This window comes from Pungitius pungitius, chromosome 2 (genome assembly GCF_949316345.1).
Source record: "Pungitius pungitius chromosome 2, fPunPun2.1, whole genome shotgun sequence".
Lineage (NCBI taxonomy): Eukaryota > Metazoa > Chordata > Actinopteri > Perciformes > Gasterosteidae > Pungitius > Pungitius pungitius.
Genome location: NC_084901.1, coordinates 4,985,999 through 5,270,825, shown reverse-complemented (window position 1 = coordinate 5,270,825; position 284,827 = coordinate 4,985,999). Strand labels below are relative to the sequence as shown.

Here is a 284,827-nt window from a genome sequence, read left to right as displayed (position 1 = left end):
CCCCCCCAAAAAGTATATATATATATAATTGGCTTTTTATTTTAGATTCCACAACATATGTTTGTCATGAAATTCTAATTTTAATTCGACCACAGAGTCCTTCTAAATCGTGCCTAACATTCCCTTAACATTGATATGTTGTTGCACGTGCATTGTTTCTGACTTCCTCTCAAGATGAAAGGAAATCTGAAAGTGCAGGCTAAGATACATTACATTACACTACATTACATGTCATTTAGCTGACGCGTTTATCCAAAGGGACTTACAATTAGTGCATTTCCACATAGAGATACCGAATGCTGCTCCAGATGCTTCATTTGTCATGTAGTCCGTGGGAGCAACTGGAACTTAAATATATAATCTGATGTATAAATACAGTCAGAGTACATTGTTAGTCATAATTTAAGTGTAAGGAAATAAAATCCCAGCATGACGTAATACTGGATTCAGATTTTTACAAGGTAGACATATGTTCAATTCTTAATTGAATTCTACAAAGGTTTAATTATTTATGGTAAAATGTATGGTAAGTGTAATGTAAGTGTAATTGACAGATGTTATTTGGATTGAGATTCTTTCTTTTGAAATTTAAGCTTTGAGAAGCCAAAAATGAGTTCCCCCTTGATTCATGATATATTTATGCTATACATCTCTTTGAGTTTTAGTGTAATTCCTTGACTGATTCGCTGTTGTAGTTTTTATTAATGTGTGCAATGAAATTAATCCTTGACAAACAACAGAATGCTCACTGACAACAGATACAGTACAAAAACCATATCAATCATTTCATTTAGTTGATCAAATCAGTCAGCAAACATACATATAACTTGTTCACATGGAATCCATACAATATACAGAATATTGTACATTGAAAATAAGGAATAAATACAAGACAAATGAATGAAATCAACAAGATGATCTCAGCAAAACACAACATTCTGTAATGATGCACACTCACAAACATTATGTATCTGAGTCTATGACATAAACAGGCAAATTCTCAGGCAATTTTGTCATCATAGGCTTAACGTAAAGACATGCTTTATAAGATGATTCAGAAATACTTTCAAAAAAGCTAAAGGGACACTCACAACCCAAAACACGATGAAATGCTTATGTTCAAAATGTGAAAAACAAACAATACAAAAATACCCTATTGACTTAGATTTACACTGTTAATTTACATGGCAATTATGGGAACTTTTCAATGTTGTGTCCACATAGCAATCTGATTTGCCAGGGTGAACACTTCCTCCCATGTATTTATAAAGTCTGTTAAGTATGGCGAGTATTAGTAACATCACCATAAGGCCCAAGCAACCGCAGGGGAGGACGCTTGTTGTCACCGCCATAAAAAAAGGGCAACCTTTTGCAGGATTTGTATTTGTACTAGATTATCTTTGGAACTATGTAATTGCATTATTATAAATCAACAAAAAACTATTTTGTCCAACCAGGTTGAATCAACCATCATGTGTTATTCAATGTGATAGTAGATCTACATCCTGTGAGAGCCTCAGTTGCCACAGTGATGTCCAGCCAAGCATAATAACACACAGTATGTACAGACACACAGAAAGACACAGCTGATAAAGACAGAAAGGCAAACAAAAATATATTTTTTTGGGATGCAATCCAAGTACAAGATAAGATGGTGAAGGGACTTTCCATTCTGATTTTATGATGATATTTTTATCACATTTGTATGAACTCCACAGCCAGTTCTTTCTTGGTGAGCCATCACCCCTTGCGATTTGCAGAAGAGTTACATAAACTGATATTGCAAACACCCTGTAAAACACAACTTTCAGCAGCAAAACTGGTGTTACACAACAATGTTTACCATATGTTGCCGCAGCCCTTCTCTTATTTAAGGTCTAGAAAAGCGTTTACGATAGGTAGACGTAGCACTCGGGGTGACGGAGTGTTACATGCTTACAGCTGCATATATAATATGCACGTGTGTTTGCAATTTCAAGTTCTGTGGTGTTTTGGAAATGAGAATCACCCCCCCCCCCGCCGACAACCCTCCCTATGGACTTTTTCATGCATCGTTGCATCTTGTGACTCATAATCCCAGGTATTAATGCACGTCATAGCCACCTCCCCACCACCAGCATCTCCTTAGTCCCTTTTCCCTTTGAGATGCAGTGGTGTATGAGAAAGTAACTAATTGAAAAAAAGTGTCCATAGCAACAACAGCCTGTTAACATGTCAGTTCAAACATGATGAGTTAACTAACAGCTGCTCAGAAATGACATCACGGGTCCATCCTTGGAGCACTAGTGAAACACTAGTTTAAAAAAACAAACAAGAAATCCACTTGAGGTGTCCAGTGTCCAAACACGTCTCTTGAATCATTCCAGTGCCCTCATTAAAAGCGAAGTTGTCCATCATCAGGAGACCAGTTTGGAGAAGAAGAGGCAGGTGAGGAAGAGAGAGGCAGAGAGAGATATAACAGAAGCTCCTCCACAGTCATTGGCGTTCTCCTGCACAGGGAAAAAAAACACAAAATGCAATTGAGTTAAACAAGACAGCAGATATACAGTATTACTATGATTTTACACTATTTGGTGCACAGAACCAGTATAGTAATGTGAAAAACAACAACAAATGGGGTGGATCCTTAGCAGCTGACCTGGGCGTGGTAGGCGTGGCAGGACTCGGGGCGCCGGCGAATCTTCTGGGACCTCATCCTGTCACACTTCACTGAGGCATTATGTGCTGCAGCGTCAAAGAGCAACAACATGAACAGGTGTCCCTGGGATTCAAATACCAACAATCACAATCAGAGTGGTCAAAGGGAAAGTCAAAAAATTCAATTTTAGAGTTGGAAGCTGGTTAAGATCCTGGACTCGCTGTACAACATTAGCAATTTCCTGTTGGTCCGTGTCACCAGAGCATATTACTTTAACTATTTCAAAGTAATAACCGACTTAATGAACAGCAAAACATCAAAGGATATATTTGACTTCCTCGGGCTCCATGGTGATGGGCGAGTACTGTCTGGAGCAGTCGCAGTCAGCCTGCACCACCAGCATCAGCAGGTTGCTCTCTGGGATCTGTTGCACCACAAACATCCTGACACACAAACACACATAATGTTAAATGTGTCAACTCTCGCACTTTTCAATTAAAACTCCAGGTTATGTTTTTTGTTATAATTTAGAGGCTTAATTTTCACTGAATGTTTGGACCAAAGTGGGTTATAAACATTTTGATATCCAATAATCTTTGCATCAGTTTTATTGCAGATACCTGTTTTGCCCTCACGGGGGCAATCACACTCAACATCTGTTTTGGAATATTACCACAGTGTCTCTCCCCCTTTTCGTTGTCCTCTCTCACTCTTTATAACAAACACACACACACACACACACACACAGACAGAGATACACACAGAGACACACATATGCTAAGATGGTTCCCCCTCTTTCACCTTTTGCCACCTCTTTTTCCATTTGGAGAGGCAGTTTAATATGACTGGTTCAGGGGCGTTAGAGGGGGCCGCACTGCAGATTTGTGCGTGCCTAAGTGTGCATGAGTGCCTGCTTACTTCTGGCAGCGTCCACACTTAATGATGCTGTTGGTCTCTTTGACTGACGGCTCGTAGACGAAGCTGGGGTACTCCGTGTCACATGGCTGCAGCATGTCCCCTCTTTTCTTATGGGCGGATGCTAATGGAGAAATAGATCCGGGTCATGTTTCCAGGTTTCCAATTAGAATATGTGAATGTGTACGTGTGACGTTTTGTTGATGAGTGACAGGCTGAGAGTGTGTGACAGGGTAAATGCAGGGTATCTACGTAGAGGCTTCACACTTTTCACGCCATTTAGTGCTTTCTTCCATGACCAGAGGTAATCTACCTCGCAAACAAAATTCAATTTGGTGTCTTTTTTACGGGTAAATGTATGGGTTTCAAAACCAGAAAGAAGAGCCATAATAACTTTTTGTTTATTATGCCGAGAATTATATTAGTCGACAGTGCAACAATATGCTTAGGTCTTGTTTTGTAGAAACCAGATGTGCCTGTTCCCATTAAAGCGGATTACATAATCAGAGGCACCAGTATACTACAAACACTACACCACACACAAAAGGTACTGTAGTTTTATAGAAGACCACTTCAAGACAGATACTCACACACGCTGAAAGATGGCTTGGCTGAATGAAGGGATGATGTTGATGATGATGACGATGATGATGACGTGGAGCAAGAGGAATAGAGTGGAAAATTGACAGTTGGGGGTCATGAAGAAGAGAATGTGTGATTAGTGGAAAGACAGAGGAAGATGAGTGATGAGGGGATCCGAGGATGTGATGTTCCACAATGAATCTTACAGTAAACCCTCCAAGTATTGCACTGACAAAACAGCCATGTGTGTCATCATTACTCATTTAATTGATGATAGGAATATGTCATGATCCCATAAGAATTGACTTGCTAATCAATGTGGATGTGAACGGTATGTTTTGGGTCACAAACACTGACTAACTCATATTTATCATATCGCATATTTGCTCTCACGGTTGGGTTGATATACACAATCATGATTCATACTTCTCAGCACATATTAATAGACATTTGTCACAACGATGGAAGTTTGAGTTTAAATGGCTAAATCTTTTTCTTCTAGAACTCACCATCAGCAAAATGGTCCGTGTGCCAGAAGCCGCAGAAATTGAACTCCAGGAGAAACCTGATGAAGAAGAGAGTGGACAGACAGGAGGGAGTCAGCCAGCACATCGTTATGGACCAAAGCAGATTGCAAGCAGATTGCATTCAGCATTCTAAAACTGGGCCGGGATTCAAAGTTGTGTCATGGGAATATGAAAATGGGTCCTCATATTACTCAGCAGTAATTGGTAGCTGTTTTTTGAATAACTGGATAAGCCTTCCCCAATTACTACAGTAAAGACTTTGCGTTAAACAGCCAACTATTGATTATACATTTAGTTTTTTTATTTGAACAGAAAACATTAACTAGATCTAATATTTCAGTGAGCTTTACAGATGCTTATCAGCGGATTTCGCTGGAGCCACGTAAACGCTTTCCCTCAGTGAGCAGTCGTCTTGTCTTGGAAAGAAAGCAAATAAACATAGTTCTCAAAATGTCAAACTATTCCAATAATACTTTTGCAATGGTAACCAATAAAAAAAAGATGCTTTTACAAAGAAAAAAAGATCAATCTGAAATGACTGATTATTGATACATATTAGTAATTGAACTTTGACATTTTGGACATAGTAACATTCTGGTTGCCCCTAGCAACACTCACAGTAGGAAGTTGGAGAGGAACCACTTGAGGGCTGAGGCCAAACCATAGAACGGCTGAGGAGATAAGCAGGTAGATCATGGTTACTGCGGCATTGACTGACAGTTGTGGTCATAATATTGTGTTATCTTTGCTTACACTGAGAAGTGGCCGTGCGCTGCTGACAGAGTGCAGGTTCATCTTACACATGGCCTGGTAGTCGAACAAGGACACCCTGAGGAAGCACACACGCACACACGCAGACACAAAGACACAAAAGCACACAGTGTTGATCTTCAGGCAACACTTCGCCAACTATTGAAGAAAACCTGATCCCTAACTCAGCTTAGAACAGAAAATCATCCTAGGGCTAGGAGTATTCCCCCTCAAAAAGAGGATTGACTCCGTGAAAGGACCTTTCCTTGTTCTTCTACATTGTTTATTTGTTGTCATTAGAAAGGTGGAAGCACAAGAACACATAAATAAAGACACACACTTTGAAGAAGCATTCAGACGTAAGTATGAGTGCACACCCGTTGAAGTTATGTAATATCCTGGGTCAAATGAAACATGACACAATCTCTTAACTGTACAAAAAGAGATCAACCATCTCAAATATAAAAGACGGGAAGAAAGTAAAGAAGGAAAGAGGAGCTTGAATGGGAGCAAAAGGGCAAAGCCGAGCCACCTGTAGCGCAGGTACACAGATGGGTGAATTAGCTACCGTCAGCACGTAGAGACTATACCATTAGGAAGCAATGCGAACAAAGCTTTTGAGTCTCTACAGTGACAGTGAAGCATGCCCTGCAGGCTTTGGGTTGCACATGCATACTAATGCTGGTGTATAAGAGCATAACAGGCTGACAAAAAGCATTTAAAAGCCCCACTCCTGGATAAGACCAGCAATGTGATTGAGAGAAGTTCATTGAGTATGTTGCAGCTCATTGAGTATGTTGCAGGTCGAGTCAGAAACTCGCTAGCCACCTGAACCTTTGCGACGACAGACAAATAGCCATCTTAACAGTCAGGGAAAACGACAACCAGCCCCTCACCTTTTGAACATGCCCATTCTGATAAGCGTCGTCATCACTGATCCGTCAACCTCACCAAAAAATCGGCCCGCCTATTAGAAAAGGAAAAAGTGCACAAAAAAAACCTTTTGGCTGATGACGGTAAACTCATGACATCCTTTTCCCCCCCCCCCAATGTGAACGGTATGATCCATCATTCGTGTCATGTTGCGTGTTGGCTGAAAGCATGGATCTCCCGTCACATGTGCTTAGTGGAGGTCTCGGCAGGAATCTTTTTAGTGGAATTAGCGTTTTAATTAAAAAGAGTTTAACTGGATAACATTTTTTAAGAATTGGGTCCAGTATCGATAAGATTGCTTCAGACGGCTGACGCTAAACAAGTGGGGATGCGATGGGGAATCTTTGCCACTGACATTTTAAATGTCTGACAAAATTTGATGCAAAGGCCCCACAGAACAAAAAAAATATCAGCTCAATTTGCTCAATCTCGTTTGCCTGGAACGTTGCAGAGCATCCGTGCTGCCCGAAATCCGCTAAAATATTCGGCCATGACTCGTGATGAATCCTGTGGGTAACACTGAGCTGTGCTTTGTTTACTCCAACACAACAAACTGTCACGACACAGCCGATCGACTCCAAGACGCTCCCCTCACGTCTCCGCAGTGGTCACGTGACACAACGCGCAAACTGGCCGCATCTAGCCAAGTTATTAATTACATCTAATTACAATCTGAGCCTGTTCGATTTTTAATTTTTAATCCAAAGCAATTAACAATAAATCAACTCAACCGTGAGGTTGCAGACCCAGAAGAACAGAAGAATAGAAAAAAGAAAGTACAATTTCTTCGAGGCAGCCGGGCCACAAAGTGCTAGAAGTAAGTGCCATCTCGCTGGCCTGTCAGTAGCGTAAAAAACAACCACTTGTATTAAACGCACCTCGACGGTCGAGTGAATACATGGCAACCCGTTTAGTGGCTGCTGTCTGAAAAATGATTGTCCCCATGAGTCGCTTAGAAACAAAAGAAAAAATGGGAAAATAGGGTCCGGGATGAAAAGAACCGTAGTTACCCTTCAACAAAAGGTTCATTGAATGAGAAGCGGGACTCTTCACTGAAACACCAGCAATTTTTCCGTGACGTGGGTTCTCTTATAGGTAAGGACAATTGAAAGCTGTAAAAGCACTCAAATAATCAAGTCAAACACTTAAAAGTCCAGAAAGCAGACTATTTGAGTGAGTGTGTGTGTGTGTGTGTGTGTGTGTGTGAGAACTCACATCAGTACGCTCTTTGGAAATGATGACAAAGCCATTATTATCAATCACGTAGCATGCGATATCCTGAGATGAGAGACGGAGACAGAGAAAGCACTTAGAACTTATGTAGAGAAGAACGTCCCCAAACAAAGTAACAAAGCGCAAAATAACTCACGATTCGACTCAAAACTGAAGCTATATAAGTCCTTTGTGTATTTTTGTACAATTAGCGTGAGCTCAAAATGTTTGACCTCTTTGAACTGTGAACCGACAGCGAGATGTACTCACAAAGCTGTCGCACCGGAGAGGACAAACCCCGTCCGTGTCAGAGCACTGGAGGACAGACGGGGAGACGGGGAGAAAGCAAAATGTTAGAATTCCAAAGGCTGCAAGTGAGATTTGTGTCATTATCTGATGAGCACATCTATAAAGGAGGGCGTGTCTGTGTGTGTGACTAAATGATTTAAACACATTCAGTGTGACGCTCTTGTGGCTGTGTGCACATAACGTGCGCGTGACGCGTTTCAAGCGGAGTGTGAAGTCGGCTTCGCGGCCTTAAAAATAAGTAGTGCGATGTTTTGAAGAGCGAGGAGAGGAGCAATAACGCTTACTTACATCTGTGTCATTTGGCTGCGAAGACACACAAAGAGGAACAAGGAGAGAGAACACAAAGAGGAGGGAAAGATTTCTTCAGTTAATGATGTGCAAGCCGACGTTGACAGAGCCACACATCATCCCACAACACACAAGGAAAAGATTTCTGTGGATTTGATTATGATTTGAACAGATTTTCAAGCAGAAATTCAACAAATTAACAAACATTTTATAACCAGTGTATGAAAATGAAAAAAAAAAATCGAAAAGATTTAGCGGTTCTGGCTTTAATGATCAAAATAGGATTTGTGTATCGGCTGTCCCTTATGAGCACTGTGTGAAAATGTGGCCTCCCAGAGCTTTCCCTCATCAGTGGAAGGGTCAAAACGTCAATAGTTCTCCTTGTGACTTTAATGTCACACCGTGTGTCCGTGTGGATTGGAGTCTGTGGACAATATGTCTTTAGAAGCGTGGTCGGGCTATATAGAGCGTGTCAAAGTGCGAATGAGGCGATCCATCATCCTTTTCAATCCCATTACAGCAAAGTGTCAGTCTTTCCCTCCACTTCCCAACACTGCCTCCTGAAATGAACCATACGTTCCGTTGAGTGGACTGACAGAAATGATGAACCTTCCACAGTGGATGAGACATACAATGTATATAAAATTGGAAAGTGGATTAGATTTAAGACAACTGTGTTCTAAAGAACCGTGCAGAATGTCGGGCCAGCAGTTTTCATTTTGTCATGATTATTGCAACTGCAAAACATGCATGGGCACTTGAATTCAAATGGGTTGATTTGCAAAGCAAATGAATTGTAAAAATGCCCTTTAGATTATTTTATTTTGTGTGCGCGTTTGCTATTTCGGTTTAATGAAGTGTTCAAAGTGGAAATGTTTCCTCCTCAGGGGAGCATGAATGTGCATAGTGGATCCAACAATAATCTAATGGAAAACGGCCTGTCACATCCTGATATATATTGTTTACAAAACAATAATAATTTACCCTTATAAGGCCAGGTCAGTACAAACACTTAATTCAATTCTCAGCGGCTTTGCCAGATGGACTGATTAACTGTCCCCTCCTTCCGCAATCACGCCACAAATGAATTAAAATCAAAACAGCTCATTTGTTCATATTCTATTCGATCTATTCTTCCATTCCCTATTTAAGTTTGATCACTGATGAAGAGCTTATTGTGGCGTTACCGTCGCCTCACAGTCTCTCACTGCATCGCCAGGTGATCCTTACACTGCGCCATTGCGAGGTGAAACAAATGAGTCAGGAGAACATGAGTCAGTGGAGCAAAGCAATTAGGTTTTTTTGCGATGTTGTATTTCTACTTGTTTCTTTCTCTTTTACTGTCTCTCTCCCTTTTAAAACATATGTAACTCCAAAACACCATGGATTTAGACTCATGCACGCTCAAACACACACACACACACACACACACACACACACACGCGCGCACACACTGAGAGAGTACACAAGACTGAGTGTGCTGTGCAGGACACGGTGACTCATCCCTATGAGATGGAAGCTGATGAACTATTCCTCCACCCTTCCAATTCATAGTTCATCATCTTTATACCATCTTATTTAAAGGAAGTCAAGCTTACACTGAAGCTATCAGATGAGATGGAGTTTCCCTCACTTGTGTAACTGTGAGATCTTTGATGAACTACGCAGGGTTCCATGCCATGATCATTTCAACTAGATTTATTTTACTTAACACCTAAAGAGGGAGTAGTATGATCATCTGAGTGAAACAATACTTGTTAATAGGTTAAACATTCCCAATACGTAATGACTAAAATAAAAAGCTCCCAACATATTTACTGTTAATACATTGGCAAAATGGATGAATCTCTGAAGATCAAATATAATAAAATAAAATGATATATGAACGTATAAATAAAAGATGTTTTGTTCACCCCAGATGAATGTGATAAAATAGATAGACTTTTTGCCTTGGGGGGTTCTTCAATTAAGTCCTACAGCACTGTGTGTCTTGGCCCAGTGGACCAATATGACACCCTCTTTAGTCTTTTTGAGTGGGTGGTTGGCTGCCATGTGACCAGTTATTGTGCTTCCTCCGAAATATACGTCACACAGTATGGACCACTATCCATGCATGGATGGGGCGATATTAACATAGGCAGTCCGGACAAGCACAGACTGTGAGAGCATGCGTAAATACATACATAAACCCCAGACTAAATAAAGACGGTTGACAGTAGACACATGACAGGATGATGATTATGTAACCTATCTAAGAAGAGGGAGGGGTAAGGAGTGGATACGAGGGTAGAAGGAGGGAGGATACGAGGTGAAAAGGGAATAGCAGAGAAGGAGGGGACATCAGAGGAAAGAAAATCAAGAGAATCAAGGGCTTAGAGCACAACCCGAGTGGACAACAAGGCTATTGCACATGCGGCTAACGACCTTCTGGTTGACGATTATGGACATAACAACACACTTGTGCACAGATGGTTTGTGCACATGGTCCCCGGTCAACAGGCGCATACATGTATACGGTACGCTCATCTTCACACATCTCCACAAACACTCCCAGAAACACGCACACACACACGCACGCACACACACACACTCTGGAGTCACCGTGGAAGCAATCCATCATTTAATGGCTATCCTACAGTCCTAGTGCTCTTTTAACTGCTGTCATTTACAGCCATCAAACACCAGTGGAGATGTTACGCCAAATCAACCCTTTCGTGAAGGTCTGAAGAACTCAAAGGATAACAAGCTCCTCCACTGAAAGTAGTACGGATGCAATTCTCCGAGCTGCATAATTAATCAGCTGAAAGCAATTCTATTAATGTCTTTTAAGCTTTCAAAATAACATTTCCGGCAGGGTAAGCCCTCATTTCATGGCAGTTATATGGAAAACAATGTATTTAGCTTTAAATCCAACAAAGTTAAAATGCTTTAATTACCAACTAATGGAGGAGAAATAAAAACCTATAATCATAAATGAGTACAGCAATAAATGGTTTTCAGAATAGGTTGGTGGTCCAAGGGGATTTTCCTCAATACAGGACAAAGACTACATCCAGAAGGAGTCCCTATTTAGGGAGGCAGTGATCAATATAACAGCTACAACCATAAATACAAACAGACATTTCTCATTAGTGCCAGTGTAGTGCTACAATTAACTTGTTTTATGGTAGACATTAAAACATCTAAGCCACAAATCTCACATGGGAAAAGCTAAAGCAATACTACTCTATTCCCAGGGTTTAATTTACAAATAATGCATAGCGGTCCTTGACATACAACAATACACACAAAAATCTCACAAAAAGGAATGGTAATAGAGGAGACCGCCAGCACCACATTGAGCCTGTACATACTCACCTGTGATGCAATAGCCCAGAATTTAGACTCAATCATATCTAGAGTCATCTGGACACCGATGGCTGCAGACAGAGAGAGAGAGAGAGAGAGAGAGAGAGAGAGAGAGAGAGAGAGAGAGAGAGAGAGAGAGAGAGAGAGAGAGAGAGAGAGAGGGAGAGAGAGAGGGAGAATTAGAGGCAAGGCAAGGTCATTTTAATTGTGTAGCACAATTAAAAAACAAGGCAATTCGATAAACCAATAAAAACATCCAAAACAGTTAAGAACATTTATTGAAACAAACAAGACAACATTAAAAACTAAAAAAGAATACAATTTGCAGTGTTGTGGTCAATTAAAGGCAGCAGCAAACAGAAAAGTCTTTAATCTGGCGAATTAAAATAAGTTTGTACAAGTGGATTATTTGGAAGAGAGAATGAGCAGGCGGAAGAGAGTCAGATGTGGGAAGTGGAAGGTGGAGATGAGGATATGGATTAAAGGTTTGAATCTTAACTCTCCCTGGGAAAGGCCCCTTCCCCCTCCAAAAAAAAGAATATTAGCACATGCTGATAGCGGCATGGTGACGACATGGAGCCATGAAGAAATCAACGGACACGTGTGGCTGCACAGCGTGATCTTTTGAGTGTTATCTCTCCCACCTTGGCATCTATTCTCTGCTTTCCAAGATCAATAGCGTATATATTCATAGATTTGGCATTCATAAAGATCATTTTCCCCTTTTTTGGGGTTTAGTTTAGGTCATTCATCCATTTCCAACAATCAAGAATTTGTAATGCTGTTGAAAAATATGGAAAGAGTATCATTCCTAATGCTAAAATCTCTCTAATGTGAACAGAGTACAGCAGTGAGGGCTTTGTGGATTTTGCATTTACTACACATACGGTATATGACTGGTATTAACGGCACTGGTTGCTGCTGGGATATCAATCCCAGTGCTAAGAGTGATTCCTTTAGAAATTATACAGCTATTACTTGTAATAGTAGGTTGTAAATGGTGGAGGGATCTTTAAATCCTGCAGTTTTTGAAGAAAGACATTAATGATCTGGTTACGTTGGAGGGTGAGAGTCTCTCTCTCTCTCCCTCTCTCTCTCTCCCTTTCTCCCTCCCTCCCTTCCTCCCTCTGAGGCTGGAGGAGGAGGACAGGACCTGCTGTACAGATCAGCTCTGCCTTCAGAAGTCAACTTCTGAAATCCCTTTTACAGTAACTGGCCCTCTGAGCCACGGTGCCGCTGTGTGAACCGACTATTCTTAGACAGCGTGTATGCGCACGAGTGTGTGTGTGTGTGTGTGTGGGTACGCGTAACACAACAATTTCAGTCACAAAACATTAAGCCAAGAGTTAACGCACACGCACATTAACACACACGGCGGAGGAGGGATGGCTTGTGTCAGCTTAAGGCTGTACGTCCATCAGCATTTCGGTCAGTGTGGTAAAGCAAAGACAAACTCTAATTGCATAAGTTCTCAGAGCACAAATACTGTACACACACACGCAAGCGAGCACACAAAAATCACGCACACACTGCGAGGGAAGATGCGTCGCTTCATATTAGCATCAAAGACCGCCTATCCACAGAGGGAAGCCTCCGCTGTGCGTATGAGGAAACACATATAAACACAAATGCAATGCGCACACACACACACACACACACACACACAGTCACCCGCCCTCACGCCTCCCACATGTAGTAAAACATTCTGTAAATAGAATAGCATGCCCCAATACCGAACCACACACATGTACATCATGTACCGTAATCATCCTGTAAGAAGAATAATTACTGTAATGAGGTTAGTGGTAAAACGCTTTATTCAGAGGGATATTAGAATGTTATGGGTCAGGTGTGCTTGCAGAGCGGGAAAGAAAGTTGGAGAAAAAATGAAATGGATGAATGTGAATACATATATATATACATCGCTGTGATTTAAAGGACCATAACTGCAGCTTCTTAGTGTCGCACTAATCCCACTGTCATTTCCCCACTCCACATTTGTTGGAGAGTGCCGTATTTATTTTATTAATGATGTATTTCATATTTGTTGCCTGAAAGTGTACAGTCTGAAACATCAACACTGCAAAACAATGCATGCAGTAGAAAAAGTATAGAAGAAATATAATAATAAAAACAATATGACATTTGATTTGTAACGCTTTAAATGGTAAAAAGGCACTTGAACTTGGTAGAAAACAGAAAACTCCTTATCATAACTTCAGAAACGGCCAGCAGAAAGGTAAACATTGTGTGTCGCTAAAGGGTTCAAATCATATCATATTCACTGGTATTTTATCTCAGCCCAAAGGCTGAAAAGTTCAAAACAGCTCACGCCATTATGCTTGTAAAACGCTATTAGGGGATGAATTATGGATCGCAGAGGATAATAATAAACCATGAGCTGTATGTACTCATGGAGATCAGTCTGGATATTATAAGGAAAAGGCTCTGACATTTTCAGCCTCGGGGTGTGTGTGTGTGTTACCGTTTGTGGTCATCTGTAAGGGTGTTTGATTTGCGTGTGCATGTGTGTGCGACACGGATTCTGTCCGATCTCTTAGAAATCAGTCTGTGATGCTGAATCCAGCTGTTAATCAGCCTCTAATCAATCACGTACATAGAACAGTGTTGTTTAGCTGATTGGGAAGTGGTTCACGGTGTCACACAGCTCATGTGACTGCAGCCCGGCTGTGTCAAACGTCTGCCGACTGCAACACTAAGAGTATTATCACAAACCACAAAAGCGTGCGTGGAATATTTGGATATTCCATCAAAACCCTGTTTGCATGCGACCGGACACTTTGAACCACAAAAAGTGCAAAATCGATACGCTCTCGTCGGTACCAAAATCACAATTAATTGAACACTCTCTCACACACGTCCCGTCTCCTCTTCATAGCGCTATTGACCTTGAGGTTGTGTCCCTCCACCGTAATCTCAGATAAAGGCTTGGAAGGCTATAATGCTGGGCAGCACTAATCTGGCTTCTCTCCTTCTCTGAGTTGCAGGCTGATCTAATTAAAATCATCACACTGATCCCTTTGTGTATCTGTGTGTGTGTGTGTGTGTGTGTGCTGCAATAGAAGTTTTCTTTCTTTTTTACATTTGTGAGCGCTCATTAAGTGTGTTAAGTTTGCATGCAAATGTGTACACAAGGTGCATGACCTAGCATAGCATGAGCTGAAAGAGTGCTTGTGCATACACGTGTGTGTGTGTGCGTGTGTCTGAGAGTCTGACTTTGTGTGTCAATTAGTGTGAGCTGCCAATCAAAGTGGAGTGTGCTTTCAACAGGAGATGAACTAATGAAGAAATAAATAAAAAAAAGTAAGCCACCAAGAGCTCGAGTTAATTGTTTATTACGCTATGGAGATGAGAGGCTGTACGGATGGAAAAATCTGTGACAAACAACAGGGGAACAAGGGCGAACCTCTCACAAACTCCACTTCTTACTCCTTTTTTAATCTCATTAAGGAGTCATTGTAAATCTAGCATTTGACAAATTGCTTTTTAACACACAAGGTGCTATTTAGGTCACCGAAATCCTGGTCAATAGTTACCAACGTGCTGTTAATTTACAAAAGTAAAACGTTGCAGCTGTTAAACATCCGCCACTAAAGCTTACCGTGGCTGAAGAGATAAACAGAAAGAGACAGAGAAAGGTGACCAGCTCACTGGCCTTTAGCTAAATGAGGATCGAGTGTCTGGCAGATGGTGGGGAGGGAGATGGATGGAGGAAAAAGAAGGAGAGATGGAAGAAAATATCCATCCATGTATCTGTCCTCCTGTTTCTCTATCTACATAACTCCCTTGTTTTTGTTTGGTTAACAATAGAGTGTTCACATAGAGACAGTTGCATACGCTGGTCTGTGTGTGTGTGTGTGTGTCGAGGAGTCGAGGCTAAATATATTGTAACACACACACACACACACACACACACACACACACACACACACACACACACACACACACGCGCGCGCGCGCAGAAACGAAGTCAATAAATTAAACTGGCACAATGGCTAAGTCTCCGGGCAGAGAGGGGACAGTGAAAATAAAGCCACTAGTGACAAGGTCATTTCTCTCTTTTCTGTTTTGTCTCATACACTCTCACACACACACACACACACACACACACACACACACACAGGCACACACACACCTAGACACACACCACTGGGTAGCGGTATGCTCCAGTAATGGATGTATGAAGTAGATATAACAACCACTAAAGGGAGAAGCAGAGAAAATAAGTAAGACAGAGAGAGGAGTCCGAGACCAAAGGAGTGAAGGGCACACACACACACACACACACACACACACACACACACACACACACACACACACACACACACACACACACACACACACACACACACACAGAAAGGTCATCAACAAAGCACATTGTAATCAAGGTAACACATTAGTTGATCTAATGGAGTCAGGTGTTCCAGGTGGAGTGACAGAATGATGGAGGGATGAAGCGGGGCACGAGGAAGGAGGGGAAAAGGAAGAAGACGAAAGGCAGAGCTGATGAAAGGGAATTAATAGATTTTTAATAATGTTATGAGGTGCAAGCCCTTTCTTATTTCAACCCAAGGTGGCAATCAATAATAGAACGAGCAAGGTGGTTGCATGGTTGTGTGTAAGCATGCAGAAGAGCACGCGTGCGTGTCGATTGTTGTGTGTGGGTTTAGAGACAACAAGAGGTGGGAAGAATGGAGACAAAAACGAGGAGTTAGGGATGTAAGTTTGTGTATTTTAAGAACAAATGTTTGGATTTATTATTATTATTATTATTATTTATTGTTGTGGAAGATTGGGCCATTATTCCTGTTGGCAATGACAACAGTTTAGTCCCTCACTGACTGCCCTCCATGATGATCTTGTTTTACCACCTTTCATTTCTGATTGTTACAGACACTTTACTTCCAGACGATGCGTTTTAAAATAATCTGGCCTTTTTATCACTCTCCAAACTGTTTGCGCAGGTTTCCTCGTCCAAAGTCAAAGTTAAGAGACATATTGTACAGCGGACTTTCTGAAGTGAAGCTCTTAAAGAACACCATCACTTTTCATCGCATGCAGCACCATCTTCTCTGGCTCCTCCTCTTCTGAGGCTCCTCCCATGTTTAAATGTAACATTATATTTGAAGTGACTGCGGAGATTACTGTTTATCTGTCAACACATGTCGAGGACTTATCATCACTGTGTCGGCATTGCCTCTCAGTTTTCTTCTTCCTTGTACTCATACCAAACAGTCAGTGTTGAAAAAAACACAAACACAATGCCAACACAAACAAGCACAGAGATTATAGCTATCGCACTCGAAAAATGTCACTCGCGTCCTCTCGTCTCCATCCCAAACACACGAGCACGTAATTATAGTTTTTATCGTCAAAAGCCAAACATTCATCGGGAACATGGGAAAGAGGCTGTTCGGAATATGTGTCGTCCCTTTTCTCTTTCTTGTTGTCGTCCTCCCCATTCTCTTTCTATCCATCCTCGTTAATCATGTGACCACTGACCCCGTGAAAACCAAGTCCCTCCCCCATTGGTATCACAATCTCGGCATGTCCAAATGTCTCGACGTGTGTCATAAACATTCCTCACATTGTAATCGACATCTTGCTTCTCTTGTGTTTTACTCTGGCCCTTTGCTATCAGCTATTAATAATCGATATGTGGGGTTTAGGTGAAGTGGATCCAAAAGGCAACATGCATCTCAGAAGTAAGTGGGCTGCATACTGTACATACTGTACATAGTTTTCTGGTTGGTCCCTGTCATTATTTGCTGACCTGAAGATAACTGAGCCAGAATGTAAACTGATTGGTATTTAAATAAGCTCTATGTCTAATCTTCTGAACATAAGTAGGTGCAGTAGGTTTTTTGTCGTTCACAAGAAGTGGCCTTACGCCCTTTCCTATTTTCTCTGAAAGGACATGCATACAGCCATAAGTCACTCTCTTGATAAGTACTTCCTTTATCTGACATTTCTCCCATCCAACATACTTTTCCAAGACCCTGTCAAAATGAAGCTCACTACTTAAAATACAGAACCAAAGAGAATGTTTGTGTTGTGCAACAAACCCCCCCCCCCGCAGAGCTGCATTGAAAAACGCCCGATGTGATCCCATGACCTTGTGATGGGGAGTGTTTGATAAACGGATGTTGCCGGGCAACGAGCGGGTGAGAGGAGCTATGGCGTTATATTTTCTACTACTTCAGCAGTTGATTATAATGACCGGTTTGAATAGAAATCCTTGACGTGCCCTATGACGTGCACAGACACACACTTCCTCACATGGAAAACTGATGCACCGGCATACAAACATCAACATGAACACTTTACACACATAAAGGTACAGTGATCACTTCTATTACAAGCCAGGGGTAAAACCTGACCTCTGACCTTAAACTAAAGTGGTGAGTGTTTTTTTGTGACAACTTCAAGAGACACACACACACACACACACACACACACACACACACACCTCTGTGCTCGCGCTCACTAACCTCAGAGGAGTCGCTAGAGGCTGCACTGACATTGCGTTACCAAAGCAACAGGCGGAGGCCTTGGATTGGACAAAAGGCTGATGACTCAACCTCCCTCCCTCATTCTTCTCCTCTCTCTCTCTCTCTCTCTCTCTCTCTCTCTTTCTTTCTCTCTGTGTCTCTCTAGAAGTGTCTCTCAGTTTCTCATGCGCAACTTTTCTGAACGTCAAGGATGCAGACGGAGGGGCACACGCAGGCAGAGCCAAAAGCTATTATTAAATTAAAATGATTGAAAAGGCACTTGGACTTACCAACTTCTAATTCTAGCCATGCGACGGACACAAACACGCACAGAGTAAGCGATTTGCAAGCAAGCGACATGTTCTCTGTGAAGTTCCAATAACTAAACTGTGAAACTTTCAGAGAGCAATACAGCTGAAATATGATATAATATGACAAAGGCCAGTGACACGGCTGATAGGTGCACAGAGCATCCTGTCACCCCAGCTGTCTCCAAGGTGACGAAACAGAAGTGACAGGAAAGCATGTTCCTTTAAATAGGAAATAAATGCTGTTGACATTAAGTTTCTGTGTGTGTGTGTGTGTGTGTGTGTGTGGACCTTCTAAGTCAGCAGAGCCTACCTTAAGTTAACCTAGTTTCCCGGCCTTCTTGAGCGGGCCTGTAGGAGGCACGCTCACTAAATCATTCATGGCGGAGAGACGGGGAGAAACATGTTCCTGTGTGTGTGTGTGGGCAGAAGAGTGACTGGAAACGGCCATCTCTGTCCTCCTGCCGGTTCTGAATGCAGCCCGTGCTCTTAACTGGACTATTTGGTCACAAACGAATGCAGCATTCTTTCGAAAGAGTCATTTGGGGTGAAATGAAATGACCTACTCAATCTTTTATAATGTGAAAGGGGATCAACATGGTACTGTGTGTGTGTGTCTGTGTGTGTGTGTGTGAGAGAGAGTTTGTGTGCTCTTTCCTCAACCCCCGGTTACCCACTTTCATAATTGTGAAAGTTAAGTATCTGAATTTTAAAGGGATAGTTCAGCATTTTGGGGTTCATCTCTCTAGTGCGTCTCCAGCTTCAATTTGAGTTGCCACAAAGTGCTTCTGTTTGTGTGCAGGTTCAACAAACAATGTGCAAACCGCTTTTCTTCTTATTTAACCTGCATTATTCACCTCACCCTTCCCACGACTTCCCTCTCTCTAGTCTTCTGTTTTTGTCCTTCTAAATAACACTGATACTCCTACTCACCCCTCAACTATCCACCTCTCTCTCTGTACTTGGTTGTGGATTTCTCTTGTATTTTGTCTCTCTCCCTCTCCGTTACATTCGACTTGCTGTACCCTCTCGTTTTTCCCTCCCCCACTGCCGTCTCCCGTCTGACCCACGCCACTCTGTCTCTCCCTCATCCTCATCCTCGAGGAAATCCCTCTCTGCCATCTGTCTAGCTGTGATGAATTCAGAGCCTTTCAGAACAAATCAACGTGGCCAAATTAATGAGACTCTCGGAGGGGATAAACTTTGTGTGAGTGTCTGTGTGTGTGTGTGTGTGTGCCTAAAATACTTCATAATCCGTAGGCTGTACCACTTCATTTACCCTGCAGTGACAGAGAGTGCGTTACAGGGGGACATATGTTCACTTTCAGCCGCATTTTTCAAAAAATAACATTTTGGCTATCAAATAATAATTTTGATGAGCTATTTCAGGGCGTGTATGTCCTGAGGTGAACATCAAGCAAAGCTCAGACATGAAGAAGCACTCAGGAAATATTGTGTTTCAAACAAAAACATATTAATTCAATTCATGAAAGCTTCTTAATAATTCTGAATTTTTCGGTTGCAGCAGAAAATAAAGTGAGGCATGACTAGTGCAACGTGAGGTCAATACTGATGATGCACGTTTTCCTAGAAAGCATCACCTTTCCAGGAGTCTTTCATTAGACGATAAAATCAATCCGTTGAATTCACTTGTAAAGTACATTGCATGCTACCTAATCCAGTTTTGTATTGTAGAACATTTTCAATGTGTTAGTGGGAATAAAATACCTTTAATGCAATACTGTGTTGCACAAAACCACTTCAAATATAGAAAGAGCAAGAGAGAAATAGAGACCAGGGAGAAGACTGCTGCAAAAGGGCAAGAGACGGCGCGCATCCATATAGTTCATACAGCAACTTATAATGAGCGCAACACAGTTTAAATGTATACATCATCAATATTAGAGGCGACGAAACAAGGAGCGCAGAGATTTAATCACGCCTCCCGGATAATAAATCGACCGATGTTCTCAAATACATATCCGAGAGAGAACAACAACAAGAGCCCGGCAGAAAGGTTAGAAAGAACACTTTCCTGCTCCTAACCACTGCCAGTAATGATTTTTCATAACATGTATTTCCTGCGTCAGTGATGGAACACGACCGGCCATAAAAGCCGCCTTGGCAGGCGGTTCTGGCATTAACAATGGATCCTCAAATCGGCCTGGAAGGCCTTTTCCAGACAGTGAACAGCCCAACAAAGTGGACATATCGCTTGGATGAACGAATAAATCAAGCTCGCCTCACGTTCTCATCTTGCGTTAAAAAGCTCTTCTCTCTCGATCGGTGGAGCTGCCTGGGGATCCCGGGCCCTGTCACAGCACGCATTCACATTGTTCTTTGAGGATTTCCATAAACTCTGCGTCTCAGCCGATGAGGAGATTATTTTGTGCCGAACACTTGAGCGTTCTTGGTTAAAGCAAAGTCAGTCCCGGCCTGATCAGAGCTGCACCGGCAGAGTGCAGAGGCGGACTGCTTAAGCGATTTACATTATCCTTTTTTACAGGAGGAACCCGGCGAGGAAGCTTTTTCGGAAGCAAATTTCCATTTGATCCATTGCAGACTGCTCAATGGCTATATCATGGACAGCCGCTGCAGACTGAAAGGTCGTCGAAAAAGCCACGTCAAAGTTTAATCAGATCAATTTTTAGTGGAGCGGAGGGACATGAATGCAATCTCGGGCGCAAAGGATCAATCGGAGGCAAATAAATGATAAGAATAAGTCGGCGGAAGCAAGTCGGTAAAGATGTACTAACTCACTTAGAGCAGAGACCCTTCCTAACTGACAGCTTAAGATGAATAAATGTACACAGACACATCTTTTGGGGTTACTAACAAAGGCACATTCTGTAAATGAAGTATATATTAATTATGTTAACAAGCCCAAAATAACCAGAGAGCATGGCTGCACTCCACCTTGGTGCAGAGAACGTATTTTTTGCGCTGAAGTAAGCGTTGCTCTGGTTCCCTCGACGAAGAAGCTCATGGCATTTTAGATTTTTGCAGAACACGTAAGCCCTGCGGCAAAGAAATGTTTAGGATACTTCTGCGTTTGCCATCTTCAAATATGAGGAACACCACTTTTAGAGTTTTTTTTAAAAGAGCGAATTTGATCGGCTCAAAGTGCCCTCGAGCTTGGCACTAAATCCGGAGCAGCTGAAAGGTTGTGTCACCTTTGTCAGTAAACCCTGCCCTCTGGAAAGAAGGAAGAAATAATTAGAGGACTAATTACCCCTCTGGGATAAAACACACACACACACACACACACAGCCTCAACGACAACAAGAAACGTTGTGCACATTCACTGCTATTTCAGTCCTTCTTTCATAACTAATGCCGAAGCGAGTTTCCTACAAGACCAGTTGCACCGACCAGCAGCTCCCGGCAGCTAAAACAGATCTTTGCCCCCGGAAGGTGGTTCCAGACAAATGAAGCCAAGCACAGGCGCCCACGGTTGGACGGGAAACCAGAGGACTGGTCTTCTTCAGGCTGTATCTGTGCGAGCGCGCGCGCGCGTGTGTGTGTGTGTGTGTGTTGGGCAGCCGACCAGTCTGGCGTTTTAATTGGCCCGTGCAAAAGCACAGGGAGCCGGTGACAGACAGTGACGTGTGCAAACTCACACATGCACACGTCAACAGAAGGGCTGAGATCCTTAGAGGGATGTGTTTTTATACATTTACACATGACATTTTTTTTTTTCTACTTACAAAATGACCAGTTCGAGACGACAATTTCGACAACACACCGGTGTATTTTGCCAACCTGGGTGTCGGACCTCAGTGACTCACATTTTTCACATTCAAACGTCGTCTTATGAGCCAAATGATTCACACAATGGGTGTTTTTGTGTGTCGACTATGATTCAGTCCATGTAAAGGAAGCAGCCAAGTAATTATATGCTCTGTGCAAACAAACACAGCCCCCCCCCACCCACCACACACAAGTTTGTATCCCCACTCCACTCCCTTTTACTCCCCCACCCTCCCTCTTTGTGCATGTCCCAAAGACAAGATTTGTGCTTCCTCACAACTTCCATGACCCAAACTCCGAGGACCTTTCACTGACATGAAAGCAGTGTATAACATGTGTGCAGCCATATGCACAAACATACTCTACACACACACACACACACACACACACACACACACACACACACACACACACACACAAAGCCGTAACGAGCGCTGCCACAGGGAATAGAATGGAAATTAAAGCAGAGAGAGAAAGACGTGAGCAAGAAAAAAAACTGAGGGAGGAGAAAAGCCCATGTGGCTGTGAGGGAGATTCTCATCTACACTGAAATCAGCTGATCCCCCCCCCCTCATCTCTCCCTCCCTCCCTCCACTGCTACAGCTTTCTTTTTCTGTCCCCTTTCCATCGCCTCCATCCTTCCATATGTGAGCTTACGCCCTCCTACCTTTCTCTATTGCTCTATTCCTCCCTCCCTCTTTACTATCTCCTTCCCCTCCCCTCCCTCAAACTCCTTCTCCCTCTTTTTTTCTCTCCATCCCTGGCATTTACTCTTTTGTATTATCACTCTGTATTCCACCTCCCTCATCCTCTTCCTGTCACAGTGGGAGAGCTGCAGGCAGACAGAAGCAGCATACACTAATGTTACTATATTTGACAACACACACACACACACATTCTCCTGCAACATGCACGACTGCACACACATAGGGAAAAAGAAGAGGACGGGTTGGGGGCACAAATACACACACACACACACACAAACGGAAAGACAGCCCTCCCGTGTAAATGCGTGGTTGAAAGGAAAAACACACACACGTGCACACACACACGCACACTCTCCGGCGCGTGCTGAATGCAGGAATCACAAACATAGCGACACACAGAGGGGCAAGCGCATGACGCCAGCAACCAAACGCTGCTTTCCCCCCCCCCTCTCTCTCACCCCCCCTCTCTCTCGCTCTCTCTCTCTCTCTCTCTCTCTCTCTCTCACACACACACACTCGCGTCTCTCTCTCTCTCACACACACTCACACCTCGCAGACGCACACGGCAGCGCTAGAGCGAACAGCACGGCGCTGGACACATCATTCATGTAGGGAATAGATCCGAAGAAAAGGATCAACTATCTCCATCCCTCTACCCCATCCTCTCTCCTCTCCTCTCGTGTCTCTAAGCCTCTCCTCACCTCATTTCTTCCCTACACAATCCCTCCCTTTTCACAATTTACTGCTGGGTTGAATGGAAGCTGGGGGGGGGGGGGGGGGGGGATTGTCTATAAAGAAAGGAGGAATATTCTTGCCCAGGATCTTTAATGTGTGGATTTATTTGATTTAAGGGGCAACAGCTTTTCTTTTTGATTTTGTTGTTATTTTTGGGATATTTTTTCCGCCAGGATGCCCGATGGCAGAAAGCCATAAGGCTGGTGCTTCCTGAGATATTTGGTCAAAAGGTAAGTCTGCTCTTACTGGTGTGTTTGCTTTCTTCTCCTAACTCGTGATGCGATGGTTCCGTGTCACACAAAGTACTCAGGACGAGGAAAGATCGGTCTTTTTTTCTTCTTCTTTTTTCTGTAAACAAATGGGCAATTTTAAGGTGCCTGCTGTGTGGAGGTGGATTCTGAAAATGTCAGCCCTGTTTCCTGGATACACACAACGTGCACATTTACCGGAATGTTTGGGCTGCGGTTTTAGGGGTAAAGCTTGCAGAGGTGGGAAATCGGAGATGGTGAGAGTGTGGGAGTGTTTTCTTTTCAGCCATTCATAATTTAGAGCTAAACAAGAAAGAAGTACATGTCTAGAGGAGCAGCAGTGACACACACACACACACACACACACACACACAGACGACTAAAATAAACTAAATGGCATGCTGTAAAGATACGTATAACTCTAATGTTTGAAATGAACAGCATACCCTTCTACAGTCAGTACAATATTCAGCAGATAGAAACTCAGAATTTCTCTCCTGCCACAATCCACTTAAGTATTGAGGTCTATGTCTGCTTGTAACAAACCACGTGGTATATAATCTGTTGATATGTAGCACAGCCGAGGCTCCAATACTTAAAAAAAACACTGTATATACATATTAAATACAGTATTCCAGATGTACCACCCTTGTTTTAAAATTGCATGAGGTACTCAAACATGGCAGCCCGTGTATTCCAGTAAAATACCATGAAAGCCCATGTGACTCACAGCAAAATGCAAGAACCGAATCCAGGTCGCTTCCTGCCTCCACGCCAAAGCATGTGTTCTCTGTCCAGCTCTGTTTAGCCGACTTAAAATAGTCAAAAATATATCTTTACGCGGGCGTATTCATTGCGTGTGTCTGGCACAAAAGTTCACACGTCTTAAAAATGCGCAATCGGCCTGATCCTCAGGAGACGTTTGCAGCCGTTTACTTTGTGAAAGTGTCTCTTGAGCCCGAGGCGGCATGTGACCAGCAGGTTGGACTTTGGCCACCATGCAGACATTGCTGCACATCAGAGTGCTGCTGTGTCTCTTGGGGGTTGTGTCACTGTGGCTCTGTGTTAATACACTGGATGCCTTCTGTTACATTTTACAGTTGTGTATGTCCAGCCCTTTTTGTTCCAATGGGCTGGACATACACAACTCTGCAGACAAAACTAAAAGCTACCGTTATTTTGAATGAAACTCAAGTGAATGCACACGGCTGTATTTTTTTTGGCTGCCTTAAGTCTGGTTGCGCTTGTCGTTTTGCTGACCTTCACAGTGCCTGCTCTCAATCAATCCCAAACCCTCTGTTCCGTCAGATGTTGCCTCTGTTGATCCCGCGTAGCGTAGCCACTGTCGCACCTGCTGTAAAACACTTTGTAAGCTCTAACCCTGTTTTGAAACGGCGTGACATAAGAGTGATTAACGTTCGGTGTGATCATGTGACAATGCAGTGGGTGTGAGGCCACTCTGCCCTGCTGTCCTCTCCTGTGACTCTTCAATTTTCTGAATGTCCTGAAGACACAAACGTGAAGAAAACAGTCATTTCTGACTTTGTTTGACATACTAAATACATGGCTAACACCCGACACCAGACTAGTCTGACTACTCAATACTGCCGCCCATCCATTTATTTCCTACGCAACATCTCTGTGTAACATTATCGACGTGCTTGAAAAAATAAAAAGTCCCATACATACCCCAAGTAGTGTATTTTTGCTCAACTTCACAGTAGCACCCACTGGACATTATGAGTGTGGTACTACTGGAAAAAGATAAAATATGTAGATTTAGGTTAAATTTGAGTCAAATGTATTTTCAAATGAGCACGATAAGATGGTTTACAGTGACTAGTTGCTATGCATGTTCCTGTAATGTGTGTTTGTGGACACGTGCATTTGGACGTGCTTGTGCTTATGTACAGTATGCATCTGAATACCCACACGCATGTGTAATCATACATCTGTACATAGGCTTGCCCCATGTGCCTTTCAACACTTTACTTCTTGTCACGCTACTGGCACGTGTGTAGGTGTGTGTCTGTGTTATGTTGTGTGTCCGGTGAATGGGTGTTGCGTTGCCCCAATCTCCCTACTCTCCTGTGTAAGAAAGCCATTAAAAATGTATTTAGACGAGCCAGGCTGCCCCCCCCCGGACGCCTTTGTTGGCACAAAGACAAACACACCGACACACATATGACATATGTTAACATTTAATATTTCATATTGCTGAAGTTACAAAACAAACCTTCTTATTCTCAGCAAACCATGATCTTTTGTTTGTTTCTGTTTTAATCAGCCAACTGTGTGTGTCATCAAGTGCGTGAGGGTGTGTGTGTGTTTGTGTGTATATGTGTGTAAAGAGGGAGGAAAGGGCAGAGCTGAAGTTGGATGGTTGTTTACAGCGTTGATGTCACTCATTGAGGGGCGACCGACCCATATTCAATAGTGTTACTCATACTGTCGCACACCCACCCACACACACACAAACACACACACACACACACACACACACACACACACACACACACACACACACACAGACAGACAGACACAGACCTGCCTTTACACAAGGATAGACGTCTTCTTGAGTGCAGATGGAAAACGGGAGAAAATTGGAAAGAATTACGGCCATATTGGATAAAAGCTATTACTCAAGTGTAGTCGTGCATGTCGCAAGAAAAACATGTACGGGGTGAAGAGGGCACATCGTGAATGGATGAGCACAGGGGGGGATGCTCGCTGGAAATAGATTTACTAGATCACAAGAAAATCCACAGTATTTGACTAGCGTTAATAAATGCAAGAACCTCGCCGAGCCTTCCCTTCATCTCCTTAACCTCACAGTCTCTCCCTGCATCCTGAACGTGGAGCTGCCCAACTGGACCGATCCATAGTTGCAGATCTGTACTTGTTATCTCCGCCCCAAGGTGTGCGGTCAAATGATTTAAAGGAAATGCGTGCTTTGCTGTAGCAGTAGAGGGAGGGAGAGAGAGGTATTTTGTCACGCGAGTGGAGTTCGGCTGCCCTCGTATCCAGGACAAACTGGTCAAAATAAAAGTTTCTTTCTGGAAACAGCCTTGACAGACTTGATGTGGTAACACGGGGCTGCAGAGGTGAACCCTCCAAAACACCTCCAATGCATCATTTATAGGACAGCTGCGGCATGATTGCACACAGTAGGGGTACTAAAATGGTGCAGCGACAAAAAGGAGGCGATAAACAATACGACGTGAATGAGATGCAAACCAGATCACCGTCCCGGGTCAATGCAGACATTGGATGCAACTGAATGGTTTTACTTTTCTGCTCGAAAAGTTACCAACTGCCTCCCGGCCAAATTGTTTTCCTCCGCAAAAAGGGTCTAAAAAACCATAAACAAACACAAAGACTCATGACTCATTTGAAAAATGGCCGACATGCAAAACAAGGGAAACACTTACAGTCCCGCAGCGAGGATTAAAGATTGATTTCAGACAGCTTCAAATTTGCAGACGGAATGATTTATTTAATGAACAACTACGACAAAGGAAAAAATAGCCTCCATCTCAATGCTTCGTTGGCTTTTCCACAGTGGGAGCGAAATGAATTACACTGTAACTTTCTTTTAATATTCCATAAACAGACCTCATGTTTCAAACAAGCCACACAGCGCTACTATTTTAGTCGAAGCAGAGAGAGGACTCTTCCCAAAATTCTCTCATCTGCGATTCAGAATTTCCTCTTAATTCTTTTGTTCGAGGAGAGGAACGAGCCGCAGATCAAGAGAAGAGGGGGAAGGGGTGGAACGGGGGAGAGGGGAAGGAGGGAAGGGGATGGTGGATATTGAAAGATGAAGGTCATAAAAGAAAGGGAGAAGATTGAAAGGCGGAGAAATAGATGACGGGGAAGAGGAAGAGAGGGGATATAAAGGCGGAGGGGAGGAGGCCGGGGCGCTTTACATTTTGTACCAAGTCTCCCATTATGACACCCATTATGATCAAACCAACGTCCCCACTGGGCAGCGCACACACCGTCCCCAACAAACCAGAGAACTCCAATGGACTCCCTGTTTACCAAAGGCCCGTACTTCTCCCTCCCGGACACTCCACAGGCATTTACTGCCTCGCTTATGTTGTCTTTTTATCCTTTCATCTGTCTCTTATCTACACCTCTTCTCCTGTTGGTGACTACTTGTCATATTTCACCCGGGAACCCTCTCCTACCCGGTCCTCTCCTCCCGCTCATGTGTAACCGGAGGTAAATAACTCCCCCGACACTCTGAGCAGATTGATGGGTGTTGATTTTGGAAGTGACTGAAGTCACTGTCTGTTTGTCTCTTTGCATATAAGGTCTAATCTACCTGGCTGTCCATCATCATCGTGTGACACTTCCCCCCCCCTCATCATTTTTTTGCTCAACGTGCTAGCTAAGGCGGTACAGGGATAATTTACATAATCACTGCACACGCATCAACAAGTGAGCGCTAATAAGGGCACAAATGCAACCCCGCCCCGACTTTGTTGCACAATGAGGCGTGAAAAAAAAAAAAAAAAAGAATAAATAAAGCCTGCTTGTGTTTATGAGTTTTCACCCGAAAACACCTAACTGCTGAACAACAACCTAATCTGATTAGTGCGATATTTCTCCCTCCGCTGATTGGGTTTTGATGATACTTTAGGAGAAAAAGAAAAAAAAAGACGCATTTCACAAGCAGCAGCATCTCCAAAATGACACTGATTGGCCCGGGGGGGGGGGGCGAGTCAACAGCTAGCATCCGTCATACGGCACTGCGGTTCTAATCAGCCGCCACGTTAGCACAGAAAACAAAATGACAACTGTGAACAACATATCAACCATAAAACTAGTTATGGTGCAGACGTTGTTTACGTTGTACACAAACAACTTGTTTTTTTTTTTCACCACAACTTTCCTTGACAGTGGATCCCAAGCAAAGATTCGTACACACGAACGGATGAAACGGCGCTTTGCGAGGGTTTGGTTCCGTCCCTGTGTTTCCTAGTGAAGGACTTGATCCTTCTCTCTTCTCTCCCATCTTACCTTTCCTCTCCCTCCCTCCTCCCTCCCTTTGTCCCTCTTTGTGTGTCTCTGTGCCAGACACTAGCAGCAAGGGGTCTGTCTGAAGGAAAGGCAAACTGATTGTGTAAACTGCAAAAAAAAAAACCTAAATACATATGTAGTGTTTGCGCCCATGAAAAAATGTGAGCGCTGCTAGCGCGCATGCACAACGTGCACGCACACTTGCACACAAGGGGGTAAAAGTGCAAACCCGCGCATACGCACTGAAATACCCGTTTAATAAATGCAAGGAAGCCATTTCCAAACACAGCATCCTGCTGCTTAAGCCTTCATGGCTGCTGGCGTGCGTGTGTGTGTGTGTGTGTGTGTGAGAGTCCATGTTAGTTCATTGCAAAGTAGCCCCATGCAAAGACAGTTTGATTGCATTTTGTCAAAGAAGTAGGGGTTATAAATGGGACAAAATCGCTTTTCCCCTTAAATGTAACAATCTATTCTCATTCATTTCCTTCTCTCTACCCACAGGTGCTTCGGCGTAGCCTTTCACGGTCGGCGCCCTAGCGGGGGCCGAAAGGCATGGCGGCTTGACGTCCCCCCCCCCCACCCCCTCCCCTCCCTCCCTCGGCCCCCTCTCCCCACCCCGTCTACCGTAGCCCCGCCCCCCTCTTCAGACCGAGGAAGGCTGCAGAGCTCCGTGTCATGCTCCCCCACACCCACCCCCCCGTGGGCATCGGCCTGCCCCTCCCCAGCTCTGCCACCTACCACCTGGCCAGACCTGGTAAGTCCGCGTGAGCACATTGAAAAGATGAGAGGGATGAGAAGGGCATGTGTTACTCCCCTCTCCTCTGTTTGATTCCCATCTTTTGTTCTCCTAACGACACATGAAAGGAGGGAGCAACTGTCTGTTATGGCAGCAGCTGATGATGATGATGATGATGATGATGATGATGAAGCATCATGCCCGGACGGGGCAGGCGCAAGAGGGCGAGGCCGTTGAGCGCGCTTTTCGCCCTCGCGTGCCAAGTCCTCCCCGCGAAATGCCACATTGCTGCATGCGTTATTACCGCAGTTTGTGGGAACCAAGCAACGCAAGGGAGGGAGTGATGGGCGAGGAGCCCGCAGGTTGTTTAACAGCCTTTTGCTTTGTTTTCCGATCCATTTTTATCCATGTCACACTATTTCATTTCCTTTTTTCTTCTCTATGTTTATCCCTTCTGTGTGATCCTCATCTACTTCTCACCATTCTCGCCTCCCTTTTCCCCTTTCAGCCGTCTAGTCTTCCCCCTTTCCTCCTCCCCCCCCCCCCACTATTCCTGTCTCTTCCTTTCCTATACCCCGGGTACACTGAGTACAAAAATCTGTCGGAAGTCGGGTGGCATAGCAACAGATACGACAGCTGTGTGCGTGTGTGTGTGTGTGTGGTGTGGATTAGACAATGGAGTGAATGGATCCGGCTCTCTGAGAGATTCCACACACTTCCTCAGTTAATACGCAAACATGAATGCTCCTTTCTGCATTCTCTCTCTCTCTCTCTCTCTATCTCTCTCTATCTCTTGTTGTACATCTAATAGGACACAAGCGTACATACGTATGTGCACGTGACATAAACAGGGATCTTTGTCTTCATGTTGGGGAGGTACTTTTGTTCCAGAGGTGTCAACGGCCCAACGGCCCCCGCAGCCCACTGTGTAACACCGGAGACACTAAAAAGGGCAATACCATCTGTCAGACCCTTCACACTCGCACACAGCATCTACGTACTGTATATACGTCAATGGATACAGCACCCTCCGGTTCTCTTGGTCTCCCTCCATCTCCATCGCACCAACTCAGGCCGCATACTTTTCGGTCCTAACTTGTCCTCAACCTTTCGTCCATCAATAAGACTGCATTACCTCATTCAGTTTCCATCTCTCCGTTAATTTCATTAGGTTTTGTCCACATAATTCTTGTATTAAGAGTATTGCTAAATCCTTTTCTCTTCTAGTCATTCAAAAGGTTCCATCTCTTCCATGCCATTTCGTTTTTGGCATGAATGTAAGGCTGTATTGCCAAAACTGTCTCTTGCACTTAGTGAAATTCAATATTCTTTTTTGAAACAAAATGTGCATTATCAATCCTGCAGAATGTTGTCACCACAAAGGTTTTCTTGTCCTTTGCTTTTTACTGCATCTCTATTTTTTTCTCACAAAGCCTATCTCTCTGATCTCTGATGTTATTATTCCTCAATAATACACACACACACACACAAACACATGAATCACTGCAAGATGCACAGGAGTGGAGAGGGGAGAAGATGTCAGATTAATACAGTGCAGAGAATGTGTTGCAATCATCAAGGATGCATTTTCTTCTCACGAGGATGAAGTTCATTTAGAATATGACAGGCAGAAGGAACACAAAAGGTGCTTTCCATTCAGTGATCTGTGTTGAAAAAAACCCAGCAAAGTTATCCTTTCATCATCAGTAAAAAGATGAACAAGTAAAAATAGAGTTCTCAGTTTTAGCTCCGTGGGTCATATTTTGAACTAATGGTTGTAAAACTATGACAAAACACTGTAGCCTACACGAGGCAGAGGTGATAATGCATTTCTGAAAGGTTTTGGAGGCTGCTTTGTGAATAATTAGAGTGTTCAAACCCAATGTGGCTCAGAGTAAAAACAAAGAAAGTTCCAAATGGTAAATAGATACAATTGCATCAAAGCTTGTTGCATAATGTATTAGTCATTTGAAATACATTATTACTAGTGAAGTGTTTTTCATTGCTGGATGGTTTGTACTTAGAAGTAACTCTACATGTTCTTTTGAAAGATTTCCATTTGAATTGAAAAAGGAAGAGAGATGGAACATGTGGATATTTTGCTGGGCGTGGTGGAAACCAAACAGAGGAGAGGAGGAGGAGGAGGAGGAGGAGGAAGAAGGGATGAGCAAGAACAGAGAGGCACACTGAAAAAAAGAAGACAGTGATGAAAAAGAAAGGAGGAAGAGACCATCTACTCGACTCCCATTCACGCATCAACACACACTGTGCGCGCGTGTAGGTGTTTATGCACCTCGACGGAGACCCAAAGGAACCCGCCAGATTAACTCAGCACGTACTCAGAGTGACGGATGGGAGGCGAGGCTTCGCCTATCATCAGAGACCCTAATGCACCGACTGAGGCCAAAGCCTTTGGAGTGCAATCGAGCCATAATACGGCCATTTAGCATCGTTGCCATCGTGTACTCATTGCACTGCAGTGACTAAGGTGATACAGCGTCATGCTCGGAGGGGGAGAGAGAGAGAGAGCGAGCGTGGAGTCACACGATGAAAACTCAACGTCGCTGCCGGGCTGTTGGATCGGTCGAATGCATCCCCTGTGCCACCAGACACTGGTGAGAAGTCATCACCGGGTGGTTAGTAGCTGGTGGAACTTTTTCCGCCCCGCTGGTTGTTGGAGTATGGCTTGAAGCCGCAGCGGTGTGACAAAGTGTGTGTGTGTGTGTGTGTGTGTGTGTGTGTGTGTGTGTGTCGGTATGTATGTGAAGCACGAGGTTTGGAGCGGAGCCTGATCCCTCAGTGATACATGAGACTCAGAGTTAAATAGAAACTGGAATGAAAGCTTGTTGGCAAACCACCCAAAGCATCTGGCAAGTTATACTATGTAATCAATAGCCATTTTAATGTAATTGAAAGTTATTTGGAGAAGTCGGGTTCACAAGTACTCAAGTTGATTCCAGAGTCAACCTCAAGGTTCCTCCCTTGAAGGACAACTGGCATTTTTAGTCTAATCATTGCCCACCATCTTTCTGCCCTTCAATGGATAACACTGATCTCTCTAGGAATACAGAACTATCACCATCTATACGGGCCGCTGATCTCCTTGCGGCTTGGTGTAGGACTTACGGTTTGTTGTGTTGGTGCCAGCTTGGCTACCAGCGTCATCTAAGGATCTGAAGATTTCTATGGCTCAGGTGACCTTGAACTAGCTCCAGCTGGACACCATGCCTGCAGAAACCTGTATGTCTGCAAGCAGGTGTTTGTCTTCCTCTTTGAACAAAGTTCAGTTTGGTACAGGTGCAACAGGAATATGCCAGATAAGACACACACACACACACACACACACACACACACACACACACGTTACTGGCTAACTTTTAAAGGACGTTGGGAGGGACAGGTTTGGATAATCCTCTGTACCACAAACGGTGCCACTCCACTTTAGCACTTCCAATACAGCATTCCAATTAAGTCCAGTGTGGATCCAGCATGAGGCTGAAAAGCTAGCAGGGCTTATTTACGATAAAGAAATAGTGCTTGACCCAGCAAGTAAACATAGAACTGATTTCCTGGATAATGTAGCAATTTGAGATGTGCTCGATTTGTCTTTGTAAACACATTTAAGAGGTCATCCAATTAACAAGGTAGAAGTTATATATATATATATATATACAGTATATCCATCCATCCATAAAAAATGCGTAGATGTGTGTGTCCGTGCCCGTTGGATCGCCACCATCCGTCAATCCATCCTTTCTTATGAATGAGTGGGCATACATTAGGACTTGTCACACATCAAAGGCAAAATGTGTTCTATTCTAGGCGCACCGATGCAGATGTGACATCCGAGCATCCTTAATGTCCTCTCCAAATTCCGCATGTACTCAGCCTCCAACTGGGGCCCGGGCGAGTGGTCAGTAGAAAGCGATGTCACGCGGTGGTGATGGTGCAGTGAAAACATGGAGCTGAAACTCACCTCGAATTATGCTTCACCAATAATTTGTTCGTATCCCTTTATCTCCCCCCCCCTCCTCTTTCTCTGTTTTATCAGTCACTCGTGCTAATTAAAAGCCACTGTCACAAAAGCAAATGTCTTTGCATTTCAGACTCTCCCATGGGCCATGCCTTTGTGTGTTTTTTGGCGGGCGTGCGTGCATCTTAGTCACAACAAATTGATACAGATGAGGATGAGTTACGGAGGCAGCTCAGCCTACATTTTACCCACTCACTCCCTCCAAGTGAAAATAATGATCCTGCCCTCGCGATGCGAAATTCTCCAGGAGAGGAATGGATAGGGGGGGGAGGCAGAGAGGGAGTGGGTGGGGGGAGAAAGGGACAATGAGAGACAACAGATGTGTGAAGAAGACGTAGAAATAGAGAGAAATATTGGAGAAAAAAAATCGTGAAATGTGAAAAATTAAAAATAAAAAAAAACATTTGAAAGAACTACTACAATCTCTCCTCTTCTCTCCTCCAGCAGGAGTGCGGCCTGCATCCCTGCACCCTGTTTGAGTGTGTGCCAGCATGACTCTCTGTGTGTGACTAAGCGATTAAGTGCCCGAGAGTCAAGCAGGAAGGTTGTGTGCGTGACAGAAAAGAAATAATGTGAGTTCAATTACGGGATTTTACGTGAATCTCAAACTTCTCTCCTTCTGCTTTCTCTCTCTTTTCTTTTTTTTTTCCCACGTCGCCCGGTTGCTACGGTAACACGGCGTCGCCGTGTCAATGTTGAAGTAATTTGGTGACACTCCTGAGACGGCGATGTTATACGCGTGTGAGTTTTGTGTATTGCTTCATACCTCTTTGACAAAGCCCTATAGACAGAAAAGCCCTGCATTGAGTGGGATGATGGACTGAATAGTGAAAGAAGACATCCAAACACGCACAAACACCCAAGGGGAACACACGCACACTCTGGCTGGCTATTTGCCATCCGCTAACTAACCGACGTCTCGGTTTACACCGGAGATCAGACCTCGGACGTATCTCACAGACCCCATTGAGGCGTCGTAGATGAGGGATTAAACCTCAGACGTGACGAGACGTCAGACATCTCTGTTACTCAAATAGGTGATGGCAATTATCATTGTTCACATAAATAAATACCAATAGTTTTGTAACATCCACGGATCAAAATAAAAAAGGGGCCTTGCAGACAATATTTAACATTAACGTATAATCATCATCATATTGATGACCATAATAAAAGATTATGTATACTGTCAACATTATTCCAGCGTTATTGGTGCGACAGAGCTTGAGGAGGACCAATCACTTGAATTATAACGCCCATAATGTCGTTAAAATATGCTTTAAGTTGAGTTGAGTTTCTGTTGATTCACGCTGCAACTAAAGATGGTTTTCATGAGTCCGACATCAATAAATCTTTCAATTAATAAAACTGAATAGTGAAAAATCCTCATCACAATTCAAGTTGAGAGGTTTGAATTGTTACCCACACCTCAGCATGTAGGCGGGCCGGCGATTTGTCTCACAGGAGCCGATTGCAAACGCTTTGGCTCAGACCTCTACGCACTGAAGTGTTAAGAAACGCGGGCCAGCGGGTCGGTGGCCGAGAGGACAGCTGGTCGCTCTGGTAATAAGAGAGCCGAGAGTCTGTCGCCTGCACGGAAAACAGCTCGGCCCCTGGTAACACGCAACTGGGCTCAGTAAACCGAGGTGCCTGTGGAGATGACATCATTGCTGGGTCCAGTGTCACCCTGGGGCCCCTGGATATAAACTTACAGACAGCTGAGGCCCCGGAGGTGTTAAGCAGTGTTACCTAGGAGACGCTGTGAAACATCACAAACATTTACAGGAGTCATATGACTCCTCGTTTGTGTATACATATATACATATATATATATATATATATATATATATATATATATATATATATATATCTTTAACAATCTTAAACAAAAGCTGCAATCACAATTTACCTGATTTCTTTGCAATTTGATTTGATTTGAAACAAAGGGGGGTGACAACTTGAAAAACAACTTTTACAAAAATAAAAAAGTAGGTTTGATATATGGGATGAAGACAAATCCCCAAACCTTCTTCAATGTCATTCTAAACCAAATGGTGATCAGTGTTGCTTGATCTTGGACTGTGCATTTCCCTGTGCATCTGTCTCTTATGCTGTCAGAGTTGCCTCAGCATCCTTGCTTCAATCAAACAGGGAGATGGTGTTGCATTTTAATGCCCTGTCTCAGTTCGTTTCCCATCTCTGCCCGCTTACATTTGCCCCAAAAAAAAAAAGAGTCAGCACTTTCGGCTGCAGGCTGCGTGCCGCATAACAGCAGAGGGGACCTCAGAGAGCAGCTCAAATAAAACCAAAAGAACCACCTCCTCCATGGGGGGGGGGGGGGCGGGTTGCGGTCGGGGCGCGAGAGGTCGGAAGAATGAGCGGATATAAAAAAACACCTTTATCAAATAAAGCCTGCATAGAAGAACCCAGAGAGATAAAAGCTGCGTAGAGATGGCCACAGTCTGTCTGGAATCAGACATGGTATGGGTTCCCCCCCACCAGCTCCCTTTCACTCTCTGCCAGTCTCGTTACGGTGCTTCTACCTCTGAGTGACATCGTTATCACAAATCTCCCGCACCACTGCGGCCTTTCCTCACACGTTCCAGGAGAAATTCCCTGGCTGCCCTTTGCAGGATCCTTCCGGATTGCTCCCGAGGACAGGATGCTTCAGGATACTTTCAAATCACCCCCCTTTCATCCATTTGTGAAGCGGCATTCATTTTTTTCCCCCAGAGATTAGGATTATACCGGCGGACGGAGCGGAGACGGATAATAGACACGGGAGGAGCGGAGCGGTCACGCTCAGATCTCTATTACGAAGTCTTTACTTTCCAAAGCCTTTATTGGTTCGGATTACACAATGGGGCAATGTCCTGGGTGAGGGAGGTCATGTTCGGATGTCTGTGGAAAAATGGATATTTCTGAGGTGTGTCCTCATGTAGTTTTAAAGGGTGTTAATGACGTTCTGTGTAATTAACGTTCTACTGCCTGTGGAAATAAGTGATAAGTGAGACAATTATTTGCTGTTGAAAATGAAACAGACATAATAACCCTGTATACGCATACAAAAACACTTTTCAGGTATGTGAATTTGACTGACAGCTTTCCAGTTATAGGGTGTCAAATCTTCCATCTTTTGAAAATGCACAAAACTTGAAGACTCCATTCTCTTTGCTGTGTTGTAGCTGCATATTATCCTATATCCATTCTCCAAAATGCCAAACTGTCCCTTCAATAATAGGATTTAGAGGTGATACATAATTCAATTCTCCTCTCTGAATTCATTCCCCATGAATTAAGTTAATCGTCTCTCCAGTGGTGTGTTTAAAGGAAATAAAACACAATTTTAATGTGACATTTTAAAGCCTCCTCTCAACTTTCTTTCTCACTGCGTCGTCACCGTGAGAGACTGACAAGCAATATAGTGGAAGGCAATGGGGCCTTTAATGTGAGTGAGAGGAAGGGAAGAGAAAATGAGAAAGAAAGTTCATCCAAATCTCTCTAAATGTACTAACAGGATGAGACAGAGTGCGACAAAAGGCAACGGCACGCCGGGAAATAGATGCTAATATTATGCAGATGATGAAATCTGCTGATGAAGCGGCGTCGTGTCAGGAAGCAAAAGCGCTGTCTCTCCGTCTGGAGTGTTTCCTAATATTACGCTTTGTTGGTGCTTAGCACACACTCGCACGCACAAGCATATGCCCACAAGCACACACACACACACACACACACACACACACACACATACACACACCCAGAGAGATAAAGCCATGCCAATAAGCCATTGGACGGAAACAAAGTCAGTCACTGTAACGAGACACGGAGGGAATACAGAGCAGTGCCAAGAGACTCGACTTGAAGGAGAAAGATGAAGAGACTGCGGCGGGCGAGAGACAATTGTGGAGTGGAGTGGAGAGAGGGACGGACAGAAATGAATGGATATGAAACGGATTGAATGAAAAAGCCTCGTTTTATGGATAAAGACGGAAGAAGGTGCAAATAATGACGGACACTAAAATAAATGGAAACGGAAAGGAAGGAACAGGTGATGAGTGGAGATGATTAAATAAATTGTGCAAAATGAAATAAAAACAGAAGGGATTCCACTCACTGCTGTGAGGAGCACACAAACACACACACACACACACACACACACACACACACACACACACACACACACACACACACACACACACACACACACACACACACACAGACTTTGTGCAAATGACTGACAGCTAGGTATCTACCAAAAAAACGGATTAAAAAAAAAAATCCACATAAAAGCCCTTTGAATTCATTGGGCTCTACGTGCTCACTTAATTCTTCCACGTTCCCTGCGGTCTTTCCTCCTGATCATGTTATCTACCAATAACCCTGCTGTGTGTCTTCGCTCCTCTTATCTCCTCCTCAAGCCTTCCTCCGCGTCCTGTGCCTCCTGTCGACGCTGCTGTCGCCGGCCTCCTCCTGCCTGCCTTCCTGTCGCTGCGGCCCGGGCGGCGCGGCGGTGGACTGCGGGGGCCGGGGTCTCTCCTCGCTGCCCCCACTTCACCTCCTGGCTCCGGGGAGCCGCTCCCTCCTGCTGGCCAACAACAAGCTGGCGGCGCTGGGAGCCTCGGCCTTCGCCAACCTCTCCTCCCTGGAGGTCAGGGGCCCTGATTTTTATTAGCTGTATGTCAGCAGTCGCAGTTTTCCTTTCACCCGGGCGGTTGAATATGTCGATTGCTTTATGTGCCGTGGCAGGAACGGCGTTTAAAAAAAAAAAAAATGTTATGCCCCGACCTTGCACACTGAAACTCCCCCGGGACAATGAGTGACACTCTTATCTGAGCAAACTGCAGACAACCTGTGCTCTCAGTCTGGAGAAAAAAAAAAGTTAAGAAAAGCGGACGTTTTCAAAGTCCTGCAGGGGCTGCTCGTCGTTTGCAGATTGGGTGCAAAGCACAGCCCAGTTGCTATTCAAAATATAAGAGCAAAACATGATGGATAGGCGATGTATTACCACACTTCCACTGTAATAAAGTGCTTCATTCCAAACAGCTGCTTGCATTGTTGATCTATGGAGATTTTGTACACTAAACCAAAATGTCAAATGTATTTTTTCCATCTATGTGCTTTCCAGGAACTGGACCTCTCTAATAACTACCTGGATAACTTACCGGCTGGATTATTCAGAGACATGTCCAACCTGACGAGACTGACTCTGCACAACAACTCGCTAACAGTAATGGACAGAGATCTCTTCCAGGTACAACACCACGCACGGCGCGCTCGCCAAGAGGCTCGCCGAGGCCGCGTTGAAGCCCAGAGTCACACAGCGGCTGGTGCTAAATTGCTAAAACAGCCACGCATTGTTTGAAATATACCACCAGATCAGCTAAATAGCCCCAAACACTGATGCGCCGGCTCAAACCGCTTCCCTCCCCGACTGCTGCTCCGCTGTCTCTGTGCGGGAGCAGAGCCAGACCTAAGAAGATATACACGACTGGGATCGCGGCCAGGCTGTAAATTTGGAGTAAATTGTTTGCTAAACACTCTCATCCACTGGTAGTTGCACCGAGGCGGTCCGCAGGGTGAGCCGCGTGTCGTGACACCTCCCGGGGACACTAAATCGTACGAGATAAAGCCCATCGGGCGACGCTTGCTGAGCCTCTCTGGCATCAGTGAAAAGAAGCCAATGTTGAGATGGGGTAAATGTACCGTACAGCCAAAGGCCCCAGAGCTTGTTTTGATATTTCTACAGGGTCTGGGTGGTCTTCAGAGCCTGGATCTGTCCCTGAATGGGCTGTCCTCTGTTCCGCTGGGGCTACTGGATGAGCTGCAGAGCCTCAGGTAGAAATCTACACACACTCTGAACACATTAAATCACTGTTCCCTGAAAACACACTTGTGTGTGCGAAATTAAATAACAAATGGTCGAATTTATATTCAATGACCTGTTTTACTTCATGCATGCAGTTTTGCAATTACAATTTCATATTAAGATGTTCAGCAGTACACTGGTTGGCTAGTTGTTTTTTTAAATCTGCGCCACAAGGGTACAAGGTTTGTCTTATTTGTTGGGAGTTAAAGCTGAACTGATGAATTCCTCTCTGATTATTTCATAGGTGGCTGTCCCTGGCAGGTAACCGGCTCCATGGTTTGGAGAGGGCGGCGTTTGAGCCGCTCGCAATCCTGCAACACCTGGAACTGGGACACAACCCCTGGGAGTGTGACTGCAACCTCCGTGATTTCAAACACTGGATGGAGTGGCTGCTGTACAGAGGTAAAGGGTTCGATTCTCCTCTTCGCCAGTGACGCCCGAGGTCCATTTGTGAAAGTGCTACATGAAGTCAAAGATAAGCCTGCACCGGGCCAGTCGGTACATACACCTCAACGGCTCATTGTGTGTTAACCACGCTTCTCCGCCGGCTGTTAATAAATCAGATAACCGCAGCTGCTCTGCGCTCCCTCATCATGTGTAAAAATCTACATTCACCTCGGCGCCTCGGGCCTCAGCTGCCCCGCTAATAAAGCATCGCTTCGTCCCCCCCCTCACCCCCCCCCCCCCCATCCCCCCTCCCGCCTCGCTTCATTCTGCTTCTGTCCCGCTTTGCCGGGCCCGATTCTCCATCTCGGTCAGCCTGAGGTCGACACGCGGCGGGAATATGATTGAACAATCGCCAGAGCAGCAGAGGGAGCCGCGAAGAGGGGCCTTTTTTTTTCTCCCCGTATTTGAGCGTGAAGGGAATGGCCGCGCGCGTCGTGCAAAGTGAGACAAAGCACCGAGCACGCGTCGAAACGCTGGGATGAAAGCGCCTCACCCTCATCCTTCCCCTTCACGCCTCACGGTCACGCGGCTCCGCGCGTCTTGAGGTAGCAGATCGGAAGCCCGACCTCCCGAACAAATGCGGACACTAAATTGCCACGTGAGGATAACAAAGCGGAGACGCGCGCCCCGCTGCCGCCTGTGGGAATTAATGACTCAGATGTTTCTCTGCTCTGCTGAAGCTAGCCATGTCCTCGCATGAATTATAGAAGAGCTTAGTTGAGGCTCTCTAACTTTAGGCTAGAGAGCCTGGAAAACTGTGTGTGTGTGTGTTAAGTGGTGCATGACTCATCCTTGTTTTGGCACAACCACCCAACTCTACCCCCCCCCCCCCACCTCCTCGGTTAATTGGTTTTGCAAATGACCCCCCCCCCCCCCCCCCCCCCCCCTCCTGGCTCCTTCACAGGGGGGAGCGTGGACGCGGTGGAGTGCACGCTGCCGAAGGACCTCCGTGGACGGGACATCCGCGGCGTTCCGGTGGAAATGTTCAACTACTGCCTCCAACTCGAGGACGAGAACGGGGGCGCCGGAGGGGAGGGGTCCCGCACGGGACAAGGAGGCGCCCCGCCCTGCAGCAGGAACGCTCTCAACCCCAGCGGGGCCACGCCGCTCTCCCACGACGGCTCCCCTTCAAACGCGGGAGGCGGAGGAGGAGGTGGAGGCGGCGAGGCCCCACCGGATTGCGTCCGCGCCCGCTACCGGCCCGTGAGCGTGCGCCGCGCCATCGGCACGGTGGTGATCGCCGGCGTGGTGTGCGGCATCGTCTGCATCATGATGGTGGCGGCGGCGGCCTACGGCTGCATCTACGCCTCGCTGATGGCCAAGTACCAGAGGGAGCTGAAGAAGCGGCAGCCGCTGATGGGGGACGGGGAGGCCGACGGCGACGAGCGTGAGGAGAGGCAGATATCCTCCGTGGCCTAGAGGGGGCGTGGCGTGGCGGAGGGGGGGGAGGCGAAAAGGCCGGAGGAGCGGAAATTAAAGGAAAAACAAAAAAAAGGGCTCAAAGGGGACAGAGACTGAAGAGCTTGTTTCATGCGCGCGTGCAGGAGGGGGGGGGGGGGGGGAGTCGCGGTATCTCTCCAACTGATACCTTTATCACCCTCTCTGCGTCCTGCTCCTATTTTTAGGCCTTCTCCCCCTCCGGTGTCCCTCTTTCCAAACACTTCACACACACACCTCATGCGTTTTTTCATGCAGTATCTGTTGCCAATGATCCCTCCCAACTCGCCTACCAAACCACCTACTGCTGCTGCTGGATTTAACACCATATCGGACGAGAGGACGACCGACTTAGTAATCTCTCTAGTACGAAACATATCATTTAAGCCGTTAGAGGACGCTCTCGGAGTGCGGTCAGTCGGTATTTATAAAAACTAGATTGAATTTTCAGGGATGTGCGGTATGTCTGTTGTCCGTTGGACCAATATTGATAAAGATGAGAAGAAGAGGTTGTCTTAGGTCGTGCCCGGCTCTCGTTGTGTTTGTGTCTCTCTCTCTCTCTCCACACACAAACGTCTCCATTGCCAGTAGTTTGTGCAAAAAAAAAAAAAAAAAAAGAAGAAGAAAAAAAAGGCCAGGACCACAACCCGGACCCCTCGCTTCCCCCTCCGAGTCCCAAAGAATCCGTTAAATTAAAATGTATATGCTCAAAGCCCTCTCTTTTGTTGCAGAGAGGATACTCTGCGTTTGTAGAATCCACGTCTCGAGGCTCGTGTCCCACGAGGCGTTTTACAGGAAACCGATTGAGTAAATAATCAATCACGGATGGCTGGACTTATTCAACGCACCAGGTCAGAGACAATGATTGGATATTTGGACCAGATTTGTTTCTCTCTGGACCGATAACATCCTCTAAGCTCTGTTGGGGATTCTACACTTTAGTTCAGTAGGGAACAAACCATTTGAACTGGAATTTCACTCTGCTGTATCTTTCTTTTTTTCGCTCAGACTCTTGCTTACATGATGATATGATGATGGGTATTATATGGATGGATTAAAAGCCACTTATTGTGGTTTGTTATCAACTCACACTTGTTTTTCGTGGGCTTATTGAGCTTAAGAGGACCACGGACTTCACTTTCAGATTGATTTCACCCCCTCAGAGGGAACTGTTTGTGACTCTGGCATGGAAGCACTATCTCAGAGTCAAGGACTACAAAACGTCAGAATCCTGCACTTTATTTCCGTAACATGATCTCCTTCTGGCCTCCCTTGCCCTCATCCTTCCTCTCTCTCTCTCTCTCTCTCTGAAACGGACGATTTGCCCAAAGGGATTATAACGTACGAGGCATTCAATAAAACAACGTTGCTAATTCCCCCCCCTCTTCCCCATCCTTTTATCGCCCCCTTCCCTTTGTCCATCCGGTGATATTTTTGGACAGTATGTCACACTTTCTTAAAAGACTTCCACATCCTTCTTTCCTCTCATCCATCCCCCCGTGTCCCCGTACCGTAGCTCTCTTGTGTTCTTCCCTTAAAGGTCAGCAATATGCAATGGCTGGTCACCACAACACGAAAAAACAAAAACGACGTCATCGCCAAAGAGTCCTTCTGTTAAAAACTTAGTAATCGTCACCATATTTGAGAGGAATCCTTTGGCGCTCCCTCGTTCACCAGATGAGGTTTTGTCTGCTTTGCATGGTGTTTGCTCAAGTGTCCTCGTTCGCGCACTGAACTGTTCACGTCGGCTTCAGATGTTTCGCCCTCAGTGATGACACTGAGTCTCAAGAACCTGGCTGTCATTGCATATTGGTCCCCTGCAGGGGGAGCCGTTGTCCCCTCTCAGTTTAGCATTGGCTGGGAATAAACCTATATTTATAGTGTTTTATCTTATACCTGGGTATGATGCAGATAACTATCATTGTACTAGTCTAATATGGTGTGTTGGCCCATCGATCCCCAAAATGTTTTTTTTGACGTGACTGTTCACAGTTTTCTGTACCACTGTATGATGTGCGTCTTTCGTTGTGTTCATGACTTCTATGTTTTGTTTTAGTTTGAAAAGCTGTGTGTTGTTCATTTGTTTTATTGATTTGTGTTTCAGTAGCCGTCACAGTTTCCGCATAGAAAGAGTTTGGCCATTGAGAACGAAAGCGTCTGCATAATGCCTCGTTTATACAGTTTATCAGGGAGAGACAGTGAGGGACAGGACCATTTCTTTCTGTTTTGTATCCTACAAATAATATTCAATTATGCAGCCGATCTAAAATAACTTTCGGGCAGAACATTTGTGTCTTCAAGATGTTGGGGTTGATTGCATTTTTTTAAAATTTATTTTACAATATCCCAAAACGATATTATAATGATGCTGTCAATTCAAAAGCCTTGTAGTAGATTGGACGTGAGATCAGAGAAACTACTATTAAAGACACACCCTGACCTCGACACCTTCACAAATGCTGCCTTCATGAACACTATAAAACTCCTTAAAGAGGACCCCCCCCCCCCCCCCTCCGCCCCCTTAGAGTAGCTGCATGTGAAAATATTTGTTGGATACTGAGCTGTTCTGATGTCAAGATGCACATAACTCTGTAGACATACTGGATCCTGAATTGCAGACGAAGTGTGAACGCACTTTTTGCCACAGCGTTCACCTCTCTGATGCAAGTGACAGCAAAGACGCTCAGGTAAAAATTAATAATCAGCCTCTTCAGGAAGAAGTGGTAGAGGGGGGGGGGGAAGAAAAAGGCGATGGCTAAACTCTGTCTATGAATGTGGCACCATTGTCCTCTCAGCCCTGGTCTGCAGCTCTTGTGTTGGTGGTAGCTAAGTATCTTAGCTAGCAGAAAAAAACCCTGTTCCTATAGCCTGTGTGTGCAAAGAAAAATAAATTATAGTTTGTTACGTAAAATGTGCAGCAGCCATGATGACTGAGGGCCTCGAAAACGGCGTGTGCGTTGCCCCGAATAACCTATGGCGCCTTGCGTTGCCATAACGACTGTGGCCGTGACAATGGCGATGTGATGGGGACGCTGAAGCGCTAGCGGTCGGTACGAATGGATTTGAATGAAAACATATTACACTTATGTCAAAATGAAATCCAGAGCCCTCCCAAGCACTGAAAGACAACTACGACAACTAGATATTATTTCAACACCATCAAAGGCGGACACAGTATTATTAAGATATGTGCTGGATAGAATATAAATTAATGAAGCATTACATTTTCTGTCAGATTTAAATGTGACTAATATTCGTTAAACAATGTAAAATTCTCCTCCGAACACAGGATTAAATGAAAAGCGTGAATCCGTTATGACATCAGCTCCTCTGTATCTCATTATCTGTCTTTTGCCCTCTGACACCTCTCACCTTTCTCTCTTTTTCATCTTCTCCGCTCACTTATCTTGTCTCAGTTTATCTTACCTTCGCCTCTCCTCCCATCATTGCTATAGTGTTTTCACCTTTTGGTGCTTCTCGTCTCTGCCCTCTTTCATCCTTTGCTCTCCGTCTGGTCTATTGTGTCCACCCCACAATCCCCGCCGCCCATTCTTTCCTCTCTCTCATTTTTGTCCTCGTCTCCTCCTCCTCCTCCTCCTCCTCCGTATCATATGCCTCTCTCTATCCTTCATTATTTCCCTGCTCGCTCTTCTTTTTCCCTTTCTCTCCCCCGTCTGCTTCTCAGTCACTTGGAAGCGCGTTGGCTTTATTTACATACATTCTTGTCACGTCTGCCACGAGGCCACACTGATCCACGCTGAGCCTTCCAAGGGGTGTAAACACACCGTTCTTGTAGTTCTTGATTTTTTCGGATCGGCGTCTGAAATGCCGAAATCCTCGGCCTTCAATCACCTGCCACCAGATCCGTTAGAAAGCCCCGGAGGCACTCGCTGGGATTCTGTATCGGACAAACGCTGACACTCTGTGGCTACAAGTGCAACCGCAACCCTTTTTTTTTTTTTGAAAGTGTAGAAAGGGGGGGCGAAAAAGAGACACAGCAAGTGAAGGGAAGGGAGACGGGTCCGACAGCTCAGCAGTACAGAGGTTAGGAAAAGAGAGATGTGTGTGTGTGTGTGAGGGGGTAAGGAAGAGCATCAAGGGGCGAGACACAATGACTTAATGAGTGTGTGAGTGTGTAGCTTTGTGCGAGGGTGTGTTGAAGAAACTCAAAGTGGGCAAGTGCATAAAACATTGATGTCGTCTTTCCCTCCGTGGTGGATGTAATAGTGATTTAAGTTGCTTTTACGTCACAAGAAGAAACGTGGGCGATAGAACATCTCTGGATCGGACACACTGTGATATTGAAGTTCCTGAACAAAAAGGATTAATGAATTAAGAATGAGCAGCAGTGACTGGAAGGAGAGAAAAACATCTATTTTGAACTCGTTCTCTCGCTTCTCCATGCGCTCTCTGTTTTCCAACTCCAAGTGTCACATGATCTTCACACCGAAGACAACTTCTGTGAAAGCTGCGGAAACCCACGGTTTGTGTTGTTCGGCGCGTGTTCCTACCCCCGCCTCTCTATCGGGATGACGAGACACCGCATGCGTACAGGCGTCCACTAAGACACGAGGACACTCTCGGGGGTGATTGGGGCTGAGGAGTGTGTCTGACGCAGCAACACAAACAGCAGCAAGCGGTGCAAAAAGGGCCAAAGATGATGAACTCTGAGACAAAAACCACCCAGGCATCAACAGCTTCATAAACCGTTTCCTCTGAGGGATTAGGGGCTAGTGAAGGAAACAGGTATTCTCATGGTCAGCATGAGAGCTGCACTGGCACATCAGCAGGTCACTGACACGGACGTATTTGTGTGTGTGGTTCATTCTTGACCTTAAAAATACGTAGACCGAAAAAAAAAAAAGATCCATTTAGTTACTTTTCTGCACCTTTTGAATTATTAACAGATAAAGTTTGCCCACTTGGACTTGCTCAGATGCCCAAATGAATTCAAATTCATCATGCTGATTGCAAAGTGATGCTGTAAGTGAGCCAACTCCATGTCACCGACTAAGCCGTCAGTTTTACCCTTTGAAGAGGCAAGAAAAGACAGAGAAAAGAAAAAAAAGAGGCACTAAAGTGCTCTAAATCTGTGTAAAAAGGAGAGAGCGTGTACTGAAACAAAAGTGGTCGTCCTACCTCCTGCGATGGCAGTTCTCTTCCCCACCGTCACAGTGACAGCCGTGGTGGCGATGACTATCCTCCCTGCTGGTGGAGCAACACACGCAATCAGCAGGAATGCACACAACTTCATCAATAAATGCACGTGTTAAGCCAGGATGCATGCGGGCACATCCCGGACACATAAAAGGTCCTTCTGCGTGCACAAGAATACGCATGCACAGGGGGGGGGGGGGCAGGAAGTACAGAACAAAAACGGATTATGCTCTAACATAATGAATGCATCGTTTGTATGCTTCCTGCCACAGCAGATTGCGTTTGACTCAGAACGTGATCCTTAATAAAGTCATTAATTCATCCCCTTTGTGTCTATTCACAGCCGTCGTGTCCAGCAAACCAGAATCCAGCCCGATTAATATTGTAAGCGTTACGCAAGCGAGTACGGAAGCTGCTACACTCATGACAAAGGTATCTTGTGTCTGTACTCTGATTTTCCCCGTGCTTGTATTTCATTTATTCATAATTGTATTTTATAAAACAGAACTATAGCATGCAAGTGTGACCAACACACTTTAAGGACATAATGGGATTTCTTAGTGTGAATCATAATGTTGCAACAGGACGAGGTTCTTCTCCAAAGGGAGTTCCTATACTTCCATTGCATGCTCGTGCCTCAAGAGGAAAAGAGAGAGGAGGAGAAGAGGAGGAATGACAATGAAGAGAAAAAGCAAACAGCAAAAGGCATTGGTCAGGCTTTTGGGTGGGAGGGTAGAGCCAGGAGGCATGCCTAGTAGACGTAAAAGTTTTCCTCTACCCTCCTCCGCTTCAAGCTCGACCTCCTCTTCGCTCAAGGTGGCGCTATAGTCGGCCTCATAGTCCCTGAATATGTCTGAACACAACAAGCTGTATCTAACATCAACCTAAAACATGTACGAGGCCGTTTGTTCTCATGGCCGCGCCAAACACAATCTCAAAATTGAGCTTCGAACTTTCTAAAGTGTCGACGTGTTAAAATATCCAAACACATTGTCAGGGTTTTAAATCCTGTGTAGATTAAGCACATCATTCGGCAGCTGTTGTATGATGTGTGATGTTTTTAACCCTGGGGGAAACAATTAAGAGTTTGAAAAGCACTCAACAAACTATATTCCAATTTGAACCTCTGAGTGTTCAGGGAGGGGCGGACTTATCAGCCTCATTCTCGCTGAATATTTCAGCAAAATTGCATTTAAGTCTGTGCCACTCAGAAAAGATTACATTCAAATTCCTATCCTTTGATTCACTAAAAATGAATTTCATTCAAGCAGCGCTCAGTAAGAAAAATGAAATGCTGTCAAGCTCCGAAATCTCATCTTTTCTCTCCCTTTCATTTCTTGACTACATACACACATGGAGTTTAGTGTTAGTGTGATGTGATGATAAACATCATGAAAGTAGCTGTTGACTTTGTCACAATGAAGCTCCTGATCGTCTGTCCGTGGGAGGGTGTTTGAACGCGCGTTTGCTGAGTAGCAGTATTTCCTTTACCTCTCGTCTCCTGTCTTGGCATGTAGTAAAGAAACTGTCCGGCAGGGTACTCGGACGCTCGGCGGTACCACACTGGGAAATGGTCCAACGTGAACATATTCTCCATGTCTGTGGAGGTCAGGAAAGATCTGTGGAGGAATAAAAGTAACCTTAAACAAAGACAAAGGAACAGGTGCTTCACTTTTGTCAACCACCAGAGGGCGAACTCTCCTCTTACTTTAATTAAAAAAGACTTATTTTACTACAACGTAAAACCTGTTGGTTGGGGACAATAATAATTTGATGTGCCGTTGTTCTGACTCACTTGCCAATTCTTTTCTCAACACCAGCGTATCTCTGGAACCTCATCAGGCCCGAACGGGTCCCCAAGAATGCAGTTTCTACCCCCTCGACCACGCTGAAAGAGAGAGAGAAGAGAGTGAGCCATGCAAAAAGGGGAAGGTGGAGCAGATAGAAGGGTCGATATTTGTGATAAAGTGATCAATCCTGTAAAAAGCTCATGTCTTAATTGAGAATGTTTGCGTGTTAACAGTCACCCAGAGGTGTTGAGCATGAGCGCGGTCCAGTAGGCTTCCATGGGAGCCGTGACCATGGCATCAAATAGAGTTTGTTGCAACAACTGCAGATCACCTGTCGGATATAATAGAACAAAAGAGATTGTATTAATCACACCAAGGACTGAGGTCAAACATTGAGGACATAAATATTTAAGGTTTCTTTTTTTTTCAACCTGAATCTGCGGTTTGTGCACATACAAATAATTGATATGCTGAGATAAAAGGGTCCACTTACACTCCATATTTGGTTCTTTGCCAGTGAGGTATTGCACCACAGCCTGCAACTGGCTCAGCTTACGATGGGCCGGGTCAGTATCCGTCTCACAGTAGGTCCTACGAGGACACACACCACACTAATGAAGGACTCTCAGTGGGAGTTTCTACCCCTTCACATGGACGGAATCCCATGATATCTCACCATTCACTGGCTATGGTCAGGTCTGGAGCCAGTAAGTCGTGAAGACCTGAGATAACAACGATATAAACATCAAAAAGGCACAGTAGAGAGTAAGAACATCTGGATAATATCAAAGAATCGAAGAGACTTACCCTCCTCAACAGAGACGTTTCCGATGAAGATATACTGTCCATATCCTCGAGTCAGCACTATACCCAGACTGTCAAATACAGAGAAGTTATTTGTTTCTGACAGAAGGAAAATACATCTTGTTACGTTATATTAATCATTTCGAGCAGGTAGGCGAATGCTGCTCTGTTGGATAATTGAAGACTTGGACCCTTTAATTGATCCTGTCAAAGCGATCAGACGAACCTAAACGGCGTCTCGTTGATGACGGTGTAGAAGTAATCGTTCTTCAGGAACATCACTCTCCTCTGTGAGGGACACAGGGTGGGACAGAGCGGACGTAAATGATGGCAAAAGCAGAGGGGGAGAAAAAAAAAAGACACAAAAACCTGAATAATACGAGATGAAAGAGAGGCTCTACTCGTGTGACACAAAGAGCCAGCGTACTCACTCCTTTATCTACGGATGCTCTCACGTCCAACGCCATGGTCCCCGTTTGTCCTCTGACCATGGCGGTCCTCAGCTGAAACACAAGCGTCACACACTGAGCAAGCGCCTGTCTCCACGCAAACCCACAATGACAGACAGCGCAGCTCACAGAGATGTGTTTTGCGTTGGGCTTACTTTCTCCTCGGTGTCTTCCCATTCCACCTCCATCAGATCGACGCTGTTGTAGTTGGGTTTTGGCTTTAGCCTCTTCCCCTCTTTGTACTGTCGCATAAATAAAGAGTCTTACTCCATATTATCCGGCTTAGGTGAATTGCACACACATCGTGTTTCTCAGCTGCAATCATTCACAATGCAATGTTTTTGTGTACCAGAGGGCGCAGGTCGGGGTGAGACAAGATGTAGCCGTTGTTGGTGATGAGGAAAGCGTAACCGTGGACGCCCAGCTGGAGAGACACAGCGGACATTATATCACGACTCAAACGTCACTCAGGAGGGGGGCACATACGCTGTGGGTGGTTTGTACCTTGTATCTCGGGGCCAATCTCATCAGTTCCTTCAAGGCCACATCCGTCCCCACCACCCCCAGCAGAATCCCGTGTGACAACTACAGGAGACACACAGCAGGTTTGTGAAGGCATCTTTTGAGGCTAATTGTATCATTAGTGATTGAAAAAAAATGAATATTTACAGTCTCTTTCTTCTTGCTGAACACAGGCATGGCCACCGAGGTCATAAGGAGCAGGCTTTGGGCCTGACTGTTGAACAGCTGTAAATGAATACATGAAGAACGGACACAATGAATGCAGCACCTTTTCCAGCGATTTCAGGTGAAAAAGTATTTCACAGAGCATCGACTAATCTAGGCTAGCTAACTAAGGTTACATTCACATTTTAACCAACGGAGGACAACGACTGTACATAAAGAAGCAACTGATTATATGACAGATATCAAAGAAACTACATACTGTATTCTATTTGTTTTATCAAGAACGGCGCTACTTCAAAAAAGAAAAGTTACAGCTCCACGATTACCTCTTTTGTGGTGGGGAACTGAAGGTGAAAATGAAAGAAAAGACGACAACAAGCATGAAATGGCAATGACCACATATGACGGGCACGGTACAGATGGAAACCGGCACTGAAATAATAGGAGGGATTTTAACTAAAGGCGCAGGCAGTGAAGTAGCTTAAGATGCACTTAAAAACAAGGAAAAATAGAATTTTATAGTAATTTCTGATTGAGCAAATTGGCTTGGCATTGACTTCGGCTGGCAGTGTTGATAGCCACATTACAACGGGCCGTATGTGTATATTTAGGAGATCACATTGCAAGTGAAGAAAGGGTCGTATTATGCTGCTCCCTTAGCGGTTTCACACACAAGCTAAATGGTACTTCAAAAAACCGTGGGCGAACTTAACTTCCAAGCTATTTTAAAAAATGCGTAATTAATGGCACATTTCAAAGGGATGAAAGAATATATACTTGTCTCTCGCCATTAACTATTGCACATATTAATTCAGGTCCAATAGTGGTCCGCCAAGACTGGGAAGGTACGTCATTCTAAGTATCAATTCAATCTTCTAGCAGCATCCTAGAAACTACAGAGAACACCACGAAAGCTTTATAAACACCAACCCATTTCTGCCCAAATAACCGCTGCAGAAAATGGCTTCATAAGAACCTGGCAACCACCCAGCTCTCTCATAGTTGAAATAAATAATACCCCATGTGAGACATCCGTAGGGGACTTTTCCAGCACTTTAATGGATCACTTGCTAAAGTAACAGCACAGATCCTAAACCAGCATGACCTTGTGACCACATGAGCTCGGTAACACTGAAGCAAGACAACTGAGTGCGACAGAGCAGACTGACCACGCTGTCCATGTAGGCCTCAGTCCAGATGATGTCGTGATCGTGGTTGATGACCATTGGTCGGCTGAGAACGTGCAGGTACTCCATGACGTTCTCCTGGACGTCAGCCAGCGTGGAGACGTGCGTGTAGTAACCTGCAGCACACACAAATGCACACATGCGTGACACTTGTGTCCCTTAACTAAGATGAAATAACTGGATCAAAGGAAATTCTCACCATAATCCCTTTTTTTTAAAAATCTTTCTGCTTCTGGAATTTGGGTTGTACATTTAGATTAATAAACCTATTCATCCGACTTCAGAAAGCGTTGCATTCTAAAAACAAACAAACCTTAAGCCGTTTCAAATGTAGAAAAACAACCACACTTGAACATCCCGTCATTTCCACCGGGCTTTTCATATGTTTTCACAGCTTGGCGTAGTATGCCGTTCGTGGCATTTCTACAACTGGGAAACAATGACGTCAATGGGATACCTGCTGCTCAGTGACAACAGGCTGCTGAAGCACTGCCAGGTACAAATGTGTGCAACGCTTTCCCCATTTTCACGATGCCTCCACAGCAGTTTAGGTTGTGGATACCATCAGGTAGACAAGCTCCCTCAACCAAAACTGTTTTTAGGCTTTTGCAAAAAGAGCATGTGTGTGTATTTTGTGCAGCCATTTTGTTGTTGGCAGAGGCATGTGCCAGTTCACGCAACAGAAGGGAGTGCACCTGTTACCGATTACACACAGAGTCACACGCGAACATGTGACATTGTTTGTCTTCGCGGTGTATCTTTGTTGATAATCAGGTATTTAGTCAGGGATTTTCGCTGTGCACAGAGCAGGATAAATGTGATTATTTTCAGGTCTGAGCTGCTGCATGACCCCATGTAATTCACAAGAGGGCAGCACCTGATACCAAGGCCCAAACAGCACCACCTGGGCACAACACAGAATGCCAGCGGACCTCCTGTTTTATTCAATACTAAGCAATTCACTGAAGTCTTTTTCAAATCCTTGACTCGATCCTTTGCTGAATTAAGCAAACGTTTTGCATGACTCTTGACCGATCGCTCCCTTTTTTTACCCTTGTTGTTGCAGGCGATCCATTTCACATTTTCAGCAAACGTCATCTCCCGTCCAATCAGATAGGTGAAAACTCGAACCTGGGCAGACAATAAAGTATGTAGTGAGAAGGGGTGAGAAGCAGCTTTAAATAACGACTGTCAGTGATTTGTGCGTTACGCTGTTGTCCTGGCAGTCGACTATTCTGTGTGCGTGTCCGTGAGTCGTACCCGTCGTTCCGGCCAGTTGAACTCTTCAAAAACACTCTGGAAGTCCTCCATGGCTCCGTCTGTTATCAGCATGATTGCCTGGTTACACAGGCTGCCCTGGCCTAGCGCTGCAGCCTAAACACACACACACACACACACACACACACACACAAACGTGTCGTTAGAGTGTTTCACTACGGAGCTGTGAAGTCTGGTTAAGATGCAGCAGTTGCTCGGACTGCACAAACCTCATTGAGGATCTTGAAAGACTCCTTCATTGCGTTTTTTACTTTGCCCTCGCCTTTGACATGAAGCCCGTCGACCAGTAGCTTGAAGTGCTGTGAGACAGACACACAACATATGGAAACAGAAGTTGTCACTTGGCGAATGAAAGAAAAAAGGGAGAGAGAGAGAGAGAGAGAGAGAGATCATATCAGAGCGAGTCAAAGAGCAAAGAGGAAGGATTATTTCACGGCTCAGTGGCACAATGACCAAATATGACAAAATCCCGCAAACACTTTGAGGCAATGAGGTTTAATCAACACTTACATACAGAACACACACACACACATATTGTTGTGAGTGGGACCCTTGTGAAGATAGACGTAGCCTTTGAGGGACTCTTAACTGAATTGTAGATCCTGTAACTGTAAATTATTGGTGTTGTTTCATATGAACAATAGCCAAATGTAATAAAGGATGTTTCTGTAACAATTTTTGCAATCTTCATTTTCACTTTCCTCCATAGAAGGTATTCCGTAATAACAATAAATTGATCAAGACGTGAGACCATGTACTTCAAGTCAATCATGACGATGGGAGAGTCTGGGAACAATCAATTCGATTTTCGGGCCCTGGAATTAAAGTATTTTTTTTTTCTTTTTATAAAAAAACAGTACTTTAAAAAATACACATTGGTCAGAGGGAAGTTTGGGCAAATTAATTCCGACTCAACGTGGGAACAAAGCACGGCAAATTGTTGTTCGGTGATGTAGAAGCTCTTATATAACAGCCACAAAACTGAGTCGTCATGTAAATGTGTTTGTGCCAACATGAGTTTATGCGTAAGTGTGCCAGCCAACATCTGTAAGCCCATTCTGTTACAGCATGCCTCCAGGCATTAAACCAATCAAATCCCCTGGTGACAGGTCACGTGACCTACTTAATATTGTCAGCGGCCTCGCGACCTCACCTGATCTGCGATGGCGGGGGAAGGGGGGGGGGGGGTGAAAGTAGGGCACACATCCAACGCACAACGCGACATTCACACGGAGGCGGACCGGGCCGGCGGAGACAACGGATGAGAAGCGAAAATAAAGCAGGGGGGGGGGGAAGCAATGGGAAATGAATAATATTAGACGCCTGCTTGGTAAATAAAAAAAGAGAGAAGGTGAGATGTTGAGGATTAAAAGAGCCACAAAAAAAAAACAAGCTTTTGTGAAGGAGACGGTGAAGAGGAGATGGAGACTGAAGACGAAGAAGGAAGTGGTAGAAATATCTGTGTTCTTAGAAACCCAGAAGAACACAAACGGCGCTCTGACAGCATAATGTATTTAGGGGATTAGTGAGATAACAGCCTAGGATGAATAGGTTAGCAGTGTTTAGGTGAATCAATTAGCTGTCTATCTTGTGTCTCCACTATGTGTGTGTGTGTGCGTGTGCGTGTGTGTGTGTGTGCGTGCGTTACCTCTCTGTTATCCAGATCAGCTTGTACCAGCGTGCCCTTGAAGCAGGGCTCCACGTAGCGGACGTAATCGCTGTACTGGAGAGGAAAAAACAAATATGTGACCCAACGTGAACGACAACATGACGGTAACAGGTTCAAGTTGTGTTGCCCTTTAATTAATCCCTAAACAAATCCCTTACTTAAATCCTTAATATCACCAAATCCTTTAACTACGTTACACTTATTTGCTCCTGTCCATATGTGAATCTGTGGAAAGAGTCTTTTTAACAATTATTAAGTTTATGTAATAATTTGGGTGCTATATTATTAATTATTTATTTTTTTCTTCAGAGAGTTGTTCTGTTGTTAACATCGGTGTTCGTCATAATGTAAGTTGTGTGTATTTATGAGCATGTCTTTTAGGTTATATATTTAATTTATGGATATTTTCACTGGTATGTCAAATTACATTCAAGTGGGATGGGAAACTTTTTTGTTTCTGTATTAAAACTCTGGCACTTGTTTCACTGCACGGTGAGTTCATTGAACCTGTCTAGCTTTAACTTCTGTGTAAAAAGAGCTTAAGGGCAGCGGATTTGAAGGGGCCGTATGATTACACACACAGTAATACCAGGATAAACCATGCTTATTAAACTGATTTGTGAGTGGTGGAGCTGCACGCAGCCAAAATCCTGAAAAACCAAAAAAAAACCTAAAAAAAAAGCTAAATTCTGCCGCGGGTCGAGTGTTCGACGACGTGTGCACTCACCGCTACGATGTTAACAAAGTCATTTTCCCCCAGCGTGTCCAGGATCGTATTGATCGTGTGTTTGGCTATGGTCAATCTGAGCCCCTTCATGCTGCCACTGACGTCCACCACGATGACCACGTCCTTAGGGGAGGTGGCGGCCTGGATGTACCTAGAAAGAGAGACAGAGGGGCAGGCTTCTTCATCTTCATCTTCATCGCAACACGAACCAAAACGTTCGCTCGGGGGAGTGAAACCGGTAATCTACGGACAGACAGGACAGAAACAGTATAAGCCTGATCCTTTGATGTTCCTTCTGGCTTCCTGGAACTTGATGTACGATGACCAAACAGTAATCTTTTCCCCAGTCAAACCCTTCCACTCTTCTTGACACATCCGAAGCGATTGGACTTGCAGGGAAAGCACAGGTGTAAATAGGCACTTGATTCGGAAAGGAGACGTTAGTGGAATTAGTGACGCCCGAGTTTAAAGACTGATTTGTCACGAGCAAAAGGACTTACGCCAGCACAACATCCCCTCACGGATTTTGACTTTTTTTTTTTCTCTCAAAGCTGCGATGAGTTGTTCAAGTCACTGATTCACGAGGCTGAACGACTGCTGTAGAAAGAAAGGCTTCTTTCTCACTAACTGCCTCTGACTGATTTGTTGTCCCCGATCGCCAGACGCTTCTTGGAGTGTCAGGATGGAGGACTGTGTCCTTACCAGTTTCTATTCCTGCAGTCGAAGGTGACCACGCCATTTTCATCTGGAATCCACTGGATCCCTGCAGACAGAGACAAGTTTGGAGGCTTGACAAAGGGCAAGCTGACCTGGTCGTGTTGACAGGTGCTTGGATGGATCGTGACAGTCAAATGATGAGGGATGATATCGCACACACACACACACACACACACACAGGAGAGAGTAAACCAGCAGCCATATTGTGGCTGAGAGTGAGTCATCACGTTTGGCGGACGGCTTCCCGTGCGAGTACATTGTTTGGCTTCCGCTCGCCCGCAGCTCTGTTTCGTGTCGCGCCGTGACACCGTGACGACACACCAGAGAAAATGTGCAACCCAAAGGCATTTTGGGATAAACGCACGGGGGGGGGGGGGGGGGGGGGGGAGGAGGAGGTCCTGGACGTAGGGGAGTGCGCGTACCTGGGTACAACCGGAAGAAGCCTGCAGCACTGCCAAAGTACTGCCAAGTCAGGGTGGGATCTTTCTGGAAGTTATCGATGAACACGTCGTTCAGAGCCTCGGACATGTAGACGCCATTCAGAATATCTGGATCTATGGAGGGAGGGAGAAATAAAGACGTTGATATTCTCCTGGCAATCAGATGTACATCCCAATATGTGTGTGTGTGTATGTGTGTGTGTGTGTTTAAACGTCTCTACCTCTGTTGTAAACGTTAGTTGGGACTTGTATGTTACTCAGTTGTGTGTTGACCGGCAGTTTATTGAAGTGTTCATTCTTCTCCAGAGCAAAGTCCCCCCCCAGTGCCAACGGGTTCCCATTGCCATCCACAGTGTTGATCAGCATGGAGTTAAAGTATTCGAACTAGACAGAAGAGTAAAGGAGAAGGCGCCAAAAGATTATTATATTATGAACTATCAAAGATGTGCAAAGAATTATATTCATACGGGAGGTCTGTAAAAACCTCGGTTAGCATAACTGTTTCAATTAAAGGGTTTTGTGTGTTTATGTTCAACACAAATAAATAGATAGAACCCCTTTAATAGAGTGATGGAAGTGGTGCAGGACTGTCACGTACCCTTAGCGTTTCGTTGTACTCGTGGTAAAGGTCAGCGTCCTCTGCTGCTTCCGCCAACCTCTGTGAACCAAAGGGAGGCTCATTTACCACCCAAAACTACAGCTTTATTTAAACAGATCAACATGTCTTTGCTTCAACACAACGCTTTACTATGTACCTTCACAGATTCCATCTTCCTCCCGAGCATCTCCTCCATCTCCTCGGCAAACTTTTTTGCAAGCTCCTCTCCTCCCACCTCCTCTATCTTCACCGCCGCCTCGATATCCTTGTATTTCTTCAAAAGAAAGAGAGACACAGTTGGCTCTTTAACAGCTGGTGCGGAGAACGTGCAGAGAACCCTTGACAACGTGAGAAAAGGGTCATGCGCTAAAATAAAAGAGATGAATATATTGCTCCCGTTTGACATGTATTTTTTTTCACATCGCATGCGCCATCTTGGTCTGAGTCACAATGGAGAAAAAAAAACAGAGACAAACAAATAATCATTGAAGTGATCTTGGTATTATATAACTATACACACACAGACGCACACACAGACGCACACACAGCACGCACAAGGGTCGAGCCGTGACGTCATACCCAGACCCCCGTATCTAATCTGCAGTGTGACAGAGGGACGCCACAAGAAAACCATCCCCTGCACATGGCGCCTCCTGACCGGCATCTGTGCATGTTGTAAAGCATCGTTCTGGTGGGTTTGTTCACTGGGCTATTGACTTAAAGCAGTTACATAATTGTAATCTAATGGATTCCTGTGGACTGGAAGGTTCATTTCCAGACGCGATGGCAGACGACGTATTTAAAGTGAATTCTGGACATATATTTGGACATCGGCCTTTACCCTTCGTTAACAATGTGATGTGGGTGACATTTGTAGAGGAGATAGACCAGTGGATGGGGAAATCCCCAGGTGCCAGAGTCCAAGAAAGGTGAATAGCTTCTGATAACTTAGAATAGGGAGTAAACTATACGTCGTATTTGTCATTCAAAGTAAGCTTGAAAATAGTTTTACTATTACAGATGATGCTTCTCAGTTTCAGAGGAGAAGCTCCAAAAGTTTCTGTATTATCTTCAAATATAAACTCAAGCAACTCAATATCCTGTTCGGTTTACTGAGGCAAGAAGACAGTCACTAAATGTTCCACAGATAACGAGAAAGCCATCGATTAGACCGAGGTGGGAGATTAATGGCTTCTTGTTGCCGAGCTCAAACTAATGTACTCGGCGGTTTTTACACATCACTGACCAGATAAAAGGATAAAGTGTGCAACCAGGAGACAGGAGGCACCTTCATTACATGCACACACTTCTAACGAGTAGCTACCAGAATGACTCCTACTCCTCCTGCACAACCATCACTTTGCTTATTGGTTGTCACTCTGGAAAATGGTTTCCATCAACTAAACATTGTTTTAAAAAAAAAAAAAAAAAAAAAAGGTCTCTAACATTCCTCCTTCATTGGAAGAAATCCGTGGTTGGGGATTAGCACAGCTATATTGGGGGATGATTAGGTGCTGTGGAACAGAAACATGCGTGCATAGACAGAAATAAAGATACATGTATGCTGTGGAGAGAAATGGGTCCGTATAGAAGCACGTCTCACAGTGTGTGTGTGTGTGTGTGTGTGTGTGTGTGTCTGGGGCAGATGGCGAGCGCGCCTGCTAGGTACTCTACAGGGTGGCATGCTGAGGAAGAGCGTACATCCTAATTACCAAAAGACACACACACACACACACACAAGCATAACCCCCCCCACCCCCCGTCAGTCTCTAAGGTAAGTCACACAACTGGGAACAAAGGGTCAAATTCGACTTGTTTGACGTTTAATGCCGTGAAAGCGCATTTGTGGCGTTTAAATTCAACGTGGTGTGAGCTTTGTTTATGTGCTTTTGAATTAAGTGTGTCATGACATTGGTCTCTGGGCCATGTGCAGATGTTGTACAGCAAATCTATGCCAGTCAGTCGCGCTCCCATTGGACGACTGTCATGTGGCCCCTGTCGGACTCCTCCCCCGCCAGCTCTGCTCCACTCTTCCCACCAGCTGCAGTCAATCACCCTCGTCACCTCACCTCCTCTTAAGGAGCTGCAAAACCCCGTGCCGTCGTCAGTTCGTTGCCATTCAACGTCGACTCGCCAGGCCCCAGCCAAGCTTTGTCTTGTCCTGCCTTGCCTTTTCTATTTAAACTAACCCTTGTTCTCGTGCCTCAGGAAACTGCTTCAGGAGCACGCCAGGGGGGACCTCCAGCCAAGCGGTATCACCCATCCTCAAGCCCGGACCTCGTCCAAGCCAAGTCCCTGTCTGCCGCACCGACACAATAAACCTGTACACTCTACCACGACTTACCTGTCTTTTCTCTGGGTTCCAGCACCTGGGTTCGCCCCGTCAGGGTACCATGACAGAACGAACTGACCAAACTCCGGACCCAGCTGACCCAGAAGGACTCCGTCTTGCCGTCAACCTACAAGGCGTCGCCCTGGGCCGCCAAGCCGACGCTCTGTCCCAGATTGCATCCGCCCAACAAGAGCTCTTCCGACGCCTAGATGGGTTGACACAAACATTAATGGATCTAACTGGTCAAATGTCCACTTCCCCCACTGCAGCTTCACTTCCGGTTCCCAGCAACGCTTCCGCCCCTCCTTCCGCCATGAACCCGGAGAACGTCCGCCTACTGCCCGAACCGTTCTATGGGGACGTCGAAGCCTGCGGCGGTTTCCTCCTTCAGTGCCGTTTGCTGTTTCAACAAGCCCCGAGGTATTATCAGTCGGATCACAGCAAAATTACGCTCATCATCAATTCACTGCGTAACAAGGCTCTACAATGGGCTCAAGCGTTTCTGGCTGTCAACCCCGTCTCTCACCTATCCTTTGACCACTTCATCGGGGAGTTCCAGTTGGTGTTTGACCGCCCTCAAAGACAAGAAGAAGCCGGCCGTAAGTTATTAGCCCTGCGACAACGCAACCGTCCCGTTAATGATCATGTGATCGATTTTAGGATCCTGGCGGTGGAGGCAGGATGGTCGGACCCAGCATTAAAAGGGGTCTTTTACCAGTCATTGAATGACCCCATTAAGGACCATTTATGTACACAACCAGAAACCCACTCTTTTGAGGAGCTCGTCAGCGCTGCTCTCCGCTCGGACACCCGACTACGTGAACGTCGGCATGAGAACCCTTTTCCGTCCCGCAAGAGCCCAGTAAAGACCACTCAAGGTACGACACACCACTCTCCACTCATTTCCTCGTCTGAACGGCCCCTTACGTCGCAAGAAGAACCCATGCAGATCGGCCACTCGAAACTATCCGCCGAAGAACGCCAACGCCGACGCGATGAGGGGGCATGCTTCTACTGCGGCCAGCAGGGCCACCAAGTAAATCAGTGTACGGCCCGTTTAAACTCCAGAACCCCCCGCTAGACGACAGGCCGCGGGTGGGTGACTCGACACCCTCTTCTAAAGCTTTTCTTGTCGTTCCTGTCAAACTATGTCATCAGTCTAAGATCTCTGAACACCAAGCGCTCATTGACTCCGGGGCTGAACAAAGCCTTATCGACCACAGTGTGGTTTCTCGTCTCTCGCTACCCACAGAAAAACTAGAAGCTCCTGTTAAAGCTGCTGGTTTAGGAGGACAACCTCTCTCGTTAATAACTCACCGCACCAAGCCTGTATTGCTAGTCACCTCCGGTAATCATCGGGAATTCATACGATTTTTCATCACTCACACCCCCCAGAACCCGGTCGTGTTAGGTTTTTCTTGGCTCCAGCGCCATAACCCCCAGTGTGACTGGGTTCACCGTCACATCACCAATTGGAGTGTGTTTTGCCTAGCCAACTGTCTGCAGTCCGCTGTGCCTCCCGTTAAGGGCTCCTCCAGCCCTAGTCTTGAAGAGGTCGACCTATCTAACGTGCCCGACTGCTATCATGACTTAAGAACCGTTTTCAGTAAGGCCAAAGCTAGCTCTCTCCCGCCACACAGACCCTATGATTGCTCTATTCGTCTGCTCGATGGTGCCACGCTTCCTAAAGGAAGGTTATTTAATCTTTCAGGTCCCGAGAAAGCAGCTATGGAGAAGTACATCCAAGAGGCACTTTCTTCGGGACACATTCGTCCCTCGTCCTCTCCTGTTGGTGCTGGGTTTTTCTTTGTCGAAAAGAAGGACAAGACGCTTAGGCCGTGCATTGACTACCGCGAACTAAACCAAATCACGATCAAAGACAAGTATTCTCTCCCTCTTATAAGTTCCGTCTTTGACTCTATTCAGGAGGCTCGTATTTTCTCCAAATTAGATCTTCGCAATGCTTATCATCTTGTCCGGGTCAAAGAGGGGGATGAATGGAAGACGGCCTTTAATACACCCTTGGGGCATTACGAGTATTCGGTCATGCCTTTTGGCCTGACCAACGCGCCTGCCGTCTTCCAGCGTTTAGTTAATGACGTTCTTAGGGACTTTATGAATCGATTTGTGTTCGTCTATCTTGACGATATACTTATTTATTCTAAAGACCCCACTCAACATCAGGAACAGGTCCGTCGTGTACTTCTAAGACTCTCCGAAAACCAGCTCTTCGTTAAAGCCGAGAAATGCCAGTTTCACACCACCGTTATCCCCTTCCTGGGGTACATTTTTGAGGCCGGCAGTATCCGACCTGATCCCGCCAAGCTCGAAGCCGTCGCTCAGTGGGAAACCCCCACTTCACGTAAAAAACTTCAGCAATTCCTCGGCTTCGCTAATTTCTACAGACGATTCATCAGAAACTATAGCTCTATCGCCGCCCCCCTCACTCAACTAACATCCACCCTCAGAACCTTCCAGTGGAACCCGGCTGCTCAAGATGCCTTTGACACCCTCAAAAGACTTTTCGTCTCTGCCCCCATCCTTATCCAACCGGATCCCGCCAGACAGTTCGTTGTCGAGGTAGACGCTTCGGACTCTGGCGTTGGGGCAGTGCTCTCGCAACGAGAAGAGAAGTCCGGCAAACTAAAACCTTGTGCCTACTTTTCCAGGAAACTCACTCCTGCAGAACGCAACTATGATGTTGGCAACCGTGAACTCCTCGCTATCAAGTTGGCGGTAGAAGAGTGGCGACATTGGCTGGAGGGAGCGGTCCAACCATTCATCGTTTGGACCGACCATAAAAACCTCTCGTACCTACGCTCTGCTAAAAGGTTAAACTCACGTCAAGCCCGTTGGTGTCTGTTCTTTGACCGTTTCAACTTTTCAATAACCTACAGACCAGGCAGCCGTAACGTCAAGCCAGATGCCCTCTCCCGTAAATATTGCTCCTCGGATGACCAGGACAGCGCCAAAACTACCATCATCCCGCAATCCTGCATCGTTGGAAACCTCACCTGGGACATCGAAACAAAAGTCCTTCAAGCCCAAGGTGAGGAACCGGACCACCCCAATCCTCCTAACGGCACACTCTATGTTCCATCCTCTCTCAGATCTGACGCCATAACCTGGGCCCACTCCTCCCGTATCGCATGTCACGGAGGTGTCACCAGAACCCTCAACGTCCTCCGCAGACGTTTCTTCTGGCCGTCGATGAGTAAAGACGTCAAGGAGTATGTTGCCGCCTGTCCAACTTGTGCACGCTCCAAGACCTCCAACGCTCCACCATCCGGACTACTTCATCCTCTGTCTACCCCCAGCCGGCCATGGTCACACATTGCGGTGGATTTTGTTACTGGTCTCCCCACCTCTCAAGGCAACTCTGTGGTATTTACAGTCATTGACCGGTTCTCCAAGTTTGCCCATTTTATCCCGCTTCCACAGTTACCCACAGCCACCGAGACTGCAGATATCCTGGTCCAACAGGTTTTCCGACACCATGGCATCCCCTCTGATATCGTCTCGGACCGAGGGCCTCAATTCATTTCCCAAGTTTGGAGAGCATTCTGCTCAGCGCTGGGCGCCACTGTAAGCCTCACGTCCGGATACCACCCTCAATCCAACGGGCAGGCTGAGAGGGCTAATCAGGAGCTGGAGACCACCCTTCGCTGCCTGGCCTCTCAGGACACTACGGACTGGGCGAAATATCTGGTATGGGCCGAATATGCTCATAATTGTCACCCTTCCTCTGCCACAGGACTGTCCCCGTTCGAGGCCGCCCTCGGGTACCCACCACCGCTGTTTCCATCCCAGGAACTGGACTTGGCAGTGCCCTCGGTTCAGGAACATCTTCGTCGGTGCCAAGACATCTGGCACCAAACCAGGGCTGCTCTCCTCCGCACCAAGGAGAGCAACTGCCGTTCCGCCAACCGCCACAGGGTGGTGGGACCCACCTACCAGCCAGGTCAGAGGGTTTGGTTGTCCTCACGGAACATTCCCATCCAAGCCACGTCACGGAAACTCGCTCCCCGCTACATCGGTCCGTACAAGATTGAGAAGGTCATCAATCCCTCCTGTGTCCGCCTCCAGTTGCCCGCTGCCCTCAAGGTCCACCCGTCATTCCATATCTCCCAGATCAAACCTGTTCGAGACAGCGCTCTTTTCCCGCCTTCCGCACCCCCACCACCCGCCCGGCTCATTGACGGTGCGCCGGCCTACACGGTCAATCGCATCCTGGACGTCCGACGACGGGGTCGTGGCCACCAATTCCTGGTGGATTGGGAGGGGTACGGTCCAGAGGAACGTGCCTGGATCTCTCGCTCCCTCATCCTGGACCGTACCCTCATCGAGGACTTCTACCGTGCCAACCCGGATCGGCGTCCAGGACCGCCTGGAGGCGGTCGTTGAGGGGGGGGTACTGTCATGTGGCCCCTGTCGGACTCCTCCCCCGCCAGCTCTGCTCCACTCTTCCCACCAGCTGCAGTCAATCACCCTCGTCACCTCACCTCCTCTTAAGGAGCTGCAAAACCCCGTGCCGTCGTCAGTTCGTTGCCATTCAACGTCGACTCGCCAGGCCCCAGCCAAGCTTTGTCTTGTCCTGCCTTGCCTTTTCTATTTAAACTAACCCTTGTTCTCGTGCCTCAGGAAACTGCTTCAGGAGCACGCCAGGGGGGACCTCCAGCCAAGCGGTATCACCCATCCTCAAGCCCGGACCTCGTCCAAGCCAAGTCCCTGTCTGCCGCACCGACACAATAAACCTGTACACTCTACCACGACTTAACTGTCTTTTCTCTGGGTTCCAGCACCTGGGTTCGCCCCGTCAGGGTACCATGACAACGACGGAGCGAAGGGGAGGGGAGGCCCTCCTCCGTCTGATCTGATGATGTCATCTGCTCCACATCCAACTGTCTATTTACCAGTAAGTACATGTCTTGTCTTTGTATTTCTCTCAATACATTTCTCTGGTGTGGCTGTGTACTATATGTTAGGGATAATCTATAAAAGGGATTTAATCCACCACCACCCCCCGAAATGGGAATTTGCTGCTGCACAATGCACCATGGCTCATCTCAAAATCCATCAAATCGAGACGCGCCATTGTGTGTCTGTGTTTCCGTGTGTGCGTGATGTCATGGCTTACCTTCTGCAGCAGTTTAGCTCCAGAGTATCTGCTGGACAGGGCAGATATCTCTTTGCCAAAGGACACGGCCCACTTCTGCACCCTGCGGCACGGGGAGAACACATGACCAGGGACAGATAATCAAGGCCTTTAGCAATGTCTGTGAAACCAATGCAAAGCAGTTCACTTGTATAGTACATTAATAAAAGCCGCCTGTACGCAGGAGTTTTTCCACATCAGTGCAGCACAAAAGATAATCTAGAAAGCATTACAAAATGATCTGTTGACCCTTCCTTAAAATATCCTCATTTCCAATTTATCAAACCTTTTAAAAACAGCGGCTTAATAGGAAGAGATCTCAAGATGAAAGAGATGAAGCCCGTTTCTAAATGACCCCCGTTCCAAATCATTTCACTGGTGTATGGCCTGAGAAATGAGGGCTAATAAAAGACGCATCGTAGTGATCGGGACACACAACGTTACCGTGTTGCCGTGCACTCACCAACAACGGATCAAAACAGATTAGCGTTGGTGACAGTAGAAGCTCACGGTGTGCTAGGTCGAGAGGTCACTCCGCGCTCGATAACATGCAGTAATTCAAACAAATCCGTCATGTGGACGCAGCCAAGGAGAGCTAATAGAGGTGAGCGAGTAGACAGGATGTGACAGATGGCTCAAGCTACGGGGGGGGGGGTCGGGCAGCCAGCTCGCTGCTGGTTAGCAGGCAGGGTTGTAACACAGTTACAACCTAGCAGTCTCTGCTGTACCTAAAATACTGTTTCCACTTGTTGAAAATGTGACTGCGGGTTCGTTCGGGCCGATGAAAGAAGCTTCACGAAGGACCAAACTCAACACAGGAAGTAACTTCCCCCCCCCCCCCCCCCCCCCCGTGGTCGCGGTATAGTCCGCATGAAAAAAAAGGTGTGCTTGTCTTCGAAGATTATTGCACACGTGTTGCTTAAGGATTTGACCTTCTCCCCCTAAAAATGTCCCGGTCACATGCGGCTCGCCTCCATGAACCAGAAGGAACCTTCCACCGCGCGGAGGTGAAGCACGTCGGGCCTCTGGCTGAACCCTGCTGACCCCTGCTGAACCCGCGGCTCTGAGCTCCCTCGTCCTGGTGCTGCCTGAGCTGGGTAAGGTCAAAACTAACACGGTATACTGTACTATCCACCGTACACACGCTCACACACTCACACTGTTAATAGGCTATCGTGGACTGACAGCACGGTATCGATCCGTTGGGGTTTTTAGTCAGCAGGAGGTTTGAAAGCTTTTCAGGGAAAAGAGCTTCGTCTGGTATTTGGACAACAAACACACGCAGCGTTTCATTCCCAGAAGAAGGAAAATGAGGGGGAGAAACGAACCATTTGTCTCACAAAGTGAATATTGAAGAGACGATATAACACAATAGGCATCATGAGTCATTGCAAATATACTTATTTAATAGCTATTTTTGTGTTTAGGGGGATAAAATATCTTGAATTGCTCAGTTTGTCTGACACCAATTGAACCTTTCAGAGACGCGGTTTTAAAGAATTCATAACACCATTGGAACAAGGACATTACAGATAATGTGGAAGGAAGTTGCAAATGAATCTAAATCAAAAGAAGAGTAAAAATGACTTTGATTTTTGTCAACGTCACTGTTTTATGTATCACGGAGGGGAAGAAAAAAAACATATTTAACTTTGACTGCACGGATCAATAGAGACGGTGGACGGGGTTCACAGCCTATGTGAGGGGGTCCCTAAAGTTAAGGCGGGTAATGGACACTATTTTAGAATTCTTAGATAATTGTTTAAATACCCTTTACACCCAATCTTCAAGCAACACATCATATGCTCTGACAAAAAAAGGCTAAAGGTTGGATCACTTATTCACTGTAACGTTTTCTTCCCAGAGTTACCTCCCCAAGCTTTAAGCACACCGGTAAGCTTGATGTTAAAGTTGGCCCACGATCACTAGGACAATTTTATAATGATGATATCTTAATATTGCAGACCTACTTAGTACACAATTAGTTCCGAATGATAAAATCGCCGCAGGTAAGCAAAGCATAAATAGATAACATAACAACAATAGGTATCTCATCTTCCTCATGGTTCTATTTGATCATTCTTCACAGCGGGCGAGAGGCTGTCGAACTATTTGCTGCACCTCCATCTCACCGGTGCCCATGTGGCCCGTATGTGTCTGTGTGGAGCTGTCAGCCAAAATAGAAAAAGCATCATTCGCTCATCCACCACACCTGCGGCTTGAACAAAAAAAAAAAAAAAAAAGAAATAAAGGACGACGCGCTCATTCGTATTTGCCGCCAAAAGGGATGGAATCATAGTGGCAAACAAATAAGTGAAAGTCCTTGGAGTACATGTAATACATACCTACGAGATAAATATAATGGAATACTGGAGTGTCTCTCACAAAACCTGTATATACTGTACAGTATATAGCTGTCACATTAAAATCCGACAGAAGTGGGTGAGAAACTCGGGTTTTTCCAGTGCGACTCACGTTTCTGGCGAGAGCTTCATCTGGCCCTCGACCGTCAGGCACAGCGGGCTGGAGAGGATAATCCACATCAGCAGCATCAGCATCGGCCTCGGCCTCCCCCCGCGCGGCCCACCTCCGTCCGATCCTCGGATCCGGCTCTCCATCCCCGCAGCTGCCACCATCCGCATCGGCCCGCCGATTGTTGCACGCTGGCTCCGGGAGAAACATTATTGAATTAGGACAGAGCAAAGTCAGATTAGAAGTGCTCGGGTCACAGTGCACTCATAAAAAACGAGGGAGGCCGTCTGCTTGGTTGGGGAAGTGCTTTTTGGTGCAGAACACTGAAGCTGCAGCCCGTTAAACCAAAATAATCTCCACATCTGAGCAGACCCGGGTCTGTGGGTTCGTCGGACCGAGAGCCACCGAGATGTGACACACCGTTACGTGAAATATCGACTGTAGATTGTCCACTTGAGTAATCACCTGGAGGACATTGCCTGATTCAGAAAGGACAGGGGGATAACCAAATCACTTCTTTGTCAACTTGCCTGAAAAAGAGCTCACAGTTACCGACCCTGCAGAGACTTGAGAAGAGGCAAACCTGGCAAGCGAGCGGCCCAAGTGACACAAGGCTCCTCGGTGACATGCGGAGAATCCGTGACAGGTCCGAGGCCCGCTCAGGAAAAGCACAGAGGACCCACGAAGCTCAGGTGAGACATCCGACGCCGGCCAACGCGTGTCATCCTCAAAGCATTCTCAGAATTAAGGCTCGACTTGGCTTCACGAAAGATATTACCGGGGAGCCAGAAGTCCGCGAGCCGGGGGCCGGGGGGGGGGGGGGGGGGGAAGGTTTGAAAGCTACTTTTGCCCTGAAAGGATCCCCGTGCGCCGTCCAGAGACACCCGACGCCAAGTCAAAAAGAACAAAAGCTGGAGCCCGCAAAGCGGGTTGCAGCGAGATTAAAATACGTCCCCCCCCAAATCAATGCAGATGGAACTTCTCGGATTGGATTACACACTATGCCATGTGGTCGGAGGCTTTAAAAACCGCTCCCTTTTGGGACGCAAAGTCCAAACGTGACCGAGAACTAATGCGGCGCGTTGTGGTCGGGCGACTCGATGTCAGCTCAGCTGGTCAGCGCGGCACGCCGTGGAGTCTGGGAAGCCGGCGTCTCCCGTGTCAAAGGTCACATCCGAGCCCCGGGAGTCGCAGGGGAGCCCCGCCATGTTCCCACAACTCTCTCTCTCCGCACCTTTTAATCCGATTACTGCTGCACCCAACTCCACCCTCTCTCCTCCATGCCGCCTCTCTTCGGGTCCAAAGGATGCTGAGGAGACCAAAAAAAAACTTTTGTCTTTGCCCGGCGCTGTTTTTTCTTTTCTTTTTTTTTTTTGTTGCCAGAGAGCGAGGTGTTCCTCCTGAAGGGCTTCTTTCCCGCTGACCTCACATCCGAATGGTGGAACCATGCAGCACTGGGACACGCGTCCTCCACCAGTGAGATGGAGCCGAACGGAGGATGGAGCGATAGTGGGACTCCCCCCCTCTCTCTCCCTCTCTCCCTCTCTCTCTCTCTCTCTCTCTCTCTCTCCCCAGCGTATCTCTTCCTGCTCTGCGGGACCAGTTTATACCATAATCCAGGCAGGATTAAACCCCTCCTCCCTCCATCCCTCTTTTCTCTCTCTCCATCCCTCTCGCTTTCTCTCTCTCTCACACACACACACACACGCACTCACATTAACACAAATACCGTCTCCCTCTCGTGCCTTTTATCGTGTTTCTAACGCTCTTTGACCTGCTGTCATCCAAGTCCTGCTTCCAGTTGGGTTTCTCTTGGGTTGCTATTTCCTCCTTCTCGCTTTCCTTGATTAACCTCTGTGTGTGTGTGTTTTTACTGAGAAAGAAAATGGATGGAAGAGAAAAGGCGGCTGGGGCAAGAATGAACCGAGGTCACCTGTCTTTGGGGGGAAGGAGGAGAGGGAGAAAGAAAGAAGTGAAGGGAAGCGAGTAAAAGAAAACAAAAGAAGACAAATGGGAGCAAATGGGAATTCGGGAAGGACCTCAGGAAGAAAAGAGTGAAAAGAAGAGTCCCGGCGGGACGGTTGTAGTTGCATCAGAAGGGGAGTCGCAGTTTGTGGAGGAAGATGCACTCGACTGAGACGTTCCTTTAACATAAACACACTGAGACACCTAGTGGACTCTTAATGCCTCACACGATTGTCCATACAATTGTTCACTCACGCACGCACGCACGCACACACACACACACACACACACACACACAGGGTGCAGCAACAGCCATCTATAACCTCTGTAAGTTCAATTTCAAATAAAACAGGCCATTCTTTCTGAAGACAACTGTGATCCATTCACCTCATAAACTATTTAATTCATGTTTAAATGTGCGCTTGGTTCATCTCCCCGGCTCTTCCACAGGTTTGGGATTTTGTTGCAGACTTAAACAAGTCACCGTGTGTTTGCTGCCTAGTCCAAAGGCACAGAGAGGAATAGCCTCAATGGCAATTTAAACGGAAGGAGAGCCACAGCAGAGACATGATGTCGGAGTGGAGTCCAGCACTCTGAAGACTTGTCTGCTGCCGGCACCATTAAGCGTAACATTTAACCAAGTACCAGGGACACACAAAGTGAAATACAAGGCACACACACACACACATACGTGTGTGCTTTTGTGCTCCTGCTGTTGTGAAAATCTGCCACACAAATGCAGTCGGATTAATAACAGGAACGGTTAAGACATTAAGTGACACAAACACACACATGCATGCATGCACATTCTACTTATGTACGGTATATGACAGCTGTTGGACTCCTCCTCCCCCACTGACCCAGATCACTGACCCCCCCCCCTCTCTCTTTCCTTCCCTCGATCATGGACAAACTCTTGATTTCTTTATCAGCAGGAGAAGGAGTTCAATACCAAAGTCACTCAGAAAGTGCAGCAAACATAAGAAGACGTGGGTGGAAATAAGTCTGAATTATACCAAACGTGGTGCAGTTGCTGATTTGCACTTGGGAGGCAACTCTATGGTCTGTTAAAGGATTATTTTCATTCGACGTTTAACACAATAGCATTCTGCAGATAATTGTCTCTAAAACAGGCAAAGAAAATCTAAAACTAAATAATGGTTTTATTCTGTTTGATTTCAGTTCATTCATCTATCCTTTTTTTTCTTTTTACATCCCTTATTTTGCCCAATAAAAACCTTTTCAGGTGCAATTTCTGGCTGTTTTTAGAACACTTATCTTTTTATTTTCCCTTTTGCGTCACATCAACATCAAATAACTAAATGAATACATTAAACTACGAAGCTTTTCAGCATCAATCCCAAACTGTACGACAGACTGACAAAGAAGAAGAAGACTCACTTGTGTCCCTGCGAGTTACAGTTCCAACCCGTCCCGTCCCGTAGGAGACCGTAAAAAATGGCTAAATGACTTCAGAACGACTCTTTTAGCGTAGGAGCAAAGATTTAAAAAAGCTCCTAAACCATAACCATTAAAATAAAACAGAAAAATATTGGTCTGTTTTTATTTGATGCATCACCTCTTGAACTTCAAAAGTAAAACCAGTTAATGCGGATGACATCCTCAATACAGTAGCAACAAAAGTGGATTGGACTCCCTGAACAAAAAAAAAAAAAAAAGACCCCGCCTCTCTCGCCGATGACACACACACACACACACACATCCCAAAGTCATTGATTAGTCTAAGTCAGGGCTAATAGTCAGCCCGTAGATTTGGCTCCATCAGCTGAACCAGTGGTCTGGAACCTGCGTGTGTGCGTTTGTGTGATTCATGAATAAGATACACTGACTGCCCTCCTAACACTGCATTTCACAGCTTCTTCTTCTTTTTTTTTTTTTTTTTTTTTTACTGTACTCTGGCTGATTCTGGTTTTGGGCTTAAATCATCTGCTTATATAATACTTGATGTCGATGTGCGGTTCTTTGAGCAAAGGATGCAGGAAGGAAAAGGAGAGGCAGCCAAATTCCACTAGCGTAAGAATACAAAGTGGGCAGCAGATTGTTTGGACTGTGATCATTTCACACTGCGTTTCCTCTCCTTGATCGGGTGCGAGCCATTAACAGCCCCCGATGACAAGACCAGTTAGTACTAATGGACCCGGAGAATTTGTCACACAAAGATATCGACAATATTGCGTAACACCCGGGGGGGGAGGCCATGATCTTTGGATTTAAATCTCTTTTTCGCTGTATTGCTTTATTGAGAGAATCACACCGAATGCCTGTATGCCACGGGGAAGGTTTGGAAAGTGACAGGTCATTATTGCCATTGTCCCGAGTGTGAGCGGTTGTCACAGGGAGGGGGGGATGACTTCAGCTGATGACTTCAGGGAAGGGGGAATTAGTCCATCAGGTCGTCGATGAATCAGCGAGTTAATCGCGTGTCATTTGTTGTCGGTACGTTCACTCGAGGGACATTTAGTGCCGATGTTGATAAAACACGACGCTGTGAAAACATGACATCTACAAAAGGGTACTTACAACAAAAATGCACTTAGTAGCTGCTTCACCCGCCAATGATTTGATTAAAATCAATCATCCACAACAGCCGCTGAGTGGAGCTCGTTTGGGATTTGTCTGCTCAAAGCTTAGCGGCTGCTTATTGGCCTGTTCCGTGTGCTCGGCGGGGCGCGACAAAAACCCACGGAGCAATTTAGTATCGGAAAAAACTAAATGTGTTGATTTGAGTTAAGTAGATTTAATTGGGCAAGGTCCCTCAGTACGGCTGGTTGGGCAAACAAGTAGATGATTAATCACTGCAGGCATTGTCACACTATCGATTGTGGCACAAGGAGGCGAAGAGGTGACATTAAAGCAATAACGAGTGGACCTTTATTGTGGTAAGTGTCACTTGAAGCTGGATCCATCTTGAATCATAGCTATAGTAATAATAATAATAATAATAATAATAGCAGTCAGCCATGCAGATGCAAGGAGACAACAAGATAGACGGTAAGGAACCACAAAGTAAGTTTGAGAACATTTAATATCCAATTAAAATATTTTCCAGTTTATGAAAGAGCAAAACATTTCCGACAAAATGAAATAAAACATTTTAAAAATGTTCACTTGGATTCTGATGTCTTATGTTTCAAATGACAAAAAAAAAGAAGAAAAAAAATCATGGATGAAGACAAACAGCAACTGATTAGATATGTTGTATAAGAATGGATTTGTACTTCTACATGAGTTGTACATTTATTTAATAATGCAATGTAACATGCTGGTTATTTGTACATTGACAACAATACGTTTCGCTTGGGTACAAAAATAGGAAGAAAATATTCTATTTGTTATTCTCAAATGTATTTTTTTTTGATGCTGCTGTTGTTGTTGTTGTTGTTTTTGTGAACTCTGGTGGCGGTTTCATACAAGTTCACAGGAGCTTAGAGCAAACAGTAAACCCTAACCCAAATCAATTGTGGCATTTGTATTGATTGCGTGTGAGTGACAGTATGCAGTACATGTATCATAACAGTATTTTGGAAGTGCCTTTACGAACATATTTTCTTCTACATTAGCTTTCAACAGGCCTGTGAACTCAAAACAAGTATTATTGGATACATCTAAATACCTTCTCTGCTGCTTTTTATGGCTTTATGGCCTGTTTGATGAATTAAAGTTGTATTATTGCTGAGGGGACTCCTGTGATACAACTTGGGTGATGTTTCAGTGCATCAAAAGACGGTCAATGTTTTTGTTTGTTCATGTTAAACAAATTTAAAAAAAAGAATAATTGAAAACTACAGTTAGTTTTATTCTTTAAAACACGTTCAATCAGATAAGTGACATTTACCAGAATAAAAACACAGTCTCTGAACCAGCTCCCTGTGGGCAAGTTGAGTCTCCTGTACATTCCTTGCTACTTTGAGTTAGCGTGACACCAATTTATCAACAGTAACTAAAATACAAATAGATATTCATCCCAGCTAGAGTGAATAATTAAAAACAACAAGTTTCCATTTGAATTGAAGTGAAGAATTTGGATAGTAAAAGCAAATTAGTATGAACTTAATTTAAAAGAATTAAAATCCAACAAATTTTGTTAACAATTAAACATATTGTTAAATGTACAGAAAACCAAAGATGCTTAATATGTTTTACATCCAGTTTCAAGTCAGTTTGAGCGTGTCTTTCAGTTTTAAAAAAAACAAATTAAAATCAAACTCTGCGGTCATAAAAGTCATTTTAGATGGAAACACACTGACAACGCATTTTTGATAACTGCTTATTTTTTGTTGTTGCAATCGACTTGGTACTAAATGAGGTTCACTGGCTCGTCAGTGCAGAGAGGATACAGTAAGTGTGTGTGTGTGTGAGATTGGAAGAGCTAGATCCATGTTAGATGTAGCACAACGAGCCCCACTGCTCTGGACAGGGAGTACATGTGCAGACAGAAGGTGTGAAGCGTCATCAGTACTTGCTCCTGGAGTCATTAGCGAAGCGGCTGACGTAGGCTTCGTAGATGGTGTCCAGGAATGAGCTGTCAGTCTGAAACACACAAGCGAGGCACATCATACTGTTAGTTTGTGTGCGTGACCTGCATGTGCATTCTCACGTGTACTCTGCTTTCCCATAGCCAACAAAGAGACAAAGGGAAATGATTCGTGGAATATCATCTGCCGGTCAGTAATATTTTTTTATCTACCTGGATCATGTGCAGCAGTGTGGCTTGAATCTGGCTTCTGGACAGGACCCTGATCTCCTCCTGCACCGGGGGTTTGGACTGGGCCGAGGGGCCGGGGCAGCTCTCCTGGGCCACTGCTGAAAACCCGCCGCCGGACTTTCCCTGAGTGAACACACTAGGGGAGAGGAGCAGGTTGGGCGCCACAGTGGCTGGTATCCGCTGGGGGGAGATGACCTGGGTGGACGGAGATACGTATTAACTCTAAGCTGAAAAGAAATGGTAAACAAGTCGTGGATTGCCATTGGGCAGTGCTTACCTGAAACTGCAGCGCTGCCTTTTGCCCCGCGGAGGCCGCGGTCTGGACGGAGACCGGTTCCGCGCCTTGACTTTGAGTGGGCCCCAAGAACCGAGGGGCCAGGCCCGGACAGGGTCGCGGGGGGTCGTGGGGAGTCAGGCTTTGCTCCTGCTGGACCAGATGGAGCTTTTGCAGGAGCTCGTGGGGCGACACCACACCCGACATCTGGGAAGACGGACCTGAAGGCAGGGCATGATCAGATGAAACGGGCATCTCGGCGGAGGCTTTTTAGAGTTCAAACAGAAACATACAAAGGCAAACATCTGTAGGTAGGAAACGGATGTCGCACCTTGTAAAGATTGAAGGACTCGGTCGGCGGTCACCTGAGATGGAAGCAAACCTGGTAGAGCAGAGAAAATAACAATTATAAAATTCTACTTGTTATGTTATACATTTTAAAATGCATACATTTCCAATATAATCCATGCATGTAATCATTCAGGACATGGCCACACTGCTTATTCAGAAGACATGCCCCACCTGGTCCCTGGTTGTGCTGTGCCTCCGTCTGAGGTTTAACTAGGCTGTAGAACAGCTGCTGGCTTTGTTGCGCTTGCAGGTGTGAACAGGACACCGAATCCACCAGCAAGGGCTGCGAGGGGCGATGGGGGCTCTGCTGCAAAGCGGGCAGGTTGGAGGAGGCCGGCGTGGGCTGGGTTTGGAATAGTCTCATGATTGGGTCAGCCTGGAGCTGGAGCTGCTGCTGCTGCTGCAGCTGCTGTTGCTGCTGCTGTTGATGGTGATGATGAAGGTGGTGCTGCTGGTGGTGATGATGATGGTGGTACAGATGGTGATGGAGCTCCAGCGGCACCCCGTTGTCACACAGCCGGTTCTCGGGGGACTCGGACAGGGTCTGAAGCCCACCGCCCACCGCCGCGACTGCCCCCTGTCCCTGCATGAGTTTCTGGATGGCCGGGCAGTGCTGGGGAGGATTCTGCTGCTGCTGCTGCTGCTGACGGGCGCCAGTGGGACTCGGCAGCAAGGCCGCGACGGCGTTGCCGCCGTGCTGCCCGGCCGTTTGTCGTCCAATCGAAGCCCTCGGCCCTCCGTCGGAACAGCCAACCGCGGCGGAGGCGGACGCGGCGCCTCTGCCGGAGTTGACCGCGTCGTCGTATTTCAGTGAGCGGGCCACGGGGGGCCGCGCCACCCGTTCCGCCGACGGGCCCGTCTCCGGGGCGGCCGTGGGAGGGGCTGGGTCGCGTTTGGGTGAGTGTTGAGGTTGAGAGCCGAAAAGAGTGGCCAGAGAGAGAGGCTTGGGCTGAGTGTCACCGTCCTGGATGAGATGGAGGGGCGGTAGAAGAGTCGGAGGGGGGGAGAGAGAGAGCTGTGAGCGAGGAGGGAACTACTGCAACTAACCATGTTTTTCGTAATTTTACACATTTTTAGGGTCATTGACACCCACTGCTTTTGGTTGTTAGAACCAATCGACTTGTGCTTTAGGAGATACCATTATTTAGTTTAGGGGTGGAATCGATAGCCTCTTTTTCTGTTCATCACACATTTTATGACAAATGTGAAATTAGAAAATGTACTGAATGCAACCCAAGGGTTAAACCGGCAATGAATGGGAATGTTATACCTGCTTGCTCGGTTTAACAGGTATTGGTTTGATCAGGTTGGGGTTTCCATAAAGAACACTGCTGCCTCCTATCTCCTTTGGCTCTGATGCAGACTTCATGTGGGAAAAAGGAAGAAAAAAAAAGACGCAAAAGAGAATCAGAGAAATCCAAACAATCCCATAAAGTCAAATTATCCCAGAGCTAAACAAACCAATGCCAAAACACGTTTTGGGGAGCAGATTATTTGGTGTTATCCTACCTTGTCATACTCTGTGCGCGCCTTAGTCAACATCTGGATTATGTCCACCGCCTTCGCCTGACTTCCGCCGCCGCCTCCGACTATTCCTGCAAGTGCTCCCCCAACATCTTCTCCTCCTCCTCCTCCTCCTCCTCCTCCACCTTCTCCTCCACCGACTCCTCCCCTTCCTCCTGGAGACAACCATCCACCCTGCGACTGAGCCAGGGCCTGCTCTTGCTGGGTCAGACTACACACACAAACACACAAGTATGTCCATGTGAGAACACATACAGACCCAGAACAGAGAAGCAGTAAAGTGGAACAGACAAACACTCTGTCTTTACACATAATAAATGTCATTTGTGGGCTCTGCCGATCAGCAGTGGATTCATTAGTAAACACACGCAGTCTCTGTCGTGTGTGCGGACCGAGACTTTAAACAAAGTGTCACCCCGAGGGGGCATAGCTCACTATTCCCCCGTTAAGCAGACCCCATGCCATTTTCAATTTCTGTGTACGTACACGTTGTGGTTCTAAAAGCACTTACATCTTCATCCTCTGCGCAATGCGTCGGCAGTCCTCCTTATCGTAGAACCAAATTCCGTGGATAACCACTGCGGAAGTGAGAGAGAGAGAGAGAGAGAGTGTGAACTTTTGAACACATGTTAAAAAGAAGAAGAAAAAAAAGGTCCTGTTCCAGGGTGACGTCCTAGTCAGTCCTAAAGATAAAGTAAAGCTTTGAAATAATGAAACTGCCCGGTTGAATTAGGAAATGCACCGGCCGGGAAGGTCAGCAGACAACAGAATGACTTTTCAATGCAGTTACAATCAAATGAAGGCAGAGACATTCTGTCGTACAACGCTGCCGCCATGACATCATCACAGGCCCGACCTACACGCGAAGCGTTAATTAATAGCCCTGCTGGGTCACAACCAGGGTTTCAAATAAGTTAATTCCCAAAGGGCAACAGAAGCCGACAGGAGGGAAACTTGTGTCTGTGAACTACACAAATATGATCAACAAGGGAGGTAAATGGGATTACCCCACAGTGAGCAAGTAGGTTGCATTGCATTGCATTATTTGGATATTTTCATTCATACTGGCTTCAAAAGCATATTAAAAAGGTAGTTAGCAATTATTAAGTGCGGACAAACTCCTGATTTTACTTAGGAATACAATGTAGTCCCAGAAAAATAGTATCATGCTGCTCAAATGTTCTGTTAACATTCAACAGCTCGGTATCAGACGGTTTCAAATATAAGCAGACTAAAAAAGGAAACCATATTTTCACATTAGGATTTCAATAACAAACTGATGCACAAATGAGATAAAAGGAGTATGAATCTGGGCACAATTCCACACCTGCTGAAAAGTGATTGCCGCTCAGTGAGGCAAACACGCTTCACTGCGTACCGAAACACAACATTGAGGCTTCACAATCAACCCTTAATTAGACAGCAGGACATCACCTAACGCCCCAACCTGCTCGCTTCTTAAAATGAAGATAAGGTCCATACTAACCAGGCAAAGATGCTCCCTGAGAAGCAGAGAACCAAGTCATCTGCTGCATGTGGTGCACACAGTTATTCCCCCCCCCCCCCCCCCAGTCCTGTCAAAAAGATACAAGCGCACATTCCCACACAGACAGACATGCACAAAAATATACACAACACACACACACACACGGCTACAAATAAGGCCGGACGAGCCTCTGAGGTTAGTGTGGTGGCCGTGCACACACGCACACACGCACAGTTCAGTCGAGCCTGGGAAAATCATCCCAGTGCAAAATAAGAAACTGCAACCGCTTAGTGTTCACTGGGGATGAGACTGTTAGGGATCACAGCGACAGACTCACAGTCAGGGAGCTGGAAGGATTTAGGAGGGGTGGGTGGAGACGGATGAAAAATAGAAAGAAGTGAGGTGTGTTGGAGAGGGTTATCGGCGCCAAATCCCAACAAGAGAGAAACATCGAGCGGCTCTTCAGCAGTCAAAGAGTTTCTTCAAATAAGTCGACTGATGCGTGAAACAATATTACATGTCAATAAATAATTGAATACAAAGTCTCTACTTAAAAAGTGCAAATAAATTAAATGTAATAATTCAAGTGATTTTCAAGACAGAGGAGATCATCACACGCTTTGAGCTGCACTGAACTGCAAAGTCAAAACCTCAAAGAGGTAAAACGACCCCTCGGAGCGAGAGCAAGGGAGAGGGAGAGACGGAGTGGGAGGAGGACCGCAACCAGTAGCACCAACAAAGACGGGGCCAGGGCAACAACGTTTACACTTTCAGGGAGACAGAGAAAGAGCAGGGAGGGACATCTGCGTCGAAATAGATGACGCGAAGACCCTGACGGAGCGAAGCGGACAGCGGACGCAGCCGTCGAAGCGGCGATCCTGAACACGAGCCTTTGAGTTTTCGAGCGAAAAAAAACTTCAACAGCAAGCGCTTCCTCCAGTGCAGTGTGGTGTGGTCCCCCCCCCCCCCCCCCCACCCCCGGGACCGGGACCGTCCCGAGCAACAGGGATCCCTGGCACACGCGTGGTGTCTGCTGCACAACTTCAGCAAGTCTTCCAGAGGGACGTGGACAGATAAGAGACCATTTCTATTTTAATTGGACATTTACATAATTGTTTTTTTTTTCCCCTTGGATCATTAAGTCCATTTCTATCTCAACTACTCTGCTGTCGTTTGAGTTTGAAAAAGGAGCATTCGTGGTTAAATCTGCGTTCCGTGGTATTTTGTTCAACTGTTTTGACAACACACTAACAGTGTTTGGCTGTTACCCAAACGGCGCTACTTGGCCTGCTCTCGACATACTTGTGTTTGGTTTAGACTTAGACGCAGTTTGAAATGCAGACATAGTTGTTGGCCGCAGCGTTGCCCGAGATGGATGAGGTGAGCTTTTACTGCAGTCCGTGATCCGCTTTGTGGAGGGAGCTCAGTCACGATGAGGAGGGTTGATATTCTTTCAGGCGCTGTTTAGTCTGCTGGACGTCAGTCACACCTAATGCTCGGAGTCATTGTGGACCGAGAACCACCGCCACTCGCTTTGTATTGAAGAATGGAATTTGTGACATTGGGGGAGGAGTAAATATCAATCAAAACTCATCTGTTACACCATCCCTGTTGAGGCTTACTTTTTTTTTTCGTGCTAATTTTGTTAACTTCTGAGGAGCCATCGCCACAACCACAAATTCACCACCCGATCTGGATGAAGAGACATTTCCACGGTGCCTTTCATTGCAGAAGCTCACCATCAGTACATCCTTTGCTTCCAAATAAAACTTCATCAGAGGAAGCAAACTTTCACTGAAAGTTATTCGACAGACGAGCCATTACTGGAGCTGCGATTCAAGGTGGAAATCAGAGGGGGAAAAAAAAAGAGAGGACAAACCGCAACGGAGCCATGCTGAGAGGCCTGTTTCAGAGGGAGCGTAAGCATGAGAGACTGGAGGAGGAACCCGAGGTCAGATTCAAAGGCTTGCTGGTGTCAGAGACAAACCTGGGCTACACGTACGTCCGACCTGGAGGTAAGAACTGCCCCTCACAGCCTGCTATACACCCAGCCCCGTGTTGTTGCTGATGTTGACGTAAACGGAGTGGGCCACTGTGCATTTTCACGTTCAAACAATGAATCGCCGTCTATAAAAATCTGTTTTGCCAACACTCCACACGGAGACAGAAAGCACATTGCACTTGCCCATCACATGGGCCACAGTAAAGCAGCCAATATTCATGGTTGAGGAGGTGGAACTAAGTCATTAAGTGCTTAACAATTACTTTGTTATCAAAATAGCCACGTGTCCATTCATCACGGTTCAGCCAGCAGTTACAGCTGTTTTCCGGCAGGAAATTTAAAACAGCCTTCGCCGTGAGAACACGTTCGGGACAGCACACAAAAGGTTTTGAATGAACATTGAAATGAGCCGTTAGTTTCCTGCGTCTAGTGGAGCCACAGTCGACAATCAAGACAGTAACACGACCGGGTTGGGGGCGGGGGGGGCCACCTTACTCCACGTGCAATGCAGATAATGGGCCGACTGATAGGCTGCTGGGGATAGTAGGTGCTTGTAGGAATGTAAAAAGCCTTCTAACCGTCCTGCCTGTCCGGGGGAACTTCCCACAGGGATCTTGACGTGCTCAGACCAGAGATCTCTCCCTAATCGTGTCCCGTATTTTGGCATATCTCAATTCTCCACCGTTTATTTTTAACACGGGTGTGCCACTTTGTGCCAACTGCCGTTCCAGGAAGCAACGACAGCACCGAGAGCTACATGTTTATCCAAGGATAAGATTCCACGACCCTTTCTCACAGAGGTCGTGACACGGTGGGACTGAGGTCTTAAAAATCTTACTGACACGATGTTGGCAAGTGGAAAAAAAAAAAAACTTTCCTAAGCTGTTTATACAGTTTTTTGGAAGGGATTCATCCCACCCACGTATACCTTTGGGGAAACACCCAGTGGTGATCATGTGACATTCGGATGTGTATTAGAGCCTACGCCGTGCCATTCATGTGCATGTGTTTTTAGTTTAATCTGGCTAGACCTAGTCACGAATCTGCATGCTAAAGAAATCGCTGGTGCAAAAATGCTCGTGAATCACAGCGTTGTGGTGATAAAGATCAGCTTGATTACAACCGTTTGGTATCTTGCCTTATTTGCCAGCTTTATCATTCGTCTCATATCAGTGCAATCGTCTGGAGCCATTAGGTCTGCTATGTACTCACCCACTCGTTAACTCATGTAAGCGCTAGCCAGATTTATGCGTTTTAAATTCCTTTTCATCACCAAAAAATGTGAGTTAGCTGTGCCCTTGCAATTTAGTCTCCATTACCGATGCCTGAACCACATCTAGAGACGGGTATTATCACAGATCTACTTTGATGTGTCTGCATTACAAACTAAAAAATACAGGAGGAGTCACAGTGAAAAGTAATACGCATTTACTTTCCTGAGCCTTTAAGATATTTTATAATATCAGTAATACTAATGAAATACTGCAATGCAGGCGTAAGGAATCCACTCCCATCTAAACACAACATTCCACCTGCCTCTCACTGAGCCTGATGGAGAGTGTGAGACCATGACAGACAGACAGGGAGGTCTGTGTGTTTCAGCTATTCCTGAGTGAGTGTGTTTTATCAGTGACTGTTGTGGTGTATCTAATCTGTGCTGGCTGGCTTTGGAGTTCGGTCAGGCTCTTGTACCAGAGGCACACTGTGCAACGTGTGTGCGTGTGTGTGTGTGTGCGCGTGCACACGTGTGGACGTGCGAGTGAAGTCAGATGTAGGTCTCAGATGGAGAGAGGCTGACCGAACTGGAGTCACAGCAATACCTCGGCTCCTTAAAAGGAACTAGCTGATCCGACTAAAACGAGCAGTAGGCTACACACTTTGGTCACTCTACCAAATTGTTGATCTTTTATCTAACTTCCTCCCCGTGGCTACAGATAAACCTGTCATTTTTAAGTGTGGTGTGATCACATTGCTGACACGTCTTAAAAGTCACATAAGCTGCATATGAGATTAAATATACGCAATGTAGTGTGCATATTTTATGTAAGCAGTCTAAAGAGTAAAGGAAGTTACAAAATGTGATGAAGAAAAGAGTCCTTGAATCAGACCCACAAGATAAAAGATGCGCAATTCTAGTTGTTTGTTGTGAAATTCAAATTGGAATCGTCTACCCAGTTCATCCATGTCTTTTCTTGTCCCCCCCCCCCCCCCCCATTTCCTGCTGGTCTTTGTCTTTGTGACCAACTCTTGAGTAATGAAGACAATGTTTCTGGCTGCCAGCAAAACACAGCAAAGTCTATTCAAACTGACGGTCTATGTGGCTAGTCGTAGTAGTTGGTCATCCATGTCTGTTCACACTGTGACTGTCCGTCTAACTCTGGTAATATAAACAATGGTTCGACTAGAAAATCTCTCCCTCCTTATTTTTTGAAAGTTCAAAATTGAAGGCGTTGATAATTATTATCCACTGCAATGAATTAAAAAAAATGGGAACAAGTACAAAATCACACTCAATCTACCTGTGCATATAACGCGCTCCACAGGTGTTGAGGTGACACATAACTGAAGGTATCAATAAAGAGTAAGTGGACATCAGAAGGGTGTGTCTGTGTGTAGCCGTTGGTCTTTCTCCTTACGTCGTGCGTTGCGGTAAAGCAGGAAGGGGTGCTGAAGCTGAAAGTCCAAGTCTTTGGTGATTGGCTCCGTCAGGTTCTCCATGCTGAGTCTGTTCATAATGGTGAAACCATGCCTGGGAGATGCCAGTCTGACACACAAAGAGGACACAAGGCAGAAATAATGGTGAAGAATTCGTGCAAAAGTAAGTCAATTACAACTTTTAACCAGAGAAACTTCAGCTGTATAATGTCCAACCATATTGCCCATGTTTTATTACACAGAAACAGTTGTGTTCAGTGATTACATATGTCATATGTATTGTAATCCAATACTTAATTTAGACCGTTAACATCAAGGCATGGCGTTATGATATGCCAATACATCTAAATAACTTAAAGGAAATTCCCAACAATCATATGGGAAGAGGTTTAACGTTACTTAATTGTCCAAGATAAACATTAACGTTACCTTGTGTAGATAAATAGGGTGCCTTCCACCTCTGTCTTCTCCTGAGAAACACGTACAATAAAAGGAAAATTAGAAAGTTCTAATCATTTGCAGAACCTAATCTCGTCACCGGAGACAAGCTAAATGAAATATTTACCAATTAAAAACCCCTTCCCAAAAATGATGATAAAGATCAAGCAGTTTAAAATACTTGGCAAGTGCTCGCGGCCAACGTGCATCTTTATCTTTATTATTGTTAGCTCAATGTTCCAGGCCATCAAATAACACAGGACTATAACTTTTAACTGTTGAGAAAAATAACAGTTTGGACCCAAAACAACAACAGCTGGGTTCATATAAATGACGCAACTTAAATTGGAGAAAATCTGTGTCAGTGACAAAGCGCGCCTATCAGGTACGAAGCTAAGCTAAGTTAGCATACCAAGTAAAGTTACGGCTTACCCACTCATTTGCCCTGTTGTTATAAGTATACAGGGCAACTTGACTGGCCACGTCCACAATATTATTGATGTATGGGTCTTGTCGCTGCAGAGCAGCCAGGCTTATGTCCAGTCCTTTAGCGGTGAGACAGCTGGTGCTACCTGCAGAAGTCGCTGTCATTGTTCCCTATGGAGAAGTTAGCTCGCTACCTAGCTTGAGTGGCTAGCGGACCACAGGGAGGTAAGATAAAAAAAAATAAAAAAATAACAGCAAGGTAAATTAATCAATTGAATTTGTAACTGCGTAATTGTCTGTTTTGTAATTTAAGATTAGCGCATTTTAAAGAGTTCACGAAGACTAACTTCCACGAGTGAGTCTGTCAGCGGCCATGTTTTGCCAGAGAGAGTGTAAACAACCAGACAGGAGTAGCTGCGCAGCACGATTGGATGTTTCAGTGTAATAAATCAACATGGAAAAGTCGATTGAGTAATGCTGTTGGCATTAAACTAATACGATAACGTCACTAATGTCAGGAGAACATGGTACATGTAGTTTTACTTTGATTACTTAACAAACATCAAGAATCAATACTTAACATTGGGTAGGTTCATTTTACTGTCATTTGTTCTGGGGTATATTTTTATTTGAGCTCTTTTTAGGTGTAACATAAATAAATCTCTAACAGGTTTGAATGGGCCAAAGCCCTCTATGATAGTGGTGCACGGGGTTGTGGACACCTTTTGTGTGGTCGACAGACAGTTGTTGGGTTTGTTAGTATTATGGTTAAAGAAAGCTTTCCTGTTTAATTCTTCTGCCATTACGAGTAAACAGCTGATGTCTGTTCTGGGAAACGTAGACACTGATGCAAACTGATGACGGTCTCCCAAGCCTCAGTTAGATTTCCCATAAAATGCACTAGGGGGCGTCAAAGGGATGGATAAAACACAGGCCTTCCTCCTGGAGCCATTTACTGGATCGGCTCGCGTTGATATGAAAGTCCAGACCTGAAAGCATGTGTGTGTCTTTTTTAAGTTTTGTCTCAACAGGAATGTCTTATGAAAAAGCAAAAGAAATGGACCCACAAGTAATTGAGGCATCTTCTTTGGGAAATAATTTAGTACATAATGCATGGGCTCAGTTAAAATAACTTTGCAAATGCAAAGTTAAGACAGATGCAGTTGTCTAAACCAGTGGTTCTCAAATGGGGGTACTTGGGGCTACATGAAGGCACTCCAGGGGGTATGAGAGATTTTGACCCAATCTGGCACACGGCCCCTTTCATCACCCGTCAATCACTGCTGCCTTGAAGGCTCAAACAAAGGACATATGGTTGAAGCGTACAGCTGCACTGCGGAAGAAAACACGTCCACAAGGTGCAAAGTGTTGTTTCGGTAGGAAATCAGACTCCGGGGGGCACAGTGCTGTATATTACATCTTTTTTTTCAACAAAAAAGGTTTTGCACTCCTTAGGGGGTACTTGACTGAAATAAATATTTCTCAGGGGGTACGTGACTAAAACATTTTCTCTCCACTCACTCAGACCCGCATGGGGTGAATGAAGCACACGCAGGTCAGAAGGAAACGTCCGCTGCATTTAGTGTGGGCCTATTGGTCTTTTGCGAGATAGATCTTTTTGCCACTTTGTCAGAGCGAGAGTGAATTGTCGGCATGTGTTTCAAGGCACATGTCTTTTCATCAGCGTGGTATCCATCTGATAGTCGGGGGTGCGTACTTGTCAATGATGAGGCAGATCAATACTGTCGTAAACCGTTCAGTTACAATTAAGTGTTCAACTCTGATTGAACACTTTAGCACTTTGGGTTGGGGATTGGAGCAGCTGATCCACACAGGCATACAGTATGATGGGATATAGCATAATGTTTGTAAAAAGGCTATTTTTCAACTTGAAAAAATGACAAAACAGTGACAGTGGACAATATTTTTCTCAGCTGGTGAATAACTGTCATATTCTTTTTAGTGGATAATGTTTCAAATTGTTCAAAGCACCATTAAATTTAATTTTATACTGCTATATTTTCTTATTAATTTGGAGGAAAGACTGACATCGCACAAATGTAAATGTGCACACACAATTATGTCCAGGAATAAAAAGCAGCATTTAAATCATTCTTTGTGGTCTCTATTTGAGTGTGGATCCTGGGAGAAAGCTTCATATGCATATGAAGCATGTGAATCTATCGGAATTTGATTTGAGTAATAACATTGGACAGCTGTCCGCTGTCATGAGGGGATTTTCCCTTTGACTGACCACCGGTTGGTTTCCCACAGGAGATACCAGCGTTGAGTGTGCCTGCCCGGACAGAGATTCCCAGAGACCAACCGAGCCTAAGACCCAAACACGCTCACACACATACAAAGGGGGGTCGAGAACCACAAATATAGAACGCTCATAAATAGAATAGATATTCCATGGGCAGGCTGGATTGCAGAGCACATTTGTGTATGTGAGTCTGTGGGTTTGTGTGTCCCCTGGGCACCAGTGTCTGTTCCCACGACCTGCCCTCCATCCGTTCTTCCTTCTCTCAATCCTTTCTTCCGTCTGGGCTTCCACTCACTGGCCAGTGTAATCAAACAGAGGCCGCTTTGGCAGGAGAGTCGGACCCCCGTTATGAAACTCAATGTCCGTCTCACTGTCGTCTCAGTACGGAGCTCGAGGAATTTTCAATGTCTACTGCTAATTTCATGCCAATATATCCTACTCTTTTTGCAGCGGTTCCTTTATCTAAGCCGTACCATTGGTTCCCAGTCTGCAGAGTTTTATCTTTGTGGCCCATTTAAAAAGAACTGTGTTTTAGCGTCTATGTGTGTTACCCGGGATTTCCCTGCTATAGACTTCTCAGATGGATTCATTTAAATACCAGCTTGAGGCCCAAAGGGATCAAAGTATCCAATATTTCACAAAAAAGCAGAAATTACAACGAATCCAAAAAATGGATGGATGAGTCTGTCGCAGAACTTTGTCTTTAATTATTTCCTACCCCCATATAACATCTCCCAACCCCTCAAAGTAGAAATCCTTTAAACAAGCTCTGCCCTAGACCATCGATTCACTATACTAACAGTCTAATTTTGTTGTATATAGTGACATTCCGGTCACATACTCACAATTACTTACTAACTGCTTCTTTTCCCAGCAAGAAAACCTTCAATTTGTGCAACAAAAAATCAGGAAACGTTTCCATTCATTCATCAGCGCAACTATTCAACAATCCCTCCAAAAACACAGTACATTAACATACCATCTGCATCACAAAACACTATACTGTATGTCTCTCAGAAATAGACAATTTATCTATCAAATGGCATCAATAGAATAATTGACGCTGTCTCCCTGTCTTCACTACGTCTGCAGTGACACATGAAGACAAAAAGCTTTATTCTATTACAGGGTTGTGGGAGGTGATTTTGTGCTATTGCACTGAACAAATTAACCCAAGCTGGGTTGAGTCATCAGATTCACCTCCTGATTATAGCCCGCAGCGAGATTGACATGAGGCCTGCACATTGTGAAGTTCATATTCAGTGTCAGATACAAACACTTGGGGCGGCCAGTACCATAATTAGAATGTGAAAACGCTGCTCGGTGACATCAACGCACCCCGACGTATTGAGCCCGATTGTTCTGTTCTGTGAAGCATTGCCTTTTTACACATCTGACAAATCTAAAAAAGAAAACGTCCTTTGGTGTAAAGAAATGTGAGCGTAGCCATTAAAAGACAGGAGCTGCTTTTCACAATAGGTTCAATAGGTCCTTTAAAAGGCTGTGTAAATTTTGGGGGGGGGGGGGGGGAGCTTTTAACGAAAACCGCACCATGGAGGTATAGCAACATGTTGCATGCACGGTCCATCTATAGAGCCAAGCCGACTCCATGTCTTCAAAGCGTGGTCCCATTTAGCTAGGAGCTGATGCTGTTGACTATGTGTCTGACCTTTGACTCCCAAAAGGAGCTTGATTTCATTGTTGTGTTCGACTTGAAAACGGCCCCCATGCATGTCTCTGGTAAAAGACTGTGTGTGCTCCAGGGGCCAGAGCAAATTTGTTCCCGATCATTTAAGAAGGATGTCGAAACAAACTTCACCACCCTGAGGGCAAAAAGAAGAAAAAAAAGAGAAACATAATTGAATTTTATCATCCTCCAGATGAAAAGTGTTCCCGTTCACTTTTTGTACACTGACCTTCCTGAACCCATCTACTTCATACAATTTCAGTCTGTATTTACGCGGCATTCAAACGGTCTGAAAATCAGCTTCCTTGTGGGTTCTCTCTGTTTAAGAGAGCCGTGGAATGGCAAAACCAGAGCTTGAGTCATAAAAGAGTTGAAAAACCCAGATCTTTAGTGTGTGTGTGTGTGTGTGTGTAAACACAGCCTTGGCCAAAGAAAAGAGCGGGGCTGAGGCAGTCCAGATGTGCTGGGACTATGGGCAAATCAGATGGAGGTACAACATCTACCATCTCTGTTTCCTCCCGCAGAAACGAGAGTCTGTGAGCGCGGCGAGCCCGTTATGGATCGTTATCCGCCTTCTTCCCCTCCCTGTCTCTCTCTCTCTCTCTCTCTCTCTCTCTCTCTCTCTCTCTCTCTCTCTCTCACACACACACTCACTCACTCACGCGCCCACACACACTTCATCAACATTATCATCATCTTTCTCTTCATCGTCACCATCATCATCATCTGGATACCAGCCGCCGGGTTCCTCACTGTTGCCTATACAATCTCCCTCCCTCCTTATTTCTCTCTAGCATACATACACACACACACACACACACACACACACACACACACACACACACACACACACACACACACACAGCACGCACGCACGCACGCACGCACGCACACACACACACACACATCTGGAAACAGTCAAAGCGTCTACATGCACGGGGAGGGGGGGGGGGTACCTCTCTCTCTCTCTCTCTCTCTCTCTCCCCCCTCTCTCCTGGTATCACTGCAGAGCTGAGCTGCAGAGGCAGCAGAGGCAAAGAGAAGACAGAGCTCCAACTCCCGATCAGTGAGACATAGTCTGACAGACAGGCAGGCAGACAGACAGGCACACGGACTGACAGACACATGCACCGCCGGACCACCATGGACTGGATCGGGACAGAAAAACCGGTCTCCGGATGAGACAGGACGGCCTGGCTTCTGTGTTTTGGGGGAACTCTGCTGTAGATACGTGGAATAACCGACAACATATTGGGAGATTTAACCCCGTGCTACCCGTGATGGAATATTTACACTCTTCTCATTTTGTCAAATGTATCTTCTCTTCCTCCTCCTTCTCCTCCTACACCACCTCCACCTCCTCTCCTACATATCCTCTCACAATTTGACACGCTGCTGAAGATGCGCACGAATGCGTCTTTTGCGCACTTCCATTGCGACCGTCACTGACAGCGCCCGTGCTTGGTAACCTTTTGAAACCTTTCTTTTCTTAAGTCAAGTGGGGGAGAGCGGAGAAAGAAAGAAAGAAAGAAAGAGGGAGAGGGGGAGAGAGAGAGAGAGAGAGAGAGAGGGCGAACGAGGTGTGAATTGAATTGAACGCGGTGCTGGTCTCATGTTTCTTGCCTAGGGCCCGGATGTACCGAGAGATGCACCGGTGCGTTTTCCCAACCGGTTCCGCCGAAAGCTCCTTCTTTTTTCAAGCCTTCACCTCCATCATGGGGATTAGGTAATATTCACTCCATCCGAAGACACCCTCCCCATCAAGAAAAATAACGGAATACCCAAGACTGTCCGTGTCAGACAGTTCCTTCCCCCTTTCCCCCCTTTTTTAATTTCTTTATTTTTGGGGGCTGTTTTTCCTCAGCCTCTCCAGCTTTGCTTGCCCTCTCTCTCTTCCATTCGCCTATAGGGATAACGCCGGACTACATTTATGGTAAATGAAAGAAAAAACATGTACATCCCGGAGGACACCCTTGAGAACCATCAAGGTATGTGGTGCCTTTTCTACTTAAAAAAAAAAACCGGCAACATGTTGTAAGTGTGCATGGGAGTATGATGTTCTCGAAATGGGGGGTGGGATGAGGAAAGAGGAGGAGGACAAGAGAGGGGGGGGGTGAGGGGGGCGCTCTCCCCTGGTTTTCAACAGATGGACGGATGCAGTTCTGTGTTCGCCACTTTTCTTACATTAGATCTCCTCCTCAACGGTGTGCAGTTTGTGCTGCAAGTCAACACGGGGGGCCGCGGGCATCGCCACGGCCTGTCTGTTTTCTGTTGTTGTTGCTTGATTCAGTCCACACTTGTTGGTTTGATCAGGCCTGCCCGTCGAGGAACTGTGGCGTAATGGGTGGGCAGTGGTCGCACTTAGCCAACAGGCAGCTGTGGGCGGGGGACGTGTTTGTGTTGGGAAGCGTTTGGAGATTTGACAGATCGAGCCTATACCCCAAAGGCTTTCCGGGGTAAACCAAACTGGCACACATGGCTCTGCGCGTTGGTGGCCATAAGTCAGAAAACGAGCGCGCCAGACACACGCTGTTCGCCGAGGAGCTGGATATTGAGCGGCGGGCACCAATACGCGCACTCGATTGCCACCGAACCCCCTCCTCCTCCTTCTTCCTCTTCGATAATCAATAGTCGTATTTGTCAGGTTTTAATCAAGTTTGCGTCGTGTCCGCAGGACTGAAGGAAAAAAAAAGATCGCCTAGAGATGACAGGTGGCAGTAAGAGGGCCTGCAGGACTTATTCGTCTGCTCACAATTGGGTTGTTGGTGCATGTGCTATTTTTTTGGGGGGGGGGGGGGGGCGAAGGCAGCGGAAGACAGTCGGCTGATTCGCGCGAGGCACGACTGAAGTTCAAAACGCAAAAAAAGAGAAAGAAATCGAAGTGTCTAACACGCAAAACATTTGAAACGAGTGAATCGTTGTTTGGCGGGGAGGAAAGGGTCTGTTTGCATTGCGCAGTATTACGCGGCGCTCCTTCCACCCACGTTGCAGAGAGCGAAACCCAGCAACGCATCGGTTTATGGCCGACCGGACCCGGCAATTCCGCAAAGGGCTTCTTGATCAAATGACCAATACCGTCGTCACGACCATCATCGCTGTCGCCGTCGTCGTCGACTTGGTCCATCACTTCCATCACAACCACATACCTCTCTGCCTTGGCGACAGGTTCCATAGCAACAGGGGATGAGGAGAGGGGTGGCGGAGTGTGCGTGCTTGTGCGTGTGTGTGTTGTGTGTGTGTGTGTGTGTGTGTGTGTGTGTGTGTGTGTGTGTGTGTGTGTGTGAGGGGCACCTGTGTCGCAGCGATGCACATTCACCAACAGTTTGATTCCGAGGAACAACTCATCGTTACCTGCAGAGGCTGCGTGTTCCCCTAGTTTGAGGCAGGCACATTGAACCCATGGCATCACCACCCAAATGGCGAGTCTGTGTGCACTTGTGCAAAACAGATCGCATTCACGCATCATCGCATGATTGCTATATGTCATCTTAATCAATTATGTTAAACAGGGGCCTTGTCCAAACCATTGATGAGTGTTATTAGCATCACCATTGTCATAGAAAGTCACGTAACTCAAGGGAATAAAGTAAATCTTTATGGTCAATATTGCTTTCCATTCTCAAGATTAAGTCACCGTATGGCACGAGATGATCAGGGGTCACCAGTCTAATACATTAATTCAAATGTTATAGCGGAAGGATTTCAGCAACAGTTTGCGCTGGGTGAAAAAGAACAAAGCATCACATCAGGCCTGTGAAAACATGGTGTTTGTCTCATTTGTCTATTGGAGTCTATTTAGAGCAGATTTATCTCGGGCTGATACCTGGGTGGTGGTTCAGAACCACGGACAGTTCATTCTTCAATTGTCTATTGACAGCTACATGACAGTTATTGAAAAGTTGCAAAGGCCAGACATCGGCTCTGATAAATCACTGTCAGCGTCCTGCTCCTATTGTCACAGCATCACACAAGCGTAACATCCATTCATGCACTTGCACTCACTGTGTTTAGTGTTCGTATGAAACACTGTTTACAACACCTGTCCACATTGATTCATTATTTTAAATTGACCTCTTGTATTCTCTTCTTCTATCTGTTTAGAGCATTGTTAAGTGGGAGTGAGGAGGTGAAAATCGTACCAGGTAGTTATTGGGTTTTCTTCAGATGAGAAATGGAGGCCCTCCGGCTCAGTGTAGTTATTATGATTATCATTTTAACTCCAACCCAACGTGTGTACACAGACGCCAAAGCTCGGCAAACTGCTCAGACGCTGCCCTGTACCACGGCCTCTCTTCTCTGTCGACGGGGGCGAAGGAAAAGACAAATCTGTCCTTGAGGGATTCAGGGACAACAAGTCCTACCAGCAAAGAAAACACAGAGCGGAAGTTATCTTGTATTCTGAAAGCTTGTTGTTACACTTCCTGTTACGGTCAGATACTCTCTGTTATCGGTTGGCTCCCGTCTTCACACACGGCCCGTAATGCAAACAGTCTCCATGTCAAGCATGGACGCACCGATCGCTCATGTTTGACGATTTATGCATCCGCGTAATCCAACTTTTTTTTTTACAGACTGATAGCCGTGCCTGTGTCTTTAAGACAAAAGCCGCATCACAGACTGAACACGATTGGCTGACGTGCTGTTCGAAAACGAATGCCCACCTGTGGCATCTCACGTCATTTTATGTTGAACAGGGGCCATTGTTTGGAACGCGCACACAACTATGCACATACCGTACACACACACACACACACACACACACACACACACACACACACACACACACACACACACACACACACACACACACACACACACACACACACACCACTCATTACAGCAGCAGTTTACAGCAGTGTAATCAGCGAGTTGATTTTCCCTGTGGGCATTGCGCCAGAAGCATGATACCTCCGTGAGGGGTATTAATTGGTTTTCGATGGTTACCCCGGGGTGCTGGCCACCTGCCAAATCACCCCACACTAATGATTAGACTTGATATGCTCGGTGATTCCATTGAAGACACCTCAAAAGACATGTTGCAACCGCCACGCCGTGTGTTTGCTTCATATTCGGCTTCTTACACTGAGCTAATGGAATGTGCCGGGAAATGTCTCTGCGGAGGTTTATCACATGCTTAGAAAAGCAATTTTATCAAGAGCAGGTTAAAAACCCTTCCATTCATTAGCTGGACATTGAGGACTCAGTTTTGTTGAACTCATTTAAAGAGGATTCTAATTAGGAGAATCAATTAGATTTTAATACAATCTTTAGTGAAACCAGGACAACTAAGTTGTTTCTTTTTTTTTAAAAGCAATAAGGTGGAGTATTGGGTAACGTCGGACAATGTGGCCTGATGTGGCTTTGGAGGTTTTTAATATGAACAATAATAACAATGGATATGTCTGTCAATTATCCTGCATTAGCACCAACTAATTTACTCTCTAAATTGTCCCTTTGTCCTTGTTAACAGAGAGTCTTTTTAAATAAGCTTGTTTTAGCTCTGAACTACGCCGAGGGAACTTAATTTGAGTTATCTTTAATGACTGTCCTTTCTTCAAGGCCATACCCTCTTAAATAAACGTGCTTGAGATCCAGCCACAATTTTAAGATGGACCTTTTGGCCGATGAACAACAAACAAATAATGACCTCACTTTGTTCATTTTTCGCTGTCAGACATGAGCCGTTTTAATCAAACAAATTGGGTTTCAGTTTCAGTATCAATCAGAGTACAGTCACCACTGTATATGTGTTTAAGGACAGATTGAAGCAGCTGTAACCGGGATGTAATCATCAATTAAAGGCCAATCGGAATTAAATTGGGCAATACTGAGGCCTTGTAGTGTGTCAACTCAACAACAGCTGCTCTATAACGTGAAACACCAATAAGACACATGAAAGGAAGGGAAGAGGCCAGGGGAGGTGCTAACCCAAGGAGAAATAATAGAACAGAATGGCAGATTGCATTAAAAGATTTAATGCAAGAGAGATGGGCAGAGCAGATTTCATTAAAAAAAGTGTGGTTTGGTGATGGAAAACAGGGACAAAGCAAAAAGAAAAAAGGCTGGCGAGGAAACAGAGGGGACCGAAAAAAGCAAATGTAGCCCACCAACGGGGAGAAAAAAGGAAGCTGTAATAGAGAGAGGAATAAAGGGACGAAGTGAGCCAGAGTCAGAGGGATAGCCAGAGAAGTAAGGGAGCTCAGGAGGAGGCGGAGGAGGGCGAGGAGGGATGGAGGGAGGATTATCCGTGACTCTGTCTTGCTTAAGCCTCTGTTTGGGTATCGGAAATCCATGCGGAGGCCGTCCTCTGCTCTTAGCGCTATCGGGCCTCAGTCTTCATTTCTGGTGGGACAAGACGCCGGCTCGGAGGGGGGCAGCGAGCGCGCGTGTGAAACAGAGCGTGTGCAGCTGGCCGCCTGCCCAGCGTGCATCGTACCTGCATGGCCGCCACGGTCTCCACGTGTGCCGCTGTGGTAGGACACAGGTCCGAAATGAGCGGTGATTGGACACACTTACCCTCCTAGTCTATTGATCTTGCTGAATTCCCCCCCCCCCCCCCCCAATGTAAATAATGACTGCGGACCTGTAGCATCCTCTTTTATTATCCACTTTTGTACTCCCTCCCTCCCGTCTTCTCACCTATCTCACAACGTAGCACGTGCACCGCATGTGGTTGTTTGAAATAAATATTTAAAAATGGCCCTAAAAATCCTCTCAAGCTCATTGCTGGAAAAGGGTGGGCACGGTTTCCATCCAATCTTTACAGCCCTGCTTCAATTTCTCCCTCCTCAGGGTCGTCATACTGTCCAACAGCCATTATCGAAAGGAGTTTTGTGTTGATAAATATATCGGTATCTACTGCAGCTCCTCTTCCATTCCTACCGTGAGCTCACAGCAGCGAGCTCTATGAGTCGGCGTGATTGTGCTTTTCTTCCCTGAGTTTCATCTCTCAGGCAATTGAGCTTATTTTGAACCCCACTCAGAAAAATACAGCAGCTCAGGAGCAAAAACTGCTTTAACGTGTGGTCTATTGTTCAGTATGAGGGGTCTATCAATTAAACTAAAGTCAGAGGACAAAGAAACACACACACACACACATATCAAATACATGACGACATTTTTCATTGAGACCAACACGAAGAATGAAGTTACAACATTTCCTGCAAGAAATGCAGTTGTGCGTGTGTATGTTTCCCAAGTTACAGTAGAGGCTGAGAGATGGAAGCAGTCTTTATTATTCATTGCCAGCCATGCATTGCCTCTCTCTCTCTCTCTCTCTCTCTCACGTCTCTATCTTCTTTCTTCTTTCTCCTGTCTTCTCCCAGTGTCTCTCTCCTCCACCCCGTAGACTATCTTCTTTTGCTTTCTCTCTCTTTTTGTCCCCACTATCACTCACTCAGACAGACATTCAGCACTAGTTCATTTCAGGGTTTATCGTTCAGTGAGACCACATTTCCTCTCGTCTATGAATTAATCAGGCCATCTGCCCGCCTTTACAGTAACACTTGGGAAGGATTCAAAGTAGATCTAACCACAGACAGGAATCATGCAAAACATCATTTATTGTCCCCAACGGTGGAGGCGGGCTGTAAGCTCAACATACCGCGCACCGCAGAGCACAAAGTGGACAACTCACAACTCCATTACGTCCAAGAACAACTTGCGTAGTGCTCTGTAGCCAGAAGAAAATGTGCTTAGGAAATATAAACTCAAGTGATGGCTGCTAAGTAAATGCTTTATAGCCTGATATAAATCCACTGTATCTCAAGTTTTTATTTGAAAGGCTCCACCATGTGAACTTGGTACTATAATATAGTGACTATTTAGTCATTGTCACCATGTAGGCTCGGGTCACATTGATGCTTGTGCAAGTGGAGATGCTTTTGTTTTGGTTTTGATGTGAGGCTGGAAGGCAATTTGGGTAAATGTAGTCATTTTTGTGTATTCAGCACCAGTGCCTCCTGGACAAAAGCTTCTAATCAAATAGGATTTGTAAAAAAAAAAGAGAAAAGAAAGCAGCATCAAGGTTCTTTGGACTTTTTAAAGTGAACATAACAAAGAAAAACAGAAAAGAACATAGAAGCACCAAAGGGGTTTGTGAATTATTATTTTAATAGCATTGGGACAATTCACTTTACTAAATGAGTCCAGTGAAATTAGGAATGTATATGAAGTGTAATAATGAATCACATGCTGTCCTAACGACCATAATATGGCAGTGTGACTCCCCTGTGGGCAAAGATAAAAGACTAAAGATCCTTTCGAGAGGAAAAGAAGTAATGCAGCATCCCTTCGATTCACTTTAAGAGTCGTAGCTGCACCGAAAGTTTGCCACCTGACGACTCGTTTCACGTTAGTTTTGCGACAGGAAATCTAAATAGGATCTGTGTGAATAATTACAGGGGACGGACAGAGTTGATAACGTGCATAAGAGATGATCCACACAACAACGTGAGATGCGTGGTTTTAGTATCGATGGCTCTCAACAAGTCTGACACGTATCCTTTGTCAAAAGTTGCCATTCATTTGTCACTCAGGTGCTCCTTCTTAAAAGAAGCACTTTAACTCTATTGAAATAAACTATGGGGCTCGCAGACGCTTTGTCAACCGTGACTTTTGAGTCCTAAATGTATATTTCCTGCCCTTCAGACTTCCTCCCTGAATTAGCCGAAAGATTGCTGACAATTGCCACGGATTTGTGTTCAATTACACAGAAGATTGTGTTGGCGCCGCCTTCTAGTTAAAAATGTTTGCTTGTCGCATTGTATTGCCTGGCATGAATAAATGCAGACATGATGTTGACTGTGATGGATTACATAACTGAGTTTCAACATTCTACAAATTGATTTTCTTCCTGAGCGGTGAATTTGGTGAAAAGTTCACTTTCCACCACATTCACTTGGTCCAATCTAAGCTCCGCCCACTTTAAACAAGGGAGAAACGTTTCAGACGCGACAGCCCAGAAATCTTTCACGTGAACGAACCAAAACTGTTCCAAAAAAAAAGTTCAGAGAAAAAAGATGACAGTATGAAATGCAGATCATTTATAGCAAACGGGACACATGAAGTTAAAGTTAAGAGTGTGTAGAGGAAGGGAGAATGAGAGAGGGAGGAGTAAAATGGATGGAGCAAAAGGACGGAGGAAATGAGCCCGAAGAACCAAGCTCTCACCTATCCAGCCGCTAATTTGAAAGCAGGAAATCAGAGTTGGAATCATGTCGCTCCAAGTGTCTCTTCTTCGTAATTGAAGTGCCATAAATGATTCCATTTTGTGAACAGCAGAAGGCTTTTAGGCTGCCATTAGTATATCTTTTTAACCCCGGTGCTCCAGCAGAGAACAAGTGTTTTTGTCAAATTGAAGCAGCGGAACAAGGCCTCTTATTCCCAACAAGCTGCTACTGATTGTACACAACATTCAAAAGGTTTCGAAAAGTCTGCCGCAGCGTATGTCTTCTCAGCAGCTTGCATTCGTAGATGTTTCGCTATCCTCTGTGGGAGGCAGCGTCACACCTAGCTCCCTAAAGGAAGCGTGCCGTAAGTGCTCCCTCGCTCGCTAGTAAGCGTTGCGTTTTCCCTCTTTATCTTCTGCTTCTGCTCATTTTGCCGGTTCTCCCTCGCAGGAAGTGAGGTTTGAAGCACAAAGGATGTACAGCCATGCGTTTTGGGTCGGGCCTCTCGGGTTCCGCCAGTCTTGTTAGAGGATCCTCTGGTGGGCTCGTCATGGATGGATGGCTGCACCACAGAGAAGGTGGTCTGTCACACACACACACTCGCACACAAACTGTGCCGTGAGCATCACCCTGCTGGGTGACAGCAACTTGGCAAGATGGATTAAACTAAAAGTGGAGTGCTTATTTGTGTGTGTGTGCCTCTGGATGTGTGTGGAAGTGCGTTCTTGGGGGGGGGGGGGGGGGGGAGGGGCGATTTCTTCGCGTCTGGGTCTGATGGCTGTCAAATCGCTTCTTGCCGCTAAGAATCACAAAGGTAACAAAAGCCTCTAAGCACTTTCTGTTACTTTTCTTAGTACGGACCCAGGTAGGAAAAGGTTAAGAAAGAATTCAGCATGAGAGAAGAAGGGGCAGTCGGTGAAAAGACGACACGCACAACGTCCGCATCCAATTTGGGATAGAAAGGGATAAGACTGTGTTTACTACTCCAGACGTTTCCCCTGCATATAACCAAAAGCCTGCTCCAAGGTGAACGGATCGCAAAGAGAAACCAGAAACGGCGATGGCAAAGTCTTGTCCCTCTGCTGCAGAAGCTTTTCATAGATATTATGTTGTGCGCTGATTGGTACAAATCAAAAATAGACGTTGCCATTTATAGCAGCGCTGTGCTTCCATGTAAGACATTGAAGAATAAGTAATCATACCCAGGGGGCCTCTCCAACACGATGCGTTTGATGTCGCCTCGTTCTGTTCATCTTGCGGGCCGCTGAATGTTTGGAAACCATTTAGACGTTGAAATTAGCACCACGTACTTTAATTTAAAGGGTCAATCGAAACTCTGCTTGCTTTGTGTTAAAGTATCAGGCCCAATCGGAGATAACGCTGATGACAAGTCCCTCCGGAGACATTTTGGTTGGAAGGTCTCAGGAGTTCTGAGTGTACCTTCAAAGTGCTTGACACTGCCAGCACATGATTCTCCAATAAGATCAATACATTTCACAGAGGGTTGTGACCTGTTATTATGTTGTTTGAAATGATTACTGCATTGAATAATATCTACTTTGGTCCAAGCACCAGCAAAGTCGGTAGCTTTGTAAATGCAAACCTTGAGATGTTGATCTTCCATCTCTTTTCCAGCGCCTTTTACTGCTTCATCCTGGGCTCTTGTTTCCTTCGTGCTGCCGGATAAGTTTGCATTTCTGTTGCGCTCCGTCCCATTCTTTCCTTCAGTCGTCACCATAGCGACCGGTGCGGGAACCCAGAAGATGAAACTAAGGTTATGAGTCTTCAAAAGAACCGTCTCTTCCCTCCTTCTTTCACACACCATTGGCCATTTCCTCTCTTTCCTCTTGCTCTCTACCTTCATGCCTCAAACTCTTTCTTCCTACAAAATTGCGAGTTGTGTAATTTCTTTTCCCCTCTATTCCTTTTAAGACAAGGATAAGGTCTTCCTGTAGGAAATGACCCGATTATATAGGCCATCAGAGTGTCCTTGACTGCCATATGTGTGCAAAAGAGTGTGTGTCCTGCTATCCCGTCTATCTAGGCCAGTCTTGATGTGGGTGCTCCAAGGACCACTTCCCCACAGACCACATTGTATGTGTGTGTGTGTGTGTCAGGGAGAGAAAGAGTGAGTTAGTGTGTATCTCTGTATAGAGCAGTCCACTTCCCAAAAGACCAGGCTCACTTTCACACTCTGGAGTCATAATGGCTAAAACAGGCCTGCTCCTACAACGGAGTGTGTGTGTGTTTCCACCTCCGAAAGCTGTGTCCGTAACCGGCTCCAGAAAGAGGAGGGGGCTCGATTAGCTCTCTTCATGTGACATTTTGTTGCTTGTTGGATGTCTGACTGAAATATCGGCACCCTAGAAGTGAATTCATGTATTCATATATTTTGTGTCACGCCACCGTTTCCATGTCGGCCTTCCTCCTTGCACAAAAATTGATTCTTCATGTGTGCGCCCGTGGATTATACCAAAGTCACCCGCTATGGAAATCAGTGAGTGATCACACACTCCATTTCAGCCGGCTGAGGGGAGATAGTGGGCGGGTTGGGGCATCAGATGTAACTGTGGCTATTTGTCTTTCCTCCTGCACTCTTCCTACTTATTCCCTTCTATTCATCTTCTCTCCCTTTTTTTCTCCACTCTCCACCCTTTACCCCAAACTCTTCATCTCCTCCTTTATTACTGTGATTTGTATTCTGGATCAATACCGCCGAAAGAGGGAGAGAGAGACAGAGACAGAGAGGAGACGATGGGGTTTTTGGGGGGGGGGGGGGGGATTGGCTTGGCGCCTGTAGTGATGTCATCAGAACAGGAGGCGATAACGTTGTCTGTTGTCATGTCAACCAAAAGAGATTTAACATACTCCCAAAGGGAGAGATAGATCAAAGGAGGGGATGGAGGGACGGTGAAAGAGAAATGATGGTAACACGTTGTGATGTGAAGAGTCTCGTTATGATTTTACACGCAAAATGCACACTCGCGATGATGTTACCCGTGTTAGATACACAGCTCAGCCTGTTCGCGGTGCGATAAAGTTGATGATTAACGACATTACCTCAACGTGGCAGAAAGGGTAACTATGGCGATGCCACGTTAGACAAACACGGTGCTCCGACTGGGGGGGCAGACGGAGAGAGAGGAGATTTCTTTGTGAGTGTTCTAGTGTCTTGATACTTTGAGGCCAGAATACCGCTTAAACCTTCAAAGGGTCACCTCACATAAATATAATGGATGGCTAGGATGGCAGGAAAGAATGACATAACGGCTCCTCTATTTGTTACTGGAACCGTTTCATGGTCACTCACGCATTAAGTTATTCCATGTCCTGGTTTCTGAAAGCTGTAATAAAACCCACACTTCAAAACAATTTCCTTCATCCTCATTTCCCTCTGACCCTTCATCCATCCACCATCCAACTGATCACCTTTTTCTCCCGCCTGCTCATCCGCGGTTAGCGCCGAGCTTCATTTCTCTCTTCCGCCCCTGCCCGTGTCCTCCTACCCTCCCGTTTTCCGTCCCCCTAGTTCTTCGCTAATGAAAAAGATGATCTGCTCGGGGGCCTTTTTCCTCTCTATCAATATTCTATGGCAATTGTCAGAGCTGTGTTATTAACAGTGACACAGGGAAGTATGTCGCGCTTCTCAGTCCTCATTTGCACGCGGTAAATGTAAAACACGGCACACGGGTGCCGTCACATGAGCGCACTGACAGATATCCGTATGTTTAACTGAAGCCAGTAGGTCATGCATGTCACGATTGAGCTCTGTGATTGGACGATCCGTCTGGGAAAGAAGTGCTTCACATCATCCAATGAGCGACTCTCGAGGGACAACTCGAGGGGGGAGTTAGGTTTTCTGCTGTGGCGTTGACTTCTATTGGCTGTGCACAGGTTTTTACAATCCACTGGTAAATGGGTTGCACTCATAAAGGTATGACAACATTATCAAACCATTCGGTTGTCTTTTTATTGTTACAGATAAGTAGCTTACTAACATGCCCTTTAGCCCGCTTTTGACGATTCATAAGCCTCTTGCCTTGCAAATTGTAAAAGCCCCTCAAATCTGTCATTGTTCAATATAGTGTCTTAAAAAAAAGCCCCAAGTTAAAGTTTTTTTTACAGGGTACGCTGTGTCAAATTTAGACTGTAGTCCTCAGGGTTAGGGTTAGATTTGGGTCTTGTACTATTCATTCATTATTGCTCAACGTTAGCAAAACTCTGTGTATAATATAGTAATGGTAGTGTTCATTCTCGTGCTTAATATAACTATGGTTGCTGAACTGAATATTTTCTGGGGTGGCGTCCGGTTTCTTACGTATGATAATTGCATCTGTTCTCCCCGTGCCGACGACAGCCCAACATGGCAGCGGCGTATTAAATGATTACTTCCCCACATTTAACTCATGCTAATGCTTGTCATTGCCCGTGCAAACAGCTCAATGTGGTTGCTAAGTGTTAATGGTGCAGGAAGTCATGTCACAACAGAGTAGCGGTGATTGGAGCGCAGATGTTAAGGTGCTCGGTTGACCGGTTCCTGCGGTGTTTTCCTACGGTGGAGTGGGACCTTAAACACAGCAAAACAATTCAATGGTCTTCAACGCCTGGTCACCACAGGATCTGAGGTTAAGGGGGCCTACATATGGTCAATTTTTACTGTAGGAGTCAGCCTCATTAAAACAACTTGGGAGGAAGTCCAGGTCACTGCTGGTCAGAAAGCAAGTAGTAACTATTTACACTATGTATACCTTTTCGAATGGAGCAGCGTATTGAGTCCGTGTAGACCCACACGTAGGTTCTGGAATATTTTGGAAACACTCAACTAGTCCGCTAGTCAGAGCTATTACTTTAGTAATAGACATATGTAGCCAGAAACAAGCACTTGAGGCCATGACCTACGTTTCAAACACCGCCTTATGTTATATAAATGGCTCCAGATTTAGACTGTAGATTCAATTTGGCAGATTTGTATTTCAGCATTCGACTTGTTAGATCATTTCGTCCAACCAGAAGCCTTCATGAATACACTCCTTTAGTTGGAAATGTTGCACTGTTGCTTAAAATATAGCTAAAATTTTCCCTATTCCATTTTATCTTTCATCTTCTGCCTTCTCTGCCAAATATAACTCAAAGCAAAAGCTGCAGCAGAGGTAGCCGCTTTATTGGGATTTAGTGTTTGGCAGTGCAGACAGGCAACATCAGCCCCGGCCCCGCAGTCGGCGCCAGTTGCTTTTTCTGATAGGACCTGAGTGATGGAGAGGGCGTCCAACCAGCAGGCACGAACACTGCGACACGTCCAACGCGGTCAAAGCATCAGTCCCGTCGGTAAAGGGTAAAAAGAACACCCGCATCGTAATCTCTTTCCTCCTCACCCGCAAACACAGGCGCCAATACCAGAAGCAACATTTGCGGCGTCTGGACCGGTCCAAGCTTTGATCTCAGGTCACATGGGGAGCCCTCCGAGAGCAACGGGACAGTCGGCTGCTCTCACTCGTGTCCTTCGTTCTCCTTAAAAAAAAAAGAAAAGAAAATCAAGCTCGGGGGGGGGGGGGGGGGGACAAGCGATACACACATACGGGACATACTGACACATATACTCGCACACGCACATTTTGCACCTCTTTTCACCAGAGACGTCTCCACTATGAGTGACTCCGCTTCTCCTTTCGCTCGGTTGGCCGTTGCTCGCGGCGTCTTTGTGCTTTGTGCGTGTGTTTGTGTGCGTGCGACTCTACCTATAAGTAAGGCATCTGGTGGCTATCAAGAGTTAATCACCCAAACTTCCTATAGCCACTCGAGCTCACGCAAACACACACACACACACACACACACACACACTGCACGTTAGACAGTTTTGGAAAAAAACATAGACAGCGGTGGATGACAAAATGGAGGTGCAGCGAGAGGCCACAGGAAATAAGGATATAATGAAGGGCACAGAAAGGTGGCGGGATGTGTGAAATGGGCTCTCACACATTCTGGCATTCCCGAACAGTGGGACTTGATAATGACACCGCTGTAGCGCTTAAATAGACGAGGAAGGGACGTGTGAAAAGGAGAAACCACCCTCCTCAGGTTTATTCCTATCTGATTGACGAAATGATCGGAACGCACACATGTTCCACCCCTGGATTCAAGTGTCTGTGCGCGGAGGTCAGAGTCAAAGTCATGGTCACTTTAAGAGCACAAGCTCCGTGATTCGGACACCTTTTCTGGTCAGGGTTAGCGGTAATTTTCGGGGGTTGAGTCAAGGCAGAGCTGTCACGTCGGGGAGGACAGGTCAGGGTCTGGAAACGATAAATCCACTTATGAAAGCGAGACAGGGAGAGGGAGACAGGCGCTTTGTTTTTTTCGCTGACACCTGCTGTGGTCTCCAAGAAGGTGAAAGGTCAAAGCATGCCTCATTTGTCCTGGTTGTTAGGCATATCATTATTTTGCCATTTTCCTCCTCATCTGGCTCTTGTTTGTGCTCATTTTGGGATCACTGTTGCCTGTCTCTGTTCGGAGTGAAACTTTCCATTATTTATTAAGGCAAGCCGGTATGTGACCCGGTCCGCACTGCGAACAGAGCATTTGTCTGCTGTACTGTCTCCAGTAGAGTCAGCTGTATTCCATCCGAACTGTTTACTGTTAAATTGACGTGGTTCGGGACACCTAGTGCAGTCCAAATGTGGCCGTGCCGCTTTGTGAATACGTCCGTCTCTCCGCTTTCATTTCTCTCCTCCTGAGTTTGCCCTGAGGTTTAACACGCCGCATGTCTCCAGGGCCACGGGGAGAGCTTTGTCATGTATGTTTCAATGGCATGCCTGATATCATCTCCGCCTATGTGAGTCCACATGTCGGCAGGTTTAATCTTGGGGCAGCCGTGTCAAACATTTTATGGAAATGTGACTTTTCTTGCTGATGAGAATCATGTCTATCGCTACAATTTGGCATTTTGATTTCCCTCAGATTAACTGCAGCGTCAAGTTTTTTTTTGTGACCTTTTTTGTGACCTGAGAAAAAGTCCCTGATTCGTGATTGACATTTTTTTTCTCATCATTATATATATGCTCGTGGTACGAAATGAATAGACAATTATTTATATAAATATAGTTTTATTTTTAAATCGTATTAGTACTATATACAGTATAAGGTACATATCTACTTATTAAAGATTTGTACATCATTGTGATTGATGATATATATTTTTTGGTACATTAAATCTGGTAGATATTATTACTTGCAGATATGCAGAGCAATTTGACAGAAAACTCTGTGTAATGAATCACACGTTTCTTTAACTAATCGCCTATGTCCGTAAGATTTTTTTTTTTCAGAGATGAACAGATAGACATACTGACATGGTCCGAGACATCATTTTGGTGCACAAGATGGTAGAAACACCGACCCCACCACTTGCTTTCCACCGTGCGCAAGGAAAAAGACACACAAAAACACACACAGGGCGCTTTCCCCAGTTATTCTGCTGCCTCCTGGGACCAGTGAGAGCAGCTGTGCAAGCGGTCCAGTAGTAGCAAATCACAGTTTTCTCCTAATTGATCTGCCTGCTTAGATAAATGTGAAATATGAACATAGTTTTCCAGAGATAGCAAGCGTTTATTTAAGTTAAAGCAGAAACAACTAAAATGAAAAATGAAATGTTGAAAAGGATGGTTAATCTTTTTTTAAGTGTCTAAATATTTGTTTTGTTTAGTTTTGAATGCAATTTCTGAATGATTAATATAGCAGAATGGATTTTTTTCCACTTGAGTTAAGTGCAGCTACTTCATTTGATTAATTTTTCAATTGTTGGTCATAATCTTTGGAGAACTTGAGACACTCCATCACAATAATCACACGGAGTATAATTACCCGTTTGCACACATATTCATGTGTGATCACAGTGTATTCGGAGGCCCGTGTGCACAAATCAAATAACGTGTTGATGGGCACCTCTAACCCTCTGTGAGTATTTACTTATTTCATTCTTATTTGTCAATTAGTTTTCTTTTTTATCTCTGCCGTCCATCAATTCAAAGATTATAATCAAGGTAGTTCTTTGATCCTCCTCTCAAGACGCGCAATGGCTTTCTTGCCGCTGATTGGATGGAGGGAAAAACACCGTAGCAACAGCCCGTTGATGGATTAAAGCCCCAATTGGGAAGTAAAACTCATTGTGATTACACACGCACACACGCACATACATTTAATTAAGAGGAAGCTACAGGACGGCTTACTATTTCTCTCTGTGTTACAATGTATTGACCATTCATGTACGTACGTATGAAAACACACACACACACGCATACAGTCAATCACACTGTCACTCACCCAGCTACACTGTGCGAAATCAAACATGGCCGCTTCTCCCTTGCAGTGTGTTCCCCATGCCCCTCCATCATCTGTGTTAATCAGCACCGTGTGGAGCCACTCCACATTCATTAGTCCTTGATTAAACCATTAATTATGAGGAAAACCGTTCTATTGTTACTGAACAATACGAGTGTCTACTTACCACGCGTACATTACCAACCGCGTGCGCTTACCTTAAAAGTTCACACTATGTTTTTGCAGTTTGGATCAAAATGTTGTTAGCTTAACACACCATACGTTGAGTAGTGTGTGTGTGTGTGTGTGTGTGATATGAATATATATTATTAGTCTAGAATGTGATTTGCAGTAATAGGAAGTGGCCATGCAGGCGGACCTAGCTGTGCATTACAAATCACAACAGCTGGCCTGCTCGTCCCTCAAGGTGACTTTCAGCGCAGAAGGTGTCTGTGAGGGTGTAAGAGTTCCAATATCATGTTGTCATAACGTCTCCTGACCAAAAAGAGAAAACCCTAGAAGAAGGCTTTTCCATTAGTGGGGAAATTATTCAACCTCCAAGCTCTTGTAATTCATGTTTTAGCGACATGTCCAGATTATGATGGATGTTCATGTGCCATTCATTATCTTAGTTTCCCCTTGAGAATACTCAGTCTTCACTATTCAGACTTTTGGACTGGTATTGTTTGGCAGAGGTGGGAACAAGTCACTGTCATGCAAGTCACAAGCAAGTCTCAAGTCATTGCCCTCGAATCCCGAGTCAAGTCGAGTCAAAGACGAAGCAAGTCCCAAGTCGAGTCACAAGTCACAGCCAACAAGTCTCAAGTCGAGTCACAAGTCAAAGCCAACAAGTCTCAAGTCGAGTCACAAGTCGTACCATTTTAGTTTCGAGTCATTTCGAGTCCTTTTATTATAGTGGGGACGGGGAACCCTGGGTGATGGTGCGCTGCCTCACAGACCTAGACTACGAAGGGAAGGGTAATGGTGGATCGACTGTGACTGTGTTATAGTACTGTAACGCTCACCCCAATGCTGCAGCGTAAATAAGGAGGGGATGACTGGCTTGCAACTCCGCTGCATTTATTTATATAAAAAAACTCAACTTCGGTCACTGTTGGCCGTCACCACGCCGAACGAACACTTCCGCATACACGGACCCCCAAAACTCGGGTTGTCTCGCGTAACTACAGCTGGTAACAGAGCATAACGTGAACACATGCAACATCTGCATAACTGATTAACTAATAACTTTAACTCAGCTCATTACACTACTTTAAAACAGACGTTGACATAATGTTGGCGAGGATTTCCTGGAGTCTGAATCCGGGTTCAAAAATCCTGATTTTTGTAACCATGAACGAGCTGTCTCGTTGATACGGTCAAATGGACTGCAGTGATTGGATGTCGTGCAGTCAGCGCTCTCTGCATACAGGTGGCGCACATTTATTTGACAGATGCAGATAAACAGAGCGGCGCGGTGGTGTGAAAATGTTTACCCCCAGTTTTCATGGGAAGTAGCAAGTCTTCTCGAGTCAAAAGGCTCGAGTCCAAGTCAAGTCACGAGTCATCGGTGTTCAAGTCCAAGTCGAGTTGCAAGTCTTTGTACGTTTTGTCGAGTCGAGTCTCAAGTCATCAAATTCATGACTCGAGTCTGACTCGAGTCCAAGTCACATGACTCGAGTCCACACCTCTGTTGTTTGGGCTCATACTGCGCTCCTAGCTGTTTAATCGGCTCCGGTCTCTGCTGCTCGGCGGCGGGGCGAAGCAGAGAAACCCAGACAACCCGTCATCCCTCTCCTCCAGCCACGTACTGCAGCTCCTCCTCAGGGATCATGGGGCCTTCCCAGGGCGCATAAGATATTCAATGCTGCAATGTTCCGGGTCTGCCCCGGGGGGGTCTCCCCGAGTTAGACTCGCCCTGGATACCTTGACAGAGCGCTATCGTCTATGCATGAAATATCTCGACTGCCTTTTGAACGATAGAAGAGCAGCTCTTTTCCTTCCCGAAGCCTCTTCAGGATGGTCAGAGGTCAGCGCCTCATGCCTCCCCGAGGGAGAGCTCAGATCTCAGACCGGCTGCTTGACCTCCGCAAAATGATCTCGCATGGAACCAGCGAGGTTGCAGTTCGCCCCATTTTCCAGCAGAGCCGTTGACTGTGTCTTGTCGGCCTGTACTTTCAGTACGGTGACGGAATACATTAAAATAGTGATAATAAACTCACACATAGGACAGAGGTCTGTTTGCATATCTGTTTTTCTATTTCCTGCACTTATTTCCGTCAACTTATCTCCTTTCATCCGTTTGCTTCACCCTTTTCTTTTACACTCCGTTCTCACCTTGTCTCCTGTCTCCCATCCTTCACCCTCTCTCATTTCTTTTCTCTCTTCTCTCTTGCGATGGATTATTTTTGGGCTGCCTGGTTAATTTCAGCAGGAAGTCAAGCTCGGTGCCAGGCAAAGTGGAACGCATACAAAGACACCAAAAGACAAACAGAGAGATCAAACGGCTTCTTGTCTTCTTTCAGCCTTCCAGCGAGACACTGTGTGGAAGCTGTGTGTAATAAACTAAATAAACGTCTTTTATTTGTATGGTTAAATTATTAAATTCTCCTCTGTATCTTTATTAAATTTGCTTTGTACCACACAGTCAAGCATTTATCTGTATTTCAGGAACATTTCGCCTGAATAAAAGCCTGGTTTGTCGGTCCTGTGCAGCCTTCAATCAGCTTCAATCCCAGCATCAGCTGATGTGTCCATCAAGTCACTGACAGCCTGCCTAATCACTGTAATTTACTTCAGACAGAAGCATCAATTAAACACCTCAACCGGCTGAACGGTTTTATCGCCTCTCCGGAGATCTTTGCTTCTCTTTTTCTTTTTTTTTTGCTCCTTTCGCTCAGTCGTCTCGCGGTCAAAATTTCTGCGATGTAAGGAATGTGCGTGATTAATAATTAAGCTGTTGGGGCGCGTGATGAAAAGTCAGAGATCTGGTCAAGAGTCAGAGTGTTCTGACAGCCCGAGTGGAGACGGCAATTTTTTCTCTATTACATGCAAAGAGGATGATTGTCGTTATTAATCTAATTGCAGCAGATGGGAGGGTGTTGTGTGTTTGTGTTGTATTTTGGATCGTAAGTGCTGTGTGTATAAAGTGCATCATGTGTCCGTGCACACATTGTGACAATGTGTGTGTGTGTGCGTGTTCCCTGCTGATTACTGCTGCCTCTGCTTATGGCGGTGGCTCACAGTGAGTAATATTATCTTATTACTGACTCTGTGAAGGTGTGTGTGTGTGTGTGTGTGTGTGTGTGTGTGTGTGTGTGTGTGTGTTTGTATGTGTGTGAGAGAGTGGCAGACACAGGTTACAATTTAGATGGTGTACGTACGTTTGCGGCACACGATGGTCTGAGGGGACAACACAGTTGCAGGGCACACACACACACACACACACACACACACACAAAGGTGTTAACTTCCTCTCGGGCAGGTCTGACTCAAACAGTCGCTCTCTCACTCTCTTCAACTTGGTGACTCACAGAGAGGATGATTGCCCTCAGGTGTCATGGCATGAGATGAATTATTCACCCCAACGACCCCTTACCCCTGTTTCTCTCTCTCTCTCTCTCTCTCTCTCCTTCTCTCTTGCCCTTTCTCTCACCTCTTCTCCCTCTCACTCCCTCTCTCTTAGTATTTTTTCCTCCTCCTGTAATTAGCCTCTTTTTGTGAGGGAAGAGGCAGCATATGGTGCACTAAATCAGACAGAGAGCTTAAAGGGATAGAAAGCATCAGGAGAAAATGAAAGTGTCCCCCAAAAGATGGACTGAGGAAGCAAGGGCAGATAGTGGAGAGACCACATCCAGTATAGACTGCAAAGGGGTGCAGGGGAAAGCATTAAGGTGGAGTTTTCCATCCCTCTCAGAACTGCCAACAGAACCTGGTGACCATGGAGAAACTAAGACAATATACACAATTCAATCCATTCAATCCCTCCGTTTCCCATGTGCAGGTTTTGTTTGGATGGTTGTCAAAGAATGTGTATTTTGAGGCATACCTGGGCAGCGGAGCAGCTGCAGCTGGCATTCGGAATGGTGAAGTCACACTTCATGCCTGATTCTTGGAAGAAGAAAAAAACTCTTTCTTAACTCAAATGTGGGTCTGGAAGTCAGCGCTATGGCCGTGTTCGGACCAGTATTTGTTCATAGCATCCTCATTCAGTTCACTGAGAGTACAGTGCTGGTGCATTAGGAACCCATAAACACATGATGGCCATATTATAGTGCACACATTTATCATTTGCCGATGTAACATTGGTAACGTAAATGATATTATTCTACGGGGTGTCCTCTCAATACAGGGAATGAGTACATTAATGTCCCACTGCATTAATACCCCAATGCAGTGTTACACAGTTGTGTTTTAATAACCCACCTTATCGTCTACATGACCCTATATAAAGTGAACGAGGCCACCAGCGAGAACATTAGTTAATTCTCTACCACGGGTTGGATTCCAGTAAAATCCGATGAAATCCGGGGGGGGGGGGCGGGGTACACTGAAATACGAACACCTTTCGTCCTCAGGGACCGCCAAAGTTGACACAAATCACAGTTCCTCGAGACATTTCCGACTGGAAATTGATTTGTGGCACTATATACAGTATATATATATAATAGTTTGCATTGATCCGGGAGCTTCTGTTGGTTTTGTGGTGTGATTAGCGAACGCACTAATTCTGCTATCGGCAACTTGTCTTCATTCAAAGTCTTGAGGCGTCGCTACTAAATCCTTGGGATACATTTGGGATACGAGCTGAAAATACAACGTGGCGGCAAACAAAGATGACATCTTTATTTCCTCCATCTGACTCATATGTCGGCATTTCATACCTTCTTAGATCACAAGTATAATTGTCCCCCTTTTCTTCATTGATCTGCATGTCTGTTGGGAACGATCGGCTGCGCTCATGCTCCAATTTCGCGCCCCTAATATATCAGCGAAATGTCAAACATCAGAGGCAAGACGAGACGAAAATATCCGCTCGGACGACATCAAATGCTCAAATACAAATGCTATTTCAGTCCGTTTGCATTTCCCTTCAGCTTCTAAACCCCTTGAAAAGTTCTGACATTTCCTCATCCACTCAAGTTTCCACCCTTAAACGACGGTCTTTTCTCTCCGCGTCGGACCTCGAATGTTCAAAGACATGCGCTTTCACCACAAATCCATCCAACGAGGCCTTTTGCTGGGAGGAGCGGGGTTTTGACGGGTCGCAAACAGCAGAGAAAAGAGCGAAAAAAGGTATCTGGAGCTTGTTAAAGAGGAATAAATGACCCCCAAAAAACAGCCATCATCGGCAGTTCAGCGAGTTTTCCTGCTTGGCGGAGGTCACATGCTCCCTGTGGTGACGTGACTTGGTGAACAGAACCTCTTTCTCCCCCCCCCCCCCCCTCTCTCTCTCTTCCTCTCTCCCTCCTCACCCATCCTTTTTTTTCACCAGTGTCCAAAAATACCTTCAAACCCAATTAGTGGAATTAATTTCACTTATAGCAAGTTAATTATTTTCTGATGGATTGAAAAAAAAGGGAGGAGATGAGGAAGAAGAGGGAGTGAGGAGGACAATGAAAAGCAGAGGAACCTGAGAGGAGTCCTGAGGGCAGAGCTAAACTTAGTCCCTCTTCGCACTCTCTCTGTCTCTGCGTCGCTCTTCCGCCTTTTCTTTATCCGATCTGTCTTGTCTCCATTTCTACCTGCCGGCCATCCTCTCTCCCTTCTCTCGCTTGCTCCAACCCCCCCGCTCGCTCTCTTTCACTCGGCCTTTTTCCGATTTATCTGCCGTCCATTTTTTTGTGAGTCACCGCAAATTTGGCGATAACTCCCAGCGACGAAGCAGATTATTTATCGCTCCTTCGCGACACATTAAGGGTTCCCTTACAAGAGGCACTTTGACTTCATTATGAGCAACACTGTCTAAAGCTGTTGAACTGGGCCTTTTTTTTCACGGTGACGTCTGTTAGTACAAAACATATCAATAAATATCCCCCCCCGAAGATGTATTACCATATTTACCAATCACAACCTGCTTTACGAATTGGGCCTTTCTATCCACCAACGGCGAACAGTGCAATGCAGATGGCATGTGGCGTTACCGGACCGTGGATCATTGACACACAGACGCACAGGCACGGGATCCTCTCATGAGTCTTTGGGGGGGGGGGATTTTCTCCCCCCATCGCCGTCTTAACCTTCCTTGAAAAAGCCTTGGAGTAATTCCCAAACTTTTCTGGGGGTAAGCCCCCTCTGCCCTTCGGCTCGCCATCGTGCCGCAGACGAGACTGGTGGAAAGGTGGGGGGGGGGGGCAACCTCCACCTACTGCTTCGCAACCCCCCCCCCCGCGAGGACGACGCTGAGCCAGCTCATTGCCTTCCGCTCAAACACAGTTGTTGTTCCTGAAGAACAGACAGAGCGGATCAATGCAGCGCACACAGAGGTCCAACGGTGTATTCCTCCAAAAGAAAAATGCTCTTGGAAGGAAAGGACTAAAGAAATGAAGAAAGGGGGGTCTAGCCTGGGCTATTGACTGCACTACACGGCAGCCTTTATACTTTTATGTGCTTATGTACTCAAGTGAAGAATTGCTGTCAAATGTTGTTTTATTCAGTTCTATCGAGCGGACTTTTATCTGGAGATTGTTTTCTCTTTCCTCCACTTCTCTACAAACCGTTAGTATCTGCGGTAGTTTGTGGTTTTCCCTGCCCCCCCACCCCCCCTCCTCCACTCCCACAGGCAGTCCGGGAACAGTTCCAGTTCAAAATGCCACATGTCTTCCCAGTATTCCCGAATTTTTTTGAATTTTTTTTTCCGACTGGTAGTGTCGACTTCAAGTGGAAACGCTGCCTCGTCGCAAACCCGACGCCGCTTCGGTTTAGGAATGCCTCTGGGAAAGGCTTCATCGCTTTCCCGACGCACGCCAGACAAAACACACAACGCGGAGAGCAGTGTAAACTTTAAACACACACAGAGGGGCGTCCACGCCGAGCGATGAAAACGAGGTGCGAGACGCCTGAGCTGAAGGCACTCGAGTCTAAATGTTTACAGTGAGACTCTCTGGTTATAAAAGGAGGAATGCAGGAGAGAAAGAAGGGCTTTTGGAGGCAAGCGATCTAATAGCTTAATGACTCAGAAGTACTGGCAGTCATGAGGTACAATTGTTCTGTGTGTGTGTGTGTGTGTGGCTTGCACGCGAGCGGTAAAAGTAATTTGATGTTCATTGAGACATAGATCCACACACACACACACACACACACACACACACACAACTCACACTGAGACATTGCGGTTTTGTCTTTCGGTTCCAGTATATCAGAAGAATTGTGGAAGTCACGCAACTTTCAGATGGGAAAGCGCTTTGGGTTTCTACTGTGTGTTAAATGTTCTCCGAAGAGACAATAATCATACAGAGATAATCTGCACTCCCTACAGTAAAGGACAAGCTTCACATGGAGCAGTAAACACTTCATTTCATTTTGCCTTTTAATTGCTTTGCAGTTTTGAGGCTAAAGATTCAATTTATCGTAGTGAAAGAGTAGCTTGCTTCTTTTTGCATCACATTAAAACAATTTCTAAAAATATCCAATTAAGCCAAGTGAAGCCTCCCCAGTGTGGATCAATAAAAGTGTAGCCATGCGTAGCTTATCTTATTTATTCTATCTCATCTTTAATGTGCACATGTGTGCGTGTGGTCCTAGATACAGATCACGTGCTTGAGGCATGGTGACAACCAAGCGAAATCCAAATAAAGACACATAATCTTAACCAAACATCTTGATTTCACTGTAGGAGGAAATTTTGCGCCGATAGAGAGATTACGCCTGTGGAGCGCTTGAGGATGACTCATCCATAAGCTGGTGATGCTTCACAGGAACACACACAATACACACCACCATTTAGTTAAATGCTAAAGAAAACAGGCATTCATGCACACACATGTTCATCAATCCGTCGGATGCGAACTCACGGAGACAAGCGTGTTGGTTCAGCGGCTTGTTTCTAATCAACCAAAATGGCCGCTGCCGCACCGCAGTTTCCAGGCCAGAGCAGAGAAGGGCCCCCGGGGCCCAGGAACTGGGCGAGAGGAAGAATCAGAGGGGCTGGATTTAAATGGAGCTCATTAGCTGGTGGTAGCCATGAGAGGTCCCTGCGCACTGAGGGGAAGCGCACACACACACACACACACACAAGCATACTTGCAACCTCAGACAGAGTGTCTTTATGGAGGATGGACGTGGACATGGACACACCAGTGCTCCTCAGTTATTTTGGACAAACATGTGGGAGCAGGACAGGAAGTGGAAGACGGTGTCACGAAATCTGGGGAAACAGATTCAAGAGGTCTGTGAGGTTCAATTGGATGAGAGGTGGCGAGCACTGCAGATGGCAGAGAGACATGTGCATGTGCGTTAGTGTGCGCTTGTGTCTGTGTGTGTGTGTGTCTGTGATTTTTGCCAGTTGTACCCTCTTCCCTGCCATCCCTGCTCATCCGCCCACTCAACATATGTCCTCTCCTCTGCCGTCTTTCCTCCTCATCCCTCATCCCTCCAATCATTGCGTGTTATGTCGTGTCATTTCTATCGTTTTGTACGTGTCAGTGTAAATGGGGGGGGGGGGTGTATGTGAGTTTGTGTCGTAGAGTGCCCTTTGTGCTGCAATTCAGTGTTCACTGATGTATATTTATATCTCTAAACACACACACACACACGTACACACACACACGTACACACACACACACACACACACATACACACACACACACGTACACACACACACACACACACACACACGTACACACATGCCTTTTTCCAGCCAAACTCTCATCAAAGGCCCGTTTGATTTCTTCTTCTCTTGCCTGGGCCCCAAACGTCCCAGTGGGGGGGGGGGGGGCGGCACAAAAAATACAAACTGCAATATATATAGAAAAAAAAACCCTTTTAGATGCTTTGTGGTTGTCAGTCAAACATTTTGCTAATCTTTGTTGAGTCATTTCACATGAGATTTGTCACGTGTCGGCTCTACTTTGCCAGGATTTGTTGAAGTACGCATCAATCACAAGAAAAAATCCTGAAAAGAAACATGGAAATCATGGAAAAAAAATATCTGCTTTTTAAAGAAAAATCGTTACCCTCTTTTTTTTTACTGCATTTGTATTTCTTATATTGGATTTTTAATTATTGTAGATGATGATCACTTTTCCATAACATAAAAACATAAAAACAGGAGGATCTAAATGCACATTCACGGATTTGAATGTTACAATGTAACTTGATGGAGCGTTTATTGTGTATGACACAGCGCTTTTGAGGCTCTTATCCACATGTGGACCATGTTGATACATTTCTTTTTGATTTTGCAATAATCTACAGTCTCCCCCCAATGACAGTGTGTGTGTGTGTGTGTGTGTGTGTGTCAAGCGATGCTATTCGTCTATGCAGAGTTCCAATAAAGTAAATGCCATTCTAACTTTAAAAGAACTTAAAACATAAAAAAATGCAGCCCAGTCGGTGTATGAACAGCAGATTTTTGTCAGTATGTCAGTAAGTTGATTTGGAAATGTACGACCTCTTGATGACCTTTTGATCAGTTTGAACCACAGCAGTATTCATCATCTTTAGAAACAGCCACAACCTGATATTACAGAGTCACGTGAGACTGCAGTCGCATTGTCCACTTTCGTTCTTTTTCATTTTTGTCATTACACTGGACAGTTGCACAACTCAACTTCAAAAAGGCGCTTAGTTTTGAGGGCGGGGTAGGGCCTGAGTCATAAACCAAACGCTCCCTCCGAGACTGCGGCGATGCCAGACTGTCGAGGTAAACTTTGAGAGCACATTCATTAGCGTTTTTATCGCTTTGCTGTCTCGCCAATTCATCATCGGCGCTGTGAACGCGCACTTCGCACAGGATCCGAACGCAACGGCGTCGTCCTTGAAACGCGCAAAGAGATTAACCGCACGCGCGCTTCTTTTTCTTTTATTCGTGGCTCCCCCCGATGTGTGGTACGTCAGCACGCAGCTCGTCTCTGGGCCTGTGTATCTGCTTCTCGGAGAACAATTACACACACACACACACACACGCACGCACACACACGGAGATAATGTATCTGTACTTCCTGTGAGGACACTTATTGACTCAACGGTTAAATGGCGTCACCTCGACGCTCCTCTTCTTTGTGGATGAGGTTTTTATTGAAGGGTTCTTAATAGTGGTTGATTGCACTTTCATTTGTAGTGTTCGCATCCGATGGCGTCTCCCTGAATGACTTTAGCAGCAGCACATTGAAACACTTTTATCTTTTTTTTCTTTCCTTAATGAATTTCATAGTTTAGTCCTTCCTAATTTTTTTGTTTCTCAAGAGCTTTTAGAGGATGTAAACACTTTGTAAGGCTGTCTAGTGCAATGGTGCTGCCTTCAAATCAAATCCTGTCTCAATATAAATGATTAAGTGCGCATTTGCATCTCCCTCCAAATGAGGTGTTGTTACTGAAACGAGGTTTATTTACACTGTAACTTGCACGTCGAGTCAGTGCATTGAGGCGGAGCGCTTGTGATTGTATCACCATGGCGGTATTACTGCATTAGTAAGAACATGACTCCTAGGGGCTGGAACCAAACCTCACGCATGACAGATGCTCCGAGGCATGATGCTTTGACCCAGTAACTAACGGTTAATCCTTTGGCCCAGCATCTGAACCGACCATCAACCATTTCTGATAAGAGTGAAGGCGTGATGACATGCGCGTAATTTAAACAAGGAGCTTGAAAATGGGAGGATAATGTAATACGAAGATTTTTGTTATTTCTGATTTTCTGGATATTCAACGGCCGAAGGACAAAGATGCAAAACTGCAAACTGAACACTGTGGTCCGATCCATAATACATCTCATCAAATGTCAGCTGAGGGCACGTTTGTACTCGTACATTTGTGCTGTATTGTTAAAGTTTACGCTTCATTAATAATGTTTTCATTACTGTTTTAAAGGATGTTTATAAAAATGTGCGCGCTTAGAAATGGTCCATTGTTTATTATTTGTTCTTTGTTAAACGAGTGGCTCTGTTAGAATCCACCCTGGGGCCTGTTAAAGGTCAGCAGTCGGACTGACGTCATTTGCACTTTGTTTGTAAATCTGTGTAAGAATTTGAAAAAAAAAACGATCAAACTCATCTGTAAAAGGAAAATGAACAATAGCAGTGATGCTGTGTAATCATGTGATGCCCCTTAGCACAAAATATAGATTTTTTTTCCCCCTTTCAAACATTATGCACACTTTTTAATTAACAGCTATGCAGCCAGACATGCTACATGAAATATACAAAGCAGTAACAAGCTTACAAAGATACATTTTACACAATGAAACGTCTCGTTCGTGGCATCCAGAAGCATGCGTCAGCATGGCTGCTGCATGTCCATAATTCATTATTTCACATTACGTTAGAATGCAGAACACACAACAGCGGGGATCAGAATTGGACTCTTACTCTGGGTTAAAATCTTTTTTTCTTCTTTTCATCCAGAGCAAATACAGCTTTTGAGAATATTTACTATGTTTCCCATCGATGCTCTGCTTCCCATTAACACAGCCCACGCACTGCACAAAGCCTCCTGGCAGCTTCCCAGTACAACCAGCGTCCTCCACTGCCGGCTGCTGCAAGGTCGCAGCGGACCTAATGATGTTTCACCTGCCTTGCTCAAGAGCAGAGGGGATATTGTTGTTCGATCACTATGCCCATGCAGATTTCCCGTCTTTTGATCTTGCATTTCCTTAAGTGTGACGCCCTCTGCACTCCGCTTTAACCTCTCGGCGGCCGTTCGGCAGCTGTAACGGTCGGCGAAGACCCGTTTTTTGTCCCGTTCTTTGCAGTCTGTTTTGCAGAGTGAGGTCGGCGGGTCCTGCTGCGACGCTGGGCAGCGACTGTGAACCAGCCAACAGGGCAGGAAAGCCAAGAAAAGGGCGTTGATTTTTCCATCAATTTTGAATTCTCGTCTTCTGCTTTAACAGTGAAGAGCCACCAAAATGACTGTATGAACTTTAACTGTAAGCATTTTGTACATGACGCCAGTGTTTTAGCTCGACCAATGGAACTAAAGGTATGCCTTTAGTTCTTCCGATGCTGGATCCATGTGTAGGTCACCTACTACATATCACAGGAATCCTTCCCTATAAAGGGCCACTTTCTTCCAAGAGCATTTTTGTTTCTTATCCAGTCGTTAGATGAGGTCAGTTTTTAGTGGTTAAACATGGCCGCGGTGTGCAGCCAAGTGTCTTCGCCATGGTAACCTATCCACTGTAAAAGTTTATTTAAAGTGCACTCAACAGGATCGCCCGGAGGAACTGGGTGATCGGAAAGGTCCCAGGCTGGATTTTCCGTATTTTACCGTCAAGGGCAATGTTTTTACAAGATGACTTGAGGAAATGAGTGATGGAATTTGCAAGTGATGGTTTGGTTTCCTGCCAAAATGGCAGCTTTATCGGCCAAAGCATACATTGCGTTTCTGCCTGGTGATATTTCAAAAGCCAAGGGTGTGAAAGCGATGCAAATGCATCAGTGCTACAATCAGACCGGAAATATAAAAATATAAAGGTGAGATATCTTTTCTTTAAATGTTACCTTTGTCTAGAAATGATTTCCAAACCAATGGTAAGCATAAAGGATTGTTGACTCGTCAATACTTTCACATGAGTACTTCAGAGACGTTAATGTGACCACAATATACTATATTAAATTAGCACATTTATTAAATAATACAGTTTTGCTCATTGACAGTTTAGGCAATCACAAAATTGCCTTTCTCCTGGCTTTGAATTTTTTGAATCTATAAATAACGCGTTGCCGTGTGAAACGCTAGAATCCATTAAACACCAACGTGCACGCGGGGCTCCATCCCATAGTCGGTCGCGTGCAGCTCAGCTGCTCGTGCATTGTCCTTGCATTGTCCCTGCCAAGGTCAAAAGTTACATTCAGTGGAACCACATATACAGCAAATATATGCAACGGCTATACCTGAAGGCACTTTGAATGGGAGTGTTTTTTGAATGGCATGCGGCATGCATTACATTATAGGAGCCCGTTGTGCCCTTTACTGATCTAAAGGGCAGTTGTGGAGGAGGAGAGCGAAAAGGACAGTGAGACAAAGGCAGAACAGAAAGAGAAGGGAAAGGATTGAATGGAAATAGAGAGACTGGAGAATATAGCAAAATGAAAGCAACATTTAAAATGGATTAACGAACAATGCGTGTCCCCTCCGGACTCCCGTCTCGAACAAATGCTGTATGTCAGCTTGTTTTTCCCCAAAGTCTGGGGTATTAAGGAAAAAACTTTGTTGATGGCCTGTCCATCCCACCGTCTCCACAGCTCAGTGTGCCCTCACGATGCAGAAACAGAGGCTCTTTCGAGACATTTCGATCACGGCAAATCGGATGAAAGTGACAGCTAAACGGCTAATGGAGCCCATGAGCGTTAGATGCAAAGAAACGACGCAAAAGAGAGAGAGACAGGTGGGGGGGAGGGGGGGGGCAGTTTGTATCTGGGTTACTCCGGCCTCACATCTCTCCACTGCAGATGAATATTAATAAGTAGTTATTAATATCTGCTGCCTGCACCGTGTGTGAATATGTGTCTATGCAAGGTCGGCATGAAGGCAACAAGCCTTCCTCCTCCTCTTGCTCCTCGTCCACACAAACCTGTGGGCTCTTCTTTCCTCCTCCTCATGCTCACATTCAAGTTGTTGTCTCGGTTTAGTTTAGTTTTGCTGAATTTCTTAGTTTTTCTCATCTTCTTTTAATGTGTCTTTTCAAGGAAAGATGGGGTTTTTTGTCATAAATGAAGGCAAATCGCCTTAAGTCTATTTGATACATTACTGTTTAATCACTTTGGTCATCCATTTGTTGTTGTATGCAGTGGGCTGTTGTCTATCACTTGATCCTTGAGCGGTGTGTAATGCTGGGTTGGGAGATTTCATTTTGCTCCGGGTTCCAATTATTTTTTACATATAAGGGACCACTCACCACAAACAGAATTGTCCCCGAAAATTGATAGCATGGAAACACAACGTTTATGGACAGTCAACTACTTACGTCTAGGTTTTCAGTGCTGAGGGGTTTGAAATCAGATTAGTTGACCTCCACTCAATCGATCTCCGATCATGCAGCTGCATGTTTCAGATTGCATCAAACTTCCAAATCCAGCTTCAGGAGCATATTCTGAAGTCTTTTAGGTCAAAGGCAATTCCATAAACAAACGACATGTCAGGAAACACCAAGAGCTTGTTCTATTTGGCTCAGACTATTCAACTAGCCAAGAGGGTGGTCCGACTTGACTTCCAAAGTATTTAAGAGCTTAAAACCACGCCGTCTTATCTTTGGCTCAAAGTTAGCCCTGCGAGGAGGTTCAGTACCAGAAGTCATTGTTAAAGCAATTGCCACTTGAATAGGGATACATGACAATTAGCTACTTTGGATAAATGTGAGCTAATTAACCTCCCGAAGCTCCAGCATTTCATGGGAAAATAACTGTCATGGAGAGAATTTACTTGATCGTCGATCAGGACAGAAGCTGTAGACACGACCCTGTCCCCTAGAAACCATGTTCCCATACAACTAAACTGAAAGGAAATTTTAGTTCGGAGCAGAAAGTATTAAAACGCAATCATTCGACACACGCCGCAGGGCTTTTGGGTGTGGGGGGGGGGGGTACACCTCGCTTTTTTGCAGAAAGTCACATACAAATCTTCTCACAGCAACACATCCACATAAAGACCTGCAGCCCCTCTGACCTTCTGGATGTAGGAAACGTACAACTAATCAGCGCTTCACGACCATGAATCACGGCATGAGGGTTTTGTCCCGAGCTGTAATAAACTACAGGGTCCAGATGACAGTGAGCAATGTGCTGTTGAATGCAAAGGCCCAGTGCATGATCTATACGTACGTATTCCCTTGGCATGGTTCTATAACATCTATGCGTGCAGGGCGGGTGGGAGGGGGGGGGGGGGGTTGCGCTCACTTCCTTGTTTTCCCTCCACTTCCATTTCCACCCCAGATACAATGTTGCAGTTTAATGAATAAATCCATATATGATCGGGTTCTTTAAACCGACGCGACTAGCAATGGGAAATGAAACGGGTGTTGTGTAGTTAGAACGACCTTGTTCATAAACCACAAATGTAACAACATAACATCATTCTTTGGACTGGGGTGTGTTTCACCAAAACAAAAATAATGTCCCTTTTCCTTTTGTCTATTAGGAGTAAATAGTCTGTACAGTATGACGCGTTTTCAGTATGCTTGGTTGTCTTGTTTGTTTACCTCTTTGGTCCAATCCCAAGCATGTGACTTCAACGTGTTTTCCTTGTAAATTGCATGCTCGTACTGCTCCCGCTGTGTGGATTGTGTTTCTCTGTGTGTGTGTGTGTGCGTGCACACCTTTTTTACGGCGCATACTGTACCTGTCTGTTGAGGGGGGGATGGGGGGGCGGGTCATAGATCAATGGGCAGCAGGTGTGTGTACGTTCGTCTTGTCACTAAAGTGGAGCAGGTGTATATATGTGCTTGTGAGCGGTGTGAGCCTATATGTGTGTGTGTGTGTGTGTGTGTGTGTGTGTGTGTGTGTGTGTGTGAATGTGTGCGCGTCGTCGGGGGGAGCAGGTGCGACTGTGTGGTGGAAGCACTCGGCCGGATAATCGGCACATATGGACAAAGCAAAGGAAAGAGAGAGAGAGACAAATGAGAGACACCCACAGCTATGCAGACACACACACACACACACACACACACACACACACACACACACACCGGGGTTACGCAGTCCACACAATTCATGGTGCACATGTACACAACACAGACAAGGACAAACGCTTTTAGACTGCTCCTGGATCTGCGCATGCTGTGACTTAGAGACACGTACATTGGATGAAGCCAGTGCGAGGCTTACAGCCGGTGTTTGCGAGGACGCCGTTGGTGGCGGCTAAGCATGATGGGATGTCAACCCCGAGCACCGCAGGACATGGACGCAGCGGCAATCATTTCTATGCAAAATACTGCGAGGAGATTCCGCCTCCATTTATGCCACTTCATGTTCATTATTCCAGTCCAAATCAGAGTGTGAAAGCAACGGTATTGTGCGTCAGGATTAGCTGCCTCTTTCCACCTAAATAGTTGTTAGGGACTAAGAGGGAGAATAATCGTCTGCTCTTTCAAAATGACTGAGAGGGGAAGTGTCGGGGGAAAAAAAGAGTGAGAAGCGGCGAAGCGCGAAGAAAACGAGAAAAATGGGGAGACGAGGAGGGGCAGATTAATGGATAGAAAGGAGAAAGGGTGCACGGCTGAAAATAAACTTTTCCGCTGCTGGATATTCAATGGAGGGGGTGACAGCTCTATAGATTACAGAGAAGAAGAAAAAAGGGAAGAAGAGGAGAAGGGGTAAGTATGTTGGTACGGAGGGATGAGGAGGGAAAAAAGGTGTTGAGAGAGAGAGGAGGGAGGAGGGAGAGAGGAGGGAGAGAGGAGGGAGAGGGTGCATGAAGGGTTTCACCAAGATGAAGTGGGAGCAGAGGAGGATAAAGAAGTCGCACAACCAAAAGGGGAGGAGGGAAAAGAGGTGCAGCTTAGAAGAAGGAGGGCGTCGTTCAAAGTGAACTCAGCTGGGATGGCAGACGACAGGACTGCTGAGTGTGTGTTAATCCATCAGTGTGTGGGATCCAAACATCACAAAAAAGAAGGCCCTTGGTCAGGCCCAATTTTCTGGACCTTAGTCAGGCTTTAAATAGGATTCTGCTTCTTTTTTTTTTTTCTTCATATTTTGAATTGCAGCTGCCGCAAAGTGCGGGCCTGCAGTGTGTGAGGCTCCTGGTGTGCAGCCCTCATCAATTAGCGTCTGATCAGATGTCATCATCAGTTAATTGATTGATGATTACATCATCCCCGTCCAACCTGTTGGGAAAAAGCGGACGGAGGGAGACAGTGAAAAATGAGGTGGACGTTAAGTGAAGAAAGAGAGAGGAAAAAAAAGAAGGGCTCATAGAGGAGATCTTGTGAGGGACAGATCTGGGCCGGGATAATCTGATTGGTTGCCGTCACTTTCCGAAGCCAATCAAATGAGCAGAGCTACAAATTTAGTTTATACTGGAACTGTATTTTATTGGTAAGCAATATCAAATTGGACAACTTGTAGAGTACTCGTGGTGTGTGTGTGTGTGTGTGTGTGTGTGTGTGTGTGTGTGTGTGTGTGTGTGTGTGTGTGTGTGAGAGAAACAATGACATTTTACGTTGGAGTGCCTGGAGTCGCAGTGATAGCATCTGTCCCCACTCTTCATCATTAAGTCGATAACAGCTCCATTCACTTGAGTTGACATCACAGCTCATTACAGTGGGCAGTGCGGGTCACACTGAAGTTCAGCTCAATTAGGTTCACTTGGAGAGTGAATGCCCGCTGTATTTACAGCGTATGCATCATTTATTCGACCCCCCCCCAAAAAAGGCGGGGGACACCGGTTTTGAATTGATCAGGTAACACAAGTTTCAGATTTTTTCCTTTGTAAGATTTATAGAGAACACGTAAAGAGTGAAACAGAGAACACTATGTTTGTTAAACAGAGACCTTTTTGTGACGGAAATGGAAAATTCTGACATTTCCGAATTTTCTTTTTTTCCTTGAATGTTTGCGACTGTACAGTGTGTTCTTGAATGTGGTCACCCTGGCTGCCTGGAAAGGCCACGTCTGCGAGGCAGCGCGGAGTGCTGGAGGACACGCATACGTCCAAACAAACAACAGCAATTTGGACACATTTCCAAAGTCTCATAACATATTTAGCTCTGTCGAGGTTTATTTCGATATATTCCAAACGGAGTGCAAAGAAGTGAAAAGCGGTGCTTTATTTTTTTCCATCGCGGACACTTTGACTTGTCACGCGTCATCTGGAGCACCACTTCATGTGCATGTAAACACCCAACTCTCAGCCAGATATCAGGATACAAATCTTGCTCATGCAAATTAAAAAAAAAACTCTACATACTGGGTGAATAATGCAGAAGTGCAAACTCATTCCAATGAACTGTCTAATGTACTTTTACTGTGGTGTCACACCAGTATAGCCAGCAGGGCTTTTAACTGTCATGTTAATTCATTATATTAGACCTGTACGTAGAACTAATAGCATTGATTAAAGAAGGGCTAACCATTAGCTGTAGTACTGTAACTGCCACTGGCTTTCTGAAGCACTGCTGAAGCCTTTTTTTTTGTAATTTCATTGACTACATTGATGTTAATACTACAAGAGTGAATTAGTGTTAAATACTCTTGACTGCAATGTCATATCATGAACGGATGGTATTGTATTAAGTCCTGTCACTGGTGGTTAAGCACCCTAGGCCTCTTTAGTAAGCTTTCCTTTTTATTTTCTTCCTCCTCGATTTGAACCCTCTCCTCCTTTCCATGTCTGCATTTGTTCCCTCCTTCTTGATCCCCTGTGTGTGTGTGTGTGTGTGTGTGTCTCCATCCTTTCACCTTCCCTCATCCTATCCACGTCCCTGTCTTCTTTCATCCCGTCTACATCATCCTCTTTCCTTTTCTTTTTCCATCCCTTCCCCTTCCTCTCCCCTTCAGTCGGAATCATATTTCTTGCAGGCGGCCATTCCCCCCCCCCCCCCCCCCCCCCCCGCAGAATAAAGGAATCAAAGCGCTGCTAATGGAATTACAGTCACTCCCATCATCACACGGGCTGATACAACATCATGAACGCACACAAACACACACGCCGCGCACACCCGACATGACTGTGCATGTGCAGGACGGACACGCAGTCAGACAGACAGATTAGTGAGCTCAGTATTATTAAAGTTTGACTCTCCTCTAATCCCCTCACACACACACACACACACACATGCATAAGAAACACACACACTCTCGGTGGGGTACACCCTTTGAGAGGGGCAGGCAGTGCGAGATAAACTGATCACGCAGGAGTATAATATGCCGAAAGTGATTATGTGTGTGTGTGTGTGTGTCTGTGTGAGATAGTGAGCGAAAGAGAGAGATGATGATGTGCTACAGCAGTCGGTAAGCGGACGTTAATGCGCGCTGGAGTCGGTGGGAGAAAGAAAAAGGAAGATATTTTCCAGCGTAGAGAGAATCATCAGAGATGAATGTGCATGTATGTGTGGTAAGAGTTAGCTTTGCTTTGGACTTCTAGGTGCTCTGCCTGTGACATCGCAGAAACCCTCTAAAAGCAAGAACATGGGGGTAATATAGCTCCATCTGAGTCATGGGAATGCTCCAAATTAAAACCATAGTGGTATTTCCAATAGGGAACAGCTGAGTCCGAAAAGTGACCTCACCGCTGGTGAATGTAAAGAACACCTCATTGGGCATTCTTGCTGCATTCAAAGCTGCTCCTAAATATTTACAGACATATCGAGTGCTGTTGTTTAGTCGCCCATTTGTTTTAAGGGGGCCTTAAGGGCATTCCAATTTTTATTTCAGCTGAAACTAAAATAATAAAGTTTATTTATAAAGCACTTTTGGAAAAACAAATATTCCAACAGGGCTTGGCATTGAGCAGAAATAAAAATACAAAGCAAGCCACTGGTAGTAAAACCAGGGATCCGAAATATCGATAAAGCTTTTAAAGTAAAGACACAATAATTGATGTCCCTGCTGGGTCAAGGTGAGCTTATGGTTTCAGGCTCCTTCCTGTCTGGCAGGTAACCGCCATCTATCCTTGGTGTTGAAAGTTTCAGTTCAAATTAAAGGTGTAAAGAATTGAAATGAACGATGAGCATTCCTTTGCTGGTTTGTTTTCAAGGATCTACTATTGTGCATGCTCGCTCACTCTGTAGTTTTCACGGCATCGTTAATGTTATATGTAACACCTGTATTTTTCCTACTGTAACTCAAAAACTCTTATTGAAGTACACACCGACAGTTCGGGTGCAGCACTGTCAATATTCAAATAGTGTCACTGCTACTTTTGCTTCGAAGTACGTATTTCTCCATCACACGTGTTGAGTTAGATGCAATGCATTGCTGTGGAGCTACATACATCTAAGTAGTCCACAATTATTAATATAAGTTAAACGTTTTGCAAATTAATGATTTCATTTGGTGAAGTGAAAAGGCCAAAATAGTACATTTTTTCAACATATTAAGTAGAAAGGTACCGGCACTATTTGGATCCTTTCTGCCGCTGTCGCCTGTTGAAAGACATTTTATAGAGAAGAGGTCAGAGGTCGCAGGCTTGACATTGCTGTGCAACGTTACAAAAGCGCTGAACCACTTAGTGGCCGAGCGAGTGTATTCCTGTCGTCGCTGTCACCATAACAATTGAGATGATACATTTCCCTGTGCAGGCTACTTCATTTTATTGGAAGCACACCGCAAGTGAAGTTAGATGTTTTCCGGGGCGTCTGTGTGTGTGTGTGTGTGTGTGTGTGTGTGTGAGACATTTTTACAACCCTTCGGGATCTGAAGTTACGCACTCTCTGGCTCGTGAGTTCACATGCAGACACGTTCAGCTCTGAAGTGAGAGGAATGTGATTTCAGCTGATTTTGTACCGCGTAGCGCGCTGGATGAGTCTCTCTCGTCTCCTCTCCCCTGCGCATCTCTTTTTACTTTCTCTCCGCCAACTTCTTCCCTCGTCTCCGTTGTTGACAGCTTTGGTTGGATTCACTTTTAAAAAAAAGGGGTCTTTAAAGTTTTGCATTCTTTTTCTCGCAAAAGTAGCTTTGCAGAGCTAAATATGGATAATATAATATTAGATTAGAATTAGGCCGGAAAGAGGCTATGCAACTTGTGGGCCCGAGAACACTTGCATTCATTCATTAAGCTGCGTCCTGTCACACGATGACCTTTTGTTTTGAAGAGTATCCTCCCACCAGAGACGTATGAACATACATCTATTGTGAGAGATTACAGATCCGTCACATGGTTTCAGTGTGCGATCAGTGTACGCATTGGTGGGATCCTTGTTCAGATGTCAGAGGGAGGAGGGGCCCAGAGGATAACTATAACTGTCTTTAATCCGGACGAGCATACAATATGGGTAATCCGCTCTCCTTTACTTACAATTTGTCGGTTGAAACAAGTATGTAATCTCGCTGAGATTATTGAAATTCTGTCTCTCATTTGTCCCTCAAACTCCACCATTTCCGTTATATCTCGTAAAATAGAATGCGAGCAATTATTCGACCACTCGAAAAAAAGAAGAAAAAAACCCTTGCCACCCTCGATCCCCGGCGCCGGATTAACTGGTTGGTTTCATTTCATTTGTCAATGCACACAATTCCGTATTGGACGTATGCCGGTCCTGGCGCAGCAGCTCCCCGCTCCGATCTAAACTCATCGGCTGCTTGCTGAGTCACTTCCACCTCGTCACGTTCTCCGAGGCCCACGCCAGCCAACCACCCTCCTGATTCTGAAATAGCCGGCGCGGGTTCAGCGACTCGGTCAGGGTTCTCCCCATAATACGGGTGTGCAAGGCTAAATGCTAATAGAACGGATTATTTAGATAGATTACATCATTTTTTTTTTTTTTTTTCAATAGATTTTTGAGTCTTGACGCAGAGAGAATTGTGGGCGGAACGGCGTGTTTGCTGGCAGCGTGAGGGGACGCGAGGTGAAGAGGAGGCGGTAGTTTCTAAACACCAAGGTGCTGGCAGTTAGCCTGGAAACGGACGCCAAAAAAAAAAAAACCTCCCCGCTGCTTGTTCGGGTTTGTGAGAACGGGCCACCTGAGGGGACATTTTGACTTCGGCTGCAGTTATTGACAAATAAATTAGGGCTAACCTTACCGATTCAATATTTTAAGCCCAGTCTTAAGTAACGGTAATCTCATGAAGATGTTGGCTTTTTGTGCGTTACAAGGTCGTACGACAAATAAACAACATTTACAATGCCTTCCCGTTGTAATTCTTTACAATTAAGACTGTGAAAATGAACAGTCCAACAGTTCAAACCACCTTGAAGCCTCCAAAGTAGACGACCTAACGGTGGATATTTGAATGTTTTACCCACAGTTGACTTGTTTGCTAACTTTCTCTCTCTTCTCCCCCCCTCCCCCCCCCCCCCCCCCAAACCTCTCCTCACGCCAGGCTCCGACTACTCCCCCCCTCCGCCCCTCCCTCCCCCGGCTCTCACCAACGAGCTCAGCGGCGTGGGCGACCACGGCGGGGGAGGGGGCGGGGTCAACCACGGGGTGGGCGTGGTGGGCCTGGCCCCGGAGCACATCGCCACGCCGGGGGCCGCCCTGAGCTGGCAGGCGGCCATCGACGCCGCGCGGCAGGCGAAGATAATGGGCAACCCCGCGTCGGGCGGAGGGGCGGGGCTCGGGACGGGAGGGGGCGGGCCCATCTCCACGGCCAGCTCCACGCAGCGGAAGAGACAGCACTACAGCTCCAAGCCCAAGAAACAGACGACCACGACGGCCACCAGGCCGCCACGGGCCCTGCTGTGTCTCACACTCAAGAACCCCATCCGCAGGGCCTGCATCAGCATCGTCGAGTGGAAGTATCCTTTGACCGGGGGGGCGGGGGGGGGCACACTCTGACCTTCTAAATGTTTCCACTTTGGGTCGCCGGAAAGGCTGCCGTGACTCTATTCTCTCAGGCTCCTGGTTCTCTGAGGCACGTTTTGAATCAAGTTCTATTTTGCGCTACCTTTTAATTAACCAGGAGATAGTTGCATTGATATTCATGAAGGACGTCCTGGCCAAGACACAATTAACAATGTGGCACAAAAAAACAGAAGAACCAAAACAAAGAACGAGTCATAGAATTCAACTAATCAAGTATTCAGTACTACTGGTGATCTATTTCAAACTAAACGGTGGAAATGTACATATTTCCTGCATGGATGGATGAATGCAGGTAGATGCGTCATGGCTAGGAGTAGAAGAAGAAGAAGGAGGACAAGAAAAGCCAACATAGGCAATAGGGGACAAGAACATGTTTGGAATGCATCTCTCTTCCTCTTTCCTCTCTTCTAAACCGTTTTTTTTTTTTTTTTAAAGTCAATCTGTCGCCTTTCATGCATCTCAGTGTGATTCTTTGCTCTCTATTCACTCGTCCTAATCCCTTCTCCCCTTCCTCTATCTCTCCCTTTCTCTCCCTCTCTCTCCCTCTTTCATCTCACAGCCTTTTCTCACAGGGGGATGAAACAAATTGTGTCATTTTCTTCCCTCGTTCACACCTCTCCCATCGCACGTCTTTCCCCCCCAGCTCCTTCTAATTGCATTCATCCTCTCTCCCCCAGGTTCTCCCGTGACTTTCCTCCCCCTTTGCTTCCTCCTCGTCTCCCTCACCCTTTTTTTTTATTGCTCTCTCCCTCCCTCCCTCCGTCCATTCAAATCCCTTCATTCCTCCTGTTCCTCCTTCCGTTCGACCCACCCTCTTCTTTTTTTTTTTTAAGCTGCTGAACATAATGACTTGCTTTTCACAACTAGGGGTGAGACAGAGGGAGAAATACAGCAATGGTCAGTGTCACAGTGACTGATAATAGGAGAGAGTTCTCACAAGCTTCAGCTTGGCAGAAGCTCATCGTGCTGAGCGGGTAGACAAAGTCCAGGGGGGGGGGGGGGGGGGGGGGGTGAGAAGGGCAGGGGTGCGGGCATGACATGGACGTCGACAGGAGAGATGATTGAGCGGATTAGCCGAGGTGGGGAGGGAGTGAGGGAGTAAAGGGGAGGGATGGGGATGGTAAACAAGAGAAATGACAGTGTGCAGGAGGAGGGCAAATAAAAGAGTGAAGGGGAGGGGAGACGAGGGAGGGGAAGAGAGTGGGAAGCGGGGCGAATTGGAGAGGGAGGAAGACGAGGAGACAGCAGTTTGATGTGAAGAGGCAGACTCTTGAGTGCACAGTGGTGTGCGTCTGTTGATAAAAACAACAAAAACCATTGGCACTGGCCTGCCTTTTAAAGTTTGTGGTAAAGCAATGGATGCAGGCAAAGTATCCTCTAGTTTTTTACTGATTATTATAATGCGGGTATATGAAATCCAGCGTTCTCATTGGTTGAGAGTGAGTCTCAGGTTAGATTTTGAGCAACTGTCAGTTGACATTTAAGCTTTTAGCTCGGTGGCCGAAAAAAGGAATTCGTTTTGAGGGGAGCTCTCGTAACCGGACAAGTAATGAGCGATGTGAAGGAATGAGATGGTGCTGTTTACATGCACGTACGGGGACTATTTTTCCTCTAGACTGATGAAATGTGATACACAACGTTTGGTGGCTACAACTATTTGGTGCTGAAAGGCAGCTATTTACTTACTATTTATAATTTCGCTGGTAACCGCGTTATAAAAGCAATAATCGAGGCTGTACTTTATCTGCAATAAAATGCCCTAAAAACGCCCTCAAACTGTTACATTAATGGACGATAAAGTACAACCTCTCGTACCTTATTGCTTTAATAACAGCCAAACTATATCTATGTACTATGCTGTTAAAAAAAAATTAAAAGGAGAGAAACCAGCGTAAAGCCTGACGGTCACTGAACCCGTCTCAACCAATGGCTGATGAGCGTTCCGATCACCACCCACCATTCCCCGCATCGCTCATTTTAAACAGCTCTGAAGGGTGGGAAGGTGGAGAGAGAGAGAGAGAGAGAGGGCGAGAGAAAGGTAAGGGATGGAGATGAGTGGGGTTAACAGAGCGTTTCGGGGGAGAGGGAAGAAGTCACCCGGACGGGGCCAAAGCATCAGCATGACTGGAGCAAGTTTTTGCCCTTCGCTAGTCTAAAAAAAAAGATCCACATCAAACTGTCAGGCCTTTCTGACTGCTCGTCCGTCCCACCGCTCTCCTTCGGTCCGTCCTTCACCGGGGCCCCGCGTGGGCTTCTTTAAATGCAGCACGCGTTGGAGCATTAGTCCGTGGTGACTGCGCTCTCTACTGGGTGTAGCATTCACGTGTTGCTTTTATTCTATAGAGTTTGCGGGAACGCGTGTTTGTGTGTGTGTGCGTGCGTGCGCGTGCGCCCGCGCGCGTTTAACCTTTATCTCCGTCGGTAGAGGCAGATCTTCCTCTCTCCCTCCTCTGTTACCATGACAACAGCTGCTGCTCTCCACAGGTCGATGGGGCCCCTCTGAGCTCACGCATGCACGGAAACACGCGCTGAAAATCAGAGAGCGCACACGAACACACTTTTGGCAGAACACACGCAGACACGTGAGCACGCAAACAGGCGACGGCAGACACGCATGCTGTGTAATTATAGTGTTTAAGCATTACCTGCACACTGCAAGGTCAGCATGAGAGACAAGGAGAGGGCAAAGGCTAACTACCACGCTGTCCATCTGAAATCACACCGAGTGGTAATTTTAAAAAGTGTCTTTGAGTGCATTTACTCACACACACACACACACACACACACACGTGAGCTAACAGCTTGGATATCGAATCCGGTCAAATAAGGGGGTTACACTTTTTTTATGAATTCACACACTCAATCAGGAAAACAGATAAAGATTCTCGGCACAGGAGAGTGCTGAGGCCGCTCTCCCGGACAATATCAGCATATCCCGGGTTTCTCATAACAACTTTGTCGAGATAGGAGACTCTCCGTGTAATTGTGAGCGGTTAATGTGAGGCAACTGCTGAACGCACAGCGTTCTAGAGGAAGGTTTTAGTTTGGTAAGATGCTGAATGTATATTCTATATTCTGCTTTTTGGTGTATTCTGTTGTTTCTGTTTTTCTAGAGCCGTCGGTTTCTATTATTAACGAACCTGTGGTGTCAGAGATGAATATTGTGTATTTTTATTCTGATTATTGCATTTACAATAGACTTGGAACTGTTGGATTCTCACTCACTCAGTTCGTGATTTTTCCCCAGTCTTGTTTTGCTCTCAACAGCACAGCAGAGTAGATTTATTATCATGTTGATGGAAGCAGACCGCACGTTTTTTTAATTTTTAAATTATGGGTCAGGAACCCACAGAGAGCAACAGGCCTGTCTAAATGGGCCCCCGTCACATGGGTGACTGATTAACTTGGATGCATTTTGGTCCCAAGTGTAATGATCTTTTGCCCATTGTTTTTCAAGTCAATCCTTAATCCAAACATGAACTGAGTATTAGGTCTATTTTTCTTCTTCTTCTTCCCCCTCTTGCTTTGTGTCTCTCTGCATGTCTGTTTCTGAAATGGTGGTTAAATCTGTATAATAGATAGCGGGTCTGTTTCTGGAGGGACCACACACAGCAGTGTGACTGTGTGTGGTGGCGGATTGTCGACGCTGTTAAATTCTACTTCTTATTTCGACTAAGGCTTTGTAGTTTGTTTGTCATTGACAGTCCTGTTTCGGCCAGTTTCCAAATAATTACGAGCGCCACAATCCTGACAAACGTCCCGTCACATGTTTCAAGGATAAATCCACATAAAGAAATGGATCAATTTCGTTATGCTTTCCCCCCCCCCCCCTTTTCTTCTTCTAACTCCATTGTTTTAGTCTTGACAGGATGTAGTCTGTCGAGTTTCACCACACCCACGTCCAGCGCCCTCCAACTTTGGTGAAGTTTTGCAAAAAGGATCCGTCATTGGCTTCCCACCTCCGGAAACCGCATCTCCTCTTGTGGGGAAAGTCCAGAAAGTTTGAAAATCAGCGAAGCAAAATCAATCTTGCAATCAACCGAGTGTGACTGTCAGCTAAACGTAATATATTTAAGTTCTCTTCTGATTTGTCTTCCGGAGTTTGGACTAATTTGACATGCAAGGAAGGAGGGGGCAGGGGAGAAAGTAAGGAAGAAGAGAACAGAGGAAGCGAGCAGAAGGAGAGCTAGAGGAGGTGACAGCAGTGGCAGTTAGTAAATGTGTTGATGAAAACCAGACCTCCTTTATCTCTCCTTCTCCCCCTCCCTCTCTCCCTCTCCTTCCACTCGCCATTCTTTCTCACTTTTACTCTCCCCCTGTCCCCCCCCCTGTGCGAGGCCAAAAATAATGAGGTCGCTCCCCTCTCAAGGACCGTTCCTCTCTCTCTCTCTCTCTCTCTCTCTCATTCCACCTCGCTCCTTCCCCGTCCACATCCCGTCTTCCACGCGACAGGCCTGCTCCTCCGCACACCCGTATTAGGGCATGCCCTGTCTCTCCAAGCCCCCCCCGCCCCCCCCGTTGCACACACAAAGAGCTTCCTAAGTGACCCAATATGTCTTATTGTTAAAGCAAAGGCAAACGCAACAGCTTTGATCTCTCCTCTTGTGTACACTGCTAGTGCAGTCTGCTGTGTGTGTCTGTGTGTGTGTGTGTGTGTACCTCTGCTTATGTGAGGGTGTATTAGCTTGTTTAAAAATACCTCCTGCTTGGGATAACAGGTCTGATATGAAGACTCTTCTCTACTCGGGAAGGTGGTATTTCGTGGTGTCTACTAGAAGGTTTTTCTTGGATCATTGTTCCCCTCAGGAAATGCCAGTCCTCCCATTCACCTGAAGGCGTGTTTTACCCGCCGGGCCGGCATTGGAGGGGGTAAAGGTGTGGGGGAGGGGGTCGGGGGGTGGCAGGGTTTGGGAGAATGCAACCAGAGTCCCGAACAAAGTGGAATGTTTCCATTTTCAAATGGCAGAGCCGCGTCAACATAGGTGGGCCGGACTATGGTGTGGTACTGAGAGGGACACTTCAAATATTATTTTTGTGTGTGTGTGCAAGTAGGATATTGTATGGTAATGTCTTCATGCATTATTAAATATTCTATTTCTTCTGTCCTGACAGATACTGCTGGTTGTCCCATCCTATCGTTTGAAAGCGCTCATGATGAATAATAACTAGATAAACAATCTCCACGGGGCAAACGTTGCATGTACTTACTGTTATGTGTACTCTCTTCCGGTGTGTGTATTCTTTAACCGCCCCCCCCCCCCCCCCCCCAGACCATTTGAGATCATCATCCTGATGACCATTTTTGCCAACTGTGTGGCCTTAGCCGTCTACATCCCGTTCCCGGAGGATGACTCAAACGCCACCAACTCCAACCTGGTGAGTAATCTAAAAGAATTAAAGCCTTTTACAGGTCACTTGCTGGTCAGTCCACCAGTTGCTGGTTTAAGGAGCTCGCCTTGGCCTGTTGGAACAAAGGATTCTTTGGTTTTTGCTTTTGTGGCCCGACACCTGTTTTTCTCCCCATTTCATTAGGCGTGTGGTTGATTCCTGCACATCAGAAGACCTTTCTGTTAATTAGCAATACTGAGCAGTATGTCATTTAACACACACACATATAACTGAGTGTGTGTGATTTGCTGCTGTGTGAACACGAGTAAAAGTTGGGGAGTGGATGGTGGCAAGGAAAAAATGAAGTAAAGAGTAAAAGCGAATGTCTTTCATTGAATGAATCTGTTCTTTGAACATTATACCCTCTTGTCGTTGTTGGTAATAATGTTCCAAGAAAATTGAGGGTTTTGGGGATCTGACCGTCCTGCACAGATCACAGGGCTTTAAATCGATATGATAAGATATTTCTGTATAATATGTGTGTTTTTATGTCTGCGTGTTTGTGTCAGCTTGCAGATACTTGCCAGTGTATTAGAGTGTATTAGTGTGAGAAGGACACTAATCCCTCTGAGGCCACGGAACATCTGTCTCTCTGTCCCTCCTCCTTTCTAAGAACGATTGGGCCACATTTACTTCTTTTTTCTGCTGGTTCATGTGGTTCATGCTGTTAACCTCTGCTTCTGGACCTTGCATGGTCTCTACTATCCAGCAAGGGGTCTTCATTAATACAGCGTGACGTTCATTGAATACACCATTGTCTGATCAAAAGTGAAATAGATCATAAAGCATAGTATGCTTTAGGGCAGGGCTCACTTGATTGACAGGTTGATACCATGGCACAGTCCAATCCGGCAGCGGTCTGTTTTTTGTCTCACAAGTACACCTTTCTATTGTGTGTCTATTCTATTTCAATTCATGAAATTGAATGACAAGATGGCGGCCTCCAAAAGCCCAGGTGGTGATGGCTAAAATGTCATGAATGAGTTTTACTGTCAGTTCGGCATAATGAAGGATGTCACATGATCAAACCAAAGGAATGGGACTGACATTGCTGATGAAGCTGCGGTGGACTTAATGGAGATGAGCAATAGAACAATCGTGGGTACGTACCCTTCGGGTTCTCCTTCACACACATGCACGGTAGGTTCGGCTTTGCTCGTGTGTTCAGGTGTTGCATCATTGCAGGGTTTACATATCACACGACTGGTGACCCTCCGAACCGCTCCCCAGTAGAGGGAAAGATGCAAGAGGGACACACACACGCAGACACACAGGCACACGCTGAACCTCCTCACCACCACAGCTGTGGTCGATTAGTTTTATAACCTCCTGACAGACAGGAAGCAGTGTGCTGATGGACTAAAGGCTTAAATACATGGTTGAACCCTCTATCAGTGTGTGTTTTGTTGTGTCATTTGTTACTTTTTTGTGTTCAGGCACCTAAAGGAAAACCTAACAAAGAGCAGTATCCGTGTATAATATTTAGACGTTTTTAGACTGATGCTTTCCCCCCCCCCCCCACCAAAATAACACAAACTAAGTAACCAATCAAGGCTCCTGTGTCCCGAGAGGTAAAAAAAAATGTTTTTTTGTCCCATGAGTCTGATCTGTAACTGATAACAGTTATAAACTGACAGCAAGGTAATACAAGCAAACTGGGCTTCTCTTCAGGGTGGTAAAACATGTTCTCCTACGTCCCCCAGCAGTACAACAGGCAATACTCTGACTGTAGATAAGCAACCTCATGCAACCCCTTTGTGTTTGCAATATGCATTCACTTTAACTTTCTTTTTAATCCATCTCACATCCCACCGGTTCATTTGCTGTGTCACAAGTGTTTGAGTCATTTAAGATTTTGCATTCATCAGGAGTCCTCCCTGACGGCTGCTTGGACTCTAAACGACACACAAGTGACTCAATGTCGTGCGCATTTGTGGAAGAATGCAACCTCATTGTCGTTTTTCCAGCTACTTGTGCGAACACTGCCTTCACGCCATTCTGAGTCATTCCTTTGCAGAGTTGTTACCTTCTGCATTCCACTGCAACAAACTGTGAGGTAACCCTCGTTAAACCCGAATGCGAGCTGGAGCCGCGGGGGGGGCTTCCAAACAGTCCCTGCATCAAAGCTCTTGCAATTCAGCTCTCCCTGAACCTCTTGGGTTATTCCACATTGTTGTGTCACCCCTCCCCCCCTTATTAAGTATCGTTGTCTTTGTTTTCTTTTTTTTGCCATTCCGGGGGTGAGAAAATGCTTAGCCCCTCGTGGTTTTGTGTGCTCGCCCACGTAGCTTTTATTTCTTTTCTTCTGCTTTTTTTTTTAACATTTGCAAATAAAGTACAGGCCCTCGACAAAGTTTGACCTTTTTTGTGGGGCATAAGCCTAAAACTGCTGCATCATGACTGTGGACTCAGTATCCATGTTAATGCCCTTTATAGCTACCCCTACCCTAAGTGTGGTTAAGCTTCGGAATCAATACGGCACCCCCCTCACCACATTTGCACAGGTCTTTCTTATGTAATACCAGAGATCTGTTGTACCGCTTCCAGGACATGGTTTCTATTTCCGTCTGCATCCCATAATGTGCCGCTCAGTCTCCTTGACGACATGCCCAATAATAGCAGCGGGAGAGGTTGTCATGGATATGGTAACCGTAGTGATGCTCCCCATCTGTCCTTGGTTACAGAGGAAAGATGGATAGGAACCACAGAGTTGGAGAGAGTTTTTTCTCTCAGGGAGGAAATGCATGTTGCACTTTTGCTGCTTCGGCTCAGGTAAAAAATTCAAACAAAAAAAAAAATCTTTGTTGCCTGTGGCTGATCTATTTCTCTTCTGCACTGTATCACTTTCTCCCTCTTTCACCCCCTACTGTACATTCCTGCATCTAATCAATACGGATACTTTCTTACAAGCAATTAGCCAATCAATACCCCTGATCCGACACTGATTGATGTAGAGGCACGAACACACACACACACACACACACACACGCACACCTTTTGACGCTAAGTCCCGTGAGCAATGATGAGACGTCATAGGATTCGGTGATAGAGGCTGGAGATTATGCCGGTTTACTATATTGTCCACATACATTTTGTCCCTGTTTGTTTTATCAGTCGTGAATGCCTCTCTAAGTCGATCTTGTTTTTAGGTCCTACTCTTTTCAAAGGTTCGATCGAGTCGGATCGCATTTGCCGGGTGAGCTGTTGTTGCTGTCGCTGTTTGAATGGGAGTGTCCCCTTTGTGTAGGGAGGCTAAGGGGCGACATGTTTCCCACACCGCGATCACGCTGGAGGTCGGAGGGGTCATTGGGACGTGTCACAGAGCCACCCTCTGTTCTCTGTGACCCCTGGTTACCCCTTCTCACCTGACGTCAGCAGACATGGGGCGGCCATCTTGACTTCAAATAAAAGATTGACAGGGTTGTTTCTCAGTGCTTTATTCCTGTGCTGTTGCATTGTGGGTAGTGGGAGAAACCAAGTGTGGTGGCAAAGGAGGGGGTAAATTGTGTGGGGTTAGTGAGGTTTGCTCCATAATCATTGTTAGAATTATTGGTGGATGTGTACGGTGTTATGATAAGAGCTGTTAACAGAGGGAAATGGGGTAGGCAATCTAGTAAGACCGGGTCTGCACAAGTATCCCATGTTAATGGTCATTATTATCCCCATGTGATTAGGGCCCTAGAATTGGTGGGACCCAGGTGTATAAATGTCTCACCTAGTGGAGTCATCGGGAGTTGGTGGGCTACGCCTGGTGGGAGCGGTTGCACCTGTGAGCACCTGCACGTTACGGCTTGGGAAGGATGTGAATAAAAAACTTTATTGGCATACAACGTCCTCTGTCTACTATTGTGGAGAAACTCGGGATGTCCTTTTGACAGGACGCTTGGCGGTAGCCCCCACCGACGCCGCTCTACGCCGGCTCCTCTCGACAACGCGGCGGATGCTGCCCTTCCGTACATAGCCAAGTGGTTTTAGCCGCCAAAGGTTAACGAGACAGATTTTTCAGCCGATACCAACACACTTTTGCCTCCTCAATAATTGATTGTACTCCAAGGGATGATGGGACTTGGTACATTTTCTAGTATCCATCTTACTTTTCAACCACCTTGCTGGGGAGCTGCTTTAAGTGGTCCTTTGGTTTTTTCTGTGTTTGTATTGCTGAAACCATTTCAGTTTGGCTGTCACGGTGGATTAAGTTTATTGTTTGTTTACCTCCTGTTACCAACAGATCACTCCAATGTTGTCTGCTGTTTGATCTTCCACACATGTCCTCCACCCTCTCCCCTCCACCCTCTCCCCTCCTCCTCCTCGCTGTCCATTCTGCTGCTGAGGATCAAGTTAACTGGCCGTTCCTCCGCCGGTTGCTAGGAGTGTCTATTTATAGACGGAGAGGAACGATCAGCATCTGTCTGTACGTTCACTTATCTAAACAACGTTGGTCTGTGTTTTCTTGTGGTGATGGTGAATGTGTGTGTGTGTGTGTGTGTGTGTGTGTGCATGCTACTGTGTGTTTGCACCTCTGAATAGTCACAGTGGAATGCAGCTGCTCCGGCTGCATCCAGATAAGGATGTAGATGTGTGTGTGTGTGTGTGTGTGTGTTTGTGTGTGTCTGTATTTGTGTGCACGCCGGTGTATGGATAGCTACGGTGGAATTTGATGCATTTATTAGTACATTTACCCATAGGATGTGTGTGTGTGTGTGTGTGTGTGTGTGTTGTATACAGTATTCAAACAGAGGGAGATGCTGTATCTTATCTGGTCTCATACACATTAGCAGGGCCTTGCACACAGATGGGAAACTTGAAATCCCTTGCAAGTTTTCTGCAGTACGACAAGTTCCAACCGTGCGGGAGCTTGGGGAGTCATTATTTGGAATATTATAAATGCTGTTCCCTTTTCGGCTCCCAGAGGAAGCAAGGAATACCCTAGTTGCCATTTCTGTTAGAGACATGGGGTGCTTTCCAGCTCCAGAGTTACTACCTCAGAGGGCTGTTTGGTTTCAGCTTCATTTGTTCCATATTTTGGAGCCATTTTGATAATTCCCAGTGTAACTGAAAATGAACGTTGAACATGGGATGCTAGTTTATCTGCTTGAAAACTTTTATTATTTGCTTTCATGTTACAAATGTGAAACGCAAATCAGGAACTATGTAATTTGAATTGAATAGTATTGGGTAGGTTGTTTTAGTTCTCCAGATTTCTCTTTTTATTTGCTGGTAAAACACAATTGAAAATGTTGTAGTTTGTGAGCTAATGGCCATAAAGCCAAATGGACATAGTATGCTACAGGAAATTTAAAGCCACCACTGTACAACAGAACTTAAATTTTGTATTCATTGAGCAGATTTTTGCCACTGTATCAAATATCAAAATATGTATTTCTCCAGCATCTGTAGTGTCCCTGTTTGGGAGAACCTGAGTAGCGCTGCTGCTACTGTTAACATCGGCAATATGGCTAAAGCCTGACGCTCCGTTAACTGCTTTATTTTCTGTTATCAGTGTATTATCGGTTTGAATTGAAAATAGATAATAAGCTGAAGATGGTGATGTTCTCAGTCAATCTCTTCATCCTTCTCTCCTCTTCCTCGCTCTCCTTCTCCACTTCCAATAAAAGCGAAAGATAAAGGCTCTAAATGATGACAGCTCCGGCACCACAATTATTACAATGTCCTTTGCTCCCCTTGTCCCTTTCTTTTTTTTTAAATGCCCCATTTCGGTGATAAAGGGGGAGATTAACACACAACCTCTTGCTCTTTGTTCTCTGTAAAAAAGAAGAAAAAAAAATCCTTCTCCTTAAAGAGACATATCAACTATAGAGCAGCATGGTGTTCCTAACTCTATATACATTAATTAGAAAAGCGTATTGCGAGGTGCTTGACTACACACAGACCGGGTGTTTATGTTTAGGAAGTCTAGTATCATTCAGTTATTTGGAATGCAAGTCCCATTAAATCAGTCCTTCATTCAGACACCGAGGAAATAATCATGAACATCGGATAACTGTCTGAAAGAGGCTCCAAAACGCTCAGGTGGATTTTTGATCGTTGGCGTGAAGCTCCACATGTGCCAGTGGTAAAAGCGAGTGAGACAAAGGCAGAGTAGGGAGAGAAGGAGAGAGAGAGAGAGAGAGAGAGAGAGGGATATTTTTGCTCAGCTAAAAGTGTCCTCTGCTTCACATCGACCCACATTACAGCTCCCACGGAGTGAACAGGAAGGGAGCGAGATAATGTCCTCTGTCCATCACTGAAGACCCGGAGTTCTCAGCGCAGCGCTTGTCACGCCGAGCGATGTCAGTCCTAATGTCCCCGTTTCAGATGGAAAGATTCTCATCACAGTTGAGCTTAGTGGCTCCTCTCGGCAAGCTTCGTTTTTTTTTTTTTTTTCTTCACCAAATAAAAAGCTGTTTCACACTGAGCGGGGCTAAACAGAATGGTCAAACGCCGATGACATCACACAAGTAGCAGTGGGATGTGTGTCCGTTTCAATTTCACGGGTGAGTTTGAGTCAACAGTTTAAATTGAATAAACCCCATGGGGGGGGTATTAGCATTTGACCCAACTGGACTGTTAGGGAGCCGTGGGCAGACGGAGAGGTCCCCCTGGTCAAGGACAGAGACGAGTGTCCTGAGGAGACCGCCTCTCGCCGTGACCTCGCTCTTTATTTAACAACGAAGACGGTTGGAAGCGGCTCATTAGCAATCTCAACGTTTCCTTTCCCTCCGGTAAGTTGAAGAAGTTCTGCAGTCCTTCCCATGATCCATGTCCATTAAGGAATTCTGTTTCAAATGAATCGACTCAATCAACTACCACGCTGCGTCGCACAAACAAAACCCGCACACTTCAGAATGTGAGGCCAACTTTGTTGGTGTGTCTTTCGACCTTTTTCTCTTCTCCTTGCTTTGTCACAACAGGGTTAATGTTGAGGCTAGTAACATCTGAGCTCAGTGTGTATGATCCCCTCGTATTGGGCACAATCACACACACACACACACACACACACGCACAAACACAGACAGACATCGAATTGCGTATACAGCAAACATTAGAGCCATGGCAACAAAGGAAATGGAAGTGCACAGTCGATCTCCGGGGCAAATTAGGCTGGTAAACAGGTGTAATGTGTACTTTGCGCGTGTGTATGTGTCTTCATCATTCCAGGCTAATATTTGACCAGCCATTAAAGCCGGCTGTGACGTCACCAGAGGAGCAAAGCAAACGGGGGCCCGCTGGCCGCTCTCGTCTAAAAGGGCCTCCCATCAATCTCTGCCGAGCTTAGCGCAAAACCTGTCAGTGGATTTCTCTGGCACTGCGAACCAAGAACAGGTGCAACGGGGGGGGGGGGGGGGGTGGAAAGCCGCTGTGGACCCTCCCCGACGGTGGTCCCGCCGGAGATCAAAGATACGACCAGAAAAAAGGTGAAATCCCGTCCAGGGCAGAAGCTTCGGGCTCTCTTGCTCACTGAATGAAGAGGTGATGCCCGTGTTGTGGCGTGTTCTGTCAGGGAGAGAGCTAGCTGTCATGTTGGTGTGGTATTTACTGACATTTAGCCATCTGGTCTGGGATCTAGCAGCCACACACACACTCTCTCTCTCCCTTTCTCCCTTACCCTCCCTGTCTCCCGCTCATACACAGACAAACAAGGTGATGGCTCCCATCAGCGTACACATCCTCCGGTGAAACCTGGCGATGAGCTGGTCACTAGGATGCAGAACAGTATTGTGTGTGTGTGAGTGCATATTTAAGTGTGTACCTGCATTGCATAATAATGTGTTTTGATGGAATCATCAAAGGGCGGGGTTCCCATAGAAACAGATGTTTCCGTTTTGGTCCGGGGGGGGGGGGGGGGGGGGCAAACATTTTACAGACTTGTGCGTTTGTGCGTGAGACCTTGGTAAGTACAACATATGGAAACATGCTTTTTTCAAATTAGCAATAATAATGTGATTCTGTGTAAGAGGGTCTTATCCCATAATGATTATAATCACTAAATCTATACCAACCACAAAGGACATGCACTTAAAGGCTTTTTAGCTCTGAGCTAATTGAGATGGGGATTGTGCAAATGGCGCTCAATAGCGGGAAAGAAATTCCATACATTTTGTACAACCATCATCACACATCAGCATCATTTAGCGTTTTCCTTCTGGGTCCTTATCGTATGCTGTTGAGCGCTGATTGGTCCGGATCATTAGAGGTGCCCTACTTGTTATTATACCAAAAGGAAGCAGCGCACGAGTGCTTCAGAAGGCCTTCCTCCTCTCAACTACAAATCAGAAGTACTGCACATTCATGTTAGATGTTTTTTGGTTTTTTTTTACACTAAACCGGGAGCATCTGGATCTTCCGACCGAAACCTCTACCTCCTCCCCCACCCCCTCTCTCCTCCCTGTCCTCCTGTTTTATAGGACAACCATCGAGTGTATCTGTGCGCGACTGCGGCCTCGTACCCTCGATCTCCTTGTAAACCGACCCGGCGTTTTCCCATGATCCAATGGGGCGTCTTCCGCCGCGTTGCTGCCGTAGCTGTATTGCGAGGTCTTTTAATGCCAAGTGCAAGCGCGCCATGAATAATGGATGGCGAGTATTAAACGGGAGGGGAGGAGGCAGGGACGGGACGCTGAGGTAACACAACAGCCGAGGGAAAGAGTTCAAGTACCGTGAAAGTGTTATTAAAATGGAAAAGTGAAGGGATGCGAAGAACATTTTTAAAAAGAGAAGCGGGGGAAGGGGGGGGGGGTGGAGGAGGGGGGGTGAGTGGAGGGGAACGTACTGCCCTAAAAGCTACAGGCCCTTGGTTTTTGAAGTGTTGACTTTCTGCTGCATCAGCTGTTGATGGTCTGCAAAGAATCCCAGACGTGGGCATAGCTAACGGGGGCGTGGTTTCATTCTGGGTTGATTATAGGAAATACATCATATCCACGAGGAAACAATAAGCTTGTGGAATACTGAGCGTGAAAATGATCTGCGGGAAACAAGCATGTAATGCGACACTGTGTCAAAGTGACCTTTCTGCATTTTGACAGTTTTATAGCAGTTGCACGTACAATATCTCTGAAGACGAGTTGTTATTAGTAGATAAATAGGTCAGAGCAAATCATCAGCTTTATTAGTTGTACAGTGAATTTAATTGTGCAATTACGTTGGTAAATAAATGCCCATGCAATACCTGAAAATGAATACCTAAAAATATGAATAGTAACTCTAATGATTTGTTGTAGTGAACTGCTGTGTAAGTCATCCTTAAGTGGTGATGTTGCGTTAAGAAAAGGGGTAAAAAAAGAAATAATGAGTTATCGGCTCAGCCATTTGCATAAGTTGCCGTAAGTAGAAGTGGCTTATGGGTAGTGAACTTCAGTTTCTTTAAAGAATGAAGTCCAGACAAACAGGTTTAAGAGTCAAATAGTTAACATGGCAGGAAGGGCAAAGGGACATGTGTGTGTGCGTGTGTGTGTGTGTGTGCTTTTGTGACCATTTGTGTAGTTAATCTCTGTTAATGCTGACTGCAGCACACACCTGTCGAATAGCACTTTAGCTGATGCACACTCACACACACACACACACACACACACACTCTCCGGAGCAGACACTTACACACATTGGCATGTAGAGGTGGCCGCCCATCACCTTTCTGCCTGAGCCGTCGGTCCACGAGCCGCTTTAGAGTTTGTACAGCAGCGGGTTCAAACACACACAGCAAATACTCTCTCTCTCTCTCTCCCTCTCTCTCTCTCTCTCTCCCTCTCTCTCTCTCTCTCCCATTGGCTGCTGTAAATAATATATTTCCCTTCATCTAAAAAGCTTTAAAGTGCCCACACAGCCTTTATCTTCAAAGCAGGAAGTTAACGCAGGCTTGCATACATTTTCTCAATAAACGAAATCAAAGAAAAGAAGTACAGCGTGTAAGCAACGAGCCGCGCTCGCTTAGCGGATGTGCGGGAGCTGAAAACACGGCTTACCCCCTCACTTTTCCTGTAGTAAAGGTTCAAAGTGTTAATTGCACATGCACAAATCTGCAGAGGCAAGCTGTGCAACTATAATGACGGTCTGGTTTCAAACCGGGACCTCTTTAAAGAAAGAGGGTTCTTGTGAGATGGAGGTTTACATGGGGGGGTCAAAGGTCGTAAAATGTCTGTTTTGCTTTGATTTCTCTTTTTTTTTTTTTTTACACATTTCGAATTCAGGGAGGTTTGTAAATGGGAGACCCATCCTGTGTCTGTTAAAGAGGATCATCTCTCTGTTTAGCCTGCACAGTATATATAGTGTAAATATTCATAATGATGTACAAGAAGTCGGCACGGCCTTTTCTTTGATTCGCGAAACGTGAAAAAATTAGAAAAAAACTGAACAAAAGTGAATGACTGACGTCTTAAAATTGAGCCGACGCAACATTTAGGGAGACGCAACAACCTTTGTTTTTCCACGGATGGACACGCCGCCGTCCCCGCCTCCCTTTTATAGGCGCTCTCAGCGAGTCGGAGCTGTGATGAACACGTGCCGCGCACACAAACGCCAGAAGGTTCGGCAGCGTGCGTCTCCACGTGTTAGCTATCAGACTTTTTCTATTAGTCTCACCAAGGCTGCTTAACAAGGACTTTGATACGCGTGTGTGTGTGTGTGGGGGGGGGGGGGGGGGGAGGGGGGGTTGTGAGGGTAGAGACATGGAGGAGCAGACAGTGGGAAAACTAAAGGGAGGTAAAAGTTCATCGCAACAGAACAAAGTAATATCACGCTGCTGTGTCCACACTGTGATTATCTCGAAAGGCTTACTTTCACAGATGTGCGTCTAGTTGGTCACACGGTAGGCAACAATCTTAAGGCATTTTAAAGACATTCATTTGTGTAAATGTAATCATTTTTGTAGCATATAGATCATCTCTGTTGTTACTGCTGACAGCAGAAAACAGTTGTAGACTAGGTGTCACACACACAGACTCACACAGACTCACAGCAAATGCCGTCTCTCTCATTGGCTGTTATGAATTATATATTTGACCTAATCTGAAAGGCTTCAAAGTGCCCCCGCAGCCTTTAGCTTCAAAGCACGCGGTTTCACACGGGCGTTTCGTACGTTGGTCCAATAAAAATCAATTATTCCTGCCTTTAAAAAAAAGAAAAGAAAAAAAAGTTAAGTACTACGTTGGCGATGTCCACCGTGGTGCGCGAGGGGGCCGCGTAGCGTACGATGCGCCGATCGTGTCACATCACATGTGCCACCGCCTTGCTGTCCACGCGCTCACTTCCTGTGGGCCGCTTTAACGAGCTGTCGCCTCCCTTTCTCTCTCTCTCTCTCTCTTGGCTGTGGTTATAAAAGGATACGGATTGTTTCAAAGCAATAACGACTTGACGGTCAGATTGAAGACAAACTTTCGAGTTGCCAGGCAACCATATAAGGGCATTTCTGTTTTTATCTTTGCTTTCAACTTCCTGTATCTGTGACTTTTTCTTTTCTCTTCTCACATTCCCAGACTTTTTTTTTCTTCTTCTCTCTCCCTTTAACTCTCTCTGTCGTTGCACTCAGGTGTTTTTACAAGTTCTTTATCTGCTTTTCGCAGTCGCTCTCACGCTGTTGTCTTCCCCCCCCCGTTTCCAATTTCTCGCAATCTCAGAGTTATTCCATTTGTCTTTGGCTGTCCTTCTCATGGAGCTGAGACCTTCTCTCTTCCCCCGTGTCCAGAGAAATAATTTCAACCCCCTCAGATTAAACAATTCAGATTATCTCTTTGCTTTGTTATCGGCAATTATAGCGGTTATTTGCATACACAGACACAATTCAGATGATTAGGAAATGGATCGGTGTCTAGTCCTCTGTACCCCAAGCAGTTTTGGCAGCGTTCATAGTTGATAGCATAATGTTATCATGCAGTATAACAGAGTTAGAATTCCATAAATCATAAAAAATATGAAGAAAAATGCTTGTTGGATTTGTATTTCTTTCATAATAGCTGCTGGAGAAGGTTGTGCTCCATGTGCTCTGTATATATTAAGCTTTTTACATTTTTACAAGCCCAATTATAAAGTTCAGACTTTCTGACAGAAGAGTACAATTTATTTTATTTTTTTACCCCGCTGAAATCTCTGGATTTAGAAATCCTCTCTCTGGGCTCTTCTTCCTCCATTGGGACATTCTTGACCTTGACTTTTGTAATTCTTCACTGATTAAAGATGGGGGTGGGGGGGGGGGGGGATTGTGCCACAAATGAGCAGCCAACATAGATACAAACTTTGGTTTTAGGCCAATAACAACCAACATAAATATGTCTGATGACCTCTGCTTTCATTTCTTTACTCAGCCATATAGGTATATGCAGTATAGCATTAATTCCTATCCTGTTTGACATGGTTATGATAACCACATACGTATGGCATGGTTCTAATGCAGCAATACAACAGTTTTTCCCGGCTTTAAGTTTTGGAAGGAGATGATTTTCCTGCTAATTATACGGCCTCGGGGTGACGGGGTAAGATGCACATCGTCCCTCTCTTTCCGGCTCCTGCCTTCTTCTCTCTTTGCTTCTTATCTCTTTGCTCCTCCTCGTCTTCCAGCCTCGCTCTCTCTGCGGATGCTCCCCGATCTAATTAAAATGCCATCTTCAGCTCACTTGTCGAGCCCCCCCCCCCCTCCACGCGCCCCCTCTTCCCATTCGTCTCTCTGTGCTCTGCTGCAGTGTAAATACGCCGTGTCACATTAAAAAACAACCCCCCCAAAACTATATCCGCTGTGTCATGATTTGAAAAGCTCTGCGACCGATCCGCCATGTTTGACAATTTGTGGTGCCCCTGTTAGGTGGGACTTTGAAGGAGCGCCCTGGGACATCGTTGCCAGCGTGGGATCGGCTCTTGGGGGTGTGAGCGGAGGCTGAGTCGATTCACCCGCCACAGTCGGACTCCTAATATTTCACCTCTTCTCGAATCCTGGTGGTGCTCACCCGCTCCATCTCTGTCATTCCCATTCTGTTGATCAGCCCCCAATTTAGACACACACACACACACAGCACGCCAGTAAACATGTGCACACAATAAGGTCTAAAGAAAAAGCCAAGTTGAGTCAAATTGACCCCCCCACACCCCCCGCGTTAATTTGCTGATATCTCCTCAGCACACAACGAACGCCGTCTGATTGACAGCGTGAAGCCTCCCTCCGATTGGTGCCGTGATGTAACCTCGTCTCTCATGAGCGTCCAACCTGTAATGTGATCCCAACCTTCGGTGCCTCTCGGAAGTCAGATTCAATGATCGACTCTCAACACTCAGACCTCAGAGTCGGATCTAAAGGCGCTGCCAACCGCGTGGACCCACACGGAGAAAACGCACAAGTCTACTTTCTGGTTGACCTTCATGAGCTTTCTTCACGAAGGCCTACATGGTAGCCGCCTCGCGTCATAGCTGCCTGGCTAACCGCTAGCTCTTTTCTTCCATCCCGGCGAGCGAGGCGGTCACGTTGTGACTGACTGTTTCAGTACACAAACCTTATCCCAAAAGCCTGGACTGGAGGAGAAGAATAGACATGTTCTAATTGCGGTGTCATCTTTAAAATAGATCTGCTTCATGTTTTCACACATGCTGTCTAACACTTTTATCTAATTTTCTCTCAAAAATGTTTTTTTCTGTTTCCTCTCTTTCTCTCTCTCTCTCTCACATTCTCTCTCTCTCTTTCTCGCTCTCTCTCTCTGTTGCTACCTGGCAACGAGCTGGTTTCCTTGGTGATGGAGCTTAGTTGCCTCACATTTGCAGAGACGGGGGTGTGTATGTGACAAGTGGTACACACAAAAAGCATGCCACAAACGCATGCTCGGACTCATGTGAGCATACACTTGCAGAGGAGGGTTTCACGCACAGAAAGTAGCACTATGCATGACGCTTCTTCTTAGAAGGGTGACTCACTCGTTGCATTGCATCCGGTCATTTGCCCTTTTCAAAGTGAATATTATCTGCAGGAAGCGCAATGAGACAAACTGGTCAATCCATGTTATGAAGAAGCAGAATCAAGTGCATGCATATATTAGACGTTTTATAGTTGTTCCTTAAATTTTAAAACATAAAATTTAGGTTTTTAGTTTGTTGGGTGGACCTTGGACCCTCTTGTTGTCGAGATACCGCACAGAAAGGTGCAACTAGTGCAACTGATTTTTTAAATGTATATATTTCATACCATGATAAAACAACAAACATCATTAGTTCATTCAATTCACGCAGTGCTTGTAGGTTTTTTTTTGGTGTAAATTCTGCCTGTTTCGTGCTTGTCTTCCGTCCCTTTGCTTTCAGATCGTCTTTTTCCTTGGGTTTACTTTCCAAGCGATGCCTCAGAGGTGTGCTGCAAATATCGGAATCGGGTTCGTCGTCGTATAAAAAGAAACCATGAGAAGGGATCTCACGCTGCGAATTTCACACGCCGGAGTTTTGGGTTGTAGTCACAAGGGAGACAGACGGGCCGTGAACCAGATACAATATGGCCGAGAGAGATGTTCGTCGGCTCAGCTCTCTCTTCTGTGGACCCATGTTTGGGAACGAAGGTGAACAGACGACACACAGACTTGGGGTTAAGGGGGCGGGGAGTCGGGGGGGGGGGGGGGGGGGGGGGGATGACATTTTAATGAGTGAAAAAGCCAAAAGGGGGCCGGGAGGGAGGAGTACGCACCAGAAATGGGAGAAAATTGTCTCGTCTCTTTAAACTCCAAACCGCCCCGCGGACGTTTTTATAGTTTTTTATGTGTGCGTGTATTTGTTTTCAGTCTAATCTTTAAGTATTTATTGTCGATTCAGAGGGGAGTTTGCAGAGAATGTCCTTTACGAATACGAATACAAATCACTATTGATACAAAGGGAGATGGAAACGACTTAGAAAACGAATAAAGATGTACAAACACATTCATCTGCGGTCTGTATGCGTATATTTTTAGGTCATTTTCTCACCCAATGACCATCCAGCTAACACTTGTTGGACGTAAAAATCTCCGTTGAGGTGTGACGCTGCAACGTTTAGTTAAAACGTGACATGAAATCCCTCGCGGTTTCAGTGAGCCTCTAAGAACGATAACAGCAGCCCCCTTCAGCTTGTCGTTCACTGACGACGTCTACTCCCTTTCGCTGTAATTGTCACACTCGCCGCGTGACACTCAACCGGAGAGGCCTGCCTGTTGCGAGCCGAGTGCAAAGTGAAAAAAATGCTTTAATGTGGGCTCGTTCACATGACTGTGAAATCCGTGTTAAAGGTAGCAGGGGCGTTAGCAGGGGAAGGAGAAACGGGAAGGGAGAGGAGGGGAGGCAGGGGGGGGGGGATTGCTCTGGATGAGTCAAATTCTTTTGCTAGGGATCGCACCAGAGTGACTCCGAGTGGCCCTCGTCGTCCTCGGGGCGCTCTCCTTCGCCGCTCCTCGTACCGCGGGAAAGGGTTTTAATGGGAGCGGAATTACCTCGACGGGTCTTAATGACACGCGAGCCACGGACGCAGAGGGCTCCTCTCCTCCAGCGGTAATGAGTCAAAACTCTCCACACGTCTCGCCGTTTCGACGAGGCACTTGATCGGCGAGCAAGAGCAGACGGCGGAAGGCCGCAGAGACAACGGCCGAATCCAAAAGGCTGTCGTAATTAGGAAAAAGGAAGAAAAAAAAAAAAAAGCCTTTAATACTTCCGTGCCCATAAGTGCATTTGAGTGGCGCATTGGATGAGCATTGGATGAGCATTGGATGAGCATATGAAAAATAATGTCAGAGGTTAACATGTCAGTGAGGTGCACACACACACACACACACACGCACAGAGCCTGTGTCTCTCTCTCTCTCAGCGGGGGCTCTGACCTTGGCAGAGAGGCCGTTCTCCCCGTGGTCCGTGTGTGTGTGTGTGTGTGTGTGTGTTGCGTGTGTGTGTGTTGCATGTGTGCGTGCGTGTTTGACCAGTTGGGTCCTGCAGGCCATGTTGCAGCACTAGCATGTTGTTATATTCCATCTGTCCGGGCTGCGGGCCGAGCAGCCTTCTCCTCTCGATCTCCAGTGTTTTGATCACGCCGGTTGTTTGAGTGCGTGCGATGGAAATGAGGCGGCCCTTCCGGTGGAAAGCCTCTCCTTTATTGAATAGAGCCCACTTTAAAATGGCAATGAAAAGAAGAAGAAGAAGAAAAGAAAAAAAGGTGGGATTTCATAACCCTCCAGGAAATGTTCAACAGGCAAAACTGCCACTGCTGCAACAGCTGGCGGTAAAGTGCCTTGCTCGAGGGCTTCTGAGCGGTAGTTATGGCCCAAATAGAGGGGCTTTCTCGATCCATGTCAACTCCATCTGCGTTTCAACAGCTGGCTTCCTGTTTTTCCGTGTAGTGTAACGGTTACCTCTGTTGGGCATAGTATAGCTGTTTACCCCCTAAAACAACTGGCCTGAATGGGGCTTTTTGAAGATCCCCGTGAGAAAACGGTCCGTGCTTCCATCCAGCACATCGCCGTCACAGTGAGGATAAAAGATCCACCTGGGGCGGATAGACAAGGAACCCCACGTTTAAATAGGTGCAGGGTGTGTACAGTACACGTCCATATTAAGCCCACACAGCGCTCTGCTCTTTGATGATACGTGTGTGTGTGTGTGTGTGTTGTGAGGCCGCTGTATGTGCACCGGCCTGTGGTCGACTGCCCGTGTCACCGGTTGTTCCATCGGCTTCTATTTATTTATTTCGCCTGCTTTTCCCCAAAGGCACGGAGACCGGTCCAGACTTTGCTTGGTGTCGTGGGCCTAAATCCTTCCTTCCCTCAGATGGAAACAGACTTTCTCCTTCTTCACTTCTGCCGGCCAAGCTCGGCGTTCTTGTGCTTCTGTGTCTTTTCCTAAAAAACTGCTTGTTTTTTGGTTATACTTAACAAATGGAGGAGTAAAGATGAGTCATGAGTAAATTAGGAACCCAAAATGCAGTCTATTTTCATTGCCAGTAATATTTATCCTTTAAGCGTTAGGAGTACATTTTTCAAATGGTATATACAGAGGGTGAAATAAGTATTGAACAAGTCACCATTTTTCTCAGTAAATATATTTCCAAAGGAGCTATTGAAATTTTCTCCAGATGTTGGTAACAAGTAATACATACATATAAAGATACCAAGTTCAGAAAAAGTTATATGTAATAATGTGAAATGACACAGGGAAAAAGAACTGAACACGCTTAGTGATATTTATTTAATACTTTGCCTTTGTTGCTAATGACAGCTTCAAGACGCCTCCTGTCTGGAGAAACTAGTCACATGCTTTGCTCTGGTGGGATTTTGGCCCATTTTTCCCACACAAACGGTCTTCAAATCTTGAAGGTTCCATGGGCCTCTTCTATGAATCTTGATCTTCAGGTGATTGGCTGGGCCATTCTAGCAGCTTTATGTTCTTTCTTTCAAACCAGTTGAGAGTTTCCTTGGCTGTGTGTTTTGGGATCGTTGTCTTGCTGAAATGTCCACCCTCGTTTCATCATCATCATCCTGGTAGATGGCAGCAGATTTCTGAAGAATGTCTCTGTAAATTTGCCCATTCATCCTTCCCTCAATTATGTGAAGTTTGCCAGTACCATTTGCTGAAAAGCAGCCCCACACCCTGATGTTCCCACCTCCAAACTTCACTGTTGATATGGTGTTTTTAGGGTGATGTGCAGTGCCATTTCTCCTCCAAACATGGTTTGTATTATGGCATCAATTTTGCTCTCATCACTACACTCTCTCAGTAGTTCACTGGCTTTTCCAAATGTTGTGCAGCAAACTTTAAACGAGCTTCAACATGGCAATGAGACCTTTTTGTAGGCCATCAGTTGGGACTGAACCAGCTGATATTAATTTGCAAGGGTCTGGATTGATTTTTAATTAGTGATAGTTTTCAGCTGTTGTCTTGGCTTTCCAGACCTTTTTCCACCTGCCTTTCTTCATGTGTTCAATACTTTTTCCCTGTGTCATTTCACATTATTACACATAATTTATATATTTATTTCTGAACTTCTTTCTTTTGGTATCTTTATATGTATGTATTACTTGGGTTGTTACCAACATCTGGTGAAAATTTCACGTCAATAGCTCCTTTGGAAATGTATTTACTGAGAGAAATGGTGACGTGTTCAATACTTATTTCACCCTGTGCATTTTGTGTTTGAGTGTGGCTCTCAGTGCAGCGTTGTACAGATTGTCCTTCGATTAACACAACTTTATACTTTCAAAATGTTTCCAGGAAATGGAAATGTTGGCTCCAGGCTGTTAATGTGATTTGCACACGCAGGGGCACACACACACACACACACACACACACACAGGAAAGAAATGAGTAAAGAAGAATATAGGAGAGAAGAATTGAGATCTCTGTGCAAAGGAGGACGCGGGTAAAAGAGAAGAGAGAGAGAGGTGTGCAGAGTTTTGTATGAGGCTGACCTAAATAGAAGGAGAGGATTGGACACGCTGTGTCTCCGGAGGGACACCGTCACAGCAGCAGTGGACTGTGGGTGCGTGTGTGTGTGCGTGTGTGTGTGTGTGTGTGTGTGTGTGTGTGGGTGCACATGTTTATGTATGCATAGAGCAGAATGTGATGTGCAGTTTTGCTCTTTATGATGTTTAAATGTCTCCAAATTCTTTGAAAAGCAGTTTGTCTGTGTGTGTGTGTGTGTGCGCGCCTGTTGCATTGTGTATGGAGGAGGGAAGTGAGACAGAGAGATGAAGCCAATGAGCCATGCAGGAAGCTCAAGTGGAGAGTGGGATATCTATGTAAGCTCCTTACATCAGAAAGACGCGATAAATCTCAAAATTAATTTTGTCACTGCAACTCCGGGCCACGCGGTTCGTTTGACCTTTTTTTGTAAAAATCTATCCAAAGGTTTATTAAGAGCACTTGAATCGGTTTGAGTTGAACTCCTTGAACACATTCACCACATCAAATACAATGGCAATTCTGACTGTGTGTACTTGTAATATCCACCTGGCTGCTGCTGTGTCGAGTGTGAGCGTGTGTGTGTGTGTGTGTGTGTGTGTGTGTGTGTGTGTGTGTGTGTGTTTTTGATTAAAACGCTTATCCGTTTCAAATCAATACTGCACCACTGCAATGTACAGCCACCATGGGATCGGCAGCAATCACAGTCCTGCAACTCCAGGCAACGGGACAGCGGCGTTTGTGTGTGTGTGTGTGTGTGTGTGTGTGTGGGCCCCACGTGTGACTGGAATAATAACGTGTTAAAGCCGCCGCTCTTTTTTTATTGGGACAGTATGAAGCAAAAATAGGACAAAAGTAGGGTGAGGGAGCTAAATATAGCATCGCTGTATCTTGTAGATGGTCGTGATTCCAGCTTGACGGGTAGGCTTCTTCTGTCTTCTGGACAAGTTGTTTTTTTTTTTCTTCGTTGTCTTCAGTTATTGAATATTCTGCCTTTGTTTTGGTTCTTTTTTAAGCTGTCCCTTGGGGAAACTGCACGCCGAGGTGCCGCATTAGCATAATCCCGCCGGGGCGGCTCGCTCCCTTGACTGAACGCGCTGACCATGACTGAGTGTCGCACTCAACTAGTTACGAGTGTGTCTCGTGTCCGGGCGTTTTATCTATCAAGTGGTGACAGGCGGATTGGGCTCTGCCTCCTCTCTCCACCTTCCCCGGGCTTTGAATGTTTCATGTGCTGAGTCTACGGGGTCCGGGGAAGGACAGAGGGGGCAAAGAAAGAAAGAACTGCGAGAAGGGCTTTTAATTCTTTTTCTTTCCAGCCTTGGTTTTTTTATTCCTCTATTTGTTTGTCTTTCATCGTATTGCCCTAATTTCCACAGAGATTTAAAGCATCTTTTCAAATCGTGTTGTTTACTATCCCTCCTAAAATTTACCACTGTTTTTTTTTTCTCCACATTATTTTTCCACTCCCATTCATCTGAAAGGGAAATGGCGAGACCACCTACGCAGTTTGGCTGCACAAGACATTGTTTCAGCATCAACTTTGCAATGACCACTGTGCCCCAATAATGAATAGTTAGACGGCACAAGCTGAGTACTTATTTTCTACTTTAGGGGTCCACTTGTGCTCTGGGATTTCAACAAGGGGCGGGTTGGGTTTGGGGTGGGTGGGCAGAAAGGAGCCCTCGTTGTGGGAGGAGCCTGTTTAGGCCCACTGTGCCCTCTCTCCGTGGGGTTGGAACCCGCCTCGTTAGCCCTTGCTCTGTGGGTGTGCCTTTTTGCTGTCATCACCGTTTACAGCGATCACCATCGCAACAATTAGGTTGTTTACTAGAGCACAACATCTTATACAAGTACATAAATAGTTAATCAAGCCTTGTAACACTGCTCTCTAGGCGCCCCATGCAGGCATTTGATACGAAAACGCACTAAAGTTCCACACATATGTTTGTGCATCACTAGTTTCAATTTAATTGAACTGTATGTGAACCTCCATTTTCATAAGTAAAGTCGGAAGTAATGCGTGAACTTAGAAGTTAGAGAATGAGTGTTGAAAACGGTTTCTAAAAAGCAAGCGGCAGCGATTTGTGCTCTCGCTGCTCCTCCTGCTGAATTTCCCCTCTTATTCCCTTTCCTGAATTATTAACCCATCACCAGTCGGAAAAGCGTGTGAACAGGAACTTTTGCATCGTCAAATACGGCACCCGTGAGCTCCTCCGACGGGGACTCGGGGGGGTAAAGGGGCTAGGAACAGCTCTTGCTCTGTGTGTACATGTATATGTATATGTGTGTGTGTGTGTGTGTGTGTGTGTGTGTGTGTGTGCGTGCGTGCGTATATGTGTGTGGGACAGGGTGACGCATCATGCGGCAGTAGCCTGAATATTTTAGCAGGAAACATTAGTGACGCTTTTCCCTCTCACTTTCATCATTCTCTCCCCTCTTGATTTCCTTTTCTCCACATTTTTCTCTGCCTCGCTCTCTTTTTTTTTATTCTCGGTGCAAAGAACAGTCTCTGCTCTGAGCTCTGTCACATGTTTTGCTCGTGGCCTTGTAGTTTTTAGTGAATGTCTGCAGGATAATGAAGTGCAACCGCCAAAATGTTTCTCCCTCCACATCTGGTTCCTACATTGTGGTCCCTTGAGGGGGGGGAAGATATTCTGCAGGGGACTGTTGAATTTCTTCCTGGTTTACCTTCTTTGTAAGTGTTTCTTGTGGCTTCTCTTTTTTTTTCATCTAACAGTGCATATGTATATTAAACCCATTTTTAATTAGCAGTAGCAAGAACATTCAATGATTTTGTCATTCCAGAAAAAGATAGAAAACAAAAGCACCAAATTGATCCAACCGACACTTTTTACCCATTTGTGTCTTAAACGTCCTGCACAGACAGACTACGTGGTTTTGAAGTTTGGAGTTTTTCTGACCCCCCCAAAAAAAAACAAGAACATTGCTGCCACAGCGGTGACAGAGCGTCAGCATCAACAAAGTCTCTGTTGTGGTTCGATGTGGGAACACGGGCAAGGACTTTAGTTTACAAGTGATCACTGGAACCTCCCCCCCCCACCCGGGAGATGATCGGGACGTCGGCCACACGTCGTCATTCATGCCTGCGATGGCCTGTGAGAAGCCACCCAGATGTCGGATCAAGACGGGGAAGGAGAACCAAAGTGTGTTCGTGTCTTGTGCAAAATCGCATATGCTTTCAATATTGTTTTTTTTTTTTTTGTTCATCAAATCGTTACACACACGTAGTGTCATCATACCCTCGCCAAATTTACAAACTTGTTGCCTTGGAAACACTGGGGTAGGCTTTCTGCCAGCTAGTTAACACAATGGAATCACAGACACGTGTGGGTCTGATCGACGTCTGTGTGTGTGTTGGACGGCGCTGTGGAATTGTGGGTATGTTCTCTCCACGTGCTGCGTTGCCTCTCTGTTGTCTTCCTGCCAAGACACTGATAGCTTCAAGATGTAAAAGAGAGAAGGAGACTGTAGGAGAATACAGCGAGCGGGGCGGGGGGGAAGGCACGGAGTGGACAAAATGGGAAATAAAACGAGGCAGAGACATCTTGCTACTGCTTGCTTCACTGAAAACTCGCAGTGAGAACTCACAGGAGACTCGCAAATCAGCAGCACCGGTTTTAGAAGGCGAAGTCAACCTTCTCCGAGGGGGCCATTTAAAAACCAGCTCGAATGAGCTCAGTGCCATTACGTGAGTTTATTACATGAGCAACATGTTCTTGCGGTTGGTGTCTGTCGGCGAGAGGGCTGGTCAGAAAATACCCTCGGATGTGTTGAGAGTTAGACGATCCGACCAAAGTCTATTGACTTGTCCTCATAGATAGTGGATGAGATTATGTCACGGTTTGGTCTCCCTTCCTGTTTTAGTTTGAAGTTTCATGTTCCTTGTGGTCCTGGGTTAACTTCACTTACTGCCTTGTCTTGTGATTGCTTGAGTGTTTCCACCCGGGTCCAATCACCTGCACCTCCCTTGTGTATTTAAGCCCTGTGTGCCAGTTGTTCTTTGTCGCGTCATTGTTTCCTGTCACATCACGTTGGAGCACGCTTCTGTTTTCGTGGAAATAAAGAACACTATTCGTAAGAACCCTGCGCCTGAGTCCTTTAAACCCCGTCGGCCTGCACCAGCGCCAAGCCTCGTGACAGATTATGCTGGATTCAATTTGGCTTGATTCGATTACACCGTGCCCAGAAGTATGGACACTCGTATCACATATTCACATCTTATCCCAAAAGAATTGGCGTTCAAACGCTGCTAAAACAACTCCAAACAGTCTGAAAGAGGCTGGCCACAGAGAACCACAGCAGCTATTTGCCCCCATTCAGATGTTATGTTATGCTGAAACAGGAAATACCCTCAGCCTAACTGTTGCCAAAAAGATGGAAGCATGCTTCCGTACTTAAGATATCGCCGTAGAGCGTGTGTGTGAGTGTGCGTGTGTGCGTTCGTGTGTATCCCACCTGACTTGCTAACCCCAAGTTAGCCCGGTCTGCTAGTTCCAAAACAGACACCAGCCAAATTGCTCACTTTTCTTCTTTGAGCTTCTCAACTGTGCATGTAAATCGGTTGTGTGCAAGAATATTTACTGCACACACACACCGGTCCGCGTGTATCTACGGCCCTGCATGCACGTGTGCTCCTGTGTGTCTGTGTGAGTCCTTTCTGCAATGCAACACAACACTAGTAATAGTAATAGTCTTCTGATGCCAGAGGGAGAAGGACACTTGATGATAATGTATGTGTGTGTGTGTTTCATCAATGACTCATCGATGCAGTAGGAAATATATATGTGTGTGTGTGGTGTTTTAGACACACTGTATTGGATGATTTTATTGCTGTTTATTGTCGATGCCAGTAAGTTTAGTCAGATCTCAAACGTTCAAATTTTCTGCTTTCCCCATTTCTTTTGAAATGTATTTTATAGGAAAGGCCTCATCAAATTTCCCGGGCCAATATAATGTCTCTTGTGTGCTCATATTGCTGGAATTCCTGTGGGGGGATTTTTCTTTTTTTTCTTTACAGCCTGAAAGATTTTTCAATTGATGGACACATTCATTGAACCCCGCAAACAGTCCACAGATGGGATGGTGCGAACGGACCAGCGGGGGGGAAAACCCAACACCTGCTGGCTTCGTATGTGTGAGCACGGCATCTGCCCTCTGCTGCTTAAGTTCTGCTGCTCCAAGACCAACAGCAGGGGTTACGCAGCTCCTTGGGGGGGGGGGGGATGTAAAGCACGCGGGTTGTTGAACCGGGTGTTTCTGCTCTGCTGACCGTCCTGCCTGATGCAACAGTTTTACGGGTTTAGGGCCAATGTCCACATTTTAGGAGCCAACATTTCAAGCGTGGCTGCATTCAAAGAGGTAGCTTAAGGCTAAAGGGCTTTGCACGTGTACTTCCTGTCAACGTGTCCTGCCATTTTGGCTCCAGGTGCCGTGCCGACGGTGTGTGAGATTGGGTCTCCTGCAGGCCTGTGTGAATGAGTGATTGACAAGTAGTGGCAAAGGGACTAGAAAACACAAGAGAGTGTGTGTGTGTGTGTGTTTGCACTACGCCTGGCTGTGTGCGCACGTGTGGGTTTGTGAGTGCTGAGGTTTGTTGGGGGATTACACGTAGCCGTATAAATTCATTTGTGGAATGCTTATTAACCCTGGTGCCCTTTACTGTGCTTTTAGTGCCTCGGCTTAGTTCCATGAAATCTCCTTTCCGCTCCGTTGCTTGCTTCTCTGACACACGCACATACACAAGTGAGAGATGGCCTCACGATACCAGATCACTGCCGAAGGGTTACAAACGATGGAGGTGTGTGTGTGTGTGGGGGTGGGGGGGGGAGTCTACTCTTCCTCCTTCACCTCTGCACAATCCTTAGTACTCGCTTCACCTGTTAGCGCTGCTACCTGCCTCCTGCTTCTGTGCTCCCATCCGCTCTCCTGCCGCGTCAGCCATCTTTGGCTCCCGGGATGGTGCCCCATGGGGTCAGTTTCCTGCCAGCTGCAAGGAGATTGATGAATCCGAGGGTTCCGTGGTGGCTCCAGGGGGATCTCCTGAGGACACCGAGTGGGGGGACAGGCTCCATCGAACACCAGGAAAGCAGAACTAATGGGCGTGCTCTCCCGCGTCGGCAGCGACAGACGCACAGAGACACCTGAAGATGATGGCACGGAAGCAGATAAATAATATGCAAATTGGTTTAAGAACAGACTGAATGAACAAACATCAAAGAGAAGGAAAGTAGGAAGCCACGCAGTCAGAGTGGTAAATAAAGAGCTGGAGCATGGGATGCAGTGCAATGACAGGCAGAAAGACAGATGGAGGGAAATAAATACTGCAGGGAAGTAGGAGGAAAACAGGGTACATGGAGAAGGTGTCGGATTAAAAGAGAGAACGACAGAAAGAGGGAGCAAGGTAAAGATCGAAAACAATGCTGATGACTAAAAAAACATGCATATTATGCCTAATTACAAATGCTAATGTTCAATTTAGATGAATAATTATAAGCCATGCTTATACTAACATAAAACAGCATGTTGAGCTATAACAGAAATCAATGCCCAGCAATCATAGCCCCTCCCATCCCCCCTTTACTTCCTTTCCTCCTTTATTTCCTACTATACCTCCTTCATTCTTTTAATGCCTTCCATTACCTTGTATTGCTACTGTTTGTTCACCTTCTTCCTACATTGACTGACATTGGACACAGACTCAAGGACAGGTTTGTATGTGTGTGTGTGTGTGTGTGTGTGTGTGTGTTTGAGCGTGTATTTGAGAATCTCTACCGCTTGTCCATGTGTGTCCATGGCAATTTATCGGTGAAACCTACTCGCTCTATATTTTTATGTCCTTGTGTCCAGACAGCCACGATTTGTCCTCTATTGGGAGGCGTCTCTCTCTCTCTGTGTCCATGCCAACCTCGTGACATCACCACGAAGCAAACCACCAGGACACGTCGCCCTACAGATGTGCTTCGTATGGGAGGGAAGGGGTTTTAGGGTTACCACGTTGACTAGCAGTGGGCCAAAGTGTTGGCTGGGACGCATGCAAGGTTTACAAGTACTCCGACGAGCTGATCATAAGGCCATTGGAGCGGGGCGTGCAAATAAGGGAGTCCACGTACAAGCCAACTACCATCATTTGAATTCACTGACGCTTGATGTAGGATTGAAGGGCCGTTTATACACATTTATACAGACTCGTGCCCTGCTCTTATGGGGTTGAATTGCATGCACAAACTGCCTGAATCCATCATTTGTTGCATTATTATAGACATCTTTCACAGAGAGAGAGAGAGAGAGTCTTGCTTGGTGCCTGCTTAACAATAACTTTGTCTCAGGGTCACCCTACCTGACCTTTTGAGGTGGAAACCTTATTCCCCTTAAAGTGACTTACAGCATAAACGGTTAATTCTCCCGGTTAATATTCTTAAACCTAGAAGCTGCGAGGTTTAGCCCTCCACAGCAGTGACTTACCGTCATTGTGTCAAACTTTGGATCTCCTGCTCTGTGAACGTCCCAAGCCTTCTGCTGCTGTTTTATTGTTGTGACAAATAGCTATGAAGTCATGTCATGTCGTGACGAGTTCTGATTTGGAGGGGAAACGAAAGGCGGGGCCATACTGTATTAGCAGAATTATGAACCTTCTTTTCGCAGGGAGCAGAGCAAAAAAAGTGGAGAAAAGTCGAGCAGAGGAAAGAAAGCGTGATAATGATTGGAGGGATGGATTGCGAGAGCTGGTCAACATGCCAGACTCAGCGGGGGTTTCCATCGCAACGCTGGATGGAAAGTTAATGAGAGGCCAACACACACACACACACACACACACACACACACACAGGCATGCACGCAAGGGGTCCAAAGTTGAGCCAATCTAAATGATTCAATCAAAAACTAACGTTGGCGTGCAAACACAGCTTTTAACAAGTCACTGGCGCTGACACGCACGCACAGTCTCAGATAACACTAACGCACAAAACCCTACCCAGAGGCATCGCACGCTGACAAAGTTTGCTAAGAAAGTTATCATTGAGAACTCTGAAACCCCCCCCAAAAAACAAGAACACGCGTCACGTTTACACACACACACACACACCTACACAGCAGGGGCACACTGTGTAGTAAGGGACAGCAAGGGTAACGTGACAGCATATAACAGATATATTATGATATAATATCATGGTTCAAGAATTGAACATTGGGCAGATGTTGTAAAATCTTTTAATGTTTTTATTGATTTGAATAGTTTGGGCTATTTAGGAGTGAAATCTCAGTTATGAATAATCTCTTTCTTGGCGCCACATTTCCCCTTTTTTGCTCCTCTTGTCTTTTCTCTCCTGCCCTGCGCACGTCTGGATTTCCACACTTCATCATTTCTGTTGTTTATTCTACTCACGCAAACCACCAACCCATTTTCTGCTCACAATGTATCACGTGTCAGTAATTGGAACGGAGTACAACGTGATTTCATCACACCACACGTATGTAATTGAATCGGATGAACGAACCCAGATTTTTTTCTGCAGGTGAAACTGTGAATGTTACCACTGTGTACACATCTCACACAATTCACAGTTTCACCTGCAGAAAAAAATCTGCTCCCTTTCTTATTTTTTTCTTTATTTGCAGTTACTCCGCCGAGCACTTTGTAAACCGGAACTAGAGACTTATGAAATAAACATTTCAGAAGCAACAAAAACATCCTCATCCTTAAGGGGCCTTTCCTCAGCTCACCCTCCTTTCCTCCCCTCTGCAGTTCACCCCGTCCGTTACAACGCCCCAGGGTGAACTGCAGAGTGCGTGGAGCAGCAGTTCTAGTGCATCGCAAGACGTTGAAGTTAAAGTGAGGAGAAAGTGATCAACGTGGTCTAAAGGTGGATACCCATGCACACACACACACACACACACACACACACACACTCCATTGCACACAGGTGTGCACAGCCAACTTGAGCATTGCTCTATTACGCTCTCGCATACAAACGGATGAAATCCTTTCCAAGCAGCTGTTGCCCGCGGAAACACGTGCACATGTAGCCTGACGGCAAAGGGGCCGCCTGCCACCTGTGGAGCCCCTCAGGGGCGGGGAGGTGGGGGGGGGGGGGCTAAGCTTAGGTAAGCTTTGTACAGATGTGGGCAGTGAACAGACCTCCCGTTGCTGCGCTGGTCTAAATGTTCCTGCAGCAGGACATCCGTCGGGAGGGGGTTAGGTTTTGGAGGCGGGGTTAGCCTTTAGCTTCCACCGCACCTCTCCCCTTCGAGGCGTTTGGTCCGGCTCCACTCAATCGTATTTGTTATAGTCCTCAAAAAGTTGGGAACTGAAATGTTGGTCGTTGGATTATGGTGAATAATCAGATGTGCGATCGCCTCTGTGTGTGTGTGTGTGCGTGTGTCCTTCTTGTCGTTTAATGATGGCCGTGTCCACACCGTAAGATGGCCACAAGCCACAAGCCACATCCATTGTGGCCCCTGTTGAGCTTGCAGGGAGAGTGTAGGTGGTGTGTGCTTGCTTTGTTCTGCCTTTGATCATGGATATAGCCACAGCGCGCGCACACACACACACACAGCTTAAAGAGAACATATTGTCGCCGGGGTGAGTGAAAAAGGACCAACGTAGTCCAATAAGCAACAGGAAAGAAGCGAGAAGATGGTGCACTGGTTGCACACGTTTGTATTTGAATGTATGTAGAAAAAGGCTTCACTCTCTCGAGGACGCTCTCTTACGCAATAAAAACCTCTCTGGTGTTTACCGAGGAGGGCTCTGCAGACTCGTGCAGTATCCCTGAGATGTGGCTTGTCCATAATGCACAATCGCGAGCTAAGAGACCCTCGGATGGGGGGGGGGGGGGGGGTTAAACGTTGGAGGTTGTCCCCGGAGTGAGAGAGAAACTGTAAGCCGTTTTAATAGTCTTGCTCAGCTCTTACCCCCCTATCTCCCTTCTTCTGCTTTTTCTCTCGCTTTGACCCATCTGCTAAAATGCGCTTTCATCAAATCATATGTTAAATACCAACAAAAGATGAGTTGCTCACCTTCCCCCCCCCACCTCTCTCCTTATCTTAATTACTTTCTTTTTCTATTCCACTTTACTGTTTGGTCAGTGAGTTTGTCTTTTTATAGCTTGTGGGACGATGTTTCAACAGTGCTACTATGGTAACAGCAAGGAAGTGGGTGTTAGCAGTTTATCCTGTTTGGGGTGTCATGGTGACATTGCTGTGGCACCCAGTATGAGAGCTACTCCAGCTCCCTTCATTTTTTAATCATATTTTATCATTATCAGGGTTTGGGAGGTCAGAGGAAAAGATGCTGGGTTCTTTTGAGTTTCTTCTTGGATACATTATGGTATCTTTAGTTCCCTATAAAGGAACCAGAGATCTCTGGTTGCCATAGTTCCCACATCCCCACGCTATTTGTTCTGAAGTACTTCAAGAAAAGTTGTAAACTGTAATGAAAACCATAATGACATCATTCACTTTAATGTGTCTTTTATAGAATAAAATGCATCTTGATATAAAGCAAAAAAAAAGTCATGTTTCATGTAATATTTACACTTATTGCTTAATAATAAATAAATAATCAAACAAAAACAAAGAATATGTATTCAATATTACAGGAATAACAATGGATCAAATGAATGTCCCTTGAATTACATAGTTTTCACAATATGAGAACATATTGCCTTCTTCAGTCACTTTAATTTAAAAAGACATTTCTGATTTCAACAGCTATGTAATGAAAGCATACGTTACTTACTGAGAGGATTCATTATTGATTCCAGCTGCCATTAGAAATAATTGACATATCAGTTACGGCGCTCTCCATAAAAATGTTTGTTTTTTTCCCTGTGACACGCCAGCACACGCGTGTTAGTGTTTCCCCCGCATCGTGCTCCGGTCTCGCTCTACTGGACATTAACCAGGGGGGGCGGGGGGGATGGTAGAGCAATGCTCATTGGGCATCCAAACAAACACACTCACACACACACACACACACACTCCTTCACGGAACGAGCTTTTCCGGGGCTCTGCGAGGAGATAGAGTGGTGTGTTTGGTTCTGATAGGAGCCAAACAACCAACGAAACAAAGAGAGAGAGAGAGAGGGACACACAAAGGGACGGAGAGAGGCTCTGGCTTTTCGTCGCCCTTCCCCTTCAGGAAGAAAACGTTCTCCCCACAAGATTTGGGATTTTGGAAAAACAAAACAAAAAATACAACAGGACGTGAAAGTAATTCTGTTCCTGTTGGGAAGTGAATCGATATATTTCCAAAGCGAAGCTGTGCTACTCTATTTCTAAAGGCTCACTCACGCCTGAGTACACACACCTGTGTGCATATACGTCTGTCATTTGCCTTCCAGATGTATGTTGCACATGTGTTATACAGATGTGTAATTGGGCAGTCTGTGTAGTATCTACTTCTGTCTGTCATTTGAAGTTGAAAATGAAAGCTGCCGGGCCATCCCACGTCATCTATGAGGAGACCAGAAGTTGTCACAGTGGGAGTCACACACACAAGCACACACACACACACACATGCCGTATTTGATCTCAGTAGGTAAAGTGCTGGAAGGCAAAATTCAGCCCACTCTCTTCACAGAGCACACATCGAACGCTGTGACTGTGCGTGAGTGTCTTCTCATTGTGCGGTTGTCGCAACTACAGGGTTAAAATTGTGTTTTTTTTCAGTCACTTTAAAGAGCACATTGATGTTTGTAATGTTTTGTACGTTTGTGAGTTTTTCTGTTGTGTGTGCAATAGACATTACAACCCACAACCAGTATTGTAACAACATCCTGTGGCTACACCTCAATGGCCAACGGCAAGATAACACACACTGTGTCTATTTTTGTGTTTCTGATTTTCCTTTTTTACTTTTGTGGTTCTTGCAAAGTGGAAGTTTAGTCAGCGGCTTCGGGGACAGGGAAGCTTTGCTTGATAATGCACGTGTGATGCAGGAAGAAAGTCATCTGAAAGGATGCACTTGATGCTGATGAGGGTGATGGGATTGATTGGCCAAGTAGTGACATCAGTGCTGCTCCTTCCCTTTACTTGTTCTTCTTTCATTCGACTCTTTCTGTTATGAGTCCAGAATAATAGGCAGGGAGCACGGAGGCCACAGAGGGAGACATGCGGCGGCCGGAGGAGGACACACAGGTGGACAAACAAGGAGAAGAAACAGAGCAAGGAGAGAGGAGGACATAGACAGAAAATAGGGATGGAAATGGCTTCACTTATCTGACTGCATTTGGGATGACAAAGACGGATGATGTGATGCACAGCTGGATTACACATTAGGGGCCGAGTGTTTCATTTCCCATGTTGGCTTCTTTCTGCAGAGAAAAATCAAGTGCAACTACAGTTGCAAGACATTTGTACACAACTGATGAACAACTGTGTATTCTTGTCATCCCGTTCTGACTTTCAGTCCGTCTTTCTTCCCTAGAAGTAACAACAGCACGATCAATCCACGACGCCTATTAGATGACTAACACACACACACACACACACACACATGCTCCGCACCGTGAGTCATGCAACGAGTCTAGTAATCTATCTGTCAGTTTAGCTGGCAGTGACTCTGATCCCGTTGCACTTTGGTGATCTGTGTGTTTGTGTGTCACTTCACTCCGTCTTCATTTGTACCTCGGCTCGCGTGTCACGCCGCATGTGCACCCGTGTCAGCGGGAGAGTGTGTGCAATGATGCAGGGATGAGGGAGAACATCCCTGCATCATTGCATCATAGGGTACCGGCTACCTTCTCCTTAGACACCAAGTAGAATACACAACTCACACTGGCCGTATGAGATGATTTACACTTATATTTTTTTATAGACCAATTACTCTGTCTCTACCCCGACTTCTCTCCACCTTCACTGATGCTCTCTATAGTTCACCGTTGCTCTCAAAGAATTGTCCCCTGTGATTTTCACCTCAGTCTGTGTTGGCAGACAATATAATCTTCAGCATAGGTTCCCCCCCCCCCCCCCTCCCCCCAAAAAATAAAACTTAGGCTCCCGGGATGCTAGACTGGATTTGTTTGTGTCCTATGTAATAGAGTGTCAGTGACCAGGCTATTTCCCAGCCTTCTCCCACTGCATGCTGGGAAAGACTGTAGAACCTGAAACCTCAACGGGTTAAGGAAAGAAAATGGAAAAAGTGAATAAATGAATTGCTAATTTAGGGGGAGTATGTTTGTTGACCTATAAAACCTGGAGGTTGGGTTGCAGGCTTTTGTGAGTGAAAGTGACACTTAGGAAGAGTGAAATAAGTAACATTTGGGACATTAGTCGAATTTCCATGCACATATTTGGATGTTCTTTTGGAATTTTCACATTGGAAAGCTTTATAGAAACAGTGAAATTCAATCAAACTCAATTGCAAACTTACTTAGATTTTTGAGGTGGTTTTGCCTTCTTCGAGAAAATAAGTTGAGGCACTAAATGGGTTATTGGTTACCCAAAAATGTCTCAAAGCATTGATGCTTAAAAAGCCCCAGCTAGTCGAACCCTTTGCATAGCTTCACATTGAGGCATGTTTTCGCCATGTTTTCAACGGTAGTGTGCACCTTACCTTCTGTACTATATTTCAATCAGGAGAGTCTTATTTAATAGTTAAACAATAATTTATTACACATGCATCAAATATGACTTGTGCCGATTCTTCCTTTCTTCCTTTTTTTCCATTTGTCCTTCCTTGCCTGGAAACAGGATTTTTGTTCATCTATGTGTAAACTTTGATGTTCACAGTGTTTGAAGAGACAAATCAGGTGGATTTAATGAAGCGTCCCCTGATTATAAAGGTAATCGGCCACATGAAAACTTGATCACAGCAGATATGCAGCATGTGGATGTGCTGGTTATGGCTGTGTGTGTGTCAGTGAATCTTAATCCACTGTTTAAGGTGATCCATCTTCCTTTACAGGGTCAGAGATGACTGTAGAGCAGGTGTTCTCGGCTGCTGCTGAATGGAACTAATAAAGTAACTTGTAATCTAACTTGGTTACTTTTAAAGAAGTAATCAGTAGTCAGTACTACTTTTACTGTGGCAACACTGCCGATGACCATAATGTAACCTGGGTTTTTCCCTCTGTGCACACAAACACACACACACACACACACACACTCACGCACAAACGCGGCTTGGTAGAAGTGTGAATCTTAATCAAACATAATCCTAGTCCAAAGGCCCATGGATTGGATCTCAGGTCTGCTAATGAGACTCACGTTGACCACATGCTGCTGGCATGTTAATAGCGTTCTCCCCGTGTGTGTGTGTGTGTGTGTGTGTGTGTGTGTGGGTTCGTTCCATTTCGGCGACGTCATGCAGAGAGCCTCTCGAGAGGCCTGACAGAAAGGCACGCCGTGTCCGAAGCACAACCGCAGCATCTGTGCGCTCCGCTGACCTCGTGGGATTTTAAAGGCGCGCTCGACTTCTGGCTGAACCGCGGCCTTTTGAAGGCAGACGCTGCACCTGTCACTTCCTGTATGTCCCCGCTTTTATTCATGCCTGGAGAAGAGTGTGAGAGAGAGTGTGTTGTTCATTTTCCTGCTCAAAGAGTAGACAAAGACTGACTGACAACGGGTCAGGGTTCATGACCCGAGGTTAAATCAAGTGTTGGTTCATTTCTCACACCCACTTTAGGAGATTGCCCCTCGAGTGCCGCGACCGCGACATGTGGACGTGTATTCGACATCATGAGACCATTATTAATCCGCAAAACTTCTCTTCTTGTGTATTGTCAGCTTTGATTAAACATCTTTATTTATCTCCATGTAGTAGCAATTAAAACGACAGGAAGAAATGCAGACTTGTTTAAAAGTTAACCCCAAAGTTGTATTAAACCCTAATCGGAGGAAAACACTACATAGACCATAATAACGTTTAATTGTTTGCCATTTTATCCACTGCGGTATTCATCTTGATTCAACGACCTTTATTTTTTGTGACAAGACATTTACGAGACGGCACCGATGTCATTGAACATTAAATATCACCAGATCAACGTGAAACACTGCCACAGAGCTCAGACTAAAACGGGGTTAAACGGAATGGCCGTTTGCTTTCATTGACATAAAAAAATTGTATCATTAACCAAGTACGGCCTTTTGCTACAAACGTCCAATTGTCAAGAGCATGGCAAGTTGTAGATAGCGATGAAAGTTCCATTAGCCAAAAGGCAACTCAGGTCATCAACTGGTGGTGAGTGGTACAAAAGGAGGCCTGGAGCGGGCATGAACACTCAATGAACAAACAAGAGCGCACACTGCCGCACACACACACACACACCAAAAGCTGGTATGCATGTGCACGCACGGACACACAAAAGGAGGCCTGGATGCTGACAGAGGAGTAATAATTAGGACGATGTGCTGTGGATATTCTTGGTACAATACTGATCAGTGTCATCCGTTTGTGTGCGCGTGTGTGTATGTGTGTGAGAGAGAGAGAGTCTGCTGCTGCAGCCCACAGTTTCCATGGTAACGTAGGAGCCCATCTTGGTCTCTATGGTAACTTCTGGTTGGCACCCGCAGTGATGGAGAGAGACGGAAAGAGAGTGACGAGGGGAAGGAAAAGCGAGGAGGTGACGGAGAAGTGAGGGACGAGAGAGAGAGAGAGAGAGAGAGAGAGACAAAGGGAACTTGTGAGAGGAGGAGTTAGAAGTTTGTTGGACTGTCTTCATTCTTTTGTCTGAGTCCAGTTGTTAAGTCGCCTCCTCACATTGTCTCACGGGCTATCTTGGGATAATAAGAGGGGAGTTGCTGGCGACCTCCGTAACACCCGCTGTTGCGTAATCACGGGGGGGGGGGGGGGGGGGGCAGTGGAAGTGCAGTCGCGTTCTCTTTTTCATTTCTCCTAACTTCCCTAAAATTTCTCCTGCGCCTACTTTCCTTTGCCCTGTAGAAAAGTCATTAGTAAATCAGTTAGTACAGTTTTTTTTATTAATTTTTAAGTAAAAATAACATTCTAACGAAGGGGAATTCGTCTCCCGATGACCCCACCATGTGTCTCTCTCTCCTTCTCCGTCGCCGCAGTTGCGTCACCCGCCCGCTAACACGACGCACACCAGCGGCGTGGACAGCGCCTGTATACATCCTAAACGGATGTGTCACTGTGCGGCTCGTACAGAGCATTTGGGGGGTCCAGCGCGGCTTCCCGCTGTTCACGCGGAAAAAATGTGTACCATGAGAGGTACCATGAGAGGGAATTTCATTTCAAGATTACACAAACACAAAATGAAGTTACACGGAGCGCATGAATTGAATATCTGTTGGCTAACGTGCGTCACGTTATGCTCCTGCTGTTTTGTCTTTAAATAGTTGAATGACATTGGCTTTTTTTATGTTGAAGTCTGGTTTGAATGGAGCACACACACACACACACCAACAGTTGTCTACTGTGTGTCCAAGCGTCTTGCAGCACATACACAGAAGGTCACGGCGAATGGAAACATTGTCCCCTGTACGGTAGAATGTCGATACCGTAATCTGATTGGCCTGGCTGATGGATCGGCGGTTTGGTTGACCTATCAGAGCTAACTGAATTATTGCTCCCACATACTCACCTTTCTGTCATTCTGTCTGCCTTCTTCTGTCTCTTTAGTCTCTCTTTCTCTCTCTCTCTCTCTCATTTTTTTTCCAGTCACTAACCAGATTAGTTGGCCCCCTTATGGTTTTTGCCCTTTATGGATCTGTGTGAACGGAAGGAAAGGGGGCAGAGAAGTGTGTGTGCCTGGCTGGTTGTCTGGTTGTCTGTGAGTGTGTTTGTGTGTCAGGCTGAGCTGTTCTAACCAGATGTTTTTCTATGTTTTATTCTCCCGAGCAGCGCACTGTCTGCCTGTCACCGACAGACACACAGCCTGGATGTGTGTGTCTGCATGTGTGTGTGTGTGTTTGAGCGAGAGAGAGAGGGTGAAGGAGTGCTTTTGCGTATTTGAGAGGAAAGATAAGTGTGTATTGTGTGTGTGTGTGTGTGTGTGTGTGTGCATTTCTTAGATTAATTACTTCCGCATAGAGTACTAATACTCACTCTGTGGTGGAGGGTCTGCAGTACAAATGATGATTATTTGAAAAAAAAAAAAAGCCATTCTCCAGCCTTTGAAACTGACACGTACGTGCAGGCGGTATTTGCTGTGAAAATCTCAATCTTTTGCTTTGAGATGAATACCTTTTGCGCCAATAAGGAACACTTGAATTTCAATCAGAGGAGGCGAGGAGCGAGACGGCGGGTTCGGGGGGGGGGGGAGGGGGGGCGACTCCCCCGGCCTAAAATCAACTCGCCTTTCAAGTGGTCCGTCTTTCAAACTGTGCAAATCCACCCGTATTGTAATGCACGTCATTCCCTCCACACTCCAAGTGTGGGAAAAACACTTCCAAATCATAGCCCTGTATGATAATTGCATCATTAAGGACGCAACATCAAAGCAGGATTCTCTCATTGATATCCCGAAAGAGCGAGGCGGCGTCGGCCCGCTGAGAGGACGGCGCTCGGCTAATTCAACTTCAGCGAACACCTTCTCCGACCTTCAGTCCTCGGGAGGTCACACAGCGTGACAGTGGAACCGCTGTCGCCCGAGTGGACGGACGATTCCCAAGGCCCCGGGAATGCGTGCATGCGAGGGCGGCCCGAGGTGTTTGTTTTTGCTGGACCGACTTAAGACTCACTTCAGCCTCACTGCAGCAAATCTCCATGCAGCTCATCCGACACCGACACGGCCGATTGACTTTAACGACGCTTTCTTGCTATAGCCGTTGAAGGGGGATCACTTGAGGAAAAACTCCGTTTTTTTTACTGCACGTTTTACTTTCAGTAGCTCAAAAAAAAAAATTGAGAGACCACATATGGATTTATTTCTAGATGTTTTGGAGTTTGAAGAAATTTCACAGAGGTGCACAGCTAAAATAAAAAAAAGACTATTACATTGCTTGGTGGGAATTCTTTGCATATCGGCCTGTGAAGACATTGGGGTGAAGCAGAGGTTGTGGCTTCAGCCTCAGGTTCAGTTGGCTCCTCCTTAAAAGGGGGGGGGGGGGGCTTTGAGTCGGGAGGGACCTGGCTGTCCTTATGTCCCAGACCTCTGGCCCCCCCTGTGAGTGTACGTCCCTGGGAAAACCAATGGAGCACTGAGATGGACGGATGGATTGGTGTATGAAGCTAAAAATATTTGTACTTCTTTTTTTAAAGTACTTCAGGGGGATGGAGAATACTTCTGAGTTAAGATGTTTTTGTTTTTGTTTAGTTTGGACAACATCCGAAAGGTTTTGCACCATCGGGTTGAACTTATTTCTGTTACCACAACAACATACGAAGCAGACACGACTCGACGTTTACGCTCCTCAAAAAGTTACATAATTCCCCGTCTCAAGGCCATTTCGGGCCATTTCCCAGGACCCTCCCAGCGAGGGGGTCATCGCTACGACAACAATCTCTGAGGAACTCAGGAACTGTACTAGAGGAGTCGCTGGTGTGTTTGTGCATGTGTGTGTATACATGCGCACAGGAAGAGAGCCGCTGTGATTAAGTAATCCAAATGCTTTGAATGTGTGCGTGGGTGCAAGTTAGAATATTATTATTATTTACACATAAATAATCGAACGTATGCACGGATACACACACACACACATACACACACACACACGCACCAGGAGCATAAGAGAACATCTTGTCCCGGCCGAAGAACTAAGAGGAGCTCACATCAAGCACCGTTGGTGCTCATAAGTCACGGACAGGTCTTCAGTGATGTCACGGACATAAATAGCTCATAAATAGGACATCATAAATTGTGAATCCATTACGTGTGTAAATCTCAGTGTTTTTTTTTCTTTCGCCAGTCGCTTCCAAAACCAACCTCTCACAACTTTGAATAGATGTTTGCTGTTCCCTCCATCAATCGGTTCCCGATAACGCGGCGTCCCGTCGAGGGTATTTACTCGCATGAGCGGCGCTCACTATGCCGCAGCACCGCCGGCCTTTTCTACGATCTCCCTTTCGTCTCCTGTCACATATTGAGCCTCCGCCTGTTTGTGTGTCCCTGCAGGAGCGGGTGGAGTATCTGTTCCTCATCATTTTCACGGTGGAGGCTTTCTTGAAGGTAATAGCCTACGGCCTGCTCTTCCACCCCAACGCCTACCTGAGGAACGGCTGGAATCTGCTGGACTTCATCATCGTGGTCGTGGGGTGAGTGGACCGCCTGTGGTAGAGAGAGAGAGAGAGAGAGAGAGAGAGAGGGAGACAGTGAAAGTCTTTGTAGAGGTGTAATTCACCGTCTGTTAAAGAATTGGCTCATTTTTAAACATCAGCACGCCGTTGGCAAACTAATCGCAGTACCTTGGTGTAATTGCTGTCAACAAATGAAACTGCAGCCAAGACACCCGGTGGCTTCGTCCAATGCCAGAGACAGCTAGCGCCACCTCAAAATGGACACCGTGTTGTTTCCCACAAACACCTCTGATGGCTGTAGTAAACAAAAGGAAGATTCTGCACTCCCCCTTTCGTTCACTTTCACATATCGCAAATTTCACATTTGCTAGTTTACCAATTCAATGCATATGCGAAATCCGACCGGGGGGGCGGCTGACAAAGAGAAGATGTGGTCTCTTTTTTGTCTGTCTGCGCGAACAGTACTCAACTCTCACTAAATGTGGTGTTGGAATCAAAACACAGCTGTTGCAATGAAAGCAACCCCCTTCACAGCGGATCGTTGAAGCCATCGAAGCCGCCGTAAAAACTTTGGTCCGCAGTGTATCGGTTGAGGCCTAAACTGATTAGTTTGTTAGATGCTGATAGCTAAGCTCTGCTCAGTTGTTCTTTATCTGCAACTCGGCAACATAGCCCATCTGCTAAAACCCTCTGTGCCCGAGTGCATTGCGTGTGCGTGCGTGCGCGTGCGTGCGTGTGTGTGCGTCTGACTTTGTGTGAGTGTGCTGCCTGCCAGCTGGGCTTTGCGTACAGTGTTGCACAGAAGGAAACGGCACAATAGCCAGTGGACCTGACAGTTGCATTAATGCCATAAAAATGGTCCAATTGACCATTTGTGTGAGTGTGTGTGTGTGTGTGTGTGTGTGCCTGCATGCACACGAGACACACTGCAAGAAAGCCACCCCACAGCCCCGGCTCAGTGAATCCGCCAACACACACACACACGCTGTCGGTGGGTCTTAGTCAGTCAAGTGTGTCACTCACATTAGCCACCACCAACTGAACATGGTCGGCTTCACTCCAAAGACACACACACACACACGCGTGTGTGTCTTTGGAGTGAAGCCAACCACTCCATCGGCTGGCAACACAGTGTCAGTGCCCCTGGCGCAAACACAACCTTTACCACTCCTATGCTGTCTGTTTCCTCTCTCTGTCTGCCTCTCTCTCATTCTGTATTATTCGGGGGGGGGTGTTGTGCAATGATACATTATTGATCCGTTCAAGGAAATGATATTTTTCCCTGCGACTCTGCCACAGTAAATTCAGAAGGTCAGACACCTGCTGAAGCTCAGGAGTTGGTGGGGTTCCGTCTTGCTCAAGGTTTTGGATTAAATCTGAATTGCCTTTCGAGACGTTTCCCAGGGTTTAATAATTTTCTTTTTCTTAATACAAAAAAGTGTGATGCGATGGCATCATAATGCTGACTGCTGAGCTAAAACATTGTTCAGTTGTTTGTCAGAAGTCTCTTTTTACATAATCATTTCAAGATATTAGTCATCACCATGGTGATCTTAATCCATTATCAAAAACTTTTCCTCAACTTAACTAAAACCGACAAGAAAACACAGTCACTGGAAAGTCTCAATTTGTCATTTTGGAAGGCTCTGTGACTTTGCCCTTTTTTGTCATTTAGATATACTTGTCATGGAAGTGACACAAAATGCAGGGTCGTAGGGGGGGAGCATCATTTATGTCGTGCAGTCAGTTACACACATACACTCCCCCTGTTTCCCACAGTCAAAAGGGACACACAGATCCAAGGAAGGTTCGGCTGTGACGTATCTCTGTGCGCATGAATTACTGATTGTCTTTGTGCATGTGCGTGCCATTCTGTCCGTGCCTCTCTCTCTCTCTCTCTCTCTCTCTCTCTCTCTCTCTCTCTTTCTGAGAGAAAGGCACGGGCAGAATTCCGGCAGCCTTTCACGGAGGTGTGTGTGCGTGTGTGAGTTTGTGTGTGTGGATGGGAAGTGACAGGGTTTGCTCCCTCTGGAATGTTCACCATATGGGTGAAAGAGCTTGTACCTGGTGCTGAGCAGCCTTGGAGGCAGACACAAACACACACACACACACACAGGAATGCACACATGAGCAATTGCAGACACACACACACACACACACACGCACACATGCTAGAGGCTACAGTCCTACTGAAACGTACCTTAAAGTTTTGTTAGTAAAGGTTCGGTGAGCAAACAGGCACTGTGTGTGTGTGTGTGTGTGTGTGTGTGTGTGTGTGTGTGTGTGTGTGTGTGTGTGTGTGTGTGTGTGTGTGTGTGTTTGGTAGGAACTGGTAAGCTACTGTATAGACTTTGTCATAGGGAATGATTATATTTACATCACCGTGATGATGGCTTGTCATCATTATGGTTCGATTTTTCTCCGAGGATACATAGCGAATAAAGATAATTTTTCATTTAAAATGTAATTTTGACACCCATTCTGCCTCACTTAACATTAGGCTGTGGGTGATTTGAACAATGAATTTCAGAAACGTTGCATGCAAAGCATTAAAAACTAGCGCTGGAACATTCAGATGATTCAATTATCGGTCAAATGACACAAGTATCATCATCCATTTAAAAATAAACATCGTCACTAGAAAGGTTGTCCAAAATTCAAAAAAAGTATTTGCGTATTAATTTATTTGCAGACCCACTGTGATTTTTTAATTAAAAAACGTATTCTGTAGTATAGTGGGGGGCAAACCACACAACTTCTGCCGTGGATGTACACACTCAGAGGCTCTAATTATCATTTAACTCCCCACCAAGGCAAAACACGCTGGGCAAGATGCCGGTGGTGCAAAACTGTGGGTCCTTGACATGCTTTTCATACCCTGTTTCAAAGGTGGGGGGGGAGAACTGAGATGGAGGAAGTGCAAAATGCAGAGAACCAGAGAGAGAGGGGGGGGGGGGGGGAGAAGGAGAGAGGGCGATATGTTTTGAGAGGTCTCTTCAAGTGGCCATTTCATATGTGCTAATTGGTAATTTTCCATGACTAACGCGCCGCTGACCGGCCTTTGAGCTGCGCTGGCTGGAAAATGGAATTGTGCTGTGATTTCTAAAGGATCCGGAGAGAGCAGACAGCGGTGAGCTCAGCTGGACCGGACCTCATCTGCAGGCTTCTGGGCCACTAACATCTTAGAGAGATGTCTGCAAATAAAATTCATAGGGGACAAACAGGCAACAAAAGGCTGCTGCATACAAAACACGTTCAGCCCTTCTATTGGAGATTGGGATTAAACTAAAGGGTATTACAGCGGAGGGACAACAAAGGTTGCGTAACGTCACATGGCGAAATGTAAACGTGTGTTTTATTCAATGTGCTGTAGGGACACACACACACACACACACACAAACCCATTTCGGAGACATCTCTCTTCAGTCCAGACGTGCACAGTGTTCTGCGGAGCGGGCTGTCGGACCATTGGAGCCGCGCGTCTCACTTTTTCCGTATCTGTGAACGACGGAGGGAACAAATGAAACACGTCCTATTGTTGCGTTGGAGAGCAACCTAATGGAGCTGTTTCATTTCCACGCCGTTGCGCTATTCCCAGGAAGCGCATGCTGTATTGTGTGTATAACGCCATTCCCTCTGGATTTCATTGAAATGGTCCCAAACTCGGTTGTCGTGTAAACCTACATTCCCTTTTCCATAAGTTATGATAAAGATGATGTAGATGGTTCAGTTTAGTTCAGCGACAGCAGAGGGAACAAAAAGGAAATGCCGACAACTGCAGAAATCCATCACTGTAATGTAATGCGTCATCCTCCGGTATATTGAAACAGATGTCCACCTGACTGCGGCGGGTTACTGAAGTCCTTGCCTTCTGTCTTGCAGGTTGTTCAGTGCGATCTTGGAGCAGGCCACCAAGGGGGACGGCGGCACGCCTATCGGCGGGAAGGCGGCGGGCTTCGATGTCAAGGCCCTGAGGGCGTTCAGAGTACTCCGACCCCTCAGACTGGTCTCCGGAGTACCCAGTAAGCACTCGAGAGCGGCGGATGAAAGACAGGTCGAATGAGGGAGACGGGAACGGGGGAGAGAGAGAGAGAGGAAAATGAGGCTCTGAGGATCAGGTGTGAATGGTGATTGGGTGGAGCTGGAGGGGTGGGGGGGGGGGGGGGGGGGTGGCAGCAGGGCACCCGTTGGGAGCCCTCCTGTCAGATACTCAGACGGGACGAGCAGGGAGACGCGTTGTTTGTTGGCCTCCCGTGTTAGTGACTGCACTCCAAGGCGCAGGTAACTGCGTTTGTGTGTGCGTGTGTGTGCGTTTGTGTGTGTGTGTGTGCGTGTGTTCGTGCTGCTGCAGACCACAATATTTAGTTTGATCCCCGTCCCACATTACATTGGATCTGTATCATGGCAACTGATCAGCGTCATGTTTGCCACCCGATTAGCCCACTGACATGTGCTCTCTGTGCCAATGCTTCTTATGTAAAGTACAATTTATAAATATTACGGTTCCGCCTGCTTTTTTTTGTATCATTCTTTCGTAACTTAATCAACAAATGTCAGAACCATTCAGAGAATTGGTTGGATGGGCAAAAGCATTTTAAGCAAATTCTTTATGAGTAAAAAACTGAACAGATTTTTATCAAGGTCATATATATGAGCATGTCTTTTGATAAATGAATCAAATCAAATAAAAAAAACTGCTCAAATGAGGACTCGCTCGCTCTGAATGACCACAAGATGGATCACATGTTCATAGAAGGTCTATCCTGCTTTCTGGCCCCCTCTGTGTGTCCTCACTTGTTCCTCTGTGTGTGTGTGTGCCGCAGGTTTACAGGTTGTGTTGAACTCCATAATCAAAGCCATGGTTCCTCTGCTCCACATCGCCCTGCTGGTCCTCTTCGTCATCATCATCTACGCCATCATTGGCCTGGAGCTCTTCATGGGCAAGATGCACAAGACCTGCTCTTACCACATAGGTACCCGCATGCATACACACATAATGGATCCATAGAGAGGCGCCTCGATGCACAGGATTACCATGGCACGGTTAAAATCGCACTCACACTCGCTTTCCACTTGGAGTCTGAGGCATGTAGTGAACTGTGTGTGAAAGCCCGCTTCGGTAGGCGTGCACTTAACACTTCAACTCCAGAGGTGGACACACAGGTGAACGCTACACCAAACAAACCTCTCCGTAACGGAAAAGTACCGCCGTACATCCCTGACACTAAGACGTCGAATAGCAGCCGACGGAGCCGAGGGACACACTCCCACACGAGCTTAACCAGCCCCTGCGATAACCCCCATTCATTATTTACACCATCATTTATGTTTCTGAGTATGAATCATTTGGGCAGTAATTGAATCGGCGCCTGCCATAAATGATTGAAACGAGTTTCAGGAAAAGGGTGCTAGGTATGAATGGACCTAAGTGTTGTTACGGTGATGTTGTGGGTCTCATGAGGGGCATTAGCTTTGCACGGGGTGAGTGCTGGTGGGATACTTATCCTATGCATCGCCCTCCAGAGCAAAACTCCCTTTCTCATTGATTTTAGATGGCAGCTCCGTTTAGTGTCCTTTGTTTAACCTTCTTTTAGATGTCGACTCATTTATTTTAGATTCTAGATGTTCCCCAATGTGAAGATTGATTTATAATTACTCCTGGAGTAAGAGTCCCAGTCTGTTTCTCAATCCCTTTTTTTTTCCGGTTCAGGGGTAAATTAAGATAGGAAGGATGACATTTTTTACTCTTCCTCCTTTCTATTCCCCACAGGCACCATAGCAGAGGAAAAGCCGGCGCCGTGTGCACCCGATGGAGCTTTCGGTCGGCCCTGTAAACACAACGGCACGGAGTGCCGGGTGGGGTGGGAGGGGCCAAACGACGGCATCACCAACTTTGACAACTTCGCCTTTGCCATGTTGACGGTGTTCCAGTGTATAACCATGGAGGGCTGGACGGACGTGCTGTACTGGGTGAGCCGGACACCACAACGGTGTCTTTGTGTGTGCCTGTGCGTGTTTGTGTGTGTGTGTGTGTGTCTGTGTCTGTGTGTGTGTGTGTGTGTGTGTGTGTGTGTGTGTGTGTGTCTGTGTCTGTGTGTGTGTGTGTGTGTGTGTGTGTGTGCGTAGCTACTGTATTTTGTCTATAACATCAGTGCTGCCTGAGTGCTTTTGAAGGAGGAATATAAAGCAATAACACCAAAAAAAACTCTCAGAAAGGCAGGTATGATTGTGTGTGTGTGTGTGTGTGTGTTAGCTCATATCTCGGCGCTAAATCGATGCGGACAATACACTGTGTAATGGAAGGCGCGGGATTCATTTGAAACGTGTGTGGAATCCTGATGCTTGATTCAGGTGTCAAGTGAAAACACACGAGCACAGACACACACGCACACACAGACATTTATGAACACATAGCAATAACTCGTGAGTAAATGGCCGGCCGCCCTGTTGAGCTAAATATACCAATGGATTAGTCTGGGCTGTTAATCAATGGTGCCTGAGAATAAATTTGATTTAGACCTGCATACGGGGAGCTTGCTTCATATAGAGATTATGATATTGATAAATTCCCTCATGAGACCCCACCTTAAATTACACTACAACGTCACCTGTGTGATTTATCACGCATTAATCAGTCCAGTGATGTCCTCTGAATTTGTCATGGTGAGACTCCATAGGCCATAGGTCCATCGACAGTATGTCTGCGCCTCATGGACCACCTCAGCGCTGGTTCCAATGAGTACCGCTTCTTCTGTCACCTTCCCACTGAACGGTCTCAAAATAACTGCTCCAATGCGATAAGATTGTGCTCATGTCTGTTCGTCTGATAGCTTGAACGCTATCTATTTGTTCAGGTCGCAGAACATTTGAAACACAAATGATGATATCAGAAGATTGTTGAACAGCACTTAAAGCATTTATCACCATTTATTTTGAAGAACCCTGAAAGACACTCCAGTCCGCCGCGATGGATGAACATCCAGTGCACTGCACAAACACAAGACTTTGTATCCTGCTAATGGAGGCTCAATTATATTGCTTAATCCAACAATAGATTGCAGCCAAAGGTTCATATTTTCTCACTTGTTTTGTGCACCTACAGTATATGAAAGTAGTAGTTTTTTATCATACCTGAAAAAAACTGTTGACATTGTAGGTCAAGCAACGAGATGAGTTTTATTACTCTGATTGTTAATACACATTGGTAATTTGCATTCTGGGTTTCATGTGGTTTTAAATGATTTAACTTCTAGATGAAGAGATTATGAGCTCTGTGACTAAGAATACTAGAATAAGCATGTGAGGCCCCCCACTATTAAACAATACTATAGGAATTAATAGAAATGAATTATTCGATTAGTAAACTGAAAGATCATAAAAGGAACGGAATGAACGTTTGTGACATGTAACTTGTGTCAGAACTTGCAAGTTTTGTGCGTGTCTGTGTGTGTCTGTGTGTGTGTGCGTGTGTGTGTGTGTGTGTGTGTGTGCGAGCTTTGTGTATCCGGGTGTATGTATACACATGGAGCAGATAGCTTACTAGCTCTTCACCCCTCCTGCAACCTTCTCCACACACACACACACACACACACACACACACACACACACACTTCTTACTTGTGCATCATGTGGCTGTTCTCCGACAAGCAGACAAAAGGGTTAAAGCGCTTCTCCTGCTGTCTTTCAACGCGCACTGCAGTTCTCCGTTTCCGGCCCGTCGCGTTTCCTTGACCTTCTCTTGCCCCGCTTCACTCTCTCTTTCTCTCTCTCTCTCTCTCTGTCAATCTTCATCTTCCTTTACTTCACTTCACCACATTCTGGTCTTCTGGTCCCATCCCTTTTGTTCTCCCCCCCCCCCCCCCCCCCCCCCCCCCCGGGTCCTCCACCAACCCTCTCCCTGCTAATCCCCCTCTTCTCTCTGTCTCCTTCTCTCCCATGTCTCTCGTCTCTCTCAGATGCAGGACGCTATGGGCTATGAGCTGCCGTGGGTCTATTTTGTCTCTCTCGTCATCTTCGGCTCCTTTTTCGTGCTCAATCTCGTTCTGGGGGTGTTGAGCGGGTAAGAGGTCGTGCTGTTGTCATGTGTGTGCAAATGTTTGTCTGTGTGTTGTTTGTGATGTGGCTGTAGTGTACACAGATACATGTGATAAATGACCATGCATCAAGACTCCCTGGACCGGACATCTGAGGTGCAACTTGTGGCTGATTTGTTTTAGGACCAAGTTAACCAAAAAACGGTGTTTTTAATTGTACCATTGTTATCTTTTTACGGCATCGTCTGTTTAATCAAGATCTAATTAGTTTAATATGGAAATGCATCTTCGTGTTTAAAATAACTTTAAAACCACACTAACTATAGAACTATAGAAACCTGAGGAAAAGAGGAACTTGACGATCACTGAACCGAGCAAAAATCTCCTTCTGTCACATGCCGTCCGTGATGGACAGGTGGACACACACTGGCATTCACAAATCATTCCGACTGGCTGGACTCTCTTCTTTTGACCAGCACGTGTTTTTATTACATAAACAAACAGCTGCATTTATCTGTCTCCCTCGTATACGCGTTGAGTCCAGGCTCAGTTTTAAGAGCCTCTTCCTTTCGAAATACTCTGTCTTGTAGGGCTGCACGGTGCAAACGGTACAAGATCTCCTTACGGTATGAAATTCTTATAACTGTTATAACTTTTTAACAACAATGAATAACCCACAACAAACTCTCTTTAACAGGGTAAAACACCATAACACACATAAACATTTTGTAATACCAATAATTTTACATTTATTAAAAATGTCCCCACCCAACTGCATGCTGGGTAAAGCTCACAACAAGAAGTAACTCTGCTGCTAGTTGAAAACACGGAAAAGAGCGATACAGGAGGAAGAACGAGAGACCGGAGATGCACCAACACAACTTGTGCCCAAGAGAGGAGCTGTGTCTGTTCAGAGGGTTTTTGGTTTCCCGACGTAAGTTATGTTAGATCAGAAAACGATTTATTGCAAAGTCTGTCGAGCCTCTGGGTGGCAACACTAGCAGCCAAAACAAGCTAACACGCTAACGAGCTAACGCGCTAACAAGCTAACAAGTTGGCCGGGAGCCGCGTCGTTTTCGGGGTCAATGAATGAATGTGTTTACTTGAAAAACCGTCAGAATGTTTCTTAATAGCGTGATATGGATTTTTTTGGCCATACCGTGCGGCCCTAACGCCTTGTGTGAATACACGTGTCGAGGTTTACGCGCGCATTTGTCACACGTGCGGATTAGCGCGCATCTGCTCGCACTTGTTGGCGTTCGAGCAGCGTGTCCACATTTGCATATCGGCACGTTGGACGTTGTGTGATTTCCGTGTGTTTGTTTGTTTGTTTTGTTCCAATAAATGCTGCTCCGGCATGGAATCAAGGTGCTGTTTTCGTCCCGCTGTCTTAGTACAAGCATCACCCGGCCTGCAGGGACACACTGGGGTATTAATAATTCAGCCCTCAGGTCAGGAGTGGAGGTGGAACCTAAAAAAAAACCTTGCACAACAGGGAAAACACAGGAGGCAGAAAAATGTGATTCTGAGGACAGAGTGAAGTCTGAAAGAAACATGGCATTAAAAATGGAAAATTTAGGATGGAAGGTTCCGTTGAATAGGGAATATCTTTTTTCGTAAGTGTTCATAAAAGCATTACACTTAGCAGATATGAATAATTTGATTCTCAGAGTGAAAAAATTTATAATATGACAGTAATAGGAATAATAAGTTACACCTCAAAATTACATCCAAAAGAAAACACTTAAATTCAAAACACATTAAAACTAAGACTCAACTGTAATGGCATTTATTATTAAATTCCATTTATTTTAAAAGAGTTTCAGGACAGTCCTGATGTCCCACCCGTGGGAGTCTTGCTGCACGGTCTGGTCTGTTCAGGTTCCTGACTCAAATATCTTCCCTTCGCGAACTGTTGTTAAACGTGTAACCTTCAACCCCAAGTCCAACGCCGCCATGTGGCCCGACGGGTGGCTGACCAACGCCGTGACTGCACCGTTATCTCGGCAGAGATGGTGCAGAAGTGAACGACTCACCGAGGATCTAACCCCCTTCCTTCGTCCCCTCCTCCCTTCTCTCCGACGTTTCTCGCTGCTCCCTCCTGCCTCTCCACTCACTGTCCTCTTCCTCCGCTCCATCCTTCCCATCCTCCTCCCATTCTCCTTCCCTTCCACCCATCCTTTCTGTCTCCTCTCCTTGGTCTCCACCTAGGTGAATGACGCAGTAGGGTACACGTGGCCCTGGGTGTATTTTGTCACCTTAATCATCATCGGATCCTTCTTTGTGCTAAACTTGGTTCTGGGGGTATTGAGCGGGTAAGGGCGAGGTTAAAGGTCGCTTTAAAACTAACTTCTCGTGTTCTCCTTCATGCCTTCATTCTTAGAGAGCTTTGCTGTTTTGTTTTTTTTTTGCTAAAGGAAACTCTTTTATTTGATTCACTTTCTAAATTCTGCCAGTAGGTTCTGTTTCCAGTTCAACACAAGTGTTCAAATCATGTTCAGGGATGTGTTTCAATATCACTGGGAGAGTATTTTGGAATAACAATACATTTGCAGACTGCAGCATACATTGTCGCCTTCACCGCGTCGGATGCATATTGTTCGCCATTGAGAGCGTTTCATATATTCCTTCCTCAAAGTGGTTATGTAAAAAAAAAAGAAAAAGGAAAGTCTCACTCCGACTCGACTACGGGTTGCCCTCATCGAATAGCTCTCCCGATACCATAAAGTGCTGAGTTCTCTGTGCTGCTGTAAAATAAAAGCTCCCAGAGAGCGCGGCCTGAGATCACCAAACGAAAGCCTCGAAGATGTATCGACAAACGCATGGCAGCTCGCATACGGCTCTCAGATTTTGGGAACACGTTAAAAAAAAAGTTAAGCTTGAACTTGTCTTTAAAGGTATCGATTCCTGGAGCGGGGTTGCACGAGGTACTCGTCCACAGGGTGTGCAGTATACACAGTGAACGGCTCACGGCTTTGTCTTAGCCTCCCTAACAGCTGCAGCTCCATTCAAACGCTTCTCAAGGATGAGCACGGCGTGCCCGACTGCTGTCTAATGTAGGGAATAAACTACAGGTAGACGAGATAAGTACTTCATACAATCAAAAGCGTCCTTTTAATGCTTATAGCCGTCACAGACATCCATTTGCAGTAGTAGAAATCCCAGCTAATGTGTCCGCGTAGCCTCAACCTGTTTTGGTGGTTTCCTGTGCATGGTCATGATGATCTTGGGTAGGTAACCGCCGAGAGTCTCACCCCCCTGACTGACTGACCCAGAATCCGACACTCGAAACCCACAGTGATGTGACAGCGGCATTGTGGGGGAAATAATAGAGGTCTATCTGGAGAAAACAGCTTTGGGGGGGGGGTTTGGCTTTCTGACTCTTTTGTCTGACTTCTGACTAATGATGCTGTCAACACACTACACAGCCTGACCTTTTACCAACTGCTTCCTGCGTGCAGTGTGTGTGTGTGTGGGCCTCAGGTTGGCACACCCACTAATGGCTAAAAAGCAAGAAAGTGACGACCGGTGTCGGGACAGAAACATCACCCGTGTAAACATGTTTGTCTGGATGTGAATGTCATCTGTGAATAAAAAAAATGGGGCTAGAGAGAAAGGGGGGGGGGGGGGGGAATTCAATGGCAATTTAGGAGAGACAAATTAGATGATGAGGAATAGGGGTTGGAATGAGGGATTCCTCTGAGTTTTGCAGACACACACACGCGGATCAATAAGGATTGGGTCCCCTGCTAATGCTCTGACAAGCGAGGCAGTATCAGTCCGTGTCCTAATGCCCATTGATCTGTCCCGTGTGAGTCTTTGTCAGCTGTCTGTAAGTGTGATCTTTGCCATTATTCCTCTCAATTTCCCACCATCCATGAACAGCATCTCCCTTTTATTCTCTTCCGGACCACAGACACAGTGTAAAAATCAATGAAATTGGCGCATGATGATCTACAGTTTTTATGGATGGATGGTCTTACTCTCCAGGGAGTTGATTTAAAATCAATGCACTATTTGCAAAATATCCCATTTAGAACATCTGATGATCCTTTGGATGAGTCTGAACATTCCATTGCTGTAAAAGGTCTCAATTATTTGGATATTGTTATTTAACAGCATGAATTTGCAAGATAACTGATCAGCAGGATATCCGTGTATAATATCCTCGCTTAAATGGTCCACCGCGGTGAAGCTGCAGCAAAGCGTACTTGTCAATAGGCCGTCAAATGTGGATTTGTGCGCTTTTTCAGCAGCGAACGGTCCCAAAGCCTCCGGGCTCCTCGCAGCTTTCATCCTAATGAATTATTCGGCTGCAACTTGACTTTGACCTTCACCAAGTGCAGCGTTAAATCAACTGCCCATTAATTCTTTCTTTTGTCGGGACACCTGGAGGTAATTTCACCAGGTTTCATCATAACGTTTTCAGTATTTCAGTATTTCACACTCTCCTAACATTGCCTTTATTGGTCTTAAATCATCTTCGCTTAGGTCCCCTTTGGTGATATTTGCCCCCAAATCCAGAAAAACATTAACAAACAGGAGTTGTACGACAGGGGCTGTACCAGGCACTACAACTCCCAGCAGGCTCGTGAGCAACAGCAATTAGACGACTAATGCAATTGAGTTAAAGTTGTAATTCTACTAATTCTACACATTCTATATTTTGTTGGAATTTACACACTATTTGTGTCTGTTGGCTACTTAGCAGGTGAATTAGATGAGATGTGAATCCAGTTCCAATGTGTGCTTTCATCTGTACATGCATACTAACACCTTTTCTTCTTGGCAGAGCTTTTCTCTTTACATTTTTTTTCTCTCTTTAGCAGGTTTTCCCTCCCTTCTGTCCTGAATCTCTCAAAAATGTTCTGTATTGTATTGTATCACAAAATGTTTGGCAGCTCTTAAATTTAGATATTCAGATGATCTTTTTCCCTCTCCTTTTCTTCCACCCCCTCCATTCTGCTCCCTTCCTCCCAGAGAGTTTTCCAAGGAGAGAGAGAAGGCCAAAGCACGTGGTGACTTCCAGAAACTCAGAGAAAAACAGCAACTGGAGGAGGACCTCAAGGTAGGCTGTTCTGTTTGTGGGTCCTCAACCTGGGCCACTTCTTCGGTTCTTTCCCCACCAACGTCCGCTCTGTGTTACTACCGGCCTCTCAAAACGGGCATCGGCAATCTAGAAGCATGTCAAAGAGAAGTAACAAAAAAAAACCCTCCAGTTTATGTCAGCTCAGAAAGCAGAGCTGAGAGACTGAGGAAATCAAAGAGATAAGTTTGCAATTTTAAAAAAGAAAGACATTGTAGCTGTCCTTAAATCATCATAAAGTTGTTTGTTTCAGGAAAGTCAAAGAATGCAACAGCCGTTTCAATCATAAAACCCCCAACTTTTGTCAGATCTCTTGTCTATCTTGTTCATGTGTGTGTGTGTATTTGTGTGAATACAGGGCTATTTAGACTGGATCACTCAGGCTGAAGACATCGACCCAGAGAATGAGGAGGAGGGCATGGACGATGATAAACCTCGGAACCGTGAGTAGCACTGCCCGTGTGACTTATGAACCGTTCCGTGAGAGACGACGTGGCTCCATTGATCTGCAGACGTTCCACGCGATTTATTAGGACACGATTGGTCAGCGGGTAGGCACGTGTCCATCACCTTGCTCGTGCTGATAGTCAGTGAATGGATGACTGTAGGAGGGACGGACTGAGAGGGTGGTAATATTTTCCGCCTGCTTTGGCGGAGAACCGTCTTGTTGTTTAAAACCTGTTTAGATATTAGTGGAATGTGTCAGACTGCAGCCTCTGGGCGCACACTCACATACACAAACTACCTTATGCAAACACACACACACACACTGTAGTTGTGCTCCCCAAGGAGCGTTCCGACAGAACACAAATTAACACCATGTCTCTCTCCACAACACCTCCAGAGAGAGAGAGAGAGAGAGAGGCAGCCACACAGGGCCACGTGTGCCCCCCCCCCCGGGACTGAGCTACATTTCCTGGGGTAGAAAAACCATATCGGTGGCCTCTTTCCACCTGGAGGTTTAGCCGTTGAGAGAATAGATGGAGGAACGGGATGGTGAGGAGGAGGAGCAGGGATTCGACTGAATGCTTCCCCCCTGCACTATTATTCAATCTTTAGTATGTAAAGGATGCCTTGCGAGCTACTTTGTCAATGCTCCCGAGCCCAGATTCCTCAGGTTGATGATGAGGTATGATGAAGACTAAAGATGCAGAGGCTCAGCCATGGCACATACTTAGAAAGACTAACGACTGCCGAAGGAGCAAGGGGGAAAAGGAAAAGAAAAGATAATTTAATCTTTTTTGAAGCTCAAGGAATTGCCACCTATTTACATGAAAATAAGGCGCAGCCACCCCGTGGCTAATCTGTAACGAATCTCCTTGTTTCCACCTGTTATTGCTGCCCTGGGCCAATCAGCGGCAAAAAACAAAGCAGCAGTAGTTTCTGTGTTAACAAACAATTAAATGCACAATGCGGCCCACCAATTGGGCCAATTTTGTAGAATATCACATCCCAATGTTTAGAATTTTTTTCTTGATTATCTTTTTTTCTAGTGCTGTTTATCTCAAATGATGTGCAATGTCAAACAAGCGCCGGTTAGTTGTAGGGGAAAAGATTATGTGAGTGCTTCATCCAGTCTAGTCAAAAATAGATATATAACTATAACTAATTTGGCTCAGGATGAAAAGTTTCACATTCACTATGTCACGCTGTGGACATCGCCCAGGTGCAAGATCCCGTCCATTACCATCTATTTAATTTATTTAATAACTCGGGCCTTTGGATGTCAAAATGATTGATACGTTTGATCAGAAGTTCCCCATCAGAGAGATCAATCATCCCCCCCTTTGTTTGTGTCAGTGGAAAATCCAGTCATTGGCCAACTCAACTCCGACGTATCACTGTGGCTCCCTCTCCTCTCGATGGATGGAGCCTCCTCCGGGGAAGATGAATGAGGGCAGTCTGTCCCTGCTGCGCGGGACATTTTTACATGGACCAGTGCCGGCACACATACGCGTGTCCCAAGAAGGGACAGGACACTCGCAGAAGAGAAGAATAAGGAGGGAGATAGATGGGAGGGAAAGTAGATCCTTAGATATGAAAGAGCGATATAAATATATATATAAATAAATATATATATATAGAGAGAGAGAGAATGTGTGTGTGTGACAGGGAGGGTATCTGGGACAGAGAACAGATGGGATTTCACATCATCAACAAGTGATACCAATGACTCCACTCCCTTCTACGTGTCCTATCTGTAATCCCATCTTTACATGAGCAGCTTCAGGGGAATTACATTGATGTATGATGGAAGCAGTGTGTTAACATGAATACGTGAAGAGGTATAGTGTGTGTGTGTGTGTGTGTGTGTGTGGTTGTTATTGGCGAGACCCAAGATGTCTTTTACCAGTTTTTATATTTTTTCTGTTAACGTTTTGCTGAAGTAATGTGATTTTCTCTGAATGAATATGAATGTGTCAGCGCTTGTCGGTACGGTGGTACCCAAGAGGCGAACCCTATGCACATGTTTCACAGCTCATACGATGTTCAAAGTGACCTTTGCACATGCTCGCGTACCAGCTGACCAGCTGAATAATCGCAGTACGCTTTCATAATGCCATCTAAAACCCTCTGGAAGAATGTGCAGAATCCAACAAAGGACTGATCCCGTTGTGGAGGACACAATGACGGATGCATACGAGCTCACAGTGACGAGAGGAGGAGCTGAAGTGCACCCAAAACAAAAGCTATTGTGGTCGTCGAGAGGATGGAGAACAAGGACGGACAAATGTATCAGTGAAGACAATGAATGTCCCCCCCTCTTTTTAAGTCTGGCCAGGAGACTTAAAGTATAAGTGTGGTACCAGAGAAGAAGAAAAAAAAAGGGGGGGTGGGCTGGTAGAACATCTGGAATGATGTGATGCGTCGGCGTGCGAACTGCCAAGAGACAAAAGCGGTCTTTGCCCAAGCAACCCGCGTGCAGAACGAGCCGGAACGAGCGCGCGTGTGATTGCTCGGTGTTTCGGGGGTACAGTTTGTGTGCTTTTGCCTGTTTGTGTGTACTCATGCGCGCGCGCGTGTGATTGTGTTTGTGATGCTGAGCCGTGCTCTCCCTCCCCAGGTAAGAGCCAGCGTTTTCGGTCCCTGCGCGGAGCCGTGAAGAAAAATGCGGCTTTCCTTCGTAAGGCGTGCGCGTCCGTCTGCATGGTCCGACACTGCACCTCCTCGCCCCCTCCTCGCCCCCTCCTCCTGCTTTCTTTGCTTTTCCGGTGGCTGCGTCTCAACACCGTAAAGTGGTGCATGCTGATTGTCCCGCAAAGCCTCTTTCCGTTGAATAGTGATCACATGCACCCATTAAACACGGCCTCGCCGCGTCTTCTTCCCCCCCCCCCCCCCCCCCCCCCCCCCGGCCCGCCGACTGCCGCCGTGCGTCGCCCACGAACCCGCGTTGTTTGAGATGTGCGTGATCTAAAAGACGAGCACCATCCGACGGGGACAGGGGGGGACGAATCCTTTCCGTTTTGAGAGGCAGCCACCTCCTCCTTGATCGTAGGAAACGAAAACCGTTCGCATCTGCCTGACTCTTCGAAAAGAAAATAAAGAAACCCCAGGAGGACAATTTCATCACGATAAAAAGCAATTGGGAGTGCGGTTTACACGCTGTTATTGGCACGTAAAAAACATGTGTGATATTCGTGATGTCACAGTCCTCTCCTTGTTGTTTCAGATTCCTTTCCCTAAGACCCCCCCACTGCACTGTTTCCAGCCACGCTGGCTCTGATAATCAATTTAATTTTTAGAATTTTATCCTTTCTTTAAATTTCACCCGACACTTGTCATATTATTACATTACATGCTTACTAGCTGCATAAGGGTTGTTTTATTCCCCAGTATATTGTGACAACTGCCTGGAGAGCGAGAAAGAGAGACTAAAATTAAAAATACTATATTATTGTATTACTTTTCTACTGCATGACTACCTCAATATTTAGTTGAGGATTTGAACTGTGAATTCACAGTCCCTTTTAGTTTACTGGACATTTATTTTGACTGCTTGAAACATCTGTAGACGGCCAATGGAGATGACGGCATGGACCATTTCAATCTGACTTAAGCTCTTTTTCAGTATGCCGACACAAGCACACACACACAAACACACACGTTTATCCACCCACTATTGTACTGGATACATTTTTTTTCTTCCTTCAGTTCAATACATTTCATACACGGTTGAGTTTTGTTATTTCATGTGCTGTATTTTTTTTTTCTTCATTTGAACTCATTCACACGTTTCATGGCCATGAATGAATGAATCCCTCGATCGGATCGGACAAAGTGTGACCGCTCCATGTCTTTCTCATTCCCTCCCTCCTTCCATCCCTCTGCCTCTCATGCCGCTGGTTCCTTCCTTCCCTTCTCAAGTCTTTTGGGTTTACTCTAACAATAGGATTTTTAAACTAGTTCAGGGCTCCATTGAGGAGGAGGCACCAGGCTGGTTTTATATTTGAAAAGCTTTCGCCTTGGGAGAGTCTGGAGGGCCCCCGAGTGCTTTTAACTAAGTAGCGTAGCAGCAGGTGTCATGTATTCAGGTTGGGAAACGTTTGTTTGGTACACTTTAACGTTGTAGTTACATAGGTCCATAAGTTCACTGTCATTATTGTTTTTAGCACAGAACTCAATGCAAATGGAAAACATTTCAGAATCCGAAGCACCGTTAATATTCTTAGCAAGTTGCAGATGGGCTGAGGGTCAGGGGTGAAAATTGTTTTTAGGAAAGCAGTTTATCTTTACAGGAGCTGAGATGTTTTAAAAAAAAATGCCCTCTCATTTCAGGTGCACATCATGTTCCCGAGTCGCTTTGCAACAGCGGGTCTTTCTCTTTATCTCGCGGTGTATTTGACTCTACTACGACGTGCATTGAGATTCATATCGGTACATGACTCAGGTACCCAGAGGGTGTTACAATAAGTGTTTGAGGTGACGGTGAAAGAGCTGCAGCTCATTCCCGCAGGCAGCCAAAGACTGACAGAAGCAATAAAAAGCAATGTATCACTTCATATCAGGCTCTCAAACAGCCCCCTTTTTCCTTTCCTGCCCCTCCCCTCAAGGTTCTCCCTCTGTAACACGTTTCCATCCTCATCAGCCTCATTTACATTACATTACTCAAGTATCCATCCATCCCTTCCATCTCGACAATTAATGAATATGTGGCTTTGTAAACAATGATTGGGCTCTGTGAGCTTCACACCATATATGTTCATATATTTGCAAAAATATAAAAGACTAATATTCACCAGGATTAATGTTTAGAACCGCAAATAAAAAGAATTCCAGTTTTTTTTCCAAACTTGCCTGCAATTAAGCTCAAACATCCCCACAAGGTTTTCGGACTAAAGACCAAAATCTCCAGCCGTTTTTTTCTTTCGATCTCCGTGAGCAATGAAATCTCAAAAGGGTTTTGTTTTGATTTAGTTCATTGGGAATTAAGCAATCCTTCAGATTCGAATTTAAAATCCTTCTGGCCCCGGGATGCCTAACTCGTAAATATTGCTGCCATGCACACTTAGTCTTTAATTGGTTTCAGCAATAAGCGCAAACATACAGTATGTAGCTTTATAAAAGATTATTTTAGCATTTATTTAAAAATCAGAAGAGTTTATTGACAGCGTGTGACCCAGAATCCACTGCAGCCCTCAGGATTTACCTATAAAAGCCTCAATGTACTCCGTAGCCTTTAAGTGTCGGCGTAGTCTTTCATTTGTAAAGTTGACAGACATTTTGGAGTCCTCAAAGATTATTACCCGGAGCAAGCCGCTGATTCACCTTTGTCCCTCTTTCCTTGTCCATGTCCTCTTTGTGACTCTCAGTGAGCATGCCGGCCAGCGAGAACGAATCGGTCAACACGGACAACGCCCCCGGGGGAGACGTGGAGGGGGAGACCTGCTGCACCCGGCTGGCGTGAGTACCTCACCTTCGCTGGCACCTCACCTCCTCCCGCGCCCCCCCCCTGCCCCCCCCCCTTCCGTCGCTCAGCTCTCTCTCTCTCTCTCTCTCTCTCTCTCTCTCTCCCCCCCCCACTTTCTCCCTCTCTCTCCCCCTCTCGCTCAGTCGCCTCCTTTCGACCTCTTATCACTCAGCTCTCCCCCATCTTCGCCCCCTTGTGTGTGTTTGCCGTGTCACGAGTGATCGGACAAAGCCAGGCCTCCTGTCTCGCCAAGCTCGCCCCCGGTTAGGGAAGAGCAGGGGGAAGGAGGGAGGGGGGGTGGGGGGTGACTCTTGAATCGTACTACAGCGAGAAAATGCCCCGATCGGGCAGGGGGGGGGCCTCGGGTTGGACCCGTGGGGGCAGAGAAAACGCAGCGGAGCAGTTTTTTCTTGTTTGTTACTGTTTTTTTTCTCACGGGTAAATTCAATTACTCCTTTTCCAAAAAGAATCTGTGACCTTGATGAAACGGAGGTTGGGCTAAGAGGAATTAATCCTACACTAAACCACGGTGCCTTGATTCATTTTTTCTTTTAGTGCACTAAGATTTAACGACCCTCATCTTTGCAGAAAATGTCTCTAATTTTTCTTTTGGCCTCAATTTTTATGTTTAAATATGAATGTGTCATACAAAAATGTACATTTCACAAGGTCCACAATACGGGTTTATAGCTTGTACAGCATATTGTGTATTTGTCCAGTTGTATTATGGAAACGTTTACCACATCGACGCGTCACAGATTTTTAACTTTGCTGGGTTTCGAGACGCTATTTACTGCAAGCATTATATAAATGTACAACATTGAGACATTAGAGAAACATCTGGACTCATCTAATAGCAATCTGTGTACTTTTTCTTTTTCTTCTCTCCTTCTACCCCCCCCCCCCCCCCCCCCTCATCACTCCTTTTGTGTGTCTCGTAAAGTGCTCTCCTCCTCCCCGGTGGGAGCTCACGAACAGCTGACTCACTTGCTCCCGTTCCCCTTTCTCCTTTTATTTTTTATTTTTTTGTGTGCATTACAGATTGTATATCCCCCCCCCCCCCCCCCTACATTATTGAAACAAGCACATTGCTTTCTTTCTTTCTTAGACAGAAGGCCGTGCAGCAGCCGCGACCCGAGCGTCCCCACACACAGCACACACACACACACACACACACACAGAACGCTGCATCACTGTGAATGTGGCGGAAATCAAGCATAATCGAATAGAGAAGGTTACCGTGTGTGTGTGTGTGTGTGTGTGTGTGTGTGTGTGTGTGAAAAGGTTTAGAGGCGACATCAGACAGAATCCAGAGTGCTCCTGACCAGAGAAACAGTGAAGCCAGCGGTTAGACCTTGATGTTCATCTGTACTCTCACTGTCCATCTGGCACTTCTGTCTTTATGTTGTTTGTGTTTTTTCGTCCCATTACACCAAAAAAAAAAAAAAAAAACGCTAAAGGAAAAAAGGATGCACCATATCTTAGTCATCCAACACACAACGCCAAACAGAAGCTATTGTGAAACCAGCGCATTAGTCATTTGAGTAATTAATAGCAGACGTATTTTGCACCATGTTGTGACTAATCAATCTGCCGTCAATTTTCCCCATTAACAAATTGTTTCGTCTGAATAAGGAATAAATCATTTTCCCAAAAGCCAATTCGACATCTTCAAATGTTGTGTTTCGTCCGATAAAAATTCCCAAACCCCAAAGATATGCAAAAATTATACATTTGTTTACTATCACATATGACAACTAAGCTGCTTAAACACAGCGAGCAGGACTGCGTCAGTCTGCTCCGGTCGGTCCTGGTTCTCCTGTGTGTACTGAAATAGTCGTGCTGGTTTGCCTATGCGGGTCAGAGGAAAGCATCAGAATCAAAATAAGACCGTTGGAGCTGCCTCATCGTCCCGCTGATCTCCATAATGGAGATGGACACATAGAGAGAGAGAAGTACGGTGGCCGAGAAGGTTCAGACAAATACAAAAGCAACAACACAACCGCAAATGCCACAACGCAACACGAACGCCACAACACAAAATACAAAAGGCACATCACAACTGCAAATGCCACAACACAACACGAACGCCGCAACACGAAAATACAAAAGCCACATCACAACCGCAAATGCCACAACGCAACACGAACGCCGCAACGCAACGCGAAAGCGAAAACGGAAGTAGCTGCCCACGGGAGCGAGCGTATTTTGGAGGAACGCCCACGGGAGCGAGCGTATTTTGGAGGAACGGAGCTGGAGGATGGCAGATCGTTTAAGAAGTAAGTGAAACATGATTCCTTACTTTAACTGTAGCCGCAAGGAATCATGTTTCACTTACTTCTTAAACAATCTGGCATCCTCCAGCTCCGTTGTTACGTGCCTACTGGTTTTTGAACCCAACGGTTCAGGCTGGTGGTGGTGGTGTCATGGTGTGGGGAATATTTTCTTGGCACTCTTTGGGCCCCTTGGTACCAATTGAGCATCGTTGCAACGCCACAGCCTACCTGAGTATTGTTGCTGACCATGTCCATCCCTTTATGACCACAATGTACCCAACTTCTGATGGCTACTTTCAGCAGGATAAAGCGCCATGTCATAAAGCTGGAATCATCTCAGACTGGTTTCTTGAACATGACAATGAATTCGCTGTACTCAAATGGCCTCCACAATCACCAGATCTCAATCCAATAGAGCATCTTTGGGATGTGGTGGAACGGGAGATTCGCATCATGGATGTGCAGCCGACAAATCTGCGGCAACTGTGTGATGCCATCATGTCAATATGGACCAAACTCCCTGAGGAATGCTTCCAGCACCTTGTTGAATCTATGCCACGAAGAATTGAGGCAGTTCTGAAGGCAAAAGGGGGTCCAACCCGTTACTAGCATGGGGTACCTAATAAAGTGGCCGGTGAGTGTATGCGACGCTATCAAGGTAGCGTTGAATTGCGGCAAGCGGCCTGGATTGTTAGCGGCGTGCGGCACAAGTTTTGCCGCCTGGTCAATTCGGGCCGGTTCTGACTTTGCGGCAGTAATGACCACCGTGGGGTTTCCTTTCCTCTCCTTCTCTCTCTCCTCTCTTTTCCAGAGACAATGTCTTCCATGATCTCTTGTCCTCAGTACTTTGTGTATGCACCTTTTTGCTGTTACAGTGGTGAACAATCAACAGACCTTTTTTTTTTTATTCATTCAATGTGTTTTTTTACACCGAGGACCAATCTAAAGCTTTCTTTTGACTGGATGCCACTGTGTGTGTGTGTGTGTGTGTGTGTGTGTGTGTGTGTGTGTGTGTGTGTGTGCGTGTCTTCTTGGGGTGATTTGATCAAAAAACAGTGGGCCTGTTCACCTCACCACTTAAAGTAGTGTTTATTTGGTGATATAAAGCAACTGCATTTTAACCCCCCCCCCCCCCCCCCCACACTAACTGTTTGAAGCAATATATTTGTGAAGGCAAATATCTCTCTCAAATCACCCCTTTCATGTTGTGTACCTGTCTTTGTGTGTTATGTGTATAATTCATTCTGTTTTCTGTGTTCCAGAAATAGGATCTCCAAATCCAAGTTCAGGTTAGTACATGTTATCATAGTCTTTTTATTCACTTGGTCTAATGTTTCTACTGCTTTGGTACTGCTTTGTGTGTGTGTGTGTGTGTGTGTGTGTGCGTGCGTGTGTGTGTGTCTACGGTCATATAAAATAGACAAAGAACAGACGACACGAAAAGAGAGATAGAGAGAGCTTCAACTTCAACAAAATACAGTTACTTCCTTTTTTGCAAAGGGTACGAGTAGAACATCCATAAAACTCTCATGTCTGTATGGAGGAGAAAAAAATAAACCTTGTAATTTACTGTAAGATTGTGTTGTGCCTCATGTAACACTCAGCGTGTGCGTCACGGAGACTCTGAATGGCTCAGACACACGACGCTGGTGAAACAGGACTTTTGAATAACGCTTACCCGGTGAGCTGTGAAATCTGATGTGCAGGACGGGTTTAAGGCCGAGGAATCGATACACGCTCCACAACAGAAAGAGACGGGCGATGGATTAGTGCAGTCAGAGTCAGTGGATTGGTTTGGTCGTGATGAATAACAGCTGATTGGTCCGATAGATTTGCTCGTAATGACATGCTGCTGTTGACATGCGTCTGTGCAGGTGACAATTCGCTGCGACTCTTTGGCGATTAGTGCTGCGCTTCGCTGTGAGCGCCGGGTGTGAAGCGGCTAAATTTACGCAAAGACGCGCCAGGAGCAGGAATTTCCCCTTTCCAAGTGTGACTCACAGCAAGACGTACTTCGGTTCGAATCTGTCCCTTTCCATCAGTTCATAAAAATAAGCGGTTCTATGTTTTTTTTCGTGCCCTGAAAAAAAAGGCCGCCGTACGGGCTCCCCTCGGTGTGAAGAAATGTCTTTTGCGGGTGACCAACTGCTCCACGGCTTCAACACGAGGCGACCACGGGATGATGTCACCACAGCGCTTTGCAGACGCACTAATTGACCCTTTCCTTTCTGCTGTTTGCTTTTCCCTCTCTTCTTCACTCGTTTCTTTTCCGACCATCGTCATTTTGGTTCTTCCTTCTTCTCCCGCGGGGCCTCTCCTCTTTCTTTTCTCCCTTCGTCCGCTCCCTTGCTCTCTTTCCCGCGTCCCTCCTTTTTTCGTTTTATTTTTCTCCCCATCCCCCCCCCCCCTCCCTCCCTCCTCTCTCCCTTCACCTTTCCATCGCTCAAACCTCTGCTTCTTCCTCCTCAGTCGATACTCTCGGAGGTGGAACAGGCTGTGTAGGAGAAAGTGCCGGGCGGGGGTCAAATCCCAGTTTTTCTATTGGCTGGTCATCTTCCTGGTTTTCCTCAACACCCTGACCATCGCCTCTGAACATCACCAGCAGCCTCAGTGGTTAACTGATGTCCAAGGTGCGTGAGAATACATATCCATTCACTGTGATCGGAGGGAAATTAGTGGAAAATATCCCCCCTTTTTGCATGTTTTTATTATTCCCTTGTTTCCTCCCTCCTTCCCCCCTCAGACATAGCCAACAAGGTGTTGCTGGCACTCTTCACTGGTGAGATGCTGTTGAAGATGTACAGTCTGGGTCTGCAGGTCGGTGCCTCAGTATTTTTTTTTTTTCTTCCACCGAATGAAAAAGTTAGAATTTTTCGTTTTGCCCGTCGGAAGCGTTTGGCTCGCTTTAAACGCGCTCCCCTCGGACCTCTCCGCAGGCGTACTTTGTCTCGCTCTTCAATCGCTTCGACAGCTTCGTCGTATGCGGCGGGATCCTCGAGACCATCCTGGTGGAAACCAAGATCATGTCTCCTCTCGGCATCTCTGTGTTGCGCTGCGTACGCTTGCTGAGGATCTTCAAAATAACCCGGTTTGTAGTTTGGAGTGTTGACGAACATTGAGTGTCCCTTTGTCCTTCCACACACACACACACACACACACACACACACACCCACACACACACACGTATTCACTGGATGTGTCTCCCACAGATACTGGAACTCCCTGTCCAACCTGGTGGCCTCCCTCCTGAACTCTGTTCGCTCCATCGCTTCCCTGCTGCTCCTGCTCTTCCTCTTCATCATCATCTTCTCCCTGCTGGGCATGCAGCTGTTCGGGGGGAAATTCAACTTCGACGAGACCAGGCGGAGCACCTTCGACAACTTTCCCCAGTCGTTGCTCACTGTCTTTCAGGTTTCTGGGCTGCATCTGTTTTATGTTTCTTCCGGCTTGATTCTGTCTTCTGTTCTCGACTTGTGTCCATAAAACTCCAATGGACAGAACAAAAATGTATTTAAACTAGTGCGAGTCATTTCAGTGACGTTGAGTGAATGAAATGGGGGGTGTGACTTCTTTTCCGATGACATCTAAGCTTCACGAGGTTTTCTCGGGAGTTGAAATCAAATGTCTTTTCTCTCCCCCCGCAGATCCTGACGGGAGAAGACTGGAACTCTGTGATGTATGACGGTATCATGGCGTACGGGGGACCGTCTTTTCCCGGCATGCTGGTCTGCATCTACTTCATCATCCTCTTCATCTGCGGAAACTGTATCCTGCCCTCAGAGAGCCCAAATCAATGAGCTGCATGAGTGCCTATGCGGAGTGGATCCGAGGAGAGGCGGACGGGACACGAGTGATGACATGAACACACACAATCTGCTGTTTGCATTGTTCTGCAGGAGAGTGAGGTCCGAGTTTTTTCGACTCACAGGCAGAAATGTTACTAATTATCCACTTATCCTACCAGGACTTTCTGCAACCAACCCAACAACATCCTTAGCTACCACCCTGTGAACAGATATCTTACTGAACGTCTTCTTGGCCATTGCTGTGGACAATCTGGCAGACGCCGAGAGCCTGACGTCGGCCCAGAAAGAGGAGGAGGAGGAGAAGGAGAGGAAAAAACTCGCCAGGTAGAAAGACGGGGAAAAATGGGGAAAAAAGAGAGAGTAGAGATTAAAGCCTGTTTGGGGTCTTATGAACATCAGAAGCAAGAGAGGTGGGAAGAGCGCCGGGGTGAGGGCCTTATTCCAACATTCTGGAAGGGCACTTATGGGCCTGGAGGTGTTTAAGGATGCTGACACTGGAGCCTTGAAATCAAAGTGCTAAAAATGTGTAACAATGAGAATACGTGACTTTCTGCTTAACTTTTTTGTCTAAATCAATTTTATTAGGTCATTTTAGCGGCTCATTCACTATAAAGGCAATTCATCAGTGTGTTTGATGTGAGATTTTAGTGCAGGTGAGGAAGACAGTGTCCCCCTCAGTGGCTCAAATCATTAAATGTCTCGTTTTTGGTCACGGCCTTTATCGATCCGCGGAAGAAAGTGTGATGGAAAACAGCCGCTCACTGCTCACTCTGTGTTTGACTGTGATTATAACAGCACATCCACCCTGTGTGATACAAATACTCTTCATTGAAAATCGAAGTGTTCATTTATTCCCTTCGGGCGTTCATTTGAATGGGATTCACTACACATCAGAGGATTAACGTAAGGGCTGACAGAGAGATGAAGGTGCTAATATTCTTCTCCTCCTCCCTCTTTCCGCAGGTTGGCCAGTCCAGAGAAGCGCCATGCCAACGAGAAGCCGCCTCTGGAGGAGAAGAAGAAGAAGGAGAAGAAGAAGAAGAAGAAGAAGGAGAAGATAGAGCTGAAGTCCATCACCTCTGATGGAGAGACAAACACTGCGACTAAGGTACACACCGGCTTTTAGTGCGTGTGTCGTCAGATACATGAATGAGTTTGTGAATGAATATCATCTCTCTCTCTCTCTCTCTCTCTCTCTCTCTCTCTCTGCAGATTACTATGGATGACTACTGTGGAGAAGAGAATGAAGAGAAGAACCCGTACCCTGCCAATGATTACATAGGTACACCCACAAACCATGTACTGAAGTCTGTGTACAAGTCTGTGTACAAAATTAGTGGAACATAATCAACCCATAAACTAATGTGAAAAGTTACTGCCCCTCAAAACATTTCAAATGTACCACGGTTTATTTAAGACCATCATTCTTTAGTGTTGCCGTTTTATTTCCCACCGTTGACTCCCCCCCCCCTCCCCCTCCTGTCATCAGGAGACGATGAGGACGAAGAGCCGGAGATGCCGGTGGGCCCGAGGCCGCGGCCGCTCTCCGACGTCCAGCTGAAAGAGAAGGCCGTCCCCATGCCCGAGGCCCGCGCTTTCTTCGTCTTCAGCCACACCAACAAGTAGGAGGACATTTCTGCCTGACCTCCATAACCCCCCCCCTCCCTCCTCTACCCCAGCTCCTCTAGCTGATATTTTTCGCCAATCTGTGTTCTTTCCGTATTTTTTTTTTTAGATTTAGGGTTCTCTGCCATAAGATTGTCAACCACAACATCTTCACCAACCTCATCCTCTTCTTCATCCTGCTGAGCAGCATCAGTCTGGCAGCGGAGGACCCCGTCCAGAACGACTCCTTCAGAAACCAGGTAACGCACACAGTATTTAAGGAGCAACTTGTAGCATGAAATCAGTATAAACACACACACGGCACAATGTACACTAAGGCCCAGACTGAGGCAAACATTGTAGTTGTCATTAGCTTCTCACAGGCCTGTTACACTTAATGATATTTCTTCCAGTGCACCCCAGGTCAGATTAACTTCATGTTAAGAAAATGTGAAATGCCTTTTTGATCTTTGTCTTGTCAATTTAATATCTCTCTTTTTGTTTTTACTATTATCCCCCCATTTCACCCAAACTATATTTATTGATTTGCATCAGAGAGACTGTATATTCAGACATTTTAATCTCTAAACACGTACCACTGTTCTAGAGCATCACCATAGTGCCATATTGCCTATATATTTAATGCACAGGCTGAGGCTGTTCTGTATGGGGGTTTGTTTATAGTCTGTTCTCTCTGTGATCCCCTCTGGGATAATAAAGATCTACTTTATTGTGTGATGAAATTAAATTGGTCTTCCTCAATTGAACTTAATGAAATTACAAGTTCTGTTTTTTAAGATTCCCCTCTGTTATCAAAGTCTATTTCAGTCCAACTGGAATTCATTATCCTTGGACCTGAACCTGCACATTGTTATTTCGGTGTGCGGTGGAGTCACCCGGGACGACGCTGCAGCGATCAACCCTTAGCCCCCCCTGAAAACAGTTGCACGAAAGCCTAGACCTTTACACTGTTGCTCTGTTGGTGGATGACTCTCAAATTGACGAGAATGCCACGCACGGTTTCTTTTTTAGGTTTTGAAGGTCGCTGAATTAATTCGTCTTTTGAACATCACACGGACAGACAACACAGGATACCTATTGAATGTGTTTTAAATCCCAGGGTTTTGTTGCTTTTTTAGATCCTGGGCTATGCAGACCATGTCTTCACTGGACTTTTCACCATAGAGATCATTCTTAAGGTAGTATGTCATGTTTGTGATGTGTGATAAGGGTCTCTAAGTGCTACAGTATTTATTTGAACGACTTAGAGGTGGTCCCGAAACACATTTTGCAGAAAAGTGCAAGATCACATTTGTCTACGCTGCTGACGAATAATATTATTGGATAATATTAAATCCCAGTGCAGTGTTAAAGATAAAGCAGTTAGTGTCACTATGCATCATATAACCTGTGATTTGATCCTTCTTTAGTTGAGTCTAAGTTGTGAACTTTGACCCCAACAGATGACAGCCTATGGGGCCTTCGTCCATAAAGGCTCATTCTGTAGAAACTATTTCAATATTTTGGACCTGGTGGTTGTCAGTGTGTCTCTCATCTCCTCTGGAATACAGTGAGTGCAATTTAATGTCGTGCATGTTTTATACTGTCGTCGCATTTTAACCATTCACTGCTTCAGCACATTTGGATTCAATTTGTGTGCACCGTTACAACCAACAACTTTTGGAAGCAATTCCAAGCGACTTCAGTCAGTGAGGCTTACAATATCATCAAACTTAGCTTTGTGTTGGTGCATATCAAAACACTGGACTAGGCAGCCGGATAATGACTAGTGCATGAGACACTAGTCCACAGCCAAGAACACATAAATCAAGTTGTAAAGTGGCAAAGTGAGGAAAACCATTTTGTTAATGTCAATTGCCCCGCGCTTCACACTTCTCTCTATTCTCTAACAACTTTACGCTCCATTACTCCCCTTTTTCTCTTTGTGATGTTTATTGAATGTGTTCACTGCTTCTTGTGGCTATTAACTCCTTGAAATGCTGTGATACTTCTGATGTTTAATATGCTATGCTACACTCTCTGTCTCTAATGCTTAATAGACTAGACCTCTCGACGTAAGTCCATACTAGTCCACATTAATAACCCCCACCCCCCCCCCCCCCCCCAAACCTTCACCTTAACTGTATAAAGCTGTCACTCTTTTGATTTGGTATTTCTATGGCCTTGGAGAGTTGTGATGCTGTGAATAGGTGGAGGTTTAGTGGGATTGTACTCGAATGGTTATGAATGGGTGATGTTATAACACTTGGTGGGCTTCTGCACTGAAAATATCTGTATTAATGCATCGGCATAATTGCTTTTGATGCATAAATTGTTTTTTTTTTCTCGGGTGGGGGGTGAGGGGGCGGTTCCCCTGTGTGTCCTCTATTACTGAAGTCATCCGTCACATTGACTGAGTGTTAATATGTATGTTAATCTATTGTTTGACATATGGTTCTTTTTTTGGAGTGTAGGGCAGTGGCAATTTGAAACGAGTTCTCCTTTTTCTGGATAAGTTGAACTCTCCTGGGCTATAGAAATGGCACCTTGATGCTCAGGTTTTACATGTTAAAAGTAGTCAGTGTGTGGGATTGTTCTTGACTTCACGTCACAGTCACTTACAGTCAAATGAATTGTGGTGGTGCTGCATTCAGTAGTGTGTATGAACAGATTTTATTTAAATGTAATACCAGTCTTAATAGTTAGTGTAAATTTCCCTTTATACTATTCCTATACTTTAAATGTATAACTCTCTGTATAAATGAAGTATTGGTGCACATTGAAGTATCAGGATATTGTGTGTTAACAGCATTAAGTAAGTTAACATAATTTTACTTAATTTTTTGATGACTTAATACTTATTATCTGGAAAGAAAGTTTTTGCTTTATATGAAAACAATTTCAAATCAAGTAACTGGTTACATTTTTTTATCCTTCAACTGAAACTCACATTTATTACATTTACAAAGTTCCAAATTCCGATGCCATTAGTATGGATTGTATCACTACACAACATCTTCACAGCTGGTTTGACTGATATGTTGCTGATGAAATCCTACTGCACATGAACTACCTTTAACTGCCCTTAAACTTTTTTACCTTCCTGTGTAAAATGTTGCACAACCGGTCTTCCCTTACGTTCTGTTTTAAAAGTCGACACTGAGTAATGTCACTCCCTTTAAATCACTCCTTTAACCGTCCAAAAAGTCACTCCCTTAAAAGGATACGTTGACATTTTGAATACACTTTTTTTTTTGTCTTAGTTGTGCAGTTCACTGAATGCCTGGCTTGTTAGCTCAGCACATTTGGCACCTGTTAACTTCACGTAGCCATGTTACACCTAGAAGGCCTACTACAGAACAACGGAAGACCAAAGCTTCTTTTCCCCAAACATTTTGATTTATTTGTACATTTTATTGTGAACTTCAAAATGTCAAAGTATTCATTTGATTCTTTTGGTTAGTATGTTGAAACCTTTTCCTTTGAACCATGTCCTTTAAAAAGGTCACGCGCCGTTTGACCTTTGGCTTAAACTGACACTCTCTTGCAGCACAATTGCTCTGTTTGCTTGTTTGTGTTGTTCTACCCGTGTTGTACTTGTGAGTGTTTGTCCAAGAAGCACATACATTTGTGAGCATTGCGCTTACACAAACACTTTTAGAGTATTGTTGTTGCTATTTTTACTTTTGGAGACTAAAATGACAATTAAGTTAAAAAAGCATTATGAATTGATGACACGTGATACGAGTCCATGAGCCAATATTAATTGGTTAACATTGTCCATGTAGTATAGTATATGATCATTACTTTAATAGTAAGAACATGCCAAACCAGAACTTCAATACAATTATTTAACCACCTGTTCATACCCTAATGAACGTGGACTTTTTGAGATTAATGTGCACATGTACACATGTCCTGTTAAATATAATTCTATAATAGCATAGTAGTGAAGGTAGTTTGCTGAAATGCTTTTTTGCGTTTTAGTGTGCGATCTGTAAAGCTCATACTTCCTGTAAACATATTTTTTCTTCATATTCATTTGCTTGACCCTTGCACAGTTTTACTTAAAGAGTTAAATCATGGCTTTTCTCAGTTATAATTTGGTTAAATATTAGGATTATTTTGCTTTTTTAAGTGTCCGATGTGATTTCATGACAATTTGTTCAGTTTACTTAACTTTTGTGTGTTGTCTCTCCAGTTTCTTTAAACTCGTGCTACAGTTTGTGTTAACCAACCGCTGTTCACTGTGTGTGAGTTGCCTCGAATACGCCTTGAACGGCAAAACGTGTGTTTGAATGGTCCCTCGTTAAAATCCACGCGTGTTTCAGGTCCAGCGCAATCAATGTGGTGAAGATCCTGAGGGTTCTGCGGGTGCTCAGACCACTGAGGGCCATCAACAGAGCCAAGGGTCTGAAGGTTAGAGCACGCACACGTCTGAAAACCAGCAGCGCACACGTAGCAAAGGAAGCCACGGCGTTACACTCACTCTCGTTTTCGGGGGGGGGGTGTGTGTTTTCCAGCACGTAGTGCAGTGCGTCTTCGTGGCCATCCGGACCATCGGCAACATCGTCATCGTCACCACGTTGCTCCAGTTCATGTTTGCGTGTATCGGAGTACAGCTCTTTAAGGTGAGAGGGAATGGGGGATGAAAAAAAGTCTACAGTGTCCTGATCGCATTTTCTTTCCATACTGAGTGAACTCGTGTCTTTTCATCAGGGCAAGTTCTTCTTTTGCACTGACAGCTCTAAGCAAACTCACGCAGACTGCAGGTAAGAGATCCCTCCTGCGAGCACGCTCAGTGAACTCTGCTTTGTTGCATAAGTACCGTATACAACGTGTGTGTGTGTGTGTGTTCCTGTATGTACAGGGGTTCCTACATAATGTACAAGGACGGTGATGTGGGGAAACCGGAAAGAGCCAACAGAATGTGGAAGAACAACGACTTTAACTTTGACAATGTGCTGCAAGGCATGATGGCCCTGTTTGCTGTGTCTACCTTCGAGGGCTGGCCAGAGTGAGTGTCTACATTTGAAACACAGTTTGTTATGATCTGCTCACTACATGCACACTATAGGCGTTTTTAGGAATCCCACCCCCAGCCTCAGTCGTGTTGCCTTCCTTTCCCTCAATGACTCTGTCCCCGCCGTCCCTTCAGGTTACTGTACCGGGCCATAGACTCGCACGCTGAGGACGTTGGGCCCGTCTACAACTACCGCGTGGTCATCTCCATCTTCTTCATCATCTACATCATCATCATCGCCTTCTTCATGATGAACATCTTTGTCGGTTTCGTCATCGTCACGTTCCAGGAGCAAGGCGAGCAGGAATACAAGAACTGTGAGCTGGACAAGAACCAGGTAGAGTTTTTGTCGCTTTCACATCAACCAGCGCACAATTTGTGCACGCTGTCGTGTGTGTGTGTCGTGTGTGTGTGTGTGTGTACAAGTGCAGTTTGGCTGCCTTTGAATCGCAGTGATGTGGACATGAAGTACAAGGTTTCAGCATGAGGTAGAGGGAGAGTGACGGCCGTTCTATCTTAAGTGGGAAAGTCACTTTGTCATTCCGGAGTCACGAGGGAGAGCGAATGGAGGCCAGGCAGTGAGGGTGAGACATGGAAGAATCCAGGGAGAGTTTTAGCGGCTGAACTACTTTAGGGGTGCAGCCGGTAGGGAACGCGGCTCAGAAGATGAGACTAAGGCTTAAAGAAAGAGCCGGGGCGAAGTCCCCCCTGCAGCTGTGTTTTCTGCGATGATCCGCGTCGCCGCAAGAACGTGAAATTGCACCGAGAGGCTGGAAAAACAGTCACTCCGCCCTACAGCTTTCCCTCCATGGCGGCCTGAATACAGAGCGGTGAGGAGTCGGGGGAGCTACGTAACCAGATAACACAGATACTCACGTGTGTGTGTGTGTGTGTGTGTGTGTCACAGCGTCAGTGTGTGGAATACGCTTTGAAGGCACGTCCGCTGCGTCGCTACATCCCCAAGAACCCTTACCAGTACAAGGTGTGGTATGTGGTTAACTCCACCTACTTCGAGTACCTGATGTTCACACTCATCCTTCTCAACACCATCTGTCTGGCCATGCAGGTGAGCATCTCACACACACACACACACACACACGTGTGCAAAAGAAAGCAAGTACACACTCTTAAAATGGGGTTCGTTTTACAGCGATGACTTTGGACAACTCCCATAAAGCTCCCTTCCTTTGTGGACAATAATGAGTTGTTTAATGTCTTTATTTGCAGCATCATGGACAGACCAAAAATTTCAATGATGCCATGAACATCCTCAACATGCTCTTCACTGGACTCTTCACTGTGGAGATGATCCTTAAACTGATCGCCTTCAAACCCAGGGTAGGTCGCTCCTACTGGCTGCATAATAGAGTCGAGCAGCGTAGCGTTTGATCAAAAATGTACAAATCTTATTACTGTCACTAATAATGTGTAGAATAGTCAAATAGTCAAAGGCAGTGACTCCGATTTTTTGCAAATAACTACTCCCTGATGTTGAAGTGAATATTCCTAATCCCTAGTGACTTTTCTCCTGATGATGATTGCCATGTTGTGAATGTAAAACATGTTTAATGGACGGCGTTGTGCGGTTTTTAATCTCACTGCTCCCTCGTTACCCTGCTGTTGTTGCTACGTAGCTGTCTGGGTTTATTGGTCCAATCTTAGGACTTCCTGGTGCATCAGTAGCTATTTAAACAGTAACAGATGGGAATAACCCCCCCCCCCCCCCCCTATTACAGCAGCGCGGGAGGAAAAAATCTGGCACACAATCAATAGAAAAAACGTCGTTCAGCATTTCATTTTTACTGAATTATTGCACAGTGCAGATTGTAAATCAAAAGATGAGCAACATGTTTTTACAGTTATTGATGACTTTTTAGTCTGCACTTAAGCGCACTCTCTTATTTAATAAGGGGAGGAGAGCTGGAGAAATATGAGGGTGAGATCAAACACCCTGCTGATGGGAATTCTGTTTTCTTTCTTTTAGCTTCCCCTCCGTACGCTCCGTATGTCACTTTTACTTATTATGCTCATTCAAATCATCATCAAGAAAAAAAAACTAAACAATAGAGAAATATTTCAACGCATTACTTTGGACTGTTAAAGAATTCATATTACTATATAATTTATTTTGTATAAGGAGTTCAAAGCTCCAAAGCTATGTTTAGCCACTAATGAATGGCTTCCATGAATATATCAATTTTTGGGAGCTAACAGAAAGAAAAGAAAAATCTTAATTAGTTTGTTATTACCATCAGCTATAAAATCCAAATAATATTCAAAATTGCTGTTTATGTATTAAGAAGAATGAAAGAGTTATAGTTATAGTAGAAAAAAATAGTTATAAGTTTTGTGAATCAGGATCTGCTTGGATCATTTAGGCTCGAGAATAAAACCTCATGCTGCGCAGCAATATGTTATATAATGTTTTACAGTTAATTTAAACTATCAGATGAGATTTTTAAAAGCATTTTTTAAATGTTGTCTTTACAAGTTGTAAGCCTTTAAAAAATATACAAGCTGATACCTGTTTTTCTTCTTCCCTGAATAAAGTATATACAGTAAGTTAATGTGCACATATAAACAACATCAATGAAATGGTAACGCACTTAATTTGTGCGTGAGCGAGATACGACTTTAGGATGTTCCTTTTTTTCATTGTCTTGTTAAAACTCCTCCGGCCCGCGCAGAGGACCGGCTCACTCACACTTTCCCTTCCAGGTAAAAGAGGCGTCAACACAACAAGTGGAATCACCTCCAGTACCATTTGTTTTATGGGGGGAAAAATCGTGTGCTAATGCCTTTTAACTTTTGTACAGGTTTCAGTGTCTCAGCCTCGTTCCTCATGCTTTTTTTTGTGTTTACGTTGTGTAATTATGAACATCTGAACACGTTGACGATTTTTTGGGGGGGGTCCACTTTCCTCGCAACTTAAAATAAAAAACTTAGCTTTTTCAAATCGTTAATATACCTCTGCAAATTGGCTGTTAGATATTAATGCTAATTTCTATTCATACTTAACCCTGATTTGACCTTAATATTCTTACACCTGCAACCAACTTATACCTGTATAGAGTCCAGGAATAATCATTAATATCTGCACGTCCTTGCTGATCCCTTCCCGCCTGATGTCAGGTGATTAAACTTTAAATCTTATGAGTAAGATCAACCTTCACTCAGACTCTATCTGCAGTTGTCAAATTACCTACCTAACATTCGAGTCGTATTTGTTTGCGTATACCCAATTGTTTTTTGGGGGTGAACTATACGGTTATTCTGTAGTTGAGCCACAGTAAATAGTCAAGAGTAAAATGTAGAAGCCTCACATCTTGTGATCTTTCTAATTCTCCTGCTCCAACTTCCAATCGTCGAAAACCTTTCGTTAGATCTTAGATCTCTTTGTTAGAGCACATCAAATATGTTTTTATTGTACCGCCCCTAAATAATAGTACTGTCTTGGCCTGAAGCTGCTGTGGCTCTTTTGCACAAATACTCACTTTGTACTCCTAATGACGATGAATTACTCTCAATCAACTAAACAGACAAAGTGGGCCTTTCGGTAAAATCACCGCCACAGTATCGCCGGCCTTAGATTACTCCCATCTAACGCGGCATGAAAGGGCAGGAAATCCAGCTGCACCCGATGAACCCGATACTGCGGCAGAAACCAGTTGGTCCCGTTCGTTAGGGTTAAAAATGTGTCCTTTCATGTGTCGGTTCATCAGCCGATTTATTTTGTTCCGTGTCCTCTGTGTACTGTGCAGCCTCATAACGCCTTAATAGGGCTGCGAAGTGGCAGCAGATGTTGTTTTCCTTCTAACCTACCTTTCTTACCCTCCTCCTCCTCCTCCTCTTCCCGCTCACCTCATCCTGTGTAGGGGTACTTTAGTGATCCCTGGAATGTGTTTGATTTCCTCATCGTAATTGGCAGCATAATAGACGTCATTCTCAGTGAGATCAGCGTAAGTACGATGCCCACCCTCGCTCTCCTTGTCGCTCCCTCTTTCTCTCTTGTCTCGCGCCCTCCTCGCTTCTTCTGAATCTTTCATCTCCTGCCCACTCTCTCCTTTTGTTGGTGGCTACCCTGTGTTGTGTTGTCCCGTCTGTCCTCTCTGTCTCTCTTCCTTTCTTTTTTCTTTTCTCTTCTTCCTTCTTCTCCTTCTCCCCCCCCCTCCCCCCCACCCCTCCCCATCTTTAACTCCAAGATGGCCACTGCTACTCAGGGGACCTCCTAGCCACAAGGGTTCCTGAGCAAGAACAAGCTTCCTCCTGGGTGTCTTAATAAGTAGAGTAGGCTTAGCGTTGACCACTCAGGGTTCCTGTTTTGCGTCCTTCCTGATTCCTTACAGTACCTCAGATGTTGTCGGGTTCTTGATTTTCTGTCCACTTCATATCAGACTGTGACATGTCCTCAGGTTCGAATTCCCTCACTAACTGAACTAACTCACTGACCAATCGCAACGAGACTCACACATCTTTTTTTCTTTTTTTTTTTAACAACAGCAACAGGGGCGCTTTTTAAATTTATTTATTTCATTTTTTTGTGATTTTGTCTCCTGTACTGTTCCTGTTGTTGACATTTTCCCCTCATGGACGAGCATGACCGATCGCCGCTGCTCTTCCTGCTGTCCTTCTCCGTTAGACCGCCCCTACCTTTATTTTTTTGCCGTTGAATTTTGTTGACTCTTTCCCTCTTTCCTCCAACTAAAAACTCCAATGCTCATGTATTTAATGTTTTTATCTTATTTTTCTCCTCTCTCCTTTAATTTCCGTTCTTTCCATTTTTTAAATGTCTTATGTTCTGTCCTTTTCTTCTGTTGTTTTTCTGTTCTTTCCACCCCTACGCAGCATTATTTTGTTGATGCATGGAACACATTTGATGCCTTGATAGTTGTGGGTAGCATTGTTGACATAGCGATCACTGAGGTTAACGTAAGTAGTCCAACTCCTTCCCTCCCTTCCTTCCTGCCTGCCTGCTCTGCCATTCCCACACACACACACACACACACACACACACACACACACAGACGGAGCGCCGATACCCATCTCGCATGCTTTCAAATGATTAGGAAACTTCAGCTGCACCACGTTTGAACGCTTATGCTTTGACAACTTTGACCCTTGACAGGGTCAGTTTGATTTGAGGATTTAATATCTTGAGCCTCCTCATCGTTACATTATGTTACTATTTTGTTAAAATGTAATGTTAAAAACAAGGGAGGCTGTGAAAACATGTTTCACAACCTCTGTGCTCAACGGTCTCCCTTTTCCAAAACCCACTCGTTTATCTCCTGTAGCGTAATGAGGCTGACGTTAAAACTATTTCCCAGTTTTTTCATACAGATTTTCTAATATTTGAAACGGCTGCAGATAGGTATTCATCCCTCGGTCTGCTGAGCATCAAAGACTATTGCGCTTGCCAATAGAACCTATTGCATTCTCTAAGCACTTTTTGGTTTGACCTCACATTTATCTGAGCTTTTATCATTGCCACAGGGGATAGTGTCCATTCCCCTGGCATGATGGACACTGTATGGCATGGCAGATGTAAAGGTGGTATATCCAGGCCTGATACTGCAAGCAATGTTCACAGAGAAGATCCACATTTTCCTGGAAAGCAGGAGTGAATACGGATTTTTGAACAATTGCGATTTGACCAAAAGGTCACAGGTCGCTCTCAATTCATAAATCACCAGGAAAACTTTCAATTCAAATGAGGGAATGAGTTGCGTTTTTTTCTCAGTTTTTTTTTTTGTCCCACAATAGTAATACGCAGACATGGGGAACAATTTGATCCATAAATAGATTTACTCAGGACCCGCGAAATTTATGTAAATGTATGTATGAATTCATTTATTATTGACGCGGAGGCTCTGTGGTCAACAGTGGGGCTGAATAAGAATGAATATCCCAAATACAAGTCAAATGTTGAGTGTCTATTGTATTTACACTTCAGGGATAATTGGTGTTTTATTCATGTGATATCCAAAGTGCTCTTTGGCAGGAGAACAGGCTCAAAACCATGCAAACCGCAATGTGTGTCTGGACACAACTCCTCCTAATTAAGCGTTAGAAGAAGCCAATTTTTGAAGGCGACTTGTTGGAGAAGGTCATAACACAATAACTATGTGTGGTCCCAAGAAAGCTCTCTGAGAGTCTAACTTTGATATACATTGTATATTTGTTCCAGCTAATGAAGACACTACAATGCAATAAAAACAGCATTTAATCTCTTCTAAATGCAGCACTTAAATGTTAAATGTAAGTTGTTAGTCCGACAATGCTGCTAAAAACGCCACAGCGGGTAATTTCAAGACTTCACTCGGCTATTTTTAGGTTCCATTCAGTTGGTGTGGTCGTCACATGATTACATCAGGGCATTGGAGAGGTGATAGAGGAGTGTATAAATATGTTCATAGACACTTAACAGAGAAATGTCATTTGGGATCGCGTAATAACTAGCCACTGATCGATCAGCCGCCTTTATACTGACGTTGAATGGGCCAGAGATATACATCTTTGTCATCAATACAAGGCACCGATGTTGCACTTAACGCTTTGGTTTGGAATTTGCCTTTGATTTGTTTTGATTGATTTTGTTAAATTGGTTTGCGTGTTTCATGATTATCTTCTCTCATCCCTAACCTAAAGGCATGCCCCAAGTCTTCTGTTTTCTTTTTTTGTTGCCCCTATGTATCTTCTTCTCTGGTGGCTTTCAATGACTTGGGTGATGAGATGCCCAAGCGTTCTTTTTCTATTGGTTTTTTCTAAGACTGCACCTCAATCCCCGGAGAATTCTTCTCTATTTTTTTTGATCCGGGACCCTGTCACGGAGACATTTTACATTTTCGCCTGCTTCTGCACATAACGAGGCAATAAAGCACAAGGTGAATGCTTTCCAACGTACTGAGCGATGCAATTTCGAAACTAATCGTAGGAGCTTGCCAGCAGCTACCTCTCTGTCATTGCATCCCGAAGTACACAGCGAAAGTGCAGTAACAGGCCAGCTTCTAAAATGTTAGCACTCTGCCTTAAGCAAACATGTGATAAAAAAAAGTCTAAAATCCCTCGTTTTGAGTGCACCCACTTTGCTGCTCTGTTTGGGTGCTGGTTGACTTCGATTAGCTTGCACTTTTTGTGGTCACCAAATCAGAGTTCTTCCTTAGTCATTGGGTCTACTAATTCTCCCCCAGCAACCTGCGGGTGCGTCTTAAATCATACATGGTTTCTTTTGCGTTTTTGTTTTGAGTAGAAGTAGTGTGGACAGATTTGTAGTGGTTTGCTCTGAGCGGTGTCTTGCGGACGATGCCAGTATGGACTGCATCTATTCCCCTCTCCGTTCGGAATGCCTCCTCTTCTCTTCTCCAGCTCTCTCATTCTCTTTCTGAGCTTTTTCAGTTCACTTAACTCTTCTTTTATGGATGTTTATCTCTGTCTTTCTCTGTCTCCTTTCTCGTTGGTTCGCGGTGCTGCTTGCTCACCTGAAATGCAAGCTGGGTAACACGGGTCTCTCATACTTTTCATATATTCTAAGAGGTCATCCAATTACCATATATATATATATTTATATATATACATATATATATTGTGTATATATAATAATAATATATATATATAGACATATATGTCTATATATATAGACATATATACATAGTTAGTGTCGTTTTTGTAATAAGAAAATGCACTATTTTAGCATTACAACTTAAACCTAAACCTCAATTCAAGGGTAATAATGTTCTCAAGAGACCCATTTTACCTTTTGAACTGACTGAACTGATGAAATTGCTGCTTGAAAACACAACATGCAATGTGAGAAAAAGGCTCAAGGTCATTTAAGATGAGCTCATAAATCTGATGAGCTGCAACTACAGTTACTCACATCTGAACTGTAGTTCAGCCCTCTTTATATTTATTTACAAATTGACTGTTTTGTTTGGTTGAATTTAAAACTCATGCCCAGTTACCCAAAGTCCACAGTAGACTCTGTATGGTGTTACTCCATGAACACAAATATGATAACAACTGATTTAATCTTATGTGGGTTTGCTTGGATTTACCTTCAAAATTGAAGCAAATTAAGATTCTAGCCATAATTACATTTATTATCTGGACCTGTGTGTCATTAAAAGACTTACACAAGGAACAGACACACAAGTTCCCCCTTATTTAAGTTTTGTTTTAGTCTGCACCTGTAAAACAGGGCCATCATCCCTCCCTTTCTCAGTCCCTCCCTCCTTCCTTCCTTACTTCCTCCCCATCTTTCCAACTCATTGACTTCCCCTTTATCCATCGCTCCTCCCTCCCTTCCTTCCCAGTTGTCCTTTCTCGCAATTTTCCTTCCTTTCACACATCAAAACCCCAGCTCTTGCCCGTAGAAACACACACACACACACAGACCCGCACAAACACATAGACCATTTTTACCTGTTCCCCCTATACATCATTAATGTGTGTTTTGGCTTAAGAGGACCAACACCAAGAAGTGAACAGTTTCTGAGTCATACATCAAACTTGAACTTAATCTATCACTCCCAGTGGTGTAAAGTACTGTAATACCGGAGATGACCAGTGTGATTCTCCTTACAAAATGTTATCTTTGTGCTTCTCAATGTTATTCAAATTTCCAAAAAGATTTCCAAAAGCATCTAAAATCACTAAAATGATCTTAACTTCTTGCCTTTTTTGTGGTGCTATTCTGATGTGTCTTTGACCTAAAAGTTGCTTCAAGATTTAATCTCCCTTGGATCTTGGCTATTCTCAGGTCAGAGAAATGCTTGAATAACACACAACAAAAGGCGGCATTGTCCTTTAATGCCACGATGCGTTTGGTAAACATGAGTCGGGGCTAAAGCTTCAACCAGTGTAACTGTACTTTAGCTTCAGCTGGCAGAAAGAAAGACAGATAGCCACAGAGGCGCCCCTTCTATCGGCCGTCACACACACACAGACCCCCTAAAAGACACACACACTGCACACACACACACAGAGGCGCTGCTCTCGTGCTGATCTTTGTTGCCTTTCCTTAAAGCCAGCTGACTCCTCCTCGTCCTCGTCCTCTTCCTCCTCGCCCTCCTCTACCTCTTCCTCCTCTCACCCCCCTGTGGTAAGGCCAATGGTACGCTCCGACGGTAACCTCGTCCGCCTCCCTTTACCTCCTCCACCACTACCACGCCCCCAGCCCCTCCACCCCTGCCCCCCCCCATCCCTCCTTTCCATGGTATGATCCAAAAAACTTTGGGCCTGTCGTACGCCCCTGTCCCCTCCTCTCTCTGGCTCTCTCTCTCGCTCGGGCTGTCATCTTCTGCAGCATGTCCTGCAGCCGCTGTTTTACATGTATTTAAACGTAAAGAAGCCTATGTGTGTGTGTGTGTGTGTGTGTGTGGTGAAGGACGCTGCATTGTGCAGGGACGAGTACAACTGGAGTCGTGTGGCTTTCCCTGAGTGACAATCTGTTGTTGCCATGGTGCCCGCTGCCCTCACCCCCCCCCCATGGCTTGCGACTTGCTCCCCCTTCCCCTTATGGGTGTGGTACCTTTTAGTGCTTCGTCACACGAGTGCAAGCCATCATGGTCACGCTACCACGCTGCTCTCCTCCTCTTCCACTCTTCTCCACTGGCCTGCTGTCTATCTTATCTGTGAATCTGTCTATTTGTTTGTCTGAATAACTCAAACTATTCTTCATATTCAGACACTCTCTCTCTCTCTCTGTTACACTTACTGTCACTGTACCTCTCCCGCTCACTGCCCCACTCTCTTAACGATGCAATGGTCCCCATTGTGGTCCACTTGTGGCACTATTTGCAGTAAAGAATATTAACTTACACTCCTCAAGAGGATGCGTCCTTTTCCGGCATATCTGTCGGTAGAGTTTGGGAGAACTGATGTCTGGGGTTACTTAACAACACAACATGATGAAGCGTTAGACGTCTACCCTTCTAAAAGCAACAGAGATGCTCCCGGAGATGTACTGTACGATATTAACATTTTTCAAATGATAAGATACGTCTTTGCTCTTGAAAAGTAGCATATGACATTGGTTATCCCAAACTTGCAGTAAGATGTCCAGAGAATGGCGTGTTCTTTGTAGGACAACACTGTTTTTTTTTCTCTCTCTCTTTGGGATTAACATAAAGAATTGATGGCCTCATGGAAAAAAAAAAATGGCATGAAACCGATTTAGAGGACAGGTACGATGACCCTGTGTGTTTTAGATCGATGTAGCATGGAACTGGAGTGTTATGGTAGAGTGTGTCTATGTGGTCAGGTTTGTGTTATACATACTTATGGATCTGTGTGTAGTTATGTGCGGGTGAGGATTTGGTCGCTCTATGAACACTAGCTCTGGGTTCACCCGATCCATCCGCTGTGGGAGAACGACTTGATACATGTAGAGGGCCCTTCGTTGAGGCATTAACTGCGTCGTGCTTGCCATAGATCCTGATGTGGCCTTTGTTTTTCTGACTTTTTTTGTCGCCGAGGAGTGAGCAGCAGCAGGGTGAATATATCTAAATCCGTATTAGAATAGCACTCAGCGAGATGACTGAATATTTCATCGCAGAGTTATTTCCTGTGGATGAGTTTAGGATAATAGACCGTTAGGACAGAGCCTCTCAGGCTTGTGCTTCAGAGCTTTACTTAGAAACCTCTTAAATAAACAGCAACTTTTTCAAAACAAACCTAAAAATGGATAGTTTCTGCAAACGTAGTGATTGCAGGAATTAAAGGGAGATCGCAGTCAAAGATGACGACATTAACCACCTTTGAAAATATTTTGAAATGAGTGTTAATACATTCGAAAGTCGTCTCGGGATTGTTCCTGCCGGTGGCCAGTGGCTGTAGATAAACAATTAGCCTTCCTGCCTCATTTATCAAGGCAGGAATTTGCCCGCAGGCTGGGATTTACCTACTGTATCTGTTGTGAATTGTTATCAGAGATGTAGGAAATGGATCGATTGTATCGATGTTACGCTCCCTGGGCTGTCCTCCCTCTATTGGACTATTAGTCCGTACCTCTGCACTGTAATCAAATCTTTCAGCTGAGTAAGATTTACTTCATGCCAGAACCAGATTGATCAGTAGTGACTGATGGAGCCATTTGATATTTTAGTATGGTGCTTTCAGAGACTGGATGTCCTTGACTGCTATTGTTGCACAGTTGCACGTACCTTCGTGTATTTAGGAAGCCGATGGATTAATTGTAAATCTCTTTGTTGCCATTTGATTTTTCCATGAAGCCAGAGAAATGAGCGCAATTGCCCGATTTTCTCCCAAATCTCTTTTGTCAGTTGATTTTGATGGGATTTTGTAGGACGCAGATCTCCATTTATTAACTCAGTGTGTATGTATGTTTGTGTGTTTGCGTGTGTGTGTTGTACACATTTACATCCACACACGTGGGTGGGAATGTGTATTTGAATGTGACTTGTCCGTCTTCATTTCACCGTGTGTCTTGTGTGTGTATGTTTGTGTGTTCACCATTACGTGTGTGTGTGTGTGTGTACGTGTGTGCGTGTGCTTCTCTCCCTTACCTATCTGCATGTGTTCCCATGCGTCCTGTGTTTTTTTTTTTTTTCAAAAAAAAAAAAACACCAAACCCCACCAAAGGGACTGCAGAACTCTGAAGAGAACGCCAGGATCTCCATCACCTTCTTCCGGCTGTTCCGCGTGATGAGGCTGGTGAAGCTGCTGTCTCGCGGGGAAGGGATTCGGACCCTGCTGTGGACCTTCATCAAATCCTTCCAAGTGAGGGGAGAACCGGACACAACATGCTAGAGCAGGGGGTTGGCTTTGCACAGGACTAAATGGTGCAGCGAAAGTGGATCTTTAACCCCAATGTCAACCAGATTTTGAGGCTTAAGCACTATTTTGACTACATTTCACTTTTCAACCGCAGAGAGTTTATAACAGATTTTGCGATCCAGTCTATGCATACATTCTAAAAAGGTGATTATCTCATTTAGATGTATTAATACTGCAATATCTGAGTCACATAGGGCTTAAAAGATCCTTGTTCTTGTGTAAATCCAGCCGGGTGGAGTCTCACAAGCCACCCTCTCCTTTCCTCACCTCCTCCCTCCTCGTCTCCACCTCCTATTCTTTGAAAGAAATCCGAAGGATGGGACAGTTTAGTCAGGATGGGGAAGGAGGAAAAGATGGCGTGAGGTTTGGGAGTCTTGTTGCAGAGGATGGGAGGGATGTAGCTGGGGAAACGGCCAGGAACTCAAGAGCCTTAACCAGCAACTTATTTTCTTCCCTCTCTACTCATCTCTTCTTCCTCCACTCCTTCTTCTACTCCCCTCCCCCCCTACACCCTAATACTAACCCTTTAAGCAGTAGATTAGTTCAACAAAGCACTCCACCAAAATGAAATCATTTGATAGAGAGTTATGAGGAAACTTAAATAATCTGTTCTCTCTCTTGTGACGGTATCACAATAGTGATAAAGCAAAAAGCAGACTTGTGTTGTCATTTGAAAACAGAAGTCCTCATGAATGTATTACTGCACTTGACGCTAAGCCTACTGTAAGATCGCGGTCGTTTAATCAGTGGGAAGCCAATTCACTTTTGCTCTTAACTCAAATCAGATGATTTGTCCGGGATTGTTTTGGTGTGGTGCCACAGAGGGCTGCAGATCACTTCACTTTCACTTCAACTGCTCACTTACAAAATAAAGAAATACACGTGACATTCCTCTACCCTTTCAACAGGAATGTCCTCAACCCTTTGTAGACTTAATTGGATGCCTTTGAATGGAATGGAAGTGAACGGACTGCAGCCTTGATGCAGGATAACTCTGTACACAACTTGTCACTAAAGCGTCTCTCTCTTCTTTAGGCTCTGCCCTACGTAGCTCTGCTTATAGTGATGCTATTCTTCATATACGCTGTCATCGGCATGCAGGTAAGCTGTTGTCCCGTCCCCTCGTTTCCCCTCCCTCTTTTTGTGTTTTTCTTCTCCCAACCTCCAGCCGGCCTCCATCCTGTGTCTGTCCTGCTGGAGTCTTGTCGTCCAGACTTCCCTTTGTCCCGGTCACGTCGTCCCTCCCTCCTCCGCTGCTCTAGCTGTCGCTGTCTTACGTCTCTCTCCTCATCCTCCCGTCTGTCCTCTTGTGTCTTGTTCGTAACCAATGGCGATGGGAGGGACAGCGGCCTCTAACTGTGGTTGTACCAGAGAGCCATGACTTCCTCCCCGTCAATGCTGACGTCATATCCTGTGTGCTGTGACAACTTCCTTCCCCCCTCCCGTGCAGATGTTTGGTAAGATAGCGCTGCGGGACCACACGCAGATCAACAGGAACAACAACTTCCAGACGTTCCCTCAGGCGGTGCTGCTGCTCTTCAGGTGAGGATACAGGACTCTGCTCCTCATCTTTTGTCCTTTTCCCACTTCTCCTTCATTCTCCTCCCACAACTAAATGCCGGGGATCTCTGTAAATGTGACGTTGTCAATTCTGCCGACTCCATGACTCTGCGCGGAGAGCCAAGGTGGGATAACGTTCCGTCAGGGCGTGCAATGAGAAGATGTAACTGCCACCCTGCCCTTCCAGCTGAAAATAGGTAGCAGTGTGCACTAAAGGGCTGCCATAGACCCACCGGGTACTTAGTAGCTTTAACACCTTTTAAAAGCCAGTCCCAGTAACTTCTCCGCTCCGTGTGGTTCCCACGTGCCTAAGATTCCACGCACAGTTAAATAAACACACAGAACCTGAAAGGATGGCTCTGATGTGATAAAGTATTGTATTTTTTTTGGAAGCACTTTGCCAGGAAATGATACAGACCATCTATTCCATTTGTTTATATTCTGTTATGTACTGACCACATCCTGGAATAAAACATTCCATTCAGAGAAGGCAGGAGGCGTGGCTACTTCATACTGCTATGTACAGCACAACATAATGAGGATCTGATTTTTGCTCTTAATGTTGAATCTAATTCATGTTTGTTTTTGTGTTTCTGCCTCTCTCTGTGTTTGTTACTGTGTGTGTGTGTTTGTGTGTGTGTCTCACATATGCTTGTATGGCCGTATGCATACATGCACACATCCATGCAAATATGTGTACTTCTAATGTATCTGTTTCATATCATGGCATGTGTATCCACGTCAATGTGTGCATATGGGTGCGTGTTTGTGTGTGTGTGTGCATGCATGTTAATCTATCAGATGCGCAACCGGTGAGGCATGGCAGGAGATCATGCTGGCGTGCACGCCTGAACGGCCGTGTGAGAAGGGATCAACCAATGAGAACAACATGACCAGGACTGACCAGGACTGTGGCAGCCACTTTGCCATCATTTACTTTGTCAGCTTCTACATGCTCTGTGCCTTTCTGGTGAGTGCATCGAGACCGGGAGAGATTTTATTCTATAATTTTTTTAAACAGACAGTATTTCACACTCTGTGTGTAGTGGAATCAACAACCGCACTTTCAAGGAGATCGTAGATCTTGGTACTGTTGAACGTTCTGTTTTTTTTCAGCTTTTTCCTTTAAAAGATAATGACTTAATCCTGTTCATCCCCAGATCATCAACCTGTTTGTGGCCGTCATCATGGACAACTTTGACTACCTGACGCGCGATTGGTCGATTCTGGGGCCGCATCACCTTGACGAGTTCAAGAGGATCTGGGCTGAATATGACCCAGAGGCTAAGTAAGTTTACAGATAGTCAACACATATCGACCATCTGATTCATTATCCGCTGCAGAGAAGGTGTCGAGAGTTACGATAATGTGACCCGTGCACTGTTTCCAGGGGGAGGATAAAGCACCTGGATGTGGTGACTCTGCTGCGCAGAATCCAGCCTCCGCTCGGCTTTGGGAAGCTCTGTCCACACCGAGTAGCCTGCAAGGTAAACATACGTCTCATTTATCCGGCTTTAGAAATCAAGTAATATGAATAAATTCTGCCACTATTTTTGGGCGAAATTAAAAGGAATAAATTGAACTTGCCAGGTGTGAGTAATATGAATAATGCATCTGTGGTGTCATTGGGATGACACATTGACAGCTCACAACACCTTCCACAGTGACTCAAATGGCAAATTGACAACAGATCGTACTGAGAAAATATTTGATATATTCAGACGTCTCTCTTGAGGAGTGTTAATAGTGACCACAGTGTCAAACCACGGCCTGCTCATTTTCAACAAACTTGAGCCAGCTGCCAAAGGATGCTGGCAGTTCCCACAGGAAATGTACCTGTTTATATTTAAAACTCCATCAAACTAAATGTTCCATCTCACGCAGCGTCTGGTGTCGATGAACATGCCTCTGAACAGCGACGGAACAGTGATGTTCAACGCCACGCTGTTCGCCCTGGTCAGAACTGCACTCAGGATCAAGACAGATGGTAACAGTCTCACACATGGAAAAAAAAGAAGAAAAAACTCCAATGCACGTGCACAGGCTCCGATTTTCTCATCACACACACACACACAATGGCAGGAGCATTTGCATGTATGAATATATAGCGCAAGAGATGGGAATAAAATGTACTGCATTACGTATCGTCTGCTTCTTCCTAACCACAGACAGCGCCGCGGATTAATCAATACACTGCAGTTAGGCTCCTGTTATTTGTGGACGAGGCCATAGATTCTGGCTCTGCGGCTGGCGGTCGATTGGCATGTTAATAAAGGGCAAGTGTTTTGGCATCACCCCTCGAATCGCCTAATGACGGTGTTTATGCTGTTCGTGTGTGTGTGTGCAGGAAACCTGGAGCAGGCCAATGAGGAACTGAGGGCGATAGTGAAGAAGATCTGGAAGAGAACCAGCATGAAGCTCTTGGATCAAGTAGTGCCCCCTGCTGGAGGTTTGTACGCACTGCGGTGCAGTCTCGTAGTCTGTAAATTAGCAAAATTATATATCAGACACACAGAACACACATAGAAGATGGGAACAGTTAGTATACATTACACTAAACTGCATTTCTGACAAATACTGTGATTAATCACTTTGCACAATAAACACACATTTAATATTATTTTTTTTGCAGACGATGAGGTAACAGTCGGAAAGTTCTACGCCACCTTCCTCATCCAGGAATATTTTCGCAAGTTTAAGAAGAGGAAAGAACAAGGGCTTGTGGCCAAGGTGGCCCCCAAAACAGCCCTTTCTCTGCAGGTACACAAACATAAGGGGCATGAATGATGAGAGAAATGAGTTGGAACAATGCAGCGTATTTTTTCTATGAATTAACTGTATCGAGAAGATATGGCTTTGTGTGAGGTACATATGCCTTGTTTGTAAATAGTAAATAGACAAGTGTGTAGATCGTTACATTGAAGTGAAACACTTTGGTGTGTTGGCTCTGTGCACGTGTGCAGGCTGGCCTGCGGACATTGCATGACATTGGTCCAGAGATCCGAAGGGCCATCTCTGGGGACCTGACGGTGGAGGAGGAGCTGGATAAAGGCATGAAGGAGCCTGTGTCGGCTGTATCCGAGGATGATATCTTCAGGGTAAAGGTTGGATACACACACCCTCACTCACTCTCCAGAGGGAGAGAGCGAGAAAGAGCGAGAGAGAGAGAGAGATGATCAGCGCCCAGCTTGAAGCCATTTTATCGCTCCGTGCACACGCGCAGAGATGCCTCCACAAAGACCTTCAAAAAGACTCATTATCCAACACTGACGCTTGGTTACCAATCGCGGCAGATACTCAAGTAGGTCTAAGTCATCGGGTGCGTTTGGAAGCTCATCTAGTGGCCCAAAATTGCAAAACAAAAGCAACAATTAAGCAATGTAAATGTAAGCCACTGACAGAAACTACATTCACACAAACACCGCTTCGCTCTATGGTGAACTATGCATCACCTTCCATGTCATCGCCACATTTGTGTGCACTGTTCTGTCTAGTTTTTACTTATAAATACACAGATGGACGAAAGAATTTGAGAAACTTGATTTCATCAATCAAATCACACCACACTGACACTGTCGAGAAGGATAATGGTGGTTTTAGAACAAGGTTCGTCATGATTTTATATAATATAACCTCCCCTTGGTTTGTGACGATAGGCCTTTGCTTTGCATTTCCATCCTGGCTGGGTAGAGCTGTGTTGCTGCTAGCAGTGGCTGAGTGTTTGACTGTAATAAGAGATAAGATAAGATATTTAGACTCAAAACATCATTTAAATTCCGCCTCTTTCCTCCGTTCTCATCTTCTTTGTCATCTTCCCTCCACTCTCCCCCCGACCCCCCCTTTGCCCCTCGCCCCACACAGCGTACGGGTGGCTTGTTCAGCAACCACGTCAACTACTACAACCAGAGCGACGGCCGCGCTTCCTTCCCACAGTCCTTCACTACCCAGCGTCCCTTGCACATCAGCCAGAAGGGCTCGCCGTGCGAAGGCGAGAGCCCGTCCCACGAGAAGCTCGTGGACTCAACCACTTTCACGCCTTCCTCTTACTCCTCGTCGGGCTCCAACGCCAACATCAACAACGCCAACAACACCGGCATGGTCGGCGTGGCGACCCAGGGCATCAGCCGATGCCCGTCCATAAGCACCGTGGACGGGCAGACGGGACAGCCGCTCACCCCCATCCTGCTGCCGAGGTCCGCGTGGTGCTTCCCCCCAAAGAGGTGATTGCAGGCTGCGCAGCAGTCAACGCCGCTTATCGAAATTGTCGTTTCCGGGTCTTTGTTCCGTTTGTTCCTTTCATATATTTTCCACATACATATTAACCAGCATGACCTTTAGAAATGGTTCTTCCTTGTCCTTCACGTCGTCTTTCCCTGCTCTTCTTCTTCCCATGTCTTTTTGTCCCTGGTGGCGAGCAGGACGTGTTTTTTTGACAACCTGATGCGGTATGTTGCCAGGGGACAGAGAGAAACTGTGTGTGTGTGTGTTTGTGTGTGTGTTGTGTTAGTCCCCTGACTGCGTGCAAAAAGGTTTCATAATGCTGCATTAAAATAAAGCATCGCTGTCGGAGGTCCATGGTGAGGTTTGCTATGCACATGATGCTTTAGTCGCTATAGCAAAGCGCCGGGCTCTATGCTGCTCCTATAAAAACGGCTACCAAAGCCATGGATAGAGGGTTTGGTGCCACACGGCCAAACATTTCCTATCGAAGGCTTTTATTGCTTCTGTTCTCTGCTGTTGAATGCCAGGTCTGGGTTGAACGCGACACGAGCTCCGTGTCCCATATTCCGCTCTTTTTTTTTCAATGAACTTTTGCCCCGGAGGATGATTGCTAATCGATTTTGGTGATCCCTCACATTTTATGTAGCACAAGAAATATAAGTATAAGGGGTGTAAAGGACCACGATGTCCACTGAGCGGAATCATATTCAATTTTAGACACATGCACAAGCTTTACACATAATGCAACAGGCAGGTCTCCTCTGCTCTATTAGCACCACCCTCAAGACAAACCTAGTACTAATACTAAAACCTAATAGCCCCACTCCGCTTTGCTAAAACACAAACCTTGCATACAAATACCAGTTAAATAACACACAAAATACGAAGATATCATACCATCATATCATCTCCGGTTATTCTAACCTATTTAAAATCTTGCATTTCAACAGTACTCTAAATAAATAGCTACTTCACACTGATGGGAAGTAGGAAACACTATTTACTAGAGTTTGTGGTATTTTATGTTGTAGCATACTTTGAATATAAACTATGAACACAAATGCCACGGGTAAAGAACCAAATTAGTTTGGTAATACTCATATACTTGTAACTGCATGTCTTGTATACTTCAACTGTAGCTAAAGTTGTAAAAAGTGTGTTTTGGAATTTTAAACTCTGTGAGTGGTCTCAGTAAATGTGCCACAGTTTTTGTGTCTTTGCAATCGCAAAATGATTATCATGATGGTCATTTATTGCTTCCTGAAGAAACATTGCAGCTTCCGGACATTGGCTAAAAGGGCCTTTGATTTTTTTACTTGCTAAATGTTTTGATCCTCAGAGGTCAGAGGCCTGTGAGGCCGCTTAGGCTTGAACTTATTCACTGTCCCTGTGATCAACACCTAAGTGCTCCATTACAAAGTGCAGTGTTAGTTGGGTTTTTTTTTGGATTCGCCTGATTTACTACACAGCGGTGGGAGTTTAAACAAACGGATGCAGAACATTCTTAATCGGGTTTTATTTAAAGGCCGTTCTGACCCAGAGTTTGCTGTGGATTAAAGGGACATCTTAACATTTAGAAATTGTTTTTAGTTTTTCTTCACCAGGCAGTTCTTAGTTCTTAGTATGTGTGCTGGTGCTTGAAAAAAATCAATGTATTTGTATTTTAGAGAATAATGGGGACTGCAAAACTGAAAGTAATTGGTTGTGGCTACTGTGTTTTGTATTGAAACACAATAACAGATAATTTAGGGCACCCAAGCAAACTACCTGGTGAGGAGGAAGATACTTCACTTCAAATGTCAGGATGTCTCCTTAAAGCTTAAGTCTGGAGTATGAAGCAGATATGGACAGATAAAGGTATTGGTATTAGATTTAGCTTGTCCCTCAAGAAAAAACACACAATCTGAATTCAGAATTAAGACAAAATTGTATCAAGGTAAATCTAGGTATTGCTCCAGGACATTATCGTTTGTTTTAAAATGCTGAGAACAACATAAAAATCCACCTGCTTAATACTTAGAGAGTAAAAGGCTCCCTCTATAAGTATTAACAAACATTATCTTCTGTCTGTTCCAATCTGAGTTTTTTAAAGATGTCTGCGCCTCATATTCCAGGCGTTGCCTTCGATGCTTTCTACCATTTTGTTTGAAACTAAATTGCTGTCATTCCCACCCGCTTCTCCTCCTTTTCCTTCAAGCTTTCTCCCCTTCTTCTCCCCCCCCCCCCCTTTTCAACACTCCTCAAATGGAGTATTTTATCAGCGTTTTAATCAGCTGCTTCTTGTTTTTTTGTCCGTGTGTGTTCATGTCCCCATCTGTCCGGCTCCTTTCTGTCTACCTACTGGGCTTCTTTTTTTTTTGTGGTGGTCCGTTCTGTTCATTTTTTCCCTGTTTTGTCTCGTCTGTTTTTTCGGTCTGCGCGCCCGTTTGTGCGCCGCTAGCTCGGACTCGAGTGACAGCCGCCTGCCGATCATCCGCAGAGGCGAGGGCTCCACGGAGGAGACGTACGACGAGAGCTTCGCCGACGACAGGGAGTACCACGGGGACGACCACTCGCTCTCCTCTGACATGTACTGCCGATAACAGGCCCACGTTGTTTACGTCGGTGGCGGGGGGGGGGGGTGGGGGAGGGGACGTGTCCTTCATTAAGCTGCCCTCTGTGTGTCTGCGCGTTCTCGTCAGGCTGGTGTATCACGACGAGACGTGTAAGCAGTTGGACCCCATGGAGGAGGGAGAAGAGGTCGTGGAGAGAAGAGGAGGAGGGTGGCAGTCTCCCCGGAGAGTCTTCCTCTGCCCCACCACCCTGGGTGAGCACGCCTCTCTCCTCAAAGCCGTTTTCTCAAGTGTCGGGCCTCCCGAAAACGCGATGACGGGGTTTGCCTTTCTGAAACGCCCTCATTTCCACGCGCATTTGTGTTTGCACGTTTTGCCGTGACAGCGCGGAGATCGTCCTTCCACCTGGAGTGTCTCAGGAGACAATCGAGGCCAGATGTCTCCCAAAAGACGTCCGTGCCGCTACACCTCGTGCATCACCAGGTAGGAAATCGCGGCGTCCACATGGAGAGGTCAGCCGGACTCACCCAGACGAAAATCAGAGTCATTACCCCAACATCCGTCATCAGCGTCACTGTGACGCCCAGGTTTCGGTTGCTTAGTAACAGCCAGATTTTAGCGGTAGGGTTTGTGCCCTTCACGAGGACGTCTGCTCCCGTCCCCCTCTCACCAGGCTTTGGCAGTCGCGGGGTTGAGTCCTCTGCTCGGACGGAGCCACTCGCCCACCCTCTTCAGCCGGCTGTGCTCCTCGCCTCCAGCCAGCCCCACAGGTTGGGCTGCTCCCTGTGCATGGCACCAGGCGCCGCTATGGCGACCGCCTGGATCACATTTGTAGTGCACGTTGCCCTGTCCTCCTAACGGGTGCGTCTCCCGTCTCTCTGTCTCCAGCGCATGGCAGCGATGCCTCGTACCAGCGGGTGCCCTCTCTGAGGCTAGAGGGCTCCAACTCCCATGAAAAGCTCAACACCAGCTTGCCCTCTGTCAACTGTGGGCCCTGGTAAGACCGAGGACCTTGCTTGATAGCTGTTAGGACACAGCAGGACCGGTGACAACGATGAAGTCTTTTCTTTTTATGGCTCGTAGGTACAACGACAGTAACGGGAACAGCCGGGTGCCGAGTCCCAACCCCGGCGTGTCCAGTCAGAGGCCGCGGCCGGTGTCGCTCACGGTGCCCTCGCTACTGGGAAAAGACTCCAGCTCACTGTGTCACGGCAGTGCAGGCAGTCTGGTGGAGGCAGTGAGTTTGTGTGTGTGTGTGTGTGTGTGTAGGTTGGAGAAGTTTACACATTTAACAGAAACATTAACACTCCTCAATTGTAAGCGTTTGCTGCTTTTGTCTCTATGACGTGTATCCCGGGGGTAAAAGACCTCAAAGGATGGATTCGATTTGTTTGTTTTTTTGCAAAATATTAATTTCATTGTCCTATCGGGCATCAAAACTTTCATAGACCCAATGATGTAACGATAGATAACCATCAGTTGTAGCTGTAAACATTCCATCTGACTCTTCTCTCCCACTCGCCCTCCATTACATCCCCACACTCCCCACCATCTACTTCCCCTCCTCTGCAACCTTTCCGTTTCCCTTCCCCCAGGTGCTAATATCAGAGGGTTTGGGCCATTTCGCCCAGGACCCGTCGTTCATCGAGGTGACCAAAGCCGAGCTGGCCGACGCATGCGACATGACCATCGAGGAGATGGAGCGCGCCGCCAACAATATCCTCAACAGCAGCGCCGCCGCCAACGCGTCATCCGGCGCCTCCTCCGCCTCCCAGCACAGCCCCAACGGCAACCTCCTCCCCTTCCACACAGCGCCAGCGACGCACAGGGACCAGCTGGCCAGGGAGGGCGGGGAGGAAGCCGGAGGAAGCAGAGGCTCCGTCCACGGGCCGTCCTCGCTGGAGGAGCGACAGGAGCTGCTCGCGGGGGGGAGGGGACGAGAGGAGGAGGAGGAGGAGGAAGAGGAGGAGGAGGAGGAGGAAGAAGAGGTGGCGGAGGGGCAGCACAGAAGCTCGGTTGTGATTGGAGGAGCGCGGCAGAGGAACAGCAGGCTGTTAGAGGAGGAGGATACGGAGTGTGTGACGAGTCTGTAGGAGTCGGACTGACGGGGTTCGATTGGCCAACTCCTTGGCTCCTCTGACATCATCAGAGAGTGACGCTCGTCAGTGCTGGGTAACAACGCCGCGGCTGGCTCTGTCTGTCCCCTCCCCTCACACACACACACACACACACACACCCTCACACACACACCGTCTGCCTCTCAGCAAGACGTAACCGCTCTGGACGATGGCGGCCAGTGACGCAACATAAAACACCTGGTTCGGACTTTGTTGGTTTATAAGAGTTTGTATGTGTGAATGTTAGTCAAGTATACCACACTATACTCTATACTATCTGAGTGTATGCTTGTGTGTGTGTGTGTGTGTGTGTGTGAGATCTATGATTTTCTCTATTTGTACGTGTGAGTGATCGAGTGTGTTCTGCACACGTGTCTGAGTGTGTCTCTAAAGTGCCTCACAGTTTTATCACGTCCTCAAAGTGTGAAAAGAAAGGTAGACATGAGCAAAAAATAAAAGAGAGAGAGAGAGAGCAAAGTAAGGATGAAGGAAAGGGAGAAAGGAAACAACAGCAGCAGGAAGTCCTTTTAATGGGTTACTGCAGATGATAGTGTGTCTTTATTGTTTTCATTTCCTACTTTGGTGTTGTGTTATTGTTGTTTGTCTGGCCGCCATGAAGCCAGGTAGGGGACGGCAGACCAGCTTGTGGGGGGGGGGGGGTCAGTAAAGGATCTGACCGCACATTTGTGGTCAATGGTCCAATCCTCCTTCTGGGTTCACTGATAATGAAGCGCTGTATTGAGTAAACGGGGGGGTGAGGAAAACCCTGTTTGATATCTCTTCCTCTTCCAAAGCTAAGGGACCTTGGAGCACAGCCCTGCCAGCCCTGGGGGTTGGGATTAAGGTGACATACCACCCTCAATCAGAGGGGGGGGGGGGGGGGGGTTTGAGGGACGAACCGACAGCCGCGACTCGAAGAGGGACACCGTCTGGCCCCACGGGAAGCTAGCCCGCTCCCGAAGCCGCTGGTCAGTGAGACGCCAGCGAGGGACAACAAAATGTGTCACCTTGATCCGGGCTCCGCCTCCTCCGCCGCTTTTCCATGATTGGCCACGCCCACTCCTGCCCCAAACAGGAAGTGGGAAGAGCATTCGGCGGCTAAGCGGAGACAGCGAGCCCCCTCCCCCCCCCCGCGTCCCCTTTTCTGCCTCATACCTCGACGTCCCTCACTCCTCCCTCTCTCCTTCCGCCCTCCTCTTTGGTTACTTCACCATCCCTCTTCCACCATTGCTGGATTTTTTTTTTTTTCGGTTTGCTTTTTCAGCACTCGGGAGGTGATTGTGTCGAACAGGGCGACGGAGACGGAGGGAGAGAACGGGAGTGACCGATTGAAAATAAAAGAGACTCTGGGCATGGATCTACAGAGGGTCTGTCCTTCAGTCAAGCTCACTTCCTTCTATAAGACCCTCCTCTTCCTCTCAGCGTGGAATCCCATTGGATTTGCTGCCACACACTCTCTCCACAGACCACGCCCACTATGTATTTAACAGTTGAATATTGTGCAAAACTGGCTAGCCATGACTATTTCGTTTTATATTCATGATGTTATTTGGTTTAATTTATCCTTGATTTGTTTGAAAAATCGGGGTGCTGGACTCATAAATGTATTTTTGCTCAATTTATTTTAGGAGAATTTTAAGAGGTTTTAAGTATCGAAGCAGGGCGTAGTGTTTGCGTGCGAATGTATAACTATATCCGTGCGCGCGGGTGTGTGTCTGCGTTTTAGTACAGGACGTATGTGTGTACGAACGAATGGTTTGCGATAGCGCGTGTATCCTAAAGAGGGGTCGTTCTCTCTGTCAGTATGCACCTTTTACAGATTGTATCTATTTATTTATTTATTTTTTCCCAGAAGAGAAAAAAAAAAACAATGTGTGAGGATGTGACTTTGTATGTGTCCGAGTGGTTACTAATGTATTCTAAAAAGCAGATTTTAAGCCTAGACAGTAAATTAAGGTAGCATTACAAGTATGGTATTGTGTGTGTGCGCGTGTGTGTGTGTGTGTGTGTGTGTGTGTGTGTGTGTGTGTGTGTGTGTGTGTGTGTGTGTGTGTGTGTGTGTGTGATGATGGGCCTCCTTAACACAGGGTTACCATGGACAGGCATGCTTCCAAAGCTTTGTGATTTCTTTAGCACGGTTTTTACTTTTTAGCCAAGCTGCAGAGTCTGACACCACTTTATTTTTTTGGGAAATGTAATAACTTTTCTTTATTTCTCTGTTTAGAGGTTTATTAGGCGTAAAGATGACAGCGAAGTCAGAGGGACAGCTAAGTTTACAGTGGCTGTGAGTTTCGGCGTTGCAGCTCGGCCCAGAAGGGAACGAGCCTTTTGGCGGGTTGCTGCTGTTTCTTCTTCTTTGTGGTGGATGGCCTCTCTGAATGGTAGAAGCACCAAACTCGCACTGCCACATGAATGGACTGGGGTGAGGGGGGGGGGGGGGTGACGCCCTGATAACTCGGCTGTGACACACCATAATCACCTGATTACATCATATAATCGTAGTTTAAACTCCAAATGAACTATTAGGGCTGGTGTACAGATGCTGCAAGACTTCTGAATCACATCTCTTTGTCTGAGGTCTGTTCATATCACAGAACATTATGATTTACTGTCATTTTTAGAAAGATAACAGCTCCCTGTCTGTATTAACATCTGCTGGTAAAAGTGATTGCTGAAGAAATATACCACAGACAGGTCATTTACAGTCAATTGATAAGATGTGATAATTGTTTGATTACATGAGAAATGATTGGATCCGATCAAAACTGTCCTGGAGATTTTTTGTCCTTTAATTTTCTTCTAATGGCGTTAAGGTAGCATGCTGACAAACTTTTCACTGACCTTTCTCTGTAATAGTTTGTTTCTGGATTATAGTTTGCATTCACTTGCGAAGGTATGACCACAGTCCGCCATGGCCAGTTATGGACCTTCAGCCTTCGGTACATTACACAGAGCATGGGTATCACCTTGTTATTATATCTGTAAAACATTCCTACTGTCAGAATCACATCCTTGATGCCAATTGTCTTTTATTCATTTGTTAACCACCTTTTATAATAGTTAAAATTAATCTCTACGATGGGATGAAATCTGATTTTAAAAAAACAATGCTGTTCCCACGGCAACTCAGATGCACAGTCGACTCAACACTAGTGTCAAAAGTCTGGTGGATGTGGTCCAAAGGATTTCGTAGAAACGTGCGTTTGATGATGAGAGCGTTGACAACAGTTCTTTTAAACCCTCATTAGCTCTAAAGAAATTCCAAATACGTTGCGATTGATTTTACCTCTCACCAAAACATTCTATCACATTTCACCATTTCACTGATTTACCGTTGTGGTCGTGTGAAGCAGAGGAGGTTTATGGCGGGTGGGGGGATGGGGGGGGGGGAGGGTATGCATGAACACACACTGCCATACACTGCATCCTGTGCCAGTAACAGACTTCTGACATTATTATGCAATCTAAATGTGAATGTTGAACGTGTTTTCCAGTGGCAGTGCTAACGTTGTTTCATGGTCATACTGCAAACCCTGCAAAAGAAGTCTGTGTCGACAAAGGAACACCCTCCCTGACATTCAGTCTGTTTTTCTCTCTTCCTTTGGCCCTCATTAAACATCTTCAACATTTCATTTTTTCTTTCAGTTGTTCTAAAAGCACCTCATTCAAATAGCACTCGTGTTGAGATAACTCGGCCCCGTAAGCTAATAAACTATTGCGAGTGGCTCGTACCAGTCTCCGTATGAGTTGCCTTTATTTTGCCGGAAGTAAAGCGGACTCACGGTGGAGCGGTTTGGTGGTTGTGCAGGGAAGCGTCGAGGGTTTCAACCTTAACGTTGGAGCGGTCTCATCTTTTTTTTTTGTACCCAACTGTGTTGGATGCTCTATGTTAAAGTATATTCAACACTTTGTTTAAAAGACAAACTAATGAATGGTTATTAAGGCTGATTTCTATTAGGTCTAAATCTTAAATAATAAATGTTGCATTTATTACAAGTGTGTTTGGATTCACCTCCAGCTCGGAGGACATTCAGAAAAAAACATCCAGCTCAAATCCTTCCCTCTTTTATTTAAAAGAGGAAATGTTTGTATCCGAGCTGCCACACGAGGAGGCGGCGAGATGCTTTTACTTTCTGCCAACTACTCTGTCAGCCACATGTTTAGAATTGAATGAATCAATCATTTATCCAACACGGAACGCTACATTCCTTCAGCCTCGAGGACATTCGCCAACCGTGCTTCAGTTCGCATCCTTTCATTGCGCAGTTTTTTTTACGTTCGATGTAGAAAATGAGTTGTTGTGTTGCAGTGTAACGGTGTGTGTGTGTGTGTGTGTGTGTGTGTGTGTGTGTGTGTGTGTGTGTGTGTGTGTGTGTGTGTGTGTGTGTGTGTGTGTGTGTGTGTGCGTGCTGAGCGTAATCCTGCATCCCACAAGATATGCAAAAACAATGCAATAACTATGACTGTAGGTTCCCTGAAGTTAATATATTTGTGAAAGTGATAAGAAAAAAGAAGAAGAAAAAAAAAAAAACAATATCATGATGATGTTTTTGTTTTGTTCTGTATTTTTTTTTAAGTGATCTCAGTGGTTCCCAACGCCAGAGAAACCTAACATACTTGAAATCAGGTACATTGCAGTGCAGTATAGTAGAGACGTATTTATTTCTCAGGCTGTTGGATCCGCAGTCTTAAGATGAGACAAGAAATGGGTGTTTTTAACATCCAGCCAGTGTAGCCCTCAGAAGGAAAAGCTGACACAGAAACTTTGACTACATGCCGTTATCTTGTTTGTGCCAGGTGTTTTGTTTTGTTTCGATCAGGTCAAGTACCACATCATACATCATGACAGTAGCTATGACTCAAGTCAGAATTTCTTCTCTGGATAGACATTTGACTGTGCACAGCAGTGGAGGCCGTTTGAAAGGGGGTTTTGCATATCTTGTGTTTTATTGGCTCTCCGATTTCTGATTCTTAACAGACGAGGATGGAGCTCGTGTTTGTGCGACTGTCACAAAACAAGCAAACTACAGTATTTCACTCCACAGTTTAGGAAGGTTGATCTTTTCCTCGTCTGGACCAGTGGAAACATTTAGTATGAAAGAGACCAACTTATCTATTATTAGTAGTTTTTACAAAACATGTAGGTAGATTGAAGTCATAGGAACACACACACACACACACACACACAGGGGTTTCGTGCTAGGGAACACACACTTGACTGCTTACTTGTTGTATTCAACTGAATTGAGAAATGAAGTTTTGTTCCAGAGTCCCTCGCTGTTCAATACGAGATAACGTTAATAATATTAATAAATAAATCACCAGGATGAGAAAAGACGGAGTCGAAAAATGCTGTTGATTCTGAGAGGAGACGAAGAGCTTAAAAAGCGGTCTAGAGATATCTCACCTGAGGTCTGGGACCAGAACACAGACTGAGACCGTGTCCCAATTCCATCGCACACACTCATTCTGTTCAGAGACCTTCGGTCCAAAGTATCGGTCCAGTCCCAAAATGGGAGAATCAGAGTCAGCTCACATATGCATACATTTGTTCTCCACACACAAACAAGAGAATATAAAAGATAAAACAAGGACAACACAAAAGTAGAACAGATGTAAGTATCAATATTTAACAACTATACAATATAAATGATCCAACATTACCCATAATTTAAGAATTACAATTTCTTCCAAATAAACTCTAAAGCATTACAGATGTTGGGGGGGGGGGGGACAGGTGATTAGAATATGACATTTGAAATCAAAAGTCAGTTAAATTGACACTGGACAGTATAAAATGATGAAGTATGCTGATTTCTTGCATACAAGCTGAAAAGAACATGCCACAAAGATGATGTACGTATATTGTATGCAACAAGTGTGTTATATGAAATGTATTTGGTTCACTGTGCCGGGTTTACAGCCTTCTTTAACATGTTGCCCCCAAAGCACAGGTGCACCCAGCTATTACAAACACTACTAGTCACACCTGTTTATTGTGTGTGTGCGAGCACGTGTGTGTGTGTGTGTGTGTGTGTGTGTACCTGTGGTCTCCTCTGTTAGTAGCTGCTGATCAGCCTCAGAAGCTGCAGCTGTGTTGCCATAAGGGGGGGGGGGGGCAGTTCAAATGCAAGTCGCTCTGTGACGTGAGGGCAAAGAATTGGGAAAAAATGATGGAAGACAATCTGTTGATGACAATGGGAAGTTTGGTGGGAGTAAAAATGTCGGCTGGAGGGCATCTTTTCGGGGTATTGTTGAAACTTTGGATTTCCGGCTGGTCTGAGTTCTGAGTCCATTCGCGGTGAATTAGGTACCCAGGTAATGGGATGCAAAGTATTGGTCCTATGTGGATGATATATTTGGTCTCACCACTAGCCAATGATTGTATATTTTTTATACACCATGTAATAGACCGAAAATGTATGAACGTGTCATATGTGATCACCTGAATGTTAGCAGAAGGAAACGGCTTGACCTTTATTTTGGGAATGTAGTTAGTGAAATATGAAAGCCCCACCTGACTGTACGTTTGACCCAAAGGAACAAGCAGGGAATAACAGTTATATTTACTGCAAAAAGGAACATTGTATGTTTCAGCTGACGAGCATATACCCTTCTCCCGACAATGCTTGGGATGATTCCCGTCCTCAGTCCATCCCGACGTGGCTTCATTCAAACCCCATTTAGCTGCGTGACACCAGTAACCAAACGACGTGACCAACTGAGACGGAGAGGCCGCGGGAAACGCCTCCGCCTCCGGGGTGTCTCCAGGAGGTAAGAGTTCAGCTTTTTGTAAAGACCCCCGCGGTGACGGAAATGGATTCTTTTCTGGAGTCAAATTTGAGAAAATTATTCATTTTTTTTCTTCCCACGTGACGTGACGTGAGCAGCCACCCCGTCGGCGCAGGTCAAAGGTCCCGCTGTAGCAACAAGAGACCCGTCTCGCTCTCACTAGTCGGCCCCGTGGACACCCTGTGCACGGCAGGAAAGACCTCAAACCAAAAAAAAAAAGTATCCACCTACCTAGGACGAGATATTCCGTTGCTTTTGAGCAATGAAAACCATGTAGCTTTTCTTCCAAGAGCGGAGCGGAGGACTCGGACTGCACGCGCGGAGGAGCAACCAGATGATTTGGCGGCGGTTTTTTTGTGCAGAAAAAGAAAGAATGTCTAGAAGAGGACGTTTTATCCGGTCTGAAAATGGGGGATTCGTGTCGTGCGCCTTGACCGTGAACTGGTCGGTGTTTGTGTGGAGCAGCTGCCGTACGTGACACGCTGGTCCCTAACAACGCCCACGTGGGGCCGTCCCGGAGCGCGAGGCCCTCTTTCCGCGTATTTCACTTTGTATTTTCTTGAAAAAAGTATTTATTGAACATTGTTTGATCGTGCCAAAAATATTTTTAAGAGGACTATTTTGAATATATATATATTTTTTTTCCTTGGTTAAAAATTCCGCATAGCCTCAGATTTATTCCAATTAAATGATGAATTCCCTTTTGTGGAGGAGGGAGAGGGTGGTCTCTCTGTTCTTGTCGTGCACAGGTCTCATTTTCGACATCAGTGCTGACGGATGCTTCGGGGGAAATGGAACAGAAAGCAAAATCTATTGTAAAATACGAGATTATACTGCGACTACTCCTTATATTTCATATAGCGCGTATAGAACGGCTGTGTCTAAATGATATTCTATTAAACGATAGCTTGTTGGCTGAATGTTTCCATTAGGTGCACAAGTGCAGGAGTTTAGGGGGAAACCACGAGTAGATGCAATGTGACCACAACGCGTCAATCTGATGGACCAGTTGTGAATCTTGATTTAATCGTCGATACATTAGGCATCTTCCAGGGGATTTTTACAGATTCAATTGACCGCCTGCTCCTTTCTTCATGGGTCTTGGTGTGTTTAAACCATGAAAGGATCTCATCCGGTCCTCTAGGTACTGCGATGCACCAGAAACACTCATAGACGCATGTTAAGTTTCACCAATCGGTCAACATAATTGACCTCCTTCCTTTTTCCTCGGCTGTGAAGCGCTAAAACGAACCAAAAAGATAAGTTGCTTGTGAAATAGATTGAGGAACGACAAATGATAGTAAATGGTAGTCTAAGAACATTTAGGACGACTGTCGGCATTCGGAGGACCTTGAAAGCCTTTTGTTCATCACTCATTCTCTTTTCTTATTCTCCTATTCAAATCCAATCATTAAGAGATTCCTGTTTGCACATTGAAACAAGTGACTGCGCTTTGGGTTTCACTTTAATGGAGAATGGCCTGTTGATGTCAGATGGGGGGGGGGGGTTCTGTAGCGTCACGGTGACTTTCTTCCGGATCTCACTCGGCTCAGGAGGCGAGAGCTTTAAGGTCTCTGCCAGTGGATCCTGTGTCTGAGCCTCCCTGCTTCTGCTCATTCTCCCTGGTTCTAATGACTAGAGCTACTCCACATTGCACCCTGAATGATGAGGATGAGGATGATGATGATCTCATCCCTTGAATGTAGAACGCAGCGATGCTTCTACCGGTGAAGTGAGGATTGGACTACTGGTTTATGTTTGGATGGCTTCATCTTCTTCTTCTTCTTCTTCTTCTTCTTTTCAGCAGCCCTTACTGGGGGGGACGACTCGTTAATAGCTGTATCAGTTTTGGCACCAGTCCCAGAAGAGAATTCGTTTTTTACTCCTCGTTGGATCTCTACAAACGCTCCTGCTGGGAAAGTCCCACTTGACCACAAAGAGTTTTCGGGGAAAAAACAAACGGGCGTTGTGCGCCTTTTGTGTGTCAACGGCTCGCAGGCCCCTGGTTTTAGTTTGTGCTGAAGGCCTCTCCAGTAAATGCCGTGGCTCTGCGGCTCCGCCCTCCACTGGTCAGTAGTGTCTCAGGATCTGGATTTGTCGTCCCTTTGACAGCATTGAGCCGTTTGTTTGATTTTTTTTTTTTTTTTGTCGTCTCGTGTCAGAGAGAAGTCCGTTTTTAATGGTTTTGTGGAGAGAGGCGTTCACACAGAGACCAATTTGTCGTACTATTAGTAGTGTCACTACTGCTAAATGTAGTATTTAATAACAGCACTGATTATGGTCAGAAAACGACCCGGAGTGGGTTATTGTACTTTGTCGTAGCTTTGGAGGCAGGTGGTCATTTTGTTCGACACAAGCCACTCCCCCTCAACTGGGAGGGATTTCCTCGGGTCTGGCGTTGCTAAGTGACACTGGCCAACATCATCTGGTTTCCTCGGTTACCGTTTGTCTCCGTGGTGACGGCTGCATGGTCTCACAATTGACACTCCCTTTTTTCGTTCTTCTGCTTCTCTTTTTTATCTAAAAGAGTTCTTGTTTGTTTTTTCTTTGTTCATTCACTTCATTTTGCATTTTAGAAAGGGAAAGACTGCAAATGAATCAGAATATTAATTCAATCACTTTTTCTACTCTTATTTTCAATAAAAAGTGAAATGAAAAACCAAACAAAAAGTTGATTTGTAAATAAGTAATGTACAGTTTGTATCTGTAACTTGTCAGTCTGTCATTGGTGACAGAGTCTGTCTTGCTTATAACGCACGCTACCAGTAAATAAAAAAAGGAAAAAGTATATTTAGACTGTATGGTCCCTTGAAAGCAAGTTTTAAATTAATATCTGATGTATATTCCTGTAACATTGCATTTTTATCTGAGGAATGATGTTATTAAAAAATTGCAAATAAATTGCATTTCCTACAGGTGTGTTTTTCACTTCCTTTTACTATATTTACTTCGTTTTTTTTTTATTTGTATTTCAGGTCTTTCTTTTTAATCACTCTCTCTGTGTAGACCAATGCTGCTCACGGTACTATAACATTCCACTTTCAGTTAATAAAAAGAGAAGTAAAAAAAGATATGGCACCTGAAGAAACTTTCTTCTTTACCATCACAGCATTTCTAATGTATTCATTGAGCTGTATAAACAGTATCAAATCTTATTCTGCTCCCAGTTGAATCCGACCTATCACAGTAACTCTGGGGGGGGGGGGGGGGGGGGGGGGGTGAAAGTATGAGCCTGAAATGAAACAATGACACAAGGGTTGGTCAAGCGACCAGAAGAACCCAAAAGACAGAAGGAGAATTTAAAGTACTTTACCGTCCTAATCATAGCTACCGATGTTTCCATAATAACTATTTCAAAACCTTTATTTAAGGCAGGTTACTAAATCACACCCACGTCCCGCCTTCTAACCGCGCCCCCTGGTTCACGTGTCCGGCTTGTGCGTCGCCAGGTGCCTTTTCAGGTTCCCCTGCTGGGAGAACTCTCTCTCGCAGCTGGGGCACTTGAAGGGCTTCACCCCGCTGTGGCTGAGCGCGTGTCTCTTCAGGCAGTTGAGCGTGAGGAAGCGCTTCGGGCACTCGCCGCACCTGTACGGGCGCTCCCCCGTGTGCGAGCGCGTGTGCACGCTCAGGTGGCTCTTGCTGGAGAAGCCCTTCCCGCAGTGCGTGCAGGTGTACGGCGTCTCGCCCGTGTGCGAGCGCGTGTGCAGCAGCAGCTCCCCGGAGGACAGGAAGCACTTGCCGCACGTGGTGCACAGGTAGTTCCGCTCCCCTTTGTGCATCTGCATGTGTCTGGCGATCCCGGCTTTGCTGAAGCTTTTCCCGCACACGGTGCACAAGTGGGCGGGGCCCTCGTGCAGCCGCTGGTGCTGCTTGAGCGAATAGCTGCAGAGGAAGCCCTTGTCGCACCGGCTGCAGGCGAACGTCCGCCCGCGCTTGTGGAGCCGCTGGTGCTGGTAGTAACCCGACGGGCTGGTGAATCCCTTCTCGCAGTGGTTGCAGCGGTACGGGAAGCTGTGCAGCTTCATGTGAGTCTTCAGCTGATTCGGGAGGTCAAAAACCTTCTGGCATTTCAGGCATTTGGTTTCTTCATCGGTGAAGTTTTTGTGGACGGTTCGCGTGCTCAGGAACCTCTTGTCCTCCCCCGCGGGCGCCGCGCGGCGTCGTTGTTCCTTGTTTTCTAGGTTGTCCTTCTTCTGCATACGCCCGCACCTTTTCTCAATACACACCTTTAGTTTGTGTTTCCCTTTTCTCTCCGAACTGTCCTCTAGTTTCTTTGTTTTACCGTTAAAGTCTTTTCTTTTCTGCTGGGTCTTTGCTCTGGCTTTCTTCTCGGGTTGTTTGTTTTGAGCTCTGACGAGGTGGTGCTCACTCTGGATGTGCTCTTGGACTTTCCTCTTTGTGCGGTGAGTGAATGAACACTGTGGGCAGATGAATAAACGTGACAGAGGGCCTGAAAGAATGAAAAACAAGAAGTTAATGAAATTGGATTTTGGATCTATTCGAGTCTGGTGCCGCGACGGATTGAGTCTGACCTGATTCTCTTTTCTCATTTGCAGTGATGTCGGCGCCTTGACTCGATTCTCCTTCTAAATCTTCCGGTGCCAGAGTCTCTTTCTCGTTGTCGCAATCATTGTATTTACTGTAAGGCTCGTTGAACCTGTCCATTCCAGTTTGAGCAGGGAGGGCCAAAATGGACAAAAGGATATCATCCTCGGGGCTGGAAGGAGCTGACGGACATTTTGAACAATAAGAGTTACGTTAGTATGTTGTGATGGAAGCCATCTGTTAAATGACAAAACGGAACGTCGGAAACCGTGAAAACAAGAAGAAGAAAAAAAAAGTACTGTCAGACCTTGATCGCGAGTAGTGTTTTTCGATGGACTTACCCGTGCTCAGAGTCCCCAGCTGCCTGTGATGAAGCAGCAGACTCTTCAGGGCAAACGGGTCCGACAGATTGGCTCCCAATTCCTCCGACGCCGAGGTCGTTTCCGTGAGCCACGCTGCCGTCTGAGACGCAGAGAGGAGATCACAGCCATGTAGTTTGGTCAAAGTGAAGCAATATTTGTACTGCGTGTGTAAAAGACTTAAGAGCACAAACAGGAGGGGGGGGGGGGGGAGTACCTGTTGTAGGTCTGGGGAGAGCAGCAGCTGCTCCAGTCTGGAAAGGAACTCAGACACCAGCTGCTGCAGTCTTTGGTCGTAGTTTGAGCCGTAGTTTAAGGGGAAAACCTCCTAAAAAGAAATCATTGCCTTTAAAATGTTTCACCTTTAGATATTTCCACTGTGACTAAAGAATCAAAAAGATGATTGACATTTTGCCACTTGTCTTTTTCGCTGTGTGTCCCTTGCATTAATCTTGACATGTCATGTCACGTGTAGTCCTCACAAACTGACTCACCTGGAAGAAGAACTCCTTTTCGAAAGGAACGTTCAACAGGTTCTGAACGAGTCCGGCAAAGTTGATGTAAGAGGTCTTCAGTGTATCACCAGTGGCCTGTTCAAAACATGGACAATAAGAACCCCGAGAGGCTCACACCAGGCAACGGTATTACGGATGATGACGGACGAGATGTGCTCCGTGTTTCCTACCATGTGATCATCATCAGAGCTCAGTTCAGCGCTGCAGGCGTGGATCTTATCCAGGTGGCTCTGGATGGTCCGCAAGTTGGCAACACCATCACCTCGACACAGCTCCAGAACCAGCTGCCACGGGACCAAAGGTCAAAAGGTCGGTCGGGCAAACAGCATGCCGTAGCGGGGGGGAAACGTTGGTTATCGGTTACTAGCGTTAAACACAATTAACGTAACATCTCAAAGTCGTACATATAAGTGGAAAATGATCCTCAGGTGTCATGATTTTCCTCCACTAAAATGTCAAATGCGTCCTTTAGAGCCTCTGGGGGGGGGGGGGGGGGATAGTGACAGTACAAAGACATTCCTCACCCTCGCTCTCAGGCCCAGGATGAGCTGAGCTTTCTGGCTGGGACTCAGGAGCTCTGGGACGACCTCCGTGGCCAAACCGATGAAGTCCACCAGCCTGCCGTACTGCATCACGCTGTGCTGCTGCACCGCCCGCCACATGAAAGCGGCCATCAGCCGCACCGGGGGGACGAGCAGGCGGAGGGAGGCTGGAGGGAGAGGGGGACCTGCGGAGGACATTCGAGACCGGCGAACTGTTACCGAATACAAGGACACGAAGCCGCAATCACGAGTTGCAGAGGACTAGCAACGTTAGCTTCAGATGTGTAACTGTGGTTCTTTTTTTAATATGATGCCTGAACGCGTGTGTGTTACTTTGTCAGATAAATCGGTTAATATGTACCCAAAGATTTGCTTGTACACGCCATTCCTTCGTTTAAAAACATCTGAACAATGAAGTAAAAATCATCGCTAGCAAACAGGCTTAGTTAGAGCTTCCGGGTTAAACGGATGTTATGAAAACAGTCCGTCCCGGTGTGTTTTCCTTCAAAATAAAAGCCTGTTTCGTTCAATTATTTGATGTGAAGTGACGATATTTATGCACGCTGACGCAAAAATATATGTACAAAAGTATGAAGCAAAACATACAGGTGGTTGAATGTGAATACTGGTAAAAAAAAAAGAAACCAAGAAAAAAAATGTTCTGCCACTAGATGGCGCACGTTTCACTCCTTGTGTTATACTTGCATTACATTACATGTCATTACGTTTCATTTAGCTGACTTACAATAAGTGCATTTCAACCATAAGGATACAAACCCAGAAGAACATTTACCTTTCAGTTTATTCATTTGAACATGTGTGGGGGGGGGGGGGGATAAATCAGTTGTACTGATTTCTGGTATGAATCGTATTAAACTACAAGCAGGAAGACCACGTGGGCAGCTCGGAGCCACAGTGTTTGAATATGCAACATACATGGTTTCCCAAGGACGTTTTCTTATCTTATACTGTGGGAAAATGTCTGAGTTTTTTTTAACGTACTCTCTTACTTGATCCAACATTCACTGCTAGTTTTCGTTACTTGCCCATAAGTTATTTTAATACTTTTAGTAGTACTAATCATATGGTAAAAGAACAAGGTAATCCAAACAAAAGTATATCAAACACTCATTCTGTATTTATTTGTGAAAAAAAAACTTTTATCTCGTCACATTTTATAATATGCATTAAGCGGGTAACTTCCTGGTTTCTCTTTAAATGCCAGGCCCCGTTTCTGCATTCAGGAGCTGGTTTTATCTCACCGGTAAAGTCGTGAGGCGCAGCGGTAACGCCCCGTTTTCCCTCTGTTCACGCCCAGTCGGTGCAGGCGAGATCGCGCAAGAGGCCGCTTGAAACGAGTCGCTGTAAGTACGCGTCGCCTCGGGCATCAGCCTCTTCCATCATTACAGAGCAATCGGTGGCTCGTTTTGTAGCCATATAAGAGCGCGCTGGTGCGCCAACTTGGAGAAGGCGCTTGGATCGTTGTCACCATGGAAGGACGCAGAGGCGCACCTGGATCCGACGATGACTACTCCTTCGTCAGTCCAGTTGTCAAGTACCTGGTGTTCTTGTTTAATTTTATATTTTGGGTGAGTGGTTTTGTTTTTTTCAAACACAGGCAACAAAGACATTGTTAATCTTTTATGTATTCTGTGTGCGCAGGTTAATCATTATAAATCTCAGCGGAACGAATTCTATTCTTGGTACCTGATTTTAAACTTGTTAAAAAACTCAAGTTTAAAGGTCATTTATCCGGATTCTGAGTTGCATTTAAGGTCATGTCGGCTTACAATTGCATGGCACCAACGTACTGATTTATTTGAAGTATAGTTGTTTATTTACTTTGGCGTTTTACCAAAGTGAAACTGTGTCAACGGGAGAGAGGAGAAGGGAAGTTAATATGTAAAGGTGGCACACACACACACACACACACACACACACACACAGTTCAATTCATACTTTCCTTAATCTAAAGTCTATTGTGGCTTGTTGGAATTCGTCAGAGGGGATTTGCTTTGAGAACCTGTTCGACCCAGAATGTTGACATTTCCACAACAATGTTTGAAACACCTGCACTGGGTCAACAAAACTGCTGTGATTTGATTTCGGGCTCCTTTCACGACCTGCTCGGTTGCCATGCAACGAAAAACCTTCATTGATTCACATGCTGATGGGCTGTGCACAAGTGGGCCCTCACCTCTGCTTCACTGGTGGGAACTTCTTAGTGCAGCAGAGATCCCGCTAAGTGAGATGTTGCATTTGATCCGTTCCAAGTGGATTGTTGACAAACCAAAGTTCACATCGAGTGGGTTCCAGCGTAATGGGGCTCAGGGGCGGTGACATAAGGAGATTTCTGGCCTGAAACATTTTTAAAGCAGATCTCTTGTGGCAGATTAATTGTGTTTGGGCTACAGTAGAGACTTGTTTATTTTTTATTTTTTTTGAAAAAGCGAGACTGCAAACACAGTCAATGTCTCTTGGGAACGTGGACAAAGAAGACGTTTGAAGTTTCCAGCAGTCTGAGAAGCTTTAGTTTCGCCCCTTTCATTGGACATTTCTCCACAGCGTCGCTCGCCCCTTACCTGCGTGACTGTGTGGGCCGCGAGGAACAGGACGAGGCTTTGTAAAAACTTGATGCTCTGTGGAACGTGGAATGTGCCGTTGCCTCTGGCTGCACCGTTCTCTCCGAGGCTCTGCGGAGGACCGGCCAAAGATAAAACTACCAATTATTTATCGTCTTAGGAGAAGACACAGGCGCAGCACTCATGGTTTGTTGGTAACCACGCAATCAGATGGTCCTTTTAACGGTTAACCAGGAGATCTGTTTTGAACCCAAATGTTTGCCTTTCAAGCAGCCAAATTTAGTTTTAGGAAAACATCTCACAAAAACTTTATTAACGTTTACATGTCACAAAACTAAAGCTTTACAAAAGAAGCAGACCCATGTAGCATTACCCCCCCCCCCTCTGGTAACTGGATCCATTTCATTCAGGGAGGGCAGAGTGGTTATTCTGTTTCTGACTGACAGAAGGGCGCGGAGTGAAAGGCTCTTTTTGTTTGTTGGGGAAAAGGTACGGATTGCTGCCAGGTCCATTTTGAATCGAATGCAAGCCCCGGGTGGATGACAGGATCTCTGAAAATGTTCGGGCCCTGTGATCATTGCTGTGTAGGGTGAATTTTTGTGCTTCTTTGTGACTCACTCAAATACCCGGTGAGTGGTGCTACTCCTCGGACAAGTTTAGACATATAAATAAATAGTTTACCTCTGGTGCTGTGTGCTTTCTCCTTATTTTTGCCCCTTCCTGACATGAAAGCGAATGACTTTCCCCCCCTTTGTCTTCTAGATAATCTCCTTGGTGATGGTGGCCATCGGCGTGTACGCCCGCCTGATGAAACATGCCGGTGAGTACCGCGTTCCTGATTTCGTGAAGGGAATTCAATTTCGAGAGGAGCAGGGTTACGGACACGGGGGAAAGCTGGATGAAGGTGCTTGACGGCACGCTTCCATGGAGGCTCCGACGTTCCTGTTGGAGAGGAAACATCTGGTCCTTTAGGAGGACAGCAGACGGCGTCTCTCACGTCAGTCTCTTCTCCTCCTCCTCCTCCTCCTCCTCTCAGAGGCAGCACTTGCATGTCTGGCCGTGGACCCCGCTGTGATGCTGATGATCGTGGGCTTCTTCATGTTCTTCGTCACCTTCTGCGGCTGCGTGGGCTCCCTGCGAGAAAACATCTGCCTTCTGCAGACAGTAATTCATCATTATTTTCTTCTTTTTTTTTTTTAATAAACTTTCGGGCCTTCTGTGCACCCTTTTAAAGGTTACTGGGAGAGAGACGTGATTTATGGCACGCTGTAAATCGAAAGCTGTCTGATTCATATTCAGTCAACGTGAACCTACAAGATCATCTCCACAGCATTTTTGCTCAATTGTACTAAAAGTGTCCGTGTACGGAGAGGATGAGCACTTTCATATAGCGAATGACTCAAGATTTCTTTGTTTTTCTTTCCAAGTATGGGATGTAACAAGTAAAAGCTGAGTTTGCGGGGGGGAACGAACAGGGCCTCGCTGGAATCTGTCATCTAAAGAATGAATCCAAAGCAGATGAATCCCTCGCTCTGTTCCTCCTCAGTTCTGTATCTGCCTCACGGTCATCTTCCTGCTCCAGCTGATCGCCGGGGTTCTTGGCTTCGTCTTCTCCGATAAGGTACAAGAACGTGCAGGGGTTTTCCTCGCAATCCGTAATGCACGGATGTACTTGTTTAACATGTTGAATGCAATAAAAGGCGATCTCATCCGCGAGAAGCCGACGCACTTTGAAAAGGTACTGATTCTTTCTTGGACTTTGCTTTATTTGCCCTTTCCGGTTAGATCGATGAAACACTGTCCTCTTCTGGTCTTTGTCTGTATCTGCTACAACGTGTGAAATGAACGGGAGAGTTCTCTCGCAGATTTACTAGATGGAATGTTGTTCCATATTTTACAGCCATGGAAAAGTTGGATTCTAGAGATCATCATATTTTTTTTTTATCAAACTGCTGCCACAGTCAACAAAAATATGAACGCAACGCTTTGGTTTTCACTCCCGTTTACACTAGTCGACTTTTAACTCTGTTACAAAAGGGCCTTTTTCCTCTAAAGTTCACGAACGTGTTCAAATCCGCATTGACGAACACATCTTCTGCTTCGACAAGATATTCGGTCCACCCGACAGGGCGTGGCCCATCACGATGCCGGTTAAACAGTGTGGACACAACACAGGTTTAGCCTCGGGCTGCAAATGTGCACATTTATCTCACAACACACAGAACCACAAATGGTGTCAGTTTTGAAGAAGTGTTCACTTCACAGATGAAAATTCCATGTCGGTAGCCCTGGTGTGAAGGCCACAACTCAACAGGCCGACTAAATGCTGGGTATTTAGTTTGACTTGCCTGATCCACATATGGAATAACCCTGCTTTTCAATCAATCAATCAGAATCTTGATAAGCAACAAGTGCCGGGTTGATCTTCGATTCATTTATTTATCCCTTCTTCTTCACGTGAATCGCTTCATGGCAAATTACGCCGATGTAGAATTTTGCATGTAATGATATGCCATAAACCCCCCCCCCCCCGTGTCTTCATTCATCATCTCTCTTTTTTTTTTTAATACATTCTCTTTTGTGTTCTTTACACTTTGCCAAGGCTCGGGATAGAGTGACGGGGATGATCAACAACGCCATCGTCCACTACAGGGAGGACATTGATCTGCAAAACCTCATCGACTTTGGTCAGAAAGAGGTACGCGTTGAGTCCAAATGCTGCCGCTCGTCTCCTCATCTCTTCCACCTCTAATGTTGATTATTTTTTTTGTGTGTCTTCAGTTTGGCTGCTGCGGCGGTGTGACGTACACGGACTGGTCCCAGAACTTGTACTTCAACTGCACGCAGGACAACCCCAGCAGAGAGCGCTGCTCCGTCCCCTTCTCCTGTTGTATCCTGTCCGACGACAAGGTCCGGCTGACCGCACAAGCCCCTTCAGATGGGTGCCGCGTGGAGGGGGGGGGGGGGGGGGGGGTTGTGAGTGTTTCTGAGTGCTTTTTGTCTTCCCCCCCCCCCGTAGCAGGTGGTCATCAACACCATGTGTGGCACCGGCGTGCAGCTTTTGGAGTACGTCGAAGCCGGAGACCACATTCACACCAATGGCTGCATAGACACACTGGTGAATTGGATCCACAGTAACATGTTCCTACTGGGAGGGGTCGCCCTGGGGCTGGCTATACCAGAGGTAGGGTATGGTGCACGGGGCCAAATACTCCCGCATAAACACAAACACGCACTTGGTGCTCGGCTGGTGAGGCTTCGGGTTTGTTTTGTTCTCTCCTCTGCAGCTGGTTGGCATCCTCTTGTCTCAGATTTTGATCAACCAGATCAAAGACCAGATTGAGCTCCAGAACTACAACCTCAAGCACCAATCTGACCCGTGGAGCTGACCCGGGGGGGGGCCGGATCAGACCAGATCTCGGTGCGCTCTGTTATCGAGACGCTGGTGGCACCTCGCCGTTGCGGAAGGTTTCCACAAAAGAAACTCTGGAGAAACTCTGGAGACTATATGAGCCTGTGGTGAGCATCCAGTATCCGTGGTGGTCGACACAAGACCAGTGATCGGGAGTCACGGCTGACGTGCTTTCAAATACCACCACGGAAGAGGAGGTCAAAAGAAAAACTCTCATTGAAACGGGACTCTGTCGCCACCTGCCGGACAAAGAAGATCCCTGAATTTACCAAACCTGATGAGGTTATTTGGTCATATTAACTTAAGATCTGCAATTGGTGAAATCTATTATAAGCCTCAAGACAAACAAGAGCGGCAGATGTATGTAAAATATGAACTACCCTAAAAGGTGGAATGCATTTTCTAACATAGATTTCTTTGTAGAATTTTTTTTTTTTAATAAAGGGAATGCATGCTCAACAATATTGCTTGTGGCTGCAAGTATCTCTGGGGTTGCTCTGATATTTGGTTCATTTGGTTAGCAATTTTTACCCTGAAATAATGCACTTTTTCAATGTGATGATGAAATACCTGTGTCATAGGTCAGACTACTTAATACATTCTGGTGAATAAAGCGGGCGAGGATGCTCGTTGGTATGTCTTTGTCTTTTTTTTTCACAGGCTTATTTTTTATTTTTTTCGTTTTTATTACTTGGCCCAAGAACTATTGCAAAAAGGAATATTCTATCAGTACAATACTTTTTTTATATATGTTTCCTTTGGGATTAATTTGTCTAATAATAACAAATATGCCGCGTTGGGCCATTTTGTTGTCCTGCCCACACCTGACACTGCACTCAATGCCATTTTGTCTCAATAAGTTCGGTATATATGTACATGTTTGGCAAATCGCATATAGGCTTTGTACAAAGTTAGAATTCTTTGCATACACTGCCGATGATACACTCTCACCTCTTGCTTTTTTCGTTTTTCTTTTGTAACGGGCTGAAACTGAAATACAGGAGTGGGGAATTCCCACAAAAGAAAACCCTTGTGTGAAGGCCTGAGGTGCTGTAGTGTGTTTTGTTAATGTGGTCACTACAACGGGCCAAGTTTGTATTTGGGACCAATCGGTGAGCGGGTTGAGGTTTTCGGACTTTGGGGAGGGTGGGTGGGGGGGGTGCTTAAGGAACTTAATCACCACAAACAATCTCTTTTTCTCTCTCTTTTTTTTGTTGTGAAAGCTTAATGTGATCTGACGGCAAAGTAAATACTAGCTTGGGTTCATCCACAGCTTTAAATGTCCTTTCAAATAAAGAGCTGTCGACTTTTAGCTGGACACATTTCCCTTCTTTGTCCAGAGCTGCAGAGAAAAAAAAGGGTTGAATGCATCTGAAGCACAAACCAGTGGAGAGGCATTTTCAGCCCAAAACCTGATGCCTGTAATCTTTGTGAGCAGAAACAGACACGCGTGTTTTTTAACAGCCTTTGACGCAAGTCCACAATCTAAACAAGACATTTCTGTGTTATTTTAAAGCCTGACTCCCTTTACTGAGTAGATTCCCCCATCAGAACCAAAACTAAATTGCCTTTATCGCCAGTCAGATGCTGCAGGATTTGACGTGGCACAGGTGTTTTGGTGAGAAAGAAAGAAAGTGTGTGTGTGTGTGTGTTGGATTGAGTTCTGCTGCTCTGTGTGTGGTCCCTTTTTTTTTTTTTTTGGGCCTCTGACGCATTCAGGCAGCCATGTTGCTGTGGCTTTCATGGGAGGCACAGACACACACACACACACACACACACAGGGAGGAGGAGGAACCACAGTTAACCCAGTTTTACGAACACCAGGAGAGAAACAAAGCATCTACAGCCATGCAAATGCCACAAGTTCACTGTCCATTTAATGCGATAACAACAGCACAGGGGGGGGGGGGGGGGAGATTTAGCGGCGTGATGGCTTACTCAAAAACAATAAAATAAAGTTAACATTCTAGCAGGTATTGGCCATGGAGATGTCTGTCATGTCTCCCATAGGAATGGGGCTCAAAGCACTAGAATAATATATATATATATATATATATATATATATATATATATATATATTATCAAATCACTAGAATGATATAAAAGTCCAGAACGTAATATTGGTCACATCTGTTCAGATGTGTTCAGATGTGACCATGTGTCATGTTATATTAAATATAAATGTTGTCTCAGGTATTGTGTATTGTATGATTCATTTAGATTTGTGTTGATTTAATTGTAATTCTTTGCTATTAAAATATTCTGAAGAGCTGTTAATGCTTTTAAAGAACCGTTTTGAGTTGACATAGTTCACATCTTGAATATCTGGTTATCATTGACTGCTGTATTATGGCCCCTGTTTATTGAGTTGTAAAATCCACCCGAGGGCCCTTAAAGGTAAAAGAGAGAAACATTTCAGCTTTAATCCCTAGAAGAAGAAAATGGTGTTTTTTATTTAAGTGCCTCGGATTCAGGGCAAACTACAAAATCATTGTCATCTGAGGGTAAACCTGTCAGATGGGCCAATGTTTTTTGGGGGGGTGGGAGGGTCGAGACGGGGCCCAGCCATAAGGCACATTCTTCCACTGGCAGAGGGGGATGGGAGGGGAGGTTTTGCCCCCCCCCCCCACTCCCACTCCCCAACACATGCATACCAGAGACCCCCCCAAAAAAACGTCCCCACACCGAGCTGCGAGTCGGGATGACAACACGGAACACGGCACGTCCCCTCGGATCCCCCAGAAGACCCACGGCAGCGCGCGCACGTACACAGATGTAGGATAACGCATCACCGTGTTGTTCTGCAAGTTTGGAGAGGAGGAGGAGAAGGAGGAGGAGGAGGAGGAGGCGGAGGAGGAGGAGAAGGGGGTGGTGCGTCTGAACCGGAGATCCTATTACAGACATCCAGACTTTTTCATGGCAAGTTTTTTCTTTTTTTTGAAGTGGGGGGAGGCAAATCTGCAACTTTCTCGGCCCGATGTGTGTGTGTGTGTTTTTCCTCCCAGCCAGCCTAAAATGCTTCTAATGTACACTTTGCGTGGGTAACTTTGAATAGACCACCCCCCCCCCCCTCCACCGCCAGCCTGTCGGTGAGGACAATCTTCTTGGAGCGGTTGAGGATTTTTTTTCTTTTTTGGATAATGACGGAATCCGTGAGGATCCAGCGGGGATCGGACGAGAGGCGCAGGATGAAAAAGTTCGGGAGGACTGCGAGAAAACTCTGAGCGCCCCGCAGCACCCCCCCCCCCCCCCCCCCCCCCCCCCCCCCCCCTCCTCCTCCTCCTCCAGCATGCCGAATTCAGAAAAGTATTCGAAACCAAGCGAGCAAATCTTCATCTTTGGGCTTCTGGGGAAAACCGGATAAGCTCAGCACCAGAACCCGACGGGATCTCGTGTTTTTTCTGTTCTTTCTTCTTCCTTTTCTTCTTTTCGCCTTCTCTTTTGTGTGGCCCGTTTGAGAGAGAGAGAGAGAGAGAGAGACCTTCTCCGCCGCTTCTCAAGATGTCCTCCCAGGCCTCGGGGCCCCATTGTTGGAGCGTGCGGGATGCTGTGCGTCTGGCAGCCTGGCTCTCGGGCTGCGCGGCGGCGCTCTCCCCGAACGGCACCGCGTTCGTGGACCACTGCAAGAAGCACTCGACGTGCGAGGCGCTCAGGTACAACACGTGCCTCGGATCGCCGTTGCCCTACACGCACACCTCCCTGGCCCTGGCCGACGACTCCGGCACCCAGGAGGAGGCTTTTGAGAAGTTGACCATGTGGTCCGGTGAGAATTGATATGTCCGTTAATGTGATCCATTTGTTTGTATAGGCCTATATGTGTAGGAGAAGAATGCTCATCCAACAACAACAAACAATATGTATAAATATTCCCAACACTGCGACACTTATTATGATGTTTACACGCTTTTGTTGTTGTGAAGGCGACACTTAATCACTAATTACACTCCACCTTGTGTCAAATATAAAAAGTGAGACCACGGCGCTGCAATTCGTAACAACCTCTTAAGCAACACAAGGATCAGTGTCACCTCACATTACATTCAGCATTGTTTGCATTGTTTTATATGACAATAATGTTAATTGGTTTGACAATGGGCCGGGATGGAGGCAAGAGGTGCCCCCGACAGGAAATGAAGGGTTAAACGCCATTAAAGGCAACAAAGGGGATCCCTCATAAGTGTTAGATAGCCGACAATGGGATACTCTCCGTAATAAAAGGCCTCTTAGATATTCGGCTTCACATTCACTAAGGCACTAATGACCTGTCAGACTCCGGTCACTGCTTCAGAGGCGTCATGGGCCCCCTCACATCCGAGCCTTAATTGTACAGGAATTGGTAGCTTGTTGTCAAACTGGCTGGTCTCTGCTGGTCAGAGCCTTTTCTTTGTTTATGAGCATGCCTCCAGCATAATGGATACAAACGATGATTTCAGGGTGTTTTAACACGTGTGCCCCCCCCCCCCCCCAACTCCTCCCCTTGTCCCAGGTCTGCGGAACGCTCCGCGCTGTTGGTCCGTCATCCAGCCTCTGCTCTGTGCCATCTACATGCCCAAATGTGAGAACGGCCGCGTGGAGCTGCCCAGCCAGAGCCTGTGCTTGGCCACGCGTGGGCCGTGCAGCATCGTGGACCAGGAGAGGGGCTGGCCAGGCTTCCTCAAGTGTGACAAATTCCCCCAAGGCTGTTCGGTACGCTTCGCCCGTCACGTGACTTATGGCTCGTGGGAAGGGGTGTCGAGGCTCACCTTTTTTTTTTTTTTTTTTTTTTTTAATGTGTCCACTCCGTCGGCAGAACGAGGTGCAGAAGCTGAAGTTCAACATGTCGGGCCAGTGCGAGGCTCCCTTGGTGAAGACGGACATTCAGTCCAGCTGGTACAAGGACGTGGAGGGCTGCGGCATCCAGTGTGACAACCCGCTGTTCACCGAGGAGGAGCACGACGACATGCACGCCTACATCGCTTACTTTGGCACCATCACCCTCCTGTGCACCTTCTTCACCCTGGTGAGGCGTGGCCACTTTTATTCGGGGGGGATCCGGCAACCTTCAAGTTCCCTTCACATTCCCCCCCTTTTTCTGACTTTTCAAAATGTCCTCCGTTTCAGGCGACGTTTCTCGCCGACTGGAAGAACTCCAACCGCTACCCGGCCGTCATCCTCTTCTACATCAACGCCTGCTTTTTCGTGGGCAGCATAGGCTGGCTGGCCCAGTTCCTGGACGGAGCGCGCGACGAGATCGTGTGCAAGAGCGACAACACCATGCGACTCGGCGAGCCGTCGTACGTGAACGCCTTTGGCTTTTAAAAAAAAAAAATGTTAAGCTTGCCGATCGCCCCCCTCTCGACGAGGCCCTAAAAAATAATCCGATCTGTGTTTCGCCCGTCCTTCCGCAGGTCTTCGGAGACGCTGTCGTGCGTCACCATCTTCATCATCGTGTACTACTCCCTGATGTCGGGCGTGATCTGGTTCGTCATGCTGACCTACGCCTGGCACACGTCCTTCAAAGCCCTGGGCACCACGCAACAGCCGCTGTCTGGCAGGACCTCCTACTTCCACATGGTCACCTGGTCCATCCCCTTCGTCCTGACCGTGGCCATCCTGGCCATCGCCGAGGTGCGTGAAGGCCTCGCTTCGGGCCTGACCTCTCGGGACGACGTTGTTGTTTTTCTCATCGGGTTTGTGGCTCCTGTGTCTCACAGGTGGACGGAGACTCCGTCAGCGGGATCTGTTTCGTGGGATACAAGAACTACAGATACCGTGCCGGGTTTGTGCTCGCCCCCATCGGGGTGGTGCTCGTCGTCGGAGGCTACTTCCTCATCCGGGGCGAGTGCTGTTGTTTTTTTTACGCTCTCGCAAAGTCGCTCAACGAACCCTTATACTCGAGTCTGAGTATTACATTTGTAACAGTCCTTCTCAAACCCCGTTTTTTTGTTCCTCCTTATAGGCGTCATGACGTTGTTTTCCATTAAGAGCAACCACCCCGGGCTGCTGAGTGAGAAAGCCGCAAGCAAAATCAAAGAGACGATGCTGAGACTTGGTACGTTCTCTCATCCCGTGGCATTGCGCACCAGTATGAGGGTAAACATCGTCACGGTAACGATCCGTTTAGGTGCTAGGCAAAGAAAAGAAGATTTTAAGAATCTTTAGCAGCACCTTCTTGAAATGAGAAAACTTTGCAAACTTTTTACCTTTTAACATGTAACATAATAATATTCTACGATACATTTCCACACTGTACGAAAGCTATTTGGAGCGTTCGGCATCTCTCCTCTGATTTGTTTGGGCCGTTTCTCCGCGCCAGGTATTTTTGGATTCCTCGCTTTCGGCTTCGTCTTCATCACCTTTGGCTGCCACTTCTACGACTTCTTCAACCAGGCCGAATGGGAGCGGAGCTTCAGAGAATACGTGCTGTGAGTTTTTCCCCCCTGTTGTGTCTCCTCAAGATCCGCTGCACACCTGCAAACTCTCCACGCAGAAATCCACAAACGGAAAGCTGTTGAGACTCAGAACGGCCTCATAACCGCTCGGCCTGCAGAGGAGAAACGCAGCGCTCCTTTCCCCTCGCCGTGTTGACTCTGGCTGCATCGCAATTAATTTAGCCTCAAAAATGTAAAGCTCTCTCCGCTGCCCCGACGTGTGAAAGACTTTCTTATTTGCCAAACCCAGCTTCTGAATGTCCCTCAGTCATAAGGATGGAAGGATGGAAGTTGTGCTGGTCACACCTAGCATGGTCGAGCCGTTGACTTTTTATCTCTGCTGGGTTTTTTTTTCTTTTCTTTCTTTTTTCGAACAGGTGCGAAGCCAACGTGACAATCGCCTCTCAGACCAACAAGCCGATCCCAGAATGCACCATTAAGAACCGGCCCAGCCTGATGGTGGAGAAGATCAACCTGTTCTCCATGTTTGGGACGGGCATTGCTATGAGTACCTGGGTCTGGACCAAGGCCACCATCCTCATCTGGAGACGGACCTGGTGCAAGTAAGCAAACGTCGTGTTACAAGATTTACAACATTTCCATAGTGACGTAACAGAAAGCGGAAGAAATCGCCGTCTCGCCTGAATCACGGCGGCGTGGAACGCGTGATCCTCGATTCGGGGTCTTTTCTAATCATCCCGCGGAGTCCGGGGTCCCTCTTTCTGAACCTGCCTTCTGTTCCCGTGCCAGGATTATTGGCCGCAGCGACAACGAACCCAAGAGGATCAAGAAGAGCAAGATGATTGCCAAGGCGTTTGCGTTGAGGAAGGAACTTCACAAGGACCCAGAGAAGGAGCTGTCCTTCAGCATGCACACCGTGTCCCACGAGGGACCCGTGGGTGAGTAATTCACCGGAGGTCAATGCTCCTAAGTAAGACTAAACCCGTCCTTGTAGGATCATTTAATAAAAACCTGCTTGTTGACGCACGCGTACGTCCACCTTGTGGTATAAAACTGGAACTGCAGGGCAGTATATATAGGCAAGGCATATACAGTATATTCGGGTTTGGCGCCATGTGTGCTCATGTAGACAACCACTATTTGTTATTTTTCTTTTCATTTGGCCCGAGAATTTTTTTTCCATTGGCTTTTGTGTGGTTTAGGGGCTACACAGTCAGGCACAGCTTAACAACTGCAGCTTAACAACTGAAAGGCACATGTAAACTGTGAGGCTGCTGTGGCTGCCGTGCTTGTTTGGCTTGGAACAGTTCGGAGCCATAGAGGCACCGTGGGGGAGCCATTAAGTGTCCAAGCTGTCCTTGGTTCTCCCTTTGTTTGTTTACGGGGGAGTTTAGTGGTTTGCCTTCTCTCTTCCGTAGCCGGAATCAATTTTGAGCTGAACGAGCCATCGAATGACATGTCGTCGGCTTGGGCGCAGCATGTGACCAAGATGGTGGCCAGGCGAGGTGCCATTCTGCCTCAGGACATCTCCGTTACTCCTACGGGTACACCAGGTGAGAGCTGAAGGCCATCACACCTGCTGCTCTATACACACACACACACACACAGAGCATTTCAGATCACATTTTCCTGCCAAGAACTGTTGAACACCCGTCTTCCTTTCTGACATTTCTTCCCAGTGCCACCTCCAGAGGAGAGGAACAGACTGTGGATGGTGGAGGCGGAGATCTCGCCAGAGATGATAAAGAGAAAAAAGAAGAAGAAGAAGAGGAAGAAGGACGTGCGTCCATCGCAGGAGGCGGCGGAACACCGCGGCTATCCCCAGCGCGAGTTCGGCCGCAGCTCGGTGCCTCGCTTGCCCAAGTTGCCGTGCCATCCCAGCCTGGTCGCAAACCTGCGGGAGCATCAGAGGCAACAGCGGGCGCCGGAGGAGGAGGAGGAAGAGGAGGAGGTCCTGCCGGGGTCCTACCCGGATACCCGGCCCTCCCACTCCGTGTCCCGCGAGCAGAGGCGCCCCTACCCCTCGTACCAGAGCGGCCGGCACAGCTACGGCCGCGGCCGCCCTCCGGCCTACAGCGACCGCCCGGAGGATCTGGGCCTCGGCCCCCGCTGCCCCCCCCCAGCCTCCACCTGGCAGCCCGGCGGAGCTGAGGCGGAGCTCGCCGACGGGCTGCCGGAGAGATTGGCCCACGTGGCTCGGGTGCCGGCTGGACGCAGGGCCGGCTACGGGCCCGTTCACTCTCGGACCAATTTAATGGAGGCGGAGCTTATGGACGCCGACTCTGACTTCTGAGAGCACAGCTCGGGTTTATCGCTCGGCGGTACGCAGGACAGTAAGCAACAAAAAGTGCTGGATACTTTCTAAATTCTTACATAAGTGCATCTAATTCCACCTACCGAGTACTCCAGATGGAAGCCGGTCACTTTTAAAATATAGAGGGGTTTTTTAATGTTTGGAAAACAGACAAAGGGATAGTGGAAAAATATGTTGTGAATAAGAAATACTTTTTTTTTTTTTTTGGTGTACTTTATTTGTGTCCAATAAAATTTCAAGGCAACTCCATGATGACAAAAAGGCAGCTAAACTTCATATTGCTTGAAACAGAACTCCCCCCCCCCCCCCCCCCCTTCCCCCCGGATGTATTCATTCGCTAAGATCAGCTCAGCACGACATCCTCTATACACCTTGTTAGAAATCAATTATATTGTTAATCTTTGTACAACAGCTTGTGTCATACTTGTTTTTACTGTGCCAGGGCTGTAAAACCCGACTCACACAAAAGACCGTACAGGTTTTTCAAAAAAATGCTACGGGCTACTTGCAAATACATTTGAACCCATTTGAATACATTTGAAGTCTTCTTATGTGTCATATTTAACTTTTTTTTTTAAGATCCCCTTTCTCTCTTCCCACCACTATTTAGCCATTTATTACTTTTTAATGTGCTGTGAACTTGAGGTGTGATTGCATATGCTCGGGTTTCTGGTGCAATGAACCAACAATTGGCTTCTTTTTTTTTTTTTGTCCAGATCAAAGAAATACATAAATTAATGCTGTGGTTTTCTATTTCTTGAGTTATTTTTGTATATTTCAGAACATTTTTTCGCCTTGAAAGTGTTTTTTCTTCAGCAGTATTTCTACATATTTTAAATTGTTGCATATTCAATATTAACTGGCCTTCAGTTTTTTTCCTTCATTAAATCAAGTTAAAAATCTTTTGTTTGACGTATTTTAGATAGCAGTGGGCTTAGAAGTCACTTTTAACATAAATGCTTCTATTTTACAATCTCTCTTTCTAAGTGTGTATGTGTTATGTATATACGTTGTTCATAGATTTCTCAATAAGGGTATAATTTGTACAGATTTCTACATCAAGTCACTCGATTACTCTGCCGAATTGAATAATAAAAAGGGAAGAGTCAACTGTGCTATAGAAAGTTGTCACTGTACTTGTGTACACTGTGTTGTAACCAAAACTTCGCCTGTATTGTCATTTGAAACTGATTAATGACGCTGAAATCACTCTTAGCCAACGGTAAGTACTTTGTCTATATGTAAGTGTCCAGACATTCATGTGAAATGTGTATGATGGAGAATTATTTGTGTAAGTAGTTAACACACTGCTATGAATTCAATTATATAGAACAAAGTAAAGAATAGCCGATATCCGTCCAAGACATTTCCGTTCAAAGAATATTTAGAAGTTAAATGAGTATTGTTTTACATTGTATGCCCAGATATGTAATTATTTCCGTTTTTGTAAACTTCAAAATGTTCAGGCTTACCTGCAGGCCTTGTCTTTGTCTCCCAACTGCGTCAAAATGTCTTCGTGTCACTTTGTGCAGCTGTACTTCTTGTTTTTATTTGTAAATAAAAGGAGCCCTACACTTTTATTTGTGGCTGTTTTGCCTGACATCACACAATGCAAAATTCTCATTAGTTGAAGTTTATTTAACGATGAATAATTTTTAGAAATGTTTTAAACTCTTCTAAATGAAAAACACTTTGTTCCATCTGTTTTAAAGTGTATTCATCTTTTTGTGAAGAAAAAGATGACATCACTTATCTTTTCACTCGTACAACGTTAACCAAAAGGTTTTATTTTAATTTACAGATATCGATTTGCTCTCTGCAAGCCACACCTTTTCATTGATTCTGTCCTTGAGGGGGTTAAAGTAGCCCCAAAAACCAAAAAGTGAGCATCCATATACATCCACAAAGAAGAAGATGGAAAGAAAACACACGCAGTGAGTGCAGAGGCCTTTGAGGACGGTTCAACCAGATTGAACATGTGCCTCCACCAGACACCCCTCCACCATCTACTCCTCCTTCAACCACCGCTCCTTCAGCCACACCTCCACCATCTACTCCTCCTTCAACCACCGCTCCTTCAGCCACACCTCCACCATCTACTCCTCCTTCAACCACCGCTCCTTCAGACACCCCTCCACCATCTACTCCTCCTTCAACCACCGCTCCTTCAGCCACACCTCCATCATCTACTCCTCCTTCAACCACCGCTCCTTCAGACACCCCTCCACCATCTACTCCTCCATCAGTCGCCCCGCCCCTCAGCGTGATCCGCGGTGAGGAACGACCAGTGTCCGCACTTCATAAACAAGGGGGGGGGGGGGGGGGGGGGAGGAACCTCGAGGGCACAAATGATACAGGAGCGACACATGGACAAGCAAAATGTCGCACAAAACGTCTTCATTGCTGCCACCCGATGCGGAGCACCTGCGGAGAAGATCCGCGGCGGATCCAGGTGAGAGCGAACGAATCCCGCAGGAGAGTCCGCGTCCTTTCAAACCCGCGCCGCCGAAGCTTGTCCTTGCTTTTTGTGCTTTTTCTATTTTTTTTTCCTCCTTTCTTCTTCTCGAGTGCGTTCATCAAAGCCACCTGTGCTTCCAAACTTCTCTCCTCCGGTCTGAGCTTAACATTCCGAGGACTTCCAGTTGGACTGTTCTCCTGTTAATTGCTTTTAATCCCAGAAGAAATAAACGCATGATGAACTTCTGGACGTTACTTGGGAGTTATTGTTGGTGCAGCTTGTGTTTGTATTTTCTGACCCACTGTGTCATTTGTTCATATGGTCCATTGCCTTGTTGAGATAAAAAAAAAACGCAGTAATAATAATGCAGTTTACTTATCATGTTAGTTGGGTTACTTCTTTGGGAGAAATCCCATCCTTTTGTAAAATAAGCGCACATTGATTGTGCCGAACTGCCCATAACTTCTGTGGAGTTTAAATTTGAATTCTGACTCGTCAGCATTGAGTTTGCGTCTAAAATCTGTCCATAGCACCATTAAATCGTAACCTTTTAACCTTTTATCTGACTTGGGGAGTTAAAACCTTCTGAGCTGATTAATTATTTGCAGTGCTACCAGCATGCTTCTATTTTGAACTCCACAGCACGGTAAGCTGAGTTCATTGTGTGTGTTGCAATGCATTTATAATATGATTGATGAGTGGAGTGGGGGGGGGGGGGTGTGAGGGGACGCTATGCATGACTCTCAGGAGGTTCCTGTTAGTCACACACATGTCCAGGGCTGCAAGGCGACGGTCCTGGATGTGAACTTGCGCTCCACCTCTAATTCAATGACACCCCTCTTTGAGTTGTGTGTCGATTCTTAATTTCAATCCACCATCTCCAGTCTGGATTTTACCATAATCCCTCTGCTGAATTTGCACAAAAAAAAGAATCCCGTAATTTGCACACTTTGCCCCGAAGTAGCGTACAACGCCTTATTCTCCAGGATGCTTTCCTTTTATTCAGAGAACTCCGTAGATCCTGAACAGCCTCACCGGTTTCCGCGGCGACACCGCCCAACCGATTTGCCCCGTGTCGACCCCCACCACCCGGAGCCCGGCGCGGCGGAGACGCCCTCCCCAGCTGCTTCTGCCCACCACTTCTGCCACTACACACCGAAATGTTTCCTCACCGTACAGAAAGGTGAGAGTCACGGGTTTTTTCCCCGGGGTCAGTTGGTCGCATTGGAAACCTGAGGCCTGGAGAAGTCCACTGACTTGAGTGCAGGGATCTGTGCTTTCGTTGGGGGGGGGGGGTAAATCTCCCATCTGTGGGGGAGTTGTGTCACCCGTTGTGATCTGCCACAGGAGGATTCGGCACCCCCCAATCTGTCTCCTCTCGCTGTGAGGAGGAGGTTTGGCATGAAGGCACCATAAAGACCACGATCCGGGCTGACAATGAGGTGGAGGCACACAGGGAGGCCAACAACTACAAGGTGGGACATGATGACTGGGTTGAGAAGACACTTTCCCTGCCGTCTCTTTGCCCCACAATCACTCGGTGTCCCTTTGAATCCCCAACGCCGCGTTGTTTCTCAGTTTGGCTTCAGGAAGTGGAAAGGCAACGTAACGGAGAAGCCCATTGAAGACCAATCTGACATCATCCAAGAGCTCCACTCGGATCTCAGTATTGTCAAGCCTCAAGAAGGTCATTTTTTTTTTTTTTCTTCATGTTTATTCTTTGCATATTCATTATGTTTAACGACCGACGTGGAGTCGTTACGGGAAAGCAATAACCCGTCTTGTGTTTGTGATCCCCTCCCCACAGGCTCAGTGGCCACCTTTGGGAACGTTGTTTATGTCATTTTATTTGGATGGTGGATATCTTTAATCTACCTGCTAATTTGTCCAGTAATGTTTCTAACGATCCTCGGAGCTCCCTACGGTATGTACCCCATGAACCAGCTGCGTCACTCAGAGTATTGTAATGTAATTATATGCAAGATCCTTTTTTGTTTGTGTTTTTTCCAGGCAAACTTTGTTTAAAGATGGCGTGGTACTTTATTTGGCCATTTGGGAAATCGATAGAGAAGGTAATTGGTTATTTGATAAATGCACTATTTAAGTGCCTGAGACCGACAGGTGAAATCCCGTCCTATATCCCCTGTTCAGGCCGCGGATGTAGTTAAGAAATCTTCGGCGACGCTTCCAAAGTTTGAGGTAGTTCCTGCAGAAGGTGCAGACGGTACGGAGAAGGACTCGGCGCCCCTCTTGATGTCCACCCCAATCCCCGTTAGGATCACTGTCCCTGAACCACCAGCTCAAAAACCGTCAAAACACTGGGTAAAAAAAAGAATTTATCACTGGTGCATCGACGGTATATTTCTATGGACTATGAATGATTTAAATTCTCTGTGCAGTGTCGCGTCAGCACTTATGTTTGGCTGTTGCTGGGCTTCCCCGTCCTGGCCGTGGTCCACTCCCTGGCCTGCGTGCTCTCCTGGCTGCCGGTCTTCAGCATACCTGTGGCCAAGATGAACGCTCGAGCGCTGACCATTGCCCTCTTCATGGAACCGGAGGACATTCACATCCACAGGCTGGACGGGGTAGACATTCAATTTTTGGATGAAACTTCAGTGGAGAGTGAGCTGGATGAGGGCTGCTCTACTTTGCTTTACATGAACAGAGGTGCAGGAAGTATCAAAAGTCTGAACTAATTACACAGCTCCCCCAAGTGGTATGTGGCATGTACTGCACACGCCTTGCAAATATTTAAAGATATCTGCTCCTAACACGTGGACAGAAGGATACTGACATTGATGCGTTATCCAGAGTAACCACGATGTTGTTCATGTAAAGATATGTTACCGATACCACTAAATGACCGGTTTTTAAAAATCATAAGTTGACCCCTTTTTAAACCGCAACCCTCAATCGACTGTTTTCCATCCAATGAATGAATTTGTGACTCGAGATCAATGTTTTTACATTCTCATTTTCCAGGCATTTGAGTGCGAGTCCAGAGTCACTTTGTGCTGCTATCATGCGTTCAACGTGTACTACTACAAATACACTGTCCAAGGAATCAACATTTTCGCTCTCAGTATCCTTTTTGGGGTTGTTGGTTCTAGCTGAAGGAAGTAAGAGGCTGGTTAAAAGAAGAAGAAAAAAAAAAATCTCTTGAGGTCAGCTGTGGTACCACAGCGGTTGTGTGTGCGCAGCCATTTGCACCTTTCTGCAGATGCACCAGGTAAACTAAGTACATGTGTGTCTGCTGTCTGCCCATCTGTTCTCCTTAACTCAACGTTTCCTGCAGACCTGCTTCCCCTGGTATTCATCACGATCATCTTTGGCTATACTGACCGTGAGCACGATTTATGCAGTTCAGAGGCCAAGTTCGCCACAGCCATCACTTCCATCATTCCTCTGTCCTATTACATTGGCATGGGTATAGCCAGGTACGGTGTTTTTTTTGTTTCTGTGGCCAGTGGATGGATGTGAGAGGAAAGAAGAAAGTACATTTGAAACGGTTGCTTTAATAATAAATGCACGTTTCCACAGTATTTCTGCACAGAGCAACTTCGCGGTGGGCGCCGTGGTGAACGCGACGTTTGGCTCCATTTCGGAGATGACCTTCTACATCACGGCACTGCTGCACGGCTACCACACGGGCACCAAGTGCTACGAGGAGATCGTTAAAGCGGCGCTCACCGGGACCTTGCTGGGATGTATACTGTTCGTGCCCGTGAGTGACCGACGCAACACCGATGCGTCCCAGTCCCCTGATACGACTCTGAGCCCCTCGATGGCGGTGTTTTTGTATCTTGTCGAACCACACAGGGTATCTGTATGATCATGGGGGCCTCAAACACAGCGAGCAACGATTCAACAGCCGGTCGGCCGGAGTGAGCTCCGCTTTGCTCTTCATATCCGTTGGAGGTACGAGTGGCGGATGCGTATTTTTCATTTTTTTTTTTTTTTCTCAAACAGTTTGTCCTCCGCTGACGGATTGCTAAAAACCAGATCATCGTGTTGTAATATCGTCCCCAGGTGTGTTTGCCCCCACCATCTTCTCGAAGACCTTCGGTAAGCTGGTGTGTGAAAGCTGCACCAACATCCCGGGCAACGGCAGCGTGCCCTTCGTCTGCAAAGACTGTCACTACGACACGGTAAGTTCAGGAAACGCTTTACGGATGCAGCTTTGTCCCGATGAGCAGGCCGTATGACGTTTGCAGGGCCGAAATGACTTTTGTAACTACTTCTATTCACATATTGTATAGTTCTCCACAGTTTTCGGGACATAAAATATTTCAAAATGATGCTCATTCATTTTATTGTGCACCTTTTTTGCTGTTTTACAGAGTCAAGCTGTCCCGCAACTGGTTATGTCCCATATTGAGTAAGTCAAACTGCGACATGCATATTTATCTTTGCTTCATAATTCTTGTTTGGCCCAAACGTCCGCCAGGATACACTGATTCCAATTTGGTGGTCAACGTTCCCTTTTTCACCACACAAAACGTGTTGTTTTGACTGAAAAACCCTTATGGCAATTATGACAATTCACCCCAAATGTCTGATGTACTAATATGACGGAGCTCGGACACCGAATTGTAGTTTAAAACGTTATCAACTCTGTAGTATTCTTACTAGCTCTTATACACAAAAATGTTTTCCAGGCCCCTGGTGTACACAATCTCTGTGCTGCTGCCTGCCGCATACCTCATCGGCCTCATCTTCACACTGAAAACCCACTCCCACATCTACGATATCCATATCAGCGATGGTCCCGGGGGCCATGCACACGGCGGTCAGCATGCACACGAGGGCGCCGCCGGCGAGCGGCCCACGGGTGAGGTCACCACTGGCTGCCGCCACGGAGCCAACGCGTGTATCAACACCGCCATGGCTTCCACCGGCCACGTAGCAGCAGGTGTGTCCGCGGCGTGTAAAAAAAAAAAAAAAAACCTGGGTGGATGTCGACGGGGGATGAGAGAAACCCTCGCGCAGGAGTGAGGTTTAACCTCTGTGGGGGCTCATGGAGTGTATTCAACCAGCAGGTTATCACGTAGTCCACTGGTCCCGGCTGAGGGCGCTTGGTGTGCTGATTGCTGCCACAATTTTGATGGCCTGCTGCGCTGACCTCTGCACACAGAACATAGAGCCCATCCTGGCCCATTCCTACATCTCCCAGGTAATCGAAATACTGCAGTCTTTAGGGAGGAATGCGACATGTCGTTGAAGTGGTTCTTGGCCATAGGAGACAATGCAAAAAAGTTGGATTGTGTACTTCAGTGTGTGTCTTTGCACTTGATGCTCCACCACCTTTTGCAGTACTTCATCAGTGTCACAGTGTTGGCCATGGTGCCAGAGCTTCCTGAGATTGTCAATGGGATCCAATTTGCACTGCAGAACAACATCAGCCTGAGGTTCGAGTTCACTGTGCTGTTGTGATATCATTCTTATACTGCATATTTATATAATTTATACCTGCGTTACATTTTAGACGAGCTATTTTTCTAAAAGTAGATACCAATGTGGATGTAAATGATATAGATAATTAACTTGAAATGTATATTTTGGCTACAGCCTTGAAGTGGGCAGTTGCATTGCTGTGCAGGTCTGCATGATTCAGATCCCGCTGCTCGTACTCTTCAATGCCTTCTATGTAAGTGCAATAGACACGTGTCATAATAGATTTTATCCTCAGGATTTTCACCCCCCCTACCTTTTTTTTCTCCCAGGATGTCGGATTCGTGCTTGTGTTCAGCGACATTCATCTCTGGGCGAGCATCTTCAGTGTCATTCTGGTCAATTACATCTTCATGGATGGAAAATGTGACTACTTTCAGGGTGAGTCAGGATGCAGAGTTCTCCACACATGAGATCTACAGAGATCAAGAGAAAATCTAAGATCTGTCACTTCTGAGCCATGCAGCAATGAGTGCGCAGGTGAAAGGAAGCGTGCCTGCAGTCTGGTCTCAGTAATGATGAATCGTGCCTTTTTGAAGATGTCGATTCATAATGGACTGTTTGGTTTGCAGGCACTGCTCTAGTGGTGGTCTACCTCATCCTTTTGGCGCTCTACTTCTTCGCTCCCTCTCCACCCTCTTGCTGATCTGCTTGCCAGGAACTATCCTAATGCTCATCTTCAGGTTCTGCGGATTAAGTGGCACGAAAAATGGAAGTTGACAGAGTTGTAGGTTTATAGGGGTTTGATTCTTGTCAATATGTGATACTGACTATTGGTGTTTTGCACGCTAGAACATGTTCAAAAATATGTGATGCACTTGTTTTGCTTTTGCATTTAAATGTAAGTTGGTGGTATTCATTCTTTTGCTTCTGATATATCAGAATAGGTGGATTATACAGGACATAATACATGTAACCATTAAACTCTAAACAAAATAAGGCCACTCTCTCAACCGGTTCTTCTCCACTTACATAGTTTTGTTTTCCTTTTAACTCTTTTATAAAGATTTTCTGTCAATTCTATTGGATTCTCATTTGTTAGATACTATTATCATAATGTTAATTGTGGACATTTTGCTACATAACAGAACCAATGGCATGTTATTACTTTGATCCGGTGTGCATGTTACAGATGTGACAACAGCAGCTCATGCACAAAGTCTAAATAAAATCATTTGGGTTAATCTGTTATGGCAGAGCTCTTTACAGAATACTTTTATTGACGGTACACAACATTCACACAAGCCTACTGTACAACATTTTAGTGGTAATCATTAAAACTAAGTCCCATTGTAAAGGTTTAATGTTCATTTTAAAAGCAGGAAATGATGTCATGCACAAAGTAGTTAATGTTGAACAGAAACAAGGGACAATGTAAAGAAGTGCAGGTAGATCAAACAGCAAAATCCACTCCTGGGTCTCCCCTAATTCAGCATTTTTGACTTCCTTTATCCAAGGTTAAATTATTTGGCTTTGGTTTTATGAATCACACAAAGAAACACTAAATATTTACAAGTTATTTTAGGATACTAATACTCAAAAGGCCCAAAATGCTGTATTCTGTCCTCCCGCCTGCCCAGTAACCGCATACAAACTCCACATCCTTGAAAAGGCAAATAAATTGGCTATTTCAGCAAAATGCTTAGTGGTTGAATGGCCTGGTCTAAATAGCTATATTCTCTTAACACAATTTACAACAGAAACCCTTTTGTTTAAATATGCAAAGATCTTATACTGCCTTTCAATGAAATGTCCGCCTCGTTAAGTTTGAAAAAGGCACTGCAGTAAAAAACAATGTTGGTATTAGTCAGCTACTAAAGCAACTCCCTTTGCAAAACATTGTGTCATCAACAGAGTGCGAGTAAATCTCATAACAGAATGAAGTCTTTATTTGAATAAAAGCATTTAGAATTAATTTTAAAGAGCACCATATTCACAGTGATGTGTTGCATGGTTTAGTGTACAAATGAGAGCTGAAAGCAATTGACGTGTTAACTGAACCATTTGGAAGAAATCCACCCTTAAAACATTTACTGACTGTTTGTCCAGATTAGGCTGTAACCCAAAATACAGGAAATAGAAATGCTCAGACATAAAATAATCCAGCATTGAATCCTCCGTACACTAATTAAGAGCATATAGTGTTTCTGCAAGTTTTCGCTAATTTTCCACAAACATTACTCATGAGCATTTAAGGCATACCACACTTGAGCTGAAACTTAAAAACATGTTTTTCCTTCCCTCAAGGCAAAATGAACTAGTTACCATTATAGTATGAAAACAAATTAGAATGGTGTAAATTTATGCCAAACTAATGCAAGTTAACATAACTTCAACAATAAAACAGAAATCCCCATAAGATTGACTCTGCAAGGACTTAAAGCAACTCTCAAAGTTGATTTAAATACCGTAAGGGGGTAATTGAAATAAAAAAAGCTGCCCAGAAGGTCACAAAAAAAGGAAAATTTGATTTGAGATTTGCATTAAATTGGCCATAATGTGCAAAAACACTGGTATGATCCTTTAGCAAAACTACTGTCTGCCACTATTTAGTCTTAGACTGATAAGATCTATTAAAAAAAGTATGTTCACAAATATGCAAGACAAAAAGTGTGCAAACAGCAATTTCAGGTTACTTGGGGAGGGAGGGGTGTAGTCCAAATAAATACACATGCATTCTTCCTTCACACAGATTTCTTACAGGTAGTAGAGAAGGTAGATCTTTTTTCTTTTTTACATGAGACTGTCCTTGAAAGATGACAATGGCAAAATGAAGTACTTCCAGTCACAGTTTGGAGGATAAGTGGGGAGCTTGACACAAAGGCATCGTGTAAGAGGGCGGGGCTGTTGAATAAAATCCATAAAACATTCCACATTTAATTAATTTATCTTCACTGAAACAGCAAAAGAAAAAAAAGAAAACGAGGCATCCCATTGTTTTTGGTTTTAAGGCGGGGCTACGTCAGGCAGGGGAGGGAGAGGGCATTTCCCAGAGAAGGTTGCTGCAAATTGAAATTCTGTGCTGTCAGACCTCAACTCCTCCCAGTCCAGCCTGTCCCATCCGCTCACGTGTCCGTCCTCCAGTGTGCGGCCTATTTCAGCCGTTCAATGAGTTCCTGTGTGAGGCCCAGGTTGAGCAGCTGCATGGTGGGGAGTGAAGTCAGGTGGGGAAAGGCTTTGAGCAGCTTCTCCCAGCAGAGCTCCAGCAGGCTGGGCCCGGCCAGCCAGATCTTAAACAGAGCGCCCGTCCTCTTGTTCTCGTGGATGTTCACCACGCCGCCGTGGATGTACATGCAGCCGGCCTTGGGGACAGAGTGAGACGTACATATCATATTAGGCTGTAGAGTTTGCGACCTGAGGCCAAGTTGACATGTGATTGGAGAGGTTTGTACTAACTGGGGTGACGGCAGCACAGTGGAAGTAGGCCGGCTCCGGCATCAAAGCTGGTAGTCTACTCCACTGGAAAGTCTGCAGGTTGATCTTCCACAGATCGGCCAGTATCAACTCCCCGTTGTAGCCTCCACAGATAAATACATCTACAGCAGAAAAATAAATAGTGATGAATAGTAGTACTAGGAATGCGATATCCGATGTCAGGTGCACCAGTGTTTCTTTGATGCAGAATTACACAAGTATGTTACACGGTTGTCTACGTGCTATCGAAAGGGTCTCACCATTTCGGATTTGTACACAGCTATGGCATCTCCTCGGAGCAGGATACCCTGTCAGAAGTACAAACATTTGAAAATGCTGTGAAGGAGAAGAACACCGGCTTAAATTAAAAGTGAGATGCGGATTGGGGACCTATTTTGTCATGCGGTTTAGTTGTTATCTCCTCCCAGGAGTTGGTCTCCAGATTGTAAGCGTGTATCTATTAAAACGACAAAAAAACAACTTGCTGTTAGCCTAGTTCAGTGATTAAGACACATTGTGCTTTAAATGTAGCCGCCGGCTGGCGTACACTTGAATGTCTTTGGCGAGTGTACTCGTAGTGATGTAGTACCTTGTCCAGAGTGTAAGATGTCCAGGACGTTCCTCCTCCCAGAATGTAGATCCTCTGTCCATCATGTGCTATTTCATGTCTGTACCTGTGACACACACACAACACACAAGCCATTTCAAGAAATTTAATTCCCCAGCTTGGTTGCATCCTGCAGCAAGTTCAGGCGACGAGAAGGCGTACCGCTCCTCGGGCAGGTCGTCTGGCGGGTTGTTGGGCTTCAGGTGAATCCACTCCCTGGTGGTCAGGTCCAGCCTGTGCAGGTCTGTGCTGTAGATGTACCCCGTCGTCCCTCCAAACACGTAGAGGAAGCCATTTATGATAACCATCGCCTGGGGAAGGGAAGACATAAAAGTAATAGTTCAGGAAGAAGCAGCTCTTACGAATTCAGAGTTTTGGAATAAAAAAAAACATTGGACCCAACTGGATCACAACCAGTATCCATGTGTCAAAAAACCCCTTCAGCAGATTTGACCAAGTGAACAATTTAAATGAGGGACAAATGCGGTTACCTGTCCATAGATTCTGTTGGGCTTCTTCCCCCGACAGTTGAGCAGCGACCATCGCTTATACTTCACGTTACAGACATGGACGTCATTGCCATTATTCTCGCCAAAGGGAATCCCGGTGCCCCCAAACACCAGGAGGTTGTTGCCGTGCAACACAGCTTATGAAACAAAAGCAACAGCAGGCTCAATTTATTTTAGACAGAATACTGGATTTCTTTATTTTGTGCATTAAATAAAACTGAAAAAAATAATAATTATAAAGTATCAAAATGGATGAAGTAACAGCTCACCCGACATAGACGCCAGCTCTGTGGGCATGTAGCCCTCCGTTCGAATCTGCTGCCAGCCGCCGGTGGCAAAGTGGTATCTCCACAGCTCCCTGAACAGTGGGTAGTCTTCATTCTCGGAACCTCCTGACTCGTCGTAATCAGGGTTGTACCCGCCGAACACGTACAGATTAGTGTTGTCCGCAACACAGCGGTGCCCACTGCGGGCTGGGGGAGTGCGGTGACCTGCAGAGGGAGGGACAAAGTTGCACAGGATGAGGAGGGGAGGGGCACAAAGAAATTGTGATCATGCATTTATCAGGCTTCCTTGACCCGACAAAAGCCAGAGGAACACGGGACTGTCCATAGGCAGCTACGGGCTGAACACTTTAATGTGGCTCACCAGGCACGGCCCTGATGACACCTCTGTTCCTTTGGGCATTGTGCACATAAGGAAAGCAATGCAAATAGAGAAATAAAACGCTACCACAATACTAAGGCTTCTGGGACAGAGTTTTCTGTATGCATGTACAAGGAGACAGAATACGCAGCACATCAATCCAAATCAAATCATTCACCTGAGCTTAAGAACTTTGGCTTTTAATAATTACGTTGTTTGCAGAATGCAAATTGATGGAATGATTAAATTTTAGCACATTTTCAAGTAGCACATATTCAATTGTCACACCAGTAACCCAACACGAGTTATGTAAGATATTTCGGAACCATGATTTGCACAGTTGGCATAACTGGCACAGTTTTGTCGGATCACAATCAATACGCTACAAGCGATTGGCAGATGCGTATAAGACTAAATAGTGCATTCAGGTTCTCATGAGGAACCCAGGGCTGAATTTGATCCAATTTTGAGGCATTACCTTTCCGAGTGAGTGTGTTCAGAGAGCTACACATGACCAAGTCCTAGAAGTTAATGTCACATTCACTTCCACAATCCCTAATCAATCTTCATCACATGTCAAGAGTTTGGCTCTTAAGAGATCTCTTTCAGCATTCGTTATACAATTCAATTTGAGATCACTATGAGCCAATTAATGTGTGCAGTTGGTTCTGAAAGTGAATGAGTCATTCACTGAAAAGCTATCAGACACCAGAGGCCATCCAATACATTTGGCAGCTGCGAGTCTAAATCAGTCAGAGGAACCAGAGTTGTTGTGGTGCACATTGCTTGACCCCAGGTCCGACGGACCTTTGCCAGCTGCAGTCTAAATCTGTGGTACACATCGTCATCATCTTCATCAACAGCAAATCAGCAGAAAGAAAACCAGAGCATGACCGGGATCTCTACAAACGATGGGCCACAGCCTTCAATCACGTAACGTTATGTCCATGGAGTATTATCCTGGAATCACTGCAGCTCTATACAACCTGATCAATGATCGCGTTGCAGGCCCTGCAACTACAAGCTAACGGTGCAGCTGAAATACATGCGTTTACAAAAAGGTGGAAGACCATCATTTCCACTTCCATTCACTGTGCAAAACGTAACAATACATGAAGGCAAGTAAGCTAACGTTACTCTATAGCAAACAGCCGTAACGGCTAACGTTAACGTTAGTTGTCGCTAGCTTGAAAGTAAACCTCTGCTAACTTTAGCGACGTTAGGGACGGCGGTTAAAGGGGAAGGAAAATGTCTCGTATTCTGAACGCGCAAGTGTGGCATCGTGACGTGGAGCGGCGGGCCTCAGTCACACGGTGTCTATCTGACAGGCAAAAACAAATGGCAACGTTCAAGTTAAACCGTATCGTTAGCATGCTGCTGACCGACCTGCTAACGTCTCACCGTGCGGCGGCCTGTGTGTCAGTCTCTCGAATCTATTCAGCTGGTCTGGACTGCGAGCGCCTTCGGTGTCCGACATCGCCCCCCTGTTACAATCCAGCCCTGAAGGACGTCACTTTGAATAAAAACAACATCTGCTAAAGTGCTCATAAAACATTATATCTCGTTCCACATCCCGGTCGGTAGGAAGCCATTCACAAATGTTACTGCCCCCCCCCGCCCCCGGCAGTGAGACACTTGACCAATCAGAGGGCTTGTTATTAGGAGGTCATCAGGAAGCGCCGGAATTGCGCGTGTCGTCAAAACAACAACATTTCGCTGGGATTGGATATTATTCACGTGGTTAAATTAAATGTCAAAGTTCAAATAGATATTTGTAAGTAGAGTTGTATCACATATCACTGCCTACGGGTTTGAATGTTACCAGATAGCCTATTTCCTTCTGTTGGAGAAAAGCCTACTTTTTATTTAATTCGCTGTAAAAAATAATAATTAGAATCTTGTAATATTATGTAATGTAATATTTCTGTATTATCATCAATATCCTTTAAGGTAAATTCATCTTCATGTCATTAAATACAGCTAATTCCCAGAAATGTAACAGTATCCTCACTGGTAGCTGTGGCAATGAACAACAACGCAAAATAACATAATAATATCAATGCATTTCAGAATACGCTAATCTGTATAAAAAATTTGTGTCGCAAAATGGCAATGCAGAATTTATAATACAGCAACCTATCCCTGACAAAGTATATTTGTTGATGTCGTAGACATTTGTCATCCTAAGCCTCAGTGTCAGTTTTGATTTGAGTTGTGTCTATCTGGTTGTTGCATTCAAAGTGAATACATAAAGACTTGCATGGGATGTTCTCCTCAATGGTCCTCTGAAACAGACCTTCAGAACCAGGAAAAGTGGGCCATGGGATGGAAAAGAAAAAAAGAGCGGTATGAGTCACCCCAGTCAAACAGTCTATAGTCATCCAGAATAGAACAAAGTCACTTTTTTGCATCTGTCCTGTGGGATGTCAACAGTTAAAAGCATCAAACAGTAACCACACACTTAAAGTCATTGCAGATGATGGAAGTTCAGCAAAGTCAGCGTGAAGGTTCGCACCTCGTTTAGGTGGCATGTACGAGCCAAGAGACGGATTATAAATGCACTTATTTCCCATATAACAGATGTGCATGCATTTAATATATTTAAAACCCTTAATGCACTCTTCTCCTTTTACTCACAAAACTGAAGAGTGGATGTGTCGACTCAACAAGAACGGCTCCTGTTGGTCTAACCCAGTTTCATCTAAAAACCTCAAATAGAGTGTATTGGATAAATAAAAAAAAATTATAAATGATTTTCCCACCACATCATGTAATTTGTCATTGTCAACTTAAAGCTGTGATTCAGCTTGTTAGAATTGGGCTCGTGGGGGTGGGGGTGACTTCATCACCAGCGTTACCAGTGCCTCCCTTTGAGAGTGAAGAGAGGAGGATAATAATCCATGAGCTGATTATCAGGATGTGAAGACAACACTCTTACTTCAAGACTTTGATTGAGTGTTATTAGATCATGGTACTACTGCTTTTACATAAAGGGTCCCATAAAAACCATCCCCTGTTGTACAATTATTATACATTCAATTTAAATTCTCCTTTCTTGGAAAATGTATGCCAAAAATGTATTAAAATCACTTTTACGTGTAAAAACAGATATCATAAACAAAACGTCAACAACCCATTTCATTTGGATGCCTTTTCACACCTCTGGTAACCCCACGCGATGAATAATTCCATTGCTGATAAATATGTGTCAACTAAATTCTGACACGCAAAACTCGCAGAATTCAGATGAATTTAGCAGTGACGAAGTCGTCCGTTTAACGCTTCGATCTATATTTCTCCGGCTCCGATGGAGGTTTTACTAAGCGGAACGTTTGGCGTCGGGGTTTCATTTTCCGGCGGACCACAGAGCCGATGATGGCGACTCTCGGCGGCAGTCGCGGGGATCGTCTCGGCAACACCGATCCACCAAAGTCTTCTTTCGCATCGCCGGAGAAAGTTCGCGAACTGCTCAACGCAGGCGTGTCGTCTGCGGAGGTCGGACCCGTCAGGTGCGGTTTAAAAAAAACAAACGAATCGCGCGCTATATCGTTAGATTGAAAGTTCCCACCAGCTAATTCAGTTAGCCACTTAGCTCTGCCGCCGTAGCCGCCTCCGCGCAGCGTCACTCGCGACGGGACAAGCCTCCACAGATGCAACGGCTTTCCCTGCCCGGCTTTCGTGTTACATGTTGATTGCACTTGTTCTGTGCACCGGAGCATTCCGTTGTGGCAGCCGTTGTGCAGTGTGCCTGCGTGCAGCGGGTGGGGAGCAAAAGTTTTGCTTCAACACGGTGCTCTCGTTAGATTGCCATTCCCTTCTGGAGTGTGTTGTCCAGCCGTCAGGGCTGGGTTAAAAAGGCATCTGGTAGTGTGGATCCCCACCAGCAAGCCCTGCCGGGTGTTTGGGACAAATTACGAATATGCCAATAAACAGCCAGCAGAATTGTGGTTGATTGCAAGGTTTTTTATTATCATTCAAATTAGAAGCGTGTGTGTGTGTGTGTGTGTGTGCGTGTGCGTGTGTGTGTGTGTGTGGACGGACATTAAAGATCTGTTTTCCCTCTTTGTGGATTGCAGTGAACAAGGAAATCTCAACGTCCTGGAAGTAAAAAGCAACACTCAAGCATCTTGTGAGGCAACGAACAAAGAAGCCTTTTTCTCCAGAGTGGAATCCTACTCGATATCCTTTTTCCATCCAGTTTGAGGAGGCATCCAGTTTAACTTGTTAACCTATGGTTTTTGAAAATGTTTTTTGATAATTCACATGCAATTTTTGCAAATGTTTAGATCTCTCAATTTATTCATAATGAATGAAATGTCGGCTTAAAGTTTCCTTAGCCTTGCACTGTTTGAAATGGGCAGGAAAACCCCGCGCACTGTCCCCTCTGATGTGTGCCCGATATGGCTGGATCAACATTGGCTGTGATATGCTGAAGTGCTCCAGCTGCTACGTTTTTCTCTGTGCATCACTACAACCGACTTTAGACTTCGAAAAATGTGAGTCGCACTTAAATTTGACGATAATGACAAGGACATGCACACTTTATCTTGGCAAGGTCTTCTATATGAGAGACAATAATGAAAGGTTTAGCGTCTTTGTCCTTGTTTTATTTTTATAGATGCATCCCGCGTTGCAGAGATTTCAAGGCAGCTTCAGACGCAGCATGAGAAATTCTGCCCCTGGCCTGACTTTCCATGCCCAGGTGGGATCAAGACTTCTGTATCGCATGTTGTTCCTAACATTTTTTTTTTTTTAAAGTGTCATGGGATCTAAGCTGAATTTGACCTGAACGTTGATGTCATTTCAGAGCGGTTCTGGCTGGTTCCAGCGTGCGAACCATCCGCCCTGCTTACTGCCTTCTTAGAGCGCTTCCAGAGCACCTGTCTCCTTGCACAGCAGTTGCCTGCCATGAAGCCGGAGCAGCTGAAGTCTATGGTGAGGCACGGGAAGCCAGTGGACCGATGGGTTTAATCTAGAATACTTTAATTTGTTCAACTGTTCGAAAATCTACAATTTTCAGTTGATCACTGAAAATCAATGACCGCCGTTTCCTTGCAGTCTTTGACGGAGGACGTTATCAGTGTTGTGCTGCAGCTGATCGAGGACGAACAAAAAAGAAATGGAGGCTCTCCATGTTCTGAATCTTTGGCGGTCCAGGTGGCCGCATGCATCGTTTCTCTCTGTGGCTGGGCTGGAAGGTGAGGTGACCTAGTACACTCAAACCCCAGAGTAAGCGCGCATAGAAGCACATTTGAAATGACAAATGTTCCCTCATTGAATGCCCGTGTTTTGTGGAAGGAAATGCAACGTGAGGACCGCTCGTAAGCTGAGCGAAACTGCAAACCCTTCGAGATGTCTGAGCAATTGGTTTTCTCTGTCTTAGCCCAACCCTCCAAACGATGAACCTGCCCATCCTGACCTGCTCGTACTGCATGCGCAAGGTGGGCTTGTGGAACTTCCACCAGATGGAGGGAACGGGGGTGGATGGCGACGCCTCACCAATCACTGTGGGCCCGACTCCTCAAGCAGCCGCCCCCCCGCCAGCAGCCACGCATGAAAGCCAGGGCGACCAGCCTGCGTCTGCCTCGTCCGCCCAGGCTACAACTCCGAGTCGCATGAAGCTGAGGAGCCAGGACTCGTCCCGCTCTGAGCAGGCAAGCTTTAATCAGATGACTGTTGACCAGCTAAGTGAGCGAGGCCAATGTGCACATGTTCGTTTTAAGCAGAGCTATGTTACCGTGTGTGTAACAATGTTGTACCGGGCTGCTTTTTTTTTTACCTGTGTGTCTGTGTGTGTATGTGTTCCAGAATGAGGGAACCTCCTCCCCCGTGTCGTTGCGAGCCCGAAGCAGAGACTCGCCAAGCCCCAGTGAAGAGCTGCAGAGTCCTTTGCCCAGGGGCAAGAGGTCTGTGCCCCGCGGCAGAGGACAGGCGGACCTCTCTGGATCTGAGGGAGCTTCCAGCCTGCATAACCCTCCTAAACGTCTGTGCCTCTCAACATCTTGCGGCCCTGTAAGAACTAATGTCACTGCCGATGTCACACACTGTTTTTCGCTGTTCTACGACTGCATTGTTCACTTTCAGAACTTATTATACAGTGTCACCTGTTCATAAAGAAGGGTTTAAAGAGTAATATCATCATTCAAGATAGGGCAGCACAGATTATGTTCTGTCACATTTTTTTTTTTGTTCACCATTTTGATTTGTAACAAAATCCTTTACATCATTCAATCATACAACATTACGTCAGTGCTCTGAGTTCCTAGTTTATAGGCAGTGTCATCGATGACAAGGACTCATTGTACAGTTTTAGAGACATCATGTATTCCATGGTAAAGGCATCAAAAGCACCTAGTTTTGTCTGTCCTTTCACTAGTTAACAATAAAAAGGCACAATTACGTCACATATATTATATATTTATCTAAGAATCATGACATGACGTGTATAACCGTATTCAGTATTTTACCCATTACCTAATTCAAGAAAGGGGGTTCTAACAGATTACAATCCTAGTTCAATTTTGAATTTGTTATCACAAACTACTGCCACTTTTTCAGGATGGGCTCCTGCAAAAGAATACATTTGACCCCCTCGCTCAGCACAGAGACTGGTGTCCCTGGATCTCTGTAGGGAAGGAGAATGTGGATCCAGGGGCGATCCCTGGTTTGGATGGAGTCTCGCCGCCCCATCAGCAGGGCTGGAAGGCTGCTCTCGACCTCCTCGTGCCCATGAGGATGAACTCCAATACAGCCGACGCTAGTCCGGGACAGGCAAGTCACAAAAAAGACAAAAAAAGAGCACGTCCTACCCTCTGGAATGTTGCGTTAATGTAAACTATATCTTAACAATTCTCTGTGATCTCTTTCCTCTCAGGGCCCTCGTGAGAAGTCTAAAAGAGTGTTTGCTATATTCCGTCAGTGGCAGGGATCCGCCTCTCCGTCTCAGTAGACCATCCAAACGGCATCACAACACTGAATTGATGAACTGACCTGCCCTCTTCTTTGGCAGTGTACGGGTCGGTAGTACCAGTGACAGGAATGTCATATATCAATGTATGCCATCCTCTAAAGTTGTGTTTACAGTCAAAGTGTCTCTAGAGGAAAAGAAAGTTGATCTTGGGATATTGGAACCTCTATGGGCCTAGTGTCATATCTGCGCATAAGAAGTAATCTAGTAATAGGACACATCTCAACGTATAGATTGGTAACAAAAGAGGTGTTTACTATTAACCTCACATGGGAGTCTGCTTCTGCATGACGTTGTGACATCAGGATAGTCTGGATTTCTGTAGCATACAAGAGGCCACAAATCTATTAATATCGCCAGAACGGGCCCGGCGTGACACTGGAAAGGCAATGTTTACCTTCAATGTATGTTGTGTCAATTGAGGGAGTTATTAATGTTTAACTTCAGATGAGCATAAACAAACTGTGAGGAATCATTTTTGTGTACCCTTGTACGTGAAAGGTAATGTGGATATGAGTTCTCTTTTGAAAAGAACAATCTTTTCCGGTAGGGAAATGTTTATTTTCTCTTACGATACAGTACAAGAAATCTTTAATGTTGGCAAAACTCAGTCCTGATTACTGCAGGCAAGTAGAACCATGTGCCATAAACTTCAACCATGTTTTTAAATTAGATTACAGATTCCTGTACTTCCTTTTTGCCTTTTGTGTGCATCTCTTAATGCAACTCTTTCTATCTTGCATGTGATTTTATCTTTATGAAGTTTCCTACAAGCGTTTAATAAAATGCTCTTCTGTAAGTTTGTATCACTTTGCTTTTTGGTCCACTGACATTTCCATTTACGGAAGGATTACAAGTTAATCAAAATGATGGTATTGTGAATTAAACAAAAATATATACACTGCATTAAGATATGACTGTCGCAAATAATCACACATTTTTGCAGCTTTCACAGTGAGTGACTTCAGAAAGGTTCTGTCATTTCTAATGGATGTTATTTAAGATTAGCTAATCTAGTGACATTACTGCTGTATGTGGCAGCCGAGTCTCCATGTGAACCTCTTCTGCTTAAAAGTTACAAAGTATTATCTATATGTACAAATTACTGTACTGTTTAATTTATGTAAACAGTACACGTTTATGCCTTCTTGATCATTCTATTTAATGTTTAGATTAAAACAACATTAATGGCACTGCAAAATTTAAATTGATGATCCGAACCAAAAGTGCTTTAAATAAAACTACAGAAAGACATTCAAAGCGACGTCCAGTCGCAGAAATATGACGTAGCCCGCGGAGGGATCCTTACTTGTCAAGACCACGGTCTAGAGGCAGTGAACAGAGGTCCAACGCAAGCTCAGCTACTCAATAGGACGGAGAGCCGTGGAACCGTGACGACGTTTTGCAGTGAACGTTTCGGAAAAACAAATGTTAACTTTTGGATAGTACCGTTTGCTAGGCTGTCTAGCGTATCGGGGCCAGCTCTCAGTTTACTTACTGGCGCTCTGCGGTGGAAATAGGAAAAATGTCGTCTCCAAGTCCGGGTAAAAGGCGAATGGATACCGATGTGGTGAAACTGTATCTTTTCTGAACATAAACAACAGCCGCTCACGCGCTGTCTTGTCCGCTAACGATATGTCCTGAATGCGTGTGGAAATGAGATATGAGCTAAACCCATTTGTTGATACTGCCCGCTTTTCTAGGTAACCCTAAAGCAGAGAGCTTTCATTGTAAATGATTGGTGTTTTTTTGTGTGTGTGTATGTGTGTGTGTGTGTAAACATTCTGCTAGCAAAGCCAAGGAGTTAACGTTAGCTATTTCTGTCCTGCGAACCTCCTGTCGCTTATCGGGGCAGCTGTGTTAATCGCAACGTGTCGCGTGCCCTTTTTTTAATTTTTTTTTTTTTAGCATTTTGCAAGTATACGTGTGTCCATATTGCAGAGTTACAGGAACGAACGCCTACATGTCGCTCTCTCCTGTTCCACCCGGGCGCACCACTAAGAGACCTGGCATTAGTGGACTGTGTTAAAAAACACCTCTGTCCAGCCTGTTGTTGTTGTTGTCGTCAGGGGGAGTTACGTCAAAGTGGCCCCCTTATTACACGTTGGCACGAGAGCTTGTTTACATAACGTGGGGCCAGCGTCAACTTCACAACGCTGCTGTCTATTGTTCTACTCTCGTGGAAAGCGATGGCGATATTGCAGCATTCTGGGTCTTGTTCGCCTTTGCTTTTGTAACCCCCCCCCCCTCTCCTCTCTCCCACTCCCTCAACCGAGGGGTTTTCTACCCGTGTTATCGCATCTGCCACTTGTGATCGTACCTTGTAACGTTGCCGAACTGGCCTGGCTAGTCTGCTGGTTAATTTCAACATCAAAATGGCTACCTGCTCTGCGTGTGTGTGTGTGTCTCACTGTACTTCAGTGTCTGTGGGCATATGGAAGGCTAACTGTGATCATTTTGGACAGGTTGTTGTACATTAATCCAATATTGGAGTCTGGATGAATGTGGCAGAAGTGGCAGAGCAGGTGTCATTTGCCTGCAGTCGTTTCTTTTATTGTGGAGTGCTGGAACTTTAAGGGTGTTGATTTTCCCAGTTATCATGTTTATTTTAGTCCTGCCGATGCCATTGTTCAACTTTTTTACTTTTCAATAAGTCATTTCCAGTCCACATCTTCCGGAAGATCATTACGAACAAGTAGTTTTGTTGCTGTCCCAGCACAGTGGAAAGCAGCTTAATGATTGGGTAGCTTGTTACTAGCCGGAAACCACCAGGGAGGGACTAGGAACAGCTGATGGGATGGCTGTGCAGCTTAGTCAAATATGGGGCTAGAACTGGGCAGGTCACAGCAAACCCAAAACAAAGGGGAACCTGTCCCAACAGGGTCAACACAATAGTTCAAAAGGAGATAAGCCAAAACCTTTCAAATTGATCATGTTTTTAATTTAATAAAAGTGACTATCATGAGAACTGTCTGCTTTTCGAATACCTAACACACCTGCATTTCATAAATGCACCCTGCTTGATATTTGCAATAATAGTGGCGTATGTGTACATGAACCAGGAAGCTCAATTTCACTTGTTGTTTTGCCTGTTACCTCATGCGTTGCAACCTCGCAATGGTACTCGTTTGAGCAAGTTAACGCGCCCCCTTACCGCTTACCCTCCAGCTAATGTGTAGGCAGCCATGACGGATTGGTAAAACAGGATTGTGGCACACACCGAGACAAGCATCCTTGCAGTGGTCGCACACACCGCGCCTCCTCCTCGAGCTACTTGACTGACAGGAAAGAGCTTTTTGCCTCTTGCCACGCTCCATACAATGACTTGTGTTTTTGCTTTTCCACGAGTGAGCCGTGGTTAGCAAGTGTTGAAGGTGACTGTAGGTCCACAGAGTTTGAGATCTACCGGCTAACGCATCACGTAGGTTTACTACTGACTGTTGCTTCTAGTTGGAGTAGGTAGGGCTCTTCTTTCTTCCATTACTATGGGATGACAGTCAGAGCCCTCATGCTTTCATTTGCTGAGGCCACCAGAGAGCTGAGAATCTGGAGCGTGGGCCATTAGGGAATTCACAAAAATGAATGTCACAATGACCTGCGCATGTCGTATCGCTGGGTTTTGAAGCTTTGTCCTGAGACAGGCTGATTGATGGCAGCTCACTTTCACCACCAAACAGTATAGTTTTTGTGTTTGCATGCCAGTAGCTTGGACTCATACGATCCAATGCAATAAAGACCGAGAGAAGACGTTACGGGTTGGTCCACAATGACTTACCAAAGTCATTTCCTCTGTGTGCCCTACTCTTTGACACCCCTCATTGGCAGCGATCCCGAGTGTTAAGAGACGGCTTGTTTACCGTCAACTTCCTTGCCAAACTGCACTTCTACGACCTTAAATCAAAGTAATTCTCCTGCATTACTTTTGTCCGCTGGCTATTCAGTCCTGCTCTTGGACATGTTGCTTTAATTTTGGAACACTATGTTCCCGAAGAATGAGATTTACATTCAGCTTGTAGTGTGGGGCTGACTGCATATACTGTGTAGGTAGTTCTGCTATTATTTCCGTTCATTCTTTTCACCATTTAACACAATAATTAACAAAATGGAAGTCTCTCACCTGTCGCAATAAGAAACTGTTTTTTTAGCATAAAATGAATAGAATGAATTGGGTAAAAAAAGTTATGGGGTACCCTGCTTAAAGAAAGAATGGGTTCATAACACAAAGGAGCCGTTTAGAGACTTGGTTTGGTGTTTCGGGCCCCATTGTGCGCTCGTGACATGACATCCGGGCAGCATCAGCAGTGAAGTCTTTTGTGTTTCCCCGTTTACAAAAGTCCCCAATAGGACCTCCACCTCCCGCTGCCGTGTCACACAGTCACAGGCAGCTAATCGGCACCCAGCGCTACTATTGGGGAGGGGGGGGGGGGGGGGGGCTGAACCAACTAGACGCAGTTTACTGTAGCGAAGGAGCCAGTGAATGAGTGAATTAGGATCATGATGGACTCGTGACGGGAGTGGGGAAAGCTCTGGTTTGGTGATGAAGTTCCGTAAACAAAATGCTGGTTTTTGAGGTGTAATAGAAATAACACAGAGAAGCTGAGGCATTCTGCCTCCAGCTATCTAGGTATGAAAGCACACAGGCAACAGGAATACATACAGGTATTTTAATTTCTACCCGGTCAAATGATATGTGGTTTGACGTGGAATCCAGGGATTGGACTTTGCTACGGCTCCTCTAGGCATCGGCCATATGGTTAAACCGGAAGCCCAGCTATCACACCGTACTCCATGTTTATTGTTGCCACGGGTAAATATTTAATCCGTAGTAAGAAGCTCAGACACCGACAAAGACAATGTGTGGAAATGACTTACCTTCTGTACACTGTAGGAAATTAGCTGAACTGAGATAATAATGGTACAAGATTAGGAGATAATTGAATAACTTAAAATGGGGAGGATTTCAAGGCAGTCAACCACAATGCCCCCCCTCCCGCCCCCACTCCCCCTGGGCCCCCTTGATTGACAGTCCTGTACTGGAGGTCCAGGAGCAAAGCATCTCTGACAGTAGGAGATTTGAGGCCCTCACTGTTAGCACTGTGGGATTAACAGTGGAGCTTCCTGCACGCATGGATGAGTTCCTTTTGGAAAAACAGATGGACTGAAGTTCCTTTCTTTGTTTCACATGATTTTTTTTTTTCTTCCTTCCACCCGAGAGCTCAGCCCGCCTCTGTCTGCTGCTTTTAATGTGGAATATCAAAAGGAGGCTACGATTGGTCCTGCATTGGAATATGCACCAGTGGCACACAGGCACTTTGTCTCTGGCTTAAATCTACACCCATGCTGTATAAAAGTACAATCTACCCTATCCCCGCCCTACACGTCACTCCATCTGGTAATCTGCATCGGTGCATCTTTGTTTCAAACAAATGAAACCGCCGCAGCAGAACACTGGTTCGGCTTTGTTCGGCGTCGCCGCAGCGTTGAAAGCGGGGGGGGGGGGCACTGCGAACCTCGCCGCGTCTTATTGGTAGACGTGCTCCGTGGACGCTTGCCTCAGATTCAGGTCATCGCTTCTGCAGTTTTGGGATCATTTAGTGATCGTTTTGCTTGTGCGTTTGAACGCGGCCCGGGGAGCAGCTCGCACGCCGTGCTGGGTCTGTAAATAGACTGTTGATTTAGCGGAGGGACGCGAGGAGGAGCAGCCGAGGGATTCACGTTGGGTTGCAGTGGGTGGGCTCTCGTCCTCCGCCGGCGCAGACAAAGAACTTCGGCTGTGCAGCGGTGTGCCGATCCGTCTCCCACACGGGGAGGAACCCATCAGCTCACATAGTACACTCACGACTGTCTATAAGATTTTTGCTGTAGGATTGATTCCTCTTCCTTTTTTTTTTTTTTGGAGGTAGATTTAAAGATGTATAGCTCTAATGTTGTACTGCCATTTGCAATGACAGCTATTGCATTGATGGGCATGTTCAAAACTTGAATAGATAGAAAAGAGAGTGGTTGCCTCGTACACGTTTCTATCCGAGCTGAGATCAAACCGTGCCATTAACTCTTGTGTTTTTATCTGGTCTTGTGAACCAGACATCAGTTGTTCTCCTTTGTCCCACGTTGAAATTCTCGCTTGTAGACTTTTTCTTAGTTGAAATGTATTCATAGAGACCATTTTCTTTTTCCCCCATCCAGTGAGTGCAGTCCTTTTTAAAAGCACCCGGGCAGTTACATGTGGACCCTCATCCAGTCAGGCCTTTTGGGGGCCATGTGCCCATTCATATGTAAAACGGGCTGCGAGGTTTTCTTTTCACCGGCCGCACACGCTGGCGCCGAGTGCTCCAGCAGCGCGCTGTCTGAGCAAGCTCACCTACTCTCATCCTTCCTTTCACATCACCAACGTAGTTTCTAAATAAGTCCACGAGCAGCAACATGCAGTGTAACCTGTCAGAGTTATGGAACGGAGGAAAATGCATCCGTACGGTTGTGCCGAAGCCTTTTAGTTTCTTGGCTTGTTGTTACCAAACTGGGCTCCAATGCAAAAACAAGCCCTGTGACTGTCATCGTGCAAATATATTATATATATATATGTATATATGAACTTTGCTGTCGGACCAAAATTGGTCACTCCTCGTGGCTTATTCATACCTTTTTTTTTCTTTGGTTCTACCTAAAATAATCACATGGGCCTAATGGGTCGTGGTAAAGGTGATTAAGTCCTAGGAGCTACAGAGCCGTCTCTCTTGCGGGATCCAGGCAGGAGGAAGTGAGAGCAGCTGGCACGGCCGCAAGCGTGTTGCTATCATACCTCTGTACGTATTTTCAGTTGTAAGCCAGGGCGGGCCAAGACACCCCCACCCCCCCCCACCCCCACCCCCCTCATGCTGGAGCTGAGAAATAAACGGCCTCATGTCGACTGTGAAGGAAGTAGCATGTGGAGCTGCGGTGGTTTCAGAACCTGGTGAAAAAATGAGGATCTAGGCATTTAAATATATTGACTTGTTGTATCTGATTTGAAGTAGCATATAAATTGATTTTGTCACCAGGTTTAAAATGATTTGGAACAACCTCTGAATTTGGGGTTCGGGATAAGAAGATACTGGATCAGCTGGCGACGCATTCACCGGATTATCCATCCCCTCAGTTCAGTTCAGTTCGGTTAAGACTCCCGAGTGGAGAAAGTTCGACTTTCAGTGTGGCCTGGCCAAGATACAAACACACCACCTATAACCCTCCCTCCTTTCCCTTCTCCCCCCCCCCCCCCCCCCCCCCCCTTCCCCTCAGGCTGCCTCGTTTTCTTTTCAGACCGCTGAGTGTGGTGGAGGTCACACTGTAATCCCGCTTGGCTCAGTGCAGAGCGCATAAAACAGTTCACTGCACCGATCCGGGCACATTTCCACATGGTCTTGAGACTTAAGAAGAAACGATGCCCGTGTTGAAATAGAATAATAAAGCTGGAGTAAACGCCCTCAGGGATGCAGGGAAAAAAAATGGTATTGACTTCATTTTCAGGTGTCTTATTGTTTTTCACAGGAATAAGTGTTATTCCAAAATGTAGCTTCTTTGTGATCTCGTTCTATTGGTAGCCTGCGTCTCTTTCGGCAGGAGGAAGCCGACCCACTGCCTTCACTCTGAGGACGGCTGCTATATTTCCTGCCTTTCATCTGTAGGGCATTGGTGTTCACTGCAGCTACCATCTGTGTGCAAGGGGAGAGAAAAACGAAAGCGAGGTTACCGCCCTCCTTATCTCCAAACAAAGATGTGCCCAAAAAGAAGTTAAGCTTTGTGAAAAGTTAAAACACATCGACATCCGTTTGTCCCCATGTACTTCAAAGGCATCCTTTCCCACCACGGTTTCTTTCTGTCCAAGGCCATCATACCGTCCCGTGTGGAGACCTCCCCCTGGTGAGGGTACGCAGGCGTTTAAGCTGAAACGGAGCTGTATTCCCCAGTGGTGGGATGTGACTTTGTGGTGACAGGTCCTCCGAGTGGTTGGAGTGTAGCACACTTCACGCCTTCATGCTCTTAGTCCCCATCACAATGTGACCCATAACAATTTCCTCATTAGAAACCTCCAGATAAAAAAAATCCAGTCCTATAAATAATCCCGCTTAAAACTTGATTGACTGTTAACGGTTTATGTCATTGTGTTTTCTTTGTAAACACCGAGGCGAAACTCATCATCGCCGAGCCGGCAGTCCGCAGCAATGATGTCATCCCCAACCACACATCTGCCTGCAAGGCCAGACGGTCATTCAGCAGGCCGCACTCCTCCCTCTTGCGTGTCTCTGCATCCTGCTTTGCATGCATCTTTTTCGCTTTATTTGACTCTCTGCATCATCTCGTCATGCTCCCCACCCCAACCCCCCCCCCCCCCCCTGCTCTGTTTGCTGACCTTTTTTTCTTTTCTCCACGCTCCTTTCATGTTCCCTCTTCACCCGGTGGCTTTTTTTTTTTTTTTGCGGGGGGGGGGTTACAGACTATTAATGTCCTGCAGGAAGGCTTCCTTACTTTGCGTCTTAGGTTGAGTCTTTGACAGTCTTCCTTTCTGGTTGGCCATTAATAACTGGAAGGTCTACATGTCGTTTGCTCTGCTACTCGGTAACATAACTCTCTCCCAGAGCCTTTTGGGATTATTTGATTTGCCGCCTTTCCTGTTATTTCCGCTTTGTCTACCCAGAAGCTCTGCACCTTCCCTTTTCAGAAGGATTGCTTGAAGCCGAAGGTGCTCTGATGTGAATAGTCCAATCTGACCATGTTAAAAGTATGCATTAATAGTTGAAGTGTTTTCTATTGTGACTAATGTGAGCACCTTGTTTTTTATGAAAGAATAGAACTGGCTTTTGCTTCTGATCCCAAACAACTTCGCTCCACCGTGTTTGTTTTCCATACTTACAAAGAGTTGGGTCAGGATGGGATATTTTAAGGGTCAGACCGGGATAGTGGCCAAAATTGACCGAAAACAAGACATGTCTGGACCACAACCCTAAACGCCATTTACTGCATACTTCTGCATCTAAGCCCTTTTTAGATGTGCTTCATGAGGTACAAGAAGAGGAGAACACTGACCCCAGTGCTTGAATAATCTTTTAAAACTTGGCTAATTGGCAGCTTGAAAGTATGTCTTTTGAACCTTTTCTGGCTGTGCAGTGTTTTTAAAGTGTTATTTAATGAAAGGAGTCTCTCAGTGAGAGCGGCAAGCGCGTTTATTTATTTTTTTGGAGGTTGTTGTTGCCAATTCATTTGTTTACAGCGTTCCTGTCGCTTAACGCCTTCACTCGACTGGAGCTTAAACACCGAAGCGTCTAAGCACCGTATTTGAATGCCTCCAATAGAAATGTATTACAACGTGTCGGCAGGGCCTTTGTTTTGGTTGTTGGGGATATTGGTGGTTGGGGACTCCGGACTTGTCTTCACATCATTATCATCACGCGACTGTAACTTTATATGAGTCGGTGCAATCTGAGCATTTGTGTTCACTCTGTGTCTCCTCCCAACGCAGCGCTTTCCTCCCCTTCTGAGGACGCGTTTCCTCATCCCTCCTCATTAAGCGAAGGGATTCGGTCTCGCACTTTCGACGGACTCGACCGGAGCTCAAAATAGCCTCCGGTTCGATTTAACTCGCATGGGGGGGGGGGGGGTCAGGGCCGCCGCTAATGGGATCCGCGCTCAATCCTGATTGGCGAGCCGGCTGCTACCACGTGGCGAGGAACACTTGAGATTCATCCCCTCTCCTGAACCCTCCCGATTGTTCTTCCCCTCCGCTCACACGAGAGAGGTGAAACATCTCTGTGTACGTTTGATGGGTCAGCACATGAAAAACAAGAAGTATTAACAGTTTATTGGAATCAATGGCACGCATACTTCAGTCTCTGGAAATGAACCGATTGACGAATCGCGTTGAGGCTCCAACTGTCATCCAAGGATGAGGCTCAGGGACTCGGCCTCAAATCCGGATCCAAACTTTCATTGAACTGTCCAAAGTGATCATGTTTGTTGCGGTCGTCCCTCAGGGTTGATTATTGATTATGTTCATGCAGTCGTGCGCAGATGACCTTAACGACTAAACAGCATCGAGAGCAAGCATGAAGTCACCATTCTCAGCGGACTCAATGAATTTGTAGTGAAGTTTTTTGGACCACAAGGAAGTAAGTGTTCTCTTCTTCTTCTTCTTCTTCTTCTTCTTTTTTGTCCGACACACGAGTTTCCTCATTTGTTGCCCGATCCTCATTCGAGCTAATCCATATAAAATGGGGAAAACAAAGTTAAGGAACGTTTATTTGTGAATTTGCTCTCACCTTAAATGCTTCTCCATCATTTCCTCTTCTCTGACTACATTTGAGCCACACACACACACACACACTCACTATCTCCCTGTGCAGTTTTCTTTTATCTTGTGCAAAAATTTAACATTTAAAAAAAGTATTGATTCCCCCCACGTCTGACATTTAGTAAAAAGTAAACGGTGTGAAAAGACAGCGGGTAGATTGACTGACGTCAGCCTCCGCAGCAACACAAAGAACCGGGCCACAGAGTCCAGGGGTGAATTTGGATGGATCCGCAGCAGGAAGTACTTCGTTCCGTGTGCCCGCGCACAACATCTGTCGCGCCGAAAACTGCTGCCGCCCGCGCACCAGAGAGGAAGTTGGCGTTTGACCCCGTTTATGATGCCTCGTAACCATGGCAAATAAAACGGAACTTGTGTGTGCGTCGTGGGCACACGCTCGCCACTATTCGTCCTGAGCTGGCGTGTTTTCATCGGCGTGCTGCTCCGTCCTGGGCGCCGCACACACGCAAGACAATCTCGCTCTTTGATGTCAGCGTACGAAGCGATCTGAAAGTAAAGAATACCTCTGGGCTGCAGAGGCATTACTGCACAAGATAAAAGAAAACCGCACAGGGAGGGTGTGTGTGTTTGTGTGTGTGTGTGTGAGAGAGAGTGTGTAGAAGAAAGCAGTGCAGAAAATTGATGCAACCCCCCATTGAAGTGCTCAAAGGCTGAAATATGACGTTGGATGAAGTGAAAGTCTCCCCTGCCCTCAACAGTGTTGTAAATTATTTATTTATTTGTGTGTGTCCCTCTCCTCCCCTTCATGGGTACAGCACCGTACGAAGGAGGCGTGTGGAAGGTGCGAGTAGATCTTCCTGACAAATATCCTTTCAAGTCCCCATCAATAGGTACGAGGCTCTACTGTCGCATGCAAATAAGGTCACAATCTTATTTTTAACACTTTCATCATTTCTACTTTGTTTTTTCCAGGATTCATGAACAAGATTTTTCATCCCAACATTGACGAAGCGTAAGTTGATTTCAGTCCTGCATTTGCAGCGTGGAGGTTTCTGTTGGGTTTCTGTAACTTTGAGAGCACTTTAGGGCCACGGGGTTACTGGTCACTTAAGGTCCTTCCGTATTAGACCACATATCACAGTATTTGGATATTCCTTTATGGCGTGCTGGTCTTGTATTTAAAGTAAAAAAAAAAATTTGTTCAATTCATTATTTTCTATTTTGCTTTTCCTGTGCGTTAACTTGAAACACTGGGAACAGTCTGCTTATGTTCCGCACTACACTTAAACTTAACTTTTTACGTGTCGCTAGTTTTGCCGCGTCCCGCAGACGGCAGTAAATCCTAGAAATGATGAACAGAAAAGCCGCCGCTTAGAGGCGAGATCTTCTGATGGTTGCTCTCTGCGAGCAGCGACTCTCGCCAAGGCCAAAGATGTCGCCCCAGTGAGGCGGTTCACACCCGTCTCCAACTGGGGGAGGGGTGGTGGAGGGGGGGGGGGGGGGGGGGGCTGTGTCAGTCGTGTTATATATCCACCAGTGACTCAGGATTATTTGATTGCACCTACCTGCCGCACAAGTATTTTGGGCACCGTGGATTTGCACTCGCTCGTCCCTCCCTCCGGGCTTCACCCCTCCCTCCGGCCTCACCCCTCCCTCCGGGCCTCACCCCTCTGACTGTGTTCTCCCCGGTTTCCCAGGTCAGGGACCGTGTGCTTAGATGTCATCAACCAGACGTGGACAGCGCTATACGGTGAGTGGTTCCGACTTTGGACGCGCCCGCCCGTGTGTCATTAGAGCCCCTCCACGGGGGCCAAGATGAGCTGATGAGCAATGTAAACGTCACTCGAGTAATGCTCGTAGCGTCCCTCCCCCTTTTGTAATTTTCAAAAAAAATAACCTAGAGAAGAAAAAACCGACCAAGCGAACAAAAACTGACGAGATCCCGATGAGAGCGTCATGTAGACTGTAGGAAAGTTTTTGTTCTTCCAGAACTCAAGAATGGGCTCAACAGTGACACCCCAGAGATGGGGGAAGAATTACATCATTTTTTTTCTCTCTCTCCCCCCACTAGGCTTCAGCTGTGGGAAAAGGCTGAGGCCTGCCAGCAGATAGCTAGGGGAAGGGATTAGTGTGGTCCGAGGCTCTGTGAGCCCAAGCTGGGCTGTGAGATCCTGTTACTACTAAATGCCAACACTGACTCTTATTGTGTGTGTGTGTGTGTGTGTGTGTGTGTGTGTGTGTGTGTGTGTGTGTGTGTGTGTGTGTGTGTGTGTGTGTGTGTGTGTGTGTGTGTGTGTGTGTGTGTGTGTGTGTGTGTGTGTACATTGGACATAGGCTTCCCTGTGGTCCGTTAACAGTTGCACATGGTAGACATGTGGTTGACGGACTGCGAGCATGTGCATAGTTCGTGTCTCTCAGGCGGTGAAGATGTAATCTGTTGCCTTCTTCCACAGATTTGACCAACATCTTTGAGTCGTTCCTGCCCCAGCTGCTGGCTTACCCGAACCCCATCGACCCCCTGAACGGAGACGCAGCTGCCATGTACCTTCACCGGCCAGAGGAGTACAAGCAGAAAATCAAAGGTTAGGCCTCATGCAAATCGGTTGGGCTTAGAGTCCCGGTTGCTTTAGTCTATTCCTCACCTGGAAACAGTTATTTTTCTGATCTCTTATCCTACCAGAGCAATATGTAGTGTCCACATATAGACCTCATCTTGGAGTTTTAGGGCTTCACCTTTTTTTTGCCTGACCATTTTCTCTCTCTCTCTCTCTCTCTCTCTCTTTCTCATGTCTCTATTTTTCATCCACAGAGTACATCCAGAAATATGCAACAGAGGAGGCTCTGAAGGAGCAGGAAGAGGGGGCCGGCGACTCCTCATCCGAAAGCTCCATGTCAGATTTCTCAGAAGACGAGGCCCAGGACATGGAGTTGTAGTGATTGGAGGGCTCCCCCAACCCCGCTTCCTCCTTTAACCCCAACAGAGACTATATTTGATTTGCTAACCATGAGAAAGCAGACTTATAATATTCATATTTAAACAAGTTGATTTTTTTATTATTATTATTATTGTTACTAAACAAGGAATTTTATGGATATCTAGCCTTTGGTGTGTTTGACAGACACCCCTCCCACCCTGTAGCTGTTTGTCCCTGCACAGATGTCCCGACCCCGGTGTCCACATTTGTAAGGTGCATTTAGGCAGGAAGCCTTCCGCAGAACATCTTGTTCCTTTTTAAAATATAAAAAAAAGTATACGTTTGAACCCTATTTTTCTTTTTTAGTCGCTCCGCAATATTATGGAGGTATTTCCGAGGCGCACGATCACACACACACACACACACACAAGGTGTCACATGCACCTTTCATATGAAAGTACAAGAAGTGTAGTGCCAAAAAGGAGCTCTTGAATCAACCCCCGAATGCTTCCGAAACGCATCTTTTCCAACATTCAACACCTCTTTGACCTGCTGCCTGTCTACACGCACACAGCAAAACAAAATGCT

General features: G+C 45.7%; 11 protein-coding genes across 27 annotated transcripts; 7 read left to right on the top strand and 4 right to left on the bottom strand.

Annotated features, from left to right (window-relative positions):
- Positions 1-2,013: 2,013 nt before the first annotated feature.
- Positions 2,014-67,585, bottom strand: cacna2d4a (calcium channel, voltage-dependent, alpha 2/delta subunit 4a). 3 transcript variants are annotated; one of them, XM_037460354.2, is made up of 39 exons: positions 67,355-67,585; positions 66,775-66,962; positions 64,282-64,363; positions 56,970-57,086; positions 56,813-56,872; positions 56,436-56,598; positions 56,197-56,328; positions 55,760-55,820; positions 55,058-55,208; positions 54,310-54,384; positions 52,871-52,960; positions 52,644-52,757; positions 52,436-52,514; positions 51,366-51,499; positions 50,179-50,256; positions 50,014-50,094; positions 49,859-49,933; positions 49,665-49,751; positions 49,492-49,563; positions 49,287-49,348; positions 49,064-49,131; positions 48,933-48,978; positions 48,750-48,847; positions 48,494-48,587; positions 48,262-48,354; positions 47,958-48,085; positions 46,449-46,517; positions 11,512-11,573; positions 8,155-8,169; positions 7,828-7,872; positions 7,561-7,623; positions 6,309-6,379; positions 5,416-5,491; positions 5,281-5,333; positions 4,645-4,700; positions 3,557-3,677; positions 2,966-3,081; positions 2,639-2,721; positions 2,014-2,489 (listed from the first exon to the last, which is right to left on the bottom strand). In XM_037460354.2, exons 1-39 carry the CDS (start codon positions 67,397-67,399, stop codon positions 2,397-2,399), a joined length of 3,396 nt encoding a protein of 1,131 aa, XP_037316251.2. In that variant the 5' UTR covers positions 67,400-67,585; the 3' UTR covers positions 2,014-2,396. The 3 variants fall into 3 exon arrangements, 1 of the variants encoding a protein (XP_037316251.2); XR_009942864.1 differs by adding an exon at positions 47,245-47,319 and having other exon boundaries at positions 2,015-2,489; positions 2,639-3,081; positions 46,449-46,514; positions 67,355-67,584; XR_009942865.1 differs by having other exon boundaries at positions 2,015-2,489; positions 2,639-3,081; positions 46,449-46,514; positions 67,355-67,584.
- lrtm2a (leucine-rich repeats and transmembrane domains 2a) lies at positions 29,412-41,316 on the top strand. Its single transcript, XM_037460356.2, has 6 exons — positions 29,412-29,544; positions 37,978-38,207; positions 38,685-38,810; positions 39,306-39,394; positions 39,670-39,827; positions 40,777-41,316. The coding sequence occupies exons 1-6, from the start codon at positions 29,466-29,468 to the stop codon at positions 41,289-41,291; spliced, it is 1,197 nt and encodes a 398-aa protein (XP_037316253.2). The 5' UTR covers positions 29,412-29,465; the 3' UTR covers positions 41,292-41,316.
- Positions 67,586-72,121: 4,536 nt separating the features above from the next.
- On the bottom strand, positions 72,122-83,016 carry dcp1b (decapping mRNA 1B). Its single transcript, XM_037459819.2, has 11 exons — positions 82,625-83,016; positions 82,184-82,224; positions 81,736-81,863; positions 76,123-76,189; positions 75,597-75,822; positions 75,358-75,450; positions 74,259-75,051; positions 74,068-74,118; positions 73,740-73,957; positions 73,445-73,657; positions 72,122-73,287 (listed from the first exon to the last, which is right to left on the bottom strand). Exons 1-11 carry the CDS (start codon positions 82,781-82,783, stop codon positions 73,210-73,212), a joined length of 2,067 nt encoding a protein of 688 aa, XP_037315716.2. The 5' UTR covers positions 82,784-83,016; the 3' UTR covers positions 72,122-73,209.
- A 4,562-nt stretch (positions 83,017-87,578) lies between these two features.
- On the top strand, positions 87,579-226,941 carry cacna1c (calcium channel, voltage-dependent, L type, alpha 1C subunit). 13 transcript variants are annotated; one of them, XM_037459810.2, is made up of 52 exons: positions 87,579-88,559; positions 126,185-126,599; positions 131,937-132,042; positions 169,458-169,597; positions 173,462-173,601; positions 174,403-174,552; positions 175,350-175,549; positions 177,535-177,638; positions 182,593-182,680; positions 183,057-183,141; positions 188,509-188,599; positions 192,145-192,171; positions 193,352-193,512; positions 193,626-193,699; positions 193,819-193,970; positions 194,092-194,293; positions 194,527-194,647; positions 194,898-195,012; positions 195,652-195,796; positions 195,901-195,970; positions 196,178-196,310; positions 196,424-196,553; positions 197,433-197,492; positions 197,757-197,863; positions 200,625-200,712; positions 200,817-200,924; positions 201,013-201,065; positions 201,164-201,310; positions 201,452-201,653; positions 202,224-202,382; positions 202,544-202,654; positions 206,162-206,245; positions 210,342-210,428; positions 212,918-213,055; positions 214,148-214,213; positions 214,563-214,654; positions 215,474-215,642; positions 215,833-215,960; positions 216,063-216,159; positions 216,557-216,659; positions 217,020-217,121; positions 217,305-217,432; positions 217,636-217,776; positions 218,534-218,892; positions 219,091-219,117; positions 221,334-221,462; positions 221,575-221,699; positions 221,831-221,928; positions 222,119-222,215; positions 222,334-222,442; positions 222,529-222,682; positions 223,041-226,941. In XM_037459810.2, the coding sequence occupies exons 1-52, from the start codon at positions 88,502-88,504 to the stop codon at positions 223,536-223,538; spliced, it is 6,873 nt and encodes a 2,290-aa protein (XP_037315707.2). In that variant the 5' UTR covers positions 87,579-88,501; the 3' UTR covers positions 223,539-226,941. The 13 variants fall into 13 exon arrangements, with proteins under 13 accessions (XP_037315707.2, XP_062416052.1, XP_062416048.1 ...); XM_062560068.1 differs by lacking the exon at positions 206,162-206,245 and adding an exon at positions 205,192-205,275 and having other exon boundaries at positions 210,342-210,416; XM_062560064.1 differs by lacking the exon at positions 206,162-206,245 and adding an exon at positions 205,192-205,275 and having other exon boundaries at positions 212,927-213,055.
- A 6,758-nt stretch (positions 226,942-233,699) lies between these two features.
- LOC119210132 (zinc finger protein 275-like) lies at positions 233,700-237,025 on the bottom strand. Its single transcript, XM_037459820.2, has 8 exons — positions 236,677-237,025; positions 236,298-236,500; positions 235,944-236,057; positions 235,753-235,848; positions 235,476-235,586; positions 235,241-235,361; positions 234,887-235,081; positions 233,700-234,804 (listed from the first exon to the last, which is right to left on the bottom strand). Exons 1-8 carry the CDS (start codon positions 236,717-236,719, stop codon positions 233,777-233,779), a joined length of 1,911 nt encoding a protein of 636 aa, XP_037315717.2. The 5' UTR covers positions 236,720-237,025; the 3' UTR covers positions 233,700-233,776.
- Positions 237,026-237,576: 551 nt separating this feature from the next.
- tspan33a (tetraspanin 33a) lies at positions 237,577-244,013 on the top strand. Of its 2 annotated transcripts, none has more exons than XM_037459826.2 (8): positions 237,577-237,904; positions 239,660-239,717; positions 239,934-240,061; positions 240,444-240,518; positions 241,500-241,595; positions 241,679-241,807; positions 241,920-242,081; positions 242,185-244,013. In XM_037459826.2, exons 1-8 carry the CDS (start codon positions 237,806-237,808, stop codon positions 242,284-242,286), a joined length of 849 nt encoding a protein of 282 aa, XP_037315723.1. In that variant the 5' UTR covers positions 237,577-237,805; the 3' UTR covers positions 242,287-244,013. The 2 variants fall into 2 exon arrangements, with proteins under 2 accessions (XP_037315723.1, XP_037315721.1); XM_037459824.2 differs by having other exon boundaries at positions 237,586-237,904; positions 241,917-242,081; positions 242,185-244,010.
- Positions 244,014-245,589: 1,576 nt separating this feature from the next.
- smo (smoothened, frizzled class receptor) lies at positions 245,590-252,563 on the top strand. The gene is made up of 12 exons (XM_037459816.2): positions 245,590-246,072; positions 246,796-246,995; positions 247,099-247,308; positions 247,410-247,582; positions 247,697-247,916; positions 248,003-248,126; positions 248,248-248,340; positions 248,605-248,713; positions 249,097-249,282; positions 249,470-249,618; positions 250,099-250,233; positions 250,360-252,563. Exons 1-12 carry the CDS (start codon positions 245,811-245,813, stop codon positions 250,971-250,973), a joined length of 2,475 nt encoding a protein of 824 aa, XP_037315713.2. The 5' UTR covers positions 245,590-245,810; the 3' UTR covers positions 250,974-252,563.
- Positions 252,564-253,345: 782 nt separating this feature from the next.
- Positions 253,346-259,945, top strand: cax1 (cation/H+ exchanger protein 1). Its single transcript, XM_037459818.2, is given in 21 exon segments — positions 253,346-253,446; positions 254,459-254,635; positions 254,800-254,927; positions 255,031-255,139; positions 255,260-255,376; positions 255,463-255,524; positions 255,604-255,774; positions 255,852-256,037; positions 256,435-256,534; positions 256,748-256,889; positions 256,993-257,176; positions 257,272-257,284; positions 257,287-257,370; positions 257,482-257,600; positions 257,793-257,830; positions 258,111-258,364; positions 258,492-258,625; positions 258,766-258,860; positions 259,021-259,099; positions 259,176-259,284; positions 259,476-259,945. Coding segments are annotated over 21 exon segments (2,448 nt in total). The 5' UTR covers positions 253,346-253,373; the 3' UTR covers positions 259,550-259,945.
- A 158-nt stretch (positions 259,946-260,103) lies between these two features.
- klhdc10 (kelch domain containing 10) lies at positions 260,104-265,714 on the bottom strand. Of its 2 annotated transcripts, none has more exons than XM_037459822.2 (9): positions 265,465-265,714; positions 263,703-263,924; positions 263,416-263,570; positions 263,087-263,235; positions 262,907-262,991; positions 262,708-262,774; positions 262,578-262,625; positions 262,300-262,439; positions 260,104-262,205 (listed from the first exon to the last, which is right to left on the bottom strand). In XM_037459822.2, the coding sequence occupies exons 1-9, from the start codon at positions 265,553-265,555 to the stop codon at positions 261,996-261,998; spliced, it is 1,167 nt and encodes a 388-aa protein (XP_037315719.2). In that variant the 5' UTR covers positions 265,556-265,714; the 3' UTR covers positions 260,104-261,995. The 2 variants fall into 2 exon arrangements, with proteins under 2 accessions (XP_037315719.2, XP_037315720.2); XM_037459823.2 differs by having other exon boundaries at positions 265,480-265,713.
- A 1,678-nt stretch (positions 265,715-267,392) lies between these two features.
- zc3hc1 (zinc finger, C3HC-type containing 1) lies at positions 267,393-271,857 on the top strand. The gene is made up of 10 exons (XM_037462341.2): positions 267,393-267,587; positions 268,155-268,257; positions 268,424-268,574; positions 268,697-268,780; positions 268,886-269,013; positions 269,137-269,276; positions 269,462-269,732; positions 269,887-270,090; positions 270,637-270,849; positions 270,953-271,857. Exons 1-10 carry the CDS (start codon positions 267,451-267,453, stop codon positions 271,025-271,027), a joined length of 1,506 nt encoding a protein of 501 aa, XP_037318238.2. The 5' UTR covers positions 267,393-267,450; the 3' UTR covers positions 271,028-271,857.
- Positions 271,858-272,363: 506 nt separating this feature from the next.
- ube2h (ubiquitin-conjugating enzyme E2H (UBC8 homolog, yeast)) lies at positions 272,364-284,595 on the top strand. The gene is made up of 7 exons (XM_037461119.2): positions 272,364-272,623; positions 281,108-281,184; positions 282,140-282,214; positions 282,297-282,336; positions 283,022-283,074; positions 283,778-283,906; positions 284,134-284,595. Exons 1-7 carry the CDS (start codon positions 272,571-272,573, stop codon positions 284,256-284,258), a joined length of 552 nt encoding a protein of 183 aa, XP_037317016.1. The 5' UTR covers positions 272,364-272,570; the 3' UTR covers positions 284,259-284,595.
- The last annotated feature ends 232 nt before the right edge of the window (positions 284,596-284,827 follow it).

Excerpts from the sequence above, each read along its gene's own strand:
- cacna1c (XM_037459810.2), top strand. The coding sequence starts at position 88,502 with ATGGTAAATGAAAGAAAAAACATGTACATCCCGGAGGACACCCTTGAG. Across the intron at positions 213,056-214,147 it reads CCTTCATCAAATCCTTCCAA|GCTCTGCCCTACGTAGCTCT; the intron begins GTGAGGGGAGAA and ends TCTCTTCTTTAG. Across the intron at positions 217,433-217,635 it reads AAACAGCCCTTTCTCTGCAG|GCTGGCCTGCGGACATTGCA; the intron begins GTACACAAACAT and ends GCACGTGTGCAG.
- smo (XM_037459816.2), top strand. The coding sequence starts at position 245,811 with ATGTCCTCCCAGGCCTCGGGGCCCCATTGTTGGAGCGTGCGGGATGCT. Across the intron at positions 247,309-247,409 it reads TGTGCACCTTCTTCACCCTG|GCGACGTTTCTCGCCGACTG; the intron begins GTGAGGCGTGGC and ends CCTCCGTTTCAG. Across the intron at positions 247,917-248,002 it reads CCATCCTGGCCATCGCCGAG|GTGGACGGAGACTCCGTCAG; the intron begins GTGCGTGAAGGC and ends TGTGTCTCACAG.
- lrtm2a (XM_037460356.2), top strand. The coding sequence starts at position 29,466 with ATGCTCCCCCACACCCACCCCCCCGTGGGCATCGGCCTGCCCCTCCCC. Across the intron at positions 29,545-37,977 it reads CTACCACCTGGCCAGACCTG|CCTTCCTCCGCGTCCTGTGC; the intron begins GTAAGTCCGCGT and ends CTCCTCCTCAAG. Across the intron at positions 38,208-38,684 it reads CCAACCTCTCCTCCCTGGAG|GAACTGGACCTCTCTAATAA; the intron begins GTCAGGGGCCCT and ends TGTGCTTTCCAG.
- ube2h (XM_037461119.2), top strand. The coding sequence starts at position 272,571 with ATGTCGTCTCCAAGTCCGGGTAAAAGGCGAATGGATACCGATGTGGTG. Across the intron at positions 283,075-283,777 it reads GACGTGGACAGCGCTATACG|ATTTGACCAACATCTTTGAG; the intron begins GTGAGTGGTTCC and ends CTTCTTCCACAG. Across the intron at positions 283,907-284,133 it reads GTACAAGCAGAAAATCAAAG|AGTACATCCAGAAATATGCA; the intron begins GTTAGGCCTCAT and ends TTTCATCCACAG.
- cacna2d4a (XM_037460354.2), bottom strand. The coding sequence starts at position 67,399 with ATGTCACCGAGGAGCCTTGTGTCACTTGGGCCGCTCGCTTGCCAG. Across the intron at positions 66,963-67,354 it reads TTGGGCCGCTCGCTTGCCAG|CGTGCAACAATCGGCGGGCC; the intron begins GTTTGCCTCTTC and ends TCCCGGAGCCAG. Across the intron at positions 56,599-56,812 it reads AGTACAACGAAACGCTAAGG|TTCGAATACTTTAACTCCAT; the intron begins GTACGTGACAGT and ends TCTTCTGTCTAG.
- dcp1b (XM_037459819.2), bottom strand. The coding sequence starts at position 82,783 with ATGACAGCGACTTCTGCAGGTAGCACCAGCTGTCTCACCGCTAAAGGA. Across the intron at positions 75,823-76,122 it reads ATTGCGCAGAGGATGAAGAT|TCTGACCCAGCAAGAGCAGG; the intron begins GTAAGTGCTTTT and ends TTGTGTGTGTAG. Across the intron at positions 74,119-74,258 it reads ACAGCACAACCAGGGACCAG|GTTTGCTTCCATCTCAGGTG; the intron begins GTGGGGCATGTC and ends CTGCTCTACCAG.
- LOC119210132 (XM_037459820.2), bottom strand. The coding sequence starts at position 236,719 with ATGTTTTTAAACGAAGGAATGGCGTGTACAAGCAAATCTTTGG. Across the intron at positions 236,058-236,297 it reads TCCTGGGCCTGAGAGCGAGG|CTGGTTCTGGAGCTGTGTCG; the intron begins GTGAGGAATGTC and ends GTCCCGTGGCAG. Across the intron at positions 234,805-234,886 it reads AAATGAGAAAAGAGAATCAG|GCCCTCTGTCACGTTTATTC; the intron begins GTCAGACTCAAT and ends TCATTCTTTCAG.
- klhdc10 (XM_037459822.2), bottom strand. The coding sequence starts at position 265,555 with ATGTCGGACACCGAAGGCGCTCGCAGTCCAGACCAGCTGAATAGATTC. Across the intron at positions 262,626-262,707 it reads TAAACCGCATGACAAAATAG|GGTATCCTGCTCCGAGGAGA; the intron begins GTCCCCAATCCG and ends TACTTCTGACAG. Across the intron at positions 262,440-262,577 it reads CTGTGTACAAATCCGAAATG|ATGTATTTATCTGTGGAGGC; the intron begins GTGAGACCCTTT and ends TTTCTGCTGTAG.
- tspan33a (XM_037459824.2), top strand. The coding sequence starts at position 237,806 with ATGGAAGGACGCAGAGGCGCACCTGGATCCGACGATGACTACTCCTTC. Across the intron at positions 240,062-240,443 it reads ACATCTGCCTTCTGCAGACA|TTCTGTATCTGCCTCACGGT; the intron begins GTAATTCATCAT and ends GTTCCTCCTCAG. Across the intron at positions 242,082-242,184 it reads TGGGGCTGGCTATACCAGAG|CTGGTTGGCATCCTCTTGTC; the intron begins GTAGGGTATGGT and ends TCTCCTCTGCAG.
- zc3hc1 (XM_037462341.2), top strand. The coding sequence starts at position 267,451 with ATGATGGCGACTCTCGGCGGCAGTCGCGGGGATCGTCTCGGCAACACC. Across the intron at positions 269,014-269,136 it reads CGGAGCAGCTGAAGTCTATG|TCTTTGACGGAGGACGTTAT; the intron begins GTGAGGCACGGG and ends GTTTCCTTGCAG. Across the intron at positions 269,277-269,461 it reads CTCTGTGGCTGGGCTGGAAG|CCCAACCCTCCAAACGATGA; the intron begins GTGAGGTGACCT and ends TCTCTGTCTTAG.